Source organism: Schistocerca cancellata, chromosome 2, assembly GCF_023864275.1.
Source record: "Schistocerca cancellata isolate TAMUIC-IGC-003103 chromosome 2, iqSchCanc2.1, whole genome shotgun sequence".
NCBI lineage: Eukaryota > Metazoa > Arthropoda > Insecta > Orthoptera > Acrididae > Schistocerca > Schistocerca cancellata.
This window is the reverse complement of record NC_064627.1, coordinates 713,113,286-713,401,643: the sequence shown is the minus strand read 5'-3', so window position 1 is coordinate 713,401,643 and position 288,358 is coordinate 713,113,286.

Genomic DNA, 288,358 nt, shown 5'->3' with positions numbered 1-288,358 from the left:
TTGCTCCGACTAGAGGACAATCCAATGCGTGGTGCTTTTTGTAATATGAAACCGTTCAGGGGCAGTTACTGAATGAACAACCTCTTATTGCATACATGATCGGTTTCGGAACACTTAAAGTTCCATTACCTTTTGTAAAAAGTAAAATAACTAAAGCATCTCAGGTCGTGCTGACCTTAATGTTGTCATGGAACAAAAGTTCTGTGACAAAAGAACAAAAGGGGGAATATAATTCTGTAGAAACCGCACCTCCGTGGCACATCACAGTGCACCACATTTTACTAGACTGTGTTTTATTTTCGGACCAAAGAGTGACAGCTCCTTTGCCGACAGATTTTCCCTGCGTTTTGTTAGTCAAACGAAAGCGGTAGAACATATAAAATTTTGCGAATTGTCCTACCCGTTCCCTAAAACTTTTGGGCGAAGTTTTCGATGTGTTAATGGGTGCCTGGCTCATCCGTATTTTGCAGTGAACACATAGTGCGCAGTGGGGCCATCAATCTGTTGTAGAAATAATTAAAATGCCAATATCGCTTAATTGCTGTTTACTGGATAACCGGTTTCAACACACGAAAGGTGCCATCATCGGATCTGAATGTAGATTAACATTTATAAACCATTTGGATATAACGATACATGAGGCAGACCAGCTGATATAAGATCATTGTCACAAAAAATAAAAAACAACTGCTCTCATGGTCATTCTTTTCCATAAGATACGCAAAACCGATGTCACAAGATAAAGCTATTTCGTTCATGACCCTTGCGCGACTAACAACCTGTCTTCATTCGTTTCTAATAATTTTGTACGGTGTCTGATAACCTGTCGTTGATCGCCCCTAACCGACAAACACACATACATACACACACGATTTAGTGTATTTATCGAATTAATTATTTCTAAAATTTTTATCACCGATGATAGATGGTGAGCAACTGTTTCGTTGCCACAGCTTTTGCTGTATGAATCGTTACTTGTCACGTTATTAATACGAACGACGTTTAATCTACGTTTCCAGATTTTACTCCTACCTTATAAAGCATTCAGGCTAAAAGAGCTTTATGTGAAATTATGTTGACCGCATAATAGTCCTGCGGTATTCTGATTTAGAATTTCACTTACTGTTCTTATAACATGTAGTGACTTTTATAAGGAAGAAATTTAAGTGAGAAAATATAAATATCAAGCCCGTTTCCATGAAACTTCCATATATTACCAGTAAACTGGTCGGCAAGGAAGGTGCATGGCAATATATCCCTCACTTTCTTTCCTCATCCCCTTTCAAGTATCGCATTGTCTTTATGTAATGGACTACATATAATTTTTTCCTGACACTCTGCCCTAGGCTTCAGCACAGTCGTGATGATTCAAGAGCAGTGGCGTTGGTGAGAATATTTATTATAGAGGAACTGAACACGTCAGCTGTGTGAGCGAACAAGTATTTGCGTTAATTTGTTTTGAGTCAATCCCAGGCAACAAATTTGTACTCAGCAAATTACGAGACTGAATCTGGACGCTGTTTCTATAGTAAGACGAAGAATCTCACCACCTCATCAATCAAAACACACCTATCCATCGACGGCGAGAATGCGTCCGAGCAGAGCAAAGAAACACTGCGCAATCGGCTTTTCAACGTAGGGCAATCCTGATAAAGAAATTATTATTTCTATTAATGTTAAGCGAAGCGTCGGTTTCAGTCTTCAGCGAAGCAATGAAAATAAAAGAGGGAACTTCTCAAATACTTAACCCACCAAAAAATTATAAAAAATCTTGAACTTCAGACAAACTACACAATCATCTTTTGACCAAAATGATTTTCAATCCTGTGTATTGTTTCTGTATCTCTGGACAGATTTCTTCCATAAAGCACTATTATACTGATATATAATTACCCGAGTCTCCTTTCTTGCACGGTCAGGTGAGGGTAATACAAAAGTGCGATTTCTGGATATTGCTAACGAGGCAACAGACCCACAGTCGTATCTGAGAACCTAATTCAGAATAAATTTTCCATTCCTATTTAGTTAATTCACTTGCACAGTTTATTCAGTTACTGTATAAAGGGCCTAATTTCCACACGTCGTCGGCTTCAAATAACTTAAAAATAATATTCATATAATGCAAGGTGGAAAGATTGCCGAAAATAAAATTTGCACTTCCTTCATCTTAAGCGCATATGAATGTAGGTTTCTTTTTCTTCTGCGGCTCATTATCAATTTTCACATATAGTGGATTCGAAAATCAATATTTCAAAAAATTATAGCTTTCAATGGCATGTATATCTGAATACTGAGTCCCGTACTAGACATTCTAAGGGCTTAATTTCTTAATGCATTGGGCTATAGAAGTCACACTTATAAGACAGTTGCTGATTCTGATACGCTGCTGTTTCAAACTTGAAGGCCTCTGGCACGTTTAAATCTGTTTCGGTGTAGGTATCTGAATATTTTTCAGAGTTTATAATTATTAAATATATGGTGTTTTTCGAGATAAATCTACGTGCATCAACTGCTAACTGATTTCACTATTACTCATAATTTCACTAATAAGGCTAGTTAGTATAAAAACTGTTGAAGCAAGGAACCAACTACAAACATTCTCTCAAACTACACTCCTGGAAATTGAAATAAGAACACCGTGAATTCATTGTCCCAGGAAGGGGAAACTTTATTGACACATTCCTGGGGTCAGATACATCACATGATCACACTGACAGAACCACAGGCACATAGACACAGGCAACAGAGCATGCGCAATGTCGGCACTAGTACAGTGTATATCCACCTTTCGCAGCAATGCAGGCTGCTATTCTCCCATGGAGACGATCGTACAGATGCTGGATGTAGTCCTGTGGAACGGCTTGCCATGCCATTTCCACCTGGCGCCTCACTTGGACCAGCGTTCGTGCTGGACGTGCAGACCGCGTGAGACGACGCTTCATCCAGTCCCAAACATGCTCAATGGGGGACAGATCCGGAGATCTTGCTGGCCAGGGTGGTTGACTTACACCTTCTAGAGCACATTGGGTGGCACGGGATACATGCGGACGTGCATTGTCCTGTTGGAACAGCACGTTCCCTTGCCGGTCTAGGAATGGTAGAACGATGGGTTCGATGATGGTTTGGATGTACCGTGCACTATTCAGTGTCCCCTCGACGATCACTAGTGGTGTACGGCCAGTGTAGGAGATCGCTCCCCACACCATGATGCCGGGTGTTGGCCCTGTGTGCCTCGGTTGTATGCAGTCCTGATTGTGGCGCTCACCTGCACGGCGCCAAACACGCATACGACCATCATTGGCACCAAGGCAGAAGCGACTCTCATCGCTGAAGACGACACGTCTCCATTCGTCCCTCCATTCATGCCTGTCGCGACACCACTGGAGGCGGGCTGCACGATGTTGGGGCGTGAGCGGAAGACGGCCTAACGGTGTGCGGGACCGTAGCCCAGCTTCATGGAGACGGTTGCGAATGGTCCTCGCCGATACCCCAGGAGCAACAATGTTCCTAATTTGCTGGGAAGTGGCGGTGCGGTCCCCTACGGCACTGCGTAGGATCCTACGGTCTTGGCGCGCATCCGTGCGTCGCTGCGGTCCGGTCCCAGGTCAACGGGCACGTGCACCTTCCGCCGACCACTGGCGACAACATCGATGTACTGTGGAGACCTCACGCCCCACGTGTTGAGCAATTCGGCGGTACGTCCACCCGGCCTCCCGCATGCCCACTATACGCCCTCGCTCAAAGTCCGTCAACTGCACATACGGTTCACGTCCACGCTGTCGCGGCATGCTACCAGTGTTAAAGACTGCGATGGAGCTCCGTATGCCACGGCAAACTGGCTGACACTGACGGCGGCGGTGCACAAATGCTGCGCAGCTAGCGCCATTCGACGGCCAACACCGCGGTTCCTGGTGTGTCGGCTGTCCCGTGCGTGTGATCATTGCTTGTACAGCTCTCTCGCAGTGTCCGGAGCAAGTATGGTGGGTCTGACACACCGGTGTCAATGTGTTCTTTTTTCCATTTCCAGGAGTGTATTTGATACTGATACCTGATCACTTTATCGAGCTTACAATGCAGTTGGTATCTGCAGTGACACAAATGCATACCTATTGCTGTTGAAAGCGTGATATATAATTTGTTTCAAGCTGGTATATTTATCTGCATCTAATGCACAATTCAGAACTTTTAGCTAGTAATTGTAGGTGACGCAGTCGCAATTAGTTTCCTACTGAAACGTTAGCAAATGAGTTATCAAGGTAATAACGTGAAAAAGTTCATCTTCTAAGGTCTATTTCCAAGGACAATTGGTCCTACCTATATTATAATTCATTGTTAAGTATTACGTCGTGATCTGTAGTTCTACAGAAGCTACCTGAGTCTTAGTTCGATACGCATTTATTTTACTAGCGGTTTCCAGAAACAAGTGATTAAAATATTCCGTATTATGTCTGCGTTCCACTGCGCTGAGATTAGCTCTACACACAAAATTCTATTTCTGGGTGTTCTGCACCACTCTCAGTTTGCCTGTCGCGTTGCCTACATGCAGTAACAAAAAAATGGTTCAAATGGCTCTGAGCACTATGGGACTCAACTGCTGAGGTCATTAGTCCCCTAGAACTTAGAACTAGTTAAACCTAACTAACCTAAGGACATCACAAACATCCATGCCCGAGGCAGGATTCGAACCTGCGACCGTAGCGGTCTTGCGGTTCCAGAGTGCAGCGCCTTTAACCGCACGGCCACTTCGGCCGGCATGCAGTAACAGAGGCTTTCCTAAATTACAGATGTAGAGGCGTTATCAGTTACCCTGAACACATGACGTTATCAAGATAGCGGTGGCATGAAACTTACAAGCGGTATGGTAGAGGTTGTTAAATTTAGGAAGTGAAAGACGCTGGTCGTGGGAATTTTTTTAACCTCCATCAAAAATGAAACAGCCGATAACAGCATTCAATATGCAAAATCGCCAGGGGTGGGAAAATTTAAATAAACATACCTTCAGCATTCGTGAAAATTAAATAACCCTTCACAGCATAGTATTTTTACCAGACGTTACTACGAACCAAAAATGGTGCTGGTGCTAAATTAAAAGATTTAGCACCCATTAAAATAGACAATCAGCGTGTAGTCCGCCATATTCAAAGTATCCAATTATACTACAGTGTTTCCACTTAAAAAAAAAATATAAGCCTCTTCGCTTGAATTAGAGCCATGTTCAAAGACAGAATTCTATAGAACTGACTCGTCTTTATCAAGATTACATTATTACAGAATAACACCCATCCACCCAACCACACACACACACACACACACACACACACACACACACACACACACACACACACACACACACACGCACGCACGCACGCACACATGCACGAATGTTTGTTTCAAATACTCTAAGATCATCAGTTAATTTCATTACTTTTATTGTTTACTCTCGTAGTGAGAACCTTTGTGTTTAGTATCATTTCACATACGGGTTCTTATTTTTCAGAATTATGAGAATCATTATGTTTCAAATTAATAAACCTCATATTAAACTGAAAGAGATTTCAGGTGACATAAATTAAATTGATATATTCTACGTTTTTATTTTTCACGCAATAAATTAGTTAAAAATTTCATTTAATGTTTTACACTATAACAGGTATACCAGTGTGGCATTTAACTTTATTTTGTAATACAAATTACATTTTACATTTTCTTACACACGCACACAAAATCAGTTTGTGTCATAATTTTTGAGGCAGCACTGTCCCGAAGTTAAGGTACTCTTCCTGGAACCATAAAACGTATATTACCTTGCACTGATAAACCTAGTTTCTGTTGTTTAACTGTGGAAATTGTACGACACTTAGAGTGAATAACATACACGTTTACAAAACATGTCAGAAAGTCTCTTAATGAAATGACAGAGCGAAGATGAGTATTCTAACATGCAAACTTGTCTTTGAATTACAGAAGGCTTCTGGGAAGTAAACTATTATGCACACAGCAATGTCCCAACGCAAAAGTGCTCAGTTTATAATATACTATGTAAAGCTTATCATCTTTAGAAGAATTACAGTAATTGTATGAATAATAATATTGTACATAACAGTACTAAGTTCCTTTTTTTGTAATGCTGTGAACGTAAAACTGATAACTTATTTACGCTAACTTGACTGCTTTTAACATTTCTAATGTCGTAAGGTATCTGTAAGTATTTTGTAAGCGTCAGTTACGCACAATACTGCACTGTCGTAGAAATATTTATATGCAACAGTCATAATCGTAAACATCTTGTGTCTTCCTGAAGAAACACTAATGTATTGTAAACAAAAGAGTATTATGCAACCACACAAATATGGAACTAATTATGTCTTTTTACTGCCAAGATTTTTCCCATGTCTTCCCGATCCTGTACACGCTTTTCATCGCAAGAAATTCTCAGTAAACTTACACCGGTAGACAGTATCATTATAGGGTTCCCTGTGCCATTGTTTATGTTTTCCGTCTTTTTTTGCGTCAAGATTGCAGTTGGCGGACAGCAATGGACGCAGTAGCTAACTGGCAGTGTTGACTAAAGTTCACGTAAGAGTGCACTCAAAAAGATTCCGCTAATTCTGCTTAAAATTCCACGCTGACCAGTTGCAGCTGTAGCGGCGCATCGAAAGTTAATTACTAACTCATTGTTTGTGTATAGTGGTTTATTTAGGAACTTTAGTAGTGTTCAACCGGTTTACTTGGTGTTTTCTGGTGAAATAATTTCAGAACAACCTTTTGGGAACTGTTTTCAGTTTCATTACTGTGTCATTAGACGTTTGATTCTCTTTCTGTATTAGTCTTTTGTTATATTCTCATTTGTTGTTTATTAATACTGTCAATAATAGTAGCTACTTCCCTTGTAGAGTAAGTTTGTGATTATTGTAGCCAGGTTTTTAACATTTTATTATTGTAGTAGCTGAACTTAGATAAAGTAGTTTTCTTCTGTAAAGTTTTACCATGAGTGAGAAGTGTGGGCTTTGCCGTAGGTTCGTGAGTGGTGGATTGCGGTGTGAGACTTGTTCGAAGTATTTTCACTGGGGGGATTGCAGTGGGGAAGCCAGTGGGCATTCTGGTGAGATCCTCTCCTGGAACTGCAGGTTATGTAGCAAGCGTAAGTTGATAGAGGAGCAAGAGCGTAAGATCTGTGCCCTTCAGGTGCAGTTGAAAAACGCACAGGAGGAGCTAGATAGGATGAGGAGGGAGAAGGGGGTTGGAGAATGGGAGCTGGCTGTTGGCAAGAGATCTGCTAGGAGAAGAAGATTTTCAGATAGTTTTAGTATTGGTGTTTGCAATAGATATGACCGACTGTCAGAGTCTAGTGGAGAGGTATTTCTAGTAGCTGTAGATGTAGGAAGTATGCAGCAGACCTCAGCAGTTACGGTGGCTAGAACAGTTGCAAAGAGGAAGAAGAAGGTTCTGCTGTTAGGTAGTTCTCATGGCAGAGGTGTAGGCCAGCAGTTGCAGGAAGTGTTGGGGAGTGAGTACCAGGTCACCACCATTGTGAAGCCTAATGCAGGATTGGCTCAGGTGACTGTTAACATAGGGGGGTTATGTAGGGATTTTACTACAAAGGATCAGGTAGTGATTGTGGGTGGGGCTGGTAATAGTATTGATGGGGATGGGGAGTATGACATAAATGGTGACCTTGGAAAGATAGCCACTCAGACTGGCAACACGAATGTGCATTTCGTAGAACTGTTTCAGCGTCACGATCGGCCTCATCTTAATACAGCCGTCACGCGTAATAAGATGAGACTTAGGGGTGCGCTGATGACAGAAGGCATGGGTCACATTTCAGTGGTGTCGGTGGAGTCTATCAGCAGGGCGGGTTTCACTAGACATGGCCTGCACCTCAACAGGTATGGGAAGGGGAGGTTGGCAAAGCTTATAGGTGACAGCATAGGTGGGGGTGGTGGGACCACGCGTGGGTAAATTTCTGCAGTAGTGGGTGTTAGAGCTGCACCTTTTTTAGATTGAAGTCAGAGGATAGGTATTCCTGCTTAAGAGAAGTCTCTCTAACAAAGGAACCACTTTTCACAAAGCTTAGGTATCCGAGTAATGAGGGAATTAATATATTTCATCAAAATATACAAGGTATTAGAGATAAAGTTAGTGAACTGCTTGTAGATGTTGACTCTGGAATTATTGGTATATCTGAACACTTCTTAAATAAGGAGATAATTCAGAGGCTTCCTTTACCAGGATACAGGTTGGCTGGCAGCTTTTCTAGGAGCTCTTTGCGTAGTGGGGGAGTAGCCATGTATGTGAAAAACAGCATCCTATTTGAGTCAATTGATGTTTCAAAGTACTGCACTGAAAAGGTGTTTGAATGTTGTGCAGGTGTCGTTACATTTAAAGAAGGTAAACTTCTAACTGTTGTTATTTATAGATCCCCAGACTCCGATTTCACCACATTTTTGCTAAAGCTACAGGAGGTTCTTGGTTCACTTTATAGGAAATACAAAATGTTAGTTATATGTGGTGACTTCAATATTAATTGTATAAGTGATTGTGCAAGGAAAAGGATGCTGGTAGACCTGCTTATTTCATATAATCTTGTGCAAACCATATTCTTTCCAACGAGAGAGCAAGGGAACAGTAGAACAACCATAGACAACATTTTTGTTCATTCCTCATTACTAGAAGGGCATTCTGTTAGCAAAAAGGTGAATGGCCTTTCAGATCATGATGCACAAATTTTAACTCTAAAAGATTTTTGTGCTGCAACACATGTTAAATATAGTCATCAGCTGTTTATGAAAGCTGATCCAGTTGCTGTAGAGACCTTTGTAAACCTTATCAAGGAACAAAAGTGGCAAGATGTTTATAGCGCTGATACAATAGATGATAAATATAATGCTTTTCTCAAGACTTTTCTCGTGCTCTTTGAAAGTTGCTTTCCGTTAGAATGTTCAAAACAGGGTACTAGCACAAACAGGCAGCCAGGGTGGCTGACTAGAGGGATAAGATTATCTTGTAGAACAAAGTGGCAATTATATCAAAACGTTAGAAACAGTCATTACAAAGAGTATTGTAAGGTGGTTAAAAATGTTGTTAGGAAGGCAAAAAGTATGTGGTATGCAGATAGAATAGCTAAGTCTCAGGATAAAATTAAAATCATACGGTCAGTCGTAAAGGAAGTGGCTGGTCTGCAGAGACAGGTCGAGGATATAGAATCAGTATGTAGTGGGAATGTCCGTGTTACTGATAAGTCGCATATATGTACGGTATTTAATAATCACTTTCTGAATATAACAGGTGAACTAAATAGAAACCTAGTTCCAACAGGGAATCATATAGCGCTCTTAGAAAAAAGTGTTCCGAGACTGTTACCTGAAACGCTCCTCCATGATATTGACAAGAGGGAGATTGAGTTAATAATTAAATCACTAAAGACCACGAACTCTCATGGCTACGATGGGGTATCTAGCAGAATACTGAAGTATTGTTCTATGTATGTTAGCCCAGTGCTTAGCCATATCTGTAACTTTTCCTTTAGGAGTGGTCGGTTTCCTGACCGATTAAAACACTCGCTAGTGAAGCCACTTCATAAAAATGGAGACAGGGATGATGTTGACAATTGTAGACCTATTTCTATGCCATCGGTGTTTGCAAAAGTTATCGAGAAGGTTGTATATACAAGGTTACTGGAGCATTTTAATTCACATAATTTGCTGTCAAATGTACAGTTTGGTTTTAGAAATAGTCTAACAACTGAAAATGCTATATTCTCTTCTCTCTGTGAGGTTTTGGACGGATTAAACAAAAGGTTGCGAACGCTAGGTGTTTTCTTTGATTTAACGAAGGCTTTTGACTGTGTTGACCACAAAATATTACTGCAGAAGTTGGACCATTATGGAATAAGGGGAGTAGCTTACAATTGGTTCGCCTCTTACTTTAAGAACAGAAAGCAAAAGGTAATTCTCCGCAATATTGAGAGTGGTATTGATGTTCACTCCCAATGGAGCACCGTTAAGTGGGGCGTCCCCCAAGGGTCGGTGCTGGGGCCACAGCCGTTTCTTAATTATATAAATGATATGCCTTCTAGTATTACAGGTGATTCAAAAATATTTCTGTCTGCTGATGGCACCAGCTTGGTAGTGAAGGATCTTGTGTGTAATATTGAAACAGTATCAAATAATGTAGTTCATGAAATAAGTTCATGGCTTGTGGAAAATAATTTGATGCTAAATCACAGTAAGACTCAGTTTTTACAGTTTCTAACTCACAATTCAACAAGAACCGATATTTTGATCAGACAGAATGGGCATATTATAAGCGAGACGGAACAGTCCAAGTTCCTAGGCGTTCGGATAGATAGTAAGCTGTTGTGGAAAGCCCATGTCCAGGATCTTGTTCATAAACTAAATGCTGCTTTATTTACCATTAGAACAGTATCTGAAATAAGTGACAGTTCAACACGAAAAGAAGTCTACTTCACATATTTTCATTCGCTTAAGTCGTATGGTATTATTTTTTGGGGTAATTCTTCTGATTCAAAAAGGGTATTTTTGGCTCAAAAACGGGCTGTTCGAGCTATATGTGGTGTAAGTTCGAGAACCTCTTGTCGACCCATATTCAATAGTCTGGGAATTCTGACATTGCCCTCACAGTATATATTTTCTTTAATGTCGTTTGTTGTTAGCAATATTAGCCTATTCCCAAGAGTTAGCAGCTTTCACTTAGTTAATACTAGGCAGGAATCAAATCTGCATGTGCATTGCACTTCCTTGGCTCTTGTGCAGAAGGGAGTGCAGTACTCTGCTGCAACCATTTTCAATAAGCTGCCACAAGAGCTCAAAAATCTTAGCAGTAGCCCAAACTCTTTTAAGTATAAACTGAAGAGTTTCCTCATGGCTCACTCCTTCTATTCTGTCGAGGAGCTCCTGGAAGAGCTAAAAAATTAAGCAAATTCCAGTGTTACATTGTTGATTTTCTTTATTTTAACTTACGACTTGTCGCCTGAATATGTTCTTTTATATTTCGTTTTATCTGTTTCTACTATCGTGTTGTAATTTCATGTATTGACTCGTTCCATGACCATGGAGACTTCTCCTTAATTTGGTCCCACGGAACAATAAATAAATAAAATAAAAAAATAATATTATGCAGTTGAAAACGAATGTGATGGTTACGATGTTCTGCACTAGCAAGTCATCTTACGTCAACTGTAGCAAAATATTTCCAGGCAAAACTCCGTGCTGCCAGAGCTGCACATTAATCACATCAAGAGGGGTTTCAAGAGGTAGATGATATCGCGTCTTTCGTCTGCCTGTATAATACGAGACGTCTACATAAAGCGAAAGCATATTTGCAACACACTCTGTACTGCACTGAAGTTGTTGTGGCAAGCTGGTGATATTTTATTGCGTAACTAGTATTCCTAAAGGAGAGACAGGAATTTAAAGAAAGTGTAGTATCTGTAAAATTTAAAATTTACCCAGAGCATCCACTGTTCAAAGAGATTTCGGGGTTGCAGCAGGTCATTGTAAAATTCATTCCACGATATTTCGGCTGGACCACTGCCAGCGCTGCTCTTCAGCTGAGAGACATGAATAGATAGGAAGACATGACGGAATATAGAAACAAAAAAGGAGGAACAGAAGAAAAGAAAGCACACAAAGCGGTGACTGTAAATCGGAGACAAAAATCTAAAAAAAGTATGTTGCACAAAAATCACACACTAGATTAAAAGGCGCCAGACAAATTACGGCTGCAGCATAAAAGCCATAGAATGGTGAAAACAGCCACGTGATGGACGGCGAGCATGGAATAGTCATGGACGAAAAACAGGTTGAGCTCTCAATTAAAACCACCTTACTAGAGGACACCGGACACAGCATAAAGGCACCGAAACAGAACACTAATGCATCACAGTGATAATGCAGAATAACGTGGGAGGATCTGCCGGTGGGGGGGAGGGGGTCAAGGGAATAGTGGGAAAGAAGGCGACGAGGAGGGGAGAGGAAGGTGGATGCGGTGGGAGTGCACTGAAGGAGGGCTACTTAGGGAAGGGATGGGTGAAGAAAACAGCCAAGGAGGGGGTGCAGAGACTCAGGGAGGAAAGGAGGAAAATCTGCTCTGGGAAAAGGAGGGCAAGAGGAAAAAGGGGCCTGAGGAGGGTGGGGAACAATGCCAGGTTATAGTTGGAAGGAAGGGTGCTGAAAATTGCCCTGATGAAAGAGGAGGAGAGAGGGAGGGACACAGCGATAGAGGCGCGGCAACGGGTGGGGGGTGGAGAGGAAGGAGGAAACCAGGGGGTGGGAAGGATGAAGCCTGTGGACAGGGTAAAGGACGTGGAGATGTTGGAGGAAGAGGAGGAGGTGGGGGAAGGGGATGAGGTCGCACAGGAGCCGTGTGGGGAAAGAAAGGCCGATACTGAAAGCAAGGCAGAGAACATGTCGTTTGAGGCTTTGGAGGGCCTTGTAAAAGGGGGTGGCTGCAGAGAATCAGGCAACGCTGGCATATCGAAGGAGACGAAGACGTTCTCCGTTCCGTCTTATATAGTGCGCTGTGGTAGAAGTCGCAGAAACAGAACGACCACACTGCCCAGTGGCAGCACGCTCTGTGGTGGAACTGCAAGACTCAGCTGCCGTTGGTATTGCAGCTATCGAAGTCTTCTGGCGTCTTCGTCTCGAGCAAATTTCGGAGATGACGGGATTCGACGCGTTATTCAGTTGGTAACCACTGTCACGATTCATTAGATTTTCAGCAGTGTGTATTTCAACGGATTCTTTGATAATGGAGTCCCAAAATGTTGCTGCTGAGGCCAATGCAATGTTCTGCAACTGCAGGCTTACTAGGTTGACGTAGGAGGGTGCAACGTTGAGGTCCCGTACAACGCTTTTCCACTGTACGCTTTGTCTGTCCTACATAGGCCATACCACATTGACATGGTATTTTATAATATCCCGCCTTCCACAGTAACAAATCATCCTTCACTGATCCCAACAAATGCGAAATCTTGGAAGGTGGACGAAAAACCACTTTCACATGAAAATTATTACGAATCAACGCTATTTTGAAGGAGATATTTCCAACGAATGGAAGAAAAGCTTTGGGCTTGGATGGCGCGTTCTCATCTTTATCCACTTCTCGGTTCCTGGCTTTAGTTGAGAAAGCCCTGTTAATTTGCTGGGTCGAGTATCCATTGCCACTGAACACTGTCCTTAAATGTGCAAGTTCCTTAGGTAAATTCTCTACATCCGACACCGTATATGCCCTGTGCACAAGGGTTTTAAGCACACTCATGGTTTGGGATGGGTGAAGGCAACTTGAAGAATGCAAGTACAAATCAGTGAGAGTGGGCTTACGATAAACAGAATGTCCCACCGAGCCGTCACTCTTCCGTTTAACCAAAACATCCATGAATGGAAGGCTACCATCTTTCTCTAGTTCCATAGTAAATCGAATATTCTCATGGATGGAGTCTAGATGATCAAAAATCCCATTAACTTTTCTTCTCCGTGTGGCCACACTATGAAAGTATCATCGACGTATCTCCAAAAAACAGTTGGTTTACAAACCGCTGATTCAAGTGCTCTTTCCTCAATGTCCTCCATAGAAAAGTTAGCCACCGGAGGAGATAGACGGTTGCCCATAGCGACACCGCCAGACTGTTCAAAATATTCCTGGTTAAACATAAAATAAGTTGAGGAAAGAGCATGTTGAAACAAAGCAGTGATGTCCGATTCTAACTGTTGACCAACTAGCGTGAAGGAACCTCCAAGGGGTACTTTTGTGAAAAGGGAAACTACATCAAAACTCACTAGAAGATCCGCACTACGTAAGTGGTGAGCTTCCCAGTCCGTTGACAAAATCAGCAGAGTTCCGTATGTTGTGAACATTTGACGACCAATAGTCTCAGCAAAAGAAGATTTAGATAGCTGCCTTACCGACGGCAGCTGAGTCTTGCAGTTCAACCAGCGAGGGCGCTGCCGCTGGGCGATGTGGTTGTTCTCTCTCCGCGACTTCAACGCATGCGCGACAGTACCATCAGCGCACCGTATAAGACGGAGCGGAGAACGTCTTCGTCAGTCCTCGATCGGCTCACCTGAAGATGTCTGGCAGTTGTCCAGCCGAAATATCATGGAATGAAGTTTACGAAGACCGGCTGCAATCCCGAAATCTCTTTGAACAGTGTAGTGTCTGTCAGTTTTTTCAAACAATGTTTTAGTAATTTATTGGAAATAGTGTCAACTTTTTCATATGAACCTTCTTACTGTTTTTGCTTGGATCCAATCAAATTATCAATTGTTAAGTACGTAACAGATTGCAGTCAACACTGTAATTGGCGTGGTAGTTTTTTCTAAGAATTGGCTGAATTACAGATTTGATGGGTAGTATTTGATTAATATTTCATTAATGTAAGTTGCTTAGTATATACTAAACCAAAAAAAGTCTACACCGTCCTAACAGGCCACGAAAGGCCCAACGGCACCGACCGGCCGCCGTGTCATCCTCAACCCACAGGCGTCACTGGATGCGGATACAGAGGGCCATGTGGTCAGCACACGGCTCACCCGGCCGTTTGTCAGTTTACGAGACCGCAGCTGCTACTTCTCAATCACGTAACTCATCAGTTTGCCTGACAAGGGCTGAGTGCATCCCGCTTGCCAACAGCGCTCGACGGATCGGATGCTCACCCTTCCAACTGCTAACCCAGGCCGGCAATGCTGAACTTCGATGATCTGACGGGAACCGGTCTTACCACTGCGGCAAAGCCGCTGGCCAAAAGTATAGCCTGTTAGAAAGTAAAAGGAAATGTCATCTTAATTGAAAAAATTCGTAAAATTTACTTCCGCTAAATGTCTTGCCAGTCTCGTTCTGTTAGTCATAATTAAAGCTGATTTCAGTCAGAGATAGTGTCTCTAAGTAATTGAAGTTGAATTAAAAAATTATTTTCTAATTTTTTTTTCTGCAGGACTGGAGATCGACTTTTCGTAACAGTGTTAATCAATTTGAGCAGTAAAATACTTAAGATTTGGTTTTGCTGCTTGTGACCCAGTTGTGTGAACAGACACTGTTTTAGTGAGAAAATTTGACTTATCAAAAGGATATCTAAGATAAGAGTGAAGTGCAATGATGAGGGTTGTTTCTAGAGAGAATGAATTCTGGGAAATATCATTAAATACGCCGCGAAACTTAAGAGCGTCTTAACAACAGTGAAATAGATTGACGGGTGATTTACCTTCAATAATAAGTGCAATTTAAGTCGAAGCACTTGTCAATGTGTAATTGGTTTCCTTTAATTTACGTCTATGGTCACAAATATTTTGTTAACAGATTACCGGTTTCGGTCGTTAATGACCATCATCAGATCTGCAGCAAAAATGAGAAAAACATAAATACACTCGCAAACTGTATACAGCTTAAGAACAATACATAGATCATAATGAAAAGTAGTACTGACAAAATTTACATTTGTGCGCTTTAGGTAGTCCTTATGTACTGCAGCCATAGTGGCATCGTCACATGTTAAATGCGGGATCAGCACCAGCATCGCCAAATACATATAAATAACATCACATGCACGAGTCATGTTGTCAGCAGTACTATTGTTTAAAACAAGCTGCCGTACAGTAGCCACAAGATGATTGTGTTGTAAGTTCACCAGATGTCGCTAATGTCGGCATACACTAGTTTTCAACAATTAATTGAAACACATGTCAACCACTGTTTCTTAACTCTTCCTCTTTTTACTAATATTACTTTTATCGTGTTCTTCTTTTTATTGCATTTTATTACTGTAATGCCTTTTATACGTTATAAGCGTATTACAGACTTCAACTATTGTATCCCCCTTTATTTTCGCGGTTTCAATTAATTAAAGAACTCTCCTATTTACAATGATCTACATATGACTTCTGGATGGTGATATGTTGTCGAAAGAGTTTAGCTGAGAGGCCGAGAGAAGTAGCAGAAACTAGGTAGCTGGTAGGCACGTTTCGTATCTGTATGAAGCTGTGTCAGGATGCAGCAGAGAAATCATCTCGCTCTCCTGCCCTTGCAGGTAGGCAACACACTTATGCGTCGTCATGAGTACGGTACTAACAAGAACACGTCAGCAAATTGACCTCGTATTTGAAGGAGAAGAGAGCACACTTGCAGAATATTAGTCCCAGTAATCGATCCTGCACAAAACTTTGTAACATAATTCTGAGAGTACGCAATTCTGACCTTCGTAATGTACAGCGTTAAGCTTTTTCGCGCACCGGGCGTCACCTGGTCCGCCCAGTACCGTCACCTAATGCCCAAACACGAGGTATCGTACAGCAGAGTTAGTGACAGGATCGTGTTCATAATTTAGGTGCTCAGCGATAGTTGTGTGTTCCTTATTTCAAAGTGCACGGTTTCTAACTTGGTACTGGCCCCAGAGATCTCTCTCCTTTGAACAATTTTCGGCTGCGATTCACAAGTGCATTCCAAATCAAGTAAATGAATGAGTATGTCACTAAGGGAGCAGCGTAGTGCTATTATTAACACCACTGCATTGCATTATTTTCTTTGGATTTTATAGCTGGTACTAGGGGTAAGATAGATACTGCCTACAGGAAAATTAAAGAGGCCTTTGGAGATAAGAGAACTACTTGTATGAACATCAAGAGCTCAGATGGAAACCCAGTTCTAAGCAAAGAAGGGAAAGCAGAAAGGTGGAAGGAGTATATAGAGGGTCTATACAAGGGCGATGTACTTGATGTAGGTACTGGGAGATGAAGCAGCTTGCACAGGATAGAGTAGCATGGAGAGCTGCACCAATCCAGTCTCAGGACTGAAGACCGCAACAACAAACAACTGTTACATTGAAGTACATTTGCAGAAGTTGGTATTCTTCATCGTAATTGGCGTGATTAAACTGTTAGTCGACGCTTATTCATTTTGATTTTGAGGTATACACAGTTAAAATACAAAGTAAATGTGCGTCAGGTTGACTTTCACGTACACTTTTCATATAAAACAAAGTGTCCTACAACAGGATTTCCAAAGCCGTTGCGTACATGTGACCCGAGTGTGGGGCGGCGGGTGGATATTTTTGAATAAATGTTTTGTATTTATGCGGTTTGCCGTTCTCAACACTGGCTCTCTAACTACAATATTGGCAACCAGAAAGTGATTAGCAAAACGTGAAGCCTTTGATTATGAATCCCAGACAATCTCCTAATTCCTCAGAGCTATGTACATGTCAGCATGTGGCTGAGGTGTAAGTGGGGTCTAAAAAAGAACAAGTTAATTTTTCAACTCCGGTCAGCAAACTGCCTCCCGTTTATTGAAAAAAAACATTTACTGATGACCTAGCCGGGGTACATTAATGTGAGTTTAGCGGCCCTAAGGCGCAAACAGATTGATCCGGGGCTCGAAATACGCACGGAAGCAGCCGGCCAATTACTACGTAGCGCTTGAGCCCATTCCTGAGTAGTTCCCATAATTTACTGAGTCCAACCTATCAATCTGACACTTCAGTGACTGTGTCAGATAGTCTTCCATCGCTGCGGTGGCAGCGAAACATTCCCACAGACAAACAGGTGTCTTAGTCTTTATCGCGGAGCCGCTCCTTGTTATGCAAGGTAGCAGCATGACCGGCATGGCTTAGGTGCTATTTGATTCATACAGGAAAGATAATAGTAAGTAACTATCCCTTAATACAATGAGGGAAGGAGGAAAGTTGAGACATGGCCCCGTGTTCCCTGCGTATACAAACTGAAGGTATACAACATAAAATGACAACAAAAAAATGCACACAGACAATATAATAAACTGACATGAGGCATAATGCAATTAGCAGCACAATAAAATAATACAAAACAATAAAATGAAATACACAGCATGAATTAGCTTATGACTTAGATCAGCGAGCAAGCATTGCAAGGCGACTGGAAGGCAGTACAGTCGTCTCAGGACTCATAGATGTGCAATCTGCTACGAGTTGGAATTGAGACATTTAATTCTGGACGAATTATGTCACTTGAAAGGAGACTGTCATGGTCCATGGCTATTAATACTAAGGACATCCATTACTGGGTGTGTGAAAACATTACTTGTAATGCAAGGTGGTGTGATCGGTACAAAGTGCGTAAACGACGGTAATAGCAAATAGGAGCGAGTGGGACTGTGGTGATGTTGGTCAAATTGAGGTGTTAAATTGTAATAAAATCGTGGCAGTGAAATGATGAGATTCTCTCACTTGTTTTGTACCACCTATAACCCCTGCCACACTCTGTAATAAGTGGTTCTTTCTTTAAATCCAGTTACTCTGCTATGGTAAAGTACGCATACCCTATTGGGCTTGACTCTAAGTATAGACTTGCGTGAGTAATTATGCAGACCAGCTGTCATTAACTCTGTCTCTATCTTGTCAGTAGGTGTGTGTCATGCCCTATCCTCTTTCTATCATGTATCTCCCTAAACCTGGAGACTTAACTGAGTACGTACTGTGGCACCACGGCGACATCTCGACGATCCATGACTTACCTGTGGCGTCTGCTCGGTGAGCCGCTGTTGCGATCAGTAAGACATAATTTTATAGGTGTGTCGTATGTAAACAGGGAATAATTCTCTGAGTTAGCCTTCTGTAATGATCACTTGTATGAAAGCTAATAGTGTTCTATTCTTCATTAGCTAAGAAAAACAATTATCTGTATTGCAGGAGACCGCAAATGTGTATATGAGAGACGTATTTACACAAGTAGTGCAGAACCCGTTTCATGGCGTATCACGGCAGTTGTGTATCCTGTAATTCTCATACGTTCTTGTTGATTGCCCTAGGTTGCATTTCAGACAGCATAAGAGTGTGAATTAGTTACAAGGCTGTAGATAAGGTAGGAATAATTTCGTTCACTAGTGTGTTTTATGTAATTTGCGTTTGGGTAGGTACAAGATACTTCGTGTCGTAGTATAATTCATCAACTAGGACGTGTGTGGTTCATTAGATGACGTAACAAAGGACAAAATGTGGCGCAGTGATTCATTCGACGTAATTCATTCGACGTAGTGTGTACTGGTGTGTGGGTGTGCGTGCGGCTGCGTATCTAACAGAATGCGCTGCTGTGGCGCCTCCAGCAAGGACGCTCCATCAGTCAGCTGTGCGCTTCTTCGTACGCTTAGTTATGTTTTGTTTTTGCCTCCGATGGCGTGGCCTGTTATTTGTCACTATGTGGGTGAATCACTTTAGTACACTTGTGTTTGTCTATGCCAAACTAGTGAAGTTGCGATACTCAATACTTCAACTCTAACTACGATTCTGAATCTATTTTTCTTAAAGTAGTGCTCTCTGTCGGACGATTCCGAGCCCAGCTCCCTTCCGTACATAGCCAGGTTGGATACAGAAATGCACATAGTAGTGGCCGGCTACACTAAGCTATGTATATCCGCCAATTCCTGAATGTGTATGGCGAAGGAGTACGCCCGAAGACGCCCAAGAGCGGCACTACTTCCTTTAACTTGCAACCGCGAATACCAATAGTCTCTTTAACGGTGGAGCACAAAAACTTTTGATCCCTGTTTTCCAAGATAGCGGAAAAATACTATAGGGCGCTATACGAACTGAGATACATTACATTAGAAATGATTGTGTCCTCTACCGCCGGCATCTCGTGGTCGTGCGGTAGCGTTCTCGCTTCCCACGCCCGGGTTCGATTCCCGGCGGGGTCAGGGATTTTCTCTGCCTCGTGACGGCTGGGTGTTGTCTGCTGTCCTTAGGTTAGTTAGGTTTAAATAGTTCTAAGTTCTAGGGGACTGGTGACCATAGATGTTAAGTCCCATAGTGCTCAGAGCCATTTGAATCATTTTTTTGTCCTCTACCAATTGCGTAGTAGTGCCAGTATCTTTCTATGTGAACTTTGACTAAATAAGTTACTTTTTCATCACATAGTATTGAAGAATTTACATTGAAAATTCACTGGGTTTGTAACCTGGGAAAAGTTTTCGCTAGCTTCTGCTAGGCTATCAATAAAAGTTCCTCTTAAAAGATAGTAATTTGTGTTGTGTACGTCGGCAGACATTATGAAAAAGTATACTTTATTTGAGCATTAGGCAAATTGATTTGTGGTTAATAGCTATTGCAGCGATATTCAAAAGGGAAGTTACCAGTACTGTCGTATGGAGGATGAATGGCATAAATACTACAAGTGTAGTTCCCATAACCATGTACCATAACACAGATCACTCCTCTTCACAGAACACTTACCGTTCAACGTTCTTTGTCATACTTTCCAGCATTTCAGTGTAGGCATATGACGCGCTAAAACTTCGGTGCAGCTACCAGCTCTCTTTCATTACAGTGGCACTTGTAAGTGTATTTTGTTACTAATAGTCAGACGTACTTTGCATAGGTGTAGATGGACAGTGCAACGTGTGAAAATAAATATAATTAATATTGCTGTGTCCTTCCAGGCTGAATGTTAGGTTTGTATGTACTGTGTAATTATTTCTTTCGATAATAAATGATTCCAAAACCTCACTATTCTGGTCCTGTTACCATATTGATACATAGATGAAACTCTGGGGTAATCTCCATAGTTTCAGCATGGATTTGTACTCTCAGGGCGGGAAACAGAGAGAGAGATGTGGTGTGATATTTACAACGAGGCAGATGAAGCTAGTATGAGAGTGACCCAGCGATTACAAGCATTGGGTCTGATATCCTCTAGTGTGATACACAGGAACTGCAGAAAATGTGGGCAGTTGTAATCATTCCGTTATCTTAAGCTCTGGAGAATTTAATTACATGGAAGATGTACATCTCCTGTATTGTCTAATGTTCATTTACTATTATTGTTATCATGTATCAATGTATCTAATGATGTAAACTATTGGGTAAAGATAATAGAGATGACTACTGAATGTAGGAAACCTTAGTCTTTTTTCTACTGAAGCCCACCCCTGCAAACGCTACTGATACAATCCCTGGGGGTGTGTTTCAGTACCTGTCTACACAAAAAGCAGCTGCCACCATGTCCCTCCGTCCCGCCGTCCCCACCTGAGGGAACGACAGTGTATCCAACGCTGCGCGGCGCCCTGTGCTGCCTCGCTCTCCGTCAGTGGCACATGGGCCACCCCATCACAGCGCCGTATCTGACCCAAAGATTCTCACTCTGTTTATTTTTCAATGATTGTCTATATTATATGTGGAAGATATACCATCAACAGTTAGAACTTTATGTTTAACCAACTGCAATCTGTGTCCCTACACAGAAGCAAATGCCTTTTATGTTACATTATGAACATCTTTTAACTTTCTATTATCTGTATATGATGCAATCTTTTAGGTTGTCAGTGTTTCAATAAGTCTTTAATTATTATTTTGAAGCTATTGACCATAGAAACTACCTCTCAGTTTGAGAATTTCAGTGTTTTACCTAATTATATACTATCTTCATATTCTGTTTATGTTAACTATGTTTGTCAATTGAATACTTTTATTTTATAGAACTAACTAATTTGTTACAATTACTACCTTCATATTTTAGTTTATATTCTGAAACTGATTCCATATGTAGCAACGAGTTTAACGTTTGCCAAATAACACAAACAATTACACATTTCTAGAGGCGCCTGTAACCTTCAAAAGATCAGTGCTGATTCAGTTCGACCAGCATCTACACTTCTGCTACACCGAGTTCAGCGTTGCAAGTATATATGAGTAACAGAAATTGTAATACTTCATTCCAATGTTGTGAAACTTTTGACATACTTTTAACTTTTTGTGGTAAGATTTGCATTCTGATACAGTAAAGATGATGGGAAATTATCGTATTGAATTACGTGCGAAGAGATCAATGAATCTAAATGTTTTATGATTTTGATCAACAATCTTCCTGTATAATATCGTTTTTTTTTAAAAAGGGACTTTCTTTTTATGTTGTTGTACAACCACTCCAGTATACATAGATGTTTTTGTAAAACTTATATTCACCCCACGCCCATTTTTGCAAATATTAGCACCCCCGACCAAGGGAGCAAATTGTTTTCTTTTGTCAACGAGCGACAACTTAATTTCACCGTAAAACCTCGCTCCCGCGGAAGGGGAAGGAGATGTACAGGTGCTGACAGATTGAGTACCAGAGTCCTTTATTTTCAATAAAAGAAAAGGGATTTTTTTTCCTAAATGCGTGAGCTATGGATGGCAATGGATCTTCACAAAGCCATGCACGGGCCCTGGGTTGGCGACACATTAGATATTTTTCAGTATGTGCCGCTATCCCACGGCTTCTTCACGTGCTCGAAGAACAAACAACCTTTCTGCTGACGGGGTGACGCTTAGGGAAGTGCCGCTTGCCTAGGCAGAGCTCCTACAGCAGCCAATCAGAAAGGTCCAGGAGATCACGTGTGAGCGCCCACATCGCCGAGCTGCACGAACGAGGCGTGTTGATCGCCCTCTTTTACTGACAGGCCCCCGACGAGATCAGACGCATTGGCCGGTTGCCGCCATGCACTTTTCGAGCCCCGGTTCAATCTGTTTGCGCCTTAAGGCCGCTAAACTCACATTGATGTACCCCGGCTAGGTCATCAGTAAATTTTTTTTTTTTTTTTCAATAAACGGAAGGCAGTTTGCCGACCGGAGTTGAAAAATTAACTTGTTCTATTTTAGACCCCACTTACACCTCAGCCACATCCTGACATGTACAGCTATAAGCTGTAGCTATAAATGTATTTCTCAGATGAAGTGGGCACTAGGAACTCTAATTACAGGCTTCACGTTTTGCTAATCACTTTGTGGTTGCCAATATTGTAGTTAGAGAGCCAGTGTTGAGAACGGCAGACAGCATAAATACAAAAACATTTATTCTATTATTCCACCCGCCACCCCACACGAGCACCCTCGTCTTCCCTACCTTTCAAGAAAAGACAGGATGATAAGTCTTATTTTAAGTCTTCAGGGAATAAAGACAATAAGAAATTACCAACAGTAACTACCAATGGGTACTGATTTATGTCAATGGGACAAGTTGATAATTTGTGCTACACAAGATCGAATCCAGGTCTCTTGTTCACTAGGCAGATACGCTGACCACTATGCCATCCGGACAAAGTGGTCGCCACTACCGCATAGACTACACTTGCACGCTTTCCGTCAGGCCCAAATTCTTAACTAATACCACACACTACTGATGTAGTCCCCCTAATCGTAAGCCTGATTACTGGCAGCATCTCTCCGATTCCCGTAACAGTCCGGCTTTGTCTGCATCTGCACTGAAGGAATCTTTGTCCGTCATCGCCGTAATTATATACAGTATATTGTGTCTGTTGTTTCGGACACGTCTGAAAGAACGTACGCAATTTTGCTGCCACTATGAATCAAGACACAAAGAAATACATTCGCTCCCAATGGGCATTGATTTACATCAATAGGGAAAGTGGAAAATTTAATTTCTTTATTTCCTTTGTGTCTTGATTCACAGTGGTTGTAAGATCAAGATGCTATCAACAAATGTAGTGGCCGCCCACTTCATACACCGTAGCGCCTACTGCTTCGGCAACCCACTTCACGTCCAAGCAACACGGGGTGCCTGCATCAGAGGGCGTATATTCACCAGGAAAACCGACGTCGTCAGTGTTGTCAGCACAAATATTTAACGGCGGCCACAACACCACACAACCTCAAGTCTCCACCAACGGCCGCCAGGGACCGCTACTTGTTCGCGGAGTCTGCAGAACAGCTAGCCCAGGAACTACTTTGATACGCCAGGCAACGTGATCGCAAATAGTCCCAGCAGATACATCCGCCAAATGGGCTTTATAGGGTGGAAGTATACAGAGCTGCCACCCCGGTATCCACGGCTAGATGTCTCTTCCAACTGGTCGCTCTTTTGCAGATGATATAGTCAACGAACATCTTGACTTTGCAGAATTGTTTATTGTGATCGTTCCACGTGAAGAGTCGGTTTTTTTCTATTATTATTTGTTATTTTAAATTTGCGTCAATCCGCAGTTGGAATCGAGTCTATTGTCCTTTTGGAGATTTTATTATTGTTTCGTTTTGGTGAGTCCCATAAATTGTTTCCGGACTTGTGTATTCCGCTTTCCTATTCTGCTGACGCAGATACTTCAACAAATATTTCTAGGGAATAGCTTCCATATATACTACGTGGAGCATTACAACGAAAAAGCTATAGAGGCACACAGAGATTGGAAAACATCCCAACATCAACTCAGGACACTGAGTGCAAGCGTTTTTTTAAGATTCACACAGAGAGGAAATCGTGCAGATACAAGTAAGGAATAGAAAATCGCTGATAAATCAAAGAACTGTTAGCGCAGAAAACTAAGAACGAGTTTAACTGTAAGAAAGACTGTGGCAAATGAAATTTATGGACAGTGCTTTAGGAATCTGCAGGAAGGTAGTTAGCCAAACTCAGGGTAGGTCATCTTGTAGCAAGCCGACAACGTGATGCCAAGAAGTTGGAGGGGGCGACTTTGAGAAGTGGTTGGCAGGCTCTGGGCTGTAATATCGCGACGCTAGCACCGGCAGCAATTAGACGCAACGGCCGCCTCTCAGGGCAGCCAACACTTGGCCCACCTCCTCCTGCTGCTGCTGTAACTTAATATGTGCAGGCTTGTATTTGGCGCAAACTCGGGCGCCGCTGTTCCCAACAACTCAGCCGTCTGGCAGTAATGCGAAGCCAATAGAAGGCGCTGTGTGTACAGTAATGCTTAAAAGCGGCAATGGAATTAAATTTTACAGAAACTCTCTCTCTCTCTCTTCTACTCTCTTTATTGTGCTTTCCCTGCTTTGTATCATTTTGTCAGATTTATTTATTTCATGAACCTCTTAGCCGAAGGTTCTTAAATTAAAATTGGGTTTTACCTCAGTCTTCTATGCTCTCAGTGGTATTAAAGTTCTATAGATCTTACTGTAACCCGCTTTATTCTGTTAATCCAGTATATGTTTGCGTTTTCATTTCGTAATACGAAGAGTGGAAAATAAAAAGTAGATTTTCTCCAGGCGACTTCCAACAGCCGTTATATACTTGAGAAAAGGCACTCCACAAAGCTGTATTAATCTTTCTTTATCGTCATAACCGGTTTCAGTAAAATACCTTCACATAGTATGAAGAATACAAATATTACTCACATGGTATTATACATATTGACATGAAAATCCATGTGAACTGTACCTTCATCATCACATTGTATCCTTAGCTCAACAGTTGTTTTGACACACAATAAGCAGTAATCCATTACACAGCAACCGAAATCAGTTGTGAAACATTGTTACAAATCCGTCTCTTGCGTTTTCTCAAAAAAATGAAAGAGGTTGTATCAGCCAAACATTATACTGCTCAGGAGATTCTAAAAACAGTATATTTGTTTCTGCGTAAAACTTATTTGCATCTTGATATTTGAAAAGATATTCTGGTACCACAGAATCGCGACGCCCATTACGTCCCTGTAAATAATGAAAAAAATCAGAAAGTAAATAATTTATTAAGAATGCTCTAAATACAATAACAGGAAATCGACTAGTTTCAATAGCCAATCGTAAGTTTTTGTATCAGGAGCCATTAATACATATGTAGTACACCTTGATGGTGATAACACCATTCCAGTACCATAGCAATATTTAACTACATGAACTATAGTCACCGAAAACTATTTCTCACCCCATTTCAATTTTTTGCAAGAGAATAAGAAAATAAATTCTACACAACAGATAGTTTAGTATTGACTTCCGTATATCACAAAACTCAGTTCTTGGAATAAGATGTTGCATAGTTTATTGAAACACTTCCACTGCTATTGTGCAAGAAATAGCAAATATCGTAAACATGTATTTTTGTTCTGTAGCTGATAGACATGGGTGGTATTTGTAAATTATATACATGGCTGGTATTTCAAATGAACAACGGCATGACATATGTCTTTTCTCTTTTGAATACACTGAAAATTTTCCATTCTTCTATGTCAGCTTAAGAATCTTTCTCTAGCTCTTCAAGATGAATAATTATGAGATACTTTGGTCATAATGCTTTTAGAGATGTTAGGCTCCTACATTGACAACATTGTTTCAGAAGTATCTTTAAAATCATGGAAGTGAGTTGCATTCACTAGGATTACATGGAACGAGTTCATAGCGTCAACTGGCTTGACATTCTATTGTAAATCTTCTGAAACATTCGCCTTGCTTACCTATCTTCATTTCTCATTTGCAAGTCAAAAAGCTGTGCCCACTCACAAAAACCATGTGTGTTATCTCTTCAAACCATCGATTGCTGAATGGAGTACATCTCCACACGTGTCATTTCGAACTCCATCGGGAAACACAGATTGACACAGAAACCATGCTCCATCTAGTAATAAATGTTTGAAAAATTGCTTCCTGGATATATCCTGGCAAACGTTCTTGGTACATACAACAGCGAAGTGAAAACACAATAGAACTGAAAACGCGTTTCATGAAAAAAAATTTAGAACGTTTCATCTTTCAGCTCTTAATATAATCCAAACAGAAGAACTAGTGGCTGTGTAGGTGTGTACTCCTCTCACATTAACATATTTATTAATTTATGTACTTCTGCTTAGTCACAGAACTCATTACTAGTGTCATTGTCTTTCTTGAAACATTGTTATTAGTCGGTAACAAACAAAAGAAAATATACTGTATGGGGCATGTGTTCACGAAGAAGGATCCTAGTTTTGGGTCTATACAGCATTTTTCAAATCAATGCACAACGAGCTCGCTATAACAGTGACAACAGCAAAGTCACTTTGATTATATAAGCCCAGACACCGATTCTCAAATTGTACCAGCCCTAAATGAACACTGGTAATCAATAAAAATTGTTTTTTTATAGCCGGCCGCTGTGGTCTAGCGGTTCCAGGCGCTCAGTCCGGAACCGCGCGACTGCTGCGGTCGCAGGTTCGAATCCTACCTCGGGCATGGATGTGTGTGGTGTCCTTAGGTTAGTTAGGTTTAAGTAGTTCTAAGTTCTAGGGGACTGATGACCACAGATGTTAAGTCCCGTAGTGCTCAGAGCCATTTGAACCATTTTCTGTTTTTTATAGGTTAGAGTCTGCGTTCATCATATTATGCACTATTAGTCTGTAAATGATTCAATACCTACAACCTTTCTGTCTACCAATATATTTTAGCATACATTTACAAGCTCAGCTGAAACTACTGATTGAGGTGTCCCAATGTACACGGTATTGGAACTGACTTAAAGGCTTTTGCGGCTACTGTGCATTTTTTTATCATTTTTTCCAATGCATATTTTATTAGAGTCTTTCGAACTTCTCTTACATCATATGTCGCACTATGCGTATTAAGAACCGTTACCAAATTTGTTTATAAAGCTTTCAATTTCTGTGTCTGATTGTGACTCATTTATGCATAAGTTTCGGATACTTCTATGAGGATAGCTACAGTTAGCAACGTAAATTAGAATATCATTTAAAATATTTCTGAAAGTGATGAAAAGACCAGCAATAATAATAATAATAATAATAGTAATAAGAGTAATTCAGAGTACCAGTGATATTTAGTTTATCGCTTTCGAAATCTTGTTCGTTCACTGGAAGCGATTTGAGGATTAAATCATCTACTTAATGTGAGTGTCTTGTACTCCTTCCTTGATCTACTTGTAACTCTTGACTCATACTAGATAAGATTAATAGCGAAGGAAAATGAGATCCACAGAAGAGGGATTTGTTTCTTCATGGATTTGTTCAGAAATCAATATTGGTATGGAGATCTCACAATACACACGTCGCATTACCAACAGCCATGATAATCAAGGACTGATCAAGTCACTGCAAAACCTCCAGCAACACAACACGTGTGTGCACTGTTGCTGCTCCTATTTCCTCTAGGTCACCTTCACTACCGCTATGCCACCCAAACACAATGTTTATTGCAACTGCGCGGACTATCTCGGTAAGCTTCCATGGCGACCAACATACCTATCCATCCCTACGCATCTGCAGTCCCCGTCCGTGTGCTCCACGCTAGCTACTTTGAGATTCCCCATGAGGTCGGACGTAACTGTGCATCCGAAGTGAAGGTGGTGCATCCGTTGCCCGTCAAAGGGCAGCTGCGCGTTCCGCGTGATACCTGTCCACTCGGACATGTCGTAAGGAATGGATACCACACATCCATATAATTGATTTGCTCCGATGGAGAAAGCTCCAGGGCCTTCATTGCGGCTTTACAATTACGTCCAACGTCCTGCAGGTATCTCAAAGTAGCGAGCCTGGAGGAAATGGACTGGGACGGTGGGTAGGCAGTGCTAGGTGGGAATGTGGGTCAGCAGAGAGGCCTATCATCCACATAACTATAATAAACACTGTGTCCGGGTGGTGCAGTAGTTAACGCAACTACCTAGTAATCAGGAGATCCTAGGTTCAAATCCCGGTCCAGTACACATTTATACTTGTCACCGCTTATCCCACAGAAAGTCCCGATGCAGCTGGCACAAATAGTTTCTTCCCTTTGCTTTCCTTTCTCCCCCCACCACCTCCAGCTTACAACACATTTCTTCTTTTTCTTACTATTTGCGATCTTCTCGCGGCTCATGTTGTCTCTTTCCCCCTTCAACATATCACATTCAAAATATACCGCTACTAATTCTGCTTGTAGGGCACAAATATTTCTCTCGTGCTCATTATTTTCTTATCTTAAATATATAATCTACAACTCTTTGGTGGAACCTCATGTGACACTTTATTGGCTTCCCCACTGCAGTATCCGCAGTAAATGAACAAACAACAATCCCGATATGTTTCCCCCATGCCAATTAACCTACAACAACATCCACATTTGTTACATATGCAGCTAATGTTGCAGTAAACTAAGAGGCACTACAGCATGCTTAAACTGAAGTAAAGCAATAATTGTTGAAAATCGTATCTTTGTGTGAGTTGTGTAGCTAACTTTGAGCCATCAGGCAGATGTATAATTACCCAAGAGATGTTCGTTGTATAATCCCTGCCTTTGAATAGTATCAAGTTGCCCCCAGAGTGTATTCAATTACCCCTAACTATCGATCAACTTCCCCCAAAAGTGTATCACCTTGCTACTCAGATTGTGTCAACTTGCCCCAAAACTGTATAAACTTGCCCCGTAAGTGCATTAATTACCTCTCAAACGATCTCAACTAGTCCCAAAAAGTATAGCAACTTTTCCCAGAAGTGCATCAAATTACCCCTCAAACTGTATCAACTAGAATTTTTTTGGAAAATTTTCCTTAGGAAATTAGCGATAGATAAAATTATATTAAAGTTATTTCAGTAAACCCACCACATCGCATATGAGCTCTATACACTTCGTTTTGGTGACTGGTTTACTTCTTTTATCAAATAATCATCTCAGAAATTTTCTACATGCCTACAGAGTGGCCTGCTCCATGGCAAGCTCCTGCTATCATAGAGTTAAAAATCGTCTGAGGATGATCCGATAAGAGACCAAAACCAGTAACCAAGTGAAGTATACCGGTTAAATGTTGGCTTCGCAGTGAAGTCTTACTTATAACTGTACTGGTTGTTCTGCAATTGATTATTAAGGGTATTAAGTGATTGAAAGCTGCACCTAAGTGATATTACTATCATCGGTGAACCGTCCTTAAATGGTTTCAATTTAAATGTCAGTGATTGCTGTGGACGGAACATTTTGTAGACTGATGCACGTATGTCTGTTGCAAGGACTCTGCCCTGTATTTTTGTTTGTGTTTCATAGAGCTGCAATTGTCCTGTGTTTGTCAAAAGCTGCTGTAAGTGTCAACGCCTCGGCGGGGAGTGAGGTGTAACCCGCAACCTAGGTCCTGCCGTGTTTTCGTAACCCCGTCGCGGCTGGATTGCTTTGGGCGAAGTCCCCATACCAAAAGTTTAGTATATCTTTCCTTTCAGCCAATTCGGGTAAAACGCATTTTGTAATTTGATTGTGATTTTCTGATGTTTAAAAAAATGATTTTTTGGGTTACATAAAGGCAGACCTGCAACTAAGTAAACGTTAGCAAATAGAACAGGTGTAAAGTAATTAAATTCTCTCTATCGATTGCCATGTAATTTTGGGCTAATTGCAGTGATCTGTCTTTATAGTAACAGAGAGTCCACAGTGCTTGTTGAGTCGATGTCACATCTCTATTTAAGTTACATTGTGTAATCACGTAAAGTGTAATCTGGGTTTGTTTCATGGCAATCTTTCTTGGTCTTGTTACATATCCATGTTCTAGCGAATTGTGGTTACCCGCGTGAGTTTTAAGTGTTGTTTGGGCCGTGTTGGGTCGTTTAGTAATCAAATGCAATTAAGGGGATGGCCGAATCTGATAGTAACTGTACCGTCAGTTGTAAGCTCTTCTTAACTACGGCGAAGCCACGGCAATACTCTGTTTGCTAGTTGTTTCTTAACTGATTTCATATACATTTTATGGTTATACTTGTTGGGTTCTGATAACTGTCTTGTTTTAATAAGCACTTATCCAAAGTAACTGCTGCATTGTACTGAAGCTTGTGGGGAGTTATCTGAAGGAACCTTATGTTAATAAATTAAGTTGGTGTAAATCAAAATATGACTACCAGGCACGGTTCGCCATCCCGTTTCCCGTCCTGATAATAGTTGTGGTATGGATTGTGCAAGGTCGTATTAAAGGGGCTACGTACCAGTTTGTATAAGCAGATAAATTGTTAATGTTGTAAAAACGGGTTTGAACTGGTTATATTAAATTTAATATCGATCACCTCTTCTGTTTCTAGAGGTTTGAGGTTTCTGAAGTTGGGAGAACAGCCCTATTGAATACCTGTGGGAACAAGTCCCTGTTCGCCTGTTTCCTGTCTCTCAGAGAAAAGCAAGTATCCTCACTCCTGAGTGGTTAGTGGGAGACTGGCGCTTTCTGAGAAAATGCTTAGGCAAGTCCTGACTCATCACATGAGATAAGAAATCTCTAACGACGTAGCAGGAAGTTTACGGTGTAAAAACAGGAAGTCCCACTTAATAGCTTTCAGTCGATGCAGAATCTTTGGGGACAGTCAACATCTTGGGGTATCAGTTGCAACTTGAGAGAACAGAGTTGAAAATTTGATACACAAAGAAGTGTAAGTATTCTTCGGGCTCATCCAGTATATCACTCAAAATTCTTTTAATCATATCTATCAATACATTTTGTTTCTCATATCCATGAATACATATTTTCATTTAATGTTACTGAATCTTCCGTGTTCCTGATTGAGCATATGGGGAGGAAAAAATAATGTAGAAGAAACAGCGGCAGTAGGGGCCCCGCAGAAGAAGAAGATGAAGAAGAAGACGAAGACCATCACCTTGGCTAGACCGAACTTTCACTGACTAACCTAATCATACCATTAACCAGTAGCATAACGTAGATGACTGTGATAGTGATGATGGTGCGGAGTGGACAGATGACAAGTCTCCATAAACAAGAAGTGTATGTGCTGGTGTTATAGGTAGCAGGTTTGGATTTAAGGAGCCGAGACGTTTCTTGGACGCCTGTATTGCCATTTTCGCTGGTCGATTTCATCACGTTAACTAACCATAGGATTTATTGTTCACTGGTCTGCAACTTTCTCTTCCCACGGACAGGTCAGGAAGAGCAGATGTAGGCCTACCTCATTACGGAGAATGTGTCTCTATCAGTTTCTGATGTTGACATCTGTGAATGATACTCAACTAATGTGGCAAGGTGACTTGAGAAAACTGGAAACTTTCAGAGATCGTGAGTCTCGATAGGCATGGAAGAAAATAACTCAGTTGCACGTTAACGTGGATTAAAATAGGGGTTTTCACGCAGCACACACAAAAGTTCCTGATTTAACTGCAAAAAAACCATGCGTATTAAACGTCAAGTCAAAGAATTATGCATTTTAAAGTATTTAGTTCTAGCAGGAATGCATTCTGTAAGCAAAGATGTATATCGCGAGTTGAAATATTAGCCACATATAAAGACATTATACTTTGCCGACGTACTAGACCATACAGGGTTCAGACATGTTCGTGTTTTCGAAAAACAGAATAAAACATCTCCATGAATGTCTACAGCTTTAAGTATTCAGAATATTAATGGATAACTGTTGGAGATAAGATGAAAGATAGAGAAATTAGAGTTGTACCACTGCGTATTACAAAATACGGTCATGGCAAGTCTGTAAATCTCCTAATAATGCAGGTGGATAATAATACAGAAATTTGGCATTAATACTGCATAAGAAACTCTTAGATGCTTTCGTGGTGTAGCATTATTGCTTCTCTTATATATTGCAATATGTGGTAAATGTTCTGTTATTTTATTGTAAGGAAAAGTTAGACGCAGATTTCGTTGAGTGCACACAGTTTAAATCAGTCACCAGTAAAACGCCTACTGGTAGTTTCTGAAATTCACAAAATTTAGTAATGAACTGAAAATGCCTTTCGTATTTTATGCTGATATGGAATGCATATTGGAACGAGTCTCTTGCAGCGGTCTGTAGTGCAGTCTCTGGTTTGTGGTCCAGTCAGGTACATTTGCATAGACAATTCGGTGAGGCCTACTGTATACACTGCAGCCATAAGCAGGAATATTCCCAGTTTAAAGTATATAGACACAGTGATTGCATGGCATGGATTACTCAACAAATCCATGCAATCGCTGAGACTGTGAAAGACTTCTTACTACACAATAAAACGGTGATATTAAACTCCGAAGAAGAATCAACGTTTTAGTCGACAAACGTATGTCATATATGTGAGAAAACCTTGGTACAGCGGGGTCGTTGTAACTTCACAGGGACGTAACGAGATACAGCACATCCCGGCTGAAATGGCAATTATAAAGATCGGTCGTGTTTCACAATCTGAGCAACGGCGATGGGCATTTCCAGATGGCTATGGAGAAACTACAATCCCGGTTATGTTTCTATTAAAGCACTGAATCAGGAAAAATATAAATCTCTCACAAAGAGTGTTACACTGGGTATTAACTGAAGAGATCCAACATAAATTTCCGATTTACTGATTCATTAAATTTTCTGGTGTGTTCCCTGGAAAAGTGTGCACCTTACCTGAAACCAGAAACCTTCAAATGATAACATATTTTCGCAACTTCAGTTTACTTCACCAGAAGGGAATTTTCCCGAATGATTATGTCTGCAATGAATCAATTCTTATGGAATGTCGGTTGCCGTCGGTCGAAAATTTTAAGTGCTTACTAACAGGTGAAACAGTAACTGAAGCTGAGTGCCAAACAACCTGCAGTGTATGGGACGCATTCAGTTGCAAGACACTCACAGAATACTCTGCCTCGTATTCCAAAACTGGTGTGCTACTCTTTTCCGACATCTTTTAAAAATCTCGCAGTCTTCCCCTTAAGACGTATGAATTCGATCCTATACATTATATTTCCGCACTTGGTTTACCATGGGACGCTCTACTGAAATTCACCGAAGAGCCGTTGTAGCTAATAACCGATATCGAACAACGCTACCTTCTGGTACGAAGCATCAAGCATCAGCGGCAGAACTGTTCACTGTTCTCGTACACATGCAGTTGCCAACGAGAGATTCAAATCCGAATATGATGAAAACCTTGATGTGAATAGCTTGCAAAGCGTGATCAGACACAGTCTACAAGGGTGTTACGGGAGAGGCTGTACTAGAAAACAATTCTTAGGGAAAAAATTCGATACGTTGGGCCGTTTCCGAGTTATTTAGCACTGATGTTAGACAATCAAGTTATTGTGCGTGCAAGAAGTAACGTGATGAACGGCGCCGGGGAGGGGAGGGGCGGTTTCGCAGATCGGCTGAATCCCCAGCCGAGTGTCTTCTGGATGGTAAGTATTCTGAAAAAGTTGTTTGCATTGTAGCATTCTGTACTCAATGCAAAGTTTAGACAGCATGGCGTGTGAGAGTTATCTTCAAGAAATAGTACTCTGGGGGAAAAAATCGAAACATCATGAAAGAGTTGTGTGTTGGTGGACGTATTTCTACATCTGAAACGTTTTGTCTATGCTAACTTTGCATCAATTGCATAAGAGTGGAGCTAGTAGCGCCAAGATATGAGTTGAAAACCAGGTTTGCTTGAAATACATTCAGTATTGGTTAAAAACAGTCTTGGTTGCAATTTTAGTTTTTTTAGTTTTCAACGACGCGTTTCGCCTTATTTAGGCATCTTCAGGTTATCATAATCTGGTATTTCTTAGAAGAATCCTTTAGTCAGGGTAGCCAAGGGCATCGTCAAATATATTAGGATAACATCGCCTTCGTTATACTCAGTAAAAACTTTTGTAGGTGGAGTTTAACGAAGGCGATATTGGCCTGATGTATTCGACGATGTCCTTTGGCTACACTGACTAAAGGAGTCTTCTAAGAAATACCAGATTAAGATAACCTGAAGATGCCTAAATAAGGCGAAACGCGTCGTTGAAAAATAAAAAAACTAAAATTGCGACCAAGACTATTTTGACCCAATACTGTTAAGCACTGGTTTGCTGTATGCCACATATGGATTGGAAGAAATACATTCAGCAACGGTCATGAGCGTTAGATACATTTTAAGATAGGACGTGGTGACTTGAAATTAGTTCAGAATGCCTATAAGGCAAGAAAGACGCCATTACCAGTGCCACACTGAGTGTGAACGAGACCGTGTAATGGGGCTTCAAGAAGCCGGATATTCCTTCTGCGATAGTGTAGACAGGATTGGTAGGAAATTAGCCACTGTACATAAGTGTTGGCAGCGGTGGTCACGAGAAAGTACGGCCGCAAGAAGACTGGGCTCCGGACGGCCCTGTGGCACTACCGAGAGAGGAAGAGCTTTGTATTCTGTGTATTGCTCTGGCGCATAGTACTGCATCTGTAGCAGCAATTTGAGTAGAATTTGGCACCACGGTGACAGAGCGAACTATTACAAATCGGTTACCTGAAGCACAGCACCGAGACAACGCCCTGTCACGTACATTCCACTGACCCCATATGACCGCCATTTGTGACTTCAATGGTGTCAAGCGAGAGTTCATTGGAGGGCAGGATGGAGGTCTGTCGTGTTTTCTGATGAAAGCTGGTTCTGCTCGGTGTGAGTGATCACCGTGTGTTGATTAGTAGAATGCCAATTAATATCCTGCAACCAACCTGTCTGCGTACTGGACCTACACCTGGAGTTATAGTCTGCGGTGAGATTTTGTATGACAGCAGGAGCAATCCGTTGCTATCCCATCCATCCTGACAGCAAATTTGTACGTCGATATTAGGCTCGCTCATAGTGCTTTTGTAATTCAACACGGTCTGCAGATTGTCTACATGTTGCCTTAGCCTGATCGATCAACGGATCAGTCTTTAATCGAGCACGTACAGGTCATAATTGGACGCAACTCAAGTTCCGTCCACAAACAGCATTAATACACTCCTGGAAATTGAAATAAGAACACCGTGAATTCATTGTCCCAGGAAGGGGAAACTTTATTGACACATTCCTGGGGTCAGATACATCACAAGATCACACTGACAGAACCACAGGCACATAGACACAGGCAACAGAGCATGCACAATGTCGGCACTAGTACAGTGTATATCCACCTTTCGCAGCAATGCAGGCTGCTATTCTCCCATGGAGACGATTGTAGAGATGCTGGATGTAGTCCTGTGGAACGGCTTGCCATGCCATTTCCACCTGGCGCCTCAGTTAGACCAGCGTTCGTGCTGGACGTGCAGACCGCGTGAGACGACGCTTCATCCAGTCCCAAACATGCCCAATGGGGGACAGATCCGGAGATCTTGCTGGCCAGGGTAGTTGTCTTACACCTTCTAGAGCACGTTGGGTGGCACGGGATACATGCGGACGTGCATTGTCCTGTTGGAACAACAAGTTCCCTTGCCGGTCTAGGAATGGTAGAACGATGGGTTCGATGACGGTTTGGATGTACCGTGCACTATTCAGTGTCCCCTCGACGATCACCAGTGGTGTACGGCCAGTGTAGGAGATCGCTCTCCACACCATGATGCCGGGTGTTGGCCCTGTGTGCCTCGGTCGTATGCAGTCCTGATTGTGGCGCTCACCTGCACGGCGCCAAACACGCATACGACCATCATTGGCACCAAGGCAGAAGCGACTCTCATCGCTGAAGACGACACGTCTCCATTCGACCCTCCATTCACGCCTGTCGCGACACCACTGGAGGCGGGCTGCACGATGTTGGGGCGTGAGCGGAAGACGGCCTAACGGTGTGCGGGACCGTAGCCCAGCTTCATGGAGACGGTTGCGAATGGTCCTCGCCGATACCCCAGGAGCAACAGTGTCCCTAATTTGCTGGGAAGTGGTGGTGCGGTCCCCTACGGCACTGCGTAGGATCCTACGGTCTAGGCGTGCATCCGTGCGTCGCTGCGGTCCGGTCCCAGGTCGACGGGCACGTGCACCTTCGCCGACCACTGGCGACAACATCGATGTACTGTGGAAACCTCACGCCCCACGTGTTGAGCAATTCGGCGGTACGTCCACCCGGCCTCCCGCATGCCCACTATACGCCCTCGCTCAAAGTCCGTCAACTGCACATACGGTTCACGTCCACGCTGTCGCGGCATGCTACCAGTGTTAAAGACTGCGATGGAGCTCCGTATGCCACGGCAAACTGGCTGACACTGCCGGCGGCGGTGCACAAATGCTGCGCAGCTAGCGCCATTCGACGGCCAACACCGCGGTTCCTGGTGTGTCCGCTGTGCCGTGCGTGTGATCATTGCTTGTACAGCCCTCTCGCAGTGTCCGGAGCAAGTATGGTGGGTCTGACACACCGGTGTCAATGTGTTCTTTTTTCCATTTCCAGGAGTGTAGTTCCTTTACTGACCGACCAAGGGCAACAGGCATGGACCTTCTTCCCACAAACTGACATCTGGTAAATGTGTAACAGAATGCATGCACACTTTAATGCTTGCATTCATCATTCTGGGGGTTAATGTACCAGCATTTCACATCTGCAATTGCTATCTCACGTTCATATTAATCTGAGATCTTGCAATCTTAACCGCTTAAATAAGGTATCTAGTCAAATGTATTCCCAGTTTTTCATTACCCTCCATTAGGTATTTATTAGTGTTCTGATGGTTTTCCATCAGTGTATAGTGATGAAAGAAAATTTGGTATTACCTCAGTAGCAGATAGGATGATCTAAACGTTTGACCACAGTCATATATTTGTTCTACCATAGTTTATAGTTAACCAAAGAGCTTTTTCAGTAAGTAATAATACGCTAGAAACTATTGCGCATTTACTGGATAACCATCCCTTAGGTACTGAGTCAGCCCAAGTTTTGTCTTCATCGTGCCTAAAGCATCTGTCCACGTTGTCCAGTGACTGTGTATACCGACAGTGGAAGAGCATGTTATTCCTTCGAAATCTGGGTAAACTGTGAAGCTACCTGTTCCTTCTCAGTCCCATTATATGTCACGTAACAAGAAAAAAAACAGTCCACTGGCCAGAAAAGAAGTAGTTCTTATGAACAACTCAGCTGGATCTTTCGCAACAAGTTCTCAAAGGAGCACTTTGGAACGTTAAGTTTTCAGGCTGTGAAACTTTTTACAGCTAATTTCACCATGCAGATATATAATTGCACATGACGACAGATTCTTACATACAGAGGCTATTAATTGTTTACACATAAAAATTATAAAATAATACGTCTTTACTCGAGTACATCTATATGTTATCGTCTTCTCTCTCCAGCCGCCTGAACACTAAAAAATGAATATTAAATGTTTGTTACCGCTTACTTTCTGTGTTGATTCTATAAGGTTCTTGATTTTACACGCGGTATGACCAACCTTCGTGTGTGTGACATTTACATAACAGTAGCTGAGACATGTATGTAAATCGTGTGTAACTACGACGGGCATACAACAAGTAATACAACACTTTTCTAAAAGCAATTTCGTTTTATTCGGGATTCCAATACACGACGTTATTTCCCACCCTTTTGAATGGAAAACTCTATTTTTCAACATTATCTTCGTTCACTGTGACAGCCTGACGTCACCTTACTGGAAGGGTCTGTATGCCCACATTCTACTGAACCACGTCGGACCCAACGTCTTGTTGCGACAATAACCTCCCCATCACCCACGTACTGCTTCCCATGGAGCGCATCCGTCATTGAGCCAAGAAGATGAAAGGCGGGAGATCCGAGCCGTAGATTGGTCGAGGAAGAACAGTCCAATGAACTTTTGTGAGCTTCTCTCGGATGCGCAGATATGTGCGAGGTCTTGCGTTTGATTGTGGTCCGTCAGTCGCCTCTAATGTGAGTGTCCTCACGTACCAGCATTCAGAAGTCACAGCTGTGTGAGCCCAGCCGTCAGAGGGAACATTAGACAGATTTGCGCGATCTTGTTGCGATGGTGACATACGTCACGCTCAACGACTCATTGTCCTTTTGTTTACTGCCAGGTCTCCGTACACATTCGGCAAGTTCCTGTGAATATCTGAGATTTTCTGGTTTTCCGCAAAAAATAAACTCAATGGCAGCTCTCTATCTGGAACGTACCTCCGTTCAGGCGCCGTTTTGAAGGCGACATTTGGCACCTCTACCTGTTGGAGAACTTCAGGAAACAGTAGGTACTGAAGCGGGAATATTCTGCGACTTCCCAGATCGTTCTGAGCCATTTGTCTCTTCGCTGGTTTGGTGAGGCCCGCCATGAATTCATCTCCTGTACCAACCTTCCTCCATAGATCTACCCTCTAATGCCTTGGAAGCTATACCCTGGTGTCCTCAAACATATCCTTTCAACTTGTCTCTTTTTTTGTCAGCGTTCTGCATGCATTCCTTTCCTCGCAGAATCTGCAGAGGACCTCCACTTTCCTTGCCTTATCAGTCAACCTAATACACTCCTGGAAATGGAAAAAAGAACACATTGACACCGGTGTGTCAGACCCACCATACTTGCTCCGGACACTGCGAGAGGGCTGTACAAGCAATGATCACACGCACGGCACAGCGGACACACCAGGAACCGCGGTGTTGGCCGTCGAATGGCGCTAGCTGCGCAGCATTTGTGCACCGCCGCCGGCAGTGTCAGCCAGTTTGCCGTGGTATACGGAGCTCCATTGCAGTCTTTAACACTGGTAGCATGCCGCGACAGCGTGGACGTGAACTGTATGTGCAGTTGACGGACTTTGAGCGAGGGCGTATAGTGGGCATGCGGGAGGCCGGGTGGACGTACCGCCGAATTGCTCAACACGTGGGGCGTGAGGTCTCCACAGTACATCGATGTTGGCGACAGTGGTCGGCGGAAGGTGCACGTGCCCGTCTACCTGGGACCGGACCGCAGCGACGCACGGATGCACGCCAAGACCGTAGGATCCTACGCAGTGCCGTAGGGGACCGCACTGCCACTTCCCAGCAAATTAGGGACACTGTTGCTCCTGGGGTATCGGCGAGGACCATTCGCAACCGTCTCCATGAAGCTGGGCTACGGTCCCGCACACCGTTAGGCCGTCTTCCGCTCACGCCCCAACATCGTGCAGCCCGCCTCCAGTGGTGTCGCGACAGGCATGAATGGAGGGACGAATGGAGACGTGTCGTCTTCAGCGATGAGAGTCGCTTCTGCCTTGGTGCCAATGATGGTCGTATGCGTGTTTGGCGCCGTGCAGGTGAGCGCCACAATCAGGACTGCATACGGCCGAGGCACACAGGGCCAACACCCGGCATCATGGTGTGGGGAGCGATCTCCTACACTGGCCGTACACCACTGGTGATCGTCGAGGGGACACTGAATAGTGCACGGTACATCCAAACCGTCATCGAACCCATCGTTCTACCATTCCTAGACCGGCAAGGGAACTTGCTGTTCCAACAGGACAATGCACGTCCGCATGTATCCCGTGCCACCCAACGTGCTCTAGAAGGTGTAAGTCAACTACCCTGGCCAGCAAGATATCCGGATCTGTCCCCCATTGAGCATGTTTGGGACTGGATGAAGCGTCGTCTCACGCGGTCTGCACGTCCAGCACGAACGCTGGTCCAACTGAGGCGCCAGGTGGAAATGGCATGGCAAGCCGTTCCACAGGACTACATCCAGCATCTCTACGACCGTCTCCATGGGAGAATAGCAGCCTGCATTGCTGCGAAAGGTGGATCTACACTGTACTAGTGCCGACATTGTGCATGCTCTGTTGCCTGTGTCTATGTGCCTGTGGTTCTGTCAGTGTGATCATGTGATGTATCTGACCCCAGGAATGTGTCAATAAAGTTTCCCCTTCCAGGGACAATGAATTCACGGTGTTCTTATTTCAATTTCCAGGAGTGTATTTCAATGTTCTTCTGTAGCAACGTATCTCAAATATATCGATTCTCATCCGTTTTCCCACAGCCTATGTTTCATTACCATACAATGCCCTGCACCAAACGTACTTTTTCACAAACTTCTTTCTCAAATTAAGCCCGATGATTGATATTAGTAGATTTCTCTTGGCGAGGAATGTTGTTTCAGCCTGTATTACTTTGATTTTTATGTCCTCCTTGCCCCGTCCGTCAGGTGTTATTGTGCTAACTAGCTTGCATGTTTCCTTAACTTCATATAATTCGTGACCATCAGTTTTTATGTTAATTTCCTTGCTATTCTCATTTCTGATACTTCCCATTTGTCTCAGATTTACTCTTACCACATTCTATACTCATTACACTGCCCACTCAGTTCAACAGATCAACTAATTCTTCTTCAGTTTCACAAGTACAACAATTTCGTCAGTAAATCTTATCATTGACATCCTTTCGCTTTGAATTTTGATCCCAGTCTCGACCTTTTTTTTGTTTCCATCAGAGTTTCTTTGGTGCATAGTCTGAGCAGTAGAGACGGAAGACTTCATCCCTTTCTTGCACCCCTTTTAATCCGAGCACTTCGTACTTTGTTTTCCACTCTAATATTCCCTTTTGGCTTTTGTAAATATTCTATATTACCCGTCTTTCCCCATACCTTACCCAGGTTTCTCTGTGTTTCGAACATCTTGCCCCATTCTACTGTCGAACGTTTGTTCCAAGTCGACAAATCCTATGAACGTGTAGTAATTTTTATTCAGTTTTGCTTCCAATATCAACCGCAACGTCATAACTCTCTCTGGCACCTCTCATTTTCCTAAAGTCAAACTGATTCTCCTTTAACAGATCGTCAGTTTGCTTTTCAAATCTTCTACATATTATTCTTGTGTGTAATTTGGATGCATAAACTGTTAAGCTCATTGCGTGACAATTCTGGCACTTGATGGCTCTTGCAGTCTTCGTAACTGTGTGGTGCTACTGCGAAAGTCTAATGCCACTTTCCCAATCATATTGGAAATTCCGATGGAATGTTATCCATCCCTTCTTCCTTATTTATTCTGAAGTCTTTCAAAGTTCGCCGGCCGGTGTGGCCGAGCGGTTCTACGCGCTTCAGTCTGGAACCACGCTACAACTATGGTCGCAGGTTCGAATCCTGCCTCGGGCATGGATTTGTGCGATGTCCTTAGGTTACTTATGTTTAAGTACTTCTAGGGGACTGATGACCTCAGATGTTATGTCGCATAGTGCTCAGAGCCATTCGAACCTTTTTCTTTTTTCAATGTCCTTTAAGTTCTGATTCTAATATCGAATCCCCTACCTCTTTCCTATCGATTCCGGTTTCTTCTATCGTGTCATCACAGAGGCCTTCAACATTCGTTCTCTACCTATCTGCTCTCTATTCTACATTTAACTGTGTAATTACCGTTGCACTCTTAATGTTACCACTCTTGTTTTTAATTTCACCCAAGATTTGCTTGACTTTTCTGTATGCTGATTCAGGCCTTACATTCAATTCTTTTTCGTCGTCTTCAAATTTTTCATGCAGCCATTTCGTATTAGCATCCTTGCACCGAATATCAGAATTTTCTTAAACATTTTTTGTACTTTCCTTCGTCGATTAACTCTAGTATTTCTTCTGTTTTCCGTGATTTCCTCGCGGTTACATTCCTAGTACCTATGTTTTAGTGTCCATCTTCTGTGATTGCCCTTTTTAAAGATGTTCATATCTCTTCAACGGAACATGCTACTGAGCTACTCATTATCTCAGTGTCCATAGCCTTACGAACTCGAAGCATATCTGTTCATTCATTTGCGCTTCCATATTTCTTTACGCAATGATACTTCCTGAGTAGTCTCTTAAACTTAAACCTTCTCATTATTATACTATCTTGTGATCTGAGGCTGTATCTGCTACTGGGTGTACCTTACAGTCCAGTATCTGATTTCAGAATCTCTGCCTGTCCATGGCGTAATTTAACTGAAATCTTCCCGCACACACGTTGTAGCATTTTCTGTTTCTGTTGATTTTACGCTACGACCATCCGATCTGAAATCCTTGTCTGTCTTCCAAAAATGTTCAAATGTGTGTGAAATCTTATGGGACTTAACTGCTAAGGTCACCAGTCCCTAAGCTTACACACTACTTAACCTAAATTATCCTAAGGACAAACACACACACCCATGTCCGAGAGAGGAATCGAACCTCCGCCGGTACCAGCCGCACAGTCCATGACTGCAGCGACCTAGACAGCTCGGCTAACCCCGAGCGGCTTTCCTTCCATTTCACTTCACTGGCCCCCACTATATCTAGATTGATCCTCAGCATTTCCCTTTTCAGATTTGCTAGCTTCCCTACCACGTTCAAACTCCTTACATTCCATGCCCCGACTCGTAGAAATTTATTCTTTCGTTGGTTGTGAAATCTGTTTCTCGTCGTCATCTCCCCCTTGTCAACCCCTCAAGAGACATCCGAATGTGGGTGTAGGCGGAATCTTTTGCCAATGGAGACATCGTAAAGACACTTTCTGAGATATCTATATTATGTGTTTTAACGCAAGGATTTCCATTGTCTTGTGCATCCTCATGCAGTTGATCGTGGCTGAGTCTTCCGCCTTTTAGGGGCTGTACCCTACCCCAAGGGCAAGATAGTGCCTTTTACCTCTGTCCGCTTCTTCGCCCTCGTTGACAAGACCGTTGGCAGAACGAGGGTGACTTCTTGTGCCGGAAGTCTTCAGCCGCAATTGCTGATGATTTTTATTCAAAATGTAATTAGTGGCGGGGTTCGAATCCGGAACCGAGAACGTTTTGATACTCATGAATGACGTTAGCCCAAGATGAATAGTAATTCGTGTACTACAAAGTCATAGAGTTGTAACGGTACAGCAAAGAACCGTAAAATTTATTACAAACAATATTGATATAACGCGGATACATCACTAATGATATTGTGATAAGACATAATCTTCCGTATAGGTGAGTAGTGTAGGATCTAGGAAGCGCATATACTTCGTTGTATATACACTCCTGGAAATTGAAATAAGAACACCGTGAATTCATTGTCCCAGGAAGGGGAAACTTTATTGACACATTCCTGGGGTCAGATACATCACATGATCACACTGACAGAACCACAGGCACATAAACACAGGCAACAGAGCATGCACAATGTCGGCACTAGTACAGTGTATATCCACCTTTCGCAGCAATGCAGGCTGCTATTCTCCCATGGAGACGATCGTAGAGATGCTGGATGTAGTCCTGTGGAACGGCTTGCCATGCCATTTCCACCTGGCGCCTCAGTTGGACCAGCGTTCGTGCTGGACGTGCAGACCGCGTGAGACGACGCTTCATCCAGTCCCAAACATGCTCAATGGGGGACAGATCCGGAGATCTTGCTGGCCAGGGTAGTTGACTTACACCTTCTAGAGCACGTTGGGTGGCACGGGATACATGCGGACGTGCATTGTCCTGTTGGAACAGCAAGTTCCCTTGCCGGTCTAGGAATGGTAGAACGATGGGTTCGATGACGGTTTAGATGTACCGTGCACTATTCAGTGTCCCCTCGACGATCACCAGTGGTGTACGGCCAGTGTAGGAGATCGCTCCCCACACCATGATGCCGGGTGTTGGCCCTGTGTGCCTCGGTCGTATGCAGTCCTGATTGTAGCGCTCACCTGCACGGCGCCAAACACGCATACGACCATCATTGGCACCAAGGCAGAAGCGACTCTCATCGCTGAAGACGACACGTCTCCATTCGTCCCTCCATTCACGCCTGTCGCGACACCACTGGAGGCGGGCTGCACGATGTTGGGGCGTGAGCGGAAGACGGCCTAACGGTGTGCGGGACCGTAGCCCAGCTTCATGGAGACGGTTGCGAATGGTCCTCGCCGATACCCCAGGAGCAACAGTGTCCCTAATTTGCTGGGAAGTGGCGGTGCGGTCCCCTACGGCACTGCGTAGGATCCTACGGTCTTGGCGTGCATCCGTGCGTCGCTGCGGTCCGGTCCCAGGTCGACGGGCACGTGCACCTTCCGCCGACCACTGGCGACAACATCGATGTACTGTGGAGACCTCACGCCCTACGTGTTGAGCAATTCGGCGGTACGTCCACCCGGCCTCCCGCATGCCCACTATACGCCCTCGCTCAAAGTCCGTCAACTGCACATACGGTTCACGTCCACGCTGTCGCGGCATGCTACCAGTGTTAAAGACTGCGATGGAGTTCCGTATGCCCCGGCAAACTGGCTGACACTGACGGCGGCGGTGCACAAATGCTGCGCAGCTAGCGCCATTCGACGGCCAACCCCGCTGTTCCTGGTGTGTCCGCTGTGCCGTGCGTGTGATCATTGCTTGTACAGCCCTCTCGCAGTGTCCGGAGCAAGTATGGTGGGTCTGACACACCGGTGTCAATGTGTTCTTTTTTCCATTTCCAGGAGTGTATTTTACTGGCTATAAAATTGCGAATGGCATTGGGATTGTCGCAGTGGATACACTGGTTCCCGTCAGATCACCGAAAATAAGCGCTGTCGGCACTTGGATTTGCGACCACTTCGGCCACCATGCGCTGTTGCCATTTTTTGGGGGCCACTCAACCTCGTGATGCCTACCGACGAGCTACTCGACCGAACAGTAGCGGCTACGGTCAAAGGAAACCATCATAACGACCGGGAGAGCGGTGTGCTGGCCACAAGCCCCTCCTACCCACATCCTCAGCTGAGGATAATACGGCTGTCGAATGGCCCGATGGGCCACTTGTGGCTGAAGACGAGGTACTTTATAAAATGGCGAAAGTGTTTTAAGCTAATGATGTTATCCAGTATCTAACTAGGAAATACTATAAAACTGTGCCAGTAGGTCACTGGGAAGAAACCGGTGAACCGTCACAGTGTATATAAATCCTAATATACGACAATAAACTGTGAACTAAACGACCGTAAACGAAACGTTGACCTGTAAATGAAATGAAGTGCTTCGTTACCTTTGACTGTAGATGAGTATGTCAGTGCTATTGGAAGATAAAACTAGTTTCACCTACATCTATACACAGTAAACCACCACACGTTGTACAGTGGAGCATATGTCAACTACCACTGTTTCCAGTCGAAAGCTAAGCTGCTGCACCTGACCCTTTTGAGATCATAACAACCGTGTTTGACGATGTGGTGCCGAACAGTAGGGCCATATCATCGCAGTCATCACGAATAATTTTGAAAGTTCTCCCTGATGATGGCGTCAGATTTGAAACTAGTAGCTGATTAACCTAAATAGAAACTCTTCGCAGATTGTGGTGGTTGTTAACAACAAAATATCTCTACTGCTGAGGACGCAGGAAGCCCGTGCACGGCTGAAACCGGCAACTCTACTCTTAGGGAGTAGTAAACCTTTCAACAGTTGCTGATTTGCAGACCCGGTCAATAGAGGGCAGAACAGTTCAACACTTACCGAGAGAAACTATCCAAAATTTTCAAGGATCTGTTTATTTGTTGAGACTCTCGAGCACAAATTCTCACCTTTAATATATGTTACATCTTGAGGTTTCGTATGGTCCATTATAGTGAAATTTCATCGTTCACTGAGAATGCCTTAGAATTCGTACCCAACAATGGAATATTACTAAAGCAGCATGTATATTTGTATGTGTATTTCTATATTTGTATGTGTATTTTCGCCTGCAATAATAATTCATTCGTAAATTTTAAACATCTTCCAAACTGTCTCAATGTGTGGTTTTTATCCCAAGATTAACTATCTCAAGAGGCTAAGTTTTTATCAAATCACCGTTAACTATAAAAACTTTTAGCTGAAGTGTACTTTTATCCACTGTTATTCTCCTAACCCTTTTTTGCATGAATATGAAAGGGGAATGAATAAAAATGGAAGGTTACACTAATAATGAGCATTGACAAAACGAACTTTTCGTAGACGTTGGCGTTATAAGATGCCAGGGTCAGTAAGAAGTTGGAAAATGAGAACATGAATAAAAAAGGCGACACATGCCCAAATTTCTGGTAATGTTTACTGTACCTCTCATTCAATATACCTTCCACTGAAATATGGTATCTGTTGAAGGAACTTTCGGAAGGTCCACTGTCAGGACTAGAATGCAAGCTACTGTAACAAAACAACACAATTAAATAAACTTTGAAAAATAAAAATAAATCGCAGAAGCTTTGTATAATGCATATGTACCGGCGCCGATAGCGTGGCATTTGTCAGAAAACTAGTTTAACGATAACCGGAAGATTATAAATAGAAGTTACAAATAAAATTGCAATTCAGTTCGTAATTATTATTCTCCACTGAAATTAATTTTCATAGCCGAAATGGCAAGAGAGAGAGGCTAGTAAAATGAAGTTATAATAAGACATACCACAGACAATCAGTGCACCGTGTCACATTTAAGCACTGAGTCTCTCCAAAGCTACAGCTATTGAATTGAGTACCTAAACTTTTCGTGGAACTCGTTTTGAATTTTAATGTTTCAGTTTCCGAGACATACGAAACGCAGTGTTATTACTAAAATTGCAGTTACTCTGGCGGAGTTAGTTCCATTCCACAGCGCAGCATTTGAAATACTGTGAACTGGGGCTTTGTTTTATAAGCGTAAATTACCATCCGGTCCACTTCACTCAGCCGCGATGCTCGTGTTAATAACGAGGACCAGAGAGCTAGTTAGAGCGAAACATAACATCACTCGTAACGAGTGGACGCAGAATGGAGGCGAGTTATTCCAGCGAATCCGACAAAATAGCTAACTCAATGGTGCTTGAACGCAGCCAGTAATTTACTACATTCAATAACAAGGACGGTGTATTTGCGGAAGAGGCTTTAGGAATTTTGTTTCACAATTTATTGCTTCTCTAACTGTCAAATTAATTTTTCTTCACCTCTGTCGTCATCAAATAGACTAATTCTTTCAGAATCACATAATCTCCAAACAGAGGAACGTTCCCATTGCCAGAGTAAGATATATGATTGTGGACTATTAATTAAATATACTTGTGTTATGTTTTATATTATGAGGCATTCACGATTTTCAATTCAGTTGACACCTCCAGACCGAGCGAGGTGGCGCAGTGGTTAGCACACTGGACTCGCATTCGGGAGGACGACGGTTCAATCCCGTCTCCAGCCATCCTGATTTAGGTTTTCCGTGATTTCCCTAAATCGCTTCAGGCAAATGCCGGGATGGTTCCTTTGAAAGGGCACGGCCGATTTCCTTCCCCGAGCTTGTGCTCCGTCTCTAATGACCTCGTTGTCGACGGGACGTTAAACACCACCCACCACCACCACCACCGACACCTCCAGTATATCCAGTGCTTCATGCAACTTTTCTTTCTTCTTAACCAACAGCTGTCTCGTAATTCATACATATTGAAGGCGATCCGAAAGTAACGTCGTTCCTTTATATTAAATTCAGTCAGAATGAACTGTTAACAAGTTTTTATTTGTAATCACTGACGCAATGACCTACGTCATCAACAACCTTCTGCCATCTAGCGTGTAAATTGTCAGCGCCAGATCGATAAAAATCTGTTGGTATCTGAGCAAATATCTTGATCCAACTTTTCACTGGAAAAGTCTGCATTCACGATTTATTCAGGTTTCAACACTTCAAATCGAACGGCCTTTCGCGTACTGCACCAAACGCGCTTACACCTGCGCCTGGCGGCTAGTCGACTGGCAGTGGTAGCTTGCCGCACACGAAAGTATAGGCGTTTCGTGTGAACACAGGTGTGAATGAATGGAATCACTCGCACACACATGCTGAGGAAGAGGCATGCACCTACAACCGCGGCCTCTACTTGCGTATAGGGCGAGCGTAACCGCACGGCGACTAGCCCCAAGGCGCACAGTGTGAAAGCTCCATAAGGCGCCTTTTTGGGACGTAAACCTGGCTTATCTGAACTTCATGGCGATTGATTGGGGAAGAGCAACTGCCCTTGCATTTTGGATTACAATAGACGATCCATTTGTAATCTATAGTGACCAAGTGATCAAAAAACATTTCTCTATTGTGCAGCTGATGCAATGTATTGCTGGATCACTTTGCTTTGTTTGTCTTTACTTATCTGTTACAATTTTTTCTGAATGGACGACCAAGTTTGGTTCAAAGAATTTGACAGTTTATCGATTATGTAACATGGATCTGTGTCAAGCTGCTTGTCTTCCCAAGAGATAAGAGTCAAAGAAGTCAAAATTACCCGATTTGAAAATATGAAACCATATTTGATATTAACCATAGTCTAATGAACTTGGATAAACACCGAAAATGTTTTTGGTAGCGACTGTTGGATTACTACCGTTACAAGACACAAAAACATATTACACCGGATGTGTACCTCTTCTGGTATTTGGTTGGCCATTTTATTTTAAATTGCAAAATTAATAAAGTAAATTTAATTATTTACGAGAAAAGAAGTAACTCTAAGTCCAAAAAGTCTTTGGCACAACAATAAAGTACACAATGAGTTGACAAATGGAAAAAAGTAATATCGAATGGGCATAAACGACATTAATATCGTGTCCTCCTAATAGAGTGAGTAATTTGAAAAATGTTCCCTCTCCCTACATCGCCGGCACTTTATCGTTCCACTTAACTGTAAGACTTGTACTCTATATTCCAGACATAAGTATAAATTTTATAGCAGTTCATTGCTTATTGTTAAAGTTTTTATCATTAAAGTTTATAGCAGTTCATTATAAATGTTTTAGGCTTTCTTTTGGTTATTTCAGAGATCGAAGGTATTAAGGAGAGGTGAAACGCCCTATCTCACAAATGCTGATTTAGTGACTTGGCTTCCCTGTATTTCAGGAACCACTGTACTCATTGACAAGAAACTTTTACAGGGCATTAAACTGTATATTCTGAGTCTACTGAACTACAAAAATTGCATTTCAACCACAGCCTTCGGAAATATTTTTAAATACACAGTTAAAATTTTTATTACTTTTTTGTACATTATAGTAAATAATTTTAGTTACACATAACATTATGTTCTTTCAGTAAAGTAGAGTCAGGATATATATGTTGTTACTGCCTGAAAATTTGAATCACGTACTCCAAATGGTTTCTGAGGTTTAGTGAGATAACGTAAATTTTCAGGAACGGCTTCTAAAGCTTCAAAAGACTGTAACTCAATATATGGTTAATTCCTTTTTTTTATTTTTAGTCACTCAGAAGCACCCTGCACTATACTGCATATCACCCTATTGATCCTTTTCCAAGTTTTTTCTTATTTTCTTTCTGGACTCCTTAGAGCCCAACTGTGCGGCATACTCTGCTTCATCATTGTGAACCTTGTCCATCCGTTCAAGTTCTCTGATGCAGTTTGCTCCTGGATTAATTCCCTTATGCTGTAGCATTTTCACCCTAAAAGCAATAACAGCATCACTGACCCCGCGCTTTAGTGTCTTCATTGCAACAAAAACAGTTTTTAGTAAGGGAGTCCAAATAAGATTATTGAACAACTCGTTGGGATTTTGAGTCTGCCCATGCAGACATTTCTTTAGTAAACCAGGATTTGGCAGGTCTCTGTAAATAGGTTTTATGATATCCATGACTGCTGCTGCGATGGAATGTTTATGGCTGTATCAACTGTTTGAGTACTGGGCATTGCGGTAATTGCGCCATGAATCAGGTCCAGGAGGACAAAGGTGGTGTGCTGGTTTTTCATCAGTTGACAGTCTGTGGAAAAAGGTAGCCCATACTGCCTGCTTTATTTTCAACAAATCCTCAGTATTATTTCTAATGACCATCCCATAATACTTCTGTAGTTTGCAGTCATTTTGTCTTTCAGCCTGCCTCTTATGATTTTACCATCAGAAAGTTTCTTGTCTCTCAAACTTTGTTTCAGCTTCCTCAGCCTGGTGCCCATCCTCTTCTGGTCATGACCAACACATCCAGTTTTGTGATAATCTTCTCACCATAAGGCTGAGCAGCTACTACACTGTTATATGCTTCTGAGTCTCCATCATCTAAGAACTTAGTGTAACACACTCCCCTTTTGTTCACAGATCGACTAAAAATTTCAATAGCACCAGAGGCCTCCATACCACCAGTTGTTCCTTCATAATTTCTGTGACAGATCTGCCCTTCTTCATTCCCTGATTTACACTTATAACAATGTTTGGTTAAAATCTGGAAATCTGTTACCTTTCCAGTATCCACACTGGTCATCGTAGCAACAGAATTCTTAGAACTGTAGCCGCGTTTCTGCCAAGTGCCATCAAAAGCTACTGGTATGTCAGTCATACCATCATTTATTTCAACAGCTTCGTTTGCACCACCCTTCATTCACTCACAAGCAACAGATTCCACAGCATCTCCAATAAATCCTGCACACTTGTCGATTTTATAAAGTTGGCGTGGCATATTCATCACGGCACACATTGTTTCTGCTACAATGTGTCCTTTGCCAATAGCTCTCAATCCATAAAACCACTTAACATTTACTTCAAAATAATTATCTTTACACTTACCGGTATTCCAAAATGAATGAGTATATTTACAACAGGCACAATTAATGATGAATTTCCTAGCTAGTCCATTTGATACCTTACTGTCTTCATGTAAACTAACTGGCCGACCACATATTTTACAATGCACACATTCACCTAACACCCTTGGTAGGATGTGTAAATCTATCATAACTTAACCTACCATGTACATCACTTCCGTTTTGAGAAAACTGTGTATCACAACGTTTTATTTTAATCTTCGATGCACTAATTGGTGTTTCTCTAGATACTGACGAGTTTGCTTGTATTTCATTTTCTGTAACTTCACACGCCACATGTTGAACACAGTGTTTCCATTTATTGGAAAATCAGTTACCATGAAACCCACGTTTCTTAAAAACACTTTTTTTTGGCGTCATACTTTACTTTTTGAGAGATTTACCAATCTATTCATCAGTTTCCTCAGAAAAACGTTAGCACTTCGACATACAACGAGTGTTTATACCATGAAACGATAGGATACTGTTTTCGACAGTAATTTGACGTAATTTAACATTAACAACACAGCATTTCACAGCCGTCTATATATATATAAAATTACCGATTATATTAGATCTTGAAGTAATGCACGTAAAAATTTTAACATTTTCAACTGGTGTAGATTATATTTAAAAATTACATACTTCTAATGTAAATATATACATATAATCATTTTATTCGGAAAATTGCAAATTTTATGACATAATAATCCGAAAACGTGGGAAAAAATCCTCCGTTTTAATTCCCCTTAATAATAATAATTATTATTATTATAATTCTTGTATGAACAATCATTGGACTGAATTGGTAGTGAAGATCCCTGCAGGATCGATACGTAGAACTCTGAAGAATGATCATAGTACTCGTCTTCGAAAACAATTTTTGTCCTTCCCTTGAGAAATTTTGGTGAGACTTTGGGCGTGTTTATCACCTGCGATTTTTGCTATCCTTCTCCGTCCTCTTCCCCCCCCCCCCTCATCTCTGTCTCTCTATCTCTCTCTCTCTCTCTCCTCTCACCAAGTCACACAGTCACACAAGTAGACAAATAGCATTGGCAGATATGAATGATGTATACTAATCAGAGTACAGGAATTACTTACAAACTCGGCTCTTTGCAGTTATACGAATGTGAAGATATGGTACTACGATCATATAAAAACGGATTTGTTGCAAATAGTCCAAGCTACAGGAAATCGCTATTTGCCATACGAGGAGTTATACAAAATGAGTATTGGTAATGGCGCATACCGCGGTAGTGTATGACGACGCCAATATATTTCCAACTACAGAACACTATGGGGTGCAGATAGATATCGCATTCCTGTAATGCGGTACATAATTAAAACGAATGGAATAAAACTGAAGATGCAAGTTTTACACACATTGTAATGGAGGCATGTCGTTCGAATATGTAAGTTATCGATATGCACGTTAGAGAGAAAGCAAGATACGTTACTGTTAAATAATCTTTGGTCTTGTTGTGGCATAGTCCTTTCTCGGCGCAGTCTGAAACATTCTTAGATGAAATGTGGTTGATGATGGACGCATTCAGTAGTGCTGTGTTGACTTGTCGTCGTATCAGTTAGATGAAGAAAGATTTCTCTTAAATCACAGCAAGTATGGATAAGAAGCATATATTGTAAAGCAAAAGATATATAAATTTTGAACACTGTTTTGTATTTTGAAGAGAAGAAGTTTGAATCAACACTGTTAGTTAACTTCCTCAGAGCTGAGAGAGAGAACACCCCATTTTTCTCAATCATGCATTAAGATATCAACTGATTATCTATTTTGTTTTTATAGAAGTTCTCCGTTAATGGTATTGTTCAGACCAATGTTATGCACGGACATTATGCGAAATTTTACTCTGTCTTTTTGAATACGTATTTCAATCTAAAATCGTTGTTTTGAAATATTATTTCTTTAAAGAAGGTTTATTATTACGCTTTAGCACATTGCACCATATGGTGTGCAACAGTCTGAATATTGTTTACAAATTTTACTTAAAAAATAGAAATATAGCTTAGCCGCTCCCTGCTTGCTGTTTCCTGTTGTGCTTTCGAGAAATCTGTAACAATGTTGTCAAGCCGTGAGGTAAGTGGAAATTTAGATTAGGCCAACATAACTGTTTAACTTCAATTGCACAAATATATAAAGACAAGTTGTATTCAGACAAGTTACAGCTAAATTCAGATTAGTTTCTGTGTGGTCAAAGGCTAGCATACGAATGTAAGACAGTTTGTGGGTACTTAGTTTTTTTTTAATTACGTACGTAATGTATGACAATTCAGAGATTGTTGGAAATTTGTTGTATGTGCTTATGGGACTAAACTGCTGAAGTCATTGGTCTCTAAGGTTATGCACTACTTAATCTAACTTAAACTAACTTACGCTAAGGACAACACACACATCCATGCCTGAGGGAGGTCTAGAACCTGCGACGGGGGAGGAGGGGGGGAGAGCAGCGCGGACCATGACAAGACGCCCGAGACCACGCGACTACCCCGCGCGGCACAGAGATTGAGACAAGTAATAAAAATAGAACAACAGAATAATTACGGTGTACCGAACACTAAAAACCGACAGTAATGTATCACGTGCTGTGTTCATGGGAACACAAACTCCGATACTAAATTATTATATTGGCATAATTATTAACGTGGTATACTTCATGTATAGAGAGAAAAGGGAAACGTCGTACAACATTTGATCCGTTAAGCTAGAGGGTAACTTAAAGCCTCACTTGACCATCTTTTGGAAAGAAGGGTCGATGTTTGAAGAAGCAGCCGTTATGGGTATAGGAAGAAAACCTCTGACAATTTAATTATAGCCGTAACAAGTAAACGTGCTGAGCTTAGGAAAAATATCGTTAAAGCTTTCTTCATAATGGAAGAAAAACTGAAAATAGTCATCGATGCTGTCATTAAATAGGATTCTTTCCTGCAACAAGAGGATCATCACAAGGTAGTTCACTCCAAGAGAATGGATTCTGAATGAACCTGGTCCCTACCAAAACTACACTTTGGATTGTTTTGGTACAGTACATAAATTACGTAGAAAGTGGTGTGTTTACTGGAAACATAGGTATCGAAAGAAACATAAATTAATGTGTTAGAGAGAAACTGGAAACCGACGACTTCCCTTTGTTTTTTGTTTGCTTGTTTTGCATATAATTACAACCGCATCTCGTTCAGGGTTAGTCAACTGTGTGTTCTATATCTTTGCAAAATACAAATTGCGTTTCATAAGTAATAAAAATTAGTCAATTGCGTAACTTCTGCGCTTGTACGTAACCAGGGCAATTACTTTTGGTGCAAGTACAATCTACCTGCACAAATATTTACTATCGCTGTTCTTTGTACACTCAGCAGAACATTATTTATTATGAACAAAAGCTCGAGTTTCCTGTTATTTCTGATCTGAGCGAAAGTTGTTTACGAATAATGGAAACATGATTCACATTAGCATGACGAAGTACTGAAGCGATGTTTGATATGTTTTTGTTTTGCGATTATTTTCAAATTTTTTCAGGAATTTGCGTTTTCTAGCATTATGTCACCATAACATCCCTCTGTTCACGTTACAAGTCAACTTTTGAATAAAACCTTAATTACATACTGACACTTCGTTTTCACAATAAATATCATTTAAGTAAGAGATAGGAGAATAACTATATAGAGCAAATATATTCCTATGTGATCCCTTATGTATCCCAAACTCAGTTTTTGGACGGTTCATCGTTTCCGGTTTCTAGAGAAATCTAGGGCGACGCTGATTACAGATGTAGAGAAAGTGATAAAAAGTATGCAACAGACCTGACATACAGCTAACGAAGGTACTAGGAAAACTGTAGTCTACGCTGACTTAAAGCAGTCTGCAGTAGCCTACAGTAGTTTTACTAGTCTGACGAAATGTGTAAATTACCAAGTGACAGCTGCTATTGCATCTTCTGAACAAGGCATTTCATTTAATTTTACTAAATATTATCCCACAGATAATACTTGTAGGCATTTTATTTCTTGACAGTTACGTTTGGGTTGACTAGAATTCGCCGGCCGCGGTGGTCTAGCGGTTCAGGCGCTCAGTCCGGAACCGCACGACTGCTACGGTCGCAGGTTCGAATCCTGCCTCGGGCATGGATGTGTGATGTCCTTTGGTTAGTTAGGTTTAAGTAGTTCTAAGTTCTAGGGGACTGATGACCACAGATGTTAAGTCCCATAGTGCTCAGAGCCATTTGAACCATTTTTTTGACTAGAATTTGGAGAGTTAGGTAATGGATCAAAGTCGGCCAAAGGGCACCGTTAACTTATTGCAGGTTGTAAAAGCTGACGCTCATGTCAGGTTGGACAGGTTCGCTGGTGGCTATTGTCTCGCGTGTTGCGAGCCGACAGAATGCGGACAGCAGTTAATGCCGTGGCCATCCGGACGGCTGCAAAGGAGTCGGTGGAATTCTGTGTTAGATAACCGCTGCTCTCACATTCCTAAGACGTTTTTTTCTGTGGTGGGAGCATTGTAAATTACAGTAAAGGTCCCGGAAGGGGGGTAACAATAAGTCTTTGGGGGAAGGAGCGGGGTGGGGGGGAGATGACGAGAAGATAGCGCCAGTATGCCAATTTGATAACAATACACCGGTGGACATTACGCAGGCGCTGTGAAAGCTACACCTATTTATGGCTCTATACTCCCGGTAGAACACGGCAGGCGAGATATAAGGATTCAATGAGTGTGAGGCTGCAACTTTCTTGTTCCAGAAACACTTGTAGCTGGCCCCTCACATGTATAAAGCAGACAGGAATGACAGGCCGGTCTTAGGAAACAATATGCTATAACACAATAACGTGCTCCTTTGAGGCACCAGTAGGACAGAGCTTAAACAAATTCGTTTTCTTAGCTGCAGGTCTCTGGGTGCAAAAATGTAGGAATGTAACTTGTCAGCCTGGGCGACGTAGTACTTTTAGAAAATATGTACAGGAAAATATAGTTAACTTATAATTAGTAACTTATTAAATTATATTATCTTGCACGTAGATAGGCCTTATTCCTCTTAACGATGACTGTGGTATTTAATGGAACTACAAATTAGGTGATGACATTTACATTTTATTTACATATGTAGATTTGGAACTGGTCCTCAGATATTCTCAGACTTGACTGTCACTTCTTAAACTCTTATTTTATATTTACTCAGTCTGTCCTGGTCAAGAGATGAACGCGACATGTCTCCCACATTTAGAAACACCAATGGTCAAATGCAGCGAAAGCACATTTATATAGCTTGTTCGGATGTTGCCATTACAAACTTCTAGGACTTGTAGAGGGGAGTGAGTAAATAATATTTTGAATAGGAACCCATGTCTAGAAACGTATAATTTCCGTTCTACGACGATTTCAGTCCAGATGTTTAACTCATCGACTTCTGTTTGAGCGATTTCATTATGCATGATGCAGTACAATTCTTAGATAACAGTTCGAAAAGAAATCTAACGAAACGCTTATTTACCACTTAAGCACATATGTCTTCATTAGCACGTTCTGTACTACAGTAAGCTGGAATTTTTTCTGTTTTAGGAATAATATAAACATGCAACGTTTAACTGTCAATAGAAACAAATGTGTAGAAGTAATAAATACACCTTATTTATGTTTCCTGTAAAATTATTATCTAATAATTGTGCTGCGTCACACCTAATTCAATTCCTCAAGCAACATGGTCCCTATTCAAAATATTATGTGCTCATTCCGCCACAAATTCTACAATTTTGGAACGGGAATTTCCGAATACCCTTTATATGACCACAACAGGATGATGATTCCTTGAATCGTTAGGTGAGCTGTGAAAAAATTTTACGAAATTATATTCCTCGGTTGCTGTAGCGAAGATAACAAAACAGTTCCTATATTTCAGTACCGCTGTTGGGTATGTCATCAAGAAACTCTAGTTCTATGCGTGAGAAGACTATTTCAAATACGTTTAACAACTATCGACTTAGTAAATATGTGTGTTCCCTAAAAAATTTCAAAAAAAAATGTGCGCAGCCGAAACTTCAACTCAGGTTGCTCTTTCAACTGTCTGTTACGGCATTAACAAATTCTCTGTCGATGAACCATGAAACTGTGACCTTCTGCACTACGCCTAAAGAAGAATGTACCGTATTTGTAACTAAAGAAAACGAAACGAATTACTCACAGGGAGATTCCAGCAATGGACTAGCTGGAACGAACAGAGCTACTGAGCTCATTTGCACTGGCTGTGTTCGTTATTTCTAGAAGCCGTGTTCTACGTCTCTTTAATGGAAAGCGATTCTACGACTTCAGTGATTTCTCGCACGGACGCACAGTCAAATTGAAGGGGATTCGGCAAGTATCTTCCCTGAAATACTTACGTGTAAAGATGGTGCACAGAACGAACAACAGCTGTCCAACAATTACAATTCTACTAGTGAATCACGATCTATGTACAAAATTTTGATCTCAGTTAGATGGCTTAACCGTGGCATTTTAATCTCTGTTTCTATTGGACAGAGAGAGTACTCATATATCTAACGCTTCACCAACGTTCCTCGTAAATTTTCTGTTTTTGTTTAGTGTTGCCTTTAGACTAAACTGATCACATGCCAGATAGGTGGTAGCAGGCAGACAGCTACTGGAGTGAAATGTCCGAACCCACTGATGATACAATGTAACAATATCTTTTATTTACCAAAAGATAAAGTATTGAACACTGATAAAAACATCGACATCCACGTTACAAAAGCCGATGCTTAGCACATAAAAATTTAAAAAATTTGCAATGAATAATACTTGAGTTCAGAATATATATATGTATACATACATACCACTCAGTTTAAAATAAGTTAACAATCATTACAAGATATTTCCATTCAAACTGGTGGGTATCATAAGTAGAATGATATTTCAAACTAAATTTAGAATTTAAATCCAATAATAATAATTTCATGTATCATAACCAAAATGAGTATCAAAGATTCAGTCATCCCTTCATAAAAACGGGAACCTTAAGCAAAACACAATTCCAAAAATTTATATAATTACTGCAAGGAAAATTATTTAGGCAACGGGTTAATTTATCAAATCTCCAGCTGGGTAGGCCTAATGTGTGTGTGTGTGTGTGTGTGTGTGTGTGTGTGTGTGTGTGTGTGTGCGTGTGTGTGAATTCCTAAGGGACCAAACTGCTGAGGTCATTGGTCCCTTGACTTACACACTACTTTAACTAACTTACGCTAATAACAACACACACACCCATGCCCGAGGGAGGGCTCCAAACTCCGGTGGGTGGGGCCGCGCAGTTAGTGACATGGTGGATAGTCCCACTAGAATCAGAATTCTTTACTCCTACATTGAAATAGCATGTCTTACAAACTAGAATTTAAAAAGAAAGCGTTTTCTTCAGAATATGGAATACATCAGACGTGGTATAAATGCGCTATGGTGCCTTTCGGCGAGCAGGGATAGTGACAACGCCTGATGCAGCTGGCGACATGACAGAGACAAAATAATTCCCATTCTACAGGATATAAAAGAACAACAATTCCACAGCCAGCTGTGGAGGTACTTGCCGGGCCACCAAGCTATAAGAACCGTTAGAAGAGAGAATGAACGTTCCACCTAGTCAACTAGAGTTCAATACTTTCATCCGTTGCGGCCGGCCGGAGTGGCCGTGCGGTTCTGGGCGCTACAGTCTGGAGCCGAGCGACCGCTAAAGTCGCAGGTTCGAATCCTGCCTCGGGCATGGATGTGTGTGATGTCCTTAGGTTAGTTAGGTTTAATTAGTTCTAAGTTGTAGGCGACTGATGACCTCAGAAGTTAAGTCGCATAGTGCTCAGAGCCATTTGAACCATCCGTTGCGGCTCGTGTGGCCATAATAATTTTATATTTCAACTGACATCCAATAAAGGCAAACTTAATGAAGCCATTACTCCGTCGAAAATTAATAAAACTACTACTCCGTCTTTCACACACAACTACAACCAAAGCGACAGCGAATCATACCTAATTACGTAAGACAATTCATACAAACACTAGGCAATTAAAAAGACAGACTAGCCTTTGAAACACCGATTTACTAAAAGGCGAAGCAGATAACTTTAAAATCTTACAGTGATTATAATGGCACTGGCAAATTAAAAGCAGTTTAAGGAATAACGTCTGAATCACTGAATCACCGGTAGTTAAGCTTCCACAGGAACACGGCGGCGCCCAGGCTTAAACTGCGAACTGGCAGCAAGGGCTTCCACTGTGGGCAGTGCCAGTCCCTGTTCCACTACGTGATGGAAGCCTCTCGCCGCTCAGTCCCGCCCCTTTGCGTTGCGTCGAGACAACAGCGACCCCGCCCCGCTCCTCCCCTGGCCACGAGCCCCGACCACAATCGCCTCACCTCTCGGCACACGGGCCTACAGCGCTCTCCCAGTCGTTCCCGTAACTCTCTCCAACCTCGCTGCAAACCGACCGACCATATGACATTCCTAGACCGCTCCTTGAAAGCTTTTGTTCCCGATCACGCCACAGCAGAGATCAGCCAAATAATACTACGAGAACAAAAGGTGCAGGAAAAGAGCTACGGTTCATCCTCTTCCCCTTAAGGCGGAAATGGGGGCAGATGACCAGAATCCTCTTTCCCTGAAGACTTGCGTTTGCTGTGCGTGCATCCCCCTTTGTCTGGCTCAGATGCGCTCTAGTTCTTCGCCTCTTTTTAACATTCCTTAGCAGGAAGTTCACAAGCCAGAGCTTCTCAGTTGCAATATAAGGCACGACAAAAATGGGCAACAGTTTCCTGGTGATGCCTTGACTTCCTTGGCTTTGCTCCCAAAACTTTTTCGGGAAAACCTCATCGCTATTTTGACAGAAGAGATCTGCCTCCATTTGTTATATGTACCATCTGGTGTTATGTCTGCCTGCCTCTCACTTTCTCTTGATCTCCTATGGATACATGTGGTGTGTCACCAGACCATTGAGTGATTATACATTGGCCACTGCAAAATGTACTGGAAGGGAGAACATTAATCTGGCTTCGCTGGTCTCACGGGTTTGGAGATGAACGTAACTGTTGGCAAAAGATAGCCAATCCATAATTCCATCGCCTCTGGGATCCTAAATGGTAAGCAATGAGGAATGACTTCAAGTCACGGTATATTCTTTCAGAAAAAATTGGCTGTGGATAGTAAGGTGTCGTAGTAGTACGCACTAACTCTGATCAAAACAGAACTGCTTGAACGCTTTAGACATGAAGGTCTGTGCGTTAAAACTGACTAAGGGTTTTTGGGGTCCAAACTGGGAAAAATTTTCTCAAGATTTGGAATGTAAATAGTGGAAGGGTTTCCAATGCTGCGCATCAACCAGACAAACCTGGTGAATGTTTCGACTACAACCGAGACAAAACGGTTTCCCCTTGGGGTACAGGGAAAGAACACCAGGTAGTCAATACAGAGTTCATCCGTTGGTTGAAACTCGCGGGTTGATTGCAAAAAAAACACCTCTTACGACGTATATCAGGTTTAGCTGACCTGCATTGTTCGCACTCAGCAACCAGCCTCTGAACGTTCTGGTCAAGATCTCTCCAGGTCACCTTGTACCTCACCTCCAGCTACATTTTATGGAACTCCAGGTGGCCTCCTCACAAAGACTGATGGAAAAAAATATCTGAACACACTGTGGACTAGGTTCCGAGGTAAAAGTAGCTTGGATCCCTCAACCCTCTGGAACCAGAAACACAATAAACTGCGGAATGGATCCTGCAACTATCAACTTATTGTAACCGGACTTCAGTTTGGAATCCTGTTGCTGTTCCGCTTTAAGACTGCCAAACAGAATCTGTGTCAGGACTCCCATGTTGCATAAAAACTGTACATTAGCCTCGGGCTACTCACGCACATCGTCCACTTGAAACATTCGACTACAGGTGTAGACAGTTTGGTCTTCGTCCCTTTAATATGGTAAACATCGAACTGGGACGTTGAAATCCTTAGTGTGCATTTGGTTATTTGCCCCATCTTGCATAGCCGAGCCCAAACCCAGCTCAGGACCTGGCTTTTCGGTTTCTGATGTTCCAGACAAAACGTATATTTCTCTAGTGTAAACATTACAGCCAGTGCTTCCATTTCGTGGGCTGAGGCTTTGGTTTCAGTTGGTGACAACACACACGAGTCATACGCAACAGGCCGTCTCTCTCCAGTCTAGTCTTGTAACAGGACCCAGCCGCTACCACGATATTGTTTTACTGCTTTGAAGGCAGGTTGTTGAGATTCACCCCACACAAATTTTCACCCCTCATATGTAATAGGTTAATAGGAGCCACTATCAGCATGCAACTCGCTATGAACTTTCGAAACAAATTCACCACGCCTATAAAATAGACGATGTCCTTCTTGTCCTTTGGGATCAGAAATAAATGAATACCCTGTGTTTGGGCATTGTCGATGGCGTTCCCTTTTCGAGACACGATGGTTCTCAAAAAGGATATTTTGTCCCGAGCCAAGATCACTTTGGTGGGTTTAGCAGTCAAAGGCACTTCCTTAAGGCGCCGAAATACCCTGCGGATTAGTTCGAGATGTTCCGCGAGACTGACGCTGAACGCGACTCCACCGTCTAAGTAGTTATAAAACAGCTTACAGTCCCTCAAGGGTAAATCCAATAGACGTCACAAGACAGACGCTCCTGTGGCCAGCCCAGTGGGTACCATATTAATTCAAAAATGTTGTAATCACTACAGAACGCCATCACAGGCTTGAGTCTTCTGTTAAAGGGGTTAGATTACGGAGCTGAGCCGGCCGGTGTAGCTGAGCGGTTCTAGGCGCTTCTGTCTGGAACCGCGCGATCGCTACGGTCGCAGGTTCGAATCCAGCCTTGGGCATGGATGTGTGTCATGACCTTAGGTTAGTTAGGTTTAAGTAGTTCTACGTTCTAGGGGACTGATGACCTCAGATGTTAAGTCCCATAGTGCTCACAGCCATTTAAACCATTTGTGTAGCTGATTCAAGTCCAGAACCGTAAAAACTTTGGTCCTGCAAACCATGTAAAGCAGTTATGTGATTCTGAAAGTGGGACAGACTCAAGCAGAAACTCTGATTTAACGCCTGGTAATCAAATACATGTCTAAACCCATCCCCATGAAACCACAAATGCAAGCGCAGCTTAAGGTGAGACAGCAGAATGGGTTACAGTATCACAAGCAACCGTTTAATGATTTTATACAGTTGTTGTATTTTAGGAGCGATAGTCGATAGTGAAACTGATGCATCAGGTTTTCATCCACAAGCTAGGTCTGATATTCGATTTTAATAGCTACTTCCGGAAATTCGTCAAAAACTCTCATTAATAGTGCAGCTTGACTTCTGGGTAAGTGCCTACTATGCACGCACTCTACATGCCTTCGTGCCAGAGCCCTGGGCAGAAAACTTAAAACTCTCCTCTGGCCTAAATTTAAAATAAAAACTACCACCTCCATAATCGACCAAGTACTGAGTCAATTGCCAAATATCACATCCCAGAATGAGTTTCACCGCCAGATTTTTAACAACCAAAAAACAAGTGCTCAGTGTGAATCGAGTATGACCAATGAAATGAAGGGGTCGCCCATTGCCAACATGAAACACATGACTAATATCACTAAGCTCCGGCAATTTGGCCAACTCCCTACAACGTTTATACCAGGCGTAGTCCAGAAGGGGTATGTTACTCGCGGAACTCAAAGGAGCGCTTACAGGTTCAGCTTCTAACATTTTGCACACAAAGGGCCCCACTCTTCACAGCCCGCGTCCTACAACAACCTGGTTCGAGCGTTCTACGTGAAGCAGAACGAGCCTGGCTTCTTGTGTCAGCTGTTCATTCGCCTACCTTTACCCACTGGATAAAATCTCCAGGCTTTCCGCAACGATATCACACAACCCCATTTACAAGACGTGGCGAAACAGCCTTGAATTCACCCATGTTATTTTTCATAACCTAGTGATTGCTCAGGTAAAGCTTCCCTCGTTTACAGTCGCCATAACGAATATTCTCGACTCCAACCAAAGGCTTTTAGAAATCGGCTAAGCACTTCGGTTTCTTACTAAACTATTTCCTGGACTTGTTCTCTGCTCTCATATCTTCCAAAATACTTGCCACTCAGTTCGTCGGAGATCTCAACAAACACTACATTAGGCTGAGACTCACTTCATTAACATAAAGAGCCAAAGGCCCATCCTTCTCTTTTACTCGGTATAGAATTTGGTCTACCATTCCATCCTTTCGCGGGTACCTACGCATTTATTTAACAGCACATTCCAATGCTTCTGCAGTTATCCTACCACAAGGGCCTACGACCAACAGATAAATCAGTTGTAAGAGTACCCCGTGATCAACCAGTAATACATTATTCTGTTCATGTAAAATAACCCACAGCCAAAAAACTCATTTAACTGATCGGTTTATTTACCAACATAAGTGATACTCCTTTAAGAGTAGCCATCGGTGCGTTTTTCAACTTACCGAATGAGCTTTAAGATTTTTTTGTGTCTACCTTCACTAATATTAGCTTCAACAATCTGATCCTTATCCCTCCAGTTTAGCAATTACATTTGTTTTGTAAGACCAAAGCACGTCCTGCAAAAGTTGTACAGCAGATAACACTGAGGGATCTTTACTAACACTGAATATGTAACAAATTCTATAATCTAGGCGCTCCCAACATGCCTGTTCTCGGCAAATCTGCCTTCGAGAGGGATAAACAACATCAAAACGTGAGACATCGTCCTGAAGATCATCCAGTAAGCTTTTACAGATTTCAACAGTTTAACTCACCGTATCCACTACCTCGACGGAAATGTTAACTGGGACAGTCAAGGTGTAAGTAGGATGTATAGGTTTTTTTATTGGTAACGCAACGTAGCGCTCTGTATGAAAATCACTGGCTGTGCTGTGTGCAGTCTGTGGCTGGTTTGCATTGTTGTAGGCTATTGTAGTGTTGGGCAGTTGGCTGTTAACAGCGCGTAGCGTTGCGCAGTTGGAGGTGAGCCGCCAGTAGTGGTGGATGTGGGGAAGTGAGATGGCGGATTTTTGAGAGCGGATGATCTGGACGTGTGTCGATCAGAAACAGTACATTTGTAAGAATGGATGTCATGAACTGCTATATATATTATAACTTTTGAACACTATTAAGGTAAATACATTGTTTGTTCTCTATCAAAATCTTTCATTTGCTAACTATGCCTATCAGTAGTTAGTGCCTTCAGTAGTTTGAGTCTTTTATTTAGCTGGCAGTAGTGGCGCTCGCTGTATTGCAGTAGTTCGAGTAACGAAGATTTTTGTGAGGTAAGTGATTTGTGAAAGGTATAGGCTAATGTTAGTCAGGGCCATTCTTTTGTAGGGATTATTGAAAGTCAGATTGCGTTGCGCTAAAAATATTGTGTGTCAGTTTAGTGTTGATCAGAATAGGTAAAGAGCGAAATGTCTGAGTACGTTCAGTTTTGCTCAGCTGTTTGAAAATCAAATAATGTAAGAGATTTATCAGCACAATAATTCAATAATTTTTCTAAGGGGGCGTTTCATATGTCCACCCTTAGCCGAGGATACCTCACTGGAATCTTCTGATTTTTTTCTTGTAGTTAGTGTAATTAGTGTACCTGTTGTTTATTGCTAGCGCGTAATTATAGAGAGAATTTCCTTTGTAGTTGTAGTTTTTCATTGTTGTACAGTAAAACAGTTGTGGCATGCATGTAGTTTTGCACCAAGTATTTCGCACTGCGCTTGCAATTAACTAGATATTATTTTCAGTGCTATGTTAATGTGTTTTCTTATTTTGCTCTTCAAATTGTGCTTTTCTGTATTATCGTGTAAAACATTGTGACAATAATGGCGTGTGAAAAACGTAACACTAGGCTCCAAAGTAAACTGAGAAATAATAGTGACGACGAGCGTAGTTTATCAGCACCACTGTGTAATGAATTAAGACATTCAAGGTGGTAATGTGGAAATTGTGCATAGGGAAATGGGGCGGGCGGCAAATAATGGCGTAGACAGTGAAACAATTAGTGAACAGGGAAGCAATATCGATAGATCGGTCGGCAACAGCTCGCCTCATGAATCCGAAATGACAGGACACAATCTCGCAAATACTGTAGATTCAGGTTTTGGGTCCTCACCGTTTTCTCAAATAAGTCAAGACACATTTTCTGATTATCAAAATGTGAATGTTGCCGGTGCAAATTCACTGCCGAGAAGCACTGAAGAACATGTCATTGTTATTACAATAAATACAACAAATGGGACAAACACAGCAAAAGCTTCAAAAGTTAGACACAATGGAACAAAATCTTCAAATGTTAGACACAATGGAACAAAATCTTTAAAGGTTAGACACCACACTTGAACAAACACGTGAATATTTAACTACTGAGTTACATAAAATCGAATTGAAATGTCAAAAAGTCTGTAATGACGTAAAAACACAAATTTGTGAGCATTTCCAACCTATTTTTTCGTGGCATGAAAATACATTACAGAATCACGAAGCAGCCATAAAAGAACTGCAGACTATTGTTCAAGAAAATCATGAGACCTTGCAAGCTAAGATTGACTCAGTTGCATCTACCGATTCGGTTACGCAACATACAAAAACTGAGGAAAACTTAAACGACACAGTAGATACAATTTCAACACAAATGAACACTCTGAAACTTGGTTCAGAAAAACACACTGAGGAAATAAGTTCACAATCGGAGAAAGTAGCCGAACTTCGGGATCAGTTCACTAACTTATCTACAAAGGCGGATGATGATCTGAATGACACAAGACCTGTAGCGTTCACTGACACAGAAGAGTACGAACAAATTAGGAATTCAAACAAAATCAGAATCAAAGAACTCGCGCTCCAATACGGGAAGAGGGACATAGAAATACGGAACAGCCACAAAATAATAACACAGAGCACTCCAGAAATTATAAAATAAATTGGCAAGGTACACCGAATTTTGAGATGGAACCGCCGAAACGAAGTAACAAAGACCAACATGCGACTCGCCGACATGATGATTTTGACTTTAATCTGTTTATAACTACACGTAAATTCAAAACATTTAAGAATTCTGGCAACGACATTCATCCACAAACATGGCTCCATCAATTCTCTCGTTGTTTTCCTCCCAACTGGTCATTGGAGCACAGGTTAGAATTTATGTGTGGCTACTTAGAGAATGAACCAGCTGTAAGAATGCGATCAGTTATTCTCGACTGCCACATTGAAGCAGAATATTACCATGCCTTCCTCTCAGCATATTGGTCGCAAGCCACACAAGACCGTGTAAAACATAGCATCATAATGATGAAACATTTCGAACAATCTGAATTTTCCCGTCTTGTGAAATATTTTGAAGACATGTTGCACAAGAATCAGTACCTGTCAAACCCTTACAGCCCCTCAGAACTCATCCGCATTTGCTTAATCAAATTGCCTGAACATTTACGACCTATTATTTTGGCAGGACGTTGCAAAGACGACATTGAAGCTCTTCAGGGACTGTTACAAGAATTGGAAATCAACACTGAAAACCGCGGGACGCGAAAACAGGAACACAACAATTTCAGGTCACATCCGTCACAATTCCACGAGGAAAGAAATAATAACTGGACACGACAAGGCTATTCTGACAACGTAAATCGTGACCAAAACAGACACCACCCTTATGACAACCGTTGGCAGAATAATAGTTACAGTAGTAGTAATGAATATGACAGAGACAGTCAGAGAAACAGACAATATGGGACCCAAAATAATTATTATCACGGGAGACAGAATAACTTCAGACGCAACGGTCCACTGTGCAGTGATAATTCAGGGACAAATTCTCTACCACCTAACCAACAAGAAAGAAACTACAGGAACTACCGACATGACGACAGACGACGTAATCATAACGACAGACCTGAATTTCATCAGAATTGGCGGTATTCAAACAGGGCTGGTCCCTCCCGGCAAGATGAATTTGTAGAAGTTAGGTCTCCTAATCCTAATAACGACGTGCACCAAAAAAGAGACAGACAATGACTCACACTGCAGGCAGCCACGTGCGCCTGCTGCCTCAGAGAGAAATAACATAGACGCTAACCTTGAGAAAAATTCCAGTATTCTTTACCGACGTATACTGCATGATAATTGCGTTCAAGCTGAAACTCTGAGTGCTATGAAGAGTAAAGGATTGCACCACGTTTCACATGCAAAACCATTTATTGAATGATAATCTGCTTTTTAACTTAGTCCTTGCTATAAAATTTTTCACTTCACTTTACTAGTACTCTTTGTCACACTTACAAACTGTTGACATGCAACTATGTTTTAAGGTTAACTATCCAGTATAGAACCTAGGGAACATATGTAGACAGTATTTACGAGTGCATTGTTATAGTGAACATACGACACAGTGTTATTGTGTGTGTACATTCTTGCTTGTTAATTGCACGATTATATAACGACTATAAGGCTGACATGCTTAGATCATATACCGCTAATGAGATTTTAATGCAACTTTTTGGCTTAGATGAAAAGACATTCTTTATATGAAGTACCTTCTGTGAGATTAAAGATGACTTAGTATTTGGTTTCTTTGACAGCTACACGTTTATATCACGACGTTACTAATGGTTGACACAATTTACTTGTTGCTTTTGCAGTGTATCTGATTTCTGTATTCTTCTGGAAAATAAAACATGTTTTAGTAGTAACTTTTGTGGTATAGGTACAATGTGACAGCCTTTTTCGTAGCAAAACAATAAGTTACAGTATAGTACTCTCTTGATCACGGTAAGTATGTAATAACTATGATATCTATACGCAAAGCATTTCACTTTCGTTTATGATGACAAGTACATTGACTTCAGCTGAACTTGGCTTACAGAGGACGATAACTACGACACTCGCACAGATTTACCTTACAGCAAGACGCACATTTAGCGCTACAGGACGCGCATTTGAGTGACTAATTTTGTACTTAAACCATTTATTTTTCAAGATTTTTTTAATTAAAAAGAAAGTTTTCCATGATACATTTCATTCCATTGCTGTAATCTGTAACACCTGAGGGTATAATTACATTAATCTTCAAGGGGTACACGCCTACATTGTGTACTATGTGTCTGGCAAGCACAAGGAGCCCTAGCTAATATGGTATTTGCTTATACAACTTTACACATCGGTACCATATTTCTCTAACACATAAATTACACAGCTATCTGATGATTTAACTGAGATACAAACATTTTTTTACTACATCAGTGACACATGTTTACACAATTACACAGTTGGATAACTTCACATTTATGGAACTGTATTTTGTGTGTACTTCGTGAACTGTTCATATTTTTTCGGAACTATTGTGATACCATGAGAGCTCTGTATGATGTGTTTGGCATGGGATCATGATTTTTAAAGTACGTTTGAGGTAGATGACACTATTGAAATGAGCAGAGAATTTTCTTTAAGTTTTGAAATTATTGCAGAAAGCTACGACGTTTTTGAGATTTGACTGAGGTGTTATGATGTCATTATTACGACAACGATGTGTATTATGCTTTTGAGGTACGTTCATGATCAATGAGATGATGCTATATAAGGAATGTGATTATGCTATGTATTTATTACGATGATATATTGAAGAAGTGTCGACGAATATGTATATGTGTAATAAGGTAAGGAGTAATGAGTAGTGGTTAGGGACTCTGACATGTGAAAAAGGATGTTGGAAACCAAGAAACTTTAAGAGTTATGAAATGTGTGTAAATGCGTGAATTTATCACAATGCCGACGAAAATTTTTTGGACACTGTTATATTTATAGGATTTTGTTTCTACACATTTGCAACGCAAATTCTCGACCTGTGAAATTTTTTATATGAGACTGTCACTGTAGTGCGAACTGCTGTCGTAAATATTTCGCTAAGAAAGCCAAGTGACCTTGACGTAATGCGTCGTGAGCGGGCAGCTGTGCCAGCCACCTGGAGAAACAGCCATTAGGTGGAGAAAAAAAGAGGCCATTAGCCTTGCTATTGACATTCCTTGGTAGAATGTATCGCAAACACGACACGCTAATTACTTGGAAACATATGATTACTCGTACTTTGTGCTACTTACTGAAATGCTTATGAACTGATGGAAAATATTCTTACATCTGCACACCTGATTACGACAAGTGTCTTTCTACGAGAGTTGAGAGAATTTCTACTAACTTATGAAATGCCACAAGACTATTGAATAATATTTTTATGCTTTGCTTTGCATAATTGCTTATTTCATTTGATATCTGTTTTCCAGCTGTGTTGCAGCATTGGTGTTATAAAATAAAATTAAATGCATTTGCTAATGTGAACACTTTCTGTCAACACATATATTAAATAATAATTTTATGATCCACATTCTTCAAAAAAGGAGCACTTGGAAAGGAAAGATCAATAAGAAGGGACTAATAACAGTAACTGCATGTATAATTTTCTTTTCAAGTACTTGGTAATTTTTTGTAGAATAAGTTTTTGTGGTGCACCACTTTAATTACACAGACATTAAGATGTGAATATACATTTCCCTTATCTGCATTGTTGTCTTTAGTGTAATATTTCTTCTGCTTGAGCTTTGCCATGTTTAGATATAAGTTATTGCATTTGCTGCTGCTGTTTGCCAGGCAAAGTGCTACTAAATTTCACTTTGTATTACTCCGTTAAACCAGTTTTACTACTGATTTATTTTTCTTGTTGCTGCACATTGGCTCATATTCGTTGTAATGTTGCATTTACTTTGCTAATTTAGATTTACCGGTGCTTGTTTCGCCAATTTGCATTTTTTGTCATTGCTGTTTGTGTTAATTGTCTTGTGCTCCTGCATGGCCTTGTCCCTTAGTTTATGCATCTGAGCTCAGTAGATATAAGTTAGCTTAAGATGGGGTAGGCTATATAAGAGAACGAGTTGTGATGAATTGGAGGAAATGCATTGAGAAGCTATAAGAAAATGGTTTGGCCAAAAAAGTATTTTGAAAGAGGATATGAACAAAAAGGTAGGGTTTAGGGACAACAGGTTTAGGTAGGATTTTCTTGGAAATAAATGATGACGTAAGATAATGGAAAATAAGTAATGAGGTAAGAAATACGTGAACATATAAATACAGAAGGCATGCTTGGATAGGATTTTTTGGTGGAAACAAATGTTGAAATGAGGCGAAAGATCTATGGAATGAAGTTTTGGGTTGGACTGCAGTACCAAATGTTACACTGAAAACAAACACTGTCGTTTCCCTCTGTGTTACTGTGCTATGTGTTTGTGTACTCTTGTGTATTTTTGTTTTTCCTGTCCTTATGTGTTTAGCTATTACGATTTATGTTGTAGAATACTTCTAGTACTAAGCCACATTCACTATGATGAGGAATACTGTTATCCTCAAATATAATTTGCATTTATAATATGTTATTTTCTTTGTAAAGATGTACAGACATTATTAATTCTGTTCTCTTTCAGTGCTCATGTGCGAAATTAATGTTTGGAAAACTATTTTCATCATTTTATATATTTACTTATGTCATAATTCCTGTAACACTGATGTATATGTTTATTTCTAATCTTTTGTAAAGCCTTTATTAATACAAATGTTATCTGTATTATTAAGTTTTAATGATGTTTTCTGTATCTTTGTAATTGTATTCTCATGTTACAAAATTGTAATGGACACCAGTTCATCAAATTAGATAACTTGTAAGCATACATGTCACTGCACACATTTCTGTTGGTCATAGTATATGCACAATATTGTGGCGTTTGTTATGTTATTCAGTGGTTTGATAATTAACTAATTTGTAAATGGAAATGATAAACTTATTTTATTACATTGAGTAATTACTAAATAATTCTTCTCCCGGCTAAAGATTTGATCAAGTTGCTCAAGAACTCCAAGTTAACGTCGTGTTAAAGTGTTGTCTGTAAGTTGTGTAAGTATCACTAAATCGCAGTTCATACAACAGATTCAATAAACTATTGATTAAGATGGAAGCAGTTTTCTTCAGCAAAATGATCATTAAAACCACCGAATATCAGCCGTGCACAACACTGACATATGTTACCTGAAACAATATTCTTCACAACTCGTGCGTAATTAATTTCGGCTCTATACATCTGCTAGAAAAGTTTCTTATAAGGATCATGCTATGAGCACTGTTTTTAAAGAACCAATCTGATTCGAATCATTTTCATTAAAATTATTTCGGGACCACCGGTGCACATTTATTTTTACACATTTGTGTTACCTTCAGCATTTATTCTGCAGAGTTGCGTGATTTAAATTTGAATTTGCCGCTGAGGTAATTGTTAAGATGGCGGCAGACAATTGATAGAGACTTTCTATTGTTAGAGCAAATAAGTAAATATTTAAAATTCTTATTAAATGCTATAAAATCTACTTTCGTATTGTGCACTATTTTGACTTCATCAAGCAAACATTTGAGTCGTTTCTAAGGAAAACACAGACAAAAACGCGATACAAATCGCTATCATCAATGGCTGCGCTCCTTGCAGCGGAAAGAAATAATTAACACAGATAATACTTACTGAGAGAAGAATTAAAGTTACAAATAATTTTTCACTCATGTCTATAATAATAATGAACTCTATTTTCAAGTAATAATTAACAAATAATTACAATTTCTTAACAGACCTCAGTTCGATATGCGTCCGCAACCTACAAAAGCCAACCAACAAAAGGTAAAAATAAAGGAAGACAAACGCAGATCATAAAGGGAATTTACAATTATCATTGTCTTTGTATGGTACACATCGATATGTCCAATTACATCATAGAATATTATATAAATAACTAATATTTATCATCGTATTTACTGTTTTTCCCTACATCGAATAGATAATGTTTATAACTGTTAGAGGCATAATTTCCTCTCGTCGCACTGTAGCGAAAAATTTATCACGTGGATGTTACAATATGTAAAAAATAAGGAGGACTGTTAGTGTTTGCACGTGTGTTAATAATTCTGCAAGGGACTGGGTAACAGCATTGCTGGTTCTAAGGACATTCCAAAACATTTTTTGTGAGTGCACGTGGGTGGTTCATGGACTTGCTATATTGTCCACAAGACACTTCCATGGTGATTGTGCACCTGCACAGTCGCAACGGATGGCTGCTAGCCATCTCTACAAGGACTGCAGTTGGTCTACACCTTTGATGACTCACCAATACCATTATCTCTACAAGGCATGCAGTGGATCTGCACCTCTGGTGGCCCACCAATACCGTAATCTCTACCAGGACTACAGTGGGTCTGCTATGTGATTACCTACCTACCAATATTCTTCAAAACTTCGACTGACTCTGCTGTGGGTTTGCTCTGTTGTGGCCCTATATCTGTCTGCATGTCAAGAGTCAGCACTGTCTTTCGGTTGGAAGGACAACACTACTTCTTCAAGACTGCATGGAAATCCACTGTTTCCGTGTGCATTTTCTTTTACTGCTCAGACTTTGAGAAAAACAATGGTATTTTACTATGATGAATGATCAGGACTGTCTTTATGGACTGTAAGAAAATTTTAGCTTTTGACCAACATTGTATCAATAAGTGTTTGCATTTGATTTCTTTTTTATTGTAATTGTGAAAAATTTTAAAACAAATATGTATTGGCCAGTGCCGAAAACAATTTGTAAAATTTTTTGTGGGGAGCATGGGGCCATGTAAGTAGGCTGTATAGGTTTTTTTATTGGTAACGCCACGTAGCGCTCTGTATGAAAATCACTGGCTGTGCTGTGTGCAGTCTGTGGCTGGTTTGCATTGTTGTTGGCTATTGTAGTGTTGGGCAGTTGGCTGTTAACAGCGCGTAGCGTTGCGCAGTTGTAGGTCAGCCGGCAGTAGTGGTGGATGTGGGGAAGTGAGATGGCAGATTTTTGAGAGCGGATGACCTGGACGTGTGTCGATCAGAAATAGTACATTTGTAAGAATGGATGTCATGAACTGCTATATATATTATGACATTTGAACACTATTAAGGTAAATACATTGTTTGTTCTCTATCAAAATCTTCCATTTGCTAACTATGCCTATCAGTAGTTAGTGCCTTCAGTAGTTTGAGTCTTTTATTTAGCTGGCAGTAGTGGCGCTCGCTGTATTGCAGTAGTTCGAGTAACGAAGATTTTTGTGAGGTAAGTGATTGTGAAAGGTATAGGTTAATGTTAGTCAGGGCCATTCTTTTGTTGGGATTATTGAAAGTCAGATTGCGTTGCGCTAAAAAATATTGTGTGTCAGTTTAGTGTTGATCAGAATAGGTAAAGAGCGAAATGTCTGAATACGTTCAGTTTTGCTCAGCTGTTTGAAAATCAAATAATGTAAGAGATTTATCAGCACAGTAATTCACTAATTTTTCTGAGGGGACGTTTCAAAGGCAGCACGTAGGCGTCGACGAAGTTCAGCTATGATGCGCTCCATGTTTTGGTTATGTAAGCGTAGCTCATATTGCAGGCACAGTTTTCTAAGGCTGCTGACATTCCTGACTGCTGGGGAATCCATCCTGACACACACAATGGGCACAACACTACAGTTTTCTCACGAATTTTAACACACGAATAACACAAATAGAATTAATATACTAACGGCTATGCCATCTGCAATGTGCAGATCGTATCCTCACCCCCATAAAATCACAATGAAGCTCTGCTACCGTTGATATTTAATAAAGTTACAGGACTGCTGGAGTTTAATGTCCTAATACAACTAAGGATACAATGTAACAATGTTCTTTCATTACTAAAACGTACAGTTTTGCAAACATTTCAAAATCCACATTACATCAGCCGGTGGTTAGCACATAAAATTTAAAAAAAAGAATACCATTTTTAAAAAACTGAGTTCAGAATATATCGGCATACACACATACGCCTCAGATCAAAACAGGTTAACAATCATTACAAGATATTTTTGATGCAAACTGACACGTATCGCAATCAGAATGAAATTTCTCACTAAATTTAGAATTTAAGTCCAAAACTAATAATTTCACGAATCATAAGGGAAACGAGCATCAAAGATTCACCACTACCGCATAAAAAGGAGAAACATAAGCAAAAGCCCATTCAAAAAATTTATTTAATTGCAGGGGAGAAAATCTTTTGGGCAGCGAGTTAATTTACCAAACCTCCAGCCGGATAGGCAAACTGTAAGCAGGTTTCTTTACTCTTAAGTTGAAATTGTACGACTTACGAACTCCAGTTTAAAGAGAAAGAGCTTTCTTGAGGACATGCAGTACGTCATAATGGTACCATTCCGCTATGGCACACTTCAGAGAGCGTGGCCCGCCTGACTGCAGTGGAGGGCGACAATGCGTGAGGCAGCGCCCGACAGGTCACACACCACATTAACCACTCTCTGCAATGTAGATATACGCACAACCAAGCGAGACAGTTCTTGATGAGCCACCAATCTTTAAGAAGCATCAGTATGTCGTAATGAAGTTCCACGTAATCAGTTAACGACAGCAAGTAATGTTTTTAGTAAACCACTGGTAGCCGTTGCACTTATATGACCACATAACTTTATCTTTAATCGGCCACCCAAAAATATGAAAACTAATGAAACTACTACTCCATGTTTCTTACATAACTACTACCAATGAAGGCAGTGGATTAGTACTTAATAACGTAAGAGAATTCACGGAAGCTAATCAGAAAAAAAGACTTGCATAGCAACACTAATTTCGCTGTGAGGCGACAGTGATAATAATGGCATTGGGAATTGAAAGCACTTTAGGGATAGCGACTGATTTACTGGTAGTTAGAACCTGTATTGCCTTTCACAATAATACCATATGTACTACGTTCCATCCACATTAATTGCCAAACCACTTCGAAGGCACACCCGTTAACTCTGGCCTCATCAACTGGCATAATCGACCAGCTTAAGCATGTGCAGCTCTATAGGAAGAGCAGAATTCGGACACTACTAGACCAGAACAGTAAGACAGTGCAATCACTGCACGTTGCGATTTATAACAAGAAACGGGCCAACATCAACTTAATAGCAGAAAACTGCTTCCTGCGAGAAATGGAGCAGTCGGCATCAGCAGTGACAAGAATGAAGTGCCACAAGACATACACGGCCGCGCCCAGGCTTAAACTGGCCTCGCCATTCAACACATGGGCGCACTGCCGTCTGCCGCCCGTTCCAGTGACTGCCCCTCCAACCTCGCTGCAAACCGACATAGCAAGCTATCTCCTTCAAAGCTTCGCGTAACCAATCACGTCACAGCAAAGACCAACCAAATGGAAGAGCTGACATATGACCACCGCCAGATATAAAGAAAAGGTGGTGAGGCTCAATTCCATTCTCCAAATCCATTTCATGTATGAGACAGTACCTCTTGCACTTGTAGTGCAGGGATTTGTTTGGAGTGCGATTGTAACACTTTGAGCCGTGAGTCCGCTAAACAACGTGTTTCGTTGAGCAATGTGTGATTGATAGGTTGCAGTGTAGTGGTCCAACCGGACTGGTGGGCGGACGCTGGGCAGTGTGCCCCGTACTACTCAGACGATCGATGTTCGGAGATGGGGAGCACTCGCATCGTGGAAAGCCCCCAAATAGAAGGGGAGGATGTGCCCAAGTCGTGCTCGAAGAGCGGTAGCAGTATGATAGGGAAGTGACGGTACTGAAACTTGATCCTAAGAATGTGTACTGAAAATCTCCAGAGATCCTACCAGAAACCTAAAACCAGGATTAAACTAATGATAGTAACACGAGTCCACATAAATTACTACTATATGTATAAAGTCGTTTCGATGAAGATTACTTCTAATTTTTTTTACAAAATCAGTATGTATAGCACACAGCTAGATAGGCCTGAATGACTATATCTACATTGTTGTTAAACCAATGTACATATGGTTTTAAATAACTTATTGAATTCTGATACAGATGGAAAAATGAAGGTTTTCCCAGATTTACACTAAAGATTACCGCCAACATGAATGAATTATCCTATTAGCCCGTAATCCTGATTTTATTTAATACGAATTTCCGGTAATATAATTTTTGTAAGGTGGGGATTTGCACAGAGTTCTGCTCTATAGCCCTGGTGAACAAATTCGTCAACTTGACTAAGTAGCTGCTGCTCCATTTTTTAGTGTGTAATTACAATAAAACCAATATTCAGACATGTACAAAACTGAATAATATAAGATCAGAATGCAAATCAACCATAAATATTTGTTGTATATGTCTGAAAATTGTATATGACAATTATTTGTATCAGGGGCAGTTAAATGAAAACGAGACAAATGGAAAAAGGAGTAAGTAATCTGTTCATATTTGCAAAAATAATCACGATAACCCGTAATAGTTTTATCCAACTGTGAGACCAGACGATCGCTGTCTTCATGGGAAAACCTTTGCGGCGGGCTACGGAACCATGACTGTACCCAGATGTGCACTTCTTCATCAGAAGTAAATCGGCAACATCGAATGCTATTTTTCACGGCTAAAAACAAGTAGGGAAATCGAATGCGGGGAGGTCAGGATCTATGGAGGAGGGCTTCCTAGTGAAACTTCTACATCGCAGTCGAAAAAACCTACGAAGATAATTCCCGTTCACATGCTGCCAAGGTTCTTTTGAGAGCGCTGCAGCTCAGTGGAAAGCCCTTAAACATCCTCCAAACAGTCCCAATCCCTCCCCATGCGGTTCATATATATATATATATATATATATATATATATATATATATATATATATATATAATTCTGCTGCTTGTCATTAATGGATGCTGGCGGTCACATGTTGCATCTTTATTCTGTGAACCGAAGCATGAAATAGCTGGTCTACACTTCTTAGTCCTGTCCACTGCATTATATTGTCCAACCAGGGAGTTCATCTTCGTCCTCGTCTTCTTTCTCCTTCAATCTTCCCTTCTATTATTAACTGCAGAAGCACATATTTGGTGTTCCGCACAATATGTCCTAGGCATGCAGCTTTTCTTTCTTTAAGCACTGTCAACAATTCTCGCTGTTTGTTCATTCGTTCCGGTACTTCGGTGTTGGTTATTCTTGCAGTCCTCGGTATTTTAACCATTCTGCAATAAAACCACGCTTCGAAGGCCTCTAACTTCTTCGTTGTTGTCAAATTTAGTGTCCATCCTTCAGAGCCATGTAGAAGCACGGACCAGATGTAGCAGGTTTAGGTCTGTGCTTGTAAGAATATTCTTTAATTTCATGATGGTGTGATAGGCGTTCTCTATGCGACGTTTTATTTCCAAGTCTGTTCGCCAGTTTTCACAAAGCTGAGTTCCGAGTATTTAAGCTTGTTGAATCTTTGTTTTACAGACTCTTGAAATCGTAGATTTGCATCTTTAAATGAGTCATCCATCTTTGTTTTAGATCTCTTCTTTTATATCCAATTTTTTTCTCGAGCAGTGTTTTTCATCGCTTCCCATGCTCTGGTACTGTTTTCTTGATCAGAGGTTTCAATGTCACTATTTTATTGTGGATATCCGTGCTAACTTAACTTCTTAGTTCAGGCTGTTTGAGTTTTTCATAAACTATCTTCCTTTGTTGAGCTGGTTTTTTGTGTTTTACAAGTTTTGTTTTTAGAGAAGCTACCAGTAGTATATGGTCAGATGGAACACCAGCTCCAGGATAAGTAGATGCTCTTGTAGCTGAAGTTTTAAAACGTTTATTAATTAAAATATAGTCTATCTGGTTCCTCCTGAAGCTCTCTGATTTAGTTTTTCACACAAGCTGTGTATATGTTACACTTTACGATTTTGTGTTGCTCATATATTTCAGTGACTTGGACTACCAAATGTCTAAAAAGCTAGAAGCTAACTGACAAAAAATTGTCATATATGAATTTAGCACCGGTTAAATTCATTTTAAAATTAATGTCATTGTGAGAATGGGGAATAGAATATGAGAAATATATTGTAGGGCGGAGGGTAATATTCATTTGGTCGATACTTCGTTATGTCGTTTCGAAAAGACACTTAAATCGTCTATCCTTGCCTTACACCAACCTTCGCCTTTGACAAGAGCCTGGAAACTAGTTTTGCGGTCATCCAAAAAACGATTGAGAACATACTGACCATAATTTTCAGTGTGCAAGTCCAGATTCTCACTGAAAGAAAATGTTCCCACTTCTTATTTACTCAGTGGAATCAGGAACTATGACAATAAATAAAAGTTGGATGGTGTACAATTCTCATGAGTTCATTTCCTACTTTTACCTAAAAGCCCAGCTCTGAAGTCATCCGTGGCACAATGTACGCCAGTATTTGACTGAAGTGGACAGTTTGATATCTCGGTTCAAAGTGAGTCGTTCCGCTGCCTCTTTGGCTATATTTATAAAAGATCGCAGCGGACCGCCAAACGAAACATTTGCAATCAACCGCGAAAGGCACAGGAAAAAGCATCTAGATGGCCCCATTCTCTGATGCGTATTAATTAATAGTTCAGTTGTTCAAAATTTTACTATTTTCTTAATTTTTAAAGAAATAGAGTTTGCCCTATTTACTGAAAAATTTCTTACTTGACTGCAATTAAAATTGTCGGCTGCAATTTTTATAACAGAACATGACCTCTGAACTGCCTCTGTAAGATTCCTTGTAATCAGTCTTATTTACAGTACACTACTGAAAATTGGTACAGCTACATTATGTAGGACTAAATGTAATCGGGTGCTGTAATTAGAGCTTTCCATTACAAATACAAATGATACTTAATCTACCACAAATAAGGACATTGACGTTCCAAATCTAGTTTTTAGTAAATGACTTGAAAGCTAATAGAGGTGTCACGTATTTAATGTATTTGCATGAAACTGAGGCTACATATGAATATTCAGCTTTGTGAGTCTAATAATTAGCATCCTCAATTTCTCGTAAAAACGCCGATTTTAACCGAAATATTGCTCTAATCAAACTTTACTGCGACATACATTAGTATAATCTGAACAATATTTATCATTTTTTCTTAAAATACGATATTCTGCCTAGCATATTCATTTGTTCAGTTTGAGACTTTACGAAGTTAACATTAATTACATGTGTATACACTGACGAAGTTTGGATCTTCTTCCACATAAGATTCAAAGCAGTTAATTTGTTCTTCTCCGTTATCTGTAGCGTCTTCTTTTACCCTCTTGTCCCATTCTCCTAATGTGCCCAAAACGCTGTCAGCTAGACAGTGAGACTGGTTTAGCACATTACTGGTACTGCGGTTCCTGTTTCATTATCCTTGTTATCAGTTTGCATGCGCTGACTAATTATTGTCTCTGTTTTTGTTACTGGTTGTGTTACTGTTTCCGCCTGGTGAGCGTCAGTTCCCTCTCAGACAGGACTTGGTGTGCTACACGCGTCGTATTCTACTCATGTTGTTGTTGTGGTTTTCACTCCAGAGACTGATTTGATGCAGCTCCCCATGCTACTCTATCCTGTGCAAGCTTCTTCATCTCCCAGTACCTACTGCAACCTACATCCTTCTTAATCTGTTTATTGTATTCATCTCTTGGTCTCCCTCTACGATTTTTACAAAATGGCTCTGAGCAATGTGGGACTTAACATCTGTGGTCATCAGTCCCCTAGAACTTAGAACTACTTAAACCTAACTAACCTAAGGACATCACACACATACATGCACGAGGCAGGATTCGAACCTGCGACCGTAGCGGTCACGCGGTTCCATACTGAAGCGCCTAGAACCGCACGGTCACACCTGCCGGCAACGATTTTTACACTCCACGCTGCCATTCAATAATACTAAACTGGTGATCCCTTGATGCCTCAGAATATGTCCTACCAACCTATCGGTTCTTCTCGTTAAGTTCTGCCACAAATTTCTCTTCTCCCCAATTCTATTCAATACCTCCTCATTAGTTATGTGATCTGACCACCTAATCTTCAGCGTTCTTCTGTAGCACCACATTTCCAAAGCTTCTTAACTCTTCTTGTTCAAACTTTTTACCGTCCACGTTTCACTTACATACATGGCTACACTCCATACAAATACTTCCTTTGCGTATGTTATCAGAAAACACGAAAAGATCGTAACTTCGCGAATTCGCGTCTAGGCTTAAATTTTGTAAACGTGTTTGTTTCTTGTTTCACGGTAATTTGACTAGTTTCTCGGTAACAAATAAGTAAACTACCGTAAATAGCGTATAACTTCATTGTTTTAATACAGATTTCACAAAAACAGCGTAACGTTATATCAGAAACTTGCTTATATATATTTGTTTATAGGCCTAATTTTCGTAACGTTTTTTGAGAATCAAAGTTAAAGTATCTCGTTTAATTGTCCTTTTTTTCATTCCATCGAGTGAAATATATAATAAATAGCGTATACCTTCATTGTTTTAATACGGATCTCAGAAAACAGCGGAATTTTAAATGAGAAACTTGCTGATATTCATTTGTGAATAGGCTTAATTCTTGTAACGTCTTTGTTTGATTTTTGGTAATTTAATTGATTTATTCTAGCTAAAGTATTATTTTTGCCATGTGTGAGAAGTGCCTGACTTGCCATAGAATTGTTGGTTCCGGGGTTTGGTGTGATGGATGCAGTAGTTTTTTTCATTGGGGGGCTGCAGTAGTGTGGGTGTCGAGATAATGGATCAGGCTCATCAGTGGTTATGTAGGATTTGCAGCAGAGATAGGAAGATAGTGGAACAGGAGGGGAAAATTGTTGTCCTTCAAGCTGAGCTAGACCAGTCTAGGGAAGATTTGGACAGGTTAAGGAGGGAGAAGGGTAAAGAGAGGTGGGAAGTGGCTACAGGCAACAGAAGGAACAGGCCTAGAACTAAGTCTGACAGTTTTGTGGTGAATGTCAAAAATAAGTTCGACCTGTTGCTTCAGTTAGAAACTGGTGATCCTCAAGCAGAGGTAGGTGTAGACAGGACATAACAAACTTTTAATAGGAAATTGAAAAATAATGTAGGAAAGTCATCGAAAAGGAAGAAAGTTTTGTTGTTAGGCAGTTCTCATGCCAGAGGTGTAGGCCAACTTCTGCAGGAGGAATTAGGACCAGAATACCAGGTCACAAATTTTTTCAAACCAAGTGCTAGTCTGGATCAGGCGACAGAGGATTTAGGTTCACTCTGTAAAGGATTTACCAGGGAAGACACCGTGGTTATTGTGGGAGGGTCAGGGAACAGTATCGACAGAGATCCTGGGTGCAGTATAGAGTGTGATGTAAAGATTGCGTCGGCATCAAGACACACCAATGTTGAATTTCTACCTGTCCCGAGACGCCATGACCGGCCTCATTTGAACTCTTCTGTTGTGAGAGTTAATTTGGAGTTGGAACGGCTGCTTGGGTTGGGTGCGGGGGCTCATATTGGTGTGGTTCCTGCTGATTCTCTCAGTAGGTGGGACTATACCAGGCACGGCTTACATCTCAACAGGAAAGGGATGGGTAAACTGGCTGGGGTAATAGCAGGAAATTTAAAGCGGGGAGGCACTGCCATGAATGGTAAAACACCAGTGGTTACAGGTGTTGGAGCAACACCTTTTTTAGGGTAGGTAAGCCAGAAATATGTCAAGTTCTACGAGAGGTTAGGACTGAAACAAATTTTCAGTTTAGGAAAGAAATTAAACAGCACAATTCTAGCACATTGGGTCACCAATCACAGGTGTCAATAGTAAATTTTCACCAATCACCAGAAATTTTATCTCCACCAAGTTGTATCTCAGTCCTAGGTAATTGCATTGATGAATTAAAGTCACCCAACCCTGTTGACATAATCTGCATCTCTGGACATCATGTGACCACTGGTATAGGAACTAGGCCTAAGCACAATGAGAAACTCAGACAGGAGAGTACTGCAAATGTGAGAATAAGGAAAGGTGCTCATAAAAGTATAATTATAAATAATGTAAGTATATTTCATCAAAATATTGGGAGTTTAAGGAATAAAGTAGACGAGCTTCTGATTTGTTTAGAAGATTTAGAAGCTGAGGATGAATTTAGAAGCTGAGGATGAAATAGATATACTATGCCTGTCCGAGCATCACATTGTTACTGATATGGGTAAGGTAAATGTAAGTGGATATAAGCTCTCTGCATATGTAATTAGAGAAAATATGGAGAAAGGAGGAGGTGCCATATATGTCAAAAGCTATCATTGTGCAAAAACTATAGAAACAAAAAAGTTTTGTGTAGAGAAACATATAGAAGCATGTGCCTGTGAGCTTAAATTAAATAAAGGCAAATTTATAATTGTAACAGTATATAGGTCCCCATCGGGAAATTTTCATCTATTTCTGAAACATTTGGACTCCTTGTTGTGCTATCTGACAGACAGGGGGAAGAAAATTATTATTTGTGGGGACTTCAATGTAGATTCTCTGAAAGAGGGTAATAGGAAAAATGACCTTCAAGTATTACTCGGTTCTTTCAATTTGACACCCGTTATTGATTTTCCTACTCGGGTCGTAAAGGATAACAGCTCACTGATAGATAACTTCTCTATAGACCAAGATAAGTTTAACCAGATAAATGCTCAGCCTGTTGAGAATGGTCTTTCTGATCATGGTGCACAGCTAGTTAAAATATATAATGTAGCTCCATTCAGCAGTACTAAACAGTCCTCCAAAGTAGTAAGTTCAGTCAATGATTTAACAATTGCAAATTTCAGGGAAAGCCTACAGTAGTTAGACTGGGATGAGGTGTACGGTGAACCTGATTCCAATTTAAAATATGATTTATATCATGACACTTTTGTAAATGCATTTGAAAACTGCTTCCCCAAGAAAATAATTAAATACACTCGTAAGAAACCATGTAACAAACCATGGCTTACTAATGGTATATAAACATCTTGTAATTGGAAAAGGGAAATGTATCTGACAGCAAGAAAGAGTAGTGACCCAGAAACTTATTATAAAAACTACTGTGCTATAATAAGAAAAGTTATTAAAAAATCCAGAAGTATATGTATAATGTCTGAAATCAGCAACTCTGATAATAAAATTAAAACTATTTGGAATATTATTAAAAGAGAAACAGGTCAACCAAGAGCACAGGAAGACAGTATTATCATCAAATTGAATGAAAACTTTACGAACAAAAAGTCAGAAGTTGAAAATATATTTAATAATCATTTTCTAAATGTTGTGGATATAGTAGGATCCAGGTGTTCATTAGAAGATGCTAGGCTGTTAATGGAAGAGGCCATACCTATGCAATTTGATACAATTTAAATCTCACCCACTTCTCCCTCTGAAGTTAGGAAAATAATATACTTGCTTAAAAGCAAAAACTAACATGGAATTGGTGGCATTTCCAGCAAAATACTAAAAACTTGTTCTCAACGGATAAGTAAGATTCTCAGCCACCTGTGTAATAGCTCTCTGTAACAGGGCATTTTCCCTGATAGACTGAAATGTGCTATTGTTATACCTTTGCATACAAAAGGGGATAGATCTGATGTCAACAATTACCGTCCAATCTCCCTTCTAACACCTTTATCCAAAATTTTTGAGAAAGTAATGTATTCAAGAGTAGCTTCACATATCTGTAAAAATGAAGTACTAACAAAATGTCAGTTTGGTTTCCAGAAAGGTTTTTCAACAGAAAATGCCATATATGCTTTCACCAATCAAATTTTGAATGATCTGAATAACGGAACACTACCCATTGGGATTTTTTGTGATCTCTCAAAGGCCTTTGATTGTGTAAATCATGAAATTCTGATAGACAAGCTCAAGTATTGTGGCATGAGTGGGACAGTGCACAAATGGTTTAATTCATACCTAACTGGAAGACTGCAGAAAGTTGAAATAAGCAGTTCTCATAATATGCAAAGATCAGCACATTCCTCAAACTGGGGAACTATCAAGAATGGGGTTCCACAAGGGTCGGTCTTAGGTCCTTTTTTGCTCTTAATATATATTAATGACATGCCATTCTGTATTCATGAAGAGGCAAAGTTAGTTCTCTTTGCTGATGATACAAGTATAGTAACCACACCTGACAAACAAGAATTAACTGATGAAATTGCCAATAATGTCTTTCAGAAAATTACTAAGTGGTTCATTGTAAATGGACTCACACTGAATTTTGATAAGACTTGTAACATACAGTTCCGCACAATAAATGGTATGACGCCATTAATAAATATAGACCTTAATCAGAAGCATATAGCTAAGGTAGAATATTCAAAATTTTTAGGTGTGTCCACTGATGAGAGATTAAATTGGAAGAAACACATTGATGATTTGCTGAAACGTTTGAGTTCAGCTACTTATGCAATAAGGGTCATTACAAATTTTGGTCATAAACATCTTCTCAATTAGCTTACTACGCCTATTTTTACTCATTGCTTGGATATGGCATCATATTTTGGGGTAATTCATCACTGAGGAATGAAGTATTTATTGCACAAAAGTGTATAATCAGAATAACAGCTGGAGTCCACCCAAGATCATTCTGCAGATTTATTTAAGAATCTAGGGATATTCACAGTAGCTTCTCAGTATATACACTCTCTTATGAAATTTGTTATTAACAACCAAACACAATTCTAAGTAATAGCAGTGGGCATAACTACAATACTAGGAGAAAGGATGATCTTCACCATTCAAGATTAAATCTAACTTTGGCTCAGAAAGGGGTGAATTATACTGCCACTAAAGTCTTTGGTCATTTACCAAATAGTATCAAAAGTCTGACAGATAACCAACAAGTATTTAAGAAGAAATTAAAAGAATTTATGAATGGCAACTCCTTCTACTCCATAGAGGAAGTTTTAGATATAAATTAAGAAACAAAATTATAAAAAAGTCATTTAAAAAAAAGGTTGTTATGTTAACTTAATTATGTTGTTAAATTAACTTCATTATGTCATGTATTGAAAAATTTGACTCATTCCACATCCCCCATGCTGTGGCTAAGCCATGTCTCCACAGTATCCTTTTTTCAGGAGTGCTAGTTCTGCAAGGTTCGCAGGAGAGCTTCTGTAAAGTTTGGAAGGTAGGAGACGAGATACTGGCAGAAGTAAATCTGTGACTACTGGGCGTGAGTCGTGCTTCGATAGCTCAGATGGTAGAGCACTTGCCTGCGAAAGGCAAAGGTCCCGAGTTCGAGGCTCGGTCGGGCACGCAGTTTTAATCTGTCAGGAAGTTTCATTCCACATCATTACGAAATATCGTATTCATGATCCATGGAACTAGTATTAATCTAATCTAATCTTTCAGAAACGACTTCCTGACACTTAAATCTATACTCGATGTTAACAAATTCCTCTTCTTCAGAAACGCTTTCCTTTCCATTGCCAGTCTACATTTTATATCCTCTCTACTTCGACCATCGTCAGTTATTTTGCTCCCCAAATACCAGAACTCTTTTACTTCTTTAAGCGTCTCATTTCCTAATCTAATTCCCTCAGCAGCACCCGATTTAGTTCGACTACATTCCATTATCCTCGTCTTGTTTTTATTGATGTTCATCTTATATCCTCCTTTTAAGACATAGTCCATTCCGTTTAACTGCTCTTCCAGGTCCTTTGCTGTCTCTGACAGAATTACAATGTCATCGGCGAACCTCGAAATTTTTATTTCTTCTCCGTGGATTTTAATTCCTACTCCGATTTTTTCTTTTGTTTCCTCTACTGCTTGCAGAATATATAGATTGAATAACATTGGGGAGAGGCTACACCTCTGTCTCACTCCCTTCCCAATCACTGCTTCCCTTTCATGCCCCTCGAATCTTATAACTGCCACCTGGTTTCTGTATAAATTGTAAATAGCTTTTTGCTCCCTGTATTTTACCCCTGCCACCTTCAGAGTTTGAAAGAGAGTATTCCAGTCAACACTGTCAAAAGCTTTCAATAAGTCTACAAATGCAAGAAACGTAGGTTTACCTTTCCTTAATCTATTTTCTAAAATAAGTCGTAGGGTCAGTATCGCCTCACATGTTCAAATATTTCTACGGAATCCAAAGTGATCTTCCCCGACTTCGGTTTCTGCCAGAAATCGTGTTAGTATTTTACAGCTGTGGCTTATGAAACTGATAGTTCGGTAATTTTCACATCTGTCAACACCTGCTTTCTTCGGGACTGGAATTATTATATTCTTCTTGAAGTCTAAGAGTATATTGCCTGTCTCATACAAGGTGGTAGAGTTTTGTCAGGACTGGCTCTCTCAAGGCTATCTGTAGTTCTAAAGGAATGTTATTTACTCCTGAGGCCTTGTTTCGACTTAGGTCTTCCACTGCTGTGTCAAACTCTTCAGGCAGTATCATATCTCCCATTTCATCTTCATCTACATCCTCTTCCATTTCCATGATATTGTCCTCAAGAACCTCGCCCTTGTATAGACGCTTTGTATACTCCTTCCACCTTTCTGCTTTCCCTTCTTGGCTTAGAACTGGGTTGCCATCTGAGCTCTTGATATTCGTACAAGTGGTTCTCTTTTCTCCAAAGGTTCTTTAATTTTCCTGTAGGCAGTATCTATCTTAGCCCTAGTGATATACGCCTCTACATCCATACATTTGCCCTCTAGCCATCCCTGCTTAGCCAATTTGCACTTCATATCGATCTCATTTTTGAGACGTTTCTATTTCTTTTTGCCTGCTTCATTTACTGCATTTTTGTATTTTCTCCTTTCATCAATTAAATTCAATATCTCTTCTGTTACCCAAGGATTTATATTAGCCCTCGTCTTTTTACCTACTTGATCCTCTGCTGCCTTCACTATTTCATCTCAAAACTACCCATTCTTCTTCTACTGTATTTCTTTCCCCCATTAATGTCAATCTTTCCCTAATGCTCTCTCTGAAACTCTCTACAACCTCTGGTTCGGTTAGTTAATCCAGATCCCATCTCCTTTAATTCCCACCTTTTTGCACTTTCTACAGTTTTAATCTACAGTGCATAACCAATAAATTGCGGTCAGACTCCACATCTGCCCCCGGAAAAGTCGTACAATTTAAAACTTAAAACCTGGTTCCTAAATCTCTGTCTTACCATTACATAATCTACTTGATACCTTCCAGTATCTCCAGCCTTCTTCCATCTATATAACATTCTTTCAAGATTCTTTAACCAAGTGTTTGGTATGATTAAACCACGCCCTGCGCAAAATTCTACCAGGCGGCTTCCTCTTTCATTCCTTACATCCATTCCATATTCACCTACTACGCTTCCTTCTCTTCCTTTTCCTACTATCGAATTCCAGTCACCCATGACTATTAAATTTTCGTCTCCCTTCACTATTTGAATTACTTCTTACATCTCATCATACATTTCATCAATCTCATCGTCATCTGCGGAGCTAGTTGACATATGTACTTGTACTACTGAGTTAAGTGTGGGCATCATATCTATCTTGGCCACAATAGTGCGTTCACTATGCTGTTTGTAGTAGCTTACCCGCACTCCCATTTTTTATTCATTATTAAACCTACTCCTGCATACCTATATGTGGTTTTGTATTTACAACCCTGTATTCACCTGACCAGAAATCTTGTTCCTTCTGCCACAGAACTTCACTAATTCCCACTATATCTAACTTTAACCTATCAAATTTTTTCCCTTTCTAAATTTTCTAACCTACCTGCCCGACCCGTAGAACGCCAGTTTTCTTTCTCCTGATAACAACGTCCATCTGTGAAGTCTCCCGAATGGGAGACTATTTTACCTCCGGAATATTTTACCCAAGAGGATGCCATCATCATTTAACCATACAGTAAAGCAGCATACCCTCGAGAAAAATTACGGCTGTAGTTTCACCTTGCTTTCAACCGTTCGCAGTACCAGCACAGCAAGCCCGTTTCGGTTAGTGCTACAAGGCCAGATCAATCATCCAGACTATTGCCCCTGCAACTACTGAAAAGACTGCTGCCCCTCTTCAGGAACCACACGTTTGTCTGGCCTCTCAACAGATACCCTTCCATTGTGGTTACACATATGGTACGGCTATCTGTATCGCTGAGGCACCCAAGCCTCCCCACCAACGGCAAGGTCCATGGTTCATGGGGGGAGGAATCTACTCATACGATTCAGAATCAGATCATGTCGCATTCTGCTCCCTATCTTGACTCAATGGTACGTTATTGATATTTCTGCGTTCGTCATAATAATTATCGCCTAAACGCGGTGGCTGTTTAGCTCTCTTTCCTCTACCACTTCACTGACCAGATAATGAGATCGTGTATCCTTAACTTCCATGCTTCCAGCATTCATGGCGACTGTCATTATTTAGGGTGTTTATATGACCGTTAGAGGACCTATCATTATCCTGAGCCTACTCCTTAACGGCAGTTACTCTTCCCACTCACTCCAGATACGCACTGGACTCTCCCACATTATTCTAGATGCGGATATGATTCCTTTCTGCCAATATCAAGGTAGCTTAACATTTAGTCCCATGATAATCATTTCCGGATGCATCATTTCTGTCAGATGCGACAGCCATGAGAACCACTTTCTAGAGAACTCTTTAACTGATTCACGACTTGGAGTAGTAAATCTTTTATCACTTAAAATGCTCTCGAAAAATCATTTGTTTGTTGTGTGACCAGTACTCATTAACAATGCAGTTTTTAATTCAGAAAGAGTTTAGCATCTAATCATTAGGTCAGCTGACAATGGCGAAGCATCTCCTGACAAATAACTGCTTATGAAATATGTTTTCTCACATTCTGACCATGAATTTGGTGAAACATCCTCAAAATCATTCCATAACTCTAGCAAGTGAATTTGTTTATCTGGATAAAACTAAAAAATTGACGATGTCTGATAAAGCTACGTCAATGGAGGTAGCATGCTGTAGATTAGAATTACAAGAGCTACTAGAGGTTACTCTATCTTCTATGTTTGTAGCACTAGTATTAAGTTCTTGTACTTGTTGTTCTACAGACTCCACTCTGTCGTTTTTATTCTATTTTGTTTTATTTTATTTTTTACCGACATCCACATCTAATTTTACACAACCAGATTTTAGTTACTTAATATCCTTTTGAAAAGCATTAATAGTCACTTCCTCAAACCGATTAGAGCAAAGTTTGGATTCACTGCCTATTCTTTCTGACGAACCCCCATCCATAAAATCATCTGCGTCTTTGACATCTTTACGAAGTTCACCAATTTCGCTCTTGAAAATTCTATGCGATGTAGTTGCCGTACCTCGATTCGCAAAGCTTGGTGGTTAGTTGCAATTTTATAAAGTAAATTATTCAGTTTTAAATTGTCATTTATTTCCTTATTACTAGGTTCAGTCTTAGTTAAGTGCTTGCTGTTGGATTCCTTTTTATTGTTCAGTTCCTTATGATGCGATTCATGTTTAGTAAACAGTAACTGCATTCAGTTTGATGCCGCTACCTTTCCACTTGGCATTTCATCCGGTTTTAGTGGAGCTTCCAGCATTCCCTGACATTTAAGAAATATTGAACTCCTCATCATTATCTCATAGCTCTATTAATTGTATTTTCTTCTTTTTTGACTTCAACTTCAGTTATACCTCAGAAAATAGTTCTCATTTTTTGAGTGACTATGAAATTTACCTCCGAATCAACTTTAGACAAGTCAGCTAAAGAGTTTGGATTTGTTGCTTTGACGGAATCATCCTCGTTAATTTCAATTTCTAATTCTCAGGATTCATCGTCAAGGACTGGTTCCATTTTATTTCATTTTTATCATTAAATTCCATTTTAATAGCCTATTAAAGCAGTTAACACATAATTTAAATACCCTTCATTTAACTTACTTGCTTGACCTCTACGAACTATACCGGAGTAATGTACCAGTTAACGATGCAAAGTGTTGAAATTTAATTCAAACAGCAGCAGCAGTTACGGCTAGAGGATGGCGACGGGTATCGCTTACTGCAGTAGCTCCGGGTGACCTGGGCTCTGGCAAGCGCGCGCAGTAGCTTGCTGGTGACATGCAAGTCCTCGCAGCTCCTCGATGATGCGCTCCGTCTTCTTGTAACTCAGCGCCGGTGGTAGTCGCGATGTAGTGTCGTCTTCTAACCACCTTCCGTTACGCTCAAGGTGGCTTTGGCTTACACACAAAATTTAGTTTTCAAACTAGCGAGCAAATATTAACGCTGTTCTCGCACTGGTTTCAGCATATTTCACTTCGGTGTCCTGTAAGTGCCTACCGAGATCACTTTCACAGTTCCGTTTCCTGGCTGATGCACCATATGTGGGGTAGCGGGTAACCATTCTTTAAAGGCACATTTGCAGGATGGGCGTAGATGTATGGCAAAAACGTAGATATAAGTGCAGAATATGAATAAAGAATTACGTAAGATATTAAATAGTGTAAGCGGTTGTATGGATTGTGGCGTGCAACCGCTGAAACACTAGGATAATTACGCAGTTCAGTTGTCACGCCGAGAAGACGGCACCTATTGTGGTCTTGAAGCCGTCCTGATCGGACGCGTATCTGCCATCGCTGCAGATAATTATTTAGCACAACGCCATTATTCTATTTTATTGAGACGCAATTTCACTAGGCGTACTCATAGTTGCACACAGCAACAGAATTAATGCAAGTGTCAATGCAATTTAATTTACTATAACATTTTGTGAATACAGTGATATTATTTAATCTTATGTTTCATTTATGTTGCAGGCTATTGTTCCAATTAAACAGCGTCTTGCCATGGCTAAAGATTCCGTGTTACAAGTACTACAAATGGTCCAGCACGAACCAAAACTTTGGAATTATTCGATCTACGAAATATAAATAAATATTTTCAGAAAAATCACCCACGGTCAAACTTACAATGAACGGACCTTACGCAAAAAGCCGTGGTCAAGCGCGCAAAGTTTGTATAAACTGATCACATACTATTATCATTAACTATTATTATTTGTCTGTTCACTGATATTCTCTAAGAAGACAGGAAAAGCTACAAAAAAACAAAATTCTTTTGGTCGGTACTTCGTTATGTAGTTATGAAAAGACACTTAAATTGCCTGTGCGTACTTTACACCTACCTTCGCCGTTCACAGGAGCCTGAAAACTATTTTTCGGTCAGGCAGAAAGCGATGGAGAACATACTGACCATAATTTCCAGTCAGCAAGTCCACATTACTCTTTGTTTTCACTGAAACGAAATGTCCCTACTTGCTATTTACTCAGTGGCTACAGGAACTGTGACCACAAATAAATGTTATGAATGTTACCTGAGCAATATACTCTGTAAAAGATCACACACACAAAATATAATAGTATCCATAACAATAATAACAACATCCCTGTCAGAAACAGCATTATTGATAACTCATAACATGGGAAACTCCAAGTAAAATGGTCTGCCACCCTGCCGTCTAACCACCAAAAGTTTATAGCTCGCCTTAAATGTGGAAAATAATCTCGGCACTTACCACGTGGTTTTGTCAACATTATGGGCGGAACACAAACAGTTACTTCAGATAAATCTAAGCGATCCAGGACTGTGTGCTATTCTCGTGAGTTCACTTCCTGCTTTTACCGAATACAAATTTAAATCTTCCTAGTTCTGACTTCATCCGAGGCACAACGTACGCAGGCATTTGGCTGACGCTGATATCTCGTTGCGAAGTGTGTTGTACCACTGCCTCTCTGGTTGTATTTCCAAAGGGGCGCAGTGGACCGCAAAACGAAACACCTGCTATCAACCGGCCACTGTACGCGTAGCACTACCTAAATTGCCTCTTTTTCGGACACGTATTAATTACTAGCTCCGTCATTAAGCATGTTACAATCTTCTTAATTTTTAAATACGTAGAGTTAAGTTTGCTTTAGTTACTGAAAAAGTTTCATTTCCACTGTATTTAAACTGTGCCGGCTAGAATTTTTAGAACGGAACCGACAGTAGAACATGACCCCTGAACTGCCTCTTTAAGATTCCTTGTAATCATTGTTTTTACAATATACTCTTCAAACGTGGTACAGCTATATTATTGCAAGTTCGAGTGCTGAAATGAAAACTTTCCATTACAAATACAAATGATACTTACTTTATTATAAATCGGAACATTTTAGTTCCAAATTTGGTTTTCAGTAAATAATTTGAAAACTATTAGAGGTAGGCTATTGGTGTCACATATTTAATGCTTTAACATGAAACTGAGGCTACATCCGAATTTACATCTTTCTGAGTCTAATTTAGAGGCTTCAGTTTTTGTTAAAAACGCATATTTTAACCAAAATATTGCTCTGATCAAGTTGAGAATTGTAAAATTTACTTTTGACACACATTTCCATATTCTGAACAATATTTCGGTCTTTAGTTTTATTATTAAGTACCGTTTATTTATTTTAAGATAGTCCATTTGATTATTCTGCGACTTTACAATGTTAACAGTAATATATTTAAGCACACATTGACGAATTTCGGAAAAGTTATTTTATGTTTAATTCCACTCCTAGATTATGGGGCAATCCTTCATACTTTAAGCACAGGCGCTTCGTGATGACTTGCCGCTGGTAGTAGTGAACTGTGGTAAGTCGTGGCACACTCGCTCTACTCTGTACCTCTTACAATGACACACCGCTTGTTTCGCCTCAGTTGGGGTTGAGTTGTTTTGGGGGAAGAGACCAAACAGCGGGGTCATCGGTCTCATCGGATTTGGGAAGGATGGGGAAGGAAGTCGACCGTGTCCTTTCAAAGTAACCATCGCAGCATTTGCCTGGAGCGATTTAGGAAAATCACGGAAAACGTAAATCAGGATGGCCGGACGCGGGATTGAACCGTCGTCCTCCCGAATGCGAGTCCAGTGTGCTAGCCATTGCGCCACCTCGCTCGGTAGCTTCGCCTCAGTATATTTCAGTAAAACATGAAAAATATATGTATAAGTATCTCAGAAAAAATATGAACTACAGTAAATAATGTGAAAATCAGGAGCCAGTCTTGAAAAATGGTCTCCATATTAGTGATCAGTGCATCGAATTAATCCCAAATCTACTGTCAAATATTTGATGAGTAATGTGACTTTGCCAGTGCAACGCTTGTTAGACGGCCTTGTATAATATGTGGAGAACATAAAACATTCATTAACATCCTAATCTGAGCTAAAATAGATTTTTAATCGCCATTTTCAACTTCAGAACATTCAAATCCACGTAGATCAACTATTTTCACCTTTGTAAAAAAAGGTTAAAATTAGTTGTCAAGCATAAGATATACAAGAATGGTGAAAAAAACTGAGGATCTCATAGATGACGATCGGATTTGGATTTAGGAAAAGTGAAGCTTCCAGAGGGACAGCTTTTACGTTCCCTTTATTAACGGAAGCAAGACTGAAGAAAAGTCAAGCACGATCCTAAGATATGTCGTCCTAGGAAAGGTGTTCGACCATGTGAAATAGTACAGCATTCTGATAAGAACAGGAGCAAGCTATTGAGAAGGGCAGAGCATATACGATATATTCAAGAGCCAAAAGGGAACAAAAAGAGAATAAGACCAAACTCACAGTGCTCGGATTAAATACTATGTAAGACAGGGATGAAGTTTTTCACCCATACTGTCCAAATTATACACCGAAGAAGCAATGACGAAGTACCAGAGATGGTCATGAGTTGGATTAAATTTCAGGATGAAATAATGTTAATGATAAGATTCGCTGATGACATTGATATCCCCAGTGGAAGGGAAAGAGAATTACATGAACTGTTGAATGAAATGAACAGTCTAATGACTACAAACATGGAATGAGAATAAACTGAACAAATACAAAAGTAAAGAGGAGTAGCAGAAATGAGAATTTCGAGGAACTTTATTTCAAAATTACCATTCAGAAGTGGTCACATTCAGCGAATTCTGCTACCGTCGAAGATGAATAACCCATGACGGAGAATCAAGAAGGATATGAAAAACAGGCCAGTGGAGCAAAAGAGAGCGTTCATTTCAAAGAGAAATCTACTGGCGTCAAATCAAACATCGACCTTAATTTGAGGAATAAATTCTGAAAATTTGGTTTTAGGGCAGCATTGTTTGGTAGTGAATCATTGCTAATGGAAAACCGGAAGAGAAGGGGATCGAAGTGTTTGAGAAGTGTTTCTACAGAAGAATGGACTAATAAGAAAAGTACGAGGAATTTCTCGGCAGAATCGGTGAAGAGAAGAATATACGGAAAACACTGACGAGAAGAAGGGACAGGACGATACGATATATTTAAAACATCAGGGATTAACCCCGCAGTACTAGGGTGGGGGGGGCTGTGCAGGGTAAAAACGGTAGGGAGAGACAGAGACAGGAAGACATGCAGCAAATAACCGAAAACGTAGGCTCATGTTTAATCTGAACCATTGATAAGAATAAACGAGATCATTACCTTTCCTCTACCAAACGTAACCAAAACTTTTGTTTATAGATACTTTGTGTTGTACAAGATGTAAGTTACTTATTATATTTGTGTGTCTGAACTACGGTGTCCGTTGTGAAGCTTTTTAAAATTTATACAGGCATTTTTAAAGCAAAGTATGTTGATATAGCAATGTAAATAATATGGAGAGTTATTTAATTACAATGTCATTAACAGTGCACTGTAAGCCCCAGAATTAAGGGTTTGAGGTGTAATGACATGGAAATGGAGTTTCTTAAATGAAAGTTTCAGTGCTAATGATTAAGCTCTAACTATGAAATGTGTTTTGCTTAGCATATAAGTTACTGAAGAAGCAGTAGATGGAATTTATTAATAAGTTTCATGACCACTCATGTCCGCTAAAATGCTTCCTTCAACCGTAAGAGGTACTAGCCCTTTGCTTATTGTCTGCAAGAAAGTGACTTTCTCACACTAATGTAATTTCGCAGCTATTTAGTCTGTCAGGATCAACATTTGTTTGCCAGTTTAGAAAAGGGTATAAACCATAAATTGGCATATCGAAACATTTACTGTATCTTATGTATAATAAATGTTCTCATGATAGTAATTATTTTCTTATAAAAATATGTATCTGTCCCCTTAGCTGAAAACTTTTACGCAGTATTACTGAAGACATACAAATTTACACGTCTCTGCAAAATTACACAAAATAGTAAATTCAGCAACGGATCATTACAGTTGGTTTAGTTGTAGGATAACTGTTTATGCAAAGAACTGTAAGATAGCTAGTGATGACTGACACATATTCCTAGTACCTCTAGTACCCTCTGTCAGGTACTTAAGTGTGATTTGCAGAGTATCCATGTAGATGTACCTACATTCTTTTTTTGAAAGTTGTTTATTTTTTATGTATGTGTGTGAATGCGCAAGCAGCGTATGTCATCAGCTAGTGCTAGTAGCTGAGTCTAAGCCAAGCTCGGCGAACACAGTGCTTCACTGGAGACGATAGGCACCCAGAGATTCCGCAGTTGACGTCTTGTGGATCTCACCTCCCATTACTTTCACCTGTCCACCCATTGTATTGCGTCCTGTATCCTGCCTAACTGGTCACAGCACCAAGACCTTGTTTAGATGCAGCAGAAAACTGCCCTGTTAACATTCAACTCTGAAGATATCATCTCGGCTTCCGAATCTTGGATGTGACATACACTCGCAAGAGATCTGGCTCGTTGTTATTTAGAGATATGTGTACGTTGATACCCAGACTTTCTGTTCTGGTCGTTGTGAAGAACGCAGTCGACGACATCACTCAATTGGAGTGTTAATCCCCGGAGACACTGACGGAGAGGCGCTACAGTATTGATTAGGAAGCGTTAGATAATCCCAAATTAGAGCAAACCGCGCCATCTGTTTTATCCATTAGCACGGGACTGCGTCGTTACTCTCATATTGATCAGCGACTATTTCCGTGAAAGTGCCGGCGTTACGTCTGTCGGTGTCGACGCGAAACCAGGCTAAACGGAATTCCGATCCAGTTGGCAGGATTTAGGGAATCCACGACCGTTCCATATAGTACGTTCTACTGCAACTACGTAAGAGGATAAAAGGTAGTGTAGCGAAGGACCCCTAAGGAAAGAATATTGTTTTATTGTCCATAATGAATAAATTAACTAAGTTACAAATTATTAGACAGTATCAGAAAATATATTCCTAACAAGATAAATTTAATCAGCAAAACTAACTTGATACTTCAGTCGTACGACGTGTGATTGAGGGCGCCGTGCTTGCCTACATTAATAGGAAAGCAAAAGCCGAGCGAATGAATGCGATTACGGTGTACCCATCTCGTCTGAGACCTATAATGCCCAGTGATACCATTACATTTATTTTTTTTTTTAATTTCTGACGTTGACTTCTGTTCTCCCCTTGTCCTTTGATGTCACTGGAAGTGTTCTTAGTTACTCATGCGGCTGTGGTCCTTGTAACTTCGTGCTGATTTTCCGTCATACCAGGTCTTGTAAGTTCACAACGAAGGCGAAATTTTGGGTGTCTACCGCTATATATATGTGACAATAGCCTCATATACAATTATATATTCAAATAGTAACAGGGGTTGACTGAATTAGTGTGTAACGTGTAACAAGTATGTGAATCTGACTGCTAGGTTTGATATTCTTCTACGTAACACAGTGTCGATAAATCAGTACGATGGGAACTGCTTAAACGAAGAAGTCATGGCAGAACATCAACTGAACTTTCAACTGTAGTTCATTCAAGCAGGAAAGAAATAACTTACAAAACAAAGCACTACTTTACTAGGTAATATACTACCGAAAAAACGCCCTCGAATTGCCTGCTCTATCTATCACAATGCTGATTCAGGTGTAAGGCTTTGGATGCACGCCAGTCTAATGAGTAGCCTTTAAACATGTTCAGTTCGTTTAATTTTTTCGTGTACTAGCTGGACTCAAAATGTTGTTTGTATTCTACTAGACTGCATTTGTACAGGAATCATGTGCTATGAACATTCATATAAAGCGTATTCAGAAAATTATGTAGCAACTTCTTTAGCTGTTCCTGACCTCCTTGCAGGGAGGCTTTACAGATTTTCTTCAACAGACATCCTTGGCCTTAATTGCCACCTGTACCAATTTTCGTAGTACTGTGATGTTTACTTAAGAGTATGTATCGGAGAGTCGTTTACTCTGAGAATGCAAACGCAGTAGCAACTGCAAACGAGTATTACACTTAATTCTGTCTTTCGGGATGAATGTTTCTGCACAAGCCTGACATTGTAGTAGGATAACATTAGATTTGTTGCTTGCGAAAATAGAACATAATAACCTCTCTTATCATTGATATGGAATAAGAAGCCGCCGTCTTACAGTAGAATGGGGTCATGGATAGTTTTCCAGTAGCGTGACACGGTATACTACGCGTTCGCTGTGGAAGACGCTTTTACTGGATGGTCCAGCAGGCCAGTAGACGTATGGGCGCTGCTGTCTGCTCATCACACTTTGTGATGAATGCCAAAACGCTCACGTCTGCCACTGGTGCTGATGCTGACACGAGGTCACTGTGAGCTCTGAACATCCGCGTTTTCTGCTCATCATTTACTCTTGAACACTTGTGAAAGCAAAGCTCAAGGGAAATATTATTTACCAACGGCTCACTCTTCACACGAGAAAGCGATTTGGTACGTAGATACATAGGGTAATACCCTTTAATGATGTTGCGTGAATGCTTTTTTTATTCCTATCAAGTGGCCGTAGATTCTACACTACGATTCCTACGATGTAACACTCAAATTCCCTCAGTGAGTTAGGGGGAAATATTTTTCTTTCCTTTCTACCCACCAGTGCAGAAGTTGGAGGTGCCCTGATGAATACTCGCGAGCCCATATGCAGCAATGCAAGTCAAACGGCGTTCAGAATAAAGGCTCTTCGACTGTCACAATTTTATCAGTAAACTATTGAAGTATTCGTAACAGAGTTCCCGAATTTACTGCCCTTCAGGAGAGTTCTCGCACTAAAATTATTCTTGGGACCGAGAGCTGCCTGAAACTCGAAGTGGAAAACTCTGATGTATATAGCAAGTCGTGGAACGTATATCTGAAAGACAGATTAGAGGCCGTAGGTCGGGAAGTGTTAATTGCAGCTTGCAAAAATAGTGTCTCAGCTGAGGTCGTAGTTGAGACTGATAGTGAAGTCATCTGGTCATGTTTAAGAGGTGCAGGTGAAACCAAGGTAATTTTTGGGCGTTTACAGGCCAACCGACTCTTAGTGTGACAGTTCTAGAGTCATTCAAAGAAACTCTACAGTTAATAGCGCGTAAATACCCATATCTTGCAGTACTGTTTGGAGGTGACTTTAATCTGCCGAGTGTAGACTGGGATGTCTATGGATTCGTTGTGGGAAGCGGGGGGAGGGGAGGGATAGTTTGGAACACGTATTCCGAAAATTGTCTTGAGCAGCTAGCAAGACAGCCCCCACGTAATGGAAATATGTCTTTGTGTCGTCTTTGATTAGTAATCGGAACTTCCTCGATCCCGGTTTCGAACCTACCACCGCTTAAACTATGGTTAATAATCAGCATTGGCGGCCGAAGACTTCTGGCGCAAAAATTTACCCTCATTCGGCCAACGACCTTGTCAAACAGGGCCAAGGAGCGGACAGAGATTCAGGGCACTCTCTTGTCCCAGGGGTGAGTAACTGCCCTTTAAGGCGAAAGAATCATCGCCAGAATGCAATGGAAACCATTGCATAAAGACGCGTAAGGTGTGTCCACAGGAAATGTGGCCTGTAACTGAAACAGTGTCATGATGATATCTCCACTGGCAAAAGAATCCGGAACAGTCCCCAATTCGGTTTTCCGGGTGGGGTCTGCCGAGGGGGGAAGGGGAGGTGATCATGAGCAAGTGAGTGAATAATCAACGAAAGGATAACGTTCTGTGAGTCGGGGCTTGGTCTGTCAGAAGATTGAACGTGATAGGGAAACTAGAACATCTGGAGAGAGAAATGCAAAAGCTCAATCTAGCGGGTGATCAAAAAGTCAGTATAAATTTAAAACTGAATAAATCACGGAATAATGCAGATAGAGAGGTATAAATTGACGCACATGCTTTGAATGACATGGGGTTTTATTAGAACCAAAAAATACAAAAGTGCAATAAATGTCCGACAGATGGCGCTTCATCTGATCAGAATAACAATAACTAGCATAACAAAGTAAGACAAAGCATTACAGGAAATTCTCAGTATGTCCATCATCATTCCTCAACAATAGCTGTAGTCGAGGAATAATGTTGTGAACAGCACTGTAAAGCATGTCCGGAGTTATGGTGAGGCATTGGCGTCGGATGTTGTCTTCCAGCATCCCTAGAGATGTCCCAAAGCCAATAATCGCACGGACTGAGGTCTGGGGACCTGGGAGGCCAAGCATGACGAAAGTGGCGGCTGAGCACACGATCATCACCAAACGACGCGCGCAAGAGATCTTTCATGCGTCTAGCAATATGGGGTGGAGCGCCAACCAGCAGGTGTTTATCAACCAGGCTGGGAATGATGCGATTCTGTAACATATCGGCGTACCTCTCACCCGTCACGGTAGCAGTTACAAAACAAGAATCACGCATTTCCTCGAAGAAAAAAGGCCTGATAACGGTAGATGTGGTAAATTCAACCCATACCGTGACTTTCTCGTCGTGCAATGGAGTTTCCACGACAGTTCTAGGATTTTAGGTAGCCCAAATTCTGCAGTTGTGGGCATTGGCAGACCATTGGAGCGTGAAATGAGCTTCGTCGGTCCACAACACGCTACTCAACCAATCGTCATCTTACACCATCTTTTGAAACGCCCACACCGCAAATGCCCTCCGCTTCACTAAATCGCCAGGTAACAGTTCATGATGCCGATGGATTTTGTACGGATAGCATCGGAAAGTACGCCTCAGTGCCAACCAAACAGTAGTGTATGGAATGCCGGTGCGACTTGCAACTGCACGAGCGCTGTCTTCCCCGTGCATAGGCGAACCCGCTACAGTCTCCATTTCTTCCTGAACTGTCTCAGCAGCATTCCGCCTTGTGCTCGGTCGGCCACTACGGGGTCAGTCGCCTAAACAATCCGTGGCTTCAAACTTCGAAATCATTCTCGCCACAGCTGCATTCGTCAACGGACTTTTACCCGTTCGAATCCCCTTCCTATGGCGATAGGATCGTAACGCAGAACTAGCACATTCCCCATTCTGATAATACAGCTTCCGTAAAAGCGCCTTTTCAGGTAACATCAACATGCTGGAACTGCTGACGCATCTGATTCTCTCTCTGGATGTCCTTATCAAACACCGACAACTATAGTTCAGGTGTACACGCTGAAGTTTAGGAGATGAAAGTATTTAAGGATATTGAAAGTGTAATCCAGTACGTCAAGACCATGAAAATCTAATAGTCATAGGTGACTTGAATTCAGTTACAGGGGAAGGAGAACAACAAAAGGTTACATGAGAATATGGGTTTGGGACAAGTAATGAGAGAGGAGAAAGACTAATTGAGTTCTCTAACAATTTTCAGCTAGTAATAGCGAATACTCTGATCAAGAATTGCAAGAAGAGGAAGTATACCTGAAAAAGGCCGGTGATACGGGAAGATTTCAGTTAGATTACATCATTCTCACACAGAGATTCCGAAATCACATACTGGATTGTAAGGCGTACAAAGGAACTGATATAGACTCAGATCACAATATAGCATTTATGAAGAGTAGGCTGAAGTAGGCTGAAATTTAAGACATTAGTCATTAAGAATCAATACGAAAAAAAGTGGGATACGGAAGTGCTAAGGAATGATGAGATACGCTCGAGGTTCTCTAAGGCTATACATACAGCAATAAGGAATAACTCAGCAGGCAGTACAGTTTAAGAGGAATGGACATCTCTAAAAAGACCCATTACAGAAGTTGCAAAGAAAACATAGCTATAAAGAAGATAACTGTGAAGAAACCACGGGTAACGGAAGAAATACTTCAGTTGATGGCTGAAAGGAGGAAGTACAAAATAAATGCTACGGGAAACACAGGAGTACAAAAAGACAAGTCGTTGAGGAATGAAATAAATAGCAAGTGCAGGGAAGCTAAGATAAAATGACTGCATAAAAATGCGAAGAAATCGTAAAAGAAGTGATTGTCGGAAGGACAGACTTACCATACAGGAAAGTCAAAATAACCTTCGGTGATATTAACATTAAGAGTGCAACGGGAATTGCACTGTTAAGACATCAGGGAATGACTTGCAAGGTACTAGAGGAAGTTGTAGAGGACAAGAACTGTAGAGGAAGACATAGACTGGAATACATTCACCGGATAATTGAGGACGTAGGTTGGAAGTGCTACTCTGACATGCAGCAATGCAGGCTGCTATTCTCCCATGGAGACGATCGTAGAGATGCTGGATGTAGTCCTGTGGAACGGCTTGCCATGCCATTTCCACCTGGCGCCTCAGTTGGACCAGCGTTCGTGCTGGACGTGCAGACCGCGTGAGACGACGCTTCATCCAGTCCCAAACATGCTCAATGGGGGACAGATCCGGAGATCTTGCTGGCCAGGGTAGTTGACTTACACCTTCTAGAGCACGTTGGGTGGCACGGGATACATGCGGACGTGCATTGTCCTGTTGGAACAGCAAGTTCCCTTGCCGGTCTAGGAATGGTGGAATGGTCCTCGCCGATACCCCAGGAGCAACAGTGTCCCTAATTTGCTGGGAAGTGGCGGTGCGGTCCCCTACGGCACTGCGTAGGATCCTACGGTCTTGGCGTGCATCCGTGCGTCGCTGCGGTCCGGTCCCAGGTCTACGGGCACTTGCACCTTCCGTCGACCACTGGCGACAACATCGATGTACTGTGGAGACCTCACGCCCCACGTGTTGAGCAATTCGGCGGTACGTCCACCCGGCCTCCCGCATGCCCACTATACGCCCTCGCTCAAAGTCCGTCAACTGCACATACGGTTCACGTCCACGCTGTCGCGGCATGCTACTAGTGTTAAAGACTGCGATGGAGCTCCGTATGCCACGGCAAACTGGCTGACACTGACGGCGGCGGTGCACAAATGCTGCGCAGCTAGCGCCATTCGACGGCCAACACCGCGGTTCCTGGTGTGTCCGCTGTGCCGTGCGTGTGATCATTGCTTGTACAGCCCTCTCGCAGTGTCCGGAGCAAGTATGGTGGGTCTGACACACCGGTGTCAATGTGTTCTTTTTTCCATTTCCAGGAGTGTATATAATCGGTACTCCTCTACAGCCAGTCATCCAATTACGTGGAATTCATATTTGCGTTAATATTGAGTTGGTGCATAAGTTCGTAGCGTTTTTCCATAAATTTATTAAACACAACAGATACACACAATAGAAACCTTTGTTATCAGTAACACATTCTCCTTCACTATGAGCAACAGTCTGCCAACGCTGGAGGAAATTTTTCGACTCCGCGACCGTAGAAATGACATGGTTTTGAGACGAAGGACTCGTGGAACCACATTAGGTATGCATTTTCACCGGGAAGGGAAGTTTCTTGAAGGCTGCTCGACAGAGAGCGGAGAGTATGAAAATCTGAGGGCGCAATATCAGGTGAAGAAGATGGGTGCGGAGTGATTTCCCAACCCAACTACTGTGTAGCGTTGTTTGTCAGTCTAGCAGAATGCGGCCGTACGTTATCTTGGAGTAACATCACTTCATGCAGTCTTAAGGGTCGTTGTTCTCGGACTGAACCTGCAAGACGTTTAAGTTGTTTACTTTAAATATCTACAGTGACTCGAAATTTGTGATAAGTTCCTATACGACCAAACTACAGATGTCATCGGTCCCTAGGCTTACACACTACTTCATCTAACCTAAACTCACTTACGCTTAAGACAAGGTGGGGGGGGGGGGGGCGGGGGAGGATGAGCCGGGTGAATCGTGGTAAGGCGCCCCAGACCGTGCGGCTACACTGCACGGCTTACCAGTACTGATTACACCTTGCCGAAGAAATTCGTATCACACCGTCGCTGTTCTACCAGATGAATAATATTATCTTTTGTGGATGGCAGTTGCTGCTTTGTTTGGGCTTAACCGCCATTTTTTTTAGCATAAAACCCTAGTTCTCGTCACCAGCAACAATACAGGATAGGAATGGTCGGTGTTGTTCACGAGTCATGATTTTTTTTTTTTTTTGGGGGGGGGGTTCGGCTTATAGCACACGATTTTTTAACCTTCTCCATTCCTTGCAAATGCCACATGATGGTGAAATGATCATAGTTTATCAGTTCTCGAGTACGCTGACGTGGATCATTCTCGATTAATCAAATCTCGAAGGTCATCCTTAACGTGGAGAGTCAGTAACGTCAAAACGATCCTATTTATAAATAAAAAACAGTTTTCTTGACGAACTCTGTCCAGTAACAGTATCCCCGTATACGGGGAAAAGGTTCCTGGCTGCCTCCGCTTCCACCACACCTCTATTGAATTCAAACAGAATATGTTGGATATATTCCGATTCCTCCACTCGGCACTCCATTTTATAGCGTCAACAGTCCCACTCACTATCTCCAAATGACAGTATGTAAACTCAAATAGCAACAGTGATTTACATGTAGAAAATGGCTTCGATAAATCCACCCATAACAACTGGAATACCATCATGCAAAGCAAAAGCGTTACGACCTTTTGCACTAACCTCATATATTGTGCACACGAGTTTAAATGCTCTAGCTTCTTACGAAGAGTCATCAGGAGTGACTCAGGAACTTTTCTTCCTGTCACAGTGTACTGTCTCAATTGGTAGCCAATTTATATTGGGTATTCCTTTGCTCTTCAAGGCGTCACCCTTTCTTGCAGTTGTAGATAAGCGGCCACACAGACGATGATCATGTTGGTAACGTGAATCTTTATGGGTATTACATGACATTTGCCAACTAAGTTTTGCTTTTGCATTTAATTGAACGTATTTCACCTTGTTTTAAGAATCTTCATTACAGAGGCAGCAACTAAGGAAAAAGCTATCTACTACATAGTCTGTAGTGCTCACGGCTTTGGAATGATGCAGCTACCACATTTTACTTCCTTATTGTTATGAGAATAATAAAGAGGTACGACAGCGAAAAAGTGATTGCAATCAATATGAGATGTGATGACACAACACTACGAAGTCTCACAAAACTATTGAATTCCATGACGTCGGCCAGTTAACCCCCTCAGCGTCAGTTAAGACCTGGAAATGGTGCAGTCAAATAAGACGTAACAATGTAAGGACGGCTACAGGTTTTCCATTTTATTACGCAAGTGAACTTCCTAAGTCCCTCAAACCTCCCATCAGAAGGATGGACATAATAATCTTACTATTGATCTAAAAGACATATTGAGCAAACGTCACAGTGTTACAAGCCGACCAAACAATGCAACAGCAAACAAGGCTGTAATTCCGCCTTCGACGGTTATAGTCTGGAGAACAGGTCCAGGTGGAGTATTCTTCAGCTTTATAGACGTGATATGTCGTCCTCTTGCGACGGGCGTCGGTTTGATTTGGTAGGACACTGAAGCATTTTATAGTGAACTGCAGACACATTTTCTGGTTTGCGGGCACGTGTCCGAATGTTTTTGACTTGTTCAAAACAGATCCTGTCTGACCCCATTTTCGGACTAAGCGTTGCAGGGCACTCGTTGCTGGCACTTTGACACCAGTAAACTTCTCAGCAAACAACTGACCATACTGTTTCCCCGACGCTGTTGTCGTGTAACTTCCTACAATTAGTATTCGTAGCTCCACAGTGAGTCCCATCGTCCCCTCTGCACTGCTCCACTCATACTGACAGAGCCAGCACTACGCTCTGAGCTGATGTAGGAGGCCCACACAGGTGTAGGTATATGCATATAATCATGTCCAATCGTATCCACTCGTTCGGCCCACCCTGCATTTGTCATTGATGGGAACTAGAAAGACATCTAATCCTGTTTTAGGTCCGACACTTAGCACATGTCATCGAGCCACTCCGATGGACGAGTCACTCCATACATATTTAAAGATGAAACTGTCCTTTTTGGAGAAGTCAGTCTGCTGACTGGTTTGATGTGCCTTGCCACAAATTCCCTTCCTACCCTAACCTCTTCCTCAGAGTTGAATGTGCATCCTGTTTCCTCAATTATTTGTCGAGCATAATTCCAGTCTCAGTCTCTTCCTACAGATTTTACCTTCTACAGCTCCCTCACGTACAAGAAGGTTATTCAATGATCTCGTAACACATGTCCTATCACACTCCCTCTTCTCCTGCTTGTATTTAGCATGTGTTCCATGCTTCTCCGAATCGGCAGCGAACCTCCTCATTTTCTTTTCCTATAAGTCCACCAAATTTTCTACATTTCTCTGTAGCAACATATCTCAAACGATTCTCCTACGTTACGGTTTTCCCACTGTCCATGATCCAATACCATAAAATGGTGTCCTCCAAACGTAAATTTTCAGAAGTTTCTTCCTTATATTAAGACGTAAGTTTGACACCAGTTGGCTTCTCTTGGCCAGGGATGCCCTTTCTGCCTCTGCTAAGCTCTGTTCCATGTCCTCTTTACTTCGTCCTTCATACGTCATTTTGCTTCCAAGACCGCAGAAATTCAGAACTTCATCTCCTTCGTGATCACCAGTTTTGTTCGGAAGTTACTAGCTTTCTCAATCCTGATTCTCATTAGTTTTGTCTTTTTCCGATTTATTCTCAGTCCGCGTTATGTACTCATTGGAATGTCGTTTCATTCAAAACATCCTTTATTTCTTCTCCTCTTTCTCTGATAGCACTGTCGTCAGTGAGCCCTGTCATTGATATCGTCACATCCTGAAATTTAATCCCACTCTACAACCTTTCTGTTATTTTCCGTTATTGCTTCTTCGATGTAGGAATTGAATAGTATGGTGAAAGACAACATCCTTGTTTTAAACCCTTGTTAAAAGGAGAACTTCGGTCTTAGTATCTTCCAATCTTATTATACCTTCTTGGCTCTTGAACATATTCTATACTGTGTGTTAACGCAATATTCACATCCTTAGCAAACTTCAAACACATCTTCTCATTTCTCCTCACTTCAGTTTTTCACTTCCTTCCACACTGATTCATCTGGAGAACTTCCTTAAACTTCAGTCTACTCTTCATCATCACTAAATTGTAATCTGAGCCCATAGCTGCTTTGGGTATGCCTTGCTATCCATTATCTGATGCCAAAATTCTATCTGGGCCTACATGTAATCCAGCTGGAAACTTCTCATGTCTCCAGGTCTTTTCCAAGAACACACCCTCCTGATAGGCATTCGTTATCAGCATCTGAAATTTATTGCCAAACTCAATTAGTCTTTCGCCTCTCACATTCCTACTGCGAAGTCCTCAATCTCCCATAACCCATTCTTTTATTCCTTCCCCTAAACTACATTCCAACTTCCAGTGATTATTAGATTTCCTTCTCCCTTTCCATATTGAATTACCCTTTGAATAAACACATAGAGGAAAGTACCCAAAAGTGGACACGCATTATGTTTTAATTTTTTTTAAATATATAATGTCTGAAATTTACGCTTTATGATCATTCTATGTATAAAATTAGTTCTCAACTTGTTTAAGTGAAATTTCTAACAGTTTGAAATATTTTTTTTTACTTCAAAAAATTACGAAGAAAGCTTACATTTTTTTTTTTTTTTGGGAGATTGCTGCCTTCGTATCCCCTTTCAAAATACACTCCTGGAAATGGAAAAAAGAACACATTGACACCGGTGTGTCAGACCCACCATACTTGCTCCGGACACTGCGAGAGGGCTGTACAAGCAATGATCACACGAACGGCACAGCGGACACACCAGGAACCGCGGTGTTGGCCGTCGAATGGCGCTAGCTGCGCAGCATTTGTGCACCGCCGCCGTCAGTGTCAGCCAGTTTGCCGTGGCATACGGAGCTCCATCGCAGTCTTCAACACTGGTAGCATGCCGCGACAGCGTGGACGTGAACCGTATGTGCAGTTGACGGACTTTGAGCGAGGGCGTATAGTGGGCATGCGGGAGGCCGGGTGGACGTACCGCCGAATTGCTCAACACGTGGGGCGTGAGGTCTCCACAGTACAACGATGTTGTCGCCAGTGGTCGGCGGAAGGTGCACGTGCCCGTCGACCTGGGACCGGACCGCAGCGACGCACGGATGCACGCCAAGACCGTAGGATCCTACGTAGTGCCGTAGGGGACCGCACCGCCACTTCCCAGCAAATTAGGGACACTGTTGCTCCTGGGGTATCGGCGAGGACCATTCGCAACCGTCTCCATGAAGCTGGGCTACGGTCCCGCACAACGTTATGCCGTCTTCCGCTCACGCCCCAACATCGTGCACCCCGCCTCCAGTGGTGTCGCGACAGGCGTGAATGGAGGGACGAATGGAGACGTGTCGTCTTCAGCGATGAGAGTCGCTTCTGCCTTGGTGCCAATTATGGTCGTATGCGTGTTTGGCGCCATGCAGGTGAGCGCCACAATCAGGACTGCATACGACCGAGGCACACAGGGCCAACACCTGGCATCATTGTGTGGGGAGCGATCTCCTACACTGGCCGTACACCACTGGTGATCGTTGAGGGGACACTGAATAGTGCACGGTACATCCAAACCGTCATCGAACCCATCGTTCTACCATTCCTAGACCGGCAAGGGAACTTGCTGTTCCAACAGGACAATGGACGTCCGCATGTATCCCGTGCCACCCAACGTGCTCTAGAAGGTGTAAGTCAACTACCCTGGCCAGCAAGATCTCCGGATCTGTCCCCCATTGAGCATGTTTGGGGCTGGATGAAGCGTCGTCTCACGCGGTCTGCACGTCCAGCACGAATGCTGGTCCAACTGAGGCGCCAGGTGGAAATGGCATGGCAAGCCGTTCCACAGGACTACATCCAGCATCTCTACGATCGTCTCCATGGGAGAATAGCAGCCTGCATTGCTGCGAAAGGTGGATATACACTGTACTAGTGCTGACATTTTGCATGCTCTGTTGCCTGTGTCTATGTGCCTGTGGTTCTGTCAGTGTGATCATGTGATGTATTTGACCCCAGGAATGTGTCAATAAAGTTTCCAATTCCTGGGACAATGAATTCACGGTGTTCTTATTTCAATTTCCAGGAGTGTATTTTAAATAGCAATGAAAATGAGTCACAGATGTGTCACAGTGAAATAAAACACAATTAAGGTTAGAAGTACTGCTTTAATGAAACCTAGTACGTATTTTGAAGTAGAAAAATTTACAAAATGAAACAAAAATCGTACAATTTACGAATACATTGCCTTTAGCGGCAGAAGTCACAAATGTAATTGTCTTTTTCAGCCTCTGCTCACTCTGTATGTGTCCACAAGCTACACATCAGGCACATGACCCATAACTCTCCTATTATGTCCTCTGAAAACTTCCCGGAACAGAAGATACACTCAGCATCTTCATCATCTTGAGAAGGCGTAGCTCCTAGAATGACTTCTAATTCAGACGTTTTACTAGAGATCCTGGGATGTTCATTTTCATTGCTATATTTATCGTCTTCTTTCTTGAAATGACGTCGCTTTTTCACTGGTGCTTTTCCTTTTCCTGAAGACCTGACTGATACGGAACCGTGACTGCTACCACGTCTGCCCTTTTGTCCTTGACCACTTCTCTGTTGCTTTGTAGCTTCTTTGTCTTCTTCAGCTTTCTGAGTTTCAACCAGTTGTGTTTTTTAGGGCGAGGAAGTGACCACAGTAGAACTGCAACCTTTTCGTCCCCTAGTAGAGGTCCGTTTTTTGATATGCAGGGCCGGAAATATGTCGAAAGGACTTTTTTTGGTAGTCTGGCAGTCGAGCAAATTCGGGTGATGCACCACACGGTGGTGGAGTCAACCCCTGTTCTGCCAAAGGTGTTGACGGCTTGTTTGGATTGAATGGCTCTGGCTGAGCTGCTAAGAATGTCGATGGCTAGTTTAGATCGAATGGCTCTGCCTGGTTTGCCAAACAAGTTGATGGATTGTCTGATATCAACGGTTGTCTCTTAGCGGTTTCATAAAGAGGTTGTTTGCTTTTTGTTTGCTTCGTCAGCTTATTCTGCATATGAGAAAAGCGTCTTCTTCAAGGGCTATACCACTCTAACTTAAAAACCATTGATAGAAATTGAGTTATTTGACATCTGACGTAAGCTCTGCCCAATAGCTCCAAGATGTCATAAGCACAGAGAGCCCGTTGATTTTGTCTCGGCCACTGCCTGACTTCTTCGCTGTAGCAGATTTTCAAAGGACTCATAAACGTCCTATCCAACGGCTGTAATTTATGCGAAATATGAGGAGGCAATGATACTGTGGTAACATGGTTTGCTCTCGCCAGATGAATTAAGTCAATGTTCTGTGCCCATCCAAGATCAGTAGCACAGGCTTTTCCTTTGTAGGATTGGTGTTTTCAATGAAGTGTTGGAACCATTGAGTGAATAGATTGGTTTGGATCCAACCAGAAGGATGCACTGCAAATATTGTGCCTGGCGGTGTCCCTATCTTCAATTGTTCACTCATATTTTCGTGCGGAAAAAGTACCAGAGGAGGTACGAATGAACCAGCAGCATTCTTACAACAAAGTGTAGTTATAAGAGCTCCTCTTTCTGCTGATGTTTAAAGCAGCTGTTTGTTTTTTCCCCTTTAGGCCGATTACTATCGCAGCTTTGGATTGTACGACAGTGATTCCGCTGTAGTCCACATTATAGATTTTGTCTGTGGTGAACTTTCCTTTATCGTAAACTTCCTCCAGAAGTTTGTAGAACTTCTTTGTATTTTCTTTGGTGAAACGAAAGGCCCTGCTGTAAGATATATCAGTCGGATTCCTTTCTGATAATTTAGCAAGATGACGTTTTAAAAATAGTCTAACCCAATTCCTTCCAGCGATGTCATTACTGAAAGGATGTTCAAGGCCGTTGTTTTCTGCCAACTGAACAGCCATTTTCCTCAGCTCACTACGAGTAAGCCTGAAAAAAGAAGCCTTCATTGCAAGACAATAATTGACAAGCTCTTGTTCAAGGGTACTGCCTAAAACTGTACGTATGCCCCTTTTAACATTCGCTGCTTCCTCTGGAGGGCCGCATTTCATGTTAGATAATGTCATTAGCGTAGTTTCCGGGACATTATACTGCTTATTTACTTTTTTCCAACCCATCTTTTTACTTCTAATAGCATATATAGCCTCTTTCATTTTGGTTGGACTCCACCCTTTCTCCTTCGTTTTCACTATTTCCTTCCCTTGAATTCTGGAACAGAAATCCAAAAGAATACATCAAAACATAAGGGGTCCGATTTGGGAACCAGAAGGGGGGTCCGATTTGAGGCACCCGTACTATCAGATTTATAATTAAAATACCTTTTTAGATAAATATCAAAATAACATAATTTAGACATAAACATTATCCCCAATACTTCTCATTAAATAACGTGTGTAGATATTATTACTCACCTTCCATTATCCTAACGAAGAGTATCAATAAGTATCAATGTCTCAAAACTTTGATTTCACGTAAAACACGTGTTGTTATCTGAGCAAGCGGCAGCTTGAGCGGGTGACGCGAGCGCTCTACTACATAATAGCACAAGCCTTAACTAATGCTTAGAGGGATTTCCACCAGAGTTCTGCACAATGCAGAGTCTGGAGCCCTACGGGTCCGCTTTGGGGCCGGGGGCCGGATTTAGATACTTTACTCTGTACTTTATTCCTACATCGTTTGCTTGTGAAGTTGGCATGTACACCTGAATTACCATTGTCGTCGTTGGTTTTCTGTCGAATCTGATGAGAACAACCTTATTGCTGAGTCATTCACAGTAGCTCACTTTCCTACTCGTAACGAAACCTATCCCCATTATAACATTTTCGGCTGCTGTTGATATTACCCTATCTTCGTCCTATCAGAAATCTTTCCATTCTTTCCATTTCACTTCACTAAGAACCACTATATCTAGACTGACAGCATTTATCGTTTCAGATCTTCTATCTTTCCTACCATATCCCAAATTCTGACATTTCCCTCTCTGTCTCGAGAGCGTTAACCTGTTCTTGGTTATTCCACATTTTAGCGTTGGTCACCTCCACATTGGAAGTCCCCTCTCTGAGATGCGCCGTGGGGACTAGTTCAGCGTCTTTTGATAGTGGAGAGATCATCAGTTAGAGCGCCCACTTACTGTGGACACGTGTTATGTATCTTTCATGCATTGGTTTCCACTGCCTTCTGCGTCCTCACGCCGTTGTTCATTGCTGATTCTTCAACCTTTTCAGGTCAGTTTCCCACTCCGAAGGCAAGAGAGTGCCCTGAACCTCTATCTGCTTCACGTTCTTTGACGTGGCTGTTGGCAGAACAAGGGTGCCAAATGCCAGAAGTTTTCAGCCACCATTGCTGCTGATTTTTTATTCAAAAATTAAGGAATGGCTGAGTCCCAACACGGGTCCAGGACGTTTCAGGCATTAGACAACGACGCTACCCCTAGACCAAGGTGCATGTGAGATTATATGATGATATGTAAGTCTTTTAGAAAATTTTCAGAACTGAATTTCAACGTATATACAAGTGAGACACGCACATCTCGTCAATATTAACAGTATATTCATTTTCATTTCAAAAATGTTTTTGTTTTCCTATTCATCATCATATATTGCGTCCGTCTCCGGTAGGTGAGTGGTCAGCGCAACAGAATGTCAATCCTAAGACCCAGGGTTCCATTTCCGGCTGGGTGGAAGATTTTCTCCGCTCAGGGTCTGAGTGTTGTGTTGTCCTAATCATCATCATTCCATCCCCATCGACGTGCAAGTCGCCGAAGTGGCGTCAAATCGAAAGACGTGCACCCGGCGAACGGTCTTCCCGACGGGAGGCCCTAGTCACACGACATTTAAATTTTATCATATGTTGCACATTGTGGAAATATAAATTAAATTATTGTACAATTTTCTTTAATTTTACTTGCGCTGTCTTCGATATGAAAGGGTTGCTGGGAAGTAGTTGTAAAAGTAGCTGGAACATGAGGTACGGCCTGAGAGCGGAGTAAAAAATGAGATATGCGTGTTGGGTATTTTCTACATCCAGGTAATAGAATTATTTCTAAAACTTAATTTTGTATTACATCTTATAGAACACAACATTAACCGAAATAGTTCTGGAATCTGATTCCAGCCCGCATCTCGTGGTCGTGCTGTAGCGTTCTCGCTTCCCACGCCCGGGTTCCCGGGTTCGATTCCCGGCGGGGTCAGGGATTTTCTCTGCCTCGTGATGGCTGGGTGTTATGTGCTGTCCTTAGGTTAGTTAGGTTTAAGTAGTTCTAAGTTCTAGGGGACTGATAACCATAGATGTTGAGTCCCATAGTGCTCAGAGCCAATCTGATTCCAGAAAAACACTCGCTCTAATAATCACACGCAGGTAATTTCCCCGACCAAAGCTACCAGACGCATTTCTGAGGGAAGGAGATTTTTACAACGGACCGCCTGTCCCAATGTTAGGCTGAAACTTCAGATGCCAGAGCCACTGTGCAGGCCACCGGATAAACCTGCCGGCCCTTGTCCCTGCTTTTAATGATGACCCTTCTACAGGATGTTTCTAGAGGAACCGAGTGGGAGATGGTGGATAAGCGTCCAGAGAAACCCAGCTCAGAACACTGGAGACTCACTGTAGCTATCTGTGTTACAATTCACATGAAGGAAAAAGCTGTTTATCTCATTATTACGTAGGAGAAGTTAAACTCTGCCCTATGAAAGAAAGGACGGGTGCTATAGGCTGCAGAAACCCTAGTGGGTGGAGTTATAACAAGTATGAATGCTCTGATTGGCCAGAAAGAAAATACGTGGCCACCAGCTTTGATATAGGCAAATTGTGAGGAGACAAATTCATTCTTTCTCTTGCAGCAAATCGTTGAGTGTTTGAGCAAGGTGACTCGCGCCACACGGAGACGATTGCGAGAGTTTAATGTGAACATTTGTTCACGGGCCCGTCTTAGCTCCTAGGGAGTTAAACTGCCATGTCTCCTAGTATGGAGAATCGCACCGAGAACTCACAGTTAACGCTTGTGAGCGATTTGAGGACAACGACGTACGCATTAATCCAGCCAAATAGCGTGTACCATTACAATTAACTTAGATAGGGAACAACTAGGAGTCTCGGCTTTACCGATAATGTAGGTGGTAAGGAAGACGGCGTCGCTTTTGAATGCCTCCCCATTTCCACAGGAAGTCATACGAAGACTGAAACCAAGTGGTGCAGTGCCTCCAAGGCTTTATGGACTCCCAAAGATCCATAAGAAAGACGTTCCTCTACGTCCTATCGTGAGCAATATTGGTTCTCCCAACTATGATTGTGCCAAGCACCTGGCGTCACTATTGAGGCCGCTTGTGGGAAAATGTGATCATCATATTAGGAACTCTGCAGATTTCATTGGCAAATTAAAATCTTTGAAACTGAACACCTCTGATCTATTAGTCAGCTTTGATGTAGTGTCGCTATTTACTAAGGTACCTCTCTCTGAGCCGGCCGCGGTGGTCTCGCGGTTCTAGGCGCTCAGTCCGGAACCGCGCGACTGCTACGGTCGCAGGTTTGAATCCTGCCTCGGGCATGGATGTGTGTGATGTCCTTAGGTTAGTTAGGTTTAAGTAGTTCTAAGTTCTAGGGGACTGATGACCTAAGATGTTAAGTCCCATAGTGCTCAGAGCCAGCCTCTCTCTGAATCTTTAGATCTCATTGGAAAAAGTTTTGATAAGGAGATTTTAGCTTTGATTCACCATGTGATGACCTCCACATACTTTTTATTTAATAATTACTTTTTTGAACAGACTGACGGTGTTGCCATGGGCAGTCCTTTGTCACCCTTGGTGGCCAATTTATTTATGGAGGACTTCGAGGAGAAGGCCCTGGAATCTGCTAGTTTGAAGCCTACAGTTTTTTGGAGGTACGTTGATGACACCTTCGTAGTGTGGCCCCATGGCGAGGACAAATTGCAGGACTTTTTAAACCATCTGAATTCCATCTATGGACAAATTCAGTTTACAATGGAAGTGGAAAAGGAGCGATGTCTTCCATTTTTGGATGTCTTGGTTCGGCGCAAAGAAGATGGCACTTTGGGTCATGCAGTATATCGGAAACCGACCCGTTGTTGTGGTCTTCAGTCCTGAGACTGGTTTGATGCAGCTCTCCATGCTACTCTATCCTGTGCAAGCTTCTTCATCTCCCAGTATCTACTGCAACCTATATCCTTCTGAATCTGCTTAGTGTATTTATCTCTTGGTCTCCCTCTACGATTTTTACCCTCCACACTGCCCTCCAATGCTAAATTTGTGATCCCTTGATGCCTCAAAACATGTCCTACCAACCGATCCCTTCTTCTAGTCAAGTTGTGCCACAAACTTCTCTTCTCCCCAATCCTATTCAATACCTCTTCATTAGTTACGTGATCTACCCACCTTATCTTCAGCATTCTTCTGTAGCACCACATTTCGAAAGCTTCTATTCTCTTCTTGTCCAAACTAGTTATCGTCCATGTTTCACTTCCATACATGGCTACACTCCATACAAATACTTTCAGAAACGACTTCCTGACACTTAAATCTATACTCGATGTTAACAAATTCCTCTTCTTGAGAAACGCTTTCCTTGCCATTGCCAGTCTACATTTTATATCCTCTCTACTTCGACCATCATCGGTTATTTTACTCCCTAAATAGCAAAACTCCAAGTGTCTCATTTCCTAATCTAATTCCCTCAGCATCACCCGACTTAATTTGACTACATTCCATTATCCTCGTTTTGCTTTTGTTGATGTTCATCTTATATCCTCCTTTCAAGACACTGTCCATTCCGTTCAACTGCTCTTCCAAGTCCTTTGCAGTCTCTGACAGAATTACAATGTCATCGGCGAACCTCAAAGTTTTTACTTCTTCTCCATGAATTTTAATACCTACTCCGAATTTTTCTTTTGTTTCCTTTACTGCTTGCTCAATATACAGATTGAATAACATCGGGGAGAGGCTACAACCCTGTCTTACTCCTTTCCCAACCACTGCTTCCCTTTCATGCCCCTCGACTCTTATAACTGCCATCTGGTTTCTGTACAAACTGTAAATAGCCTTTCGTTCCCTGTATTTTACCCCTGCCACCTTCAGAATTTGAAAGAGAGTATTCCAGTTAACATTGTCAAAAGCTTTCTCTAAGTCTACAAATGCTAGAAACGTAGGTTTGCCTTTTCTTAATCTTTCTTCTAAGATAAGTCGTAAGGTCAGTATTGCCTCACGTGTTCCAACATTTCTACGGAATCCAAACTGATCTTCCCCGAGGTCAGCTTCTACCAGTTTTTCCATTCGTCTGTAAAGAATTCGCGTTAGTATTTTGCAGCTGTGACTTATTAAACTGATAGTTCGGTAATTTTCACATCTGTCAACACCTGCTTTCTTTGGGATTGGAATTATTATATTCTTCTTGAAGTCTGAGGGTATAATAACCGACCCATACGGACTTATATTTACATCCAAATAGCTGTCACCATCCTTCGCAGACGAGTAGTGTTCTAAGAACTTTGGTACACCGAGCACACGTCATATCTGATGAAAGTAGTTTAAAAGACGAACTTTTACATCTGAAGAGAGTTTTTGAGGACAACGGGTATTCTCCACAACCGATACGTAAGGCACTACAAATAAAACCTAAGGTGTCCGTAAGTAATGCAGAAGCTGACGAGGAAATATTTAAATCCATGGCTTTCCTGCTGTATGTGGGAAGCCTTTCATCCAAAATAGGACGGATCCTCACTAAACATAAAGTAAAAGTGAATTTTCGTCCACCGGCGAAGACGGCTGCACTCCTGGGTTCCGTTAAAGATGACTTACTACTCCGCAAGCCTGGAGTTTACAGGATACCATGTGAATGTGGCCTTTCATATATCGGACAAACGAATCGTAGAGTCCAAGAGAGGTGTACGGAACATCGCAGGTACACTCGGCTCTTACAAACCAGTAAATCGGCTGTGGCAAAGCATTTTATTGATTCTGGTCACTCTATGGTATATGAAAATGTCGAAATTCTGACTTCTGCTTTATCTTTCTGGGATTCCGTAGTAAAAGAGGCCATTGAAATCCGCTTGACAAAGAATTTAATTAATAGAGACAGCGGTTTCACATTAGATAAATCATGGAATCCGGCACTTTCAATATTGAACTTACAAAGACGTCGCTACAGTTCAGCTCCCAGTAATACATCGACCTCCCAGCATAGATCGAATACGCAGCCACAGACGTAACTCATGCATATTGTACGTCTTTGCCGCCGATCAACATCACTGGCGCCTTGTTTATCTGTGGCCCCATGCGCAGTGGCGCGGTCCGCGAGTTGAAGAGGATGGAGCGAGCGCTGGAGCGTCAGTAGTACGGCTCTCTCTGAAGATGGCTGAAAGGTATACAGCCGAAATATTAGAAGAAGAAGCAGAATTCATGCGGCTGCATTCCCGAAACTTAATGGAGCAATGAATCCCCAAAATAACTAATTGTAACATCACACGGTAGCCACGTCTCACTTTGTTCTGGAGATGTTAAGTGACTTGCTGTCTGTGAGATTTGAGAGTACACTCCTAGAGATGAGAGGCCACTCAAAATACCAGATCTTGTTCTGGACGGTAGTTTCATTTATCCCTTTACCTACCATCTGTCCGCAGAGGACCGTCCGTGATGTTTAATATCTTCTCTGTTAGTAACTACACATTTTATTTTAATGAAATTTTAAGACATTTCTTAATTTGTCAAGTTTGTCATAATTTTGGGAAAAGTTATAAAAATATTCCTACAGCTTTGTGTTAAAGTGTTGGAGGACGTTTCTTCCCGAATGGGCCTCGAAGGCCTGGGCGGTTAGAAGCAATCTTTCAGCAAACAGATTTCTGTCTGTGCATTTTCTGTTACGTCATTTGCCATTGATGACTCGTCCTGTTATTCTTTCGGTGTTCAACAATTCTCCTTGCGATAAGCACATGTTTATTTTGGTGGGTTAGTTCGTAACAGTTGTCTGTTCTACAACTGGAAATGTTAGGGAGAAGAGGACTATCAGATGAGGAGGTGAGGGAATTGTTGGAGCAGTCTTCTGATTCTGAAAACCCACCTGGTGAATGTGAACCTTCCAGTGATGATGATAATGAAGCAGAACTACACGACTATGATGATAATGGATAATCCCTTCACGAAGATGGAGAAGAACAATTTAGTTCAAATTCTGTTGAGTGTGACTTATTGTTTTCTCGTAATGGGAAAGAAATATGGGCTTCAGCTCATCAAACTGGGATTTCTGGTAGGTAGAGCGGAAAGACTTTATTGAAAGAATACGAGAGGGGTACAGATTATTCGATTAGGAAGCGTGATAATGAAGAATCTTGTTTTATTCTGTTCGTTCGTATACCCCTCATTGGCAAAACGTGTATGTGGACCAACAAGAAAGGTCGATTCGTTTACGAGGCCTGGGTAGATATACACTCCTGGAAATGGAAAAAAGAACACATTGACACCGGTGTGTCAGACCCACCATACTTGCTCCGGACACTGCGAGAGGGCTGTACAAGCAATGATCACACGCACGGCACAGCGGACACACCAGGAACCGCGGTGTTGGCCGTCGAATGGCGCTAGCTGCGCAGCATTTGTGCACCGCCGCCGTCAGTGTCAGCCAGTTTGCCGTGGCATACGGAGCTCCATCGCAGTCTTTAACACTGGTAACATGCCGCGACAGCGTGGACGTGAACCGTATGTGCAGTTGACGGACTTTGAGCGAGGGCGTATAGTGGGCATGCGGGACGCCGGATGGACGTACCGCCGAATCGCTCAACACGTGGGGCGTGAGATCTCCACAGTACATCGATGGTGTCGCCAGTGGTCGGCGGAAGGTGCACGTGCCCGTCGACCTGGGACCGGACCGCAGCGACGCACGGATGCACGCCAAGACCGTAGGATCCTACGCACCGCCACTTCCCAGCAAATTAGGGACACTGTTGCTCCTGGGGTATCGGCGAGGACCATTCGCAACCGTCTCCATGAAGCTGGGCTACGGTCCCGCACACCGTTAGGCCGTCTTCCGCTCACGCCCCAACATCATGCAGCCCGCCTCCAGTGGTGTCGTTACAGGCGTGAATGGAGGGACGAATGGAGACGTGTCGTCTTCAGCGATGAGAGTCGCTTCTGCCTTGGTGCCAATGATGGTCGTATGCGTGTTTGGCGCCGTGCAGGTGAGCGCCACAATCAGGACTGCATACGACCGAGGCACACAGGGCCAACACCCGGCATCATGGTGTGGGGAGCGATCTCCTACACTGGCCGTACACCACTGGTGATCGTCGAGGGGACACTGAATAGTGCACGGTACATCCAAACCGTCATCGAACCCATCGTTCTACCATTCCTAGACCGGCAAGGGAACTTGCTGTTCCAACAGGACAATGCACGTCCGCATGTATCCCGTGCCACCCAACGTGCTCTAGAAGGTGTAAGTCAACTACCCTGGCCAGCAAGATCTCCGGATCTGTCCCCCATTGAGCATGTTTGGGACTGGATGAAGCGTCGTCTCACGCGGTCTGCACGTCCAGCACGAACGCTGGTCCAACTGAGGCGCCAGGTGGAAATGGCATGGCAAGCCGTTCCACAGGACTTCATCCAGCATCTCTACGATCGCCTCCATGGGAGAATAGCAGCCTGCATTGCTGCGAAAGGTGGATATACACTGTACTAGTGCCGACATTGTGCATGCTCTGATGCCTGTGTCTATGTGCCTGTGGTTCTGTCAGTGTGATCATGTGATGTATCTGACCCCAGGAATGTGTCAATAAAGTTACCCCTTCCTGGGACAATGAATTCACGGTGTTCTTATTTCAACTTCCAGGAGTGTAGATATGCGTGAAATGAAAAGGTTCCTTGGTGTTCTGGTCCTGACTGGAGTTTACCAGTCACGAAGCTAAGATGTCAGTGAGCTTTGAAGTGTTGACAATGGTCGACCACTATTCAATATTATTATGTCTCTCAGCCGCTTCCAGGCTATTCTAAGGATCTTGCGCTTCGACAGTGCAGCAGACCGACATGAACATAGGTCAAGTGACAAACTGGAACCAATCAGAGAACTTTTTGAGATGTGAAATTACATGGTACGGTATGGTACATGACCGTAGATGAAGAGTTTGTCACATTTCAAGGTCGCTGTCCATTTCGACAATACATTCCTTCAAAACCTAGTAGACAGGAAATAAAGTTCTTGGCAGTTTGTGACAGTGGAACAACTTACTGCTGTAAGATGAAAGCGTATTTTGGGAAGGAGGAAGAAACTAGAGCGTGAACTATAGTCTACGTTTTATGGTTTTTAACCTAGACTGAATGATAGCCTCTTATTTTCCTAAGAAAAACAAAGTTTTTACCTTCCTTAGCTCTCTTCATGACCAACGAACAGTGTTATCATCATAAGTAAAGAAGCCTGAAGGTATAATGACATACAGCGCCACAAAAGGACAGCGATGACGCCATGGAGTAGAACACGCAATACTACAGTGTGAAGAGAAAAGCAAGGCACTAGCCATTGATTTTTTTCTTGTTTTCTTTTTTTTTTAATGATCTATGTGAGGGTAACGAATGCATACACAATTTGGATGATGGTGGCTACTAATTTAAAAAATCAGACGTTGGACGTTCATAATCAAATTTGCAAAGCAGCTAGCAGGGGTAAGGAAGTAATTTAATTCATTAGCACAGGCTTCAGGAATGGCAGTGAAATTAGAAGATGAGCCTATTGTGTAGAGAAGAAAGATAGGAAATGCCAAATTACACGTTAGTGCGCCAAACCAGTAAGCTCGGAACATTCTGCTATTGTTTGCAGACCATGCACAAATTTGCAATAAGTATATAAACCACGAGCAAACGCATAAAAATTTTGGTTTTTAAAATATTAATTTTAAGTATGAAAAGTATTTATATCTCTAAAATCGCTCACATTGTAAGTAGTCAAAATAGTGTCAATTTGTGTTAATTTAAACAACACGGGCCTGAGAGCCCCAGATGGTAAGCAGCGTTATTTACATTTTCTAGTAAGCAGAAGGTTAATCTCCCCACTTCTTATACTGCATCATAAGAGATGTGTGGTAGGAAGAGCCATATTTAACAACTATACAACTGGGGGGCCGACTGAAATCAGAAAATGAATATTAATGCTAAGAGAATTTAACGTCATATCAAACATGGACGGAGTATCTTAATATTCTAGACAATGAATCATAATCTACCAAACAGAGGAGTACCTGCTTCTTACAGACTACACAGGTGATTTTTGTAAACCAACGATCTTATTAATTCCATCTTAGACTATGTTTACGAAAATATACTACAACATATGTTCCCATACTCGCGATGTAGTCTAGGTACTAATGAGCCCCCTAAGGAGGTGCGGTCTCTGAATCAGACTTCCACAATCATTCAAGGACCTTACCAGGTGGTGGAAAGATAAGGAAAGGGGACGGATGTGCATAATGATAAAATCAATAACACCACATTTGCATTCTTCACTACCCAAGACTCTGAGTGTTCGGTAATACGTGAAAGGAAACACAATAAAGACGGATACTCGAAGTCACTGATGTCTGTACAGTACATTATTACAAAATATATACAAGACCTGTGCAATTTAAATGAAAGAGTGTGTAACTGAGTTCTTTCACAGCGGAGTGTGTCCTAATGTAGTTCTTCTAGTGTTGCGGTATGATTTGAGAGCACTTGATAGTTCAATTTGCATCACAGTAATACAGTACGGAGAGATAAATCAGGCGATCTCAAAAAGTCCCGGCGACTTCATTGCCTGTGATGTCTCCACTAACCACCCTCCTCTTGAACGCGTGCTAAGGTTGCTTGTTTGCTTCGGTCTGTTGCTGCATCTTGCCTTGACACGTAGGTATGGCTTCTTCCGATTACTAATTATCTAGTGCTGCATAGACTAAGTTGTCACGAGATGCTGAAACCTCAGAACAGACTTTCGGAAACCACAACTCTTTGGGTCAGTACGAAGTAGACAACAGTTACAACTGTTTTGTCATTCTCATTGGGTGCTGTCGTAGCGTGCAACTATATAAATGTTTCCCGACGGAAACGATCTATGACACTTAGACAGTCAAATGTAAACGTGGATGAACATTTGAATAAGTCATGATTACTGTCTTGAGTTGCTAATAAAATCTGTCTCGAAACAACGAGTTTCGGTAGACTGATCACCATCAGGTTCTCAAAAAGCATTTACAGCATTATATTAGGCGAAAATAAAAACACTTGCGACAGATAATAAAACCATGACGTCAATGTCGTCTCATTGTAAAATAAATTACATCACCAGTATGTAAACTGTGGTGGAAAGTACACTCTTTCATGTTACACCAGCATGGAACCAACTGCAGAGCTATGAACTGTGCACGATCGGCTCTGTGTGGTGTGCATACATCCACAGGATTAATACCCACTGCCGTGGTTCGGGGACGTTTATTGTACAAAAGAAACAGTTTGTCTTCTGACTTTTTATGAAGTGTTACCGAAGAAATAGTTCCTAAAGCTATAAATGTTTTCTCTTTAAGACACAGTAAGGGAAAATATGTACTGCAACCATATATTGCAGGTTAACCAGTTTTTTAATCTCTAATAACCGTACACGCTATACGGAATTAGTCCATCATGGTTTCTAAGAGATACTCTTTTGAGCAGAGTTTATTTCCTCAAGTAATGAAACATAGTTGGAATATAAAGTATAAAAGTTGAAGAAAAACACAAACTGTGAGGTCTCTACGGCTTATTCAATCTGATGATCGCAAACATTCCGCAATTTTCGTAGGTATAACGTACAAAATGCATACTTTATCTAACGAAGTGTCTAGAGCATAGCAACTACAAAATGTTCACTTTTCACAGAAGATAATTCTTTCAGCCAAATGAAGAACACAGGTGACAGAAACAGTGTCAAATGCAAAGATCGTCGTATATTGTTGACCCTGAAATCTCGTGAAATTTATAATGCGTATGTGTAATTATATTCAAATGTGTGGAAAAACCGTAGAGCAATTTATATCTAAGTAAAATTAACGTACATATCTGAGTGAGGTTTAGGAAATGCTGTCGGTGAGTCATCGTAATTTTTCTCTGAACTTGTGAAAAATCGGAAAACTGAGAGATAACCCCAGTTTTTGAATTAATGGTGTTGAGAGGAACTATAAATCACAATAAGACAAAGTTTGCAAGAGTTTATTGGATAAAATTACTACTATGTTAATTTGGTTTTGGTATTGCACTGATGAACTAAGTTTAATTTTAAATTTGTGGACATGCCAAATATTAAATTTTGGAATTATCTACATACAATGTAGACAAGAATATAGTTCATAAAAGAATGATTTGTTTATCAAAACTGCTGGTGTCTACGCAGAATTAATGGGAATTTGATTGCCAGATGTGAGAGCTAAAATAAGGAGGATTCTTCAATATTATTTTTCAATACATTAGGAATTTATACAAAAAAGTGTACTGTGACATGAATATTCTAAACTACGGTTTCCAGGAAGAGAATGTTTGGGTAGTAACTACAGGTGTGAGCATTGGTATGCCCCCAGTGTACTGAATAATTTTCTGTTATACCAGTTAGGGAAAGATATATCTAAATATGGGGAGTAATCGCATTTATTCGCTAGATTTCTCTCTTCGGCGTCAACTTCTTAAGGTGATCAGTCGTTTACAGCTTATTTAATGATGTGTAGGAATGATTAAGTAAAATTACGATACCACCATTTTTAAAAATTTAATAGTTCATCCAATCGAGAAAAACAACTCTGGCGCAATAAATATAATTTTGTTATTAGGTATTATTATTATTATTATATTTTGACGAAAGTGCACGTGTGACTATCGCCTTCGGTAAACTGTATGAACCAGTATACAGGTTGAGTCACTAACTATTGCCACCAACATTAGCTCTGAAAGTATGATAGGAGCTGAAAAGTGGTTGGGACAGAACTTGCATGGGACAATGGGGACTGTAATATTACGTCGTTATTTGTTGCTAGGTGGGGTCGCTTCAGAGATATGAAGGTCAACTTTGGTTTTTTTTAAATGGGATGCTATAGTTTGGTACTTATTTTCTGATAATAAAATCCATGATAAGAAGCTTTCAGCACAGCATTGATACCAATAGTCATAACTTCGAATACCTTCTGTAAATGAACGTTCACGCCACCTTTGTGACCTTCGTTGACCTTCAAAGGCCTTACTGTTACACATCATTGGATTCGGTTCGATAGCCGCTATCAGAAAATAGGTATCAAACTATAGCATCCCATCTTAAAAAAAAAGTTCACCTTCATATCTCTTAAGCGACCCCACCTAACAACGAAAAACCAACGTCATATTATGGGCCCCGTTGTTCCATGCAACATTTGTCCCACAAACCTTTCAGCAACTATTATTCTTTGGGAGTTCTTCTTGGTGAAAATAGGTAGTGACCCATCCTGTATAATTTTTTTTGTTTGTTCTGGAAGTAAATTTGATCAAGGACAACAATCATTAATACATAACACAGAATTAATACATTAAAATCGTAATGAAAAAAGATAGTCAATTGGCTTCCAGTATGCCATGTAATATTTTTATGAATACTTACATACTGTAACACCCACCAATAGCATAAAATAATAACATGTTTCATACCACTGTGTATTTGCTCCGTTACACAACGTAACAGAATATTTTTAAGTGCTGCTGCAGTCAGTAATAAAAATGAAATATTAAAGTAAATCTGGTATAAAACAGTATATGTAAATAACGTCTAAGAGAAGTTTAAGTAATAAGAAAAATAAAAACGTTACTGACAATAATTCGACTAGAAACAGCTAAACAAACCTTGAAATTAATTACGGTACTTTAGCCTACGACGGAAAAGTATGACAGAAAATTGAACAGGTTTCTCAAAAATTTGAGAAGAAAATAGGCTTCCAAAACATGAACACCCTACTATTACAGTTACGACATAAGATGGATCTCATATGTTATAAATTTCTCACCTCTTCTATGTATAAGGTTAACTGCAGTGGCTGTGGCCAGTGTTACAATGGCCAAACAGCGCATCCACGTGACACACAGTATGGGGAGCCCACGTATTCTCGGAACGAAACAGCGATTTCGATGCATGAGTGTACGGAAAGACGATACATACAGCACGTCAGCGGCAATATGCATATTTTGAACATTTACACTGAATTGGAGGGTGACACATGTCCATCGTTAATTAAAAAGCTTTTTACATTTTGTGTGCAGTGTTTCTTTCTTTTCCTTCTTATCTAAATGTTTTGGGTGTAATAGTCCCCCCAAATACTTAACCCTTTTTCACTCTTCAACACTACCGCATCTGCTGCTTAAGAATTTTGGAGCAATTATAGTGTTCGTTATGAATTCTGTCTTCACAACAGAAAAAAGAAAAAAAATTGTTTGCATTCTGATTTTTTTATCCCAGTCTGATTGTTTGGTTTTCTTTAGCTTGAAGTCAACAATTGCATTCCTTGATTAACTTTTCCAAAACGTAGCTGAAGAGCAATGGCAAATTTTGAGTTGTTATGGCAACTGGTTCTAAAATTTCTCATTATGATTTCATTTTGGACTTCGTTTCTGTCAATGTTTGTTTAATTACTGCCGAAGTTTATTGGTGTGTATCGATTTCATCTAGTGTACTGAGAAGTATTTCTGTGCCTACCCAGTCCTAGGATTTTTAGGAATCTACAATGGACACGACAAGATTTTTACTTCTTAGACAATAGTTTCTTACAATCAGATTCAAATTCGTAATCTAATCAACGACCGTCTTCTTAAATCCCCATTGATATTCACCGAACTGATGGTCAAGAAGCTTTTCCAAATTGCTCTTTGTGACGGTCACTAAATATATTGCTCTGTAGCTGTTGACATCTACGTTATCTCTTATCTTGTTGTATGAGAACGCGTCTCGCATTTCTCCATCTCTGTTTCTAAAATTTCCTCTAAACGTTTGCGAATCTCTTCAGTCATGTGGTCGCTGGATTTTTCACATTCCTGCAACAATGGTATATTCTACACCAAGCCCATATTGAACTCTTTGATTGTATTCCGAAATATAAAACCATCATATAAAATTTAAATTCTTTATATGGTGGTTTTATATTTCGAGAGAGAATGTCAGTTCCTTCTTTTGTCAACAGGTATCAAGGGTTTCTCTCAATTGAAAACCTTCTTAAAGTCCTCTGCTGGTAACTTACAGTTATTTATTGTTAACGGCTAGTTCACAATTTTCTCTTTTAGAACATAGACTTGACGATTTCATATGCTTTCAGATCCTTCCATTCCATCAGTCTGTATTGTATCCAAGCATAAAACTTGAAACAGCAACGTGTCGTGAACTTTGTTCAAACAGAAGCAAGATAAGCCGTGATTGACAGAAGTTCTATTGGAGTTTCTTGGGAATATTCACTCTGTAAATCCTAATGAAACCTTTCCAGTTACCAATAAAAATTAATTTTGAGTAATCGCATGTTCCATAACAGAAATAACTTCTTTGCTTGATAGATGGTTGCTTAATTTGTAGCCTCAAGTATAAATCGGTCTTGGCGTTTTAATCCCAACGTTATGCTGTGTGCTCGGTAACACTGACGAGCGTTCGTCGTAGCTGCTGCAACCATTTACAATATGCATGAACTATTTCAGGACGCACTATTTTATATTCTAGACCACCGACCACGAGTCGCTACCTGTAGCATGATATACTGCAGTCTGGCTGTGATATATTGCCAGTGTGTCGAAACAAAACGCAGGTGAAATATAGCTGTTATTTACGATCGGCAGTTATTAATGGTCTGTACAAATCTTCTCGTACTCCGTGACGATGATGAATGTTATTGCTCTAATTGGACAAATTTTTATCTATCTGACTTAAGAAAGGTTCAGAGCTCAGTAGTGGATTCAGTACTCGTAATATTGTTTTATCACACATAAGACACATTATGTATGTAGATCAGTTGTCAGTCTTCCCACCGGCCGTAGGATTAGGAACCTATGTGATTGAAGAATGTTTTAGCTTTCCTATACAGACAATTCCAATACAGATAAATGAGGTATGACATTTTTAGGTACTGAAATTCTACCAGGCTTCGTTCTCACATTACGGGTGCCTATGCTCAGTCGGAATCCGTCCATGTGTGTTACAATGATTCGCTGCACTTCGACTTCTCCTGGCTGTTGGCTGCGTATACGCTGCTGACAGTTGAAACATTAACAGTTTTATTTATGCGGGTGAAAACTAGGGTGTTACCTCCCAATATTATTTGTTCTTCTAATCACATAAGAGGGATGGAGAAGAGAGATGAACCTAAACTTCTTTGCTTTGGTACGACCTTTCTTGTTTCAGAATAACCACAGAATGAGTATCCCTCCACAGTGTTTGGTTTCAGTGAACTCGTTCATAGTCTGTCCCATGGTTAGTGAGTCAAAGGAAATGATTTTCTTCGGCAGAATATCATCAGTGACGTCAGTTTTGTTCTCCTACAGTTCCTTGGTTATTCATCAGGTTGGAACCGACTTAACATAACTTATTTTTCGTTCTCTCAAACTCTCGTGTTACTGAAATGATAATTAAATCAGGACCCTCCGCTGTGGACAGGCGGTGATATACATCAAAGGGGACAGTTGAAAATATGTGCTCCGACCGGACTTGAACGCGGGATCTCCTGCTTATATGGCAGACGCTCTGTCCACCTGACCCACCGACGGCACAGAGCATAGTTCGACTGCAGGGATTTATCCCTTGCACGCTCCCAGTGAGACCCACATTCCCAACTTAACGTGCACACACTACATTCGTAGTGCCCCTGCCCATTAAACTCATTACTCGCGGCAGACCATCTTACCAAGTTCCGTAAGAGTTCGGGCAATACGTGTATCCGCACAGAAGAATAAGATCAATGGCCGGTTAGCCTTAACTATATGGAGATGGTATCTGTTCTTTCGGACATGTCCGAAAATACAGATACCATCGGTGACCATGCAAAGGTTCCGAAAGAACTGATACCATCTTCATATCTCGTGTTACTGGTTTTGCTTCATTTTCGGGTGGTTTCGCACTTCAGTCATAATCATTGGGCGATTGGTTTGGTCTGATGAAAGGGATGACCGCTAGAGGGAGAGTAGGGAAATTTCTTCACTTTTCTGCAGTGTTCCGTGCCAGCAAAAACTTCGAATTAGACCACAAGAATATGCTTCAAAATTTTACCCACATCGCCGGCAGAAAGATGGTCGAAGTGCGCAATGTTTTCCAAATGTGTTTGCAAAGTCATTTTAATCAACTTGGCATTTCGGACAAAATTAGTTGCTTAGTAAACTATGGCTCCTCTCACGCTACGCGCTGAGCGTGCAACATTTTCACCTACAGAACGAGAACCACAACTGTGGTCATTCTGCCAGAGGGTATGGTGAGACGCAGTTAGTCGCCTGTTTTGGCCTAGGGTGCGCAAAACTTTCAAGGCCGAGTGACGTGGCGCAGTACTTCAAAACTTTTATGCCTATTCTGGAGCTCCGTCCACCTGTTCGTGCCGTTTTATGTGGTTCTCTAGGTAACTGACACTGGAAACCCAACAAGTTTGCTTCGATTAGGTAGTAAAATTTGTGCTTCCGAGACGAGATACTAAAGTATTGACAGATCACTGTAGTTCCGGTACTTCTTCACACACGTAAAATAACTGCGTCCCTGTACATGATATGTATTGCGAAAAAAGTCTGTGAAGACTTTCGTCAAAAATGCATTTATCCTGCGTATTGTACATTCTTTATATTGAAATATGATGTCTTGTGAATCGCTTCTTCCTTGGTTGTTTCCTCATGATATCATTAGAACGCGAAGTTTTGTTCAACTACTGATATGGAGATTGGATGTAAATTTTAATACGTTTACAAGTAAACGAGTAAGGTATCTTGCTAAAGGAAACTGGAAAGACATACCTAGATACAAAAACATTACTGGATAAGAATATGAATTTCATTCCCGTGAAAACTCGTATCACGCTAAACAAGATAGAAAGTAAATATTTTTTTCAAAAATAAAGAATGACAACAGTAGCCAATAATAGATCACCTAGGATATTCAGTCGTAATATAACAAATACAGTAGCAAAACATATGGTGACTGATACTTTCCCAAATCAACTTATGCTATCACTTAAGATTTCGATACATGAACGACCATCGTGCCAAAACTGTAAGAAATATATTGACACAGATAAAACTGTTTTACACATTTCCAGTGCAGAAAGGAACAAACACGACGTACTTAATCAAGAGATATATTCTCTTACTCGTACAACTTCTATTCCCAGCAATGAACGTTATTTTACTGAAAGGAACCATTTCAAAAAATCATTTCGATGGAGTATAGAGGATATATCAATCCTTCGAAATGAATCTGCACTTCTTTGTAACTGTAAAAACGAACTGTATTGATGGATTCTGATGAAATGCAAGGGCTTTATATAACTCGTAATACATTCTGCACGGGAGAACACAGAAAGAAATCCACTGCTTCTGTTTAGTTAGTATTTTCTTATAACAAGAAATCACAAGCGAACAGTAGTAACAGTAAAAGCATAGCGAAATAACGTAATTTATCGGATACACTAGGGTGATGCATTAATATAACTCTCAAATGGTAATAAACATACAGCATAAAGTATTCTAAAATTTTTACATAATTAAACTCAAGCTTTATAGTGCCCAGCTATTTTTAGTTCATTTGCAGAGAACACTTTTTCTTCGTTGGAAACCAACTGGTTTACTCTTCTTCTGCCGTTATAGTAATCGTGGAGCCATAAAAGCTGTTGACGTGAATCACCGCAACTTACTAAACATAAACACAACATAGTATTTCGGTGCATAACTTCGTAGCGTTTCGTAGCGCTTTTGCATACGTTTCAAAAACGCATATATATAACACAGACATTAGTCATCAAGAATATATGGTCCTTCGCTATTTAAACAGTCTACCAATGCTGCGGTAACTTTCCGATTCCACGATTGTAGCAATTACGTGACTTTGAGGAGAATAACTCTTTGAGCCATGTTTGTAGTGCATTTTCATTCAGTAAGGAAGTTCGGTAGAGAGTCAGAAAGGTGAAAATCTGAGGGTGCATGTCACGGATTGTGCGGCCCCTTCCACCAGAGATTCGAGTCGTCCGTCGGGCATATGTGTGTGTGTGTGTGTGTGTGTGTGTGTGTGTGTGTGTGTGTGTTGTTCTTAAGTTAGTTTAAGTTAGTCTAAGTAGCGTGTAAGACCGACGACCTCAGTAGTTTGGTCCCTTAGGAATTAGCACACATTTCAACATTTTAAACCCAAACCAAGTGATGTACAGTGTTCTGCGGACAGTCTAACACAGCATAGGTCGGCTTTATCCTCGTGAAGCATCACTTCACGCAGTCTTGCGTCTTCAAGACGTCTCATTGTTGACCACAGATATCAGTAGTGATGGTTACATCTCGGGGAGATAATTCATGGTTCACCACACCTTCGCTGTTCCACCAGCTGCATAACATTATGTACTGGGGACGCGCTGCAGCTTTCTTAGGGCTCAATCATTCCTTTCTTTTCCATATTTCAGCATAAAGACAGTATTTCTTGTCACCAGTAACGATACTGTATAGGAACTGTCAGTGTTGTTCACGAGACAATTTTGTGGCGACCAAGCAGAGATGCACATATCGTCACCCGCTGATTTTTGTGATTTTGGCTTGAGCATGCGATACCCACACGCCTGATTCTTGAAACTTCCCCACTGCATGCAAATGTCACACGATCGTGGAATGACTACGGTTCATCACATTTGACAGTTCTCGAGTACGCTGATGTGTGCCTTAATGCGTTTAAACGATCTTCATCAAACTAATGTGAAAAATATCCTCTTTAAAATGAGAAAACCTGTTGTGAACTCAAATAGAAAGATATGTCGGAAATGTTCCAATTTCTCCATTTCTCCATTTTCTAGCGTCCACAGCTCCACTCACTATCTTCAGTTGAGAAAAATGCAATAAGTAAAACCGCAATAGCTACATTCAACTACAAGTAAAAAATGAAAATCGGTAAATAAACCCGTAGCAACCGGAATACCAACATACAAAACAGAAACACTATGAACTTATGCACCAATCTAACGGCTGCGATTGCAATACATTACGTTTGTCATTTAACATATTTGTTTTTTCTTCATGAAAATTTCAAGTTGTTAGCTACAGCTACCTCGTTACTAATTTCTCATCTATCACTGGTTATCTGTGGAGAATCTCCTTCCGACTGGTGCAATGGTTTCCATTTTCAATAATATTCGGATCCTGTTAAGTATATAGAAAATACTCGAAAGATATTCAACTATAAAACGGGTTAGATTATTGCTGAACAGATTTTAAAGAAACAGCACTGTCACTAAATTGATTAATAATTTACTCTCTGCCTCGCGAGTAACTGTTTTGGTTGGTATTCTAAGCTTCAGGGCTTATGTGGAGCTTATCAAAAATGTACTGGCTACCATCTACGTAAAAATATTTAAGAAATAGCGGCCAACCATGTGACAAGCACTAGACCATTTCGTTCAGCTTCATCGTTTCTTTCCATATAATTATGCATAAACACCCGTACGCCGGGCTTTAGCAGCCTAACGGTGCGGACGTGCTGCGTGTTCCCGCCTACAGAGCGACCACGTTGGCCTTGTTTACTTCCTCCAGCCGAGGCTAACGTGACGCCGTAGCGCGGCAAGACAATGGTGAATAAATACAGATAATCAACATTGAAATTCGCTTTTTGAAACGTCTTGCCCAGGCTAAAAGCTCCGAATGTCGAGTGTTTTTAATGGAGGAGGTCAAGATCTCTGCTGACGACGTCGTCGGCATCCACTTTTCGATCGTAAGTAACACGGTCTATGTTAAATTTACTAACGACGCTACATGCGACAAAGTTCTTCGTGAGATGGAACTAGGATTCCACTTCTGCCAAGCAGACGGTAACGCTGGCAACGTCGAGTTTGACCACGCCGGACTTAACTACACATACGCGTATTCGAACTACCCTTTGAAATCCCGGCGGTAGACGTTATGGCCACACTATGCCTCTACGGCAAGGTACAAAAACCGTGACAGAAAAGTGGGCCCAATTTAAGACACACTTAGTTTTCAACACGGTAGGCCAAGTGTAGATTTAACTCTGATGACACGTATCATCACATTTCAAGACAGGAGGTTGTCAGACCATCTTATTTATGACAGTCTGACTAAAATATGATCCTGATGGAGCGCCTCCATCGTCAGACCACACAACCTCGACAGCAGGACCTTGTACCTGCAATGGCGCCGATGATCCTCTCACTGACACAGGCGGCGGCACTCATGGTCTCTCCTCCTGTGCGGAAACAACAGACTGATACGGCAGTACTGGGTTAACCCTCTGCGGACTGACGCCTGGCCAGTCAGTCATCCTGGCCTGTGGCAGAACGCACTATGATGCAATCGATACCACCACCAATAGCAGGGTGCCAATCGATTCACTTATCGTATCAACAACTGACGCCTTTGTGCCGGCGAGGAGTGAGTCAATGCCGTCGTACACCATGGAACGCCACGCACGGAAACATTGTTCACCAAAACGCCAAAAGCGACGCCGCAGAACTTTGTCAGAACACAGGAAGACAGAGTCATTGCCAGCGTTTTAACTGCGTCCTCCATCCCAAAGACCAATTCCCGCACTACACGCCTTGTCTGGAACTGGCTTTGAAGATTCAAGACTTTCACTTTTGCGATGCGCCTGGAAAGGTCAAAGTGATGTATACCAGCGCGACATCAGACCACATGCCCTAACCCTACGCAGTGCTTTAAGTACTGCCAATTGGGGCAAATGTCCTCCCGGTGCAATGCTAGGGCTACGTGTAGAGAATGTGAACGTCCATTGCATCCGATTATTCCATGTGCCCGTCCTCCCACATGTATAACCTGTAGAGAGCACAGACCCGCCTGCTCGCCAGACTGCATAGTTCTTCAACAGGACAGCAAAATAATGGAATACATATCCTTGGCAGGCTCATTTACCAAGACGCTGAAAAGAAATATGATCAGTTCAACCTCATTCGACTGATAATTTCTTGGGCTGCAGCTACAATGGCATCGCCACCGCTGGCGATGGTAAAAAGTCTACACCTCCTACAGTTGGCCTTCAGGGCCGCCAGACTATATCCTTCCCACTCCTGGTGATTGGTGGCACTACTTTGGGAGCAATCCCCCCCAAACGCTAGAACTTTGGTCCCCCCCCCCCCCCCCCCAGCCACAGAAGCAATAGCCTCCTCAGGCTCCTCTCGTATAGAATATCCCTTGGGGCTCTACCTTCTAAGGACTCCACCCATGCCAAATAGAACTCCAGCCAGAGGCTGAAGGAGCCACGAGCTGCTGGTCAAAGGGCTTCATGCTCTTCATCTGTCCCTGAAATTAATTCAGAGAAGCCCTCTCATTAAGTCGCTAAAGGGCGGCGAGAAAGCAAATAGACAAAGACTGTTAAGAAATGAGAGACTCTGGTGACCTCCCATACCATCTCTCTCTACAGGTTCCATGGCTGAGGATGAGGTGGAAATTCTAGTGTACCCCCAAGGACCACAATCTGGTCCGTGCCTCCAAAGCAATGTTAATGGATACAGGCACTCAGCTGGGGGCCCTTAAGCGTAAACCGCCTCCTTGGTCCCTTCCCGATACAACTCGGAGCCAGACCGAACCCATCACCAAATTATTAAACATCTGTCGGCAGATTACCTACGCTACCTCCTTGCCCTTTCCAATAGCATCTGGAGCGACGACGAATTCCCATCGCAATGGCAAAAAAGTATCATCGTTATAGTACTAAAACCTGGTAAGAAGCCTCTAGGTATAGATAGCTTTCGTCCTGTTAGCCTCACAAACGTTCTGTGCAAACTGCTCGAACGAATGGTGAGCCAGCAGGTGTTCGCTTCTTTAGTCTCAAGGCCTTCTAGCATTTTCCGGCGTCATCATGCAGTTGCCGTCTTTTTTTACCTGAAGAAAGCCTATGACACCACATGGCGATACCACATCCTCGCTGTTTTACCCAGTGGCGTCTCTGTGGCCTGCTCCCGATTTTTATACTGAACTTATTGTCTCTCACACTTCAAAGTTTGGGTCGGTGCTCCACACAGCTCCACTCATATCCAGGAGAATGGGGTTCTGCAGCGCTCTGTGATGAGCATCCCTCCCTCTCTAGAGGCCACTAATGGACTCGCAGCAGACGACTTTTGCATTTCCTGTAGCTCATCTACTATTGTCGTGGCTGAACGTTGACTGCGGAGAGCCATATGAAAGGAGCAGTAATGGGCCCTCACCCACAGCTTTCAGTTCTCAATCTCCAAGGCTTACGTCATGCACATCTGTCGCAGTCGTACAGTTTACCTGCATCCACAATTCTACCATAATTACAATCTTCTTAACATAGTGGACTCTTATTGACTTTTAGGACTTGATGTCGAGGCCCGCTTAACTTCATCAGCTTAAGCAACAGTACTGGCAGCATCTTAACATTCCTTTTTGCCTGGGTCACACCGACTGGGGTGCAGATCACCCTACACTGTTGCAGCTGTGCAAAGCCCTTGTACAGTTCCACCTTGGCTGTGGGAGCTTAGCATACGGTTTGGCATTGCCCTCAGCAAATCAAATGGCTCTGAGCACTATGGGACTTAACATCTGTTGTCATCAGTCCCCTAGAACTTAGAACTACTTAAACCTAACGAACCTAAGGACATCACACACATCCATGCCCGAGGCAGGATTCGAACCTGCCCTCAGCATTTCAGATGCTGGACCCTATACACTGCCGTGGAGAAAGGCTTGCTACGTGAGCTTTCCAGACAAGTCCTGTGAACAGCCTTGGGGAATCTGGGGTTTTTCCATTGCGGATTCGGCGACAACAATTGCTTGCCAATTATACCACACACTCTCACAGCTCGCCTAAGCATTCACTTTACCGTGACCTTTTCCCTAATATGGTGTTCAAAAAAATGGTTCAAATGGCTCTGAGCACTAGAACTTAGAACTACTTAAACCTAACTAACCTAAGGTCATCACACACATCCATGCCTGAGGCACGATTCGAACCTGCGACATTAGCGGTCGCGCGGTTCCAGACTGTAGCGCCTAGAACCGCACGGCCAAATATGGTGATCTACCTCCCATAATGGTGGCCCAGATCACGGATTACAGTTGCTGTCCATGTCTGGTCCCTCTTACTGAACTCAAGTATTTCTCTCTACAACCCCTCTTCCAGGTCCACTCAATTGCATCTCCTTGGTTTTTACCTTGACCACACTCAAAAGATTCGCAGAGCTGGTAGCCATCTCTCGCACTCTTGGACATATATGTCCCTCCATCAGGGAGTCCCTTATTTATAGCGACACCTTGAGAGCCTTAGAAGCTCCCGACCATCATAATGGCCAACCAAGAATCCGTTTATGTCCTCAGACAAGGTGGACTTTCAGTGCCGGCCAGGGTGGCCGAGCGGTTCTAGGCGCTACAGTCAGGAACCGCGAGACCGCTACGGTCGCAGGTTCGAATCCTCCCTCGGGCATGGATGTGTGTGATGTCCTTAGGTTAGTTAGGTTTAAGTAGTTCTAGGTTCTAGGGGACTGATGACCACAGAAGTTAAGTCCCATAGTGCTCAGAGCCATTTGAACCATTTTTGGACTTTCAGTGATATTCATATGGACCCCAAAACACGACGAAATCCCGGGCAATGAACTTGGCGACAGGCTAGCCAGAGGGGCTACTTAAAACCAAGTCTGGATGTCGGCGGTCCAGAATCTGATCTTCCATCGGTATTACTCCGGGAACTTTTGGGCTCTGGAATGCAGAATGGCGCTCCCTAACCTTACCGAATAAATCAGGTGATAGACGAGACTACGAAAGTGTTGTCGTCCTCCACGCGAGCCTCTCGCAAGATCTCCATTGTTCCTTGTCAGCTTTGCATCGGCCATACTTCAGTAACTCACGGTCACCTTCCACGTGGCGAGGACCCATCTCAGTGCCGTTGTGAGTCACGTTTAACTGTGGTCCACAGCTTGTTGAGCTGTCCAAATCTAGCCATCCTGAAGCGGCATTTTAATATCCCTGACGGGCGTCGTTCCATTTTAGATGACATTGCCTCAATGGCTAACATAGTTTTAAGTATTATCCGTTGAAATGGTTCAAATGGCTCTGAGTACTACGGGACTTAACTTCTAAGGTCATCAGTCCCCTAGAACGTAGAACTACTTAAACCTAACTAACCTAATGACATCACACACATCCATGCCCGAGGCAGGATTCGAACCTGCGACCGCAGCGGTCGCGCAGTTCCAGACTGTAGCGCCTAGAACCGCTCGGCCACCGCGGCCGGCTTTTATCCGTGAAGGGGGTTTTTATCATTCTGTTTAAGGTGACCTGGACGTGAAATGACCTAAATTTTCGAAAACATTTTTTGTCACCATCTGAAATACAATTTTCTCCCTTTTCAAAACTATGTATTTTTTATCTGCTTTTCAGTTGCTGATTTGGTCTTAAACGCTCTTTGAACAATTGCCTTGCAAACCAGCCACGCTCATGCGACAGGCAAGAAATATCACCATAAACATTTCTTGCCTGCCACAGTCATGGAAACAATAAAGCCAATATACACAGAGCTTGTAGATACAAAATTACGTAGCAAATGTCTACGTGGCTGAACACAAAACCCTAATGAGGGTTTCAACAACTGCGGGTGGCAACCACACAGAAACAGTGCTTGTTGGATGGACAATACACAAAATGGGTGTGATGATGCTGTCATCACCGGTCTTTGTGGCCGAGCGGTTCTAGGCATTTCAGTCCGGAACCGCGCTGCTGCTACGGTCGCAGGTTCGAATCCTGCTTCGGGCACGGACGTGTGTGGTGTCCTTTAGGTTAGTTAGGTTTAAATCTAGGGGACTAATGACCTCAGATGTTACGTCCTATAGTGCTCAGAGCCATTTGTCATCTGTCATCTGTTTCAATGATGGTGTAATCAGCAGGACAAAAGTATTTGACAAATTAGGCATTCAGCCAGGAAATATGATAGCTGCTCTGACTGCCATAGATCGTCAGCGACTAGTTGAAGCTGAAAGGGCTCTGGAAGCCACCACTTAAGAGTTCAGAGTAAGAAAAAGGCTGCTGAAGAAGTCTACAGAGAATAAAGAAGGAGCTGGCCAGCAAGATTATGCTGCTGGAAAGTTCTACAAGAGGCATAAGGTGGGTCAAAAACACTCTGAACATCCTTTTCTCATTTTCTCGAAACTACATTTTCAGAACATTAGGTACATATAATTTCACGTTTTTATCCATGTTCGCCAAATTTCTCTCAAGTGATGAATGGGATAGTATCTTTGTATTACGTCTAATACATCGCAGAAATGATCTTATGTTTTTCATTCTGTATATAATTTTAGCGGTATTTTTTAAGCAAAATAGTAATGTGGTATAATAAGGGTTTTTCTATTTCCTCAGAAATACTCCAAAACTACAAAACGAGAGACTTAATGTGTTCCTACGAATGTTGACAGTAGCCTGTCACAGTTTGAATGCTATTAGACTCATGATGGACCAGAAAATGGTACCAGAATAGGAACGTGTATTATAAAAACATCTATTAGGCAAAATACTCGAATTCTTAAACTATAGCAGATATTTCAATAAATTTCCTTTTACAGGTTGACTTAATGTCAGTCATTATTGGTAAAAGCCCGCAGCTTCTTTCGCATTGTAAATCAAGAGTAATGTGCACAGAGAGCGAGATATAAAAATGCGAGCGGCTGGTCCCGGCGGAGGTTCGAGTCCTGGGTGTGTGTGTTTGTTCTTAGGATAATTTATGTTAAGTAGTGTGTAAGCTTAGGGACTGATGACCTTAGCAGTTAAGTCCCATAAGATTTCACACACATTTGAGCATATAAAAATGCAGCCCGTTCACGTCCACGTCCGCTTAGCCTCACCTTTCAGGCCCTCATCCTACCTGCATTTAACCTCTTCCTCCCTCCTTCTGGAGCTGTCGGATCGACTTGGTTTTCATCTTTTCACCATTTGTGTATCTTGCCTTGTGTTTTGAGGCTTAGATTTTACTGTGTTATAGAGTCGCTAGTGCCTCTATTTTTATTCTAGTGGTCAGCCAGCGAAGGCCGCCTACTATATTCCTTTAACAACTCCCACCACTTTTTCCCCTTTACCTAAAGTTTTGAATTTTAGTTTGATGCTATCGTTTTTTGCTTCAGTGTGGTTACATACTTAGTTTTACGTATTTTATTCCTTCCCCCATTTCAGCCATTAAGATTGCTTTGGGGTATGGTTTTAATCCGAGACCTGTGTGACTATGGAAAAAAGAGACTCGTAGCCTTACATGTTTAGTTCGTTTAATCCACAAGTCAACCAACTAACCAGCACGTAAAATCCATATGGGCAATATGGGAAAACGATGGGCCAGTCAGCATGGCTCTCTCTGTTAGCATGGCTAGGGTCGTCTATTAGAGGTTCTGATGCAAGTTCCTGTGTCGGTGGCGTACATCGCGAGACAGATCACGCACGTATTGACATTCAGTCTCGAATACATCTATCTGATCTCGGATCTCCCTGCAACATTCCAGCTAAAGGCAAAAGATTTTTATACCACCCATTCGCGGTTGGTTCCATGTAACACCGTAGAAACCAAGTACCAAACTGTCCATTGGTCACGAATGTGGGAAACGATACACAATCACTTTGTGCCCACCACTGTGAGCGTGACATGGTATCAAGTCATCAACAAGAAATATGTGACGAGACACAGACTCCACGGTTTTCGATTAACGTACTCTCCTTTGTCCTGGCTTTTGCCTCCTGGATACCTATGTATGTCGCTTCACGTGTGTGTCTTTATACTGCGTTTGGCGACTGACGCAGAAGATTTTGCTTGTTATCTTCGTGTCACATCTCACGTGGAGCTATAGAACCTCCTCTGTCCAGACGACTAATACTTTCCCCAGCAAAATACCATGCGATTACATGGTTCGACTATATCTTCAGTGAAGGGGACAAGGCGGAGCTTGGTTACTGGTGGTACCCACAAAACGATCACAATGCTCTCCAGTGCACACCAAGGTACAGTACGCTCTTCGCAAATTATTTAATCAGTGTTTCCGCTAACCCCCGCTCTAGTTGGGGGGAGGAGCGGGGAAAGGGGGGTTCAGGCTCATTCTGACGTTTACATTTAAGACAGAAAGTCATGACTTGGAAGCAGTGAGGAATAAAAGAGATTGCTTGTTTCATTCATTCACTGAGGCAGTAGCGAAGCTGACTCAGTGTGTAGTAGCTATTTTTACATGGCATTTCTGGAGTGAGAAAACGCCAGCGGCAGCGCACAAGAAGAATGCAGTTGCACCATTTTCTTTTAGCTGAAGCTGTACAAATAATATACGCATGTTACTTTTGTTGATCCTTGAAAAAACTGTTTTGTAACGTTACACTTCATAAGATTTTCATTTGTATACGTCTACTAATTATAATCATGTAAGAAAATTAGAGGACCTTGCATCCTATCACTTTGATAGAATTTTTGGGAACAGTTGGAGACAACGCATGAAGAGGGATAGTTCATTTTTGATGGTAGGGTAGAGATTCTAAGAGGAGTAGCTTCTATTTTTGATCAATTTTTTTGAATATTCAACTTAGATAAGTACACAAAAAATCAAAAACAAATAAAAATCATCAACAGTGGTGACCGCAGGCTTTAGTCATAAGAAATCACCTTCTTCTGCCAGCGGCCTCGTCAAGGATGGGGGGAGGAGCGGACAGAGTCTTATGATGGTCTCTTGCCATTGGGGGTGGGATAATGAAGGTGGAAAAATCAACAATGTTCAAGGCTTTAGAACGAAGAAGGGATGGAAAAAACTGCATTAGAACCTGAGGACATTTGACGCGTACTTAAAGAAGTGTCACGAAGATCTCTTCATTGGCAAAAGATTCTGGGCTAGGCACCAGTTCGGATCACTGGGAGAGGTCTGCCAAGGATAGAGTGAACACAAGAAAAAAATAATCAATGAAAGGGGTTCTTCAAATGGGAGCTGGGAATGTCAGAAGTTTGAACGTAATAGGAAAGCTAGAAAATCGGGAAAGGGAAATAAAAGGTGCTATCTCGATATATTGGAGGTCAGTGATGTGAAGCGGAAAGATGAAAAGGATTTCTGAAGTATAGTGTAATACCAAGAGCACCATATAACTTTGTAATGGGAGTATGAATCGTTATGAAATCGAAGATAGTGACTACAATGCCGTTGTAGGGGAAGGAGTAGAAAAATGTGGGACGGGAGAAGATACGCTCCTTAGTATAAATGAGAGAAGAGAAAGGCTAATTGAGTGCTGCAATAAATTTCATTGAATAATAGTGAATACTCCGATCAAAGATCACAAGAGAAGGAGGTATACTTGGAAAACCGGGAGATACCCGAAGATTCCAGTGAGATTGCATCATGGTGAGACAGACATTCTTAAATCTGATACTGGATTGAAAGTCGTAACCAGGATCAGATATAGACACTCATCACAATTTACTATTGATGAAGAGTGGACTAAAGTCTAAGAGACAAGTCAGGAAAAATCAGTGTACAAAGATGACATAATCAAAGACATAATCAAATAGGAAGTGCAGAGAAACTAAGGTGAAGTGGCTAAATAAAAACGTGAAGAAACCGAGCAAGAAGTGACTGTCAAAAGGACAAACTCGGCATGCAGAAAAGTCAAAACAATCTTCGGTGAAATTAAAAGGAAGGGTGGTAACATTAAGACCGTGCAGAGGTGAGAGTGAATAGGTGGATAGTGTACTTGAAGGCCTCTGTGAGGGGGAAGAGTTGTCTGACAACGTGATAGAAGAAGAAATAGGAGTCGACAGGAAAGAGGTAGGGGGTCCAGTATCACAATCAGAATTTGAAAAAGCTTTGGATGACTTAATATGAAAACACTGGGGAGGTGGCAACAAAACGGCTACACCTGGGTGTAAATAAATGAGTCAAACTTTCGGTAAAACGTGAGGCACAAATTCGGAAGACAGAAAAATCCGGAAAGTACTAAAATTACCGCACAATCAGCATAACAGCTCATGAATCGAAGTTTATGACAAGAGTAATAAGCATAAGAAGGGAAAAATGAACTGATGACTATGTTGGATGACGCTAAATTTGGTTCTAGGTAAGATAAAGGTAACAGAGCGGCAGTTCTGACGTTGTGGTTGATACTGGCAACAAGTCGGAAGGAATATCAAGACACTTTCATAGGATTTGTCGAACTGTAAAAAGTGTTCGACAATGTGAAATCAAGCAAGATGTTCGAAATACTGAGATAAACACAGGTGATCTGTAGGGAATGTCGGCTAATATACGCTATGCTCAATAACCTAGACGGAACATTAACACTGGAGGACCTAGGACGAAGTGCTTGGATTAAAAAGGATATAAGACACGAACGTAGTATTTCCACACCCCATCCCTTCCCCCCTGTCTTCATCTACATCTACATCTACGTTATTACTTTGCTATTCACAATAAAGTGACTGGCAGAGGGTTCAATGAACCACCTTCAAGTTGTCTGTCGAACGGCACGCGGGAAAAACGAGCACTTAATTTTTTCTGTGCGAGCCCTGATTTCTCTTATTTTATCGTGATGATCATTTCTCCCTATGCAGGTGGGTGCCAACAGAATGTTTTCGCAATCGGGGAGAATACATACATCGAAGTAGTCGCAACGGAAATAGAAGAATGGTGGTAGAGTGAGATTAAAATTCAAGGTGAAAGGATATCAATGATATGATCCGCTGATGATACTGAAAGTGAAGAAGAATTACAGAATGTGTTGAATGGAATGTAGAGCCTGACGAGTTCAGAATTGGAACTGAGAGCAGATCGAACAAAGACGAAAGTAATCAAAAGTAGCAGAAACGAGAACACTGAGAAACATAAAATCAAAAATTGGATATCAAGGAAAACGAAATAAAGGAGTTCTGCTACCTAGTCAAAGTAACCCATGACGGTCGGACAAAGGACATTAAAAAGCAGTCTAGCACCGGCAAAAAACATTCCCTGCCAAGTGAAGTCCACTAGTATCAAATAAAGGCGTTACTCTGAGGAAGAAATTTCGGAGAATGCAGGCACACCTGGAGCACAGCGTTGAATGTTATTGCAAGATGGACTGTGGAAAATCTGAACCAGAAGAGATGTCGAGCTGCGGAAGAATATTGAAAATAAGATGGACCGATACGGTAAGAGCTGAGATGGTTCTCCGCAGAATAGGCGAGAGAAGGAATACATGAATGCACCGAAAAGAGGAACGGAAAGGATTATAGGACATCTGTTGTGATAACAGGGAGTAACTTCCTATTTTCTAGAGGGATCTGCAGAAGTAAAAGCTGTAGAGAAAGACAGTGACTGGAACAAGTCCGACAAGTAACTGAGGAAGTAAGTTGTAGGTACTACTGTGAGATGAAAAGTTTGACATGGTGGCGGGCAGTATTCGGATGGAATAAGCAAAGAGTGAAACCAGTTCAGAAAAGTAAGCAGCTAATTTAAAGGTTGATTCCTCTAGGAGAACCGAGCGAGGTGGTGCAGTGGTTAGCACACTGGACTTGCATTCTGGAGGACGATGGTTCAATCCCGCGTCCGGCCATCCTGATTTAGGTTTTCCGTGATTTCCCTAAGTCGCTCCAGGCAAATGCCAGGATGGTTCCATTGAAAGGGCATGGCCGACTTCCTTCCCCACCCTTATCTCATCCGATGAGACCGATGACCTCGCTGTTTGGTATCTTCCCCAAAACAACCCACCCCTCTAGGAGACAAATTGTTAAAATGACACAAGTATATTGCATCAACAGTGTTGCACGCTACCCTGGAAAATGGGAAGGTATGTTTTATCAGTGATACGATAAATTTCAGCACATAAATCTGGTGTTCCACATACGTTATTAAAATGTTGGTGACACAGCACCTCGACTTCTAACTGATGACTGTAGTCGCTACTTCTCAACATAACGTTACTGATATATGTGCTTCGGCTACCTTCTTGTCAGATACCTCATAACTGCAAGTCCCTATCTTTCCAAACATGTTTATGTATTGTCTTATTCGATCAACTCCTATTTTCATCTGATTCAGTCACTTGATGGTTGGTGCTTCAGAAATGAGCCAGGTTTCACTGTCGTTAAGGCGCAGGTCACGTGTCCAGCAGGCGTATGGGCTATTGCTGGACTACCTAACATTAACAAGTGCCATTGTGAATGTTTTTCTGAATAGAACATTGGGTATTCATCCCAGTACACAGATTGTCTACCATGGAACATTATGTCATAGTGCCGGCCTGATGTAATAGTTTTCGTAACTTGCTACAGACCACATCTAACAGAAAATTACATGGTGGAAACTTAGCACTTCCTTAAACCAACCTTGTGTTCCGGCTTTAATAAGCTCGTTGTCGACGAGACGTTAAATATTAACCATCCTGCTGCTTCGTCGAAAACTGAAGTTGTAGGACCGTGGTTGTATGGAAAACAGAAGTTCACTCTCGCAAAGAAGTCACAGAAAGCAACTATAATTGATAATGCTCTTCATTTACACATACCGTTACCGTTTTCGAACCGACACGTTCATCTTCAGACAGCTGTTCAGATACACATTTCTTAAAATTTAAGTCAGCTTTCGCTCTTTATTCCGGTATACTGAGAAATATTCTTGCAATAGTGGTGTCCTACAGGAAAAAACAATGTCAGAAACGATTTGTTTCAGCATAACTATCCCCAGCAACGATCGAACTCAATGTAAACAAATGTTAAAGGTTTAGATGTTGTAGTTATATCTTACTTACATCGAAAATTCTCAGTCATTTGGTTGTAATGTTGTTATCCCGTGTTCACGAAAGTTGATGTAGAATATAAGTAAAGGTACTGAAACATTTATTTGATTTACATATAAACATATGTCGTAAAGCACAAGACACACACTAAAATGTTTTTCTCGCATGGGAAAAATATATAAAGATGCCGACGTCACTAATAGAACAGCGCCAAAGAAATTCACTCTCAGAGTTATAGAATACGCACATTGATTTTATAGTACAAAGTTACATTGTTTTATACTATACAGCACCATCATCCCAAGAATATTTCAGCACATGATGGAATAAAGAGTAAAAATCTTTTGTAGACTTCAGAAAATGTATGTTTAGACGTGATCAAGTGTCTGAAAATGAATCTGTCGGTTCGAATCCTGTAGCGGGCCCTCAGTTGCAAACAAACAACATTAACAATAGGGGCAGGCTGCAATAGTCTTTTTTGCAAAATGTACTTGTATTAAATAATCTTCCTTTATATTTTTAGATGTGCTTGCTACATAAACCACAAACTGTAAAATACAATAACATTATCTTTGAGCTATTAACATCAAAGATGGGAAAAGTTAAAATTACACAGATTTAATAGGCAATGAAGAAAATTTAGTACTCAAATTCTGTACAAAGTGAAAATAGCAAAATTAGTTGAGAGTAAGGTTTTAACGTACAATGTAATCCATAAGATTTACCAATAAGTTTTTAAAAAGTGATGTTTTCTGATTGAAACGACTAACAAACCAACTTATTATTTTAGTAGAAGTTGTAACGTTGCTACAACAATTATTGCCTACGTTCATCTGTAAAAGTGGATTCGATAAGGAACTTGAGCTATCACTAAACGGAATCTAACTAGCATAACACTGTGTGCGTGTTGCAGGAGCGTTAGTTTCACTGTCATTCACGCCCTCAACAGAGCATTACATGCAAAACATAAACCGAACATTTAGATAAGTTATCTGACTGCCAATTTGAATATGAAAAACACAGGATCAAACGAACCTGTAACAATGAATACCCAACGTATCTGACTGCGTTTTTTAACAAGACTTTACAAGCGATACAGAATCTGTATTGTGCAAAGGAATTTACTGGATTAGAGTACATGACATGTCGTGGTGTGTCAGTGTCTCTGTTTTGGCCCTAATTTTTGCACTCACCTCTTTAGATGACTGTCTTCATTCATGTGGTTTAAAGCAATTCGCAGCAGCAAGCAGCAGCAGCGGCTAAAGCGTATTGTTCCTAAGAATGAATTTAATAAATAGGAGTTTGCTGGGGTCCTGTTAACTACTGAATAACTTGTAAGAAGGGATTTCATAAATTAAGTCTAGTTAAAAATTTCAGAAATCTTCAGTGACAATTACATAAGTATCAATAGTGGTTGAGTGCCTGATTAACAATTTTTTTCAATTTCAAAGTTACATTAACATTTAATAACCACAGCATTTATTTATTAATTAGATATGTAGAATAATTACTGCTACGGTCGCAGGAGCGAATCCTGTCACGGGCATGGATGTGTGTGATGTTCTTCGGTTACTTAGGTTTAAGTAGTTCTAGGAGACTGATGACCTCAGTGGTTAAGTCCCATAGTGTTCAGAGCCCTTTGAACCATTTATAGAATAATTATTATTAGTTGGAAAATAAGGAGTCTTCCTGAAGTGACGAGCAAAACATGGGATTATTGCAAACTCGGACAAACAATCACGAGACTAACGCTGCAATTGCTTTCGCGCTATGCTTGCGAATTTTACCTTGAAGTCCAACTTCAAGCATAATTAAGCCATCTAAATCTCTTCTGGCTATACAAATGAAATCAGGCCTTGAGTGTGGTAAGATCTGCCATCACCGACGTAAGGGCAGCGTGACACGTCTTCTGTCTGCGAGCTCTCGACCGACACTACTACTTCCACTCTATCAGACAGACCTTGTCTCACAACAATGCTTAGAATCGCGCTCCGATAGCCATCAGATTGTTACTATAGATATCTGAGTGCTTGCACTATGCAAAGAATAGCGTTAATTTGGCTATATTGTTTTCAATGTAATGGTGAGTTCTGACACACTCCTTAAGAAGAACACTTTTTGTGAACAGAACTGTAACACTGGATATTTGAAAACAATCATGTCTTAAGGTTTGAACATTCTGACACACGAAAATTTCAAGTAGGAATAACTTTTGAAGTACTGGCATTGAGAAGAAGCACTATAGGTTTGAAAGAGGAGTATAAGGGTATTCACGTACGCCACGTCACTCTTAAAACAAACAAGTTTAACAGGTTCTAATTTTGACATGCACATGGTTCAGAGATACTGTTACGTACGCCCCCCCCCCCCTCCCGCCGAGCCCAGGGGTGGTAATATGTCAGAATGACCGAGAAGTATGGTTTGGGAGGGAGGGGTCACTGACGCCGAAGCATGCGGAGAAAGGCCGGAAAGTGTGTCATTGACTTCATTGCAATGAAGATACAGAGTGGGCCTTCCTCTGATCCCGGTGATGGCACCGCGCGGCGTGCATGCGTGCGTACATCAGTGCCAATGCCACTACCGGAATTGCTGCGTCGGCATCCGGCCACCCAGCTATAAGACGTAGCGTTCCTACTGACGCCACGTCTAAGTGGCTGCTGTGCGTTTAGGCTGCGCTGGTTGCTCGGGACGCCACCGGCTTTTCCCTCAAGCTTACCTCGTGGACCCCGCGTAGAGCGCCAGTGGAAAACAGCCGACCACCGTCGTTGTAATGAGCCTTAGTAGCTCTGGGCGTCCGCCCAGGTCAGCTTCGTCAGTGACCGCAGACAACTCTGTACCTGGGAGGGCATAATTCACGCCCTACCCCCACACCTGCAGAGGCAGCCTCCAGTCGGCCAGACGACGTCACCCAGAGAGCTGAGGCTAGCAGCCTTCTCGCTCCAGCGCCGGTCCATCTCCAAGATGCTGCCCGCCGTGCCACAGCAATGGCGCGTCCATGCAGCGGAGGTTGGTGGTAGCCTCAGTTGCCTGTTGGCCGATATTCATCACCCTAAACAATCGTCACTCTCTCTTGTTCTAGACACGGGCATATTAGCGACCTGACCCTGAGTTCACTTATTTTTACTTTTCCCTACACCTCCAGTGTAGTTCCTCTAGAGGGGGCAAATGGGATGTCCTTTAATAATTACATCATCAGGTTTCCTCAGCCCACTTTAGCCGCTACACACAGGTCACTAGGCGCTATTGTAACTAGAACTTACGGCTTCTTCGCAGTACATAGTACACCGTGCCGTCAAGATTACTTCACAATAATATACAGTATCCGCTGGGACGTGGATTCCCGCCTGCGAGCAGTGACATGAACCTACCTCGCAGAGTCATTTGCAAAGTATCAACATTGCCCGCGCCTGCCGTCCGGTGTGACATTCTGTCCCTTAACTACTATCTTCCAGCTACAGCTGCGCAAAATTTACATGAGTTGGCCAAACCTATGCCTGCACTTATTCGTGGTGCAGCATACCTCCTTCCTATCGAAAAGATTCATCCCGGCCCTTTAAATCATGCTTCCCCTCAACTACCTTAATTCTAATAATATACATATCGAGGATCTTCCGAATTCACCGCTCACACTTTACTACTATCATGTACCACTTACCATATCCTTATACACTAATTAAAACCTTAGAACTAATTGCTTCCCCGAGAAGTGCCAGTCAATCATTTCTCATGGTAACATGTGTATTAGCACGTCCACAGCAAGTGCCCTTATGCGCCTTACCAGAAAAACAGTACACAAGAGCCTGCTAGAAACATTCCTCAGCTGGTGACCGACATGCTCGCCACTAATACTCTGTGCTGTTGTTCTTACTGGAAATGCTGTACACGCTGCAACATTTGTCCATCGAAATTCCTCTCTGCTGGGACTATTAATCTGCCCAATGACTGTAAAAGCTTTGGATTAACTGCGTCATTTAATTACGTAAAATTTTGAGAGGACAATATCCTCAGACATCATATTGGCACTACAACATATTACGCGGTAATGTCATAACACTTGAGTCTGTAAGCATAGCCGGAAGACGAAAGTCTGTCTCGACTATCTCACAAGTCGTGCTATTACTGATCATTCCGCTTTCCCGAACCTCGAGTTTTTCATACCTACCGTGTGCGGCGGCGGATAAAATTAGCAGTTCGACGTCTTTGTACGAGAGCCTGGCAACTATTTCTGTGGTCAGCCAGAAAGCCATGTAGAACGTACTGACCAAAGTTTCCAGTCTGCACGTCTACATTCCTGTCCATCCCACTGAAACAAATGTTTCTATTCTCTGTTTACCTAGCGGGATCAAGTCTATGATTATAAATGAAAATTTCGAGTTCCAATTGATACATTTATTTGGTAAAGTTTCACAGGCACAACAATGTGAAATTCATTATGTTCATATTGACAGTAAATCTTTATATTCGAAACAGCACTAGCAGTTCAGAGGCGACCTCTACGGTAACTTCCTACCAAATTGTCTTTCAGTTTTCCTTAAATACGTGGATTCTGACCATATCTATATACAAATCTATCAAAACTAGGGGCAGAGACAGGGATTTATGTGACATTGTTCTGAATGTCTTGTCCGAAAATTGCTTTGAGCAGATATAGAACTAATTAGTGAGGGTAACGTCTTAGACCTCTTGGAAACATACAGATCTGAGATTATCGATTCAGTTAACATAGAGGAATAGTTCAAATGGCTCTGAACACTATGGGACTTAACATCTGAGGTCATTAGTCCCCTAGAACTTAGAACTACTTAAACCTAACTAACCTAAGGACATCACACACATCCATGCCCGAGGCAGGATTCGAACCTGCGACCATAGCAGTCGCGCGGTTCCAGACTGAAGCGCCTAGAACCGCTCGGCCACACCGGCCGGCTAACATAGAGGAATATATAAGTGATCGTAAGGCTGTGATAGCATCTGTGAAAATGGTTCTGACAAAGAATGTTAAGAAAGATAGGAAGATATTTTTACTCAGCAAGAGTGACAGGATAGAAATGTCAGAGTATCTGAGCAGTCAGATATTCGATGATGAGGACAAAGATGTGGAAAACAAATGGAAAAAATTCAAGGGGATTGTACAGTATTCCCTAGAAAAATATGTACAATAGCTGATAAGAGCTCGCTACAGGATATAAGTAGCCTGGCTGCGATTAGATAAGCTGGACTCTCGATCGGAGGACCGTGCAGTTAACTTCGCTCAATTAGCGCTGTGTTTTGGCTTGCTGCGTTTACTTAGTATTAACGTATCGCTGCAATGCCTCGTCGCCTTCGGCGGTATGTTCCTGTGTATAGGTCATTGAAAGCAATCAACACTGACCTCATTGAGCAATTTAATAAGCAGCAGCTCATTGGTGGCCCTAGTGGTTTTCGTGGACTTAAAATGCAGTTCACGTGTGATGTATCAGCCATGGGATGAGAAGTTCCGCCTTGTGCTATACACCTTATTTCTTTTGTTTCACCCATACATGTTTCAGCACTTTTGTGCTATCATCAGTGGGTTCTATTTATTTTTAACTGTAAATTTGTTGTTAACATATTAATATTTTCGTCGTTTACAACATTATGTAAAAGTTGCATTTATAACTTAATTGGCGAAAAGTAACATACCTTACATTATATTATTGTCCTCTTGTTTTGGTAGCTGTTATGCTACACAATATACGACATGTCATCTGCAAACAGCAAAACGTAATTTATTTTCTATTTGTTATGTATTTACGAACGGAAATAAGACTGTATCACGTTTTCTTTCTGTAACTTACAGTTTTGAAGTTGTGGTAGGTTTTCCTGTTTTGTTGGCGAAGTAAATGGGCTTACTTCTTTGCCTGTGTTCGTGTGGCAATGCAGTTTATCGATTATTCAAAACATAGGCGGAGTTTTCGCTGCCATTACGTGTTGTTGTTGTTGTGTGGCGTTCATTTGTTTCGTAGCGTGTTCTGTTGGCTGCGGCGCGCGAGTTTCAGTTGTATTTGGTGTCAGTTGTGTGTGGTTTATGTGAGTTTGTCTGTGTGTGATGAGTACTGGGGCAGAGAGGGAGTGTGTGTGTGTGTGTGTGAGAGAGAGAGAGAGAGAGAGAGAGAGAGAGAGAAGGAGAGAGAAAGAAAGAAAGAAAGAAAGAAAAGAGAGAGGATTTATGTGTGTGTGTGTGTGTGTGTGTGTGTGTGTGTGTGTGTGTTTTACTTGTACAGTTCTTCTATTGTGGTGAAGAGAGTTTTGTTGCACAGTGATGTGTATTCATTAAGTACTTTCTTTCCTTGGGCTATTAATTTTTGGATGTGGTAGTTTTCTTCTATAGTTAATTTTTAGTATAGGCTGCTGCTGGTTTTTAGGATGTGAAGGTCAGTTTCAATGTTTGTTGGGTGGTGGTTGTGTGGTAGCAGGTGGTCTGCAAATGTTGAGTGTGTGCTATTGCTTTTCAGTGCTCTGAGGTGTTCATTATATCTGGTTCTGAAGGTCCTGCATGTTTGGCCCACACATACAGATTGACAGCAGTTGCAAGTAAGTTGGTAGATGCCAGACTGGCTGTATTTGTCAGTGTTGGTGGTAATTCTTCCAAATCTGCTCTGTATTGTGTTGTTGGTTCTGTATGCTATGTTGAGTCCTTGTTTCTTTAGTATATTAGCCACGCTGTGTGTGACTTTGTTGTTGTAAGTCATTATGTGCCATTTGTTGCTTACTGTCTGCCGATTTGTTGTGTGATGAGTTGTGTTTGTATGTATGTGTGTTTCATGGTTATGTTTAGAAGAAAACTACCACATCCAAAAATTAATAGCCCAAGGAAAGAAAGTACTCAATGAATACACATCACTGTGCAACAAAACTCTCTTCACCACAATAGAAGAACTGTACAAGTAAAACACACACACACACACACACACACACAATCACACACACACACACACACATAAATCCTCTCTCTTTTCTTTCTTTCTTTCTTTCTTTCTCTCTCCTTCTCTCTCTCTCTCCCTCTCTCTCTCTCTCTCTCACACACACACACACACACACTCCCTCTCTGCCCCAGTACTCATCACACACAGACAAACTCACATAAACCACACACAACTGACACCAAATACAACTGAAACTCGCGCGCCGCAGCCAACAGAACACGCTACGAAACAAATGAACGCCACACAACAACAACAACACGTAATGGCAGCGAAAACTCCGCCTATGTTTTGAATAATCGATAAACTGCATTGCCACACGAACACAGGCAAAGAAGTAAGCCCATTTACTTCGCCAACAAAACAGGAAAACCTACCACAACTTCAAAACTGTAAGTTACAGAAAGAAAACGTGATACAGTCTTATTTCCGTTCGTAAATACATAACAAATAGAAAATAAATTACGTTTTGCTGTTTGCAGATGACATGTCGTATATTGTGTAGCATAACAGCTACCAAAACAAGAGGACAATAATATAATGTAAGGTATGTTACTTTTCGCCAATTAAGTTATAAATGCAACTTTTACATAATGTTGTAAACGACGAAAATATTAATATGTTAACAACAAATTTACAGTTAAAAATAAATAGAACCCACTGATGATAGCACAAAAGTGCTGAAACATGTATGGGTGAAACAAAAGAAATAAGGTGTATTGCACAAGGCGGAACTTCTCATCCCATTTTCTTAGCAAGCACGGAGACAACAAGTAGAACAGCACCACAAGATGATTATTTCTACACCAAGCCAGGTATTTCCATCGCAGCTCTTCAACAAATATCAGAACACAACCATCAGACTTCATAAAACCATACTCAACATTAAGTTCAATGAACTATGTTTGGCATATAAAATTGTACCTAACTATGTAACAATAACTGTAAACAACATGTCACTAGCAGCTCAGCAGACAAAACGTAAGGCAGAAATCATGTGGATAAAGCAAGAAATCCGGTCTTTGTATTCCAAAAAACAGACTCTGAATATTGAATTATACAGATTGCATTTAGAATTAGCCAACCACATAACATACCCACCATTTTTTGACGAACTAATATACAAGGTTAGAACATACACTGAGACCATAATAGGGAGAAAACAGACAATCCAACAAAAGAAACTCACAAAAATGTTAAATCACACAAACACCCACCAATCCCACCACCAATACAACCAACACACCTTTCACAAAAGAGTGATTAATCTAACAGACATAAAATTATCTGAACAAGAAAGCAGCCTACTTGAAAAGGGTCCCAAACATAACATTAACACATTGGTGTCACATGGGACAGTAGAAAATATCATAACAGAAACTGAAAACATCATAAAGCAACAAGAAACACTAAACACACCTGAATTTAATGCAAACCTAACAAGAGAACTAGTTGCTGAGGAAATAAGAAATATAATCAAAGAGAACAAAACCACCATAAAAGAAAACACTGGGACTCACGAAGAAAAAACCTACAGAAAACTACAGAATAAATTAACACAAGAAAATGACATCATCACAAAATCTGACAAAGGTAATTCAATAGTAGTCATAAACAAACCGGAATACATTCACAAAACATTAGAATTCATCCAAAGCAACAACATCACAGAATTAACAAGTGACCCAACAAACCGATACCAAAGCAAGTTACAGAAAACCCTGAGAAACATAGAAACAATTTTCACAGAAACACAGATTTAAAAAATGATACAGAAAAATCCCAAGGCCCCCACCCTAAAATCATTGCCTAAAGTTCACAAACCCAGAATACCCATACGTCCATTAATTAACTTCACCAAAGCACCAACATACCACTTAGCCAAACACACACACACTCTGCTACAGACAATATACAAATACACTGACAACAGAAGTCTAAAGAACTCAAGTGACTTAATAGAAAAAATAAAAAATGAAAACATACCAAACACAGCAACATTGGTTTCATTTGATATAATTTCAATGTACACACACATCCCAACAGAAGAAACCATCAACATAATAGAAAGAAACCTCCAACTGCAAGGAAACATACCCACAACAAACATACAAGAAATATTAGCCATACTCAGGCTCACCACAGAACAGAACTACTTCACATTCAACAACAGATTTTACTCTCAACAAGATGGACTACCCATGGGATCCCCAATCAGTGGCCTCCTAGCTGACATTTTCCTCAACCAAATAGAAAAACAAATCTTTGACAAAATAGTAATACCAAAACAGTACAAAATAATATATTGGTACAGATACGTAGATGACATAATTTGCTTAATAGATGAACCACTGTCCCACATCAAAGAACTTCATGATAACATAAACTCCATCCACCCACAAATACAATTCACCATAGAAACACAAACAGATGAAAAACTTAACTTCTTAGATCTCACTATACACAAGAGAAACAACAAACATGAATTCACAATCTACAGAAAACCCACACTCACCAGCACCATTATTCATAACCAATCCAATCACCCCATAACCCACAAAGAAGCGAGCTTCAGTTATTTACTTCACAGGCTGAACAAAATACCCATGAATAAGCATGACTACACACTAGAACTGAACACAATAAAACAAATTGCACAGGAGAATGGATATGATGCAAAGAGAATAGACAAAATAAACCACAAAATACAAAAACAAACAGCACATAACCATGAAACACACATACATACAAACACAACTCATCACACAACAAATCGGCAGACAGTAAGCAACAAATGGCACATAATGACTTACAACAACAAAGTCACACACAGCGTGGCTAATATACTAAAGAAACAAGGACTCAACATAGCATACAGAACCAACAACACAATACAGAGCAGATTTGGAAGAATTACCACCAACACTGACAAATACAGCCAGTCTGGCATCTACCAACTTACTTGCAACTGCTGTCAATCTGTATATGTGGGCCAAACATGCAGGACCTTCAGAACCAGATATAATGAACACCTCAGAGCACTGAAAAGCAATAGCACACACTCAACATTTGCAGACCACCTGGTAGCACACAACCACCACCCAACAAACATTGAAACTGACCTTCACATCCTAAAAACCAGCAGCAGCCTATACCAAAAATTAACTATAGAAGAAAACTACCACATCCAAAAATCAGTAGCCCAAGGAAAGAAAGTACTCAATGAATACACATCACTGTGCAACAAAACTCTCTTCACCACAATAGAAGAACTGTACAAGTAAAACACACACACACACACACACACACACACACACACACACACACATAAATCCTCTCTCTTTTCTTTCTTTCTTTCTTTCTTTCTCTCTCCTTCTCTCTCTCTCTCTCTCTCTCTCTCTCTCTCTCTCTCACACACACACACACACACACTCCCTCTCTGCCCCAGTACTCATCACACACAGACAAACTCACATAAACCACACACAACTGACACCAAATACAACTGAAACTCGCGCGCCGCAGCCAACAGAACACGCTACGAAACAAATGAACGCCACACAACAACAACAACACGTAATGGCAGCGAAAACTCCGCCTATGTTTTGAATAATCGATAAACTGCATTGCCACACGAACACAGGCAAAGAAGTAAGCCCATTTACTTCGCCAACAAAACAGGAAAACCTACCACAACTTCAAAACTGTAAGTTACAGAAAGAAAACGTGACACAGTCTTATTTCCGTTCGTAAATACATAACAAATAGAAAATAAATTACGTTTTGCTGTTTGCAGATGACATGTCGTATATTGTGTAGCATAACAGCTACCAAAACAAGAGGACAATAATATAATGTAAGGTATGTTACTTTTCGCCAATTAAGTTATAAATGCAACTTTTACATAATGTTGTAAACGACGAAAATATTAATATGTTAACAACAAATTTACAGTTAAAAATAAATAGAACCCTCTGATGATAGCACAAAAGTGCTGAAACATGTATGGGTGAAACAAAAGAAATAAGGTGTATTGCACAAGGCGGAACTTCTCATCCCATTTTCTTAGCAAGCACGGAGACAACAAGAAGAACAGCACCACAAGATGATTGTATCAGCCATGTTTGAAGGCAGTACATGGATGACCTTGGCTGTTGTATGGGGCAGTCGTGCAGACTATGGTGGTATTGAAGCTTTTCTAGATGCAAACATTTCACTTGGAAGACATGGATTATTACCGAGAGTAGTGGACTACTACAGAAGATTCCTTATGGTACTTTGGTTCCAGACAAGCCGTTTTTCATCTCAACTAGAAGAAAGAAGCTGTTTAATTCTGACGAGTATTCGTTTATTTGGGCAAAAGTAGGAAATGGCAATTGTAAGATAAAGATTGTAGGAGACTGTATGTTGTATTATGGGCAATAAATGATCTATAATCTGTAAATGGTTTGCTTTATATGACCTTGAACCCCAAAAATGCTACACATTGATCTTGCCAAAAGGAGTATTAACGGATAGGAAAGACACACCATGGTTTAACAGCTGTCTTGGAAATCTGCTACGTAAACAAAGAGAATTTCTTCTCAGATTCAAGAGAAGTGAAAATTTAGCTAACAAACAAAAGCTGAACGAAGCGAAAATGAGCTTAAGGAGAGCAATGGGAGAAGCGTTCAATGACTTTGAAAGTAAAATTTTATCAACAGATCTGAATAAAAACCCTAAGAGGTTTTGGTCGTATTCAAAATCAGTAAGTGGGTCAAAATCATCTATTCATCATACTGGAACCGAAACGCAAGATAACAGAGAGAAGGCCAAGATGATGAATTCGGTCTTCCGAAATTGTTTCACCACGGAAGATTGTAATACGGCCCCGCCTTTCAATCGTCGTACGAACGTCGGAATTACAGATATGAAGATAACCGATCGCAGAATAGAAAAACAGCTGCAAGCACTTAGTAGTGGAATGACGTCAGGATCAGATGCGATACCTGCAATCTTCTCGTTTTTATCAAGAGCCATAGGACAGATGCACACAATTATAGACCAATTATACTTTTGACGTCAACCTAATGCAGAATTATAGAAAAGCACCAAAATCTATTGCCAGACGTTACAGGAGAGGCGTTGTGCATCACAGAGAGATTTACTATTGAAAAGTCGAGAGAGTATTTTTCATGAGTCGGACAACATATTACTTCCCCGCACATACCTCTCACTTAATGACCTTGAGGAGAAAATTAGAGAAATTAGAGTGAATGGAATACGATTGGAGGGCTCAGTTTGTGCCACAAAAAGTATCTTCCGTGAAACACGATTAGGTAGCTTACGAAGTTAGATGTAGATGTAAATGCAGATGTCAATGCCTTTGCAGTCCTGATTACTTCACACTCGTATACAGTGCCCACCGAACCGTGTTTTCTCGCCTGCGAGCGGTGATGTAAACCTGTCTGTCAGAGTTGTTTGCTAAATATCAACACTGCCAGCGTCTGCCATCCGATGTGACAATGGGTTCCGTAACTATTACCTTCCAGCCACAGCTGCACTGAAACTACAGGAATACCCCAAATCCACGACTGTACTTCTTCGTGGCGTAGCAGTATCTTAAATTATGATTTATTTACATAAAATTTCTCCATATGAACTAAATATACTGTTGTCTTCAGCAATAGGTAAACTATACTATGGATAACAAAATTCATTTAGGTACACCATCAATAACAAATTAGTTACGTTGTACAACTGCAGTAGATGCAAGACAAACGAAAATATGTCACAAAAGGAAGCGAATAATTTTCGACATCAGTAGTGGACAGAACGGTAATACCAGCTCCTTATATTATACCTTCCTTGAGCAAGTCTTATACGCGACTGACATTTGTATTTCGAGCTAAATATTCATCATGCTTGCTCACGATTTAGTGAATGGACTCATGCGTAATTTGAACTTTATAAAACTATGACTAAAGTACTCCTACATTTGTTGAGTTATTATTTCCATTGTTCAGATTATTATGGCTTTTTATGGCTAGAGGACAAATGTAAGGATGTAGAGGCTTATCTCATTAGGGGTAAGATAGATACTGTCTACAGGAGGGTAAGATAGATCCTGTCTACAGGAAAATTAAAGATACCTTTGGAGAAAAGAGAACCACTTGTATGAATATCAAGAGCTCAGATGGAAACCCAGTTCTAACCAAAGAAGGGAAAGCAGAAAGGTGGAAGGAGTATATAGAGGGTCTATACAAGAGCGATGTACTCGAGGACAATATTATAGAAATGGAAGAGAATGTAGATGAAATGGGAGATACGATACTGCGTGAAGAGTTTGACAGAGCACTGAAAGACCTGAGCCGAATCAAGGCCCCCGGAGTAGACAACATTCCATTAGAACTACTGACGGCCTTGGGAGAGCCAGTACTGACAAAACTCTACCATCTGGTGAGCCAGATGTATGAGACAGACGAAGTACCCTCAGACGTCAAGAAGAATATAATAATTCCAATCCCAAAGAAGCAGGTGTTGACAGATGTGAAATTTACCGAACTACCAGTTTAATAAGTCACAGCTGCAAAATACTAACGCGAATTCTTTACAGACCAATGGAAAAACTGGTAGAAGCCGACCTCGGGGAAGATCAGTTTCGATTCCGTAGAAATATTGGAACACGTGAGGCAATACTGACCTTGCGAGTTATCTTAGAAGGAAGATTAAGGAAACGCAAACGTACGTTTCTAGCATTTGTAGACTTAGAGAAAGCTTTTGACAATGTTGACTGGAATAATCTCTTTCAAATTCTGAAGGTGGCAGGGGTAAAATACGGTGAGCGAAAGGCTATTTACAATTTGTGCAGAAACCAGATGGCAGTTATAAGAGTCGAGGGGCGTGAAAGGGAAGCAGTGGTTGGGAATGGAGTGAGACAGAGTTGTAGCCTCTCACCGATGTTATTCAATCTGTATATTGAGCAAGCAATAAAGGAAACAAAAGAAAAGTTCGGAGTAGGTATTAAAATCCATGGAGAAGACATAAAAACTTTGAGGTTCGCCGATGACATTGTAATTCTGTCAGAGACAGCAAAGGACTTGGAAGAGCAGTTGAACGGCATGGACAGTGTCTTGAAAGGAGGGTATAAGATGAACATCAACAAAAGCAAAACGAGGATAATGGAATGTAGTCGAATTAAGTCGGGTGATGCTGAGGGAATTAGATTAGGAAATGAGACACTTAAAGTAGTAAAGGAGGTTTGCTATTTGGGGAGCAAAATAACTGAGGATGGTTGAAGTAGAGAAGATATAAAATGTAGACTGGCAATGGCAAGGAAAGCGTTTCTGAAGAAGAGAAATTTGTTAACATCGAGTATAGATTTAAGTGTCAGGAAGTCGTTTCTGAAAGTATTTGTATGGAGAGTAGCCATGTATGGAAGTGAAACATGGACGATAAATAGTTTGGACAGGAAGAGAATAGAAGCTGTCGAAATGTGGTGCTACAGAAGAATGCTGAAGATTAGATGGGTAGATCACATAACTAATGAGGAGGTATTGAATAGAATTGGGGAGAAGAGGAGTTTGTGGCACAACTTGACGAGAAGAAGGGACCGGTTGGTAGGACATGTTCTGAGGCATCAAGGGATCACAAATTTAGCATTGGAAGGCATCGTGGAGGGTAAAATCGTAGAGGGAGACGAAGAGATGAATACACTAAGCAGATTCAGAATGATGTATGTTGCAGTTGGTACTGGGAGATGAAGAAACTTGCACAGGATAGAGTAGCATGGAGAGCTGCATCAAACCAGTCTCAGGACTGACGACCACAACAACAACAGATTATTTTAAGTCATTTCCGCGTTCATTAGAAGTAACATCTCGATAATTTCCTCCTATTGCTGAAACATTCCTTTTCTTCGTAAAATAGTGTAACTAAATTAATCTCTAATTACTGGCTCATTAAGAACATATGTGTCACCCAGTGAGTTGGGGCAATGGGTAGCACACTGGAATCTCAGTCAGAAGGATGATGGCTCAAATCCGCAAGCCGCCATCCATATTTATGTTTTCAGTGACTTCCCTAAGTAGCTCCAGGCAAATGCCCCGATAGTCCTTTTAAAAAGGGCACGACCAATTTCCTTTCCCACGTTTTCATAACCCGAGATTGTGATCAGTCTCTAATGACGCACTGTCAGCGACACGTTAAACTTTAATCTTCCTTTCTTCCATCTGTGTAGTCGCTAAATACTATTAAAAATACACTTGTCTCAGTATAAGCGTTTATCGCTACTGCTAGCGCGAAAATTATGCGATAATGAAAGTCATTCTGCACGCACAAGAACTGATTTTGAAACCGCTGTGCAAGCATCGCAAACGTTGAGCAACGTTGCTCCACGAGTTTCTGTGAGTTTGCATTTTCCTACTCTTTGTGTAGATGGCTTCGCGGGCACGTACCTCGTGCTCCTACAACGCGATCTGGAAGTCTATGAGACGCCAGGCATCTTCCGCGGACGTGCCCATATTGTGAACTTCATGCCGAATTCGATATTGGTTCCGAATATAAGTTTCCACATAAATATGAAGGAACGGAAAATAAACGCGTTGCAAGAAAACAAATAAGAAATATCTTGCAGACCCTGTCTCCCAATATAAATGGAATTCTCGTGTCTGAAACGCAGCCATATGCATTCCGCTCACGCTAGACGTGCTGACAGAATTCGTAAACATCAGCTAAGCTGGGTACCGTGTGACTTGTTAGTTATTTGTCACTAATATTAAATTAAATCATGAAAGGTATCTGAAACTGTTGTCTAAATGGTATTCTGAATGCGGTTGCCAACTTTTCATTCATACGATGGCGCTACGATGGTGCTAGCGTTTTTGTAACTTCAATAGAAACGTATTATAATTACAAAAAACACAGTCTATAGATCTCAGACATTTTCTGACCGCATGCATATAACACAAGAATTACATGAACTAGCGATTCTCGGCTGACGCCCCCAGTTACAGGAATCAAGGAAACCCTTTATTAATAATTATAATGCAAAGTAATATCAAAAGTTACAGTTACATTCTCAGCAAGTACACCAAGTCCTTTCATCCATACATGTATTTTTTCATCATTAGAAACTTTTCTACATGAGCGGGTATACAGAGTAAAAGCCATATTACTATAAACAAAACTAAGTCTACTTTGCGTCTTCGGGTCGATTCCACAGTGTCAGGTCTTGTAAGCGATGACATCTCGGTCGGCAAAAGATTCCAGTCCAGGTAGCGATGCGTTCTGACAGCGGACAATTGCAAGTGTAAACCACCCACTACCAGCTGCTCCACTTGCGACATCGAGTGAAAAATTAACTCGACATCCACGGAAAAATATAGGTCCATTAAGAATAACAGACTGTGCAGCGCCATTTCCTCCAAGTTAATTTTCTAGACTGATTATGTGTTTGTAAAGTGGCATGCGGTGGCGGCGATGACGATAAACACGTCGACGTGGCATAGTGCTTCAATGCTGTTGTAGATAGAGCTCACAGCGGAATGATTGCGCTGCCGTGCACTGCCCGCTTATATGGGAACGCTTGACCTTGGTTACATAACGCTCAGCTTCTTTTGAATTTTGAAGGAAATGGCACCATGCGCATAAAATTTTGTCCCACGCTACAAAATTTGAGGATGTTACTGCCATATTTTGTACCAAGAAATGCATAAACAGGATGAACAGGAAGATCTGACATGGAATGGAGACCATAGCGACAGCAACTCGTGATATGGCTGAAATACTTGATTTGGAATATAGAAGTGTATAAAATATATGTTGAATTTCTTTTGAGATCAATTTATACTTATGGGAATCGTTGAAGTTTTTGATATAATATGCACAAATTAGCATAAGTTCTCTTTCTAGGGACACCAGTTTTAACGTAATAGGTAAAGGGAAAAACGCTAGATACCACAACAACGTTGAATGACTGTACGGCGTTACTCCTAGAGGTACAAATGAAACCAAAACTTTAACTAAAGCGAGAACAGAGAACTTCTGAAAAGTTTTGCGAAATAAGTAGGATGGTACCTACCTGCGTTTATAAAGTAAAATGAAAGAAAGGTTCATGTGATCGATGAGGAAAATGTTGCTATCATTCCACGGATATAATTTCAGACTGGAACATTAACTATTATTACTACTACAACGTGTGAAATATTTGTAGAAGACTGGTATGTTAGGGAACAAAACCAATATACTGTCAGGTTGAAACCATCACATTTCATTGAAAGTGGTTTGCAAACAATCTTGGCGGCAATCAAACATTTATTTCAATGGTTACCCGTTTCGGTCAACATGGTGTAAGGGTCTGAGGATGGTTACGTACAGACCGAAATCGGTAACCGTTGAAATAAATGTTTTATTGCGGTCGAGGATGTAAAACATTTTGAAAATACTTTTAACCACACCGATGTATCTCGACGGGTAATGTTCTAAAAAATTATTTCAGATTTCAGTTATAGGGCAGAAAGTTGACTGAAAACACATGCAGTCTCCACCAGGATAGCATAAGGTTTCAAGAACTAAAGGCAAAATTTCAAAGCTGAATGATGTGAAAAATTTAGTCCCACGGTTGATGCGATAATAATAGTGACATACATAAAAAATAATTCTGATAAAAGTTTCAGTATTTGTTCATTTAAATGTTGCAACAAATATTATTTTTTCTTGTGATGTCCAACACAACATTTTATAACGAGATTGTAAGTATTGTTGAGAGAACTGAGTTACAGAGAATTTAGGTCTTTAAGGAACGTTAAGTACTGAGGGAATGGTAAGTATGACTATGGAACCATTTCCATAGAACTGCTGCTTGTGCGTAATCCAGCACCACTGTATTATTTGTTTTTTTTCCTATTAGTAGGGATGCAGTACGTCTAATTACTTGCACCTCATAGTTTGCACAGATTATTTACATGTTAATAGTTGAGGATATACCGCGATAGAATTTAACAGTAAGATCAGAGTGTACTGTTAGAAAAGGTAGTAAAATTCAGAAAGATCCTAGACTTGTTCTATAGGTAAGAAGGAACTGCATACCTAGGTCTGCAATAACACGAGATAGGAGTCCAGCGCCATATCCAGGACTTGAGTCGCAGCACGTTGCCACGCGGCACTGTCCTCAATAGCACGTGGACAGTGTCCACCAAGTTCCAACGGCACTGGGGTTTGCCGCACAGCTTGTCTTCCACATTAACAATCCCTCTCGAATCTAACACATAGGAAGATTCCGTAATGAAGTTACCCAGGGATGGTTCAGAACGGTAAATGTATCAATCTGAGGTCAGTGTCGTTGGTGCTGATAAGACTGAGTTAGAAGTTACGAGCGAAAATTGTACGAATACCTCTGACAGAAGAATAAATTAAAACGTTCTGTTGTTTCTTATATTGTAGAGCAGGAAACTTTCAAAGGTGATACTACAGACAAGTTGTTCGTGTTGTGATCTTCAGTGCAGAGATTGGTTTGCTGCAGCTCTCCATGCTACACCATCATGCGCAAGCTTCTTCATCTCCAAGTAACTATTGCAACCTACATCCTCCTGAATCTGCTTAGTGTATTCATCTCTGGGTCTTCCTCTACGATTTTTACCCTTCATGCTGCCCTCCAATATTAAACTCGTCACCTCTTGACGCCTCAGAACCTGTCCTACCAACCGATCCCTTCTTCTACTCACGATATGCCACAAATTCCTCATCTCCCAAATTCTGTTCAGTACTTCCTCATTAGTTATGTGATCTAACCATCTAATCTTCAGCATTCTTCTGTAGCACCACATTTCGAATGCTTCTGTTCTTTTCTTGTCAAAACTATTTATCATCCATGTTTCACTTCCAAAAATGGCTGCACGCCATAGAAATTCTTTCAGGAAGACTTCCTGACAAATCTATACTCTATGTTAACAAGTTTCTCGTGTTCAGAAACGCTTTCCATGCCATTGCCAGTCTACATTTTATATCCACTCTACTTCGACCTTCATCAGTTATTTTGGTCTCCAAATAGCAAAACTCATCTACTAGTTTACGCGTCTCAGTTGCTAATCTAATTCCGTCAGCATCACTTGATTTAATTCGACTACATTCCTCGCTTTCCTTTTGTTGATGTTGATCTTGTGTCCACTGGGGATAGGCTGCAACCCTGTCTCACTCCCTTCCCAACCACTGCTTCCCTTTTGTGCTCCTGGACTCTTATAACTGCCATCTGGTTTCTGTACAAATTGTAAATAGCCTTTCGGTCCCTGTATTTGGCCCCCGCCACCTTCAGAATTTGAAAGCGAGTATTCCAGTCAACATTGTCAAAAGCTTTATCTATGTCTACAAATGTTGGATACATAGATTTGCCTTTCCTTAATCTATCTTCCAACATTTCTACGAAATCCAAAATGATCTTCCTCGAGGTTAGCATCTACCAGTTTTTCCATTGCTTTGTAAAGAATTCGTGTTAGTATTTTGCAGCCGTCACTTATTAAACAGATCGTTCGGCAATTTTCACGCCTGTCAACACCTGCTCTCTTTCGGATTGGAATTATTATATTCTTCTTGAAGGCTGAGGGTATTTCGCCTGTCTCACCAGATGGTATAGTTTTGTAAGGGCTGGCTGTCCCAAGGATATCAGTAATTCTAATGGAATGTTTTCTACTTCTGCGGCCTTGTTTCGAGGTAGGTCTTTCAGTGTTCTGTCAAATTCTTCAAGCAGAAGACTAGAACAAAGAAAAATGTCGAATAAACATGGGCTCTAAAATGCATACATTATTACATACGAGGCACATGCTCATCTTCCTTACTGTGAAACGCATCTCTTATATTGAGGAAATGCTCATAGTTCTTAATGCATACATTTTAGAGCTCTTGCTAACTGGACCTTTCTTTCTTGTTTTAGTCTGTATTACCACCTCTGAAGTCCTCTATCCTCCAATCGTAGCAACAACTGTAACTGTAATGCCTGTACTAGCAGGAGAGAGCGGATTAGGTTGTGGAAACCCACCAAAGTAAGTTGCTGTCAACTCACAATATTGCGACAAGGATGCAAAACACTCAAACTTTTATCAATCTCCTTCGATTAGCTTTAGGTCGGCTGACGGCCACACAGAAAATCCAATACACAAGGCCTATGCATGAAATTGAAATACAAAGTTCTTCTGGAGGTTTCACACAAGAATATTTTCTAAATCTTTAATCTAAACAGGCTGAAGGCCTTAGCAATTTAATTGTAATGGAACTTGGCTGGAGGACGCGTATTGAGCAATAGGAAGAGTTTCAAACAAAAGGCAGAAGGCCTTATCTTAAACATTTCATGCAAAATTCCGCTGAAGGCTCCATACAGAAGCATAACAATCTTATGCCTGAAGAGCAAGACAAGAACAATAATTTAAAAGATACTAAAACTCGGCTGAAGGCCGCACATCAGCAAATAGTTTAACAGCTTAAGCCCTAGAAAGAATAGTTTCAGGTTTAAAAGGGAAAAGGCCGTATCTTAAAACATTTCATATAAAATTCGGCTGAAGGCCCCTATAAAGAATAACAATCTCTTGCCTTAAGGGCAAGACAAGAACTTTAAGAGATATTCATACTAGGCTGAAGGCCACATACCAACAAAATATGTTTAACGGCTTAAGGCCTAGAAAAATAATTTCAATTTAAAAGGCAGAAGGCCTTATCTTAAAACAATTAAAATTCGGCTGAAGGCCCCATATAAAAGAATAACAATATCATGCCTTATAGGCAAAACAAGAACATTAATTTAAGAGATACTGCTACTCGGCTGAAGGCCACACATCAACCAAACAACTAAAAGCCAAACAGGGAAATTACCATGTAAAACGCAAGGAACGGCACTCAAAAGTTTCCAAGCGTTGGCCTGGGATTGTAACACTAACGCCCGTTTAGGTGAGACAGGCAGGCTGTCCAAAGACTTCTTACTTCTGAATGCAACCCAAGAGACAGACAGCCGACCGACCAATCAACTAAATCACTTCCACTCCACACTACCAGCAAAACGACCACAAGATATCAGTACAACGACACACAGGATATTGGCGCCCACAACGACCAACAACAGGTCAGCTGTCGAACTACACGCCGTGCTGGTCAACAACAACACGACGAGGAAAATACACTGCCGAAAATTACGTCAACGACCAGGGCAGGTAACCGGAACGTCAACGACAAGGCAGAAAATACCGCTGGTCAACTTCAATAACAGGGAATAAATTAAGTTAAACTCCACAGGAAGACGGCTGGAATCTTAGCCGACTTGAATACACAAACGTTGTCGCTCGTGGAAATGTTCCAAAAGCGACGACCACGATCAAACAAACAAATGTAAACAGTTGAGGCTCGATGGTAGGTTAAGTGAGGAGTCAGCTTTCATGTCTAAGATTGGTGGGCAACGAACTTCGTAGCCCTCGCAACCAGCACCTCACACTCCAACCGCGTGCACAGCGCCAGTGGCCCCAGCCAGAGTACGAGCGACGGAGACTTCCTCGCTGCACCACGCCAACCCACAAACTGCCCAGTACTGAAAACGGTGAAAAGATCAAATATAAATCGGTTGGTGAGACGACCAACCAACCAACAGTCGTCCCGCTCCAATCTCCCTCCGACGGACAGTTTATGTGTGTCGACAACGCCGGCCGGTGTGGCCGAGCGGTTCTAGGCGCTACAGTCTGGAACCGCGCGACCGCTACGGTCGCGGATTCGAATCCTGCCTCGGGCATGGATGTGTGCGATTTCCTTAGGTTAGTTAGGTTTAAGTAGTTCTAAGTTCTAGGGGACTGATGACCAGAGATGTTTAGTCCCATAGTGCTCAGAGCCATTTGAACCATTTTTGTTTGTCGCCAGAGGACGGCGAGCACTGGCTGTCCGCGTCTCACCGGCGCTCCGTCCCCGACTTCACTGCTGCTGTGTGCTGACTGCACTGCTGGTCCGTCTCCGACTGACTGCCAGACACACGACGAGCCGGAAATAGTATCGGTCGCACCAGAGGTGGTACGACAGTGCACTTATCGATACGCGCTGCTGCTGCCGCTCGCGGGCAAGTAAGGTAGGAAGCTAGTGACGCTAGTAAATTGAATAAGAAAACGAGGCGGCAGTACCGTAATAGAAGATGACGAACAATAAATGGTATGAACACCGAGCCGTGCACGGCTCTGTACCAGTGCATGTATTTTATATGTGCCAGAAAGATTTTTGCTTTCTAACCTCCGACCCCATTATTTCCGCATCAGTCCCTTGCCTCAGTTTGATATACACTGACGAGACAAAAAACTGGTCTAGGCATGCGTATCCGAACACGGAGATACGTAAACAGACAGAATATGTTGCTGCGGTCGGCACTAGAGCGATGGGACACAGCAACTCCGACGTAGCGATGAAGTGGAGATTTTTCCGTACTATCAATTCATGAGTGTACCGTGAATATTAGGAAACTGGTAAAACATCAGATCCCCGACAGTGCTGAGGCCGAAAAATACCCTGCAAGAAAGGGACCAACGGTGACTAAAGAGAACCGTTCAACGTGACAGAAGTGTAACCCTTCCGCAGATTGCTGTAGATTTCAGTGCAGTGTCAGTGTGCGAACCATTCAACGAAATATGGGCTTTCGGAGCCGAAAGCCCACACATGTGCTTTCCATGACTGCTCGACAAAAAAGCTTTACGCCTCGCCTTGGCCCGTCAACACGGATATTGGACTGTTGATGACTAGAAACATGTTGCTGGTCAGACGAGTCTCGTTTGAAATCATATCGAACGGATGGACGTGTACAGGTATGAAGAGAACCTCATGAATCCATGGACCTGCATGTCAGAAGAGCGCCGTTCAAGCTGGTGGAGGCTCTGTAATGGTGTGAACTATGTGTGATTGTAGTGATATGGGACTCTTGCTACATCTAGATTTGACTCTGGCGGGTGACACGTAGGTAAGCATCCTGTCTGATCACCTGCATTCATTCATATCCATTGTGCATTCCAACGGACTTGGGCAATTCCGGCAGGGCAATGTGTCACCCCCACGCGTACAGGATAGCTACGGAGTGGCTCCAGGAACACTCTTCTTTGAGCACTTCCGCTGGCCACCAAATTCCCCCCAGACATCAACATAATCGAGCATATCTGGGATGCCTTGCAACGTGCTATTCAGAAGACATCTGCACCCACTCATAGTCTTACGGATTTATGGATAGCTATGCAGGATTCAGGGGGTCAGTTACCTCCAGCACCACTTCAGACATTAGTCGAGGCCATGCCACGTCGTGTTGCGGCAATTCGCGTGCTCGCGCGGACCCTGAACGGTATTTAGAACGTTTCTTTGTCTCTTCAGTGCATTTAAACTTCACTGTCATCCCTGCAACTTTCTCACACCATTACGGAATCACCCTGTACTCTCCCAGGCCGGCCGAACAGGCCATCAGCACGATTAGGCTGTGTATCTTAACATAACGAAAGTCGGTCTCTACGACAAGATCGCTGAAACTCTTAGGGCGCAGCTGACAATCGTCGCAGCCATTCTGTGAACCAACGACCACTGACTGACAGCCTGTCTCCTCCGCTTCACTCTGTCTTTTTCTCCAAGAGACCGCCTGCCGGGGATTATACCACATTATGGGCAGCGCCCTCCGACCATCTTGGGGTTATGACGATCCAACGTGCCAAGTGGACCGAATTTGAAACGTCATTCCTCAGGAGGATTTCGAAGAACTCTATGAATCAATGCCAAGACGAAAAGTGCTTGCATAATGGCCAGATGTATACCACTGGACCATAGCGTTATTGATTTGCTCAATTTGTGAAGCTCTTTCCCTTGACTAACACATCTAATTTTCCTGTCATCATTTGTTAGTCTGTACATGTGCATCATATATACCGATATCCCACTCGTTGTTTGTAACATTTTTTATGTTGTTGTTGTTGTGGTCTTCAGTCCTGAGACTGGTTTGATGCAGCTCTCCATGCTACTCTATCCTGTGCAAGCTTCTTCATCTCCCAGTATCTACTGCAACCTACATCCTTCTGAATCTGCTAAGTGTATTCATCTCTTGGTCTCCCTCTACGATTTTTACCGTCCACACTGTGATCCCTTGATGCCTCAAAACATGTCCTACCAACCGATCCCTTCTTCTAGTTAAGTTGTGCCACAAACTTCTCTTCTCCCCAATCCTATTCAATACCTCCTCATTAGTTACGTGATCTACCCACCTTATCTTCATCATTCTTCTGTAGCACCGCATTTCGAAAGCTTCTATTCTCTTCTTGTCCAAACTAGTTATCGTCCATGTTTCACTTCCATACATGGCTACACTCCATACAAATACTTTCAGGAACGACTTCCTGACACTTAAATCTATACTCGATGTTAACAAATTTCTCTTCTTCAGAAACGCTTTCCTTGCCATTGTCAGTCTACATTTTATATCTTCTCTACTTCGACCACCATCAGTTATTTTGCTCCCCAAATAGCAAAACTCATTTACTACTTTAAGTGTCTCATTTCCTAATCTAATTCCCTAAGCATCACCCGACTTAATTTGACTACATTCCATTATCCTCGTTTTGCTTTTGTTGATGTTCATCTTATATCCGCCTTTCAAGACACTGTCCATTCCGTTCAACTGCTCTTCCAAGTCCTTTGCTGTCTCTGACATAATTACAATGTCATCGGCGAACCTCAAAGTTTTTACTTCTTCTCCATGAATTTTAATACCTACTCCGAACTTTTCTTTTGTTTCCTTTACTGCTTGCTCAATATACAGATTGAATAACATCGGGGAGAGGCTACAACTCTGTCTTACTCCTTTCCCAACCACTGCTTCCCTTTCATGCCCCTCGACTCTTATAACTGCCATCTGGTTTCTGTACAAACTGTAAATAGCCTTTCGCTCCCTGTATTTTACCCCTGCCACCTTCAGAATTTGAAAGAGAGTATTCCAGTTAACATTGTCAAAAGCTTTCTCTAAGTCTACAAATGCCAGAAACGTAGGTTTGCCTTTTCTTAATCTTTCTTCTAAGATAAGTCGTAAGGTCAGTATTGCCTCAAGTGTTCCAACATTTCTACGGAATCCAAACTGATCTTCCCCGAGGTCGGCTTCTACCAGTTTTTCCATTCGCCTGTAAAGAATTCGCGTTAGAATTTTGCAGCTGTGACTTATTAAACTGATAGTTCGGTAATTTTCACATCTGTCAACACCTGCTTTCTTTGGGATTGGAATTATTATATTCTTCTTGAAGTCTGAGGGTATTTCGCCTGTCTCATACATCGTGCTCATCAGATGGTAGAGTTTTGTCATGACTGGCTCTCCCGAGGCCATCAGTAGTTCAAATGGAATGTTGTCTACTCCCGGGGCCTTGTTTCGACTCAGGTCTTCCAGTGCTCTGTCAAACTCTTCACGCAGTATCTTATCTCCCATTTCGTCTTCATCCACATCCTCTTCCATTTCCATAATATTGTCCTCAAGTACATCGCCCTTGTATAAACCCTCTATATACTCCTTCCACCTTTACATTTTTTATACCACCCTTTTATTCGCCTTTCCGGGGGTTAGGATTTAACCGCGTATCGCGGTTCCTACACTCTGACTTCCTTCATTTTTCCACAAACCTTCTCCAATAAAATTCGAAAAGCACATGTACTTCGAATTAATTAAACTCAGAGGGATTATTTTATTCCTATTCCCTCCTCCCTTATTTCTTCTCTTTCAGTACTTTTCAGCCAGTTAGCAACAGGTAATTATAATTTAATTGCTCGATTATTATTTCCTGATTGTTTTACTTAACAGAGATTTGTAGCTATAACTGCAATAAAAACGAGCTTTGGACTCGAAGGTCGGTTTGAACTCTGCAGTACTTCAAGAAGCGCGCTCTAATGAAGTTAGCATGCGCTTGATTGCTTTGGATATTAACTGAGCTATACAACCAGTATTAAGATGGCCTACAATTTACCGGAGACCCTGAACATGTCGTTTTTCACAATAACAAATCGGCAATTAAAGATGCAATAATTGGTAGCAAAACCAAACTGAAGACCTGAGGATTGCACTATTGCCTGACATTACGTGTTATTGTAAATTGTATCAAATTTTGAAAAAAAAAATTTTAAATTCGGAATCTGTTACTAATGTAGAAAATAACAGGATAGGAGAAATAAGTAGTAAAAGTAACATTCTGTGTTTATATCTGTCTCTGTTATTCGTTGGTAGCGTACTTAATCTCTCCTTATACAATCGTTATCTATTTAATATTCTATAGGGCCAGTTTTTACACTGAATCTATGTAACAGAAAGGTTAGTTAACCCAATGGTTGTGTATTAAACTACCTGGAAATAAAATATTCTGTAAATGTGACTAGTTGCTATCGTGTCGCGCCTTGGTGCACTTTCTACAGGTTTTCCTCTACCTGTCACTGTAATAGAAGTTTAATACGTATCCTTCCAACATTTTTAAATAATGGCGTTCACTTTTTACGTGCTTCAGTTCTTTCTAAAATTACAAAAATTGCACCGGAAAGTTAAGGTTTCTTCCAAGTATTATAACGTATTCCAAGGTACAACATGGACATGCACATAGGAACAAATCTATTGAAACATGAAAGGATTGCAGTCGAGGAAATCTTGCAAACACAGTATTTAATTGTCTGTCTGTTACATTGTTATTTTACTGGACACGAATAAGCAGTAATTGACATTAAGGAGAAGTATTACCAAAAAATTAGTTAGAATTAATCGCATTTTGACATAAATCTATTAAAAACTAAAACAGATTTCGATTTTCCAGGTAGGTGAAATTGTTAAGACATTAAACATAATTAATTTAGAAACATTACATTTTCGTTCGTAAAACCCATTCTATTTCGAGGAACAAGATGGTGTAGAACCGACGAAGCATGACTTACCTGTCCATGTGTTATATAAATGGTCCTGTAAATATATAGCATTTTAATCACTCTGAAATTCTGTACCTAAAAAATGAAAAATATATACCAAATAGGTTTAATATATTACACGATGCTTAACCCTCGAGCGGGCGCGGCGTACTTCATACGTATCTAAAGGATAGCTGTCTTTCTGTTACCAAGGTATACATGTACGAGAAGTATCACAGCTTCATCATATTTCAATTAAACAACCATAAATCACTGTTTAATTAAACAATAATAAAACAAACTTCCATTATATCACTCAGTTCAAATGGTTCTGAGCACTATGGGACTTAACATCTATGGTCATCAGTCCCCTAGAACTCAGAACTACTTAAACCTAACTAACCTAAGGACAGCACACAACACGCAGCCATCACGAGGCAGAGAAAATCCCTGACCCCGCCGGGCATCGAACCCGGGAACCTGGGCGTGGAAAGCGAGAACGCTACCGCACGGCCACGAGATGCGGGCTCACTCAGTTGCCGCATTCAAGTGTTAAGGCACAGTAATGACCCACTCGGAGCATTAAAGGGCGCAGTTGCATCAGATCCCCATCAAACACGTATTCGATTACTAATTATCTCGTAGGCAACTACCTCATTATGTTGTTGTACTGCTAGCTCGCAATTAGGGTTATTTTCTTGTACAGATCGCATATTTTTTCTCAGCTGGCTAGCTGTTTATTTTATATTACTTCTGCTCAATTGGGCGTAAAACAAAGCAGATTATCACTGTGTTAGCTAAAGCGATAACGAAGTAATAGAAAATAGTTTACAGTTGTAAAACAACAATGGAACTGTACAAACCATGTTATTTGTCGTTGGCGCAGTTTATACATAAGGGCGCCTGCTAGAAAGTTAGTTGTGTAGAACTTAAAAATTTTACAAATGTTGTACAAAACATGTCATGTCAAACAACCACAGATCCTGAATAAATTGGAGGAAACTGCTTAGGGTGGTCTGTAATGTGTATCCCTTTACAGGATACTAAAATTAGTCAATAGAGTGAAGTACCGACCAAAAGACATCGTGTGTTTCTAGCTACACTGTCCTCTAGGGACAACAGTCTCCCATACCATCAAATACTGTGTCACTGGTGAAGGTTCACGTAAATTTAAGGTAAGTATTTTTACAAATGGGTTAACTTTGTATTGCTCTGAATAATTTATGGGTAATAGTAGGTATCTAATCTACATCGTTATGATTCCTAATACGGATGCAAAAGTGTTTCTTTCACGTTTTATTGAAAGATTTACCGGCTGCTATATGAGTGTGTCTTTCTATATGTCTTATTATAGCAAGGTTTGAAAAAAATCGTAATCTTGGCGTTTTTACATGCAAATTTTAAAATTATTACAGTGTTGATAACTTTTGTTTTAAATAATAATAAGGCACGTCAGTATATTCTGTGACACTATGTGTAACTAAACAATTAGTGAAGTGACTAAGACAATTGCCGAACACGTGTGCTGCAAAATATTTTTGTTTCAACACTTTTCAGCGTTTCACTTGATGCCATTATTTCTCATACCTCATATTATCTTTCACTAAACATTTATGTGAAGAGCGGGGTTGGTTGGAAAAACACACACTTCACATCTGGGTGGCTATAATAAATCATTTCTCTAAATTTAATAGAAGTGAAAACAGTTTTACGTCAGCTGGCTCGCAGAATGTGAGTGGGATTCCATTTCATCTTATCAGTAGCTCCATTGGGCTCTCTTTTCGTAAACATATAAATCAAACATATACTGCTCGAAAGCGCAGACGAACAGTTCCGCTTTTCTTTCTTGTACGTGAAGTTCATAACATGATTCTCTCTCTTTATAAAAGGAATAACAAACTAGAAGCAAACCGCTACCTCACTTTCAAATGTTTCACAGACCTCAGAAAAAAGTAACCTGGCAGTATAAAACTTATATGCTAAATTGTTACTGTCTTCAATTTGTTACCATTTATACGCTCAAGAATGTACGATCTGATGTTTGTCTCGTTATATGATTGTCTTGTTATATGATATGTTTCCGATTCCACATTTCATATTTTGACTCTTAAGATTACCCTGACGTAACGATAAAATAATTTTCCTCGGGCGCTCTATCCAATCTCTGTATCAAACGGACACAAAATTTTAGCTTTCGACAATGTTGGCATTATCAGATACGAGCTTGGTGATGGCAACATGAGGAATTACTAAAATACTGTATCCACCGAACACAAATAATCCCCTGCATCGAAACATATTTTAAACTTACTCCCTAATACGTTCTTATATTCTTCATTAAAAATACAAATTTACACTGAAATATTTTCACAGTTCATTACAATTCCCGTATATAATCGGAAGGGAAAGGGATCATGTACTAGCACTTACCCTCCGTTTTTCACAAAAGACTTGCTTTTCAAAAAAAGATAACAGTTTTGTTAAAAGTAATTATTCTTTCCAAAGCACTTTATTATATTGTAAATATGTATCCTAATGCCTCAGTTCATAGCGTTTCGGTCTTTGTACTTGGCGTAGGGATTTTTCGTCCTAAAGCGTAACTATACTTTCACTGGGTAAGCAATGGACGTTGACGAACGTGGTAAAAAAAGGTATTCAAATAAAAATGAACTGTCTACCGAAATGTGCAACAACGTAATAATCGATATTGTCTGCTTTCCCTAACGAATTGTGAACTAGTGCTGTAGTTCATTGTCTACGTACACGACAATATTAGAATTTTTTTGTCTTCTCTTACAATAAAACATTATATATATGAACAACTCTTATTTATGAACAATTGCCATTCTCGGAGCTCATTACAAAATCTTTGGAACTCTTACAACACTAAAAGCATGCGAGGAATCCATACAAATAGTATTACATGTAATTAGCTAGCAATGAATCTACTTTTCCTTTCTGTAAGCAATAGTCACAAACATACTGTGGAAGCCATTTCTATCATGATCAACTTCCAAAAATCTATTTTTTTGCCGTTATTACATACTAAAGGATTGATATATACTGGCTACATCTGAAAGAAAGGTAATAAATACTTTAAATGTAGTATTTCGAATTTTGCGACTTCTGCGCAAGAAGACTCGTTGCAAGGTTCCTGCAGATTGTGGCATGAGTAATCCTTTACTTTGCTCTGCACGTACTGAGCGGTCCAGGAAAATGTAGACCCTATTTGATACTTACCGTTGCAGTTTTGCTCGGTGGCTTAGCACATTGTTTTCTCAACATATTACGGCGCCCGTTTTCCAGTAGATGACAATGCGGCAATGGATGAAGTAAGATTGTCGTTTGGGCAACGAAAGGCCGTATTGAAGTGGTACTGGAAGAACGAAAACATGATGGAGGTACAACAGAAATGGCGTGATGTGTACGTAACTCAGTCACCAAGGAGTATAACAAATTAACGTATTCGGGATAAATTTGAAGCCAACGGTACTGTCCTGGATGTCCATAAGGAAAGGTGTAGCAGATGAAAAACGTCAAAAACTCCAGTTTCCTGATCTACTGTGCTGCAACACATTACTACATCACCTTAAAAATCTGTGAAGCAGGGTGCACGTGAAAGTGGAGTAAGCTGATCACGCGTACGAATAATTCTGAAGGCTGTAAAGTGGGAAGTGTACATTCGAAGATCGCTGCACGCTATGAACGAGGACGACCCAGAACGAAGGATAGAATATTGCGAGTAGCTTGAAGGCATGGTTCCCGAGGATTAACAGTTTTTCTGCGGTGGTGATCTGGTATGACCTGGGGCAGTTCAAACTCGACGGTACTTTAAATAGCCAAGACGGTGTGTGCTGGGCCCCTGAAAATGATCACGTACACGTTGGTAAACATGTTAATCTACCGGGTATTAATGTGTGGTGCGGTCTGTCATAGCGCTGTTTGATTGGACTGTTCTTCTTCGAAGATACCGTACCTGGTGCTGCAAACATCGATTTTGCCTGCCATCCGAGAGGTGTTTGGAAATGAAAGATTTTTACCTACAACAAGATGTCTTTCTGCCTCACTGCCACAGAGATGTCAGACATACTTGGATGAAAATCTACCTGGACGATGATGGGTCGAACAGGAGCTCTTGAGTATCCACCAGGGTCCCCAGACCTTTCACCTCTTGAGTTCTACCTATGGGGGACCTTGAAAGTGATTACCAACAGAAGCCAGCTACACTGAACGAGCTACGAGAAACCATCGAGGCGTCCTGTGCGGCTGTCACGGTGGCAACACTGACAGCCGTAGTTCGATCAACAGTTCAGTGGCATCGCCGTTGTTTAGCTGCTAATGGTGGTCAATTTGAACTCATATATTAACCTGCAGGATTTATAGCGGTGTGTTTTTTTGCTCCATTAATACGGACTATCAAAGGGTGTCTACATTTTCTTAACTCCTCTGAACATGTACATCTTCATGACTGTTCTGCAATACAGACTCAGATATTTGGCAGAGGTCTCATAGAATCATTTTCATACTATTTCTTCATAGTACGACTCTTGAATGCCACGTGGAAACTTTGAGCGCTTAAATCTTTACGTACGAACTCTGACCAGCTTTATCTTAACACGGTGATATTTTCTTCCTAGGTAGGCAGCAATCAAGAAAATACTCTTAGAGTTAGTGTGAGAAAGTTTGCGACTGAAATTTCGTGTCTCAACGAAAAACGCCTTCTATTGTTTAGGCTCAGTTTCCACACAATGCAGAGATATCTTTTTTGAACAACTTGTTGACAATGAACCAGTAACTGTATTAAATATCATAAAGCGCTTATTTACGAATCTGCCAACAGTTGCAGTACTTATTATGGCAAACAGTTTAAAACGTAATAGGCTCATTTGCTCGCCTAACCTACCGAGGCTGCACTGACAGTGCCTTTTCTTAATAATAAACATCAATGTGGCAACAAATGCTTTGCAAAACGTTTGCAGAACGGATGTCACAGTCGACGCGTGTTTCTTATCAATTTTGATTTTGACTTATTAAGAGGCCAGTATGGACTGGGACATTCATTCTGCAAACATTTTTAAAGCATCTGTTCGCACTTTGATGTTTGTTATTGAGATAAGGCACTGTCAGTGCAGCCTCTTTAGGCTGGGTGTGAAAATGAGCCTGTTAGGTTTTAAACTGTTGTCCAAAATAGTTACTGCAACTGTTAGCAGATTCATTAATAAACGCTCTATGAAATAGAGATATCTCGTCTAAATTATTCTTCAATTCGTTTTTATCTTTTGATAACTTCACGAGACGGTGAACAACATCATATGCAGACAATCTGAGATGGCTGCTCGTATTATTTCCTAAATCTTTTACTTAGATTAGGAACACCATAAAGCAAATAACAACTCCTTGGGGGAATTCCGGATACCACTTCTGTTTCACTAGATGACTTCTCGACAATTACTAAAGACAGTGAAATTTCTGAGAGGAAATCGCGAATCTAGTAGCTTAAATGAGATGATATTCTATAGTCACATAAACTGCTGTGGCTGTGAGGAACGCTGTCAAAAACTTGCTGAAAATCTAGAAATAAGGAAGCGACTTGAGGTTACCTGTCATTACCACTTATTACTTCGTGTGCATAAAGAGCCAGTAGTGTATCTCAAAAAGAATATTTTCAGAATCCGCGCTGGTCAAGTGTCAGCACATGCTGTTCTGTTACTGCTTATGTCATTATAAGAACGCTGTTGCGTTGTCAACGATTTTTAGCATATAAATTGCACTAGGCTTTAGTCACACAGATCCAGCTAACTTCGAATGCAACATATGCGGTGCCTAACTGCATCAACTCACTCTCTGTCACTCTATCCCACGAAAAAGTGAGTTAGTAATCAGAGCCGTATTTAGTTTTCTGCCGGCTTCAACAAACACATCGTGCACGTGATCAGCATGCGACAGCAACTTCGTGGCTTCTGCAGGAGTAGTCTGTATGTTTATACCCTCCACCCAAATTCTTTTTACGATCTTGGTTTTAAGCCTCACGCACGTAGTCGCCAGAACAGAATCTAATTTAGGGAACTTCCATATTTATGCCGCAAAGTTTCTTGCAAAGCGGATATCGAATTCCCGACCGCGTTTAAATAACGCCTCTATCTACGGCTCCCACCATTTCCCTCGACTGTTCTCAGAAACACTGCTTCGTGCTTTCACCTTATAACATTGTGCAGATGGCATGCCTATGTTCCGATTCGAAATAAAGCGAAATATATTACTTATTTTGGGCATGAACTTACACAGCAAAACCTTAGATATTTTCTGTAGCCGGGCGTCATAAGCGAACGAATGATAAAGAATGTGGAAACTGCAGCTTGTTTACTTATTTGTAGATTTATTGGAACTTTTACAAATATATTATAATACAATTAATGCCTCATTGAAAGTTAAAGTTGAACTATTTCTATTTTAAAATGTAACTGTAATCATTTTAGCAACAGTAGGGTGGTAGCAGACGCCAGATACAAAAATGTAAGTAGAAATTAAGAATGAATTTAAAATCTGTTTCAGAATATGATCTATATGAATCGTTCTTCTTTTTACAATATTAAAAATAGCAGCTCTGCAAATTTGTTCCCACCGCACTGAAATTATAAAATTTAATGTTTTACGAAGAGATTTGAGCCTCGATTTTTTTCTTAATAGCGCTTAAAAATTGTACATGTCCTGTATTAAAATTGTTCAATCCGAAAAGAATATTTATAAAATATAGCTTTTGTATTTCATTATGTTCACTGGAACAAACTTCTTTGGAATGATTTAGACGTTCAAAATTACTGCATAAGACATATATTTACTCGATACATATAGAAACATTGTGACGATCACGAAGGGTTCATAAAATGTATTAGTTTCGAGTGCTTTTTTTAATCTGTTTCATACGTTCCAGTAGAGGACTGAGCAAACGTGAGTTATTATTTAACCTTTACTGACCTTTACAGCGTCTGATAACTGAACCATTAACGTCTCTCATCCTTCGTAATGGAGAAACGACTGCTAAGATACGTCACAATTTTTTATGATACAGTATTCAAATAGGTTTTGGAAGGGCGTTAGATCTACTCTGGTTTCATATACTTTCAAGCTCAGGAGGGTACAGTGGGGCAGTGAAGCTACTCGCAGCGACATACGAGTAAGGTATTTAACTAATTTCCTGCTAGCAGTCATTTACTGAGAAAGTGTTATAGTGTGGGCTACTGGCTTCATGTTTTCTGTCATCTCAGGTAAAATTATGCACAGTAGTTAAAATGTAGTTAAAATTACTAAATAGAAGAAGATATAAAATAGTACAAAACTTTGGGATGTGAAGCAAATCCACGTTTCCGTACAATTATGCGTTCAAAAAAGCCATTATAGTCGTGTCTGACTATATTCCTGAGTTGCTTAGAAACCTAAAATACAGCTGAAATTGGAAGTCGAGCATTTTAACCCCATTTACTGTCACACATCTTAGAGAAACAAATGTTTTACACAAATTTCCACATTTTCAAGATTTCAGTGTTTCTCTTGTAATTATCAATTCAGTATACAAATATACCATATATTTTACATCTCTTTCTCCCCTATGCACGAACGATAGACGTTGGAATATTCTATCTGCCTGGAAATCTTCAAGATACACGAATACAATTCCGTAAAATTATTTATTGGTCACAGTATGACTATTTATGACACTTGTACTTATCGTCATCAGAAATTCATCGTTTATGATACTCGTACTTATCAACATCAGAAATCATTGCGTAAATTTGTGGCGTTTATGCCACATGTCTCTGCATTTTATTACATTTGTTGTTACATTTTACGTGAAGTATAGAAAGACTAATTGAGCCCTGTAATAAATTTCAACCAGTACTAGCGAATGCTTTGTTCAAGAATCACAAGAGGAGGTGGTACACTTGCAAAAGGCCGGGTGATACAAGAAGATTTCAGTTAGATTACATCATGGTCACACAGCGATTCCGAAATCAGATACTGGATTGTGAGGCATAACCAGGAGCAGATATAGACTCAGATGGCAAAGTAGTAGTGATGAAGAGTAGGCTGCAGTTTCAGAAATGAAATGAAATGATTGTGTGGCATTGATGGCCGGGAGACCACATCCGGGGAAGTTCGGCCGCCGAGTTGCAAGATTTATTTCAGGTGATGGCACACTGGGCGACTTGCGTAACGGTAGTGATGGAATGACTAGGACGAAATGGTTGCGTGAAAAAGTGGAGAAATCGGAAAAGAAGTGACAGTCGGAAGGACTGACTGAGCATATAGGAACGTCAAAACAACGATTATTGAAATTAAAATCAAGTGTGGTAACATTAAGAGTGCAACAGGAATTGCACTGTTAAATGCAAGAGGAGAGCGGATAGATCGAAAGGGTACACTGAAAGCCTCAATGAGGCAGAAGATATGTCTAATGGAATAGAAGAAGAAACAAGAGTCGATTTACATCTACATCTATGTAGATACCCTGTAAAACACATCTAAGTGCCTGGCAGTGGGTTCATCGAACCACCTTCACAATTCTCTGTTATTCCAATATCGTGTAGCGCTCGGAAAGACCGAACACCTATATTTTTCCGTACAAGGTCTGATTTCCCTTTCTTTATCATGGCGACCGTTTCTCCCTATGTAGGTCGGTGTCAACAAAATATTGTCGCATTCGGAGGAGATACTTTGTGATCGGAATTTCGTGAGAAGAATCCGTCGCACTGAAAACGCCTTTGTTTTAATGATGTCCATCCCAAATACTGTATCATTTTAGTGAAACTCTCTCCCCTATTTCGCGTTAATACGAACTTTTCCGATGTACTCCGTCAATCCTATTTGGTAAACGTCCCCCACCGTGCAGCGGTATTCTAAAAGAGGACGGACAAGCGTAGTGTAGGCAGCCTCCTTCACAGATCTGTTACATTTTCTTAGTGTCCTGCCAATAAAACAAAGTCTTTAGTTAGCCTTCCCAACAACATTTTCTGTGTTCCTTCCAGTTTAAGTTTTTCGTAATTGTAACTACTAGGTATTCTGTTGAATTCATGACCTTTAAATTCGACTGATTTATCGTGGAACCTAAGTTTGACGGATTCCTATTAGCACTCATGTGGATGACCTCACACTTTTCATTATTTAGGGTCAACTGCCCATTTTCGCATCATACAGATATCTTTTCGAAACCGTTTTGCTATTTGTTTTCATCTTCTGTTGACTTTATTAGTTGATAAACGACACCGTCATCAGCAAACAACCTAAGTCAGCTGTTCAGATTGTCTCCCAAACCGTTTATATAGATAGGGAACAGCAAAGGGCCTTTAACCCTACCTTGGGGAACCCCAGAATCACTTCTGTTTTACTCGATGACTTTCTGTCAATTACTACAAACTGTGATCTCTCTGACAGGAAATCACGAATCCAGTCACATAGCTGAGACGACATTCCATAAGCAAGCAATTTCACTACAAGCTGTTTGTGTGGTACAGTGTCAAAAGCCCTCCGGAAACCCAGAAATACGGAATCAATCTGAAATCCCTTCTCAATACCACTCAACACTTCATGCGAATAAAGAACTATTTGTGTTCGGAAGAACGATGTTTTCTAAATCTATGTTGACTGTCAATAGACCGTTTTCTTCGAGGAAACTTATAATGTTCGAACACAATATATCTTCAAAAACCGTTAACGATATGGGCGTGTAATTTAGCGGATTACTCCTACTACCTTTCTTGAATATTGGTGTGACCTGTGCAATTTTCCAGTCTTTGGGTACGGATCTTTCATAGAGCGAACGATTGTATATGATTGTTAAGTATGGAGGTATTGAATCAGCATACTCTGAAATGAACGTAATTGGTATACAGTCTGAACCAGAGGACTTGCTTTTATTGATTTAAGGTGCTTCACTATTCCGAGGATATTTACTTCTATGTTACTCATGTTGGCAGCTGTTCTTAATTCTAATTCTGGAATATTTAATTCGTCTTCTATTGTGAAGGCATTTCGGAAGGCTGTGTTTAGTAGCTCCGCTTTGGCAGCACTGTCTTCGATAGTATCTCTATTGTTGTCGCGCAGAGAAGGCATTGATTGTGTCTTGCCGCCAGCATACTTCACGTACAACCTCAACCTCTTTGGATTTTCTGCCAGGTTTCGAGAAAAAGTTTTGCTGTGGAAACAATTATAAGTATCTCCTATTGAAGTCCGTGCTAAATGACGAGCTTGGAGATTTTGCGTCTGTTTAAATGTGGCATGTTTTTTCGTTGTTTCTGCAACAGTGTTCTAACCAGCTTCGTGTACCAAGCAGGTTCAGCTCCGTCGTTTGTTAATTTATTTGGTATATACCTCTCAATTGCTTCCCATGCTGTTTCTTTGAATTCAAGCCACATCTGGTCTACAATTACACTGTTAATTTGGAAGGAGAGCAGATTATCTCTCAGGAAGGCATCAAGTGAATTTTTATTTGCTTTTTTGAATAGGTATATTTTTCGTTTATTTTTGGAGGATTGGGGGGTTACAATATTCGATCTCGCTACGACACTCCGTGTTCACTAATCCCTGTATTGGTTTTGATGCTCGTTATTAAATCACAATATTAGTTGCTAAGAAGTCAGGTGTGTTTTGACAACCGTTTACTATTCACGTGGGCTCATGAACTAACTGCTCTAAATAATTTTCAGAGAATGCGATTAGCACAATTTCTAATGATGATTTACGCGTTCCACCGGAATTAAAAATGTATTTTCACCAACCTATCGAGGGTAAGTTAGAGTGACTACCAACTATAATCGTATGAGTCGGGTACGTGTTTGAAATCAAACTCAAGTTTCCTTTGAACCTTTCAGCAATTGTATCATCTGAATTGGGATGTCGGCGAAAGGGTCCAATTATTATTTTATTCCGGTTGCCAAGAATGACCTCTGCCCATACTAATTCACAGGAACTATCTACTTCAATCTCGCGACAAGCTAAACTACTTCTAACAGCAAAAACACGGCTATCTTTTATAAACACCATTATGTTCTTCGTAAAAGAGACAGAGCTGTGAAGGTCTCAAGATCAAAGCAGGCGGAAGGGATAGATAACATTCCATCAGAATTTCTAAAATCAGTGGGGGAAGTGGCAACGAAACGACTCATCACTTTGTCCTATAGAATATATGAGTCTGGCGACATACCATCTGACTTTCGGAAAAATATCATTCACACAATTCCGATGACTGCTAGAGCTGACAAGTGCGAGAATGATCGCAGAATCAGCTTACCAGCTCTTGTACCCAAGCTGTAGACAAGGATAATTTACGGAAGAATGGACAAAGAAAATTAAGGATCTGTTAAATGGAGAGTAATTTGACTCTACGAAATGTAATGGCACCAGAGAGTCAGTTCTGACATTGAAGTTGACAACGGAAGAGAGAGTCAGTTCTGACATTGGGGTTGACAACGGAAGCGAGACTGAAGAATACACGTTCACAGCATTCGCCGATATGGAAAAAGCGTTCGAAAATTTGAAACGTGCAAGATGTTCGAAATTCTGAGAAAACAGCGGTAGCAATAAGGAGAAACGGGTAATAGCCTGCGTGTACAACATCAAATAAGGAATAGTAAGAGTGAAAGACCAAGAACGAAATGCTAGTACTAAAAGGGGTTTAAAGCAGTGATGTAGTTTTTCTCCCCTACTGTTCAGTCTGTTCATCGAAGAAGAAATGGCCGAAATAAAAGATTGGTTCAGGAAAAGGAATCGAATTCAAGGTGAAATGATAACAATGATAAAATTCGGTGATTGCATTGGTACCATCTGTAAAAGTGAAGAATAATCGCAAGACCGAGTGAATAGAATAAACAGTCTAATGAGTACAGAATATGGACTGAGAGTAAATCGAAGAAAGACGAAAGTAATGAGAAGTAGCAGAAATGAGTACAGCGAGAAATGACGGACGGAGGAAAGAGCACATCAAAAGCAGACTGGCACTGGCAAAAAGTGCATTCCTGTCGAGGAGAAGTCTACTAGTATCAAACATAAGCCTTAACTTGAGGAAGAGATTTCTGCGAACGTACGTTTGGAGCACAGTATTGTTTGGTAGTGAAACATGGACTGAGGGAAAACCAGAGTGGAAGAGGATCGAAGCAACTGAGGTGTTGTGCTTCAGACGAATGTTGAAAATTAGGTGAACTGATAAGGTAAGAAATGGGGAATTCTGCGCAGAATCTGAAAGGAAAATTTGGGTAACACTGATAAGGGGAAGGGAAAGGATGACAGGAAATTTGTTAAGACTTGAGGGAATGACTTCCATGGTACTAGAGAAAACTGTGGAGAGCATAAACTGTAGATGAAGACAGATATTGGAATACATACATCAAAAAATAGGTTGCAAGTGCTGCTCTGAGATGAAGAATTTGGCACAGGAGAGGAATTCATGGTAGGACACATCAAACCAATCAGAAGACTCATGACTTAAAAAAAAAAAAAAAAATGCTGTAACTTAGCAAAATGCGTACCCGACGCGAGTCGCTACCCACGGTGTCAGAACGTAAGGTCAATGGCTCTAAGCACTATGGGCCTTAAACTTAACATCTGAGGTCATCAGTCCCCTAGACTTAGAACTACTTAAACCTACCTAACCTAAGGACATCACACACATCCATGCCCGAGGCAGGATTCGAACCTGCGAACGTAGCAGCCTCGTGGTTCCGGACTGAAGCGCCTAGAACTGCTCGACCACAGCGGCCGGCCAGACCGTAAGAATGACGCACAGAGGCAATCTTGATTCTAAAATCAAGTATAGAAGTCTACCATCGGTTTCTGAAGAGGCAACACTTGATTCAGTTTGTGAAGTGCGATTTCCCGTAAAGGCGGAACAATTTTTTTTTTTTTAATGGCTGTGGGAAAGGTACAAGTGTAATCTCGTTCTGATCTTAAAAATCGTGTGCAGTATTATCTATGCCTTTTTACGGTACTCGAGAAATAATGATTGGCACCCGGAAACTTTACTGCGAACATTGAGAGTAGACAGGTCGGCGAAATCGTTTACTTGATTTTGTGATTAAAATAAAATCAAAAGGCATCCCACCATTATTTCGCAATTCTCATTTTAGCAGGGCTGACATTTTCCCATTTGTCACTCTGTTACACATTGTACAAAGAATGCGCGTTAGAAACTGCGATCGGTGGAGAAGTAGCCAATCTGATGACGACCCCGTGTGATCTTTACGCGATGAGAGGTAAGCAAGACGCCTCTTGCTGTGCCAGGAGAAGTGGTTCCGGATGTCAGTTTCAGAAACGCGCCGTGTGTACTGCACCTGGCGTATACTTTTGGCGTAACATTCATGAATCCACTGTGTGGTACATGAGTCGGGCAGCACCGAGGGCGTGGCGAGGTACACCCGCCAAGGACACAGGCATACAGGGAGCGCAAAATCGGACCAGTTAAAAAATGCTATGAATCCTACCATCCCTCGAGTTGCTATCTTCTGCCTACGGGAAAAATTCTTAATTGTGAAGGATAAGTTTCATTTCGTGAAACTGAAAAAAAGAGTGATTGTACAGTAAAGTACTTTTTGAAGGTTGTATATTCCTTAATACTTAAAATGTAAAGTAATTTCTCCTTCTTCTGAATCCTTTATGACTCTCTACCTTCTAAAAATTTTGTGATTGATTCTTTATAAATTGAAAGAATTCTGCTACTTTGCCTAAATCCAATCGCTTACTGTCTATGGATACCGAGATCATTGGTCATTTTCAGTAAAATTAATGCCACACGTAAAGATAATTCTTTTTTCCTGTCGTTTCCCTAGTCCCAAATGATACATCTAAAACCATAAATACAGGTAAAATGCGATCTTGTTTAAAACTGCACTCACTTTCACCCAGTCTCGCTCACGTGACCAGTAAGATACTAACGTTTGGTCAGATCTTCAAACAATTTTTTAAATGCGAATGATACAAGAAGAAAGCTGAACCAGCGACACAAATGTGGTATACGCTGGCTACATATGTACAAATAAAAAAGATGAATCAGTCAACAATTAAAGACACTCCCTTTTTATCTTAGGGAATAATTTAAGTATTTTAAATCTTAAAAGTCGTACCAAATTCGTCACATTATATATATTTTATGCAGCCTTTCATGTATTTCACTATTGTGCCAATCTCTGACATAATAGTAGTAGAACTACTTCTTGGCCAGTTTAAAAAATCTTGCAGCGTTTTACGTTTTCGACTTTTTTTTCTAAGTACACAAATTGTATGTCTTGAGTTTTATGAAGTCTTACCTCCTTCATCAGAATTGTATTTATGGCGCCTTTATGTTCTGTTGAACCAAGAAGGTGTTGTCTAACAGTTCTTCAGTTTCCTTTCCGTTTCTTCTATGCTTTATTCTTGTCACCAACTAGGACGCGTGAGATTTTAAGCTAATTGCTCGATTTTTTCTCAGTTATTTGCCTTTTATCTCTACCGATAAGCAGTTAATATGTCTCCAGTCTCACAGAGTGACAGTGATTGGTTGTCACCGTTCCCACTCACTTTAGAAGTTTAGCAGGATGGAATGTGCCCTCCCTTCAAGGCTCCTACACTCTTCGTAACGATAAAGCTGGATCCCCCATGTCTACCCTTCTTCTACCTTATCTCCAGAAGTTTCTCCGTATTAGAATTCTCCACTCTTTACGTTTAGCTTCTCTTGTACATTTAGCAGTGGAAATCCTATTCTAGGTCAGAAGTGACAACCTTGCTTTTAATAATCCCTACGAGTTATTAGGGCTTATTAATTTGCTGAGTGTGTTGTTATGACATGTAATATATTGATTATTCCTTGCTACTGTAGTGTTATCTTGAAGCTGTGAGAAAGGAGGACAGGCGCTCCAAGGTGCGGAAGCAGAGACGATGCTGAGGTCAGACGAAATTAGGAGAGATATTGTTACATGAAGTAAACCGTAAGGGGAGAACCTTGCGAAAACGCAGACTCCTCCAGACGCGGTCCCAGGGTGCTAGTTACTCTTCAAGGAATTAACATGTAATTTCATATGCCGTCTACACGCTGTAGTAGGTTGTCACCATAGAACCTTGTCACCAACAGGCTCGTATTAGCGTATGAAGCCGGCTTGATACCAGCCCTGAGAACAACAACGTCAGTAGGCTCACAAGGGTTAGAAAGAGAGCGAAAATGCGAAAAACTGTTGACCTAGCAGTCCCTACTCTAGGGAGCCCGAGGGGCCGGGTTAAATGACGTATAACAATAATGTTGCAAGCCTTATTTGTCAGAGCAGTTGCGTTTAGCTTTCATCAACAATGTTGATACCAAATACAGACTTAGTGCAACTGCATTAACATCCCATCCTTAGGAACAGTAGAGGGGACCTAGCTAAACCGTGATTGGCAGGCTCGGGATTGTCTAGGTGGCTTTAAGCGGGAACAAACAGTGCCCCCACGCGTCTCTTTACAACCCTTAGATTCCGCATTTTGGCGGAGTTCTCAGTCAGACGATCCGGGCGCCGAATCTACGTCCGTCGACTCCAGCCTCGGTCCAGCTCTACCTAAGTCTGCTCTCTCACTTGGAGTGCCTCAGTGAACAGTGTCACATCATCATCATCATTATCATTTAAGACTGATTATGACTTTCAACGTTCAGCCCGAAGCATAGTCCCCCTTATAAAATTCCTCCATGATCCCCTATTCAGTGCTAACATTGGTGCCTCTTCTGATGTTAAGCCTATTATTTCAAAATCATTCTTAACCGAATCCAGGCACCTTCTCCTTGGTCTGCCCCGACTCCTCCTAACCTCTACTGCTGAACCCATGAATCTCTTGGGTAACCTTGCTTCTCCCATGCGTGTAACATGACCCCACTATCTAAGCCTGTTCGCCCTGACTGCTACATCTATAGAGTTCATTCCCAGTTTTTCTTTGATTTCCTCATTGTGGATACCCTCCTGCCATTGTTCCCATCTATTAGTACCTGCAATCATCCTAGTTACTTTCATATCCATAACCTCAACCTTATTGATAAGGTAACCTGAATCCACCCAGCTTTCGCTCCCATAAAACAAAGTTGGTAGAAAGATTGAACGGTGCACAGATAACTTAGTCTTGGTACTGACTTCCTTCTTGCAGAAGAGAGTAGGTCGTAGGTGAGCACTTACTACATTAGCTTTGCTACACCTCGCCTCCAGTTCTTTCGCTATGTTGCCATCCTGTGAGAATATGCATCCTAAGTACTTGAAACTGTCCACCTGTTCTAACTTTGTTCCTCCTATTTGGCACTCAATCCGTTTATATCTCTTTCCCACTGACATTACTTTCGTTTTGGAGATGCTAATCTTCATACCATAGTCCTTACATTTCTTATCTAACTCTAGAATATTACTTTGCAAACTTTCAATCGAATCTACCATCACGACTAAGCCATCCGCATATGCAAGACTGCTTATTTTGTGTTCACATATCTTAATCTCACCCAGCCAGTCTATTGTTTTCAACATAAGATCCATAAATAATATGAACAACAGTGGAGACAGGTTGCAGCCTTGTCTCACCCCTAAAACAACTGTTATCCATGAACTCAAATTACCGTCAACTCTAACTGCTGCCTGACTATTCATGTAAGACCTTTAATTGCTTGCAAAAGTTTGCCTACTATTTCATAATCTCGTAGAACAGACAATAACTTCCTCCTAGGAACCCGGTCATATGCCTTTTCTAGATCTATATAGCATAGATACAATTCCCTGTTCCACTCATAACACTTCTCCATTATTTGCTGTAAGCTAAAGATCTGGTCCTGACAACCCCTAAGAGGCCTAACCCCACACTGATTTTCATTCAATTGGTCTTCAACTAATACTCGCACTTTCCTTTCAACAATACCTGAGAATATTTTACCCACAACGCTGATTAAAGAGATACCTCTGTAGTTGTTAAAATCTTTTCTGATTCCATGTTTAAAGATTGGTGTGATTACTGCTTTTGTCCAGTCTGATGGAACCTGTCCCGACTCCCAGGCCATTTCAATTATCCTGTGTAGCCATTTAAAACCTGAAATTCCACTGTATTTGATGAGTTCCGACTTAATTTTATCCACCCCAGCTGCTTTATCGCACTGCAATCTATTGACCATTTTCTCCACTTCCTCAAATGCGATCCTATTTCCATCATCATTCCTTTCCCATTGTACATCGAAATCTGAAACATTACTGATTGTAGTTTCACCTACATTGAGCAACTCTTCAAAATATTCCCTCCATCTGCCAAAGGATTCCACAGGATTCACCAGCAGTTTTCCTGACATGTCCAAAATACTTGTCATTTCCTTCTTACCTCCCTTTCGAAGACTGCTAATTACACTCCAGAATGGTCCTCCAGCAGCTTGACCCAAAGTCTCCAACCTGTCTCCAAAGTCTTCCCAAGATTTCTTCTTGGATGCTGCAATTATCTGTTTGGCTTTGTTTCTTTCTTCAACATAACTTTCTCTGATTACCTGAGTTCTAGTATGTAGCCATTTTTGATACGCCTTCTTTTTCCTTTTACAGGCTACCTTGACTGTGTCATTCCACCAAGCTCTTTGCTTCATCCTACCTTAACACACTACTGTTCCAAGACATTCTTTAGCCACTTCTAGTACTGTGGCCCTGTACCTTGTCCATTCCTTTTCCAATGACTGTAATTGACTACATTCAACTAACTGGTACCTTTCTGAGATCACTGTTATGTACACTGTTATGTACTTGTGCCTCATTTCCTTATCCTGAAGTTTCTCCACTCTTATCCTCCTACATATGGACCTGACCTCCTGCACTTTTGGCCTCACAATACCAATTTCACTGCAGATTAAATAATGATCAGTGTCATCAAAGAATGCCCTGAATACACGTGTGTCCCTCACAGCCTTCCTGAATTCCTGATCTGTTATTATATTGTCAATGACAGATCTGGTTCCCCTGCCTTCCCAAGTATACCGGTGAATGTTCTTATGTTTAAAAAAGGAGTTTGTGATTACTAAGCCCATACTGGCACAGAAATCCAAGAGTTGTTTCCCGTTCCTGTTGGCCTCCGTATCCTCTCCAAATTTACCCATAACCTTTTCATACCCTTCTGTTCGATTTCAAATCCTGGCATTAAAATCACCCGTGAGCAGAACACTGTCCTTGTCCTTTGCTCTAACAACTACATCGCTGAGTGCATCATAAAAACTATCCATCTTATCTTGATCTGTCCCTTCACAATGCGAACATACTGACACAATCTTAATTTTCTTGCTAGACACTGTCAACTCTATCCACATCAGTCGTTCATTTACATACCTTATTGCAACTACACTGGGTTCCATTTCTTTCCTGATGTAAAGCCCTACACCCCATTGTGCTATTCCTGCTTTGACTCCTGACAAGTAGACCTTGTATTCTCCCACTTCTTCTTCTTTCTCACCCCTTACCCGAATGTCACTAACAGCTAAAACGTCCAGCCCCATCTTACTTACAGCCTCTGCTAGCTCTACCTTCTTCCCACAGTAGCTCCCATTGACATTAATAGCTCCCCATCTCATTACCATTTGTTTGCCAAGTCGTATCTTCGGAGTCCCTGGTTTGTCAGTTAGATATGGGACTCCATCACCTCCAAAGGTTCGAGGCATTTTGCTCTGATTGTTGCCAGCTTCATATTTAAAGTACCAGGGAAGCAGGTTCTTAGCCTTACTTGCTCCGAGTCCCATTGAGTTTTACCCCTAACGGTTGAGGGACTGACTGGTGGAATTGGTAGTCTTTGCCGTATGAGCACAAAGGTGACCACGACTCAGAATACGTCCGAGACACACAGCCTTATTCCAAAGTAACTGGTATCCCGACTGTCGGGACCACTTACTTGGCCACTCATACGTTGCCCATGGTTCATGAACTAGGACATGACAACAGGAACCCACACCATGAACCACTTTTTAAAAATAATGTGCAAACTGATTAAATCCTGAATTTAATCTTTTAAAGTCTACCCTGTGAATTAATGATCTGCCTAATAATTCTGTTCATGAAATGGCCCCTGTGCATTGAAAATTTTCTTAACAAACTGATCCTGGAATGAAAGAACCTTACCTCATGATGTCATTGCTTCGAAACATGGTGCTTTTTGCTTCTGGGCGCCAGCTGCAAGTTTCTAACTACAGTTGCTGAAAGCTTAGAGCAATGCTCCAGACAACAACTAAGCTGTTCTGTATACGTCATAGAGTGAGGCACTCCCTTAAATAAACATTACTTTCATAGAGGAAGTGGACAATGCTATTGGGAGAAATACTGTATTCCTTCAACAAACAGTCTTTAAATGATCTGATTTATTATTACTTATAAGCAATTCTTGTTACAACACTAATTAACGTTGACAAAAGGCAACACTGATCCACATTCGTACTCTCACAAATCTTAGGCAGATCATTAATGAACGTTAAAAAAATCTTACATCAAAAATCAGTCAGTCTTTACTGGAAAATTTAAGCCTCCTTGATAAGGAAGCCTCATTCAACAGAGATTCCAACTACTCGCGACTGCGGTGTCAATCAATAAAAATATTACTTTCATTCCTCTTCATAGTCTTTTCATTATATATCACTAACGAAATCATTCTCGTCTGTTTCACAATATTCAAATCCAAATAATTTTACTTAAACAGAGATGCACTTACCGTTACGTCTACATTGCCACGAGACCTCTGCTCGGCGTCTGTCACACCACTATCCTAACGATAGAAATACGTGCTGCTTGCTTTCCAACAGCGATCATAAAAACAAGCACATCTTCCAGTGAAACAGCTACTCTGACCACTATACCGTGTACGTATAATTAGCGATTCAAAATTGTCACCTAGCATCTGACACATCCATAATATGTACAAATTCCAAAAGTGGAAAAAACAAACTCCTAATACATTCACTATTCCACGACCTCTCCGGCCCCAATTTTGCAGAATGGTTATTGGCATACGACAAAGATTGTACTAAAAAATTCCTCATTACGTTATTACACAAAAGTAGTAGTGAGCTCGAAACATTCAGTAGCAATTTCGAAAAAAGAACGTGGCACTGGTCGGAAATTTAAATATACGAGCTGCAAATGTACAATTTGAAAATAATGAGAAATTTACAAATGCAACATGGCTGTAGTTGCAAATTAAAAAAATTCAAGACGTTGTTGTTGTTGTCTTCAGTCCTCAGACTGGTTTCATACAGCTCTCCATGCTACTCTATCCTGTGCAAACTTCTTCATCTCCCAATACTTACTGCAACCTACATCCTTCTGAATCTGCTTAGTGTATTCATCTTTTGGTCTCCCTCTACGATTTTTACCCTCCACGCTGCCATCCAATGCCAAATTTGGGATCCCATGATGCCTCAAAACATGTCCTAAAAAAAGGTCCCTTCTTCTTGTCAAGTTGTGCCACAAACTCCTCTTCTCCCCAATTCTATTCAATACCTCCTCATTAGTTACGAAATCTACCCATCTAATCTTCAGCATTCTTCTGTAGCACCACATTTCGAAAGCTTCTATTCTCATCTTGTCTGAACTACTTATCGTCCACGTTTCACTTCCATACATGGCTACACTCCATACAAATACTTTCAGAAACGACTTCCTCACACTTAAATCTATACTCGATGTTAACAAATTTCTCTTCTTCAGAAACGCTTTCCTAGCCATTGCCAGTCTACATTTTATATCCTCTCTACTTCGACCATCATCAGTTATTTGGCTCCCCAAATAGCAAAACTCCTTTACTACTTTAAGTGTCTCATTTCCTAATCTAATTCCCTCAGCATCACAAGACTTAATTCGACTACAATCCATTATCCTCGTTATACTTTTGTTGATGTTCATCTTATATCCTCCTTTCAAGACACTGCCCATTCCGTTCAACTGCTCTTCCAAGTCCTTTGCTGTCTCTGACAGAATTACAATGTCATCGGCGAACCTCAAGGTTTTTTTTTTCTTCTCCATGGACTTTAATACCTACTCCGACTTTTTCTTTTGTTTCCTTTACTACTTGCTCAATATACAGATTGAATAACATCGGGGAGAGGCTACAACCCTGTCTCACTCCCTTCCCAACGGCTGCTTCCCTTTCATGCCCCTCGACTCTTATAACTGCCATCTGCTTTCTGTACAAATTGCAAATAGCCTCTCGCTACCTGTATTTTACCCCTGCCACCTTTAGAATTTGGAAGATAGTTTTCCAGTCAACTTTGTCAAAAGCTTTCTTTAAATCTACAAATGCTAGAAGTGTATGTTTGCCTTTCCTTAATCTATTTTCGAAGATAAATCGTAGAGTCAGTATTGCCTCACGTGTTCCAACATTTGTGAGGAATCCAAACTGATTTTCGCCGAGGTCTTCTTCTACCAGTTTTTCCATTCGTCTGTAAAGAATTCGCGTTAGTATTTTGCAGCTGTGACTTATTAAACTGATAGTTCGGTAATTTTCACATCTGTCAACACCTTGATAGTTCGATAATTTTCACATCTGTCAAAACCTGCTTTCTTTGTGATTGCCATTATTATATTCTTCTAGACGTCTGAGGGTATTCTGCCTGTCTCATACATCTTGCTCACCAGATGGTAGAGTTTAGTCAGGACTGGCTCTCCCAAGGCCGTCAGTAGTTCAAATGCAATGTTGTCTACTCCCGGGGCCTTGTTTCGACTCAGGTCTTTCAGTGCTCTGTCATACTCTTCACGTAGTATCGTATCTCCCATTTCATCTAAATCTACTTCCTTTTCCATTTCCATAATATTGTCCTCAAGTACGTCGCCCTTGTATTGACCCTCTATATACTCCTTCCACCTTTCTGCTTTCCCTTCTTTGCTTAGAACTGGGTTTCCATCAAAGCTCTTCATATTCACGCAAGTGGTTCTCCTTTCTCCAAAGGCCTCTTTAATTTTCCTCTAAGCAGTATCTATTTTACCCCTAGTGAGATAAGCCTCTACATCCTTACATTTGTCCTCTAGCCATCCCTGCTTAGCCATTTTGCACTTCCTGTCGATCTCATTTTTGAGACGTTTGTATTCCTTTTTCCATGATTCATTTACTGCGTTTTTATGTTTTCTCCTTTCATCAATTAAATTCAATATTTCTTCTGTTACCCAAGGATTTCTACTATCCCTCGTCTTTTTACCTACTAGATCCTCTGCTGCCTTCACTACTTCATCCCTCAGAGCTACCCATTCCTATTCTACTGTATTTCTTTCCCCATTCCTGTCAATTGTTGCCATATGCCCTCCCTGAAACTCTGTACATCCTCTGGTTCTTTCAGTTTATCCAGGTCCCATCTCCTTAAATTCCCACCTTTTTGCAGTTTCTTCAGTTTTAATCTACAGTTCATAACCAATAGATTGTGGTCGGAGTCCACATCTGTCCCTGGAAATGTCTTACAATTTAAAACCGGCTTCCTAATCTCTGTCTTACCTTTATATAATATATCTGATACCTTCTAGTATCTCCAGGATTCTTCCATGTGTACAACCTTCCTTCATGATCCTTGAACCAAGTGTTAGCTATGATTAAGTTGTGCTCTGTGCAAAATTCTACCAGACGGCTTCCTCTTTCATTTCTCTCCCCCAATCCATATTCACCCACTATGTTTCCTTCTCTCCCTTTTCCTACTCTCGAATTCCAGTCACCCATGACTATTAAATTTTCGTCTCCCTTCACTACCTGAATAATTTCTTTTATATCATAATACATTTCATCAATTTCTTCATCATCTGCAGAGTTAGTTGGCATATAAACTTGTACTACTGTGGTAGGCATGGGCTTCGTGTCTATCTTGGTCACAACAATGCGTTCAATATGCTGTTGGTAGTAGCTTACACGCACTCCTATTTTTTTATTCATTATTAAACCTACTCCTGCAATACCCTTATTTGATTTTGTGTTATAACCCTGTATTCACCTGACCAAAAGTCTTGTTCCTCCTGCCACCGAACTTCACTCATTCCCACTATATCTAACTTCAACCTATCCATTTCCCTTTTTAAATTTCTAACCTACCTGCTCGATTAAGGGATCTGACATTCCACGCTCCGATCCGTAGAACGCCAGTTTTCCTTCTGCTGATAACGACGTCCTCTTGAGTAGTCCCCGTCCGGAGATCCGAATGGGGCCGTTTTGATTAGTGTTGCAAGGTCAGATCAGTCAATCACGCAGACTGTTGCCCCTGCAACTACTGAAAAGGCTGCTGCCCCTCTTCAGGAACCACACGTTTGTCTGGCCTCTCAACAGGTCTACGTTGTGATTGCACCTACGGTACAGTCATTTGTATCGCTGAGGCACGCAAGTCTCCCCACCAACGGCAAGGTCCATGGTTCATGGGGACAGTAAACTAAAAAAGAAATTCTAAACAAAGAAATTTTAAAAAATTCAGGAATATCGAAATGGTGGAAACAAGGAAGTAATGCTTTGTACTCCCTTGGCTATCCCCTACCTCTCCCATCCCCACACTGTTGTAAACCTTCAATCACATCCTAGTTCTTTGCAGTCCATTAAATAGCTAATGATGTAACCCCAGAACTGCCTCCTGTGCTGTGCTCAAAGGTACCCTAAAGATCCGATTCTTTGTGTCATGTTCGGAAGGAATTACCCAAAAAATTGCGTAAAAGGTGTAACTTGCAGTATTCCCACATCTAAAATGCGTCACCAAACACACACACACACAAATCCATGTACAAAAGCAATATTTATACCATGACCTTTTAGGTTAAATAGCACAAGTGAAAGAGCACAGTCGATCTCTGTACCATATATGGTGTCACGCGCAAATTATTTTCCACTTCTGAATTGTTCTATGATGCTTTTGCAGTCTAACAATGTTCTTTGTACATCAAATATGTCGGCAGAAATACGTCAGCAATATAAAAAATCATTGTTTACATCAGATATCGCAATTTTATTTACCTCAAGCAAACACACACAAAACCCATCAGAATTGGTGCCTAAAACATGATTGTGGACTCTCAAATTAATTGCTCCATTGCTATTTTCAAGCGTAAATAGTTCTAAAACACATGTGGATGAAGATATAAACATTACGAGCAGGCAATTTTGGACTCAGCTGTTGTAAGAAACAATGAAAACTCAGATCAAATATGCCTCCATATAACTTGTACCACGTTGCTTGTCAGGTGTTACAATACTTGAAATATATAAAGTGTGTTGCTATTTCCATCTGAGGCTACGTTAATGGTGGTTCATAAGAAGAACTGGAACCAAAAGTATACAATTTTTTCGGTAATGCTTCACCTTAGGAAGCATCATTTTAGCGTGCATGAATGTAGTGTTTCATCTTCTAGGCTAGTAAAATATGATTGACACTACTAATGGCATCATCCACTAGACTTATAAAATACAATTGACACTATTAATACCATAATATTTTTTTCCTTGCATTTAGAGGAGACCTACTAGAGATTACGTACAAAGATATTTCGAGGAATGTTGTACTATTTGTAGACATGAAGAGTGGTAGCAATGCTCTTTGATATGTTTACAAGCTATATTCCCTACAGTCAGTTACAAAATAGCCTCAAAATCTAATCAACACGTGTGCCAAAAAACAAATCGACTGTATCAACACGATTTTGGGAAAAAGGGAAGATGGTATTCTGACGAGATATTTATACCAAAGAAACACAAAGCAACACAACAAAGCATATTTTCGTAATACATAAGGTACTACAGAGCATTCAGTGCAGTACAGGTTTACCAAATGTAATTTCTAAGTCAATACACCAGTGAATTCTAAGCTGCATTTCAAAATTATTTGCAGTGTAAAATAGTAGAATGAAACATAAATACCTCAGCCGTTCATCAAGTGACCCTTGTAAGAGCAGTCATGTTTTAGGTTGTATTCCGTGAAAATGCTGCTATATCTCTTAAGACCTATGTTTTATACAGGGATGTAGCAGCTGTTCGTGAAAAGGAGCTGTTTGTGAAGGGCAATGTGAATTATAAATGGTTCAGATCATCATTTGGACTTACAGTTCTTTGAGGTACCATAATCAGACCTATAATATTTAATCAAGATAGGCTTAGCTTAAAAATTCATGTCTTCAAGGTTGATTGGTAAGCTTCAAGATTGCACATAGCGCGCTTCCACTACATTCCAATACTATTTTATCTTACAGGTTAAAACGTGACTGCTCTTGCCGTAATTTGTCATCTCCCTTCCCCATCCCTGCGTCCAGTAGTGAATTCTACATTATTGAACTCTTCATGCTCTGATTAAGTACAGATCCTAAGAGATAGCTGCAGTTCGTTTCAACTCATCAACCACCAACAACATGTGTGTTGAACAAATTGTTGTAGAAGATGTACAGCTTTCTTTATTGGATATCAGTAGTTACTCTCGCACTACTAACGATCCTATGCCATGTGTAGTCTGTATGGGTGACTTGCTTTGTCATCGATATAGTCCGCTAAGGTGGGAACCGCTCTGATCGGTCTCCTGCCAACTCGTAAAGACACTCCCGCCAGGTTGCAGTAGAGCAACTCGACATGCCGATATAGACGAGGCACAAGCCGTATGGAAGGGAAGCTGTGGTTCCTTTCCTAGTGGAGTATGCTGGCTAATGTCCACAACTACGGTGGATGGGTTCAATTTGGACCACCGCTGAACATACCGAGGCCACTACATGTTGCGGCAGGTAATATTTGAAAGTGGATGAGCAAAACTTTTTTGGAAGAACAGCGCCATAGCCGACATTGGTCGAAATTAAAATTTAGCGCCTTGCTACGTGAACTGTAAGTGTTTAAGTGGACTGTAACTCATCATCATGATTACCTAGTGCCAGCTATGAGACACTGACTAGACTGTTAGCAGAAGGAAGCGCCTTGGCGTCCGTAATTGCTATTAATTGTTTTAATCAAGATTGATTGGCAAGTGCCTACAAATTTAGTTGCATTAATATCATATCATCTGCTCGCTTTGGTTATATGAAATGCCTTCTTTTGAGTGGATTTCTGCATTGACTCATTAAGCTGTTTCTCGCCAACTGTCATGTGTTACTTGACTTAAGGATTATGTAATGACAGTTTGTAACTCTTAGGCCACTACTCAGTTCACTGCTATTGTGTAAAGAAACGTGCAATTAAATGCAGCCTTTGATTTGTAGCACACAACAGACAGTCGTCATATAGTAGTTGACAACAAAATTTTAAAATCCTTGCCTTCAATGTTAACTGGTAGGCCTGAAGGTGGTACATAGCGTGCTTCCATTACATTCTAATACTGTTTGATCTTACAGGTTAAAACGTGATTGCTTTTGCTGTAATTTAATTTTCATATCTACTACTTGTTGAAATTAAGAAAATTTTTTCTGTATTTTATGTGTCTATATCACCACTTGTTTGCCGAATTTCTGTCTAGTTGTTAATAAGTTTAGTGAGTAAGAGTTATTTTATTTAATGATGCATTGGCACCATTGATGCTGGCCAGTGTTGATTCAGATTGAGGCACCTTTAAAGACCTGTTTTTGAGTTATCTGCTTTTGGTAAAACTGAGTTAGGCTTGTCTGTGTCTTTGGATCCTGAATTGAGAGTATTATTCTTCTCTTCTACTCCTTTGTAAGGTTTCTGTAGATACTGACATGTGTGACAGCTCATTTTGGCGCTGTAGTACTGGTATATGCCGTCTTTGAGGTGAAGGTTAAGGTTAAGGCCTCCCCTTTTGTCACTGGCATTTGAGGACAGTTTTATCACGTAAAAGTTCTTGTTAAAAGCTAAATAATGTGGTGAAACTGTTAGGTTTAATAGCATCATTTGCCATTTTGTCTACTTCAATATTTTGTTTTATGTGTGACTAGTTACACTATTAGCCATATCTCAGAATTAATTTTTTTTGTGTCACTGTTTCTTTTTAAAGGAATAGTTTCATCATTTGCTAATTTCACTTATTTTGTAAATTTTTTGTCCTTAGTTATTTAAAGAGACACTCTGCCATTAATTGTTTCCAGTCTGCTTTTAAATTTAATGTGGAGGATTATTTAAGGAGAGAGTGATTTCATTCACATAAGAATTTTATGTGATCAGTTAGGAAGGTATTGTTTTTTAATGGACTCCCATTCCTTGTCATTATCACTTGTCTAAATCTATGCATGCACTCTAGCAATCGCTTGAAACTGCCTGTGTGTTAGGAAATTGACAAGGATAATGAATTCTGAATTGATTCAAACAGTTTTGTGTATCTTGTAAAGTCTGTCGTTATGGTTTTGGTTGATCAAATTGTAGTGTCATTGTGGTAAAAGATCACACAAAGTTTTGGTATATATGCCTTGTGTAAAATTACCTTTTGGGTTTTTGTAAATAAAGTTTGTTAAAATTAATCAAGGTTTTACTGGCCCAGGACCTTACCACTTCCACTAGCACTGCAGTGGTAGCAGAACATGATTACCTTTGAATGGCAGGTTTCTGATCCTGTGTAGTGGGTGGGAAGGTTACGTTTCCTTTGTACTGTGTAAAATTTTGCGTTGTTTTCAGATAAGTCACGAATTTTGGAAAGTTTATGGATCACCGAATATTACTAGTGATTTTATATTTAAATAAGAATGAACCCCATCGTGTGCTAGGCAAACGTCTCGAAGCAGTTGAGGGAAGTTAGACCGAGCTGAGACAGAATCTGAGGGCAGCGCTGGTCTGCAAACTGGTTGTTGCGAAAGAAACCATCGGAGAGCTATGTGACGCCTATGAAATGCAATAATCTTGTCAAAACTGATTGCTCCAGGGTAGCTTTCCCTCCAATTTGTAAACATTTAGTATTCAAGAGCAGTTACATCATTTGGCATATCGGATTTAAGATATTAGGTTAGTACGTAGGATGATCAGAAGCTGTGCCCAAGTGTTAATAACTTACAAATCGAAGCGAGGACGTTACGCTGGAACGAATGGCCTGGGAAGGATATAGGTTTGCTTATCAAGCCTGCTAGCTGAGAGCAAGTATCTGAATCTGGAGAATGGGAAAGTGTCTAAACAGTTGCCCTACCATTTGTAGTGTGTAGTGCAAGTATTGCAAATTTGTTTATGGATACTAACTACCACATACTGAGCTATAGCTCAGAGTCCGATTGAATTTTGTGGGTATTAAACATAGTCAACTTTCAGGCCATGTATCCGTTATCCCAGGGAAGCTTGGGTAGGTGGGTAATTGAAGTACTAAACAGTTGTGGACTGACTTCCATAACAGGCTGATGAAGGGGCAGCTGTCCAACCAATTTTGCAGTGATCTTGAGAGATGTACTTCTATCGTCCTCAGAGATATGCTGAAAAACTAGGTCAGTTCATGGTTGGGCTTCAGATCGCCATGATGTCTTTGTGTGTCAGTGTTATAGAGGCGTAATATTCTACAGATATGAGGCAGATGGAACAATCCCAAGTACTCTTCCTGTGTAAGCCTCAAATTTTTATGGAAATAGACAATCTCGTGGGAAGCACAGAGAATCTACCCTTTAGTGACATGTAGCCTGGGACCACTCCATCCAGTGACAGTGTGAGAGAGTTTCAAGACACAGTCCAAGTGAGTAGAGCTGATCATAAACTCATAAGGCATATTACGTCCGTCCGTTGTGACCAGGGAGGACACTTGGTGTGAAACTGCCCAGTACCCTAAGAGTGGGGAGAGGGGGGGTGGCGGCGGCGGAATCGATGGCAGGCTGACGCTTTGGTTAAGAGTTCATTAAGCACCGATGTAATGTTAGTGTGTGATTTCCTTGAAACTACTGGACGTACACAAATGTATGTTGTCAGAGTGATTTACTTTAAGATTAAACCAGTAGAAACATTTTATCTGTGTCAATATCAGCGCCATCATGCAGTGGGCTCTATGAAAGCTAAGGAGATAGATTTCAATGATTCTCGTTTGGATCTAATACAAGGTTGGGTGCTATCAATGGTTATTAACCGATCGATTGGGTAACAAACAGAAATGAGTACAAGATCCAGTTAACAGATAAGATTCCTGCCTTCCAGTCACCAAATCGTCTCTCACCTTCCAAGGTGATAGAGGTGCATAAGATCGTTGATAAGTTGTTAGCCGAAGATTTGATTAGGCCATCAGTTTCACCCTAACATCTTTGATGTTTTGGGTGCTGGAACCCAGAGGTGACAGAGAATCGAATGATCAACCAACGGCTATTTCAGGAGTCTGTACCGTTGCAAGGCTTACACAGTTGCTTCACATGATTCTCACGTGATTAATAATTCATTGTCCTGCAACTGAGCCAGGCCTCCCTTCAGGTGCCTTACGCAGAAGAGGCAAAATCTCTTACAGCGTTGGGTACAGACTGGAACTTGTTTCAATTTAACTTATCAAACTTGAGCTGACTACCAGAGCGGGGCCGGCCAGAGTGGCCGAGCTGTTCTAGGCCCTAACGTCTGGAACCGGGCAGCCACTGCGGTTGCAGGTTCGAATCCTGCTTCGGGCATGGATGTGTGTGATGTGCTTAGGTTAGTTAGATTTAAGCAGTTCTAAGTTATAGCGGACTGATGACCTCAGAAGTCAAGTGCCATAGTGCTCAGAGCCATTTGAATCTTTTTGAACCAGAGCGATGTTATTGTCTCAGCTGTTAGATTCAGTTTTGGAAGACATTAAATGTAGGTGTATCTATAAGAATCTAACCAATATTGTGATGTACAGTAAGGATTCTGAGGCGCAATTAATACTTATATGTCAGGTGCAGCATCACCTTCCGGAACCTAAGTTGAACGTCAACCTGCCTAATTCAGCATGTTGGGAAATTTTTTTCGTGGAACACAGATTCGAAAGGTGGAATAAGGGTTGACCATGAGTGCATGAAAGACATTCGCATCTTCCCACAGCCTACGAATAACGAGAACATCTACACATTCATTGGTATGATAAATTTTTGTAGAAAATTGACTGCCAGCTTCGTCCACCTTCCAGCTCACCTTACCGAATACATAAAAAAGGCGAGAAATTCATTGGGGTGAGAACGAGCTGGCATTTACTGTTTCGTTAATAGTGATACTGGTCAGTACGCCTCGTCTAGCCACCATGCCAGATTTCGATTATGAATTTATTCCTCAGATCAATGACTCCCGTTTAGTCAATGCTGTGGTGCTCCTACAGGCAAGTCCGAAATATCAGACACCAGTTGGTTACGTATCAGGGCTCTGTCGACTGCAGAAAATAAATGTTCAGTAAATGAACTTCGAGGCATTACCATCCAGTTTGCGCCAAGGTGGTTTATATTCTAACCACAACATAAACCTATTATGTTGGACAATCAGGTTTTAACCTGGTTCCTGGCCTGGCCTGGGAAGACCGGAAGACTAGCCTCATGGGCGATGAGAATTTCAGCTTTCCAGTTTCAGGTATGCCACATTACAGGCAGCAATAACTGGGTAGCTGATGACCTAACTGTTCCAACATGAAGCCGCCGATGGGATGGAAAAGATCACACGGGGTACAGAAGAATCTGTTTGCATTGAAGCTGTCCTCGCTGAAATTCCTGATCTAATCGAAAATTTAGCCAAGAAACGGCGTAAGGAAACATCGTTTTTTGAGTTCAGACGGTAATGAAACAAGGAAGAGGTACTATTGGATTACTCGCTGAAGGAGTTCCTGTGTTATTACATCCATAAAGATGATAAAAATATAGTAAATGTACCCGAAGGTTTAGTCGTACCTGTCTGTAAATATTTTCATCATTCTCTCTGTGGGAGGCATCTGGAATTACATAAAACAATAAAAAGATCAAGAGACACCTAATCTGGTCAACCTTAAAAGGCGGTATGACAAAATTAGTTAGGCAGTTAGAAGAATGTGCCAAGGCTAAACCAATCCCAAAAACGCATGTAGGAGACCTGTAGTAGGGCAGAATTTTCACTGATTGCTTGGAGCCTCTGCCTTTTCCTAAGGCAGGTAATTGTTACTTCTTGGTAGCAGAGGATGCCTTATAACAGTTTGTGTGATAGGTATCAAGTAGGTCAGGTAGCACTCGTGTGAGTGTTGGCCATTGAAGGCATATATTTCCTCTATTTGGGGCTCTGAATACTCTTGTTAGTAATAACGTACAAGCCTTCTTATCCTGTGATAGTACTATAGCAGTGTGGCATTACACATTATGACGACTCGTTATTTTCAACAATCTCCGCTTTCTGGGCGGATTAACTGTTGCCTTATTTCCGCACTGATCGTCTTTCATGAGCAAACTCAAACCAAGTGGGGTCAATCGATTGTGTAGCTGGACTTTCCTTTGAGCACTACCATACATGAATCACACAAAACCGCCCCAACTAAATTGATGTTCAGCTTCCAAATAAACTCGCCACTGTCCACTTAGTGGATAATCAATGATCTCCTTGCTGACGTGGTGACCCCAAAATCGTTAGGAGAAACTGGGAAGCAGTGCAGAGTATTATCCGGCTTGCCCGCCGCAAGGAGTATGTTCATCATAACACAGGCAGACATCCTGCCATAGTGTAGTTACGGGAAGTGGTTTTCTTAAAAATATTGTGGGCGCGGGGTAAAGGGCCGCAAAAGATGAGGTTGAGATGTTTCCCATTCCATGGAACTCTATGTTGTAAGGCTGATGTCTCCAGAGAGTGTCTTGGCACAAGACCAGTCCACAGGGAAGTGCATTAGGACGCACGTTACTCGTAACCGGGAGAACGTATTTCTGCTAACCCCCTCCCACCTGTTGCATATTGAGGAGGGGAGTGGAAAATTGTGCTGTGTGCAGACTACTTCGCTCACATGCTTTGCTATCGATAAAGTCTTCTTGGCGGGAATCTCTCTAATGGGTCTCCTGGCAACTCTTTGATATTTTCCCACCAAACGGCGGTGCTGCAGCTCGGCCTGCCAACATAGACAAGCCTTGATCCGTATGAAGGGGATGTTGTGGTTCATCGCCGAATCAAGTGTGCTGCCTGACATGGAGAGATGATGCTTGGTGTCCACAACTGTGGTGAACGTGTTTAGCTTGATGTGTGGTTGAACTTAGTAGTGTGGAAGCTGTCGCTGAGGCCAGTACAAGTCGTTACGACACTTAATACATAAAAGCGGCTGAACACTGAACCAGTGGTAGGACTGCTCCTCAGCTAACTGTAATGCTTTGAAATTAATGGTGAGCGTTTTTTCAGGAGAACTTCAAGTGTTTTTATGGACTGTAGATCACCACCTTGGTTATCTAGTTGGTAAACGTTGAACACAGATTAGAGGTGCCAGTACTTTCATCATTCTTTCTTAATATATGCCCAATCGAATTTCTTTTTCCCCTCTTTATTACATATAGCAACTGTCTTTTCTCTCCCACTGTTCTCAATACCTCTTCATTTTTTACTCTGTCCATCCAACTTATTCTTTCCATCCTCCACCATGTCCAGATCTCAAAAGCCTCAAGCCTTTCTGTGTCTTTCTTCCTCATAGTCCATGTTTCAGCGCCATATAGAAGAACACTCCATACAAGACATTTTATGAGTCTCTTCCTGAGTTCTCTGTCCAGACCGCTGAAGAAAATTCTCCTTTTCTTATAAAACGTCTCTTTTGCCATTGCTATCCTTGTTTTAATTTCTGTGGTGCACTTCCAGTCGGTGTCTATCATGCTTCCAAGATACTTAAAATTTTGCACTTGTTCTAGTATTTCTCCATTCAGCATAATTTTTATTTCCTCATTTCCTCCTAGTGCCAATAGTTACGTTTTATTTGTGTTAATTTTCATTCCATATTTTTTCCGTTAGTTTCAATGGTGTCCACCAAATCCTGTAATTCTTTCTCCCCTGTGGCTAGAAGGACCATGTCACCAGCAAACCTTAAACACCCTATTCTTCTTCCTCCAATTTCTACGGCTTCATCATCTAATGAGCATTGGTCAATCATTTTCCAAGTAGAGGTTGAAAAGAGTAGGTGATAGACAGCATCTTTGTCTTACTCCTTTTCCTAGTCCGATCCAGTTTGTACTTTCTCCTCTCACTTTAATTGAAACTTTTTGATTAAGATATAATGACTTTATAAGTCTTCTGGTTTTCCAGTCCACTCTCTTATCCCTCATTATAGTCGCCAGATCGTCTAGATCAATGAAGCACATATATAGGTCTCTTCCATTTTCAATAAACCTTTGTCCTAAGATTCATAGGAGCCCTATTGCATATCTGATGCCCGTATTCCGTCTAAAGCCAAACTGCTCCTCACCAAGATTCTCCTCCATTACTTTTTCAAGTCTTTTATTAATTATTCTTAACATCACTTTGACTGCATGAGAAATGAGACTGATTGTCCTGTGCTCGCTGCATTTCTTGGTTCCTTGTTTTTTAGGTGAAGGAATCAGTAGTGTTGTCAGAAAGTCCTCAGGCCATTCACCACTCTCATATATTCTATTACATAATCTCAATATTTCTCTTATTCCATCTTGGTTCAAGCATTTTAATATTTCACCCGGTATCGTATCTGTACCTACCGCTTTGCCATTTTTCATTGCAGCTATGGCAGACTTTACTTCTATTATGGTGGTTGGTCCTTTCTCGTCATCACTTACACTGTTGTGTGATTCAAGTTCCAGGATAGGTTCATGTGACCAGATTTCTTTTGCGTGAACTCTTTCATTGATACATTGAGCCATCTGTTGCCAATTGCTACATGTTGTTTGATGTAAGAATTATGTAATTGCAGACTGTGAATTTCAGGCTGTCCCTAACCGCATTTTGTAAAGGTTCGTGTAATTAAATGCAAACTTTGACTGTTAACATGCATACAGACAGTTGCATCTGGGAATTCAAACTGAGCTCTAAAATTCAAGTGTTCATGGGTGATTGGTTAACTTGAATGTGGCACGTATTTTGTAACCAATACATTCTAATACTGATTTATCTCACAGGTGAAAATGTGAGCGTTCCTTCTGTCAGTTAACTGTTGAATCTATTACCTGTTTAAATTAAGAAACTGTTGGTTTTTTGTTTGTCTCACCCCTTGTTTATAGAGTTTCACTCTTGTTGATAATGAGTTTAGTGAGAAAGCTATTTTATTTAATGACGGGTTCGTGTCATTCATTGCTGTCCCTACTGATTCAAAGTGAGGCTTCATTACGAACCTGTCTTTCATTTATCTGATGCTGCTGAACTTGAGTTATGTTCGTCTATAGCTTCGGATCATGAAGCATAAGTGTTACTTTGGCGCCACTGTATTGGTATGTGCTGTCTTCAAGACGAAATTTAACAGCCTCACTGCTTCTCACTGCCACCAGGCGCACTTATCTTATGGAAACGTTGTTATTAAATGTCGAGTAATATGGTGGTATTGTTAGGATTAATACCACAATTTGTTATTTTTTCTTGTTAAATAATTTTTTATGGTTGATTAGTTCCATCGTCAATTATGTCTCAGTCTTAATTTTTTTGTTTCACTGTTTATTCTAAAGGAATCGTTTCATCATTTGCTAATTTTTGCGAATTTTAAAACTTTGTGTGCTCATTTATTTTTCTCTCTGACACTAAATATTTTCGGTTTGCTTTTAAATTTAATGTGTTAGGTTATTTAAAAAACACACAAGAAAGTTATCATTCATTTACAAATTTTATGTGATCAGTTAAGACTTTTATTATGGTCCCCTGTCCGTTATGATAACCGCTTGTCCAAACTTATGGGTCCATTCTATCAGTTGCTTGAAATTAACTGTGTGTTGGGCAGTTCACAGTTGTAACATATTCTGGCTTGATTCAGACAGTGTCTTGTAAAGTCTACATTGTCATGCTGGATTACATTGTACTGTAGATTTGGTAAAAGCTTACACAAAATATTGATAATTATGCCTTATGTAAGGTTGACTTTTTGTCTTATGTAACTAAAGTCTGTTAAGCTTAATCAAGCTTTTACTTGCCTGGCACAATGTTACTCTCTTTTATCGCTCCATACCACTTCGAATCCGTTACATTTAACACAAGGAGGTAGTCCACAATCGCGAAAAAAGGAGTCAACAGCTAAGGATGCTATAGAATAAACTCTTCTCATACACCTTATCATTCGTACATTCTTCAAAATTTGACTCCAGTAACACCTAGTAGGCGGCCGTTGTGGCCGAGCTGTTCTAGGCGCTTTAGTCCTGAACCGCGCTGCTGCAACGGTTGCAGGTTCGAATCCTGCCTCGGGCATTGATGTTTTTGTGATGTCCTTAGGTTAGATAGGTTTAAGTAGTTAAGTTCTAGGGGACTGATGACCTCAGATGTCAAGTCTCATAGTGCTCCGAGCCAGCCAATGTGTACTGCCAATGGTTTCTTTCTTTCAATTGTGTCCTTTATTTTCCATAAGTCGATTCAGTAACTCATCGTTTCTCAATCGATCTACCAATCGCGTTTTTAACTACCGTCACATATCAAAAGTTTCAATTGTCTTCTTGTCTGAACTGCTCATAGTCCATGTTTTTCTTCCATGCAAGGCTACAGCCCAGACAAATAACTTCAGAAAAGACTTGCTAACGTTTAATTTGATCTTATATTTTCACAGATTGCTCCTCTTTAGAAATGCTTTCCTTGCTGTTGTCAATCTGCATTTCGTGTTGTCTCTAGTTCGGCCGTCATCTGTAATTTTGCTGACCAAATAGTAAAACCTATATACTATCTTAGTCTTATTTGCTCATCGGATTTCCTTAGCATCTCCTAATTTAATTGGACGTATTCATGAGGTTTTAATTTACCATTTTCCAGTGCTATACTTGTATATATCTTTAATGTTTACAGTCTCTATACCTTCGACCAGAAGTTTTTTGGCTTTCTGTCAACAGTTCCCTATTGTTTTTGACTACCCTGGGTCTCTGAAACATTGAAACGTTTAACATTCCGGACTTGGAAGTGCGTTGCCAAACAGAAGCTTATTTTTACGGCTGACGTTGAAAACAGTCAAATTGATTATTCTGAAACAACTATAAGCCAGACAATAGAATACTAATGAAATAAGAAATGCCACATTTAAAATAAGGGGGGCTGATATTTGAGGAGATAACGCTACAACTCACGAACTGTTGTTTGTGGTACATGTCACTAGAATGCTGCTGGGTCGAGGTATTAATCAGTTGTCTCAATCTCACACAGCTTTTACCAGGCGAGCAGACGGCTGACAGAAGCTGAATGCGGGAGACGTGACAACGTCACTTCCGGCTGCTCTAGCGGTAGAGGAAGCCGGCAACGACGACACGACAGCGCGGCTGACAGAGCGACTGCTTTAGCAACACAGCTGTGGACACCCAGAGTGTGAGCGTGGCTGAACAGCTGAAACGATCTGTCCACGACACGAACAGCCAACTGCGTCTGTATCTTAGGCACGCTACCATTTTTACATTTCGCTGTCAGGCTTACACATTCCTTGGAAGTAATCATAGTGTAATATCTCTTTATATTCGATGAATTATTCTGATACAATTCTACCCTTGAATGACGTTTACTAATTTTCTATCTTCATACTCGCAGAATCCATGCGCAAAATAGTTTCATACAATAGCTATGCCATGAGCGCTTAAGTATTCTTTGTAGTACTCTCTCTGGTGGTTGTTAAAAAAAAAAGAAAAAAAAAGCTTCCGAGATTGTCTTCGTGCCGATTAGCCTGAGCTTGGTTTGGAATAACTGTAATTTGATTATTGAGATTTATCACAGAAGATAACTGATACGAACTGTACGATTAAAAGGAAAAATATATAGATGGCTCCCTCATACAAGAGGTGTGTATTTGACATTTGAGAATTAATTATATTCATCGATATATTGCGTAGTTGTTAATCAGAAGGGAACTTCCTAAAGACTGGATACGAGCCTGCATTTAATAATCCAAGAGCTCCATTACTTCTTCGGAAGGTTAAACTTCATCAAAGCCAAATATCCGCTTGATCTGAGGTTTCCCGACTGATTACACAACGCTCACAAAGTAACGAGGCATTTTATTTGTACAGATTAGCAGACTGCCGCAAAGCACGAGCCTGCAGAGAACAAGAATCATCGCCTGATTTCATTCTAACAAGTAAATCATTTTGAGTAACTGAGCTATGACTGTGTTTCCTATCATGAATGATTGACTGCTCGAACGAATTGAGAACTACATAATTGGAGGAAAAATTACAGTAGTGCCTTTGTGTCATCTACTCTAGAAATTTTGATGATCTATTGGAATACTCGTCCTGAATAATTCTAACAATTTTTGAATTCACAGCGAGTTGAGGGCCTACAGTAACCAACGAACTGTGAGTCAGCTTACTTGAATAAACCTCCAGCAATAAAATTCAACAAGACGGTCTTTAGGAAATATTTTTCTTGTGTCACTTGATGCTAGAGGAATACTATAAACAGACAAGAATTCAACCAACCTCCGTTAAGACTACTCTAATCAAAGAGGCAAGAACACGACGACAGAGAATAAAGCTGAACAACCCTCTCCCATGTTTTATCGAATCAAAAAGTTTCAAAGAAAGGCAGCACGTTTTGTATTATCGGGAAATATGGGTGAGAGTGTCAGAAATAATACAGGATTTGGCTTGGAAATCATTAAAAGAAAGGCGTCTTTCGTTGCGACGGAATCTTCTCACGAAATTCCAGTCACCTACTTTCTCCTCCGTATGCGAAAATATTTTGTTGACACCGACCTACATAGGGAGGAACGATCACCATGATAAAATAAGGGAAACCAGAGCTCGTACGGAAAGCTATAGGTGTTCATTCGTTCACCACGCTGCACGAGATTGGAATAATAGAGAATTGTGAAGGTGGTTCGATGAACCCTCTGCCAGGCACTTGAATGTGATTTGCAAAGTATCCATGTAGGTGTAGATATAGATGTAGAAGCGCGGTATGCGCTAGTGGTAGAGAACATATCAAGTAACTAAGAAATAACATACAGTTGTTATTATTTACCAGTTACAGCCAGAAACGAAATTAAGACAGACGAACGCCTGATCATCTTTCAGCAGTCATCGGAGCACGTGTGTACAAATATTCTAGCCACAGACAATCTATTGCATGACACTGAGAATAAGAAGATGGCTTGGAAAATTCGGTTTTCGAACAGCCTTCATGTGGTTTAATACGAATATAGAAAACTTCCAGAATCATTTCGAGGTATATGTGAATCAAAAGTTTTAGAAAGCATAGTTTAACGATAAACGTTACAGGCAAGGTATACTTTATGTAGTACGTAGATAATTTTGTTCTTGAATTTGAAATAAGTGAAAAAATTGGGTTTTACGTTCGTCAAATCCTGGAAATCCGATCAATGTTGAAGTACATTTCGTCGTAACCCGATCAGCCAGTAGAATATATCACTAAGTTATTTGATAATCGTCAGCTTATGAAATTAATACTTAAGACACTACATAGCTAAACTACATCTGCCCATTATGTAGATCCAAACTTTGCAAAATTCCTATCCATGTACGGAAGAATAGCAAGATTCTTTCCCAGAGTAAAACTCCTCCCGAACAGGCCATGAAGGCCCAACGGTACTGACAGGCCGCACGTCATCCTCAGCTCATAGGCGTCACTGAATGCGGATATGGAGGGGCATGTCGTCAGCACACCGCTCTCCCGGCCGTATGTCAGTTTCCGAGACCAGAGCCGCTACTTCTGAATCAAGTAGCTCCTCAGTTTGCCTCACAAGGGCTGAGTGCACCCCGCTTGCCAACAGCGCTCGGCAGACTGGATGGTCATCCGTCCAATTGCTAGCCCAGCCCGACAGGCTTAAGTTCCGTGATCTGATGGGAACCGATGTTACCACTGCGGCAAGGCCGTTGGCTTCACAGAGTAATTTTGCTATTTTTCTTTGCTTAGAAGCTACTCCTGTTACAATTTGAAGCTATAATTCAAAACTAAGAACGATCTGGTCAGAGTCCATAACAACATCATCTAAAATATCTTGAAAGCAACAAAAACAGTCGTTGTATTAGTGCCTATAGCTGCTGATGTTTCAAAAGCCCTTGGCAAGATTATCCATCGTCACAAAATTCACAGCATATTATTAGCCCCTATGGTAACAGCGAGGAGAATTCCGATAAAATAAGTTTTATCACATAGGTAAACATCGAAGTACTCAAATACAACTGAGTTACAGAACATGTCCGGTACAGCGCGCCGCGGAATTTGAATCCCCGCCAGACGTCATGGACGTCGAAGACCCCTAGAGGTCTCTGCACCATCGCGCCGTAAGCTGTAGCGGCGCGCGCCTCCTTGGCCGCATTTAGCGTGAGGGCGCCACAGTGGAACACGTGGTTCCATTGGCCAATACGACGCCCCGATAGAGTATTTAAGCCCCTGTCTATCGCTCACCAGACGCATCTCCGGCGGTAAGTCGTTTGAATACCGCCCTTCGATTGTGCTGTCACGACACCAATCGAAGCGATAGGTGTTGCAGGTTCCAGCCAGCCCGTCAACGTGCAGCGGCCCCCGCCAGCAGCGGCCCCCGCCAGCAGCGGCCCCCGCCAGCAGCGGCCCCCGCCAGCAGCGGCCCCCGCCAGCAGCGGCCCCCGCCAGCAGCGGCCCCCGCCAGCAGCGGCCCCCGCCAGCAGCGGCCCCCGCCAGCAGCGGCCCCCGCCAGCAGCGGCCCCCGCCAGCAGCGGCCCCCGCCAGCAGCGGCCCCCGCCAGCAGCGGCCCCCGCCAGCAGCGGCCCCCGCCAGCAGCGGCCCCCGCCAGCAGCGGCCCCCGCCAGCAGCGGCCCCCGCCAGCAGCGGCCCCCGCCAGCAGCGGCCCCCGCCAGCAGCGGCCCCCGCCAGCAGCGGCCCCCGCCAGCAGCGGCCCCCGCCAGCAGCGGCCCCCGCCAGCAGCGGCCCCCGCCAGCAGCGGCCCCCGCCAGCAGCGGCCCCCGCCAGCAGCGGCCCCCGCCAGCAGCGGCCCCCGCCAGCAGCGGCCCCCGCCAGCAGCGGCCCCCGCCAGCAGCGGCCCCCGCCAGCAGCGGCCCCCGCCAGCAGCGGCCCCCGCCAGCAGCGGCCCCCGCCAGCAGCGGCCCCCGCCAGCAGCGGCCCCCGCCAGCAGCGGCCCCCGCCAGCAGCGGCCCCCGCCAGCAGCGGCCCCCGCCAGCAGCGGCCCCCGCCAGCAGCGGCCCCCGCCAGCAGCGGCCCCCGCCAGCAGCGGCCCCCGCCAGCAGCGGCCCCCGCCAGCAGCGGCCCCCGCCAGCAGCGGCCCCCGCCAGCAGCGGCCCCCGCCAGCAGCGGCCCCCGCCAGCAGCGGCCCCCGCCAGCAGCGGCCCCCGCCAGCAGCGGCCCCCGCCAGCAGCGGCCCCCGCCAGCAGCGGCCCCCGCCAGCAGCGGCCCCCGCCAGCAGCGGCCCCCGCCAGCAGCGGCCCCCGCCAGCAGCGGCCCCCGCCAGCAGCGGCCCCCGCCAGCAGCGGCCCCCGCCAGCAGCGGCCCCCGCCAGCAGCGGCCCCCGCCAGCAGCGGCCCCCGCCAGCAGCGGCCCCCGCCAGCAGCGGCCCCCGCCAGCAGCGGCCCCCGCCAGCAGCGGCCCCCGCCAGCAGCGGCCCCCGCCAGCAGCGGCCCCCGCCAGCAGCGGCCCCCGCCAGCAGCGGCCCCCGCCAGCAGCGGCCCCCGCCAGCAGCCAGCGGCCAGCAGCGGCCCCTGCCAGCGGCCAGCAACCACCAGCGGTCGCAGCCACCAGCCACCAGCTACCAGCCAGCAGCGGTCCTAGCTGCCACCAGCAGCAGCAGCAGCTGGAGCTGAGGTGTCCCCACTGGCCAGCCAGCCGGGTCGCCCCCACGCCAGCGGCAGCAGAGTGGCGCTCCAGTCCCAGTCTCCTTCGTCTTTCTTCATTCTCTGTCTCCTTCTACTCTGTATCTCTCGTCGCCCTGCCAATCCCTTGTTTGCTTCTTTGTCTTGTCCTGTGTTTTTCCTCTTATCATAATGTCAACCCCCACCACCTCTTCTACAGCCACCACCACTGCCATCGTATACACCTCCCCCTCTACTGCTGCCACCACTATCACGTGGTGCGCCCAGTCGCCCCTCCCTCAGTCCATCCCCCACTCCTCACTCTCCCATCTCCCTCACTATTTGTCGCCCCTACCCCCGCTCCTTCCTCCCGCACCTCTTCTGAACCCTGCACGCCCCTCCCTCCCTTTGCTCCTTCCTATTCCACGGCACCCTCTAGGGTGGTCGCCCGGAGGGCCATGGTCCACGCCCAACTTTCCCCTTCACCCTCATCATCGTCTTCATCGTCCATGTCGCCATCGCCTTCACCATCTCTGGCGCCAACTCCAGCACCGGGACCTGGCCCTCCGCGCCACCTTCCAGTTGCTCCCGTGCCCCACACCTCCTCCGCCGCCGTCAAACGCCCTAGCGCCGCCCCTGCCTCTTCTGCATCCAAAAAGGCTCCGCCTCTTTCCCCTTCACCTGTCCGGGATGCCATGGATGTCTCGCCACCTGTATCTGCCCCCTCCTCCTCCTCCTCCTCCTCCTCCCCTCCTCCTACCGCTACATCCTCTCCCATCCTGATCCCTCCCTTCATGAGGCCCAGAATCTCACCCTCTTCCTTCGCCGGCATTTTCCCGGTGCCCCCATCTCCCTGCTCACTCCTCACTGTGATTCGATTATCATCTCCTCCACCAGCCCTACCCTTCACACGAATCTCCTTGCCCGCATCCCTGTCACCCGCTTTGGCCCTCATGCTTCCCTCACTCCTGCCAATTCCCCGCCTCCCTCCCGCCAACCCCAAACTCCGCGTTTTCCGCTGATTCTCACCACCGTGATCACTCAGCTTAGTCCGACGATCACAGAGGAGGAGGTGTTGGCGGAGCTTCAGGCAGATCCCCAACTGGAGGTGCGTGCAGTTCGCCGCATCCACAATTCTGCTGGCCCCACCAGCCTTATGCGGGTCTTTTCCAAGCACGTCTGCTCCATAGACCGTCTCCTGAAGGAGGGTGCCCTCCTCTTTAACCAACGTTACAGAGTTGACCCCTCCCGTTCCCCTCCTCAATCCCTCTGCTGCCAGAGGTGCTTGCTGTATAATGCACACCCGACATCTGAGTGCCACGAGGCCCCCACCTGCCCGAGGCCCCCCTACTGCTGAGGATATCATCCAATTCCTCACCATCGTCCTTCAGAATGTTCATCCTTTTCAGCGACCCCACACCCACAAACAGATCTCGCTCGCCGCCCGTTCCGTTTTCCAACTAAAAATGTACGCCACCTACTCCAGCAACCAAGCCCATGTCACTTTCTCCCCTCTTGACACCCTCGTCTAAATCCCTGTCATGGCGCGACAGCACCATATCCTTTTCAACAATATCCACTCCATTCCTGCCAACACCTGATCCTTAGTCTCTTCTTCCCCGGCCTTGCTGTTACCTGCGCCACCATCTATGTCTGCCCTAACGCCCCTAATCTCATCGAATTCCTCTCCCATGTTGACCATACCATCTCCTCCTATGTGATCGCCGTCGACCTCAACATCCATAGTCGTTCCGCCGCCTAGTTACAGCGGTGGCATCGGTTCTTCTCCTCCCTTCAGGGTGACCTCCTCCCCATCCCCCAGCACACCTGTCCCGAATCCAACTCCACTCCCGATGTTATCCTCTCCTCCCCCAACCTCCTTGGACTCATAATGGTGGATGTCCTGGAGCCTATTGGTAGCGACCATCTCCCTGTCCTCCTCACCATTTCAGACGGTCGTCGCCCCCACCCTGACCCTCGTAATGCCCCTCCCCCTAAGTACATCCATGACTATTCCCGTGAACTGGAATGCCTACTGCGATACCCTCTCCACCCAGGTCGATAGCCACCCCTTCACCTACCACCACCCTGACGATGTAACCCATGCCGCTTCCTTTCTCCAGCAGACCTTGTCTGAGGCCGTGGAGGCCCACATCCCTACTGTCACCATCCACCCCCACCATCCTACCTTACCCCCACAGGCTGTCCGCCTCCTCTGTGAATCCGGCCGTCTCTACCGTGCCCTACTCCACACGCATGACCCGGACACACTACGACGCCACCGGCAACTGCAGCGACACAGTCGAAATTTGCTCACGGCTAAGTAATGCCGGGACTGGCGACAGACATGTACCTGTTTAAATGCTACCCTACCTATCAACTCGTCCAAGTTCTGGTCAGCCTTCCGTCGCCTTACCGGAACTAAACCGTCCCCCTACTATCCTCTCCTCCATGATGATCACCCCTTCCCTGACACCCTTAGTAAGGCCAATCACTTTGCCTCCTACCTCTCCGATGTGTTTTCCATCCCCGAGGATTACCAGTTTGATTACTCCCACTTCCCGAATGTCCGCGATCGAACTGACACCTCTGTCCCTCCCCTCGCACCTGGTTACTAGTACTTGGACAACATAGCACACACGGAACTCAATGTCCCTATCACTACACAGGATCTCATTGCTACAAACCGCACAAAGCGCAACATCGCTCCTAGTCACGATCGTGTCACCTACCGTCACCTTTGTGAAGCTCCTGTCTGTTTCCTCTCCACTCTGGCCAGCCTCTACAATGTCGTCCTGTCCACCGGTTACTACCCTGACCTGTGGAAAACCTCCCGTATCCTGATGTTCCATAAACCTGGCAAACTGCCGTCCGCCATCTCCTCCTACCGTCCCATCAGCCTTACCTCAGTCATCAGCAAGGTCCTAGAATCTATCCTCACCTGACGCATCCACCAGCATCTCCGCCAGCACCGCCTCCTTCCCATTACCCAGTGTGGCTTTCGGCTGTCCTCTTCCGACGACCTTCCCCTTTACCTCACTCATCTCCGTTCCGACCAGCTTAATTCCCGTCGCTCCGCAATCTTCCTCTCCCTGGACCTCGAACGTGCTTATGACCGTGTATGGCATTCCGGTCTCCTCTTCAAGCTCCAAACCTTCCCCCTTCCCATTAACTACGTCCATCTGATCGGCTCCTCTCTCCCACCGTCCTTCCTGCGTCGCCATCCATAACACAGATTCCTACACCTTTCTCCCCTCTGCCGGTGTGCCCCAAGGCTCCGTCCTCTCCCCCCTTCTGTACTTTTTGTATATGGAGGACATGCCGCCGCCGTCACGCCCCATCCACCTTCCCCAGTTTGCCGATGACACCACCTTCCTTGCCCTTGCCCCCACCCTGCAGCGCTCCCACCACCTACTCCAATCCCATCTTGACCGGTTCACCGCTTGGTGCAACCACTGGTTGATCAAGGTCAATCCCTCCAAAACCCAGGCGATCATTGTAGGCAAAACCACCCCTTCCTTCCGCCTCCTTGATTTCTATCTAACCATCTACGGCTGTCCTATCGCCCTCACTCCCACCCTTCAGTACTTTGGCGTCACCCTCGACCATCGCCTCTCCTGGACTCCCCATCTCTGGACAATCCAAGTGAAGGCTCGCTCCCGACTCCATCTCCTCAAGCTCCTTTCCGGCCGTACGTGGTGTCTGGACCCCTCCACCATCCTCCACACCTATAAATCCTTCATCTGCGCTATCCTTTGTTACGCCCATCCAGCATGGATCTCCGCCCCTCCTACCTTTTATAAGTCCCTCCAAATCCTTGAACGCCATGCTCTCTGCCTCGCCTATCGCATCTGTCTCCCCTCCCCCACGCGGATCCTGTACGATTTCACCCCCTTCCCCCACCTCCTCGTTTTCCTTTAAAGGATACGGATCCTGTACACCTCCTGCAAACTCGATCCTCCTTGTCCAGCGTGAACGGCTTTATGTATCTTGTTTTTGTGCCTACAGTTTTTACCCGCCATTTTTATTGTATTATCTGTCACTACTTTATGTCATTTATTGTACCACTCGCGGCTGAAGAGCAGCGTACTATGCTGCTGACAGCCCACCTTTGTACAAGGTGTTTAAAATAACAATAAACAAAGGAAAAAAGCTCAGCCAGAATCCTTGAACGCCATGCTCTCCGCCTCGCCTATCGCATCTGTCTCCCCTCCCCCATGCAGGTCCTGTATTATCTCATTCTGTTCCCCCACCTCCTCCTTTTCCTTGAAAGATACGGATCCTGAACACCTCCCGCAAACTCGATCCTCCTTACCCGCTTGTCTCGCCCATCCTCTCCCACCCCTGCCCACTGCCGCGCCTGTATTCCCACGTCCCACCCGGTCTCCATCTCTCCACCCTCCTTACCCTCTCCCAAGGTGGCTTCCACTCCCTCCCTGACGATGTCCTCCTCCCCTCCATCTACCCCTCCTATCAACCCCTACTTCCTGTGTCCTTTCCCTTAGGCACCCTCTGTCCCTTCTCTTTCTTTTCCCCCGTCCCCCCCTCCACCCCTCTTCCCCCGGACTTCCCCCCCCCTTCATCCCTTCCCCCTATCTCCCCTGCCCATGGCATCTGCTCCCGCCTCTCCCTCTCCCACCCCCCTCCTCCTCTCTTGGCAGGTCCCCGGACTCTTACACGGTTGGTGAACATACGCGCGCCGGCGATCAACGCCTCGTGTTCTGTGTGTGGCGTCGTTTTGTGCTTAATTGGTTCAGTGTTATTCGTTCTGTGCACCTACGTTCACATGTGACAATTTTCGTCTATGTATGTGTCCAAGTGTCTGAACAAATTTTATCTTGGACTCTACACCCGTGAACGGCTCCATGTATTTTAAAAAGTGTTTGTCTCCATTTATATGTCCACCCTATTTTTCTCTCACATTGTCTTCATTTGTATCGTTTGTGTTTCTCTGAGGCCAAAGAGCGGGTAGTATGCTGCTGCAGGCCTGCCTTTAAACAGGTTTAAAAATAACAATAAAGAAAAAAAAAAGCTCAGCCAGTCCTTTCCCCCCTTTCCGCCCCCTTTGTTTTTCCTCTCATTCCCCTTTTTATTTTCCCATCATCTGTACTGGTTCCCCCCACCTGTCCTAGACATTGGTATATTTGCCAACTTTTTAGTGCAGTGTTCAAGTGAATGTTCAGTGTTGTTCGTCTTTCCAAAGCGTTGTGAACAGAAATCATGCTGTCGCTCGGTGTGAATTTTATGTCTCTTGCGAACAGAAACCAGACTGTCGCCGTGTTTTTTAATTGCCTGTCTATTATTTTACCTGTCTGCTTCATATGTATTTTATTAGCATCATCAACACTTTCTTTCTATGTTTTAAGTTCCACCATTTTTTCCGCCATGATATCATTTAAGTCTCTGATGTTATCCCTTGTTTTTATTATTTATTATCTTCCTCTTTTTAAAACAAATTCTGTTGGCTGAACAGCGGCGTACTAAGCTGCTGCCAGCCAGCACCCTTCGGGGGGGGGGGGGGGAGAATCAACACTCCGAAAAATAAAAAAAGCTCAGCCAGCTAGTCTAATCTTGCATACGTCACTGGACAAATCGCCTCGCCTTAGACAGCTTATTTACTTTCTTGTTCTATGTACGAGTGGACGTGGTTGTTAGGTTTTCTTGTGACTCTGTTGTTTCGATCTTGTTGATGTTCGTTCTGTCCTTCGTTGGTCACTTCCGTCCTCTCCCGTTCTGTTCTTGTTCGCGTGCCGCTCCGCGGGTCCCACCCCGCTTTCCGTCACTTCAATCCCACGACCGTTCCGGTCGCCGTTACAACAATATGTAAGGAAATGAACACCAGTCTGCACTCTTATATTGGCAAATCATCATGATTTTATAACCTGTGCAGACGACAGGCACAAGCATCGGCTTGTAGGCCAGGGATTAGCGTGGCATTCATGTCTTGCCAACGTGCGTATAGAAAATGTGGATACTTGAACTATGGCGACGTTATTATCAAATGCATCAAAACAGGGCAAAATGATTTCTTTTCCTGGCTTCCGATGATCAATCGACGATAGATATCCAGCGGTGAATTAAGAATGTATATAGTAGAGCATATCTGTCGAAAATAGTGAGCCAATGTCCGCACTGGTCGTTATTCGACAGAATACGGCGATCGATCTGGGCGTACCTATTCTGGGCTATACGGATATCGAACGGAAACGTTTTGATCGCTCCTTATATACTGAGTTCTTGTCGGTTGAAGCCCTGCCTTACTTCTCAAATCACGTTTTAAGAAGTGATATTTAGGGCTATCTTTCCAGTAATAACACATTTATCTACGTATTTTGCCTCAATAACCAAAAGGCATCAATTTACTAAGCTATTATTGCTAATAACACTAACTTTTTATTTATTTATAGCGTACTGATATGTATTAACGACTAAATCATGAAAATTTAAAGCGCCATTTAACTTAGAAAATGGAAGATCCAAATCGTAGAGGAAGAACGGAGTAAACGTTAGGCTCCGAAATACGAATAGTTTTACACGAAGTTCGAAATATAACACACAAAAAGATAACATTTATCGATCGAGACAAGCATTTGAAGCCATAGGGATATGTGATATACTACACTCTTTGATGCCTACCCCATTACAACAGTGGTGACAAAATGTCTTCTGTACAGCTGTTTATCGCATGCAGCCTGACTTTCAGATATCTTCCTAAATGGAAACTGCAGATTAATAAACACGGTCGTTTGAAGTTCAAAAAATTTCGCATTTCACGAAATACATTACCACAGCAAGTCAAAAGATTTATTAGTTTGGGACGGATCATCGCATTTAACGTTGCATCATAGCAACTGGCCGTCAGTTTAACAGCGAAGGTCGTCTCCTAAAAAGCGAAAGATACTGATGAAATTCTGCCGAGCTTCCAGCCGCGTTAGGTGGTTTAAAATCCACGAGCTTTCGGCCGACCACACTTCGGCTATTGTCAAGTGGTGACTGTCTTGTGGTTGCTGCTACCGCCGCCTTCTGTGACGTCACTGGTGCCGGCCGCTGTGGCCGAGCGGTTGTAGGCGCTTCAGTCTGGAACGGAGCGACCACTACGGTAGCAGGTTCGAATCCTGTATCGGGCATGTATGTGTGTGATGTCCTTAGGCTAGTTAGGTTGAAGTACTAAGTTCTAGGGGCGGATGGCCTCAGATGTTAAGTCTCATAGTGCTCAGAGCCATTCGAACCATTTGAACGTCACAGGTGCTCGTTCCAGGGCCATATAAAGTAATGTTATCGTTGCGCGCCCTCTGCGTCCGCTTCAATCTTCCGATGGACGAGGCCCAATCCGTACTTAACAGCAGGCTGTCGTCTTTATTGATGGTGCTGTCAACTAATTTTTATTTAGATCGTTTCCCTTATTACGCTATCCCAGAAACTATTAGTCCGTGTAGTACCTGATGACTCTCCCAATGTAATAATACGTCCGTTTTCTCGAGCATGCTGTGCTATCGGTGTACCGAAACGAAACGGCCTCTCATTTTCTACCCAGCGTAGTTTAATGGTATGCACAGTCCGTCAGACATTCTGTATGTTCACATGGTATTGTATATTCTCCTGGCGTTCTGAGGCTTACATTGTCATCCACAAGCCTCATAAGTTGTCAAATATTTCTTGGAGCCCTGAAGATGGAATCGACTTTGTGCACCTTTAGCAGCCTACTCCTGTTATTGAGCAACAGAACGGCTAAAATGCATGCGAGTATTCCTCACATGAACCATGGATCTTGCCGTTGGTGGGGAGGCTTGCGTGCCTCAACGATACAGATAGCCGCACCGTAGGTGCAACCACAACGGAGGGGTATCTGTTGAGAGGCCAAACAAACGTGTGGTTCCTGAAGAGGGGCAGCAGCCTTTTCAGTAGTTGCAGGGGCAACAGTCTCGATGATTGACTGATATGGCCTTGCAACACTAACCAAAACAGCCTTGCTGTGCTGGTACTGCGAACGGCTGAAAGCAAGGGGAAACTACAGCCGTAATGTTTCCCGAGGGCATGCAGCTTTACTATATGATTAAATGATGATGGCGTCCTCTTGGGTAAAATATTCCGGAGGTAAAATAGTCCCCCAATCGGATCTCCGAGCGGGGACTACTCAAGAGGACGTCGTTATCAGGAGAAAGAAAACTGGAGTTCTACGGATCGGAGCGTGGAATGTCAGATCCCTCAATCGGGCAGGTAGGTTAGAAAATTTAAAAAGGGAAATGGATAGGTTAAAGTTAGATATAGTGGGAATTAGTGACGTTCGGTGGAAGGAGGAACAAGACTTTTGCTCAGGTGAATACAGGGTTACAAACACAAAAGCAAATAGGGGTAATGCAGGTGTAGGTTTAATAATTAATAAAAAAATAGTAGTGCGGGTAAGCTACTACAAACAGCATAGTGAACGCATTATTGTGGCCAAGATATACACAAAGCCGACGTCTACTACAGTAGTACAACTTTATATGCCAATTAGCTCTGCAGATGATGAAGAAATTGATGAAATGTATGATGAGATAAAAGAAATTGTTCAGGTAGTGGAGACGAAAATTTAATAGTCATGGGTGACTGGAATTCGTCAGTAGGAAAAGGGAGAGAAGGAAACATACTAGGTGAATATGGATTGGGGCTAAGAAATGAAAGAGGAGGTTGTCTGGTAGAATTTTGCGCAGAGCATAACTTAATCATAGCTAACACTTGGTTCAAGAATCATGAAAGAAGGTTGTATACATGGAAGAGCCCTGGAGATGCTAAAAGGTATCAGATAGATTATATTGTGGTAAGACAGATTTAGGAACCAGGTTTTAAATTGTTTACATTTCCAAGGGCCGATGTGGACTGACCACAATCTATTGGTTATGAACTGTAGATTAGAACTGAAGAAACTGCAAAAAGGTGGGAATTTAAGGAGATGGGACCTGGATAAACTGAAAGAAGCAGAGGATGTACAGAGTTTCAGGGAGAGCATAAGGGAACAATTGACAGGAATTGGGGAAAGAAATACAGTAGAAGAAGAATGGGTAACTTTGAGGGATGAAATAGTGAAGGCAGCAGAGGAACAGAGAGGTAAAAAGACGAGGGCTAGTAGAAACCCTTGGGTAACAGAAGAAATATTTAATTTAATTGATTAAAGGAGAAAATATAAAAGTGCAGTAAATGAAGCAGACAAGAAGGAATACAAACTTCTCAGAAATGAGATCGACAGGAAGTGCAAAATGGCTAAACAGGGATGGCTAGAGGACAAATGTAAGGATGTAGAGGCTTATTTCACTAGGGGTAAAATAGATACTGCTTAGAGGAAAATTAAAGAGACCTTTGGAGAAAGGAGAACCACTTGCATGAATATCAAGAGCTTTGATGGAAACCCAGTTCTAAGCAAAGAAGGGAAAGCAGAAAGGTGGAAGGAGTATATAGAGGGTCTATACAACGGCGACGTACTTGAGGACAATATTATGGAAATGGAAAAGGATGTAGATGTAGATGAAATGGAAGATATAATACTGCGTAAAGAGTTTGACAGAGCACTGAAAGACCTGAGTCGGAACAAGGCCCCGGAGTAGACAACATTCCATTAGAACTACTGACAGCCTTGGGAGAGCCAGTCCTGACAAAACTGCCATCTGGTGAGCAAGATGTATGAGACAGGCGAAATACCCTCAGACTTCAAGAAGAATATAATATTCCAATCCCTAAGAAAGCAGGTGTTGACAGATGTGAAAATTACGGAACTATCAGTTTAATAAGTCACAGTTGCAAAATACTAACGCAAATTCTTTGCAGACCAATGGAAAAACTGATAGAAGCCGACCTCGCGGAGGATCAGTTTGGATTCCGTAGTAATGTTGGAACACGTGAGGCAATACTGACCCTACGACTTATCTTAGAAGAAAGATTAAGAAAAGGCAAACTTACGTTTCTAGCATTTGTAGACTTAGAGAAAGCTTTTGACAATGTTGATTGGAATACTCTCTTTCAAATTCTGAAGGTGGCAGGTGTAAAATACAGGGACCGAAAGGCTAGTTACAATTTGTACAGAAAGCAGATGGCAGTTATAAGAGTCGAGGGCATGAAAGGGAAGCAGTGGTTGGGAAGGGAGTGAGACAGGGTTGTAGCCTCTCACCAATGTTATTCAATCTGTGTACTGAGCAAGCAATAAAGGAAACAAAAGAAAAGTTCGGAGTAGGTATTAAAATCCATGGAGAAGAAATAAAAACTTTGAGGTTCGCCGATGACATTGTAATTCTGTCAGACAGCAAAGAACTTGGAAGAGCAGCTGAACTGAATGGACAGTATCTTGAAAGGATGTAAGATGAACATCAACAAAAGCAAAACGAGGATAATGGAATGTAGTCGAATTAAGTCGGGTGATGCTGAGGGAATTAGATTAGGAAATGAGACACTTAAAGTAGTAAAGGAGTTTTGCTATTTGGGGAGCAAAATAACTGATGATGGTCGAAGTAGAGAGGATATAAAATGTAGACTGGCAATGGCAAGGAAAGCGTTTCTGAAGAAAAATTTGTTAACATCGAGTATAGATTTAAATGTAAGGAAGTCGTTTCTGAAAGTATTTGTATGGAGTGTAGCCATGTATGGAAGTGAAACGTGGACGATAAATAGTTCAGACAGGAAGAGAATAGAAGCTTTCGAAATGTGGTGCTACAGAAGAATGCTGAAGATTAGCTGGGTAGATCACATAACTAATGAGGAGGTACTGAACAGAACTGGGGAGAAGAGGAGCTTGTGGCACAACTTGACTAGAAGAAGGGATCGATTGGTATGACATGTTCTGAGACATCGCGGATCACCAATTTAGTTTGGAGTGCAGCGTGGAGGGTAAAAATCGTAGAGGGAGACCAAGAGATGAATACACTAAGCAGATTCAGAAGGAAGTAGGCTGCAGTATGTACTGGGAGATGAAGAAGCTTGCACAGGATAGAGTAGCATGGAGAGCTGCATCAAACCAGTCTCAGGAGTGAAGACCACAACAACAGCAGCCGACTCCTGTTATTGAGCCACAGAACGGCTAAAATGCATGCGAGCATTCCTCGGGGTCTTTTCACATCTACATATACATTATTACTCTGCTATTCACAATGAAGTGACTGGCAGAGGGTTCAATGAACCACCTTCAAGCTGTCTCTGTACCGTTCCACTCTCTAATGGCACGCGCGTAAAACTAGCCCTTAAATTTTCAGAATGTGGGACAGCATATAGACATCTGTGGGAAACATTTCGTAATTGTTTTGACAACCTTCTGATGCCCAGTGCTCCATTCTACAGCTCTGTTGTTGCAGTAGGCTAGATGACTGTAACGTAACGATGTGGATACCTGCATTGCCCTAAATCTTACAAACAGCGCATCGCCCTAGAGGTTATTAAAGGCGCCGAATGTATCAATTACTATCGCAACTACATATTTTTGTAGTTTTTACTGCCTGCCGTACACTGTTAATGGCTTTATCTATAGATTTCTGAGGGTCAGTGTCTCCTGAACCTTGACCAACATGTTTATCAAGCAGGTAGGTCTTTATATCCTCTGATCCGTCGGGTCTCTGTCCTCATTCTTCTTGATAAGTATTGCATCTACAGATTCCCATGTTGTGGGTATCTCGTGTTGTTGTAAGACGTCATTTAGTCAGAAATGGTATGATCCGCAGTGCTGTATTTCTGATAGTTTTTCTGGTTGAATTCCGTCGGTGGCTGCTGCATTTTAGGGTTTGAGTTTGTTACTCACCAGGGCAACTTCCTCCTGAACTGTAACAGCGAACCATCAACTGGTTACAGACACAACATCACTGTTAGAGTATTCTACAGCAGCCAGTTCACAGATGTTGGTCACTGATGGGATCGTGTATCCGATCGGAATTCGCCCTGTCAGCTTCTTGTAAAGCCTGAAGGAGGTGTATTGACTCATTGAAACTAGTTGCGATATGATAAAATTACATCAAAACGATGATTGCATGTGTTTCATTTTACTACGTATGTGAAGACGGAATTCCCACAAACTATCGATCACAAGGATCGACATTCAAAAGCATTATACAGTGGTTCCTTCTGTAACTATGCGTCCTAAGTCTTCCTCTTCTGTCTCTTCTCGCCGTCGGCAAGACCGTAAAGTCTTCTTTCTTTCTTTGCAGTCGCCACAGAAAGCAGTTTCTAATTAAGCTGTAGGATTGTAACAGGCAGGAGCGATTCGGGGGCCGCGATTAGAGGCAGTATTTCCGGAGCGTTCCTCGAAGTCGTCACTATTTGCGGGCCGTGGCGGATAAGGGGCAGCCAGCGCTTTACGACTCGCCGTCTCGCGACCTCCGTATTACGCCGCCTCCGTTTGCCGTAATCCGCCGCTGGCGCGCGGTGGCCCCTCCCTGCAGTCTTCTGCAGCCACAGGAATCTCTGAACGCGATGTGTCTCTGCAGACGCCGCTGGATTACGCTGATTATTTAAAATGTAAATCGGTGTCGTACAACCTCGAAGGAAGCCGTCTCTCCTACGAAGTCGGCGGCAGACCGTACAGTGCGAGTCAGAATGGGAGGAGCGGCCTTAGCGCCGAGTCGCCGGTGTGCCGTTGTCATGGAGACACCAGGGTGCCGCGTAGTCGGCGTGATGGCCCGCTAAACGAGCAGCCGACCTTAACGAGCGATTGTTTCGTTGCTCCTTTCGCGCGCTCCCACGCCGCTCCCGGATTAACAGCTGCTCTGAAGACCAGCACAATTTTCTGGTCACGCTGCTCAGCGATGCTGTCTCTGAAAGACTCCAGTGAAGCATTCGATACCACTCTCCTGCTCTGACCGAGTCCAGAGAGTGAACTCAGAAGCGAGAGACCGCATCACGTAAGACGGAATATTGCTGTAAACACCGTGCAGATAAATACATCACATCTGCATTCAATTCTTTATAAGAATGCCATTCTTGAAGAAACTTCCCGTCCTTCTAGAATCGATGAAGTGATTTGAGGAATAGCTGAGTAGCATCTCATGGATAATGAATTGGGCCCCATTTATCACCTTTCCTCTATAAAAATATCTGGAAAATAATTTCGTGTGAAGATGTTAAGTTGCTGTTGCATTTCGTTCAGTTCTATCTGGTTCGATAGTGATTTACGCTGAGCTGAGAAAAGTCATGGAATACCTCCTAATATCGTGTCAGAACTCGTGTTCGACGGCGCAGAGCAGTAACTCGACTTGGTGTGGACTCAACAAGTCGTTGGAAGCCACCTGCAGAAATATTGGCCAACCGTCTATAATTGCGAAAGTCTTGCCCGTGTAGCATTTTCTTCACTAGCTGACCTATCGATTATGACTCATAAATGTTTGACGGGTTTCATGTCGGGCGATCTGGGTCGCCAAATTATCACTCAAATTGTTCAGAATGTTATTCAAAGCAATCGCGAGCAACTAAAGCCCTGTGACATGGCGCACTGTGAACCATAAAAATTCCGTCGTTGTTAGGGAATGGTTGGTTGGTTGGTTTGGGGGGGATGAAAGGGACCAGACTGCGACGGTCATCGGTCCCTTTTTCCAAAAAAGTAAAACCACCCAAAGAGAATAAAAAAAAACGAACAACAGGAAAGACGTCAGACGACACAGGACAAGAAATACTCCTACAGAGATCAGACGAAACAAATTAAAATCACACAGAGTGTGACAGTGGTTGGCCGACCATAGAGATAAAAAGGAAAAGCCAACCACCGAGAACACATTAAAAACTCAGCGTAAAATCGTAGGCCAATGGCCAGAATCAACACAAAAGAACAGAACAAACACTCAGAGTAAATAATAAAAACCCCCTGCCCGAATAAAACGGAAAACTAAGTCAGCCATACCAGGGTCATCACATAAGAGGGCAGGGAGCGTATCAGGCAGCGCAAATGTCTGCCTGACCACAGCTAAAAGGGGGCAGGCCAACAAAATGTGGGCCACTGTCAAAGCCGCCCCGCAGCGACATACAGGAGGGTCCTCCCGGCGCAGTAAATAACTGTGTGTCAGGTGGGAGTGGCCAATGCGGAGCCGACAAAGGACGACAGAGTCCCTGCGGTTGGCTCGCAGGGATGACCACCACACAGTCGTCGTCTCCTTGATGGCACGGAGTTTATTGGGCATGATCCGATTGCGCCATTCAGCGTCCCAAAGCGCAAAAACTTTTCGGCGGAGGACTGCCCGCAAATCAGTCTCTGGGAGGCCAACGTCCAGAGACTGTTTACTCGTGGCCTCTTTCGCCAGGCGGTCAACATGTTCATTGCCCGGGATACCGACATGACCGGGGGTCCACACAAAGACCACAGAGCGGCCGCAACGCGCAAGAGTATGCAGGGACGCATGGATAGCCATCACCAGACGAGAACGAGGAAAACACTGGTCGAGAGCTCGTAAACTGCTCAGGGAATCGCTACAGATAACGAAGGACTCACCTGAGCAGGAGCGGATATACTCTAGGGCACGAAAGATGGCGACTAGCTCAGCAGTGTAAACGCTGCAGCCAGCCCCCAAGGACCGTTGTTCGGAATGGTCCCCTAGAGTTAGCGCATACCCGACACGACCAGCAACCATCGAACCGTCGGTGTAAACAATTCCAGAGCCCTGATACGTGGCCAGGATGGAATAAAAGCGGCGGCGGAAGGCCTCTGGAGGGACGGAGTCCGTCGAGCCCTGTGCCAAGTCGAGCCGAAGGCAAGGGCGAGGAACACACCACGGGGGTGTACGCAGAGGCGCCCGGAAAGGAGGTGGAACTGGGAAAAACCCAAGCCTGCAGAGAAGCTCCTTGATGCGTAATGCGATCGGACAACCCGACCGGGGCCGACGGTCTGGCAGATGGACGACTGACTGCGGGAACAGGACACGATAATTTGGATGCCCGGGCAAGCTAAAAACATGGGCAGCATAAGCGGCCAGCAAACGTTGGCGTCGGAACCGCAGTGGAGGTACACCTGCCTCTACTAGGACGCTGTCCACAGGGCTGGTGCGGAAAGCACCAGTGGCAAGGCGTATCCCGCTGTGGAGAATTGGGTCCAGCACCCGCAACGCAGATGGGGATGCTGAGCCATAAGCTAGGCACCCATAATCCAGGCGAGACTGGATTAACGCCTGGTAGAGCCGCAACAGGGTAGATCGGTCGGCGCCCCGGCGGGTGTGGCTCAAACAACGCAGGGCGTTGAGATGCCGCCAACACGCTTGTTTAAGCTGCCGGATATGAGGCAGCCAAGTCAACCGGGCATCAAAAAGGACACCCAAAAACCTGTGGGTCTCCACCACAGCAAGAAGTTCGTCGGCAAGATAAAGCCGCGGCTCAGGATGGGCCGTTCGGCGCCGGCAGAAATGCATAACGCGGGTCTTGGCAGCCGAAAACTGAAAACCACGCGCTACAGCCCAAGACTGCGCCTTGCGGATTGCGCCCTGTAGCTGACGTTCAGCTGCTGCAATGCTAATAGAACTATAGTAAAGACAGAAGTCGTCAGCATACAGGGAAGCGGAGACAGAATTTCCTACTGCCGCAGCGAGACCGTTTATTGCAATTAAAAACAGGCAGACACTGAGGACAGAGCCCTGGGGTACCCCGTTCTCCTGGACGAGAAGGAACTATACGAGGCCGCGACTTGCACGCGGAAGGTACGATACGACAGAAAATTTCTGATAAAGATCGGCAGAGGGCCCCGAAGACCCCATCCATGAAGCGTAGAAAGGATGTGATGACGCCATGTCGTATCGTACGCCTTCCGCATGTCGAAAAAGACAGCGACCAGGTGCTGACGGCGGGCAAAGGCTGTACGGATGGCCGACTCAAGGCTCACCAGATTGTCGGTGGCGGAGCGGCCTTTACGGAACCCACCCTGAGACGGAGCCAGAAGGCCCCGAGACTCCAGCACCCAATTTAAGCGCCGGCTCACCATCCGTTCAAGCAACTTGCAAAGACCGTTGGTGTGACTAATGGGACGGTAGCTGTCCACCTCCAGAGGGTTCTTTCCAGGTTTCAAAATGGGGATGACAATACTTTCCCGCCATTGCGACGGAAACTCACCCTCGACCCAGAGACGGTTGTAAAGGTCGAGGAGGCGTCGCTTGCAGTCCACTGAAAGGTGTTTCAGCATCTGACAGTGGATGCGATCTGGCCCGGGAGCGGTATCAGGGCAAGCGGCAAGGGCACTCTGAAATTCCCACTCACTGAATGGAGCGTTGTAGGGTTCAGAAGCGTTGGTGCGAAAAGAAAGGCTCCGACGTTCCATCCGCTCTTTAATGGAGCGGAAGGCCTGGGGGTAATTCGCAGAAGCGGAACTCATAGCAAAATGCTCTGCTAAGCGGGTTGCAATGACGTCGGAGTCAGTACAAACTGCTCCATTCAGTGAGAGCGCAGGGACGCTGGCAGGGGTCCGATAGCCGAAGACCCGTCGAATCTTGGCCCAGACATGCGATGGAGTGACATGGGGTCCAATGGTGGACACATACCGCTCCCAGCACTCCTTCTTGCCTTGGCGGATAAGGAGGCGGGCCCGCGCACGCAGCCGTTTGAAGGCGATAAGGTGGTCCATGGAGGGATGTCGCTTGTGACGCTGGAGCGCCCGCCGACGATCTTTAATCGCTTCAGCGATCTCAGGCGACCACCAAGGCACAGCCCTCCGCCGAGGGGACCCAGAAGAACGGGGAACGGCAGACTCGGCGGCAGTGACGATGCCGGCGGTGACCGATGTAACCACCGCATCAATGGCATCAGTTGAGAGAGGCTCAATAGCGGCAGTGGAGGAGAACAAGTCCCAGTCAGCCTTATTCATAGCCCATCTGCTAGGGCGCCCAGAAGAGTGACGCTGTGGTAGTGACAGAAAAATTGGAAAGTGGTCACTACCACACAGGTCGTCATGCACACTCCAGTGGACAGATGGTAAGAGGCTAGGGCTACAGATTGAAAGGTCAATGGCGGAGTAGGTGCCATGCGCCACACTGAAGTGTGTGGAGGCACCATCATTCAAAATCGAGAGATCGAGCTGCGACAATAAATGCTCAACGGTGGCGCCTCGACCTGTTGCCACTGACCCACCCCACAGAGGGTTATGGGCGTTAAAGTCGCCCAGTAATAAGAAAGGTGGCGGCAATTGGGCTATCAGCGCAGCCAGGACATGCTGCGTGACATCACCCTCCGGTGGAAGGTAAAGACTGCAGACGGTAAGAGCCTGTGGCGTCCACACCCTAACAGCGACAGCCTCTAAAGCTGTTTGTAGAGGGACAGACTCGCTGTGAAGCGAGTTAAGGACATAGATGCAGACGCCACCAGACACCCTTTCATAAGCTGCTCGGTTCTTATAATAACCCCGATAGCCATGGAGGGCGGGGGTGCGCATTGCTGCAAAACCAAGTTTCCTGCAGAGCAATGCAGAGGAAAGGGTGAAGGCTGATAAGTTGGCGGAGCTCAGCTAGATGGTGGAAGAAACCGCTGCAGTTCCACAGGAGGATGGTTTTGTCCATGGCTGAGAAAGGCGTGCCGGGACTGGGACGGCAGATTACGCCGCTGGGTCACCTGCTGCCTCCGATTGAGCACCCGTGCTAGTGCTATTGCTATTCACGGCGTCTGAGGGACCGGCGAGATCGAGGTCCTCAGCGGACGCCAGAATCTCCACCTCGTCCCCAGACACAGAGCTAGAAGGTTGCGATGGGGTGGCTACCACCGCGCGTTCCTTGGGCTTAGAGCTGCTCTTCTTTGATTTCTCACGCTGCTCCTTGGGTTTAACTGGCTGGGAGGGCTTCACCGATTCAGTCTCCGGGACTGAGGAGGATCGGGAAGCCCTTCGACCTGCAGATTGTGGGCACTTACGCCACTGTCGATCGTCAGCCTTCCCGCCGGTGGAAACCTGGGAAGGGAGGGACCCAAGGGACCCCTTGCGAGCGTGAGAAGCCGAAGAAGTTGGACACTTCTCCGGCTTAGAAGCGGGGACCGACGTCCCCGATGGGAGGGATGGTGTTGCTCCTGAGGTAGGTGGCACAGGAGCAACCCGGTGGGTAGAGCCCCCCACTGGCAAGGGGGCAGGAGGAGTTGTACCACTCGTCGATCCGGCCGGAAGGCGCGAAACTGATGGGGCTAGCACAGGTGTTGTAGCAGCGGCGTAGGAAGTTGTCATTCGCACTGGATGTAATCGGTCGTATTTCCGTTTGGCCTCAGTATAAGTCAGTCGGTCCAGGGTCTTATATTCCATGATTTTGCGCTCTTTCTGGAATATTCTGCAGTCTGGCGAGCAAGGTGAATGGTGCTCCCCGCAGTTGACGCAGATGGGAGGCGGGGCACATGGAGTATCGGGATGAGATGGGCGTCCGCAATCTCGACATGTGAGGCTGGAAGTGCAGCGGGAAGACATATGGCCGAACTTCCAGCACTGGAAGCACCGCATCGGGGGAGGGATATAGGGCTTGACGTCACATCGGTAGACCATCACCTTGACCTTTTCCGGTAACGTATCACCCTCGAAGGCCAAGATGAAGGCACCGGTAGCAACCTGATTGTCCCTCGGACCCGGACGAAATGAACACCTCTACGTTCTAAGTTGGCGCGCAGCTCGTCATCAGACTGCAAAAGGAGGTCCCTATGGAAAGGGACACCCTGGACCATATTTAAACTCTTATGTGGAGTAATAGTAACGTTAACATCCCCCAACTTGTCACAAGCAAGTAACCTGCGAGACTGGGCGGAGGATGCCGTTTGTATCAGTACTGAGCCAGACCGCATTTTAGATAAGCCCTCCACCTCCCCAAACTTGTCCTCTAAATGCTCGACGAAGAACTGAGGCTTTGTGGAGAGAAAAGACTCCCCATCAGCTCTCGTGCAAACTAAGAATCGGGGCGAATAACTGTTACCTCCATCCTGGGACTTACGCTCTTCCCACGGCGTGGCCAGGGAGGGGAACGTTTTCGGATCGTACTTCTGAGCATTAAATTGAGCCCGAGAACGCTTAGAGACTGCTGGCGGCTGGCCGCCAGCGAGAGATGATGTACCACGCTTCATTGCGGGTCATCCGCCCTGATGCCACCTACTCCGACCAAGGGCCCTCCCCACGGGCGCCACCCAGCCACAGCAAAGGCCACCTGGCAGGATGGCCGTTGCCGGGAGTCCTGATACCCCAGGAGGATAGGCATCTACTCCTTGGCATACGTGGGGAGTTAACGGCGCAGGCATCAGTAGAGCGATCCCTGTGTTGTCAGGGGGCTACAACCAAGAGGGTACATGGCGGCCCCACCCCAACGGACTGGCTACCGTGCTGGATCTTAGGTGCAAAAATGGCCAAGGTCGTCGTCGCAGTTAAAAGAAACACTGCAGAGTGCAGTGTGGTAATCGCCCAAGAGATCGAAAACGAGCGGGACACCATTGCAACGACGAGAAAGACGGCTAAAGGTCTAATTGCACGACGGATACAGTGCACCATGTAAGGCGCCCTTCCCCAATTGGCTCGCTCTTCGGAATAATTTAGAAAGATGGAGGTCAAACCCGAGAGGGGACCATCACATAAGGCCAAAACATGTGAGACTCCTTTTTGTCGCCTCTTACGACAGGCAGGAATACCGCGGGCCTATTCTAACCCCCGAACCCGCAGGGGGGGTTAGGGAATTTGAAGTCCGTGAATGGCAGCAGATTTCCAGGTAATGATCGGCTTAGTTAGACCAGAGGACCTCGTCCATTTCATGTAAACACAGCCCACACCATCACGAAGTCATTATCAGCTACCTCAGTGTCTTCTTGACAAGCTGGGTCGGTGGATTCGTGGAATTTACGCCACACCCGAACCCTACCACCAACTTTTACCAAATGAAATGAATATCATAATCCCTGAAGATTTACGATATGTCATGTCCCATGCGTCTAGCACCAAGTTCCATTACGCGTTCAAAGTCTGTTCTTCCCATCTTGCGGCCATAACCAGGTCGGCAGTCTTTTATGAGAATCTGCTATTTTTATACCTTGTGAACGCAATGCTAACGCCATCTGCAAACGTGCTTATCGATATCCATTGAGTTTTCTTACCACAATGTACTGGTCAAGTTCATTTACGATACGTTTTAACGCTGAGCTGTTATTGAAGTGAAACGTCAGGTTCTAGTCTTTGAGCTTAAATTGATATAGAGTTCATTCGTTAATTTATTGTATCAGAATAGCGGTAAGAGGTTGACCTTGTACAATTTCGCCTCTAGTTGACGATCTTTGTCTTAATAACACTGGAGGAACGCTGGTGGAGCTATCAGTGGAGGACAAAAACCGCGAAACAATAAGGTTCCCGGCAGTGAGCGTGCGGTGTGAGAGCGAGTCGGTCGGGGACGCGACAGGTTTGGAGTTCTGGGTGGTGCACGAGAGAACTAATCGGCTCCTGTGAACACGCTGAGCCCTGTTTCGAATGCCGCTTATGGGAGTGGGCATGATACTTGGGAAAACACACCAGAGACGTGGAGGTTATTTGGCCGGTGAAGGTGGTCCGGTCTCTTGCAGACTTGAAAGGAAAGGTAGGCGGCCATCCTGTCCATGTTAAGTAACATCCGCGTATCCTTACCCCTCGGTCTATCCCTTATGCCACCACCTCCCCAGTGGGATTTATGCAACCACCACTCGTAATTAATAGCAGCTGTTCAAAAGTGATTTGGCTAAAAAGTTATCGATTCATTTTGGCTAACTGTAGCTAACTGTCCGACCATTAACGGTGAAATCATTCACATGCTTTTACAATAAGCAAAATTCCACTCCATTCACGAAGGCTACAGTCTGGGGCAGTTACTACTAAGTAGTTGATAGTAGCACTTTTCTCTAATTAGAGGCACGCATTAAAATGCATTAATGGGCTCTAATACCCGGTGACTACCAAATAGAAACGGTTTTTATTAGTCGCTCAAATGAACTTTTCCGCCATTAACACACTGACATTTATGCTTTAACTCGGAATAAATGTTCTGATGAATTGACGCGCGCTAACACACTGTGGCAGTTTCTCTCAAAACAAATACAGCCTTATGTTGTCTATTCAAATGAAATTTTCAGCCACTAACACATTGTGACATCTATCTTTAACTTGCAGGAAATTTTGATATACACTCCTGGAAATGGAAAAAAGAACACATTGACACCGGTGTGTCAGACCCACCATACTTGCTCCGGACACTGCGAGAGGGCTGTACAAGCAATGATCACACGCACGGCACAGCGGACTCACCAGGAACCGCGGTGTTGGCCGTCGAATGGCGCTAGCTGCGCAGCATTTGTGCACCGCCGCCGTCAGTGTCAGCCAGTTTGCCGTGGCATACGGAGCTCCATCGCAGTCTTTAACACTGGTAGCATGCCGCGACAGCGTGGACGTGAACCGTATGTGCAGTTGACGGACTTTGAGCGAGGGCGTATAGTGGGCATGCGGGAGGCCGGCTGGACGTACCGCCGAATTGCTCAACACGTGGGGCGTGAGGTCTCCACAGTACATCGATGTTGTCGCCAGTGGTCGGCGGAAGGTGCACGTGCCCGTCGACCTGGGACCGGACCGCAGCGACGCACGGATGCACGCCAAGACCGTAGGATCCTACGCAGTGCCGTAGGGGACCGCACCGCCACTTCCCTGCAAATTAGGGACACTGTTGCTCCTGGGGTATCGGCGAGGACCACTCGCAACCGTCTCCATGAAGCTGGGCTACGGTCCCGCACACCGTTAGGCCGTCTTCCGCTCACGCCCCAACATCGTGCAGCCCGCCTCCAGTGGTGTCGCGACAGGCGTGAATGGAGGGACGAATGGAGACGTGTCGTCTTTAGCGATGAGAGTCGCTTCTGCCTTGGTGCCAATGATGGTCGTATGCGTGTTTGGCGCCGTGCAGGTGAGCGCCACAATCAGGACTGCATACGACCGAGGCACACAGGGCCAACACCCGGCATCATGGTGTGGGGAGCGATCTCCTACACTGGCCGTACACCACTGGTTATCGTCGAGGGGACACTGAATAGTGCACGGTACATCCAAACCGTCATCGAACCCATCGTTCTACCATTCCTAGACCGGCAAGGGAACTTGCTGTTCCAACAGGACAATGCACGTTCGCATGTATCCCGTGCCACCCAACGTGCTCTAGAAGGTGTAAGTCAACTACCCTGGCCAGCAAGATCTCCGGATCAGTCCCCCATTGAGCATGTTTGGGACTGGATGAAGCGTCGTCTCACGCGGTCTGCACGTCCAGCACGAACGCTGGTCCAACTGAGGCGCCAGGTGGAAATGGCATGGCAAGCCGTTCCACAGGACTACATCCAGCATCTCTACGATCGTCTCCATGGGAGAATAGCAGCCTGCATTGCTGCGAAAGGTGGATATACACTGTACTAGTGCCGACATTGTGCATGCTCTGTTGCCTGTGTCTATGTGCCTGTGGTTCTGTCAGTGTGATCATGTGATGTATCTGACCCCAGGAATGTGTCAATAAAGTTTCCCCTTCCTGGGACAATGAATTCACGGTGTTCTTATTTCAGTTTCCAGGAGTGTATATTTACGTGCACTGATATACTGTGGTAATTATTCACAATCCGATACAGCTTTGTACTGGCTGTTCAAATAAAAATTTTGGACACTAAACACTGCGACAGTTACTAAACCAAAATCAAGGAGCAAACCAAAAAAAAAAAAAACGGAAATCCTCGGAACCTTGTAACCAGCCCTCAAATTGACAGTGAGATACATAACTTAGTATATCACCCGCTGTCCTCGGCTCGTAGCAGGTTGTGCCAGGGTCCTGCAGCATTAACAACTTGCGCTTCACGACTGTAACGGCAACTCCCAGGGATAACAGGGACGTATCAACAGACATGCATCTTAAGGCCGAACACCCAGGGACGTATATGAGGAAATAGTAGGGAGTACCGGAGAACCAGAAACACAGCTTTGATTGATTCTCTGACCTGTCCAATTGAGCTGATACAGATGGACCCGTTTACGGTTCTGACGTGTCCACCAAAAAATGTTACAGGTGTAAGAAGTTTGATAACCTGGTAAGGTACCACATACCTTGCCGACATTTTATCGGCAATTATTTTGCTCTGTCCCCACACATTCCTCACGAACACTCGTTCCCCTATTTTTATTGCTGTGTCATGTCGTCCTTGATTATAGATCTGAGGCTGCCGCCTATGGGCACTCATGATGGTACACCGTTCAAATTCCCAACTGGTTGTCAATTTATCAGGATTCACTTGCTCTGGTAGAAGATCTCTCAGTGATCACAAATTGTTTAAAGGCGAATTTAATCCGTAGGGGAACATCGGTCGGACTGGAGTGCTCTCGTGAACTCCATGGAAAGCTGTGCTAAAGGACAGCCTCAGTCTAAGGAATTATCCCATTTTCTCTGCGAGGTAGCCTGGTAAATTATGAGCGGCGCCCTCATAGTGCGAAAGTAGTTTGAGGATAAAAAGGTGTCGTTGTCACATGTCGAATTCCTCGGCTAAAACAGAACCCCTTGAACGCACTCGATTTGAAAGTAGTTGCATTATCACTGACTATCTGTCGAAGTGGACCAAAACCCGCCAAGATGGCGCTCAGATGTTTAATCGTAATTCCAGTTGTGGTGCCCCAGCTCGTAACTAGCCATACGAAACGAGCAAAGGCAACGACCACGACATACAAGATAGGGTTTCTATCTTTAGTGCTTTCAAAATGGTTCAAATGGCTCTAAGCACTAAGACTTAACATCTGAGGTCATCAGTCCCGTAGACTTAGAACTACTTAAATCTAACTAACCTAAGGACAGCACACATATCCATACACGAGGCAGGATTCGAACCTGCGACCGTCGTAGGTGCGCGGTTCCGGACTGAAGCGCCTATAACCGCTGGGCCACAACGGCTGGCCTTTAGTACGTGACAGGGGACCTAAATAATCAGTCAAAAGTTTATCGAGGGAACGGATTTCACGGGTCGACTGTATAAATCTTTTTTTCTCACAGTATTCTCGTTATCCTACCAAATTGTGAATGCTATGTTTCATTCCTGTGCAGGTGATCTGTTCGCGTATCTCAGCGAAAGTTTTATTAACGCCTAGATGCCTCCCACATAAGGATTCCTCAAAATACGCGAACAAAAAAATGGTTCAAATGGCTCTGAGCACTATGGGACTCAACATCTGAGGTCATCAGTCCCTTAGAACTTAGAACTACTTAAACCTAACTAACCTAAGGACATCACACACATCCATGCCTGAGGCAGGGTTCGAACCTGAGACCGTAGTGGTCACGCGGTTCTAAACTGAAGCGCCTAGAACCGCACGGCCACACCGACCGGCTTACGCGAACATGACTGGGACTAGACTATTGGGTAAACAGATCTTTTTACCGTTCTGCTTTGCTCTATAACAGAAAATCTCTCTCTCTTTGAAGTAGCGCTTGCCATAGCTACCTCCTTTAACCTATATGCGTAACCTGCGCAACTCAGGCTCCTACTCTTGTTCAGACTCCAGGTTACCAAAAAGCTTAGGAATTTCTGTCAACACCGTAACGACTACTTGGTGTCTGGACACCGACTCCTCTTCACCGGCCGTAGGCACAGCCTTGCTCCTTTGTTCTCGGTGTCTTCCTCATCATTAATTTCACTTCAACTCAACGCATCGGCTGTTTTCACCTCTCCCATTATCAGCTACCTCAGACTGGGAAGCACATATTCGAACAGCCCACTAAGCTACACGCCCTGTTTCGTGCAGCACTAAAGTTACAGCTTTATTATCACTTTAGAGACGAAACTTGTGAAGTTCAACGTAAATTTCAAATTTCTCCAAGGCAAATAACACAGCAAAGGCTTCTTTTTCGTATACAGAGTAGTGAAATTCCGGACCAGTTCGAGCTCTTAATGTATAAGCCAACGGTCCACGATTTCCATCCATCTCCTGAAAAAGAACAGCTGTGGTTCCTCCGCGTGACGTATCAGCCTGTACGATGAAAGGAAGAGTGAAATTACTCAGGCTGGCTCTCTTCCCAGACAAATTTCTCTTCATTGCATCGTAAAAGGTTCAGGGGAACTGCCAAACTGGAAAAATAGCGGACAAATTTATTGAAGTAATTAGCCATTCCAATAAAACGGACAACCACTTTCTTATTTCTAAAAATGGGAAATCTACATATGACTCGAGTTCGTGATTGATAACTTTGAACTCTCTTGCCCGACACGTACTCGAGAAATGAGATCTCAGGCCTGGCAAAGGTTTAACGGTCTGTCCCGCTCCCTCAACGGAGTTAATACCTCCTCCAGGCGATTAAAATGTGCTTCAAAATTATGACTATAAACCCCTACAACGTCGAAATAGTAATAGACGAAGTGAAATTTTAAATCACTTAAGACAAATGGTTCAAATGGCTCTGAGCACTATGCGACTCAGCTTCTGAGGTCATCAGTCGCCTAGAACGTAGAACTAATTAAACCTAACTAACCTAAGGACATCACACACATCCATGCCCAAGGCAGGATTCGAACCTGCGACCGTAGCGGTCGCTCGGCTCCAGACTGTAGCGCCTAGAACCGCACGGCCACTCTGGCCGGCCACTCAAGACATTATTTAATATCCGTAATACGACTGCTACCAATGTTGCAACCCAAATGGTACTCTGTTAAACTCAAAACTGTAAAAAAAGGCTGTCATTGCTTTGGATTCCCCAGCCAAGGATACCTGTTGGTATGCCTGATTAAGATCTAATACGGTAAAGACCTCATCCAGTACCCACTGGGGCTGCTTTATGAAATCACATCCAAACAAAACCGTAACCGTTAACTTCCTTACAACCCAGAGCCTTATCGGGCAGGTAAGCCCACAAATCTCAAGCTTTCATTGTAGCTGACCGATCACTTGCAACAATCCTCGCTTCGTGTTTGTACCTTTCCTATTCCAGCCAGACTTCCATTAAACCTCAGTCACTCGTAATCAATAATGAAGATACTACTCCAGAGCAGTAACCGTATACACAGGTTCCCTTTCCAGGTTCATGCACAAAAATGGCAATCCTCCCAGTGTTTACAGGACAAACCCATTTGTATGCACGTGGCGGCTTTCTGTTTCCAGAAGACCCTGTGGGTTCTTGGCGTCAGCTATCTACGCTGCCTCTCCTTGGGGAATTTTAAAATCCATTAACAGGTGTTCTGCATTAACGCACTTTAAGCAAACGCATCTTGGCTCATATCCCTTCTTGCATACCCTGCGACCACCTTTAAACCCTTACTGTTTATCGTCGACGTACCTAACATTCTCTGTATTAAGTATTTAAGTCCACAAATGACTGTGTCTTATTAGCAAACATCACTTGTGACCTACGATCCCCCCTCCCCCGCTCTTGTCTCAAACCGTCCAATATGTTCATTATCGCCTCCGTCTCGGATACTTCCAGGCACCGAGCCACCCTAGAAACCCAAAACCTGTCCACGTATTCGGCCAATCTTTCAGCAACGCCCCAAAGATCGTACAGATATTTATGACACAGATCCTTCCAGCCACTCGACCCCAGAAATTCATCTAAGATTTTCTTACGAAGGTGCATAAAAATCCATCCTTTCCTAACTATCACAGCTATTAGCCAGCTTAAGCACCTCTCCACCGATGGGTACACAGCCTGACATATTGACACTTCTTTTATTTGGGAAACCTCATATCTTTCATCTGACCTCACGACGAGCCTCAAAAGCTCACTTACTCGATAACAATAGATCGTAACCACGCTCTGTGTAATCATTTGATGCCACCTTTGCATGCAGGGTGAAAAGACGGAAGTACCTCAGAGCTTGTAAACTAATATACAAGGTCCTGAAGTGAAAGCCACTGGACTTTTAGAACAACAATTTACTAACAAAAGAAATTGGGGATGATGTTTGGTTTGTGGGGCGCTCAACTGCGTGGTTATCAGCGCCCGTACAATTATCCAATCTTTGCTCAGTCCAATTTCGCCACTTTCCTGGATGATGATGAAATGATGAGGACAACACAAACACCCAGTCATCTCGAGGCAGGTGAAAATCCCTGACCCCGCCGGGAATCGAACCCGGGTCCCCGTGCTCGGGAAGCGAGAACGCTACCGCGAGACCACGAGCGGCGGACGCACACAAAAGAAATTGCAAACAATTTGTCATTGAGCAAGAGCTATATTAAGAAACATTTCCCAAAGTGGAATTTACGAGGACTACTCCCCTACAGCTATAATTTTTGTAAGAAATAATGTAAACTGAATAATGAACTTAAGGGCGCTAGCCCATAGCAGCAATTACTTTTTCTTGAAAAGAATGAATTGATCTTTCAAACGTTATTTCACTGGAACAGTTGGCTTCGAACAACTAACCGGTATATACACTCTGTGCAAACTGTCCGTCCATTAACACTATATGAAAAACTTTGTCAATAACCAAAACTGAACTCCATTTACGAACGCTACAAGCCGGGCCAGTTACTACCAAAGTTGTAACACTGCTACACAGTCGTCAACAAATGAGTTAACTACTACTAACAGATGGTAGCACGTCCTCTCTAATTAGAGACACACATTCAAATGCATTTGCGTCCGCTAACACCCGGGGACAATTACTAACAAATAGAAACGGTTTGTGCTAGCTGTTCCAATAAACAAAACAAATACAGTAATATGTTGGCTATTCAAATTAAATTTTCAGCCTCTAACACACTATGACATCCGTTTTTTAACTTGCAAGATATGTTCAAATATATTTACGTGCACTAACACACTGTGGCAGTTATTCACAAACGGATACAGGTTTTTACTGGGTGTTCTATTAAAAATTTTGGACACTAAATACTGCGACAGTTACTAAAATAAATTAAGGAGACGAACTTCCGAAGAACCATGGAAAGCCTCCGACTCTTGTAACCAGTTTTCAAATGGACAGTGACAGATACATAACTTAGTATTTCACCGGCTGTCATTTGGTCGTAGTGGGTTCTGCCAGGGCCCTGCCGCATCAACCTCATTGCACTTCACGACTGTGACGGCCACCGTCGCTTCCTCTCTGTCGCTCCGCACGCCAGACCCCAATCGACAGCGTGATGTACTTCAGATCGACGGGTCATTCCGCTCGTCGCTGGCTCAGAGTTGACTGCTCCCACTGCCCCTTGCCAACCTACTACCGCTCGCGCCATTCACGGATGTTATCAACCCGGACCGTTTCCTGACCGGCACGGGCAAACCTATCTTATGCCCGTCGATACGAGGGACGTATCGACAGACACATATCATGTACCATTGCTGTCTACTGAATGACAGTTCAAGTTAATACAGCTGCCTAAATGTTATTTAGATAAAAGGATTGCTTAGTGAATTTTCGTAAATGTTGTTAATCGTTTTAAAATTCTGTCATTTTGGTGCTGGCGCTTATAATTAGTGGCAGCTTTTTAAAAGTCATCGTTCTGATGTCCGCTCGCTCTATTTCACTGCTGATTATTTTTAAAACTCGTTTGACTCTAATAAAGGCAAGTTATGTATTAAACATGTTGAGCACTGAGACAGTTAGATAGGGTCCCGAGTCCTGCCCATTAGGGTGACCCAGTCCAAAATCATCCCACCCGAATTCCTAGTCACCACTTACTACTTATGCCTTTGTCAACTCATTGCACTGGTCAGGTTCATTTCCGATACGTTATAAGGCTGAGATGATATCCAAGTGGAACGCTTACATTTGTTCATGGGCTATAACGTCAAGGTCTAGTCTTGGTACTAGCTCTGCCTGATAAATTATGTTCGTGCACAGAATACCTTACGTAAATATTTAATGTATTGCGGTGGGGCATGAACAGAAGAAATATGTGTATAGGTATATGAGAAACTTGGTTAAACTGATGATGTGTAAATAAAGTGTATAGTTCATTCGTTAATTTATTGTATGAGAACCATACTGCGTACACTGATGAGTCAAAACATTATGACCACCGGCTTTAATAGACTGGGTTGAAATACGTCACTAATTTTGCTTAGCAAGCATCCCATGATTTGTTGGTAGGTTTATGAAGCTATGTGGCATTAGATGTCTAGGTACAGGACATATAATTCGCGTAAATAACGGGCCACTGATTTGCTTACGCGGTGATGGCGCGCGACAGCGACCCACATGGGTTCCATAGGAATTAAAGCAGGCGAACTCGGTTGCCGAGACATCAACGTCAGTTTACTATAATGCCCCTAAAACGAGTGTAGCACTGTTCTGGCTCCGAGACACTGTGTAACTATATATCATTGAAAAAACATGGCATTGATATAAATATGAATAACGTAAAAATGTGCTTTGTTTATACTAATTAAATTGGCATACCATTTAGGTTTCAAAGTAATCTTCCTTAAAAAGTGGACTACTGTCAACAGTATGGAATGCAGTAAGTTTTGTATATATACTGTCAAATTTGGTTCTGTGGGGCAAGATACATAATTAACATTTCATGGAACCAGTTACACAAAAATGGCAAATTTAGAATATTCCCGCTCTTGCACTGAATTGTGTGCGGATGCCCATGACGAATGTCTGATGATCTCGACTACTCGTCTGCAACTAGTTGACCATGTAGTCTTTCAAACCTTAGCAAGAGGTTTCTGGAACCTTTGTAGAGCAGCTCAAGGAGTTCTTGAATGCGCAATATTTTGCATTTGTTGTGACAGTAACTGCTAGATAATCTTAAGTTCATCACAGACAACGACGATTTACGGTTCTATAACGTACAATAGGTTCAAAAAAGGACCATGTGAATAAATTCAGCCTTCGTTTTGCTCCTGATGTGGAAAGACAGGATAGTGAATAACAGTTTCCACAGGACACCCACTTTTTGCTCCCTACCGCTAAGGTCCTTCCACATTCATCAATGTAAGATACGGAACATTGTTCAGGCTGTAAAGAGACCGTCCTTCACAATTATTGGAGACCAACTCACCAAGCAGCAGTGATCAAATTTGTATAACGTTTCTCACTCTCAGCATTGTTTACTTTGTAGCATACGCTGATGAGCGAAAACATTATGACCACGTTTTTAATAGCGTGCTGGTCCAAATTTGGAACACACTGCAGCACGAGTCTGCTTGGCATGGATTTGACAAGTCATTGGCAGGTCTCCGTAGGTAAGGAGCAACGGATGTCTACGCAGAGGTCACGCAATTTCCGTGAATTTCGGGCTGGTGGTTCGGGGCTGCTAACCTACCGTCTGAGAGCGTTGCCGATGTATTCCATCGGATTCAGATCGGACAAATTTGGTAACCTCGATATCAGCGCTAAGTTGACCGTCCTCCTTTTAAGACCACCGTAGCACGAATGGTTCGAAGGTGGTATCTCTGTCATCATTGATGAAGGGATGTGGATGGTCCGCAGTATTATTCCTGCAGTCCAAACCTGTCGCTGCGCTTTCGGTTACGACCACTGGTCCCTTGGCAACCCAGGTGAACGTCCTACATGGCGTAACAGTGCCCCCACCAACAGGACGTTGTCAGTGTAGTGCCACATGATTTCGAGCAGCAGTTCGCCTTAATGACAATGTATCCGTGCACAAACATGGGCGTAGTGTAACAATAGGCGTGATTTATGCTATTAGGCTACAAGTTTTCACTGATCCACGGTACAATCTCGATGGTGCGATACCCACTGCAGTCTTAACTGACGGCGTAGATGAGTCAAAATTCGAAAACGTAGGGGTCGTCTGTTGTTCTGCCCCATGTTCAACAATGTGCCTGAACCAGCACGGTGCTTTCCAGGTCTGTCACTGACGCCTATTCTGCTTTATACAATGGACAAACTTTCTATTTCCATGTTCTCTGGGAATGAGTGGACGCCCAATGCCTTGACCTTGCCTTCTCTTGGTTCCATCATCCTTCAAGCACTCTTCATAGATGCTCATGACAGTAGCGTGCCAACGGCAGACCATTTTCGCAGTTTACGTAATTTTTGTAAAACCCTTCATCATAATTCATTTTCTTTTGAAGTTTATCTATTTATTTTGAAAGTAAAGAATTGTTAAACTAGTAAGATTCTCAGAACAACAACAACTGATGAAGTACGCAGTTTTACGTAACTTTTCCCCCATTCGCTCATCACTGCCACAAGCACTGAAAGGCTCCTTTTTACACAGAAAATTGGAACCAGTGAGAATCTGAAAACAACTGCAACTGGTACAATAACTAATTCTGTGTAACTTTCCCCACCATTAATCCTTTACTAACCACAAGCAACGAAGAGTTCTATATAATTGGGATAACGAAGAGTTCCATATAATTTGGATATAACGAATTCTGTATAATCCCTTCCCCCCCCCCCCCCCCCCAATTCATCCTGCAATATTGCAAGCACTGAGGAATTCCAACTCCATATAATCCGTGTATAATCCCTTCCCCCCCCCCCCAATTCATCCTGCAATATTGCAAGCACTGAGGAATTCCAACTCCATATAATCCGAAAACCGACTACCAAATGCTATTTGTAAAACTCTCAGCTCCCATCACCATTTACTAACATAATCATACAATAATTTCTTACTTGACAGAAAATCGTATAACTAACAAACCGTTGTGACGCAGCATATGCTTCAACAAATAATACTAGGTTTTAAACTCGACTGCGAGAAATTTTCGTTGTACTGAAACATAAACATTTTCAGATCCACACAAAGAGAAACCGTACTCAAATAAAACTACATAAAAGCACATGAAAACTGTTATATTGGCATTTACTGACTAGCAAGCGAGTCCAAACGGAAAATAACATGCCACCGCTAAAGATCCCCCGTGGTCGCCGCGATAGTTACTGGAGCTCTCGCCGTAAACTATGAAAAAGCAGACAGGAAAAACCGAACTCAACAAAACTATCTAAAATGCAGCAAAGTATGTGCCGGTAAGTGACGAGGTCACATATTTCGTGACATTAGTCAGATATGAACTTTATAATGTCGGTATGGTTCCACCATCTTTTTCTTCCCTTGGAAAACCGTAATAGATTTTACCGGTTAAATGTCTGCGTTTTGAAAACTCAAAGGGAACAAATTTTCCAGATTGTGATTCATCCGATTTCTTTTTCAATTTGATATCTCATCTCGCTTGTATCTAAGGATGGAGTGAGAGAAATATGAACCTGCCTTATAGCACCGAGCGAGGTGGCGCAGTGGTTAGACACTGGACTCGCATTCGGACGGACGACGGTTCAATCCCGCGTCCGGCCGTCCTGATTTAGGTTTTCCGTGATTTCCCTAAATCACTCCAGGCAAATGCCGGGATGGTTCCTCTGAAAGGACACGGCCGACTTCCTTCCCCATCCTTCCCTAATCCGATGAGACCGATGACCTCGCTGTCTGGTCTCCTTCCCCCAACCAACCAACCAACCTTATAGCAATAATTCAGGTACGCCGCGTATGGTTTCCAGTAGCGCTTTATATTCCATCATTTTCTTTTCACGTCAAACCAGCAGTGGCGGTCTTTGTACGTACATTCTCTCTACACATTTTTAACTGCAGCACGCAGGTTGTATATATGAACCACCTTTGAAAAGTGCCCCTTAATGCTAGACATAAGTGACTCACATTTCACTACTATGTATCTTGAATCTTTGGTATGTGAATTATTATAGGCAATCAAATATTTGTAGTAATAGCTTCTGTTACTGCAAGAGACTTTAAGGGAACTCTTTGATGCTTGTAAGTTTTCATCAAGATAGACTGTTTTGGCTAAGGAAGTTACCTTCATTCCGCTTCTGTAAATTTGAATTCACTTCCGTTGTAAAAATGTTATTCTCTTTTATTGTTCATGGGCTGAAGAATGTGCGCAATTAATGATTTACACAAGCAATATATTTTCGGCTAGTTATTCTTTGTTTTGGTTACAATATTCTTTAGTTTTTACTCACTCAAAGTTTGAATAAATCGCTGAAAATTTGGAAGGTGTTACCTGCTAGATAGGTACATACCTGATATCATAAAGTGAGATTTGTTGCTGTCTTACTGTCATTTATACACATTACTTGTTTCATTGTACTTCCATTACTTAAGGCTATGCGTCTTATTACAAACAAGACCCGCGCGATACTACGGTATTCAGAGTGTTACTACACACAGAACGTGCATGATACTACAGTATTCACATATTAACGAGCGACAAAACACGTAGTATTTAAATTTCTAGAAATTAACTAAAGCAAAAGAAAAACAAATAATACGTAACTGTTCCAGTGCACTTTGTAGAAAATATCGCAGAATGACCGCAGTGGAAATGACAATGGATAAAGCATTTGACATTAATCTCTCACCCACTATTTCACTGGTAACACCTTTCAAATGTGGCCACTGGACATTACCATATACTGATATGACGGGCTGCTTCGCACAGTATGCCTATCTGAAAATATGTATCCTTATCAGTGGACGGTGAAATTAAGCCAATGAATGTAAAACATTTCATACATCGATAATGTCAGTGATACAAGCGTGACAAACACTAGACATCAGCACATTATGCATTCATGTATGTTATGTCTGATTCACCTATCACGATTCGCAGCCTAGTGGACAGTCAAATCTCAAAATTTTTCGTTTCACTTCGGATAATAAAGGTCAACATCCACGAATTTATTCTCAACAAAGCAAATATGCTTTTCAAAAGATACGTTCATTGTTCTTGGTTCTTAAGCACTGTCTGTTACGTACAAACGTCTGACGACTAATACTGATGTGTGAACACATTCTCTGCACTTTCGTTGAAGCACGCAAACCTTCCATCCTTACTATCCCTCATCTCCCCGTACAGTTTACGCCATTTTTCCTGAGAATTAGAATACCTTGCAATATTTTACATGGTCGGACGCTTTTTATAGGTATTCAGATTCTATGAACATGTCTTAATTTTTTTTAAGTCTTGCTTCCATTATCAAGTCCAGCATAAGAACTACCTCGCTAATTGCCTTACCTTACATAAAGCCTAATTGATGGTCACCTAATATATTCTCAGTTTGTTCAAAATGGTTCAAATGGCTCTGAGCACTATGGGAATTAACTGCTGTGGTCATAAGTCCCCTAGAACTTAGAACTACTTAAACCTAACTAACCTAAGGACATCACACACATCCATGCCCGAGGCAGGATTCGAACCTGCGACCGTAGCGGTCGTGCGGTTCCAGACTGTAGCTCTCAGTTTGTTCCCCATTTTTTGTACACAATTGGTATCAGGAACTTTGATGCACGATTGTTAAGTCGTTTACGCTGTAGTTCTCATATTTATCTTATTTATCTGCTTTTGATGTCTTTGGTAATGTGGTGATGATATTATCATTGATTTTAGAAAAAAATTGTCGTTTAGAAATTCCAAGGAAATACAGTTCACGCTATCCATCATACCGCAGAACCTCCAAAGCTGTCAAACTGATACTGGAGCCACTATATCTTCGATATCAATTCCTATATCTTTTATCTCGTTATCAGTTCCTCCCACTCGCATATGCCTTCAGTGTATTCTCTCCTCCTATTCACTCTCTCTTCTGGTTTTAATGGTGACATTCCTCCTGCACTCTTAATGTCAACACCTCTGCTTTCAGTTTTTCACCGAAGGTTGTCTAGAACCTTTTGTACGCCGAATACGTTCTTCCGATTACTGTTTTTTTTAGTGTTCTTCACAGTACTCCTTGGGCTAACTGCACTACTTCTTCAAGTGATTCCCAAGCAATTTATGCACCCGTGTTCGAAGGAATGCGTCGTTGACCAGTAAATAAAACGTCCCGTGTTCAATCTCAACCATCGTTTCCAATGTGAATGAAAATTGTCAACTATGACTTCCGAAGATTTTCGTTATAGGGAGTTACCCTCCTTAGGCCAACGAGCCTGTGAAAGATGGCGGAAGAACAGACAGTTCCAGGGCAACATTTTGCCCATGGGCTGTAGAACTGCCTCCTGAAAGGTGGAACAACCAGCGATTATCAACAGTATGAGCATGTCGTAGGCAATGGAAATCTCTACATTTAAGACACCTAATACGTATCCGCAGCACGTTTAACTGTAATAGGAAAAGCGTCGTGATATTCTTTCCTTTGGCAAGAAATCCATGTTAGATCGCCATAAGGAACACCGGAGGGGACTATCAAGAGAGAATTAGCTATGGGAAATGATTGAATAACCTAAGAAAAGATGACATTCCACGAGACGGAGTGTGGGGTGTCAGAAGACCGAATGTGGTCGAAATGGTTGAATAATTGAGAATGGGAATACAAATAACGTGAAGTGGAAAAAAGATAAAAGATTTGTGGTTAGATGAATGTTGAGTAATATCGTCAATAACAGAAAACTGTAATAAGGAAGTAGCATTTGTCGCGAACTGGAAGGTAGCACAGACAGTGAGCTAAAGGGAATAATTCAGTGATAGTGTTGTTCTCAGTAGAATTAATATCAATCCAACGCCAGCAACAATAGTTCAGGTATATATGTCAACGCCGCAGGTTGAAGATTAAGAGAATGCCTGTGAGAATATTGAAATGGTAATTAAGTAGGCAAATGGAGATGAAAATCTAATAGTCATGGTTTATGCAGTAGGTGAAGGAATGGAAGATAGATTATGTAAAGATATGGGGTTGGTAATGACACTGAGAGTATGTTATGCTGTAGCATGGGAAGGAATAGACGACGGAGCTACGACATAATATGGAATTGGCAGTGACATTGAGAGAAGAGAAAGGCTAATCGAATTCTGCGATAACGTCAGTAACATAGAATCCAGAGTTAAACCATGGCGAGAAGAGAGTATAATAGAAAAAGATCCGGTAGCACAGAAGATTCCAGCTACTTTACCTTTTGGTAAGACAGATCCCGAAATCAAATGTTGGGTTTTAGGGTACACTCAGAAGTAGAGGTGATTCAGATCACAAATAATAATCACAAACAGTAGACTAAAGTTTAAGAGAACTGTCTGGAAGTTTCGGTGTGGAAAGAAACGGGATACTGAAATACTTAGGAATAGTGAGATGCGTTTGAAATTCTCTAATATTATGCGTAATACGATATGGAGTATCACAGTAAGTTTCTCTCATGAAGAGAAATGAACAACTCTAATAATGGCAGCCACAGAATTGGGATAGGCAGGTACAAAGAAGTCAATAATGGATAAACCTTCGGTGTCAGAAGAAATCCCTCAGCTGATCGATGAAATGAGAAAATACAACTATGGTTAGGGATAGATAGTATTAATCACTTTGTAGTGAAGTAAGTAGAAAATGCAGGAATGTCAATGCAAAATGGCAGCAGGAAAAATGTTCGTTGAAAGGAGAGATTTAACATAGAAAGAAAGGGAAACCTTAAGGGACGAGTTTGTTAAATGAAAACCGCATTTTTGTAGCTAGAATGTAGTTTATTTATTCCAGACGCTTTTTCCATACACACAAATAAAGAGTAGAGTACGACAACTAGTGGAGAAATGATTAAAATACAATGTAAATTCAGAAATAGAAAAGGATTACACAGAAAATTTAATTATTGAAGCAGAAAGTACGTCGGCAAGTAAGGATAGCACAGAAAACAGCAGAGTCAGTATTGGGTTAACTGGAGGAATAGTAAAAAAGAAATGTATGGTATAATTACACACATCAAAACACAACCACAAACACAGAATCTGTGACATTTAGACTGTGATAAAAAACTTCTAAATCAGAATGTCATTGTTTCAAAAGCAAACAATGCGAATACAGTAGTACTTACAGACAAGGGACAATATATTTAAAAATACAAGAATTCGTCTCACAAAACTACATTACAAAATTAATATTAGACTCGATACATAAATTCAAGACAATAGTGAAAAATCCTCTGAAAAGTATAGACATAATTTGTAAGACAGAAAAATGAAAATTGACAATGAATAACTACACTGCACCTTTGTTCTGAAGCCAGCTAATGATCCACAAACTGAATATCCCAGAGAAGTCAATACTAAAGTTCAGAAAATTCTCCACCTACAAGCTTGGGGAATATGTGTTGAAATTACTGACTGAAAGCTTCAAAGTACAAGAAGACAGAACCATTCAAAACGCTGCACAGCTAATGGAACAAATAAAATATATAAATATCGCAGAAACAGCAATATTCCTCGTATTTGATGTAGAAAGTATGTTTTCCAGCATACCAGTAGCAGAAGCAAGAGATATAGATAAAATCCTGATATCGTACAATAGATCATTTTTACAAATACAGCAGCAAAAGAATACAGTATATTGTCCTGGTTCTATTAAATGGATGACATCCTCTGCTTAACAGATGAACCACAAACAAAAATTGAAAACTTGCTTGTTGACTTCAATTAGGTACATGAAAATATCACATTCATAACGGAAAAATAACAAAATAATCAAATCAACTTTTTAGGCATAACAGTCAAAAAACAACCCGATAGGCATATGTTTGAAATGTACTGTAAACCTACAGCAGCTAGTATTATCATACTCCAGCCCCCAACCTACTCACAATCTCTAATGCAAGCAACATCTCGACAAATACTCTGTAGACTGTGCACACTGCCACACAACAAAGAAAACTACCAAAAAATACTTGACACAATAACGCAGATAGTGAGAAACAATGCTTAAAATACTAACATAGTCACAAAGCTAAACAAAAAAACTTAAAGGAAAATAAAAACAGAAAACAAAACCACCAGAAACATCAAAACAGAACACAGCACAATCAGAAGCACTTATACCGTAAAAACTACACGGAATAACCAGGACAATACAAGTGAAGACACAGGACAGTACACAAACGTAGCACACACACCACATAATCCTATTCAAAAATACACCCCAAAACCGTTAAAAGTCATAGACATATCAGAAATTAGGTATCTATCAATTACAGTGTAACACCTATGATGGCAGACACGTAGAACAACAGGCAGAATGTTTGATGTCAAGAACAAAGAACACATGAGAGCCTGGAAGCATGGGACAAACAACACATTTATAGAATACCTACGAGAACACAATCATAAGCCAACCTCTAGAGAAGAAGACATGAAAAACATTAGAATCTGCAACAAAAAACACCTCCTCACCTTGCAGGAAGAGTATCACGTACAAAAAACCAAAGCAGGAAAGAAAATCCTGCTTAATGCTCAGTTAACATGACAAACAACTCACTGTTAACATTAACAGATGAAATAACAGAAAAAAACTCCTACAGTGGATTATTGCCGTAATAATACCACCAACCCCTTTATGCTTACTTTTCGACGAACCCCTTCATAAAACATTCAAAAGAAAAGTTAAACCAGCTGCACACCAAAACTTTCAATTATTCTCTGACAACTATTGCATTCACATACAACTTTTCACAACTCGCCCTGGTTAGCTCTAACCCACCCACCTACCTGGCCAGCAGACAACACACACACACACACACATATATATATTAGCTTACACGTTATGTTGGCAACATGCATGTAAACAAAACCCAATAGGAAGAGAGATCAAATGTACACTGAACTTATGACTTAAAACAAAGTTTCCTATAAAATATCTACATCTTCTATCGGCAGAGTAATAGTTTTCCACAGAAATTAGCACAAGAATATGAAAACTGTGAAAAAAGTTGGTGACGTGAAAATTTGCTTATGTTTCGTAAGTGAAATTATAAAGCGACCACCATCGAATGACTAGATGAGAGCGAACGTACATGCCAGCCAAAGCTTCGTATAACTGTAAGTAATCACTTATTTACGTAAAATGGTTGAAAATGGTTCAAATGGCTCTGAGCACTATGCGACTTAACTGCTGAGGTCATCAGTCGCCTAGAACTTAGAACTAATTAAACCTAACTAACCTAAGGACATCACACACATCCATGCCCGAGGCAGGATTGGAACCTGCGACCGTAGCAGTCCCGCGGTTCCGGACTGCGCGCCTAGAACCACTAGACCACCGCGGCCGGCATTTACGTAAAAAACAAGACGTGAACTGTTTTATAATCTACAAGTATCTCATATCAAAACAAAGGTATATCATTCTGCATTCCACTGAAGATCCTGAAAGTAAAAAGACGAAACGCGTCTGGAGTGAGTAAAATATATTGTAACAAGGAAAAGGTAGTTTTGATTTAGAAAATGAGTAAACCTTGAGTGAAATTAAAACTAACAGTCAACAATAAGAGTGCAGGGCGTAGTTCACAGTTAAACGCAGAAGGGACAGCTAGCAGGTGGAAGGAGGACACTGGATGTACGCATGACTTTTGTGATGAAATGGACGCCGATATGGAAAACATATGTGATGCATTATTAAAATCAAAGTTTAAGATGACGAGGAAGTAAGTGAAAGGGTTGATTACAATTCTATTGAAATTTCTAAAATATTTTAGGAAAATGACAACATGGCTGTTCAAGGTCGGGTGTGGAATCTGTAACATTGGAGACATTACCATCAGACTGTCGTAAAAATATCGGCCACGCGTTAAACAAGACAGGAGAACCATTGCACAGTAGACATAACATGTTATTCATCCAAGATACTGACAAGAATAAAATACTGAAAAATGAAAAAGCTAGTGGAGGAGCGGCTAGAAGACGATCAGTTTAGGTCCCGGAAAAGTAAAAGGAGTTGAAAGCTGTTGTGTATTGGGCTTGTTCATGGAGGAAAGACTGAAGAAAAATCAAAGTACGTTCAAAGGATTTGTCGATCTTGCAAGACTGTTCGACAATGTAAAATAGTGCACGTTATTCGAAAATCTGATAAAAATAGGAGTAAGCTGTAGGGAAGGACGGTTGACGTCTAGTGTGTACAAGAACTGAGAGAAAACAACAAGAATGGAAGGAAAACAACGAAAGACAGACATTAAAAAAAGGTGTAAGGCAGGAACATATAGCATTTCGTCTTTACTGTCTCATTTGTACATCGTAGAAGCAATGATGGATATAGAAGAAATGTACAATACTGGGATTAATATTCGGCATGAACGGGTATCACTGACGAGATTCACTGATTACATTATTATAGCCAGTAAAGTATAAAAGTGGTACAGGACCTGTTGAATGAAATGAACTGTCTAATGGGCACAGAACATACATTGAGAATAATCCCAAGAAATACCGAAGTAATGATGAGTAGCAGAAATCACTATAGTGATCAGTTTAACAACAAAACCGGTCTTTTTAGGGATGTACTAGTATGAAATTATGGCATGGTATTTTTCAATACGACTCTAAATGTTCATTTTGATATTTATCTTTGTATGCAAGCAAATCATGATAATCTTAGAAAGTTGGAACTTGTATTTTCTTATACAAACGAATACTGGAAAGTTAACTGGACAGATTAGAAAAAATGTTAGAAGAATAGTATAGGTGAGAAATACATTGAAAACCCTGAACAATAAGGAGCGAAATGCTATTGATATATCAACTGTGGAGGAATTTCAGCGTGGAATGAGCAGCAGAACTAGACGGAAAGTGTAATATATTGTTCACTACAGCATGCAAGTAACTATGGAAGTAATGCGAGGCAGGAAGTCACAAAGGATTATAGATTATTGGTAAAAAGACTAATCCCACAAACAAAAAACGGGAAGGTTGACGCTGTATATACGACTTGCGTAGGAGGTATGTACTGTAAGTTTCTTAGCAGTTGTTGACCAAGAGTGCTTCTACTTAGAATGTAATTTTCACTCTGCACCGGAGTATGCGCAGGTGTGGAACTTCCTGGAAGACTATAACAGTGTGCCGGACGGGGACTCGAACTCAGGACGTGGGTCTTTCCCTGGCAAGTTCTCAACCATGTGAGCTACAGACCCGTCCTCACAGTACTTCCATCAGTAACCTGCGTCCTACCTCTTAGACTTTATAGAAGATCTCCTGAGAAACTTGCAGGATTATCACTTCTTGAAGAACGAATACTGCGGAGACATGGCTTTTTCACAACCTGAAGGATGTTTTCAGAATGAAATTTTCGCTCTGTAGCGGAGTGTGTGGTTCAAAAAATGTTCAAATGTGTGTTAAATCTTAAGGGACTTAACTGCTAAAGTCATTGATCCGTGAATTTATTTTCAAAGAATATTCTTGAGAATTTATTCTACTTACTAGCGATTCATCAAGAACATTAACACATTTAATCAGACTATGTTAGCATGGAAGTAGTTGCCAGAGAGTAACTGATGAAATCATAAGCAAATGGTAATTTAATCACTTTAATGGTGACTGAAGCATTTTTTAAAAGAAACAAATTTAAAATTAAAATCAGAAAGCACCCTCTAAATATCAAGTTACAATTTATTCAGAGGCAGAAAGAACAAATTTTTGACTGTATGAGCTTTCGGTCTGAGAACCTTGCCGCTCCCTTTTGACACGGCCGTAGTCACGACCGCTCACAACAACCTCTGAAAGACTACACTGGTGCTAATCTGCAACACACCATATTACTTTATACTAAAACTTTTAACAATTCACACAGGCACCTCGTAGGAGGGATGGAAATAGTACAAAACACTAAAATTAAAATATTAACTTGCCACCGAAGGTGAAACTTGATTTTAACTTCTAAGAAAAGTCTTACGATGGAAGGGTGGTAACTTTACATACTAAAATGACCATTGAAATGAAAGCCTCTCAAGATGATAGGCAAGATCAAAACATATTTCAGGAATTACGCCGTTACACTCCAAGCAATAAATTCGTTAACGCACCGAATCCGACAAACATGACAGAGGCAGCTACTAACGTACGGCAGATTGACAGGGAGATTACCGAACAACCCGAACCGCAGGTTGCTCTAACCCGCCCCTACTCCAAAAGGAAAAAACGGACCACCCAATTCATAAATAACCACCTTCCCGCGGGTGGGCAGACGGAGAAGAATGTTGGGACGACCCCAAAACAAAGCTGCTGGTGACCTCACTAAGAAAACAAGTAGAATTTAACAAGTAAATGAACCAACATATCACCAATCACTTAACTTGTAATAAACTGCGATTTCTTGAGAAGACCTGGCGCAGCAACCCCAAATCGCTCTCCCGAACCGGCCGCTACCAGCCGCTTCAACAGACACAGGAAGGCGCGCCGATCTTCCGTCTCACGGCGTCGCAGCTCGCACTGGCCAGACCGATGTCGTGGGTTGACTCCTGTTGCTCTCGTGTCGACCGCGAAGCCACTACCCCTCGCTATACGGCGCGGCCCATCGGACTCACATGCTCAAGGCGGACAAGTCATCTTGTGTCTCAGTGCGCGACCGACCAACCGATCGATCCAACCGCCAATGACCATTGCCTGAGCAACTCGAGCAGACTGGCGGCCTAACGCGCAGTCTCAGATGCCGAAACTAAGCCCCGACCAGGCGACCACTCGCTGAGTTCTCTTACTGGCGGAGTGGAAAGACTCTCATATATCCAGCTTTGAAGATTGATCCGAACGAAAGTCATACTGACACTCCGGACGACAGACAGACACTAACTGCCTCACAAATTCGGACAAGAGACAGACTAGCAAGCTGGGGACGAGACTGACCCGAGACTGACTCCAGATTCACCCAGACTGACCAACTGGCGAGCACATAGCGCCCCTTAAATACACGTGAACAGGCAACCTTTCCCACCAGAGGGAGACACCAAAGCTGCGATTGGCACAGCGGCGCCACCGCCAGAAACGGAGTGCGACAGCTTCACACTACGCGCTGTGGCGCGCTCTTCAAAACAGCAATTTTTACCACGGCTCAATCATCAGTCCCTAAGCTTACACACTACGGAACCTAAATTATTCTAAGGACAAACACACACACCCATGCCCGAGGGAGGACTCGAACCTCCGCCGGGACCAGCCGCACAGTGAGTGTGTGGTGTTATGAAAGCAAATGCCAGTGCTATTACTGTTTTTTGCAGTCTTTTTTTCTTCTTATTATTTTCCTGGTAGTAATGCACATGGAGCAACCCTTCTATGAACAAATACTTCTACATCTTGTAGCAAAATTTGTTTAAAGAACTTTCACACGATATATTATATATTAAAATTTAATGAGAGGTTAAGTTTCAACCTACTCTCCGAAGTCTTTTTCAAAATAATTTTTCACTCCTTGAAGAACATTGTTGAAAGATGATACTAACGTGAGTTATTCCTCTTATTTATTTTGTGAGACGAGTTGACATCATATAGAAGATAAATTTCATCAGCTGGAAGCCATGGTTGCTGCCAGCAGACTCGTGTTCCATATTTGCCGCTAGCACTCAACTGCGGCGGCTTCCCTAGGGCGGAAACGAGACGGCTGCGCCGGTGGAGATGCAGAAGTCTGCTCGGTGCAGACGTGCCGCTGCTGCTGGAGCAGTCAGCCGCTGCCTGCAGCAACAATACACCAGTTACTGGACAGCTAACGGTTGAATGCCTCAGCGTCATAAGGAAATGTTCTGTAGGTGCTCCGCCAGTGGCGCGCAGGTACATCATGGAACACTTTAATTTCTGGCTTTGATGTAATTTGCCCATAATGTTAGCTATATGTATGTAACACATGTAGTTGAATGGAAAGAGTGATAAAGTAATAAGAGTCTTTCGTTCATTTTATGGTGTATCTTGACAGTGCCAAGGTAAGCGCGTTAATCATGTCTTGCTACCTGCTGGGATGAACCCGCAGCGCTATAAAATAAACCTCATCTAGCCCGCCCGGATAACCGAGTGGTCAAACGCATGGCTTTCCGGTGTGGGAAGGAGCGCCTGGTCCCCAGCACGAATCCGCCCGGCGGACTTGTGTTGAGGTCTGGGGAGCCGGCCAGTCTGTGAGCGGTTTTTAGGCCGTTTTCCATCTGCCTCGGTTTATGCGGGCTGATCCCCCTTGCTCTGCCTCAGCTACACTGTCGGCGATTGCTGGGCAAACAAGTTCTCCATGTACATGTTCTTGTTGTTGTTGTGGTCTTCAGTCCTGAGACTGGTTTGATGCAGCTCTCCATGCTACTCTATCCTGTGCAAGCTTCTTCATCTCCCAGTATCTACTACAACCTACATCCTTCTGAATCTGCTTAGTGTATTCATCTCTTGGTCTCCCTCTACGATTTTTACCCTCCACACTGCCCTCCAATGCTAAATTTGTGATCCCTTGATGCCTCAAAACATGTCCTACCAACCGATCCCTTCTTCTAGTCAAGTTGTGCCACAAACTTCTCTTCTCCCCAATCCTATTCAATACCTCCTCATTAGTTACGTGATCTACCCACCTTATCTTCAGCATTCTTCTGTAGCACCACATTTCGAAAGCTTCTATTCTCTTCTTGTCCAAACTAATTATCGTCCATGTTTCACTTCCATACTTGCCTACACTCAATACAAATACTTTCAGGAACGACTTCCTGACACCTAAATCTATGCTCGATGTTAACAAATTCCTCTTCTTGAGAAACGCTTTCCTTGCCATTGCCAGTTTACATTTTATATCCTCTCTACTTCGACCATCATCGGTTATTTTACTCCCTAAATAGCAAAACTCCTTTACTACTTTAAGTGTCTCATTTCCTAATCTAATTCCCTCAGCATCACCCGACTTAATTTGACTACATTCCATTATCTTCGTTTTGCTTTTGTTGATGTTCATCTTATATCCTCCTTTCAAGACACTGTCCATTCCGTTCAACTGCTCTTCCAAGTCCTTTGCTGTCTCTGACAGAATTACAATGTCATCGGCGAACCTCAAAGTTTTTACTTCTTCTCCATGAATTTTAATACCTACTCCGAATTTTTCTTTTGTTTCCTTTACTGCTTGCTCAATATACAGATTGAATAACATCGGGGAGAGGCTACAACCCTGTCTTACTCCTTTCCCAACCACTGCTTCCCTTTCATGCCCCTCGACTCTTATAACTGCCATCTGGTTTCTGTACAAACTGTAAATAGCCTTTCGCTCCCTGTATTTTACCCCTGCCACCTTCAGAATTTGAAAGAGGGTATTCCAGTTAACATTGTCAAAAGCTTTCTCTAAGTCTACAAATGCTAGAAACGTAGGTTTGCCTTTTCTTAATCTTTCTTCTAAGATAAGTCGTAAGGTCAGTATTGCCTCACGTGTTCCAACATTTCTACGGAATCCAAACTGATCTTCCCCGAGGTCGGCTTCTACCAGTTTTTCCATTCGTCTGTAAAGAATTCGCGTTAGTATTTTGCAGCTGTGACTTATTAAACTGATAGTTCGGTAATTTTCACATCTGTCAACACCTGCTTTCTTTGGGATTGGAATTATTATATTCTTCTTGAAGTCTGAGGGTATTTCGCCTGTCTCATACATCGTGCTCACCAGATGGTAGAGTTTTTTCATGACTGGCTCTCCCGAGACCATCAGTAGTTCAAATGGAATGTTGTCTACTCCCGGGGCCTTGTTTCGACTCAGGTCTTTCAGTGCTCTGTCAAACTCTTCACGCAGTATCTTATCTCCCATTTCGTCTTCATCTACATCCTCTTCCATTTCCATAATATTGTCCTCAAATACATCGCCCTTGTATAAACCCTCTATATACTCCTTCCACCTTTCTGCCTTCCCTTCTTTGCTTAGGACTGGGTTGCCATCTGAGCTCTTGATATTCATACAAGTGGTTCTCTTCTCTCCAAAGGTCTCTTTAATTTTCCTGTAGGCAGTATCTATCTTACCCCTAGTGAGACAAGCCTCTACATCCTTGCATATGTCCTCTAGCCATCCCTGCTTAGCCATTTTGCACTTCCTGTCGATATCATTTTTGAGACGTTTGTATTCCTTTTTGCCTGCTTCATTTACTGCATTTTTATATTTTCTCCTTTCATCAATTAAATTCAATATTTGTTCTGTTACCCAAGGATTTCTATTAGCCCTCGTCTTTTTACCTACTTGATCCTCTGCTGCCTTCACTACATCATCCCTCAGAGCTACCCATTCTTCTTCTACTGTATTTCTTTCCCCCATTCCTGTCAATTGTTCCCTTATGCTCTCCCTGAAACTCTCTACAACCTCTGGTTCCTTCAGTTTATCCAGGTCCCATCTCCTTAAATTCCCACCTTTTTGCAGTTTCTTCAGTTTCAATCTGCAGTTCATAACCAATAGATTGTGGTCAGAGTCCACATCTGCCCCTGGAAATGTCTTACAATTTAAAACCTGGTCCCTAAATCTCTGTCTTACAATTATATAATCTATCTGATACCTTTTAGTATCTCCAGGATTCTTCCAGGTATACAACCTTCTTTTATGATTCTTGAACCAAGTGTTGGCTATGATTAAGTTATGCTCTGTGCAAAATTCTACAAGGCGGCTTCCTCTTTCATTCCTTCCCCTCAATCCATATTCACCTACTATGTTTCCTTCTCTCCCTTTTCCTACTCTTGAATTCCAGTCACCCATGACTATTAAATTTTCGTCTCCCTTCACTATCTGAATAATTTCTTTTATCTCTTCATACATTTCATCTATTTCTTCATCGTCTGCAGAGGTAGTTGGCATATAAACTTGTACTACTGTAGTAGGCATGGGCTTTGTGTCTATCTTGGCCACCATAATGCGTTCACTATGCTGTTTGTAGTAGCTAACCCGCACTCCTATTTTTTTTATTCCTTATTAAACCTACTCCTGCATTACCCCTATTTGATTTTGTATTTATAACCCTGTAATCACCTGACCAAAAGTCTTGTTCCTCCTGCCACCGAACTTCACTAATTCCCACTATATCTAACTTTAACCTATCCATTTCCCTTTTTAAATTTTCTAACCTACCTGCCCGATTAAGGGATCTGACATTCCACGCTCCGATCCGTAGAATGCCAGTTTTCTTTCTCCTGATAACGACGTCCTCCTGAGTAGTCCCCGCCCGGAGATCCGAATGGGGGACTATTTTACCTCCAGAATATTTTACCCAAGAGGACGCCATCATCATTTAATCATACAGTAGAGCTGCATGTCCTCGGGAAAAATTACGACCGTAGTTTCCCCTTGCTTTCAGCCGTTCGCAGTACCAGCACAGCAAGGCCGTTTTGGTTAATGTTACAAGGCCAGATCAGTCAATCATCCAGACTGTTGCCCCTGCAACTACAGAAAAGGCTGCTGCCCCTCTTCAGGAACCACATGTTTGTCTGGCCTCTCAACAGATACCCCTCCGTTGTGGTTGCACCTACGGTACGGCCATCTGTATCGCTGAGGCACGCAAGCCTCCCCACCAACGGCAAGGTCCATGGTTCATGGGGGGTTGCACCTACGGTACGGCCATCTGTATCGCTTAGGCACGCAAGCCTCCCCACCATGTACATGTACACCACCATTACTGTACCACGCAAACATAGGGGCTACACTCGTCTGGTGTGACAAGTTCCTTGGGGAGTCCATCGGGGGCCGAACCGCACAATAACCCTGGGTTTGGTGTGGGGCGGCGGAGGGGTGCACTGCGGTAGTCGTCGTGGGGTTGTGGACACTGCGGCTACGGTGGGGACAGAGCCTCTCCGTCGTTTCTAGGTCCCCAGTTAACATACAAAACAATGCAATACAACCTAATCCAACATCAATGTTGTCACACCATCTTTCTCTTTTATTTCAACTTGCGAGACGAGATAGACCAGAAGGGCTACAGCCGTTGTACGATTGGGCACGTCCTTAACACTGCTTCACATGACTAAATCACAAAAATCTATCTATTGACTCGTTTTAGGCATTTCAGTCTTCATAATAACAGAGGTAAAGTACAGTGTTTAGTGGTAACCGAGCAGATGTAGAGTTCATACCTCACCCGACGCTTTGAATCTGTTTCTTATATTCTGGCAGTCGACCATGCACGAAACCAAACCAAACACCATGGTAACAGCCGTTGATGGTCTGACGGCGCCGACCGGCCGCCACGCCATCCTCAGATGGGGGGTGTCACGGGATGCAAATACAGAAGGGCATGTCAGCACACCGCTCTCCCAGACGTTGTCAGTTATCGTGGCCAGTGTCACTACTTCTCAGTCAAGTAGCTCCTCAATTGTCCTCACAAGGACTGAGTGCACGGCGCTTGTGAACACCACTCGGCAGACCAGGACGGCGATCCATCCAAGTGCTAGCCAAGCCCGACGGCGCTTAGCATCGGTGATCTGACGGGAACCGGTGTTATCATTGCGTCAAGACTGTCGGCAGACACGAAACTCGTATTTAAATTCTTATGAAATATTGTTTACTGATATGAAGCAGTGTTACGGCCACACACAGTTAAAAGTTATCACCAAAGCCCCCAACATGCAGCCACATGCAGCTAATATGTATCGAATGTGTACAACTGCTAAGCCTCTCTTTTGTTAAAATTGGTAGACACGCTTTTCAATTGACCCCTCACTGAAAATCATAATTTTCTTATTGGGGCACCCGTGAGATAGGCGTTCAACTTCTTTCAGTTTCTTCTTGGCTCTTTATTTTACAGGTCCGTCTTGATCACATAAATTTTTACATTTATGTGATCAAGACGCATCTGTAAAATAAGGTGCCAAGAAGAAACTGAAAGACTTTATGTCTTCAATTGATTCTTTAAGTTTAAAGGAAGGAATCTACATGACATAGATCAAGCACAAAATGGAATTGTTGGTGAAACAACGAATGTGTCACCTGTGAGCTGCAGATTGTTACAATGCTCATAAATATAATACCTTTAGCAAAACATTTTATCTTTTTCTTTTCCCAAGAGTAAACCACTTCAGAAACTTTCTGACAGAAATAACAGCTGATCAAATATAAATAAATTCAAAGTTTAATGAAGAACCATGCTTATGTAAGCGCGGTGAGAGCTAGACTGGAACAAAGTTGCAGACTGATATGACTATCCGAATGAGAACATAACTACGGTGTCAACGAGACCAGAGCAGCTATCGGAATTTGAATCTGCCACCGTTCAGAGCCCTGAGGTCATGTGCACAATGATAGGACACATATTTCTACCACGTGTGTTCGATCATTGGAGCAACATGGTTTTTCAGAACGTTCCGTAACGTTTTTATATCAGCCACGAGTTCCAGACTTATGAATTTAGCCAAGAATACCCAAGACCACCGTCGTCTTAGAATTTTAGGTTCAAGCCAAAACAATAATCCTTCAGAAAAGAAGGCTCAAAACGTCAGTGTTCAGGGTGACTTTAAAAACTGCACTGATCTGTGTAGCCCCAAAAGTTTTATCAAAAGTTTAATCTGACCTCTAATGGCGTAAAACAAAAGAGGGAAGCTTTCAGGCGCGAAAAAGCTACTGAAATTGTATTTGTGAAGGAGAAAAATAAGACTTTAAATTTTACTAAGCCGTCGTTATGCGCAAAGGAGTCTATTGCAGATGAAATAAAAGGCTATCTCTGATGAGTATGATGGGAAGTGGTGCCAGACTTGGGGGTCTAGAAGACAGGATGCTGTCAGCAGAGGGGGAAAAGAGAGAGAGAAAAAAAGAAAAATGGGGAAATGAAATAAACTTCTTTGCAGCCTGTTTATGGTCTCTAAGTCGTAATTATTTTTATTATGTGATTAATCTTACATTTAACTGATACTAAATCCTGCTACATTAGAAGAACATATAAAATAACACTTTTATGTTTGTAACTGGTTTCTGAATTAAGTGCTATGAACGTGTTGTAACAAAATACCACACAGTTCAATATTAAATCGCAATTTTTTCAACAGAATTCGGAACTCCGCTGTAATTATCTATTAGCTTATATCCTTCCTACATATTAGTTTTGTCAACGGCTTTACCGCAGAGGTAACAACGTTCTTCGTCAGATCACTGAAGTTAAACACTGTCAATCTTGGCCGACATTTGCATGGATGACCATTCGGGTCTGCTGAGTGCTGTTGCTAGCGGGATGCATACAGCTCCTGTTGGGCCACTTGAGGAGCTGGCGGCTTCGCTCAAGAAAACTGACGACGATCGGGAGAGCAGTTTGGTGACAATATGGCGGTGAGTCGGTACCACTGGGCTTTTCGAGACCATCTAGCACGGATTGAGAGAGTCATTAGTTTACACTAGAACAAAATCCATTTCTAGTTTTGTGGAGAACTCTTGAGTTGACGGATTTTGCGTTTGTACAGGTCGTGTAGTTCAGGATAACAAGTCTCTACAATGGAACAAATACGCAATATCATCCTTTGTTTGTTAATTACTAAACAGATCTGTTGACTATACATCCATACTGTTTCCGGCAGCATTGGTTCGCCCGTTCGGCAATTTTCATGACGGCTCACACATTTACTATACGTAATAAAGGTGTGGTTTTAAGTTGAAAGTGTAGCGAAAAATTTGCAGGATTCTGGAGAGTGAGTAATTAGTAAATCAGTCTTGGAGCCAAAGAGACCTTGAAAGGAGAAAATGGCCTTACTTTTTAGGTATATTATGCAGGTTTTGAGACATTTAGATCGTGTAAAAAATTCATTCTGTCCTGTATGCACTGGTGGGTGACGTAGAGAAGTGCTACGTTAGCGAAAGTTATTGGTTAAGGACAAGCATCATTAGCTCACCGACTGAAATAACATGCAAATGACTTGTGCAAATGTATTGATCGCAACGGGTCAGCTGCGAGGTGAGGTCACAGCTATGGGGATACACAACGAGGTGAGTGACGTAAATGGTAGCCCCTAGTGATTAGGCCGTTCCGGTGAACGGATGTCACGTCCCACACTGCGCCCATATCCGGATCAGCTCTTCGTAAACAGAACAGAAAAACAACCGAACGCCCCAAGCGCTATCGCATACTGATGAACTGCGCAGTGGTCGACGCACCGTAAATAAAGGAGTGATGCATCGCACTGGATTGCCACTTGTTGGCCACCGACCTCCACAAACATCGATCCGTGTTCGCGCCTACTCTGCTGCTACCACTGCCAGTGTGAACTATTTTACGCCAGAAGGCCATGGGACACATTTACATTTCTCACTGCTCAAGAATAAGCACATCACTTTTGATAGAGTATGTTATCTGGACAAGCTAACAGTTCATGATAGGCTATATTTTTCAAAAAAGAAAGTCGCTATAAACCTATTAGAAAGTTCTTTGAAACCGTTACCTGAGAGTATGTGTATAATGTAGATATTAGTAAAAAATAAATGCCATCTCGTAGTGCATCTCATTATATTACATAATATTAACAGTGTAGTTCCAAGTCTGTGATAATTTTACTTATGGAAACCCTGCGATCTGGCCCTGAAGACCACATGATAGTCACCGACCACCGTGTCACCCTCATTCATTCGTCATCGGATGTGGTATGGAGCGAGTTGGGTTCAGTGTTGCCGGCGGTTGTCCATATTCAGACCTTGGAGCTGCTACCTCTTAATCAGTTATCGCCTCAGTTGACATCACGAGTCTGTGTGAACCACGGTCCAATCCTCCTACTAAGGAAAAATTCCTAGCTGACCCGGGAATAGAGACCGGGGCTCCCACAGGGGGGTCTGTCACGTTGACCACTCGCATAAGGAAGATGACAATTTTGAAACTTCCTGGCAGATTAAAATTGTGTGCCGGACCGAGACTCGAACCAGGGGCCTTTGCTTTTCGTGGGCAAGTGCTCTACCAACTGAGCTACACAAGCACGACTCACGCCCCCTCCTCACAGCTTTACTTCTGCCAGTATATCGTCTCCTACCTTCCAAACTATACAGAAGCTCTCCTGTGAGCCTTGCAGAACTAGCACTCCTGAAAGAATGGATATTGCGGAGACATGGCTTAGCCACATCCTGGGGGACGTTTCCAGAATGAGATTTTCACTTTTCAGCGGAGTGTGACATGATATGAAGGTTGGCAGGAGAGCTTCTGTAAAGTTTGGAAGGTAGGAGACGAAATACCGGCAGAGGTAAAGCAGTGACAGCGGGGCGTGAGTCGTGCTTGGGTAGCTCAGTTGGTAGAGCACCTGCCCGCGAAAGGCAAAGGTCCCGAGTTCGAGTCTCGGTCCGGCACACAGTTTTAATCTGCCAGGAAGTTTCTTATCAGCGCACACTCCGCTGCAGAGTGAAAATCTCATTCTGGAAAATGAAAATTTTTGGCTTATTTGAAATTTGTCAACAACACATATGGTCACGGTGATTCTTTCATCGTGAACAAAATTCTCTGTTCAAGATGTGAGAGGCCGAACAAGTTACCTAAAATGCTTCCTGGTATCTAAAGGCAAGGAAATTAGCTTCAGTCTTTACACGGAAGCGTATTAAATGTAACTGGTTCGAAGAGTGGAGTGTCGTTACCAAACACTCTGAATGAGTAACAGAACAGCGTACTTTGTCGTATCTTATACAATCTCACTACACGGAGATTTGTGAGTATAGTTATATGAACGGACCTGCAATCAGTGCAATCTTTATTAAAATAATATGGAGCACTTACGTACAGTCGTATTCACAAGTATCCAAACGACCTGAATTGCATTTCGCATGATTCGCATGCAACCCGCATAACACAGCTGTCTAGCAGGTCCTCTAATCGTTCCTCGGTACAGTCGTTTGACTATTGAAAAGAGTTCCAACAAATCACCACTAGAAAACACTGCTCCGTATCGTAATAACACAAGATGTGAAGTAATACCACGATACTGCAAATATTTGGGAACACCTTATCACAGATAAGACTGTCCTTAAGGCTTGTAAGCTCACATTTATTACAATAAATGACACACCTGAAATGTTACAACTCTAATTATTGCGTCAGACAGATAATGAACGTAGTAAATTCGTCGTATTCATGATTTCCTCCTCAAAGTAACATACCGTACTTATTATTTAACGCAAAATGACATTAAAAATTTAAGTTATTCACGAGCTGCTAGTTGAGAATATGTATGAACTTCAAATGAAACGACGAACCGACTCGTTCTGCATATGGATTCAAACCCAGGTCATGCAGACAAAGCAAAGATTTCGTGACTGACGGAAACTAACAGTCATTCCTGACTAGGCATACAGAGAGTGATATACCTCGATTTTAGACAGTATCAGTTAGGAAATATCAACTTTACATTACATAACGGAAACATGTTTAACGAATAACGGATGCGAATTACTACACAGCATCTATTGCCCCGGTTAACGAACTACGAGAGATGATAAATATTGGTTCTTCATAAGCAATTTACTTGAAATGCCGTGAGGTAAAACTTTGTGTTGGACAGGGATTGGAACACAGAACCTCATCGGATTGTTATCGAAGTACAATCAACTATGACATAATGGATTTTCTCGACAGTAGCAAGATGTTTTAACTACAATTACGAGGCGAAACATTAATTTCTTCCTTTATAGGTCTCCAAGCCGGCACCTATCGCTGTTATATTCAAGAGAAAACGAACGTTAAATATGGGTTTGAAACACCAGCAGTGAAATGTGGGGTTGTTTGAACTAGAAATGATATGATGAAGAGTTCAGTGCTGACTGATAATCGAACCCAACACATATCTTTGTTGACTACACACAAAGAGACGTCAGCTACCGAATTGTTCTCCACCAGCAGCTCGGAATAACATCCTTGAACTTACAGTGATTTTGCAAATAGTTCTGTGTCTCACTGGGAGTCAAAAACGTCAGATATCGTTAGTGTTGACAACGAATGAAAATACATTAAAAATCAAAATTGTTATACACTGAGACATAGGTGTTCTCATGCTTGAGCTTGATAATACATAATGAAAACTTTAGAGACGTGCCAGGATTCAAACCCATTCACTCGCAATATGTGGAGATGTTGAGGAATCTGCAGTTCTGAACAAACAACAAATTGTACTCGAGCTGTATTATCACGATGGGATCCGATTCCAGGTTAATTGCGGTCTGAGTTGCATTCCCACTTCAGAACAATTTTATCGACATACAGAAGCTCAAATAAAATGTGGAATAAGTGTCCTGCGAACCTACATAGCTTTTGTTTCGTTACTAGACATAAATAACTAGTATAAGAAAGGTTACTGGTGATAGAGATTCTACATGTCGCCACTCCTGCCTTTATTGCGGTTGAACCTAATTTCTACTTGGTAGAGGAGGAATATCATGTTTAAAGTGAACTTCAGACCACAGTGAAGACCTTCTTCACTGGGCGTAGCCAGAAGACAATAGAATCCGTCTCTCCCTATCAAAAATCATAGGCAGAAGATGGAATCGAACCCAGACCATGAGTATATGTATCTATCAGCAATCCAACAGACCACCAACTCCTCCTCTCTATGGCTCATTTTTCTATTGTGACGCCATTGCTCCACACTGGATGAGAATTCTGACACACAGGCTCCCAGCAGTGGTTTGTAGCATGTACCAGAACATTAATGTACTTGATTGACCGAATCCCCATGGACTAGCTGCCTCGGCTACTCAGTAAATACATGCGTCTCTATTTTGTAATCACCGAAATCAAATCACGTAACTGCCACCTACACAGAACTTCCAACAGTGAGGGATGCAGAAATTTAAATAGGAAGTGTTCCTTTCCACTTGAGCTACTCTATTGCGCTATCTGTTTGTTGAAAACGTCGTGCACTGCAAAAGAAAAGCTGTAACTGTCTGTCTCACAGAAGTTTATATCCGGCCTTATGCATTATCTCACAACACTGTGGAATGCGGAAGTTCTGGAAGAATTTATTGTTAACGTCTGGAACTGTTGTAGCTACGGTTCAGCTACTAGTATAACGGTAATTGTAGTACACCGTAGATAAAACGTCGCGAGTTCAAATACACTCATCTCATGCGTTTCGAAACTTTTTTATTATGTACGGGGAGAGCGCACAGTGCCAAAATTCGTCAGAAAAGTATTTTCTACATTAGCTGTCGTGTGGTAGTGGCATTTTATTTTCCTTCAAGCCTTGTTTGACAGCTTTAACTAAGAACAAGTTTTCTACATGGATGTAATCAATAAACTGCATGTGCATTGTCAGACTGTTATAGATAACATCAGAGAAAAAAATCGTTGAAATGGCTCTGAGCACATCCATGCCCGAGGCAGGATTCGAACCTGCGACCGTAGCAGTCGCGTGGCAATAACAGTTTGGTTCAACACTATTTTAGGGAGAGATTTCTTGGCCGTCCATCTGCCTCTGAACGCCGCAGGATTTGAGTTCTCTGGGACTCGTTTGCTACCTACTGGCGGGGGCTGAGGCACTGCGCAACCTGGCCTTCGGCTAACATCTGCTCCATTCCTCACTCTCAAGTGTGCAAAATGCTTTAATGCTGTTGAGCGGTGACCCATAAAATCTTCCTACGATTTGTATTTTACACTTGATAGCAATGGAGGCAATAAACCGTTTTTGTTTGATGACTATTTTATTACACTAGTATGCAATACATCAATGTGTCACAGAATTAATTTCATTGTTCCTGATCCAGTGTGCTATAATTAAAGCGTCACATCGTGTTCTTTTCCCTTTCACAGGAGATTCTTCAAATAATTTGTTTTTGTCATGGATTCATATGTGTTAGTCAAGGTACAGAGAGTAAATGCAATGTAATTGTTTGATTTATTTCTTTGATTCCCTATGGTAACTGGATGCGAAACATTGTGTCAATACCTTTCAGAAACTGCTCCATAGCTACTCAGGCAAATTTCTTGTTTTGAGGTCTATACCTTAATTAATGAAGAAGTGAACGCTGTTCACAAGTGATATTTAAAATATTTAATTGGATTTAAGGCAAAAAAATTGCCCATATTTGAAGCTACCCAGAGAAAAAGCAAGTTGCTAGAGCCGCTGTTAGCAAATGTCTGCATTGAGTTCCTAATTGCTACTGTGGAAATTTAGTGTAGAGGCCCTGTAGTACGTCCGCATCTCGTGGTCGTGCGGTAGCGTTCTCGCTTCCCGCGCCCGGGTTCCCGGGTTCGATTCCCGGCGGGGTCAGGGATTTTCTTTGCCTCGTGATGACTGGGTGTTGTGTGATGTCCTTAGGTTAGTAAGGTTTAAGTAGTTCTAAGTTCTAGGGGACTGATGACCATAGATGTTAAGTCCCATAGTGCTCAGAGCCATTTGAACCATTTGATACTCCTGTACGCCGGCGCCTGCAATATAAATTTACACACAGTCTGCCTTCGGCGGTGCTACGGCACGGACGTCTGTTTACGTCCTTGCCGGAGAAGTTCGCGCTCGCGCAGTTGTTTACCTCGTCGGCGTACTAGTGCGTTTAGACGACTCGATATAGAATGGCACATGCATACCGAAAGTCGACTCTCAAGATTAGTTTTTCGAATGAATATGCGAGACCGAAAGCCTACGAAATAGAAAGGTTCCTGCGAGACGAAGTTAAACTCGACTACAACGAACTTATCGGAATCCACCTCTCCATAGTGAGCAGTGTTGTTTAGGTCAAGCTGATTAACGACGCAGTATGTGACAGAATCATCCGAGATACTAAACATGGACTCAAATTTGGTCACTCTGATGGACATGTTGGAGAAGTAACTATTGATCATGCAGGACTGGGCTTACGGAACATACGTATTTTCGAACTTCCCTTCGAGGTTCCGTCTGACTTGGTCGTTGACGCCTTACGCCCATATGGAAGAGTGCTTAGCCACGTTGAGGAAAAATGGTCCAACTTCACGACTTACCCCGTTCTCAATGGGGTGCGTCAAATCAGAATAGAACTGACACGACATGTACCCTCGTACTTGTTCATCGGCGGATGCAGAGCTATAGTCATCTACGATGGACAACCCAAAACATGCTCAGGCTGTGGGAAAGAGGGCCACGTCCATTCTGAATGTATGCAGCGGAGGATAGTGCAAGTTCCAAACGGCGAACCCGTACCTCCGTCCACGTTGACGCCGCTGCCACTAACGTATGCGGACGCATTTCGAACGCATCCCATCCCGAAGAATGACCAGCTACAGAATCCTGACAGTTTACGGCAACCGCCTGCGGCAGAGACCGCCTCCAGTGACGAAACGACGCACACCTCTGCCGCTCCGGCGCCGACGACGCACTTAACCGAGCGGAAAGGATCGGTAGGAGAAATGGAAATTGATCCTGCTGTTGTGCCGACAGCTGCTTTCGTCCCTGAGCACCGGGAGTCACTTCCGCACTCGGATACGGAGGCGCACACGCGCAAACAACGATCACCGAAGCGCCACAAGAAACGACGGCTCGCGCCGTCGGATACCTGCTTACTGCAGTCCACGTCAGACGGACTTGGGTGTAACGTCGATACAGTGCATCCGGATGCGCAACGGGAGGATCTACCTCCCACACAGCAGTACGACGCGAATCATGCTACGCAGGGGTTGAATACAGACACACCAGACGGAAAGCCGACGGACGGAGTCCCTCCACCCACCGCAGCAACGCCACCGCCTTCGGTCAGCCCGGCCGGAGAGACACGACGGGAGCTGGACCTCCAGCACAGGAACTGGGCCGACGAATCCGATACTGACCCCCACTCCGACGACGCACCCGCAATGGCGAGTGCTGCGTCCACCTGATGTTAACCGCGCAGAAGATGCAGACTGACGCACAGACAGCATGTCACCGGGCAGCAGCACACAAATTAACATAAGCGTTCATGTGCGCTTAACGCACTGAGGAACAGCGGCAGGCATATCGAACAGCCTCTATTAATATTGATACGATCAGAACGCCTGTCAAATTGCAATTATTACGGGACATGTTGCATGCGTCAGACGTCGACATCGTTCTGCTGCAGGAAGTATGTGTTGAGAGCTTCCCCGACCTCTATGAGTACGATACGTACATTACACCTACTACCGACGGCGGCAGCGGAACAGCGATACTTCTACGTAGCGGCATAGTAGCCGAGGACGTCGTGTACCTGCCGTCAGCGCGAGGACTAGCGCGCACAGTGTTGGGAGTACGGGTCGTTAACATTTACGCACCGTCGGGGTCAGACAGACGGCGCGACCGATCCCGATTTTACGCAGAGGAGATTGCAACACTATTCTTAGGTCGGTATGAACATGTCTTATTTGGAGGCGACTTCAACTGCGTGCTCGCACCAAAAGATCAACACCCCCGTTATACTTCATGCCCGGAGCTGCGGCAACTCATACTGGACATGAATCTCATTGATACATGGGAGCAGATACATGGCGACAGACGTGGATACACCTACGTCACGAGTCACTCTGCAAGTCGTCTCGATCGCATTTACGTAACACGTCGTCTCGAACCTGCGATCCTCGATGCGGAATTGTGGCCTGTCGCCTTTTCAGATCACATAGCATATATATGCACGGTCTCCCTGAGTCGTCAACAGGTGTGGAGGAGTCGCAGTGTTTGGAAACTGAATACAGCACACCTTAGGGAACCTGAGTGCAGACGCTTAGTCGAAGACACTTGGCATGTGTGTGAACGACGCCTCCCGACATATCCGACGACGTTGCAGTGGTGGCTGGAATGCGTTAAGCCTGCATTGCGCCGAGCGTTAATTGCATACGGAAGAGAGCAGATGATGTGGAGGCGGTACACGATGGAATTTTATTTCACGATGCTCCGCGAACTATCTGTACAAGCACCTTCACAGGAGCGTCGTGCCGGTATAAAACGAGCACAGGCCCAAATCATTTCCCTAACGCGCCGTCAACTGGAGGGTGTCGCAATCCGTGCAAGGGCCTTTGAACGAGTCCGTGGAGAATCCCCGTCGACGTATCACGTTATTAGAGAAAAACAACGTAGCCGCAGAACCTTAATACAGACGGTCGTACTGCCAGATGGTCGCCGCATGACAACGCAAAAAGACATTGCCAACGCTTTCGTGGAACACTACGGTCATCTCTATGAAGAAGCGGAACACGATCAGGCAGCCTTTCATGAGGTCCGACGAACGCTCTCCGCGTGTCTCGACGAGTCGGCCAACCTGGAGTTAACAGGTGAAATCACAGTTGACGACGTAATGGAAGCGATTGATAAGGGAGCGTCGCACAAATCGCCGGGGCCCGACGGGTTTCCGTTAGAGTTCTATCGTACATTTAAAGATCTCATGATTCCACGATGGACTGCCATGTACGGCGAATTGAGGTCTCCCAACGTGCCTCTTCCACCCTCCTTCGTGGAAGGAATGATCATCCCCATCCACAAACCATCTGGCGGCACAGGGATACAGGACTACCGGCCACTGACCCTTCTTAATTGCGACTACAAGATCTACGCCAGGATACTTGCAGCACGCTTTAAACGCGTAATACGACAAGTGATTTCACTCGACCAAACCCAGCTAGGAGGAGCTAGAAATATACAAACGGCACTCAGCGACTACCGCGATGTTATCGCACTGGCATCAACATGTCGTCTCCGGGGTGTATTGGTATCGATAGACTTCGATCGCGCATTTGACAGGCTGAGTCATGCTTATCTCACGGACGTGATGATGAAAATGAAGTTTCCGGAAAGTTTTGTCACCGTCGTCATGCGACTACTCCACGGAGCCGCATCCAAAGTGCTCATCAATGGACGCTTGGTGGGGCCCATCACCATCTCACGATCGGTCAGACAAGGGTGCCCGCTGTCAACGATATTGTATGCCATCGCTGTCGAGCCGCTGCTTTGCGGGCTCCGGAATCGACTCCAAGGAATGACGATAAGGCACACCAAGTTTGTATGCCGAACGTACGCAGATGACCTAGTGTTTTTAGCTAGGTCAGGCGACGAGGCAGGAGCGGCCTTGCATTGGATTAATTTGTATTGTATGGCTACGGGAAGTCGCCTGAACATGGCAAAGTCGGGAGCGATGAACATCGGAAGAGGACTCCCAACAGGAAGTGTAGCACCATTACAGCCGATCAACAAGATGAAATGCCTAGGAATTATCTTCACGACCGACGTTCGACGCACGGTGGCACTGAGTTACAGAAATCTTCTGCAAACAATTCGTGCGAGTGTCCGAAGTCACAGGTTAAGGGCACTGGATATGATACAACGGGTCACCTTTGCCAACACTTATCTAGCCTCTTGCATCCCCCACCTGGCACAAGTTCTTCCTATGCCGGTGGTGTTGGCCCGCCGAATCCTGGCGGCACTCGGATATTTTGTGAGCACAGGTCTGCTTTTTAAGGTAGGGTACGAAACCCTCACCCTTCCTCGTAGTCGTGGAGGTCTTGGACTAGTCCACTTACGCGACCGAGCAGTGGCTATTTATGTAACCACAATGATAAAGATGTGGACACGACACCAGACAAGTCTGACGGGCAGCTTGATAGACGAACTCGCTCCACCTTCTCTTTCGGCTCCGGTAACGGTGGCTCACATCTCACCATCGCTTGCCCATATGCGAACCTTCTTTGTGGAACACAGCTATGTACATATGGAACTACCGACTACCAGGACGGCAACGGCACGTGATATATATCACATCTTCACTCGACGACGGCCGAATAATCCCGTAGAGCGCCGCCAACCAACAGTTACGTGGTCAGTGGTATGGCGTAGAGTGCACCACCCACACCTCGATACGGGAACGCGCGCTTTGTGGTATCAGGTGGTAAATGGGAAATACGTGACTCGTTCCAGGTTGCATACAATTCATATGGCGGACGAGCCACTGTGTCCGCAGTGCAATGTTATAGACACTGAGGAGCATCGCCTGATATGCGGTCCTTAGGGGACGTCTGGTGTTTGGTCAAAAAAATGATCGCCTTCCTCCTTCGGGTGGGGCCGCAAACAATAGAACCACGCACACTACTTCTCCCAGATAGGACATATTATCCCCGAACGAAGACAAACGCAGTGACTTGGATTCGAGGTTTGACTGTGCGTTATCTTTTCCAAGACGGCAGTAAGACTGTGCTTGACTTTTGGGCCTTACTACAGGAACATCACTCACAGCTTATGAGACATCCGAGATATCGAACATATTACGCAAATTTTTTAGGGAGTGCCTTGCTTGATCCCCCACCCAGTTGGGGTGTCCCGGGTAGGAGAATGTAATTATTGTCTATAAGTATCAGAACAAGAAAGGACCAGGACAGTGGAGAGGATCCACAAACACAGGTGAAGACGTACCCGACACCAACGCGAGGTGTGACGGGATTAGCGAAGTACGCGCCTAAAAGAGGAACGTAGACCGTTACTGTTTGTACTGCCAGAAGCAGGATATTTTATTTATTTTTTCACTATTATGTTAAAAAAAATCCACTTATTTACGTTTCCCAGAAACATTTTCTTTTATAGTCATCGTCTTATATATAAAAAAAATGCTAGAAGCAGTTTATGTTTGTTATTGTAAAAAAAAAAAAAAAAAAAGATGGTAGAGCACTTGCCCGCGAAAGGTAAAGGTCCCGAGTTCGAGTCTCGGTCAAAAAAAAAAAAAAGTTGGTAGAGCACCTGCCCGCGAAAGGCAAAGGTCCCGAGTTCGAGTCTCGGTCCGGCACACAGTTTTAATCTGCCAGGAAGTTTCTTATCAGCGCACACTCCGCTGCAGAGTGAAAATCTCATTCTGGAAAATGAAAATTTTGCTTGCAAAAACATAAATTTATCCACCGTAATATCTGTGAATTCAGAATATAACTAATCCGTTCCCACAAAAACCTGCCAAATACTACTTTAACTTAGGACACAGCATGGTACTATAGCTCTGTTTACTATAATACCACCTTTTAAATAGTTTTTCTTTTCTTTTCCTGTTCTCCATTGTACACACAATGCACACGACGGAGTACATAAAATAGTTAAAACCTAATCCCACTTCACTAAACTTTATTATTTTTCTTAGAAAGACTTCCTGTTACTAAATACTTTTGATCCACAATTCACAGATACCAGATGATCTTCAAAATTTGGCCTCACAATAATTCTCTGTTGTTGCACTTACATAACTTAACTGAAGGCTCTCACTCTCCGCAACGATAATTTTACTTTTTCTTAAAACTGTGTACTGTAAATGTTGCACTTATTCAGCATAATCGTATACCTACATACCTGTTCGAACCGTATGACGAAATCGTGTCAAAAATCAAACATTATCGGTTTTTAGCCTTGATATTTATGATTACAAAAATGTATGGCTTTCCCAACATAAAGTGTTAGTTAACTAAATATTCCAATTAGAAACTTTCACTTTCCAGAAAATTTGGAATCCCCAGTGTACATAGAAATATCCCCGTCACAAGACTGTATTTATTAAGTTGTAATTTTTAATTATCCAGCTTATAGTTAACCAATATAACTTCACTATCTATTTTTTGTTGAAATCTTTTTTCATTTTGCTACCTTTTCTGTTTATATCTAATATGTAATAACTTTGAAGTTTAATAGTATGCCGTTTCTGTAATACGCGCATCTATTTATCGACGACGCGCTATAAGACGCAGTCGGCTGTTCCCCATCACTCAATACGGAAACATCTAAGGTAGCTGAGAAGTGTATTTACTATATGAGTTTTTGCAATTGTAAATTGTGTGAGACCAATAATGAAGCTTGCCGAACTGCAAGCCATATATTAACACATCTCAAGCTAGATGAACATCGTGGGTAAGGTATCAATAAATGTGTAGAGGTTGAAATCGTGTGTCCGACAGTGTAGTTACATTTATTTACTGTTTATTTGAAGCACCATACAAGTACAGGAAAAAATGAGTGCACCTGCATCAAGCTTAAGAAGCACAATCGCAGGCCGTTAACGTTACAAGCCGGCCGGTCTGACCGAGCGGTTCTAGGCGCTTCAGGTCCGGAACCACGCGATTGCTGCGGCCGCAGGTTCCAATCCTGCCTTGGGTATGGATGTGTGTGATGTCCTTAAGTTAGTTAGGTTTAAGTAGTTCTAAATTCTAGGAGGCTGATGACCTCAGATGTTAAGTCACATAGTGCTCAGAGCCATTTGAACCATTTTTGAACGTTACAAACTCACTGAAGAGTGAGGTAACTGTGAAACGTAATGGTTTTCCTTCCTTCCATGCGAACTATTATGAAAGAAACGAAAATTAACGCTTGAGGTCCCTTCGACGACAATATAGTTGGAGACAGAGCACAATATCGAACAGGGAAAGGATAGGGAAGAAAATAGGCCGTGTCCCCTTTAGAAGTCCCTTCCCACACCTGCCTTAAGTGGTTTAAAAAAATACGGATTCCCTAACGCGGACTTGAATCTCTGTGCTTCCCACTACGATTCTATTGTCTAACGACCGCTCTACAATGTTTGTTGGGAAATATGAAAGACGTCTCACACATTTGTAGATTTATTGTAAAGTATTACTGGACACTGAAACCTCTGCATCATACGTTCCTTACTTCTTTGTAGGAGTAATAAAGAAGAAAACGCATTTAGTTTCAAGACTTGATGTCACTACTAAATCAACATTCATTCCTACGACAGAGTGAAGTTGAAGAGTGGTAAGACATTGCATCCGTATTCGGACGGCCATTGCTTCATATCCCCTTTCGGTCATTCCGATACAGACTTCTGCCATACATCTACGTAATGGGCTCGTTCCATTTAAAAAGACAACGTTGATTAACTTTCTCACCTCCCCAACGTATGGAAACGGTTATTACTGCAACATATCGATCCCAGCTGAGGTATAGTGCATTTCGTAACTAGACACAGACCTTATCCCACCCACTCAAACCGAACGAGCCTCAAACACCAAACTTCACATATGGGTAAGAAGTTTCTCCAGAACAAACAATTCTTTTGTGCGAAAAATGCAGAAACATCAGAGGCACTTTACACCAGGTCTACAGTGAGACAAAACCACATATGAACACAATAGTTAGAACGAAGAGCAATGAACTAAATCATCACACTATCAGATAACATCACCAAAGTTACACATGAAGGTTGCATACGAACAAGAGCACACGCGTGACAAGGCAACATGCAACCTCATGACGGATTCCACCCGGGAGATGTCAAGAAGAAGAATAAGATGAAGAAGAAAGCGACAGTTGACGTAAAATAATACAAGTTTGGACGACTGACAACCGTACCATACCACAAGTTAGTATGAGACACTTAGAACGATACTGATAACGGATAATTAGGCTACAAATGATAGAGTAATCCATACACTGCTCAAGTATCAACCATATAGTAGTAGTACAACGTCTCTTCTACTAAAACAACAAATGCACTGCTGGATTGTCAACCATATCATCACTGAACAGAGTCGCTTCTGCTATCAACATAATTTTAAGAACTGTGAGTGGCGGCCAACTGATCGAAGCAACAGTGCCGAAGTACACACCCTCAGTCACAACACTGGCAGTATTAACCCGTATTTCTTCTACCTTGTTTTCTAATTTCTTCTGACACTTTGCAGATTCTACATTATATATACATTTCCGTTTACAGATTTTATGTTCAAGTACATGGTAAAAATGCTGCAATGCTGCAGAAAAAGAAATAAGAGAAAAGAAGCAAGTAACGATACATGTGGAGGTGGGCGGCAGAGATAACTGTAACTCAGAGTCCTGAGCTCGACATATTGGCTAAGTGGCCTATTAAAGGCCCACATTATGAAATGGGATGAGGGGCCATTAAAATTAAAAAAAAAACTTATAGCTCTCTCAATAATTACTTCATCCCTCAACGGAACTTTTAACGCTATTCCTGGTTGTTTTATCTACTTACTAAACGATCTCGCAAACCTTAATCTTGCTCTTTTTAGTGGCATCCCCTTGCAGCAGGTACAATGTCGCATACGAACTTAACCTAATCAACATACTTTGTTTTATTGAAAACTTCCAAATATATTAAACCCAGGAGAGATGAACACGGAATACGATTAACATAATAAATACGATTTAAATGTATATTTACTGTAGGTATAGCAATCGTAGTTACCAGTTACCATGGCAATACAGTGGTACAATGATTAACAGTCTGAATTCGTATACTCTACAATCATGCCACAATGCTTCTTAAGCTGGGTTACGGTTGATTCCTTTGCACATCGCCTGTGATTATTTATGTCAATACATACAGTCTCATCCCCATATTGGACATTTAAACCTCTGTTCTTTCTTTCAATCAGCAACTGCAATGAGGAGCTCTGAAGTTGATCAAGTAAATGTGCTGTATATTGATGAATAGTATATCATACGATCAGGCCATCCATATGAAATTCTGTTGTTAAAACTCTGGACTGCTGAGTGATCGTTTACCAGTGGTAATGTGTGCCCCAGTGGTTAGCAGAACTATAGAAATTAAGGGATGTTAATATGTTGGGGATGCCTTTGCTCGTCTTGCTCTTTCGATTATCTTACGGAATGAGAATAGTGCCACTGCATCAGTTAGGTTAGACATTTTTACCTGCACAGAGTATCCAAACTGCTCCTGCATGGTGCTGCTGTTGCCACTAGGCTACGTTCCGTTTGTCTCAGAAATGTTAGTCGGCATAGTGAAGACATGGAGGAATATTCAAACAATGCAGAGATTCTGTATGATCCAAGCAGATCGTTTCGCCTCATCCGACGTACGACAGAAATACTTGCTGACAATAAATGCAACAATTCACCGTAATGACGATGAACTTATCATCGCCCAGTGGTAATTTCTTGCAAAACAATATGGCTTATTTGAAATTTGTCAACAACACATATGGTCACGGTGATTCTTTCATCGTGAACAAAATTCTCTGTTCAAGATGTGAGAGGCCGAACAAGTTACCTAAAATGCTTCCTGGTATCTAAAGGCAAGGAAATTAGCTTCAGTCTTTACACGGAAGCGTATTAAATGTAACTGGTTCGAAGAGTGGAGTGTCGTTACCAAACACTCTGAATGAGTAACAGAACAGCGTACTTTGTCGTATCTTATACAATCTCACTACACGGAGATTTGTGAGTATAGTTATATGAACGGACCTGCAATCAGTGCAATCTTTATTATAATAATATGGAGCACTTATGTACAGTCGTATTCAGAAGTATCCAAACGACCTGAATTGCATTTCGCATGATTCGCATGCAACCCGCATAACACAGCTGTCTAGCAGGTCCTCTAATCGTTCCTCGGTACAGTCGTTTGTCTATTGAAAAGAGTTCCAACAAATCACCACTAGAGAACACTGCTCCGTATCGTAATAACACAAGATGTGAAGTAATACCACGATACTGCAAATATTTGGGAACACCTTATCACAGATAAGACTGTCCTTAAGGCTTGTAAGCTCACATTTATTACAATAAATGACACACCTGAAATGTTACAACTCTAAATATTGCGTCAGACAGATAATGAACGTAGTAAATTCGTCGTATTCATGATTTCCTCCTCAAAGTAACATACCGTACTTATTATTTAACGCAAAATGACATTAAAAATTTAAGTTATTCACGAGCTGCTAGTTGAGAATATGTATGAACTTCAAATGAAACGACGAACCGACTCGTTCTGCATATGGATTCAAACCCAGGTCATGCAGACAAAGCAAAGATTTCGTGACTGACGGAAACTAACAGTCATTCCTGACTAGGCATACAGAGAGTGATATACCTCGATTTTAGACAGTATCAGTTAGGAAATATCAACTTTACATTACATAACGGAAACATTTTTAACGAATAACGGATGCGAATTACTACACAGCATCTATTGCCCCGGTTAACGAACTACGAGAGATGATAAATATTGGTTCTTCATAAGCAATTTACTTGAAATGCCGTGAGGTAAAACTTTGTGTTGGACAGGGATTGGAACACAGAACCTCATCGGATTGTTATCGAAGTACAATCAACTATGACATAATGGATTTTCTCGACAGTAGCAAGATGTTTTAACTACAATTACGAGGCGAAACATTAATTTCTTCCTTTATAGGTCTCCAAGCCGGCACCTATCGCTGTTATATTCAAGAGAAAATGAACGTTAAATATGGGTTTGAAACACCAGCAGCGAAATGTGGGGTTGTTTGAACTAGAAATGATATGATGAAGAGTTCAGTGCTGACTGATAATCGAACCCAACACATATCTTTGTTGACTACACACAAAGAGACGTCAGCTACCGAATTGTTCTCCACCAGCAGCTCGGAATAACATCCTTGAACTTACAGTGATTTTGCAAATAGTTCTGTGTCTCACTGGGAGTCAAAAACGTCAGATATCGTTAGTGTTGACAACGAATGAAAATACATTAAAAATCAAAATTGTTATACACTGAGACATAGGTGTTCTCATGCTTGAGCTTGATAATACATAATGAAAACTTTAGAGACGTGCCAGGATTCAAACCCATTCACTCGCAATATGTGGAGATGTTGAGGAATCTGCAGTTCTGAACAAACAACAAATTGTACTCGAGCTGTATTATCACGATGGGATCCGATTCCAGGTTAATTGCGGTCTGAGTTGCATTCCCACTTCAGAACAATTTTATCGACATACAGAAGCTCAAATAAAATGTGGAATAAGTGTCCTGCGAACCTACATAGCTTTTGTTTCGTTACTAGACATAAATAACTAGTATAAGAAAGGTTACTGGTGATAGAGATTCTACATGTCGCCACTCCTGCCTTTATTGCGGTTGAACCTAATTTCTACTTGGTAGAGGAGGAATATCATGTTTAAAGTGAACTTCAGACCACAGTGAAGACCTTCTTCACTGGGCGTAGCCAGAAGACAATAGAATCCGTCTCTCCCTATCAAAAATCATAGGCAGAAGATGGAATCGAACCCAGACCATGAGTATATGTATCTATCAGCAATCCAACAGACCACCAACTCCTCCTCTCTATGGCTCATTTTTCTATTGTGACGCCATTGCTCCACACTGGATGAGAATTCTGACACACAGGCTCCCAGCAGTGGTTTGTAGCATGTTCAGAACATTAATTTACTTGATTGACCGAATCCCCATGGACTAGCTGCCTCGGCTACTCAGTAAATACATGCGTCTCTATTTTGTAATCACCGAAATCAAATCACGTAACTGCCACCTACACAGAACTTCCAACAGTGAAGGATGCAGAAATTTAAATAGGAAGTGTTCCTTTCCACTTGAGCTACTCTATTGCGCTATCTGTTTGTTGAAAACGTCGTGCACTGCAAAAGAAAAGCTGTAACTGTCTGTCTCACAGAAGTTTATATCCGGCCTTATGCATTATCTCACAACACTGTGGAATGCGGAAGTTCTGGAAGAATTTATTGTTAACGTCTAGAACTGTTGTAGCTACGGTTCAGCTACTAGTATAACGGTAATTGTAGTAAACCGTAGATAAAACGTCGCGAGTTCAAATACACTCATCTCATGCGTCTCGAAACTTTTTTATTATGTACGGGGAGAGCGCATAGTGCCAAAATTCGTCAGAAAAGTATTTTCTACATTAGCTGTCGTGTGGTAGTGGCATTTTATTTTCCTTCAAGCCTTGTTTGACAGCTTTAACTAAGAACAAGTTTTCTACATGGATGTAATGAATAAACTGCATGTGCATTGTCAAACTGTTATAGATAACATCAGAGAAAAAAATCGTTGAAATGGCTCTGAGCACATCCATGCCCGAGGCAGGATTCGAACCTGCGACCGTAGCAGTCGCGTGGCAATAACAGTTTGGTTCAACACTATTTTAGGGAGAGATTTCTTGGCCGTCCATCTGCCTCTGAACGCCGCAGGATTTGAGTTCTCTGGGACTCGTTTGCTACCTACTGGCGGGGGCTGAGGCACTGCGCAACCTGGCCTTCGGCTAACATCTGCTCCATTCCTCACTCTCAAGTGTGCAAAATGCTTTAATGCTGTTGAGCGGTGACCCATAAAATCTTCCTACGATTTGTGTTTCACACTTGATAGCAATGGAGGCAATAAACCGTTTTTGTTTGATGACTATTTTATTACACTAGTATGCAATACATCAATGTGTCACAGAATTAATTTCATTGTTCCTGATCCAGTGTGCTATAATTAAAGCGTCACATCGTGTTCTTTTTCCTTTCACAGGAGATTCTTCAAATAACTTGTTTTTGTCATGGATTCATATGTGTTAGTCAAGGTACAGAGAGTAAATGCAATGTAATTGTTTGATTTATTTCTTTGATTCCCTATGGTAACTGGATGCGAAACATTGTGTCAATACCTTTCAGAAACTGCTCCATAGCTACTCAGGCAAATTTCTTGTTTTGAGGTCTATACCTTAATTAATGAAGAAGTGAACGCTGTTCACAAGTGATATTTAAAATATTTAATTGGATTTAAGGCGAAAAAATTGCCCATATTTGAAGCTACCCAGAGAAAAAGCAAGTTGCTAGAGCCGCTGTTAGCAAATGTCTGCATTGAGTTCCTAATTGCTACTGTGGAAATTTAGTGTAGAGGCCGTGTAGTAATCAAGAGGTTCATTTCCTTCATAGTTATCACCCTGGCATGTGAGTCTTAAGTGAAGAAGAATATTGAAATTCGTATCGTTGACGGTCGATTCGAATTTCTTTGGAGACGCTGGTATTGTGAAGTAGATTGGCAGTCAGGAAGCCAAGATCTATGACCATTAACACTACTTGCTGTGCCGTGCTACCAAGAGGACTTGATGTGTAAAGCTTTTCTTCCGATTTCGTTACAGAATTTTTTCTGGAAATTCGCAGCTCCATAAAATAAATCAGAAAAAGGCTCGCACACTTGATCCCTGCCACGGTTAGAACTGACGACACATTGAGCTGTTGCGACACGAGATACGGCCGGCGGCACTGGGCTACGGACACACTGCTGCCAGCACACCACTATCATCATGGTATTGGTCGTTGAGCCTCATAACGCATCGTGAACGATAATACAAGTTGTCACTTACGTGAAGAATAGCATTTGTTTAGCAAAAAAATTGACTTTTCTGTCTCAGTGTCCAGGGGTTAAACAGCACGAGTCATTCAAATGGAAAGGGAACATCAAGTAAATTTAACGAGTCAATTCAGGACCATACGTGTTAGTGATTCCACTGTCACAGTGTTGCTAAATTTTTGTGACGACGTTGCCAATTCTCAGTTGTGCTAGGAACAGCTACGTAGCGTTATACGAGGAGAGTCCCGTGCTCGTGTCATAGGAGGATATGGAGAGAAGGGGTGGGGTTTGGTTGACATGCATCGTTTTCTGCTACCAGTTGTGTCAAAAATTCAGGTCTATAAACTTCTATCACGATTATAGCTTCCCACAAAATATACACGAATAAAACACTTACCCCGTTACTTTGTGACAAAAGATTATTTCAGTACAATAAAAAGTCTTTGGAAATCAACTTTGCCCACATGTCACGAAAAGTAAGATAACAAACACTTTGCACCTCGAAATCGATTGCATCTATATGCAGTCTTGTGATCATACAAGTAGAATTTCATGAAGAGCACGAGAATGTGCAGGCAGCAGTAGCCAGCAGGCAGTAGTAGCCGACCGCGACAGACGTAGCAACAGATAAGTAAACCGCTTTTGTGACATTTACGAATGCCTAACAAGGAGCGAATTTTATTGTATCATCTGTGTGCTTTAATAGTTTAGTTTGTTGAGTTTCTGCGTGTAAATTTAAAATCTAATAGTCATAGTTTTCGTGTTTTCGTTTGCGTAAGAAAGTAAATCGATTTTGTGACATATTACAAGTTCCTTATCAGGGGAAAATTATTTTGTGCTTCGGTAGTTAGATTTTTCAATATCTGCTTATTACTAGACACAGTTCGTGCGTTTTCGTCAGGGTCCACAGTAAAGTTGCGCAGCATGTGCCGATAGTCCGTTTATCTGCGTTTTCACGGTCTTTAGTATGTACAGGGACTGCGATTGTTGTGTGCGGATGCGAGCCGAGTTGGTGACATTTCGCTCTCAGCTTCATGCTCTGATGGCTTCGGTTACACAACTTGACGCTGCAGTGCATGGGCACCACTGTTGTGGGCCGGCTGTGGGGAGCCAACGGACGTCCAGCGAGTCAGAGTTCTCCGATCGGTCCTCACTGGTGGCCAACCCAGTTACCGCTCGCACTGAGGCTGACCCCTCACCTGTGGTCGACTGGAAGGTCGCCCCGAGGCGAAGCAGGAGGCGAAAGACTTCCCAGGCGGCCGCATGTAGGGCCTCCCCGGTTTGTCTGGCAAACGGGTTCCAGGTGCTGTCTGTGGCTGATACTGTCGCTGAGCCAGATGCTGTCGCCTGTCCTGTTTCAGAGGAAACCACTCAGCCTGCAAGATCTGGGCAGTCGCAGAGGGTGGGATTATTGGTAGTTGGGAGCTCCAACGTTAAGCGCGTTATGGGGTCCCTTAGGGACTTGGCTGACAAGGAGGGTAATAAAACCAATGTGCACTCTGTGTGCATACCGGGTGGAATCATTCCAGATGTGGAAAGGGTCCTCCCGGATGCCATAAGGAGCACAGGGAGCAGCCAACTGCAGGTGGTTGCTCACGTCAGTACCAATGATGTGTGCCCCTTTGGATCAGAAGAGATTCCCTCTGGTTTCGAGCGGCTACCAAAACTGGTAAACGCTGCCAGCCTTGCTTGCAAGATGAAAGCAGAACTGACCCTTTGCAGCATAGTCGACAGGACCGATTGCGGACCTCTGGTACAGAGCCGAGTGGAGGGTCTGAATCGAAGGCTCAGGCGGTTCTGCGACCATGTAGGCTGCAGATTCCTCGACTTGCGCCAAAGGATGTTTGGGTTTCGGGTTCCGCTGAATAGGTCAGGGGTCTATTATACGCAGGAGGCGGCATCACGGGTATCAGGGCCTGTGTCGTGGAATGGGCGGTTTTTTAGGTTAGAGGGTCTCCGGGGCCGGCCGGTGTGGCCATGCGCTTCTAGGCGCTTCAGTCTGGAACCGCGTGACCGCTACGGTCGCAGGTTCGAATCCTGCCTCGGGCATGGATGTGTGTGATGTCCTTAGGTTAGTTAGGTTTAAGTAGTTCTAAGTTCTAGGGGACTGATGACCACAGATGTCAAGACCCATAGTGCTCAGAGCCATTTGAACCATTTTTTTTTAGGGTCTCGGGAAAACACAAGAAGGACTTCAGTCACAAACGGTGCAGGCAGACCACAGGAAGAACATAGATACAGGAACCATTGGTATAACAGTTGTAAATTGTCTTAGCTGTGTTGGGAAAGTACCAGAGTTCCAAGCGCTTATAGAAAGAGGCACTGAAAGCAGGCTAAGGCCGGATATAATCTCTACCGAAGTTTTTGCGAAGAACCTAACGGTGTTCCGAAAAGATAGGCTAAACACGGTTGGCGGTGGCGTGTTTGTTGCTGTCAGAAGTAGTTTGACTTGTCGCGAAATTGAAGTACATACTTCCTGTGAGTTGGTATGGGCAGAGGTCATTCTTGCCAACCGGAATAAAATAATAATTGGATCCTTTTACCGACCTCCTAGTTCAGATGATACAGTTGCTGAAAGGTTCAAAGAAGTTTGATTTGAAACACGTACCCGACTCAAGCGATAATAGTTGGTGGTGACTTTAATTTACCCTCGATATGTTGGCGAAAATACATCTTTCATTCCGGAGGTAAGCATAAGATATCATCCGAAATTCTCATAAACACATTCTCTGAAAAGTATTTCGAGCAGTTAGTTCATGAGCCCACGCGAATAGTAAACGGTTGTGAAAACACACATGACCTCATAGCAACAAATAATCCTGAGTTAATAACACGCATCAAAAAAGATTCAGGGATTAGTGAACACAGTGTTGTAGCAGCGAGATTGAACATTGCAATCCCCAAATCCTCGAAAAATAAGCGAAAAAATACCTATTCAAAAAATCAGATAAAAATTCACTCGACGCCTTCCTGAGGGACGATCTCCACTCATTCCAAATTAATAATATAAGTGTAGACCAGATGTGGCTTAAATTCAGAGAAATAGTATCGGCAGCAATTGAGAGATTTATACCAAATAAACTAACAAACGACGGAGCTGATCCTCCTTGGTAGACAAAACCGGTTAGATCATTGTTGCAGAAACTACGAAAGAAACATGCCAAATTTAAACAGACGCAAAATCCCCAAGTTTGGCGATCCTTTACAGAAGCTCAAAATTTAGCGTGGAGTTCAATGCGAGAGGCCTATAACAGTTTCCACAACGAAACTTTGTCTCGAAACCTGGAGGTGGTTCGATGAACCCTGTGCCAAGCAGTTAATTGTGATTTGCCGAGTATCCACGTAGATGTAGATGTAGATGAATGTAGAAAAATGTGGGTGGGAATGGAAGCTATAAGAAACACAGTAAAAGAATTATTCTGTGCCACGTAATAATCAATACATTTGAAAATTCAGAAGAGAAGAAACTAAAAATTATGCCCATTAAGACAGAAACTAAAGTGCAGATGCGGGCACTGTGCAGATCTGCGCTTTTTCATCTTCAGATCTATACAAATAATGTATACTAACCAGTGTATTCATTGCCATTGCTTTCGTAATGTTTCCCTCTTGTTCAGTCTTCTAATGATGAACTGGATCCACACTTATGATTCTGATTGTTTCTTTGTATCCTTCTATCTAATATCTTTGTGTGTTATTGCTCGGTGTTCAAAAAGCAAACTGTTATGCCTGCTCCCACCTGTTCTTGGGCAACTACTTCTATAATGACCAAAAGGCATTAAATGACGTTCAAGCACATGTGTTCCAGCAGCGGTATGAAGGAAATGATAGTAATACTGACGGTAGTAATCGAATTATCCGGTATCTTCACACTTCACATTGGATTTTCTTGAACCAACAAATTTGCTGAATTAGTGAAAATTTCAAAATGGCTTCACATCGAGGCTTTGATGTCTAGAAGAGTCTTTACATCCTGCTGACATGAGAATAGCATGATCTCCGAGTCAGAAGCTTGCTTATACTTTACCATTTAATGGACTCGCATTTTTTCCACCGTGACTAATTTTGTAAGCTAAGCATATCACCCGTTACAGCACATACCTGGGGCAGGGAAATGTGGTTACAATGGCCTGGTGTTACGAACTATCGCAGGTGCAATGCGTAGGTTCAGGAATTTACTTTTGAGAGACACAAACAGATTTACTTTACCTCTGGTAACCTCAAGAGAAAGACGTTATACTTCAGAATCCGCATTAAACATCACTTTCCTTCATTACCAACTGGACAGAGCAGGTTTTCGTTGGTAAATGACATAGGCGGAAGTCATAGTAAACAGAAAAATTGTCGTCAGCGTAAACCTACTTACATTAGAAAGTTTTATTTTATTTGATGAACATCCATGAACATTTAAAGGAACAGGGATCTTGTTTTACTTGTACTTGATTGATCTACAGACGTTGAAAAATGTTCATGAATGAGTTTCTTAGTTTTGAGTACACTTACAAAAGAAATATAAAAACAACTATGAGAGTTACTGATTTATGATGCTTAGGTGGAAGTCAGTTCTGAGTATTATTAGTAACTACGCTCGAGTCCCTAGACCTAGTTACAGAAGTGCGAATCAGACGCATTACGTATTCCAGGCCGTGCCAGCCGCGTCTTTGAGATTCCAGCTATGGTCACTTCGCAACCGTCTCTAGGAACACATCGGCTCGTTTTCTTCCTGCTAGTACTGTAACTGAGATTTGGCAACAAGTCAAGGTATGTTTGGCAACTCTGTGATCGACGAGTTGCTTCCTGGTGTGCACGGAATTAAGCCTCAAAGTTCACTGGATTTTTCCTTGTATTTACATTGAATAATCTGAGTTATTATCGCTTGAGGTGTAACAAAAGATTGTAAATTTACGTTTTTCAGCCCAGGATAGTCGTTGCACGTGGGAATCGCATCTAATCTTGTCCTTTAAGTGGCGATTTACAAGTTCTAGGCAGAATTAGCCTCGTAATAGGAATCCCCGGCACATACCTCTTCGTTAGCTCTGTGGTCACATGCTGACCTGTGAGAAACCGTCTGGTTCGCGGTTTCAGTCTCGCTGACTGTGATGTTTTTATCCCTTCTGTGAAAGAGCTACAAGCAATGAGATCAAACATCAATAAAGAAAACGCAAAAAAAGTACTTTCAGCTCATTGTACAACGGTGAAAAATTTACAATGCTGCACAACAGATAATGCCTCATTCCACTGCTGACAAGCAAATTTTGTGTTTCCAGGAACACATAACTTTATTAATGAAATGCCTCTTGAGTATGACATAGCATACTAATTAAACACTGACCCAATCGAAATCTAAGTGAGTAGTATTTTACTAATTCGGTTCGATAGAGGCACGCTTGTGTACAGATACTCAGCTTTATTAAAACAGACTTTCGTCGTAAGGTTATCGTGGGTAGTTTTATTTCATTTCTTATAATACAGTGCACAATTTTCGTAGGATATCTTTTAGTGTTGTTTAAACAATAGTAAAAATGAGGGAGAAATTAATTATGAACGATACACGCGAATTGTCTGATGTTATCTATAACAGTCTGACAATGCACAATTGACTACAAGCATATAGAAAACTTGATGTGATAACGTAGATTTTCCCGGAGTATCAAATACTGATGATTTTCACGGGTTTGCTGCCCGGTTCCATCGTCCTGACGACAACACGATATTTCGGCGGACCATCTGGCCGCCATCTTCAGGTGAGATTGAGTGCACAATCACGCCACTCAATCTCCCTGAAGATGGCGGCCAGATGGTCCGCCGAAATATCGTGTTGTCGTCAGGACGATGGAACCCGGCTGCAAACCCGTGAAAATAATCAGTATATAGAAAACTTGTTCTGAGTTAAAGCTGTCAAACAAGGCTTGAAGAAGAATAAAATGCCTCTAACACACGACAGCTAATGTAGAAAATACTTTTCTGGCGTATTTTGGCACGATGCGCTCTCCCCGTAAATAATACAAAAGTTTCGAGATGCATTTGCTGCCTGGCCGACTATCAAATATGAAAATAACAAAATGTAGCAGAAGTTAGCCCTTTTCCATATGCGACTATTTTGGGTTGAGACGTCGAGGGAATTATGTTCGAAGTTCCATTAGATTGATAACTTCAGCAGACAGCAGAGTTGCGATTTAAAAAATGTAGCAATGAATGTATATGAACTCGCGATGTTTTGTCTACTGTGCACAACACTTACCGTTATACTACCAGCTGAACCGTAGGTACAACAGCTCCAGAAGTCAAAAAAATTCTTCCAGAACATCCGCATTCCGCAGTGTTGTGAGATAATGCATAAAGCCGGATGTAGACTTCTGAAAGACAGACAGTAACAACTTTTCTTTTGCAGTGCACGACGTTTACAACAAATAGATAGCGCAATAGAGGAGCTCAAGTGGAAAGGAACACTTCCTATTAAAATTTCTGAATCCTACACTGTTGGCAATTCTGTGTAGGTGGCAGTTACGTGATTTGATTTCGGTGATTACAGAATAGAGTCGAATGTATGCTCTGAGTAGCCGAGGCAGCTAGTTCATGGCGATTCGGTCAACCAAGTAAATGAATGTACTGAACATGTTGCAAACCACTACTGGGGGCTGTGTGTCAGAATTTTCATCCAGTGTGGCGCAATGGCGTTACAATAGAAAAATTAGCCATAGAGAGGAGGAGTTGGTGGTCTCTTGGATTGCTGATAGATTCATATGCTCATGCTCTGTGTTGAATTGCAACTTCTGCCCACACTTTTTGATAGGGAGAGATAGATTCTATTGTTTTCTGTCTACGCCCAGTGAAGAAGGTATAATGGCATTATGGTCTGAAATTCACATTAAACATGATATTCCTTCTCTACCAGGTAGACATTAGGTTCAACCGCAATAAAGTCTGGAGTGGCGACATGTAGAAACTCACCAGTAACCTTTCTTATACTAGTTATTTATTTCTAGTGACGAAACAAACGCTATGTAGGGTCGCAGGACATTTATTCCACATTTAATTTGAGCTTTTGTATGTCGATAAAATTGTTCTGAACTGGGAATGCAACTCAAACCGCCCTTAACCTGGAATCGGATCCCTTCGTGAAAATACAGCTCGACTGCAATTTGTTGTTTGTTCAGAACTGCAGATTCCTCAACATCTCCACATATTGCGAGTGAATGGATTCGAATCCTGGCCCGGCACTAAAGTTATCACTATGTATTATCAAGCTCTACCATCAGAACACCTACCTCCTAATGGATAATAATATTGATTTTTAATGTATTTTGATTCGTTGTCAACGCTAACGATATCTGACTTTTTTTACTGTCAGTGAGATACAGAACTATTTGCGAGATCACTGTAAGTTCAAGGATGTTATTCCGAGCTGCTTCGGTAGCTGACGTCTCTTTGTGTGTAGTCAACAACGATACATGTGGGATTCGAATACCAGCCAGCACTGAAGTCTTCGTTATATTATTTATAGTTCAAACATGCTCACATGTCGCTATTGGTGCAACAAACCAATATTTAACGTTCGTTTTCTCTACAATATAAGAGCGATAGGTGCCGGGTTGGAGTCCTAGGAAGGAAGAGATTAATGTTTCGTCTCGTTATTGTAGTTAAAACATCTTGCTACTGCCGAGAAAATCCGATATGTCACGGTTGATTGTGCTACGATAACAATCCTATTAGGTTCTGGGTTCGAATCCCGGTCCAACACAGAGCTTTACCTCACTAAGTTACTTGTGAAGAACCAATATTTAACATATGTCTCGTAGTTCGTTGGCTCTGAGCACTATGGGACTTAACATCTATGGTCATCAGTCCCCTAGAACTTAGAACTACTTAAACCTAACTAACCTAAGGACGTCACACAACACCCAGTCATCACGAGGCAGAGATAATCCCTGACCCCGCCGGGAATCGAACCCGGGAACCCGGGCGTGGGAAGTGAGAACGCTACCGCACGACCACGAGCTGCGGACCGTAGTTCGTTAAACGGGACAATGGATGCTGGGTAAAATTCGAGTCCGTTATCCGTTAAAAATGTTTCCGTTATGTGATTTGAAGTTGATATTTCCTAACTGATACTGTCTAAAATCGAGGTAAATCACTCTCTGTATTCCTAGTCAGGAATGACTGTTAGTTTCCATCAGTCACGAAGTCTTTGCTTAGTCCGCATGACCTGGGTTTGAATCTATATGCAGAACGAGTCGGTTCGTCGTTTCATTTGAAGTTCATACATATTCTCAACTTGCAGCTTGTGAATAACTTAAATTTTTAATGTCATTTTGCGTTAAATAATAAGTACGGTATGTTACTTTGAAGAGGAAATCATGAATACGATGAACTTACTACGTTCATTACCTATCTGACGTCGTAATGAGAGTGGTAACATTTCAGATGTGTCATTTATTGTAATAAATGTGAGCTTACAAGCCTTAAGGACAGTCTTATCTGTGATAAGGTGTTCCCAAATATTTGCTGTATCGTGGTATTACTTTACATCTTGAGTTATTGTGATTTAGAGCAGTGTTTTCTAGTGGTGATTTGTTGGAACCATTTCAATAGTCAAACGACTGTACCGAGGAGCGATTAGAGAACCTGCTAGACAGCTGCGTTATGAGGGTTGTATGCGAATCGGGTGAAATACAATTCAGGTCGTTCGGATATTTCTGAGCACGACTGTACATGCCGTTAAGATGTACCAGTCATTCAGTTTGGAAACATACAAGAAAAACGTGAACAAAATGGAGACAGCTAAACTACGAATATCAAAGGCTACTGCTTCATCCCTATGATCCCGCAGAAAGGAATCATGTCGTCCATCGTAAACATCGGAGTTGGCACAGACTATGACATGTGTCAACGCCGTGTGGCTCC